The 288,358-nt window shown below is 34.3% G+C and overlaps 24 protein-coding genes, 2 long non-coding RNA genes, 1 other non-coding gene and 5 pseudogenes across 63 annotated transcripts in view; 12 read left to right on the plus strand and 20 right to left on the minus strand.

Moving 5' to 3' along the window:
- PMS1 (DNA mismatch repair protein) overlaps positions 1-2,890 on the plus strand; it is a 6,385-nt gene extending 3,495 nt beyond the window's left edge. For 2 of the 3 annotated variants that reach the window (XM_016328930.3, XM_021116471.2), the window contains 8 exons: positions 1-38; positions 110-236; positions 763-831; positions 982-1,055; positions 1,256-1,321; positions 1,582-1,685; positions 2,114-2,295; positions 2,473-2,890. The exon at positions 1-38 is cut by the window's left edge and continues 225 nt beyond it. In XM_016328930.3, the coding sequence (XP_016184416.1) occupies positions 1-38; positions 110-236; positions 763-831; positions 982-1,055; positions 1,256-1,321; positions 1,582-1,685; positions 2,114-2,295; positions 2,473-2,613 (801 nt within the window). In that variant the 3' untranslated portion in view covers positions 2,614-2,890. Of the gene's footprint in view, positions 39-109; positions 237-762; positions 832-981; positions 1,056-1,255; positions 1,322-1,581; positions 1,972-2,113; positions 2,296-2,472 lie in introns of all 3 variants that reach the window. The other variant, XR_015904967.1, reaches the window with a different exon arrangement.
- Positions 2,891-13,689: 10,799 nt separating this feature from the next.
- Positions 13,690-16,015, plus strand: EMB1644 (Small nuclear ribonucleoprotein family protein). 2 transcript variants are annotated; one of them, XM_016328932.3, is made up of 7 exons: positions 13,690-13,930; positions 14,211-14,252; positions 14,452-14,550; positions 14,646-14,723; positions 14,820-14,859; positions 15,085-15,252; positions 15,644-16,015. In XM_016328932.3, exons 1-7 carry the CDS (start codon positions 13,928-13,930, stop codon positions 15,664-15,666), a joined length of 453 nt encoding a protein of 150 aa, XP_016184418.1. In that variant the 5' UTR covers positions 13,690-13,927; the 3' UTR covers positions 15,667-16,015. The 2 variants fall into 2 exon arrangements, with proteins under 2 accessions (XP_016184418.1, XP_088360202.1); XM_088504076.1 differs by having other exon boundaries at positions 13,694-13,930; positions 14,452-14,723.
- Positions 16,016-16,833: 818 nt separating this feature from the next.
- LOC107626138 (uncharacterized protein OsI_027940) lies at positions 16,834-19,770 on the minus strand. Its single transcript, XM_016328933.3, has 6 exons — positions 19,453-19,770; positions 18,594-18,780; positions 18,057-18,213; positions 17,924-17,961; positions 17,773-17,830; positions 16,834-17,285 (listed from the first exon to the last, which is right to left on the minus strand). Exons 1-6 carry the CDS (start codon positions 19,455-19,457, stop codon positions 17,158-17,160), a joined length of 573 nt encoding a protein of 190 aa, XP_016184419.1. The 5' UTR covers positions 19,458-19,770; the 3' UTR covers positions 16,834-17,157.
- A 6,159-nt stretch (positions 19,771-25,929) lies between these two features.
- Positions 25,930-27,999, minus strand: LOC148575422 (uncharacterized). Its single transcript, XM_088506229.1, has 5 exons — positions 27,974-27,999; positions 27,764-27,886; positions 27,339-27,643; positions 27,197-27,260; positions 25,930-26,857 (listed from the first exon to the last, which is right to left on the minus strand). Exons 1-5 carry the CDS (start codon positions 27,997-27,999, stop codon positions 25,930-25,932), a joined length of 1,446 nt encoding a protein of 481 aa, XP_088362355.1.
- A 3,302-nt stretch (positions 28,000-31,301) lies between these two features.
- Positions 31,302-34,566, plus strand: LOC107627941 (uncharacterized). The gene is made up of 2 exons (XM_088506230.1): positions 31,302-31,368; positions 34,010-34,566. The coding sequence occupies exons 1-2, from the start codon at positions 31,302-31,304 to the stop codon at positions 34,564-34,566; spliced, it is 624 nt and encodes a 207-aa protein (XP_088362356.1).
- Positions 34,567-35,252: 686 nt separating this feature from the next.
- On the plus strand, positions 35,253-42,713 carry LOC107627942 (uncharacterized). Its single transcript, XM_016330750.1, has 4 exons — positions 35,253-35,407; positions 35,505-35,650; positions 38,019-38,503; positions 42,549-42,713. The coding sequence occupies exons 1-4, from the start codon at positions 35,253-35,255 to the stop codon at positions 42,711-42,713; spliced, it is 951 nt and encodes a 316-aa protein (XP_016186236.1).
- A 12,095-nt stretch (positions 42,714-54,808) lies between these two features.
- Positions 54,809-205,953, plus strand: LOC107626139 (ABC transporter C family member 4). Of its 2 annotated transcripts, XM_016328934.3 has the most exons (12): positions 54,809-55,164; positions 55,372-57,597; positions 57,700-58,020; positions 58,191-58,277; positions 58,451-59,080; positions 59,225-59,389; positions 59,840-60,134; positions 60,902-61,116; positions 61,538-61,843; positions 62,255-62,318; positions 62,434-62,673; positions 62,784-63,196. In XM_016328934.3, exons 2-12 carry the CDS (start codon positions 55,483-55,485, stop codon positions 62,882-62,884), a joined length of 4,539 nt encoding a protein of 1,512 aa, XP_016184420.1. In that variant the 5' UTR covers positions 54,809-55,164; positions 55,372-55,482; the 3' UTR covers positions 62,885-63,196. The 2 variants fall into 2 exon arrangements, 1 of the variants encoding a protein (XP_016184420.1); XR_015904973.1 differs by lacking the exons at positions 62,255-62,318; positions 62,434-62,673; positions 62,784-63,196 and adding an exon at positions 205,756-205,953 and having other exon boundaries at positions 54,962-55,164; positions 61,538-61,957.
- Positions 63,550-66,792, minus strand: LOC107628581 (putative E3 ubiquitin-protein ligase BAH1-like 1). The gene is made up of 6 exons (XM_016331208.3): positions 66,477-66,792; positions 65,117-65,358; positions 64,722-64,964; positions 64,147-64,284; positions 63,835-63,893; positions 63,550-63,753 (listed from the first exon to the last, which is right to left on the minus strand). Exons 1-6 carry the CDS (start codon positions 66,664-66,666, stop codon positions 63,648-63,650), a joined length of 978 nt encoding a protein of 325 aa, XP_016186694.1. The 5' UTR covers positions 66,667-66,792; the 3' UTR covers positions 63,550-63,647.
- Positions 68,015-69,979, plus strand: LOC107627943 (uncharacterized). The gene has a single exon (XM_016330751.2). It carries the CDS (start codon positions 68,015-68,017, stop codon positions 69,977-69,979), a length of 1,965 nt encoding a protein of 654 aa, XP_016186237.2.
- LOC148575423 (uncharacterized) lies at positions 73,844-76,155 on the minus strand (annotated as a pseudogene).
- Positions 85,212-87,668, plus strand: LOC107626140 (universal stress protein PHOS32). Of its 2 annotated transcripts, none has more exons than XM_016328936.3 (4): positions 85,212-85,540; positions 85,906-86,000; positions 86,658-86,779; positions 87,276-87,668. In XM_016328936.3, the coding sequence occupies exons 1-4, from the start codon at positions 85,354-85,356 to the stop codon at positions 87,361-87,363; spliced, it is 492 nt and encodes a 163-aa protein (XP_016184422.1). In that variant the 5' UTR covers positions 85,212-85,353; the 3' UTR covers positions 87,364-87,668. The 2 variants fall into 2 exon arrangements, with proteins under 2 accessions (XP_016184422.1, XP_016184421.1); XM_016328935.3 differs by having other exon boundaries at positions 85,276-85,540; positions 85,897-86,000.
- LOC107626147 (hydroxyisourate hydrolase-like) lies at positions 88,743-93,603 on the minus strand (annotated as a pseudogene).
- On the minus strand, positions 95,348-99,539 carry LOC107626146 (hydroxyisourate hydrolase). 2 transcript variants are annotated; one of them, XM_016328947.3, is made up of 13 exons: positions 99,228-99,539; positions 99,046-99,109; positions 98,489-98,544; positions 98,152-98,227; positions 97,988-98,059; positions 97,813-97,900; positions 97,291-97,549; positions 97,009-97,124; positions 96,590-96,810; positions 96,426-96,448; positions 96,244-96,331; positions 95,960-96,050; positions 95,348-95,716 (listed from the first exon to the last, which is right to left on the minus strand). In XM_016328947.3, the coding sequence occupies exons 1-13, from the start codon at positions 99,390-99,392 to the stop codon at positions 95,470-95,472; spliced, it is 1,566 nt and encodes a 521-aa protein (XP_016184433.1). In that variant the 5' UTR covers positions 99,393-99,539; the 3' UTR covers positions 95,348-95,469. The 2 variants fall into 2 exon arrangements, with proteins under 2 accessions (XP_016184433.1, XP_088360222.1); XM_088504096.1 differs by having other exon boundaries at positions 97,813-98,059; positions 99,228-99,526.
- On the plus strand, positions 101,709-102,439 carry LOC110268158 (uncharacterized). The gene is made up of 2 exons (XR_002356253.2): positions 101,709-101,888; positions 102,159-102,439. It is a non-coding gene; the product is annotated as an uncharacterized LOC110268158 (long non-coding RNA).
- Positions 105,341-110,741, minus strand: LOC107627945 (putative disease resistance RPP13-like protein 1). Of its 6 annotated transcripts, none has more exons than XM_088504082.1 (5): positions 107,144-110,741; positions 106,969-107,005; positions 106,772-106,831; positions 106,352-106,476; positions 105,341-105,807 (listed from the first exon to the last, which is right to left on the minus strand). In XM_088504082.1, the coding sequence occupies exon 1, from the start codon at positions 110,632-110,634 to the stop codon at positions 107,149-107,151; it is 3,486 nt and encodes a 1,161-aa protein (XP_088360208.1). In that variant the 5' UTR covers positions 110,635-110,741; the 3' UTR covers positions 105,341-105,807; positions 106,352-106,476; positions 106,772-106,831; positions 106,969-107,005; positions 107,144-107,148. The 6 variants fall into 6 exon arrangements, with proteins under 6 accessions (XP_088360208.1, XP_088360206.1, XP_088360205.1 ...); XM_088504080.1 differs by having other exon boundaries at positions 106,969-107,015; XM_088504079.1 differs by having other exon boundaries at positions 106,969-107,032.
- LOC107626141 (putative disease resistance RPP13-like protein 1) lies at positions 153,804-158,827 on the minus strand. Of its 8 annotated transcripts, none has more exons than XM_088504086.1 (4): positions 155,195-158,827; positions 155,020-155,097; positions 154,318-154,381; positions 153,804-154,224 (listed from the first exon to the last, which is right to left on the minus strand). In XM_088504086.1, exon 1 carries the CDS (start codon positions 158,560-158,562, stop codon positions 155,200-155,202), a length of 3,363 nt encoding a protein of 1,120 aa, XP_088360212.1. In that variant the 5' UTR covers positions 158,563-158,827; the 3' UTR covers positions 153,804-154,224; positions 154,318-154,381; positions 155,020-155,097; positions 155,195-155,199. The 8 variants fall into 8 exon arrangements, with proteins under 8 accessions (XP_088360212.1, XP_088360211.1, XP_088360218.1 ...); XM_088504085.1 differs by having other exon boundaries at positions 155,020-155,066; positions 155,195-158,735; XM_088504092.1 differs by having other exon boundaries at positions 153,804-154,381; positions 155,020-155,056; positions 155,195-155,381; positions 155,445-158,729.
- LOC107627947 (putative disease resistance RPP13-like protein 1) lies at positions 176,483-179,732 on the minus strand (annotated as a pseudogene).
- Positions 180,979-185,734, minus strand: LOC148575424 (putative disease resistance RPP13-like protein 1). Of its 3 annotated transcripts, none has more exons than XR_015904970.1 (3): positions 182,029-185,734; positions 181,507-181,934; positions 180,979-181,384 (listed from the first exon to the last, which is right to left on the minus strand). XR_015904970.1 is itself a non-coding variant. In XM_088504093.1 (2 exons), exon 1 carries the CDS (start codon positions 185,533-185,535, stop codon positions 182,176-182,178), a length of 3,360 nt encoding a protein of 1,119 aa, XP_088360219.1. In that variant the 5' UTR covers positions 185,536-185,659; the 3' UTR covers positions 181,252-181,384; positions 182,171-182,175. The 3 variants fall into 3 exon arrangements, 1 of the variants encoding a protein (XP_088360219.1); XR_015904969.1 differs by having other exon boundaries at positions 181,507-181,575; positions 182,171-185,728; XM_088504093.1 differs by lacking the exon at positions 181,507-181,934 and having other exon boundaries at positions 181,252-181,384; positions 182,171-185,659.
- On the plus strand, positions 189,133-190,246 carry LOC107627948 (uncharacterized; annotated as a pseudogene). The gene is made up of 2 exons (XR_015905408.1): positions 189,133-189,900; positions 189,962-190,246. The product of XR_015905408.1 is annotated as an uncharacterized LOC107627948 (transcript).
- On the plus strand, positions 190,528-190,612 carry TRNAM-CAU (transfer RNA methionine (anticodon CAU)). The gene is given in 2 exon segments: positions 190,528-190,565; positions 190,577-190,612. It is a non-coding gene; the product is annotated as a tRNA-Met (tRNA).
- On the minus strand, positions 190,981-195,444 carry LOC107626150 (putative disease resistance RPP13-like protein 1). 2 transcript variants are annotated; one of them, XR_015904971.1, is made up of 3 exons: positions 191,780-195,444; positions 191,510-191,654; positions 190,981-191,375 (listed from the first exon to the last, which is right to left on the minus strand). XR_015904971.1 is itself a non-coding variant. In XM_021116489.2 (2 exons), the coding sequence occupies exon 1, from the start codon at positions 195,139-195,141 to the stop codon at positions 191,785-191,787; it is 3,357 nt and encodes a 1,118-aa protein (XP_020972148.1). In that variant the 5' UTR covers positions 195,142-195,444; the 3' UTR covers positions 190,981-191,375; positions 191,780-191,784. The 2 variants fall into 2 exon arrangements, 1 of the variants encoding a protein (XP_020972148.1); XM_021116489.2 differs by lacking the exon at positions 191,510-191,654.
- Positions 199,193-203,766, minus strand: LOC148575426 (putative disease resistance RPP13-like protein 1). 2 transcript variants are annotated; one of them, XR_015904974.1, is made up of 3 exons: positions 200,290-203,766; positions 200,130-200,193; positions 199,193-199,328 (listed from the first exon to the last, which is right to left on the minus strand). XR_015904974.1 is itself a non-coding variant. In XM_088504095.1 (3 exons), exon 1 carries the CDS (start codon positions 203,654-203,656, stop codon positions 200,294-200,296), a length of 3,363 nt encoding a protein of 1,120 aa, XP_088360221.1. In that variant the 5' UTR covers positions 203,657-203,766; the 3' UTR covers positions 199,193-199,328; positions 200,130-200,166; positions 200,290-200,293. The 2 variants fall into 2 exon arrangements, 1 of the variants encoding a protein (XP_088360221.1); XM_088504095.1 differs by having other exon boundaries at positions 200,130-200,166.
- On the minus strand, positions 204,598-205,793 carry LOC148575427 (uncharacterized). The gene has a single exon (XM_088504097.1). The coding sequence runs from the start codon at positions 205,727-205,729 to the stop codon at positions 204,704-204,706; it is 1,026 nt and encodes a 341-aa protein (XP_088360223.1). The 5' UTR covers positions 205,730-205,793; the 3' UTR covers positions 204,598-204,703.
- A 2,842-nt stretch (positions 205,954-208,795) lies between the features above and the next one.
- On the minus strand, positions 208,796-216,049 carry LOC107626144 (putative disease resistance RPP13-like protein 1; annotated as a pseudogene). Its single transcript, XR_015904975.1, has 8 exons — positions 212,608-216,049; positions 212,234-212,298; positions 211,929-212,022; positions 211,514-211,584; positions 210,647-211,374; positions 210,308-210,417; positions 210,034-210,157; positions 208,796-209,865 (listed from the first exon to the last, which is right to left on the minus strand). The product of XR_015904975.1 is annotated as a putative disease resistance RPP13-like protein 1 (transcript).
- Positions 216,050-216,814: 765 nt separating this feature from the next.
- On the minus strand, positions 216,815-224,460 carry LOC107626148 (putative disease resistance RPP13-like protein 1). 2 transcript variants are annotated; one of them, XM_088504099.1, is made up of 5 exons: positions 224,362-224,460; positions 224,138-224,261; positions 218,642-221,938; positions 217,891-217,957; positions 216,822-217,217 (listed from the first exon to the last, which is right to left on the minus strand). In XM_088504099.1, the coding sequence occupies exons 2-3, from the start codon at positions 224,215-224,217 to the stop codon at positions 218,647-218,649; spliced, it is 3,372 nt and encodes a 1,123-aa protein (XP_088360225.1). In that variant the 5' UTR covers positions 224,218-224,261; positions 224,362-224,460; the 3' UTR covers positions 216,822-217,217; positions 217,891-217,957; positions 218,642-218,646. The 2 variants fall into 2 exon arrangements, with proteins under 2 accessions (XP_088360224.1, XP_088360225.1); XM_088504098.1 differs by lacking the exons at positions 224,138-224,261; positions 224,362-224,460 and having other exon boundaries at positions 216,815-217,217; positions 218,642-222,118.
- A 1,009-nt stretch (positions 224,461-225,469) lies between these two features.
- On the minus strand, positions 225,470-230,465 carry LOC148575428 (putative disease resistance RPP13-like protein 1). 2 transcript variants are annotated; one of them, XR_015904972.1, is made up of 2 exons: positions 226,259-230,430; positions 225,470-226,119 (listed from the first exon to the last, which is right to left on the minus strand). XR_015904972.1 is itself a non-coding variant. In XM_016328945.3 (2 exons), the coding sequence occupies exon 1, from the start codon at positions 230,155-230,157 to the stop codon at positions 226,813-226,815; it is 3,345 nt and encodes a 1,114-aa protein (XP_016184431.1). In that variant the 5' UTR covers positions 230,158-230,465; the 3' UTR covers positions 225,470-226,119; positions 226,808-226,812. The 2 variants fall into 2 exon arrangements, 1 of the variants encoding a protein (XP_016184431.1); XM_016328945.3 differs by having other exon boundaries at positions 226,808-230,465.
- A 15,033-nt stretch (positions 230,466-245,498) lies between these two features.
- Positions 245,499-252,260, minus strand: LOC148575429 (putative disease resistance RPP13-like protein 1). 3 transcript variants are annotated; one of them, XM_088504102.1, is made up of 5 exons: positions 248,629-252,123; positions 248,235-248,413; positions 248,018-248,111; positions 245,898-245,999; positions 245,499-245,807 (listed from the first exon to the last, which is right to left on the minus strand). In XM_088504102.1, exon 1 carries the CDS (start codon positions 251,986-251,988, stop codon positions 248,650-248,652), a length of 3,339 nt encoding a protein of 1,112 aa, XP_088360228.1. In that variant the 5' UTR covers positions 251,989-252,123; the 3' UTR covers positions 245,499-245,807; positions 245,898-245,999; positions 248,018-248,111; positions 248,235-248,413; positions 248,629-248,649. The 3 variants fall into 3 exon arrangements, with proteins under 3 accessions (XP_088360228.1, XP_088360227.1, XP_088360226.1); XM_088504101.1 differs by having other exon boundaries at positions 248,018-248,114; XM_088504100.1 differs by lacking the exon at positions 245,898-245,999 and having other exon boundaries at positions 248,018-248,114; positions 248,629-252,260.
- Positions 252,261-252,899: 639 nt separating this feature from the next.
- On the minus strand, positions 252,900-258,461 carry LOC107626153 (hydroxyisourate hydrolase). Of its 2 annotated transcripts, XM_088504103.1 has the most exons (13): positions 258,061-258,461; positions 257,918-257,981; positions 257,315-257,370; positions 257,105-257,180; positions 256,938-257,009; positions 256,733-256,820; positions 256,232-256,490; positions 255,498-255,613; positions 254,548-254,768; positions 254,395-254,423; positions 254,216-254,303; positions 253,680-253,770; positions 252,900-253,331 (listed from the first exon to the last, which is right to left on the minus strand). In XM_088504103.1, exons 1-13 carry the CDS (start codon positions 258,214-258,216, stop codon positions 253,097-253,099), a joined length of 1,551 nt encoding a protein of 516 aa, XP_088360229.1. In that variant the 5' UTR covers positions 258,217-258,461; the 3' UTR covers positions 252,900-253,096. The 2 variants fall into 2 exon arrangements, with proteins under 2 accessions (XP_088360229.1, XP_088360230.1); XM_088504104.1 differs by lacking the exons at positions 257,918-257,981; positions 258,061-258,461 and adding an exon at positions 257,680-257,809 and having other exon boundaries at positions 257,315-257,640.
- A 2,874-nt stretch (positions 258,462-261,335) lies between these two features.
- On the minus strand, positions 261,336-268,965 carry LOC107626154 (uncharacterized). Of its 5 annotated transcripts, none has more exons than XM_088504109.1 (13): positions 268,241-268,965; positions 268,027-268,166; positions 266,938-267,072; positions 265,286-265,550; positions 264,944-265,193; positions 264,722-264,772; positions 263,947-264,102; positions 263,203-263,771; positions 262,970-263,136; positions 262,837-262,882; positions 262,369-262,463; positions 262,015-262,066; positions 261,336-261,912 (listed from the first exon to the last, which is right to left on the minus strand). In XM_088504109.1, the coding sequence occupies exons 10-13, from the start codon at positions 262,855-262,857 to the stop codon at positions 261,487-261,489; spliced, it is 594 nt and encodes a 197-aa protein (XP_088360235.1). In that variant the 5' UTR covers positions 262,858-262,882; positions 262,970-263,136; positions 263,203-263,771; positions 263,947-264,102; positions 264,722-264,772; positions 264,944-265,193; positions 265,286-265,550; positions 266,938-267,072; positions 268,027-268,166; positions 268,241-268,965; the 3' UTR covers positions 261,336-261,486. The 5 variants fall into 5 exon arrangements, with proteins under 5 accessions (XP_088360235.1, XP_088360233.1, XP_088360231.1 ...); XM_088504107.1 differs by lacking the exon at positions 262,970-263,136 and having other exon boundaries at positions 264,944-265,039; positions 265,121-265,193; positions 268,241-268,943; XM_088504105.1 differs by lacking the exon at positions 262,970-263,136.
- A 266-nt stretch (positions 268,966-269,231) lies between these two features.
- LOC110269083 (uncharacterized) lies at positions 269,232-270,145 on the plus strand. The gene is made up of 3 exons (XR_015904976.1): positions 269,232-269,409; positions 269,447-269,747; positions 269,834-270,145. It is a non-coding gene; the product is annotated as an uncharacterized LOC110269083 (long non-coding RNA).
- Positions 270,146-271,582: 1,437 nt separating this feature from the next.
- LOC107626156 (uncharacterized) lies at positions 271,583-276,169 on the minus strand. Of its 4 annotated transcripts, none has more exons than XM_088504113.1 (6): positions 275,802-276,169; positions 275,558-275,585; positions 274,465-274,516; positions 272,890-273,057; positions 272,376-272,454; positions 271,583-271,883 (listed from the first exon to the last, which is right to left on the minus strand). In XM_088504113.1, the coding sequence occupies exons 4-6, from the start codon at positions 272,895-272,897 to the stop codon at positions 271,734-271,736; spliced, it is 237 nt and encodes a 78-aa protein (XP_088360239.1). In that variant the 5' UTR covers positions 272,898-273,057; positions 274,465-274,516; positions 275,558-275,585; positions 275,802-276,169; the 3' UTR covers positions 271,583-271,733. The 4 variants fall into 4 exon arrangements, with proteins under 4 accessions (XP_088360239.1, XP_088360238.1, XP_088360237.1 ...); XM_088504112.1 differs by having other exon boundaries at positions 275,558-275,686; XM_088504111.1 differs by lacking the exon at positions 275,558-275,585.
- A 4,417-nt stretch (positions 276,170-280,586) lies between these two features.
- LOC110269081 (uncharacterized) lies at positions 280,587-281,811 on the plus strand. The gene has a single exon (XM_021116490.2). The coding sequence runs from the start codon at positions 280,589-280,591 to the stop codon at positions 281,621-281,623; it is 1,035 nt and encodes a 344-aa protein (XP_020972149.2). The 5' UTR covers positions 280,587-280,588; the 3' UTR covers positions 281,624-281,811.
- Positions 281,812-288,358: the final 6,547 nt, after the last annotated feature.

The raw sequence follows: 288,358 nt of genomic DNA on the forward strand, positions 1-288,358 counted from the left end.
TCCAGTGAATATAGATGCAGAAAAAATAGCAGCAAAAGGTAGAATGGTGGTATCCTTGTATGAAATATTAAGCTAATCTTGTACTGACTGTGTCTCATAATTATTCTAGTTGCTATGCCGCTGCAACTTTAGAGCTTTCACAACCAGAAATTGAAGATCAGAAAGAAAGGGTTTTAGCTGCAGCAACTATTGAGTTGGAAAGATTTTTCAAGAAGGAAGACTTCAGTAGAATGAAGGTTGTTACCGTACTTCATATTATTATTTTATATGGTTGTAATACTAATTACATGGATAGGTTGTTTGTCTTTTCTTTCTAGGAGGCTTGTCTTTTTGTATATACCAATCGATGATGTCATTAATTTAAAGGTTTTTGCCAAACGCACTTGTTTGGATTACTAAAGTAGAAATTTTGTATGCTTTTAATGTCAAAGTCTTATTTTATTCCTATAAAAAGCTTTTCTAGTTTAGTATTCTTAACAACTGCTCTTAGAAAACTTGTCAGTAAAACCATTTTTTAAATGTGCTAGTGGGTTTTTTTTTGGCTGTTTTCTATCTTCTAACTAGTGAAGTTAAACTGCTTGTTAAGTTTTTCCCACGATATTCGACCCAAGTCATTTTTGTATTTGGAGCATAAAGGGCTGCATGTCTATCCCGACCATGGCAAAATTACATTTATTCTTCAGCTGCTCAGCCATACAAGCACTCTCAGATTAAATATATAATGTAGTTATTGATGATGTCTTGGACGTAATGCTTTGATAGGTGATCGGCCAATTCAATCTTGGATTTATCATAGCTAAATTGGATCAAGATTTATTTATTGTAGACCAGGTAATTTCTAAACCCTTTTTTTACCTTCAAATTGTTGAATCTGCTGTTCTTCGCATCCCCTTGAATGGTAAATCTTATGTTGATGATTCTTTTGCTATAATCGAAATTTCTCTTTAGAAATCATAGTTTGTAATGAAAGCTTATTTTCAGCATGCTGCTGATGAGAAATACAATTTTGAGCGTCTCTCACAGTCAACCATCTTGAACCAGCAGCCTTTACTTAGGTGAGGAGTGTGAAGGTGATTTTAAAGTTAGAGTTTGATTCGGGTTGAAATATCATTGTTCAAGTACTACTTCTGTGAATGTGATTGAGGATATATTTCTTCACGTACACTACTCAGATTCCACAAAATAGAGTACTGTATTTCTTCTCTGTTCGTTATCTAAATCTTTCCAAGGTCTGAACCACTTTGTCACTATGTAGGCCAATCAAATTGGAGCTATCCCCTGAAGAAGAAATAGTTGCTACAATGCATATGGACATAATCAGGTATAAATTGTCATGTTGATTCAATGATGATAAGCTGATTTTACTTCCTTCAGGTTTTTGTCAGAAGCCATAATTCACTAATAGAATCCTGATATCAATCCTGCATTAAACAGATTATGCTTTCAGTTTAATATAGCCAGTCTTGCTGCTCTATTGTCTCTTACCACCTCCTCATTTAATTTTGATTGTCACGAGTTGCTGATGGAGTTGAGCTTTAGAAAAATTGTTTTGGTATTCTCTCATCAGTTACTCATTTTCAGGAAGAATGGCTTTACTTTGATAGAAGATCTAAATGCACCACCTGGCTGCCGTTATAAATTAAAGTCCATCCCTTTCAGTAAAAATATAGCCTTTGGAGTTGAAGGTAGGTTCTTTGGATTTTTTTTTTTGGATTTTAACCATGTCTATTGATTTATACGTTCGAAGGTAGGTCAAGGAAGCCTCAGCCCTAAAATCCTGTGTGCATTTGATATGTGATTCTCAGTCTGTGACATCATGATCATCATAATACTGTACTGATATTAGGAGATGGGTCATCCCAATCTGGAAATTTTTGCCTAATTAAAATGGCTTAAATTGATACGTGATTCAATTTGCGGGCATTTCTTCTTGTGCATACGTATTCTTTTTAGAGATTTTGATTAATCACAGTGAGTTATATACTCTATGACATGATTTATAGACTGCATTTATTATTACTATTATTATTTTCATAGATAAAAAGAAAACAAAACAGAAAAATAAGGATAATGTTACTTGAGGTGATAACTGATAAGTGTTTTTTCCCAACAGATGTGAAGGAGCTGATTTCTACCCTGTCTGATGATCACGGGGAATGTGACATTGTTGGTAGTTATAAAATGGATACATCAGATTCTCTTTGCCCGTCAAGAGTTCGCGCAATGTTGGCATCGCGTGCTTGTCGATCATCAATCATGATTGGTGATTCACTTGGAAGAAATGAAATGCAGAAGGTACTAATAAGTGTTATTTTAAGCACTGCCCCTTCCTCTTCATGAAAAATTCACAAGCACACATTGGAGTAGCATGAGTAGGTTTAATGGGACACCAAATCAAAACAAAATAGAACTTTCAAATCTTTTCACACTGACAAACTGAGTCTGAATCTTGTAATAACTGTGTTTTTTCAGATACTTGAGCATTTGGCTGAGCTGAAATCTCCATGGAATTGTCCCCATGGCCGGCCAACCATGCGGCATCTAGTCGACTTGACAACAGTTCATAAAAGGTCAGAAGTCAGAACTGAAAATGCAGACTTAACAATGGACTGAATCTCTAAACTCCCATTGCCATATTGGTTTAGTTCAGGGAGTTATGTAACTTATTTTTTGTACAAAATTCTTGTTTACTAATCTTTACTGTAAAATTTAATGAGGGGTCTATCTTGAGTTTTTTTTTTTTTTCTTTTTCTTTTTGACATTAGTATGCTTGATGGCTGATGCTATGCTTCTTAGTTCTTACTTTGATGATAGTTTCTGCAGTAGCTGCATAACTTCTCAATTGGCATCTGTAAATGTTATGTTAGCTCTTCTGGCTTCTTTAAATCAAGTCGAGAGTTTATACAAATTCTTCGAAATTAGTTAAATTTAAATAGTGAATTTTTTAACAGCCAAACTTATATAAGTTAATAAATATGATAACTCAAGATTTTGTACGGATGGAATAAATTTAAGAGTAAAATGTTGCTCCGACCCCTAATCATTGTTCTAAATAACAATTCATTTCTTATCGATTGGAAAATAATAATGCAGTTCCTAACTATTAATTCCATCAAATTTTTTATTCTTCTGATGAATTTTTCGTCCAAAATTAACAAATTTTATCTATGTGTAATGTTAGCTAATTATATGTCAATGAACCATTCCAAAGAATAAAATACCTTCTATCATGTTAGTCATATACCGTCGTAAAATAGAATAAGTAAATCTGAAAAAATTTTAATGAAATATAGATATATATATACTCATAATAAACCATAAAATAGGACAAATAATTCTAAATTTTAACAAGTCGTTATACCTACAGTTGGATTGGTTGCTAGTCTTGGATTGTAGCAACCTTAGTTCTTTGATTCTTCTTAGAAGCTTAACCAACAAGTACCATACAATCCCATTTGCAGCCTAATATATAGAAACACAATCCCTAAAATTTAAAACTTGATACTCAAATGTAGATACCCAGAAGCTGAAGTACCTACTGGAGAAGAACAATCCAGTACAAAAGCTTCCCACACAAAAAAGAAAAAGCCCATTTAAGGTTTATTATGAATTTATGTATCTATGATTATAATTAGTTAAGAGTTTAAGCGTCTCATTCAAATTTTTTCAAAGGTTTATTTGTACTACTGTACGGTAGCATATTACTGTAAAGAGGAAAGAAATTGAATAGAAAAAAAATTAATCAATCAGAGAGAAATTAGAGCGAATCAAGAGGGAGAGAATAATTCTATTGTGAAATTCTAAAATAAAAAAGATATAAATTACTCAATTCATTGTTATCTAATTCTATCACTATTATACTATTTATAATAAATTATACTCTTAATAAAAAAATTTTAATTGAGCTATAGACACATTTTTTACTCATTATAATTACTGATACAACAGGAGACATTTTGTCCCTTGAAATGATTCTTTGATATGTAATTGATTAATATTACACATAGACAAAATAATATGTTAACTCTAGATGAGAGTTTAACAGAAGAATCAAAAAGTCTGATGAAATTAATGATTAAGAATTATATTGTCATTTTTAAATCACTGAGGGATGAATAGTTGTTTAGAGAAATGATTAGAGACTCAGATGATATTTTACTCTAAATTTAATTTCAAGTATTGAGTTTAATTAATAAGTAATTTCAGTTCAATTGATATTTTTAAAAAATAATAAATTAAATTTTTAATCCATTAAATATAATATTTATTCTACTATTTGAAAATCCAAATCCTAATTGCATATTGTTATAATGTTATATCATATTATTTTCCATTGTTAAATTTATATTTTTATTAAAAAATTCCTTTTATTTTTTTTATTTATCTATTTCTCTCACTTGAATAATATTTTATAAATATCAAGAGACTTATCTTATTTCAAAAAGAAAAATTAAACCAAAATCAATTTTAAATTGCTAAAAATTGTACAAGATTGAATTAAGTTAAAGACTTAAATTAAGCCTCGGATCTTTTTCTTTTGAGGTAAATACAAAATTGATACTCGAAAGATTCTGACGCTAACAAAATGGTACCTCATTATTGTTATTGACAAAATGGTACCTGAATGATTTTAAAAATTGACAAGCGTGTCCTCATCATCGTCGTACCATAGCTCCAGTGAGGACGATACTGAGCTGGCAACCGGTTTTTGCTGACAAGGTAGGTTTAATTTTAGCTGGAATTTTGAATTACATAAATCATCATCCTAGGTGAAAAATCCTTAATTCATATTCATTTTTCCCTAAATCAAATTGTTTTTCCTAGTCCCTAAACTGCTCTCTTACTCCAAGTTGCAAAATTGGAAGATGCATACAGCTACGGTTTGTGAAAAATCTGCAACTGGGAGAAAGTCGCCATCGATGCAAGCTTTCGACGTGGATGGTGGTTCAGATATGGTGAGCAAAGTCTACGGAACATGCTTTTGTCCCATTCCAGTGGTTCCGTTGAAGTCGAAGACAACTAGCAACCCTGATAGATGGTTTCTACGATGCCCTATATAGAAGGTAAGCTTGGAGTGCTGATAAATATGTAACAAAGTAATCCAATAGCTCTCCTTGTTTCGTCGTCTCTGGTTATTCAATTTTAGCGTTGAATCATTCTTTGATGCATGAATTCTTTTGTTTCATGCTAGAACAGACAAATGCGATGTGGGTATTTTCAATGGTTAAATGAAATACAAGAGCAATGTGTGAAAGGAAAAGTATTTTTGGAGAATAGTAACATGGTGGGCAATTTAAAACCAAAAAAGAAAAGCAGAATCAATGTCAATTGTGGGGATGGGCTGAAAATTGATAGGACGATGATGGTGATATCTATGGTGAATGAAATGAAGGAGCATCTTAGGAGGGTTGAATTATTCCAGATTTTCATTTGTATGTTGATTGGGTTAAATTTGGTTGAGTGTGTTTTATTTGGCTAAGTAGGTAGATAGTGAACAATTTTAAGAGTATAACAATGACTGTTTTTTGCTTTGTAATGTTAAAAACATTGTAATTGAGATGATTCAATGGATGTTGTTTTATTCTTGTTCTGTGACTGAATTATTGTTGTTGTGATGTGAGCAAGCTATATAGAACATAGGTAAGCATTTAAAAATGGTTGTACCAACAGAAGCTGAATGTAGCCAAATTCCATCCAAATTCCATCATAGTTCATGAAGGATTATATTACCATGTGTTCATAACACGTAGCGGAAGAAAAGAAAATAATCCTAAAGATCTATTTTGTGCTTAAACTTTATTCTAATAATATAATTTATAGATCAGATCTAAATACTTTTAGATGCTTTAATAAAAACTTTATTCTTCGATTGTACGAAGACTTTATGCGTATGCACACTGAGACCAACTTTTGCTGTCAACTCCTTGACCGATGGATATCTAATCTAAATTGAGAAACCTCTTGAAACTCTTTTCATACCATAAAATTCTTCTCCAATAATTAGGCTCACATACGTTTATGTGTGTAGAGATAAAGGAATAAAACTCTTGTGTTTTATTCTCCTGCATTCCCTGTACTCTTGGCATACATATATATAGTATGAGATTTGTTACTGATTTTAAATTTGAATCTCAATTCAAATTTAAATCATATCTTGAAATTATAAATATGAATTCTTCAAATTTATGAATCATATCATAACTCAATTTGAAACAGAATTAGTTAGGATCTCATCCAAATTTATAATTCAACTTTAGAAATAGAATAACTAATTATTCTCAAATCTCATTTAGTATTCTCAATTATCATCCTATTATTATATTCTTGGTGCTAGCAAAGAATATAATAATATTTCATTTGAATTAATATAATTATTTATTTGATAAAATCAAAATAATAATTAAATAATTCTACAGCAAAAACACTCGTTAGTGTGTGACCCCATAAGTTCAATACTAAGCGGGTAGTAAATTAGTCATACTAAATTTAATAATCAAGGTTGGCGTCTAGCAACACTCCTTAATGACCCGATAGTATAAAGTAATATTTTTACTAAGAACCTGATAAGAACAAAATATAATTCCTTCCATCTTTTCAGCTCTTGGTTAACCCCTAGAGTATAGTTTAATTGTCAAATTCTAACTTGTTACTATTATTATAATGAACTGTGAATGACTTAAAAAACTCATTTCTTCATTCATTTAATCCCCTTGACCAAGGTTTTATTCATCTCAATTATTATAATCATAGAGCTCAAACTATTTACTGAGAGTTGACGGATTCTTTATTCACTAATAAATCTACAAGTGTTTAAATTGTACCCAATATCCATTCAACTAGTACCTTAGGGTATTAGGTGTTCGGAATCAAAGTATAATAAATACATTGTTAATTACTATGATAGTCGCAAGTCAAAGGAAACTCTATTACTATGTTCATCTTGAGAATACCCTATTGACAAATATGCGGTAATTATAAACATTAGAAATTCTCAAAGTGAGTCAGTTTAATGGTCATATCTCTATATGCACCATATATATATATATATATATATATATATATATATATATATATATAATTTAATAAATGAGATCTATTAATCTTCATCCAATGAAAACCATTATATATATATATATGATCTTTCCGGATTATTAATGTCCTTTTTTAATAATCCGATGACCAAGAACAATTTAGATTTTATAAAAGATTTATCTCTCAATATTATAATCACTATTACAATGATAAATCTCTAAATTTCAGTAAGGACCTTATTATATTAACATTTTAATATAATAACAATATCAAATTATTTGACACATGATTAATTAGATTGTGATTATACTATTTATTGCCAACAGTTCCATTCTAATCGACAACAAGTTACAATATGTAATAAGGTTGCATATGTTCTTATGCTCAAAGTCTCAAAACAGGAACTCCATTATTCATAGGAGAGTAGTTTAATGCATATCAGATACATTAAAATACCAGTAATATAACATGAAAATAGAATCCATAATTGTTCAAAGTAACCTACTGGCAGACCTAAAATGACACTAACAAACCACAAGAATCTAGGATAGTACTAATATGCCAAAATAACACTTATGTTCAAAGTAACTATTTCATATCCAAAATGGAACTAACATCAAAGTGAATAACCAAGATTCTCATATCACTCATTCTTCTCATTTGTGGCTGGCTTTGATGGTGGTGGTCCAAATAACTTTTTCCTCCTCAAAGATGAGGTGGACATAAAGCCTGCAAATCTGTTCTGGGTGGCTGGGCTTGATGTTGCCATCGTCTCTCTTGTCACAGTTGGTGGCCTAAATGGAGTTGATGTTTGGGCTTGAAGAATGGACCTAACTATTGGACCTTGCTGAGTTGCTTCATTGATCCAGACCCACTACCTGAAGCTGCAACACTTGATGGTGAGGTTGGACTTAGACTCTTAGAGCCAATAGGAGGACTGACAACCCTAGGTTAAGTAGGGAGTGTTAGGCTGCAACACTTGATGGTGAGGCTGGACTTAGACTCTTAGACCCAATAGGAGGACTGACAACCCTAGGTTGAGCAGGGGGTGTTGGTGTAGCCGCGACATATTGTGCTGGAGTTGGAGATGTAGTTGCAGTGGCTGCCAGTGATCCTCGAGTGAATTTGCCTCTTCCTCTTGGATTAACTGGGTTGCCCCTTACAAAAGTAGGTCTGCCTCTCTTTATAGGTGGTGGTATTATTGGTCTGGTGGTCACTTGAGGTGCTGGTAATTTCTGGTTGTACCAAGTTCAAAACTGCTGGTATAGTGTCTGCATTAGGAGGTGGTGCATTTATTGTAATGGTCCCATCATTCATGTTGATCTGGATCATTTTGGTAGTTAAATAAACAGTTATACAGATTCAGATCCAACATGTTGTAAACAACAAGGTAAGATAGATTGATGTGTTTAACTGTTCAGGATGACTTTGTGGATGTAATTCCTCAAAAAAAAATCTCCAATTTTTCCTAGTCTCTGCGTCCATAATCCCATACGCAATTGGGAACAGTTGATTGTTCGCAATTGGGAACAGTGACCTTAGTCACTACTTCATTCCGTTTCTCATTAGTCTCACCAACTACTTTATTAGTCACTTTATCTTCTTGCACATCATCAACAGGTGGATATATCTCATACACACTATCACTACCACCATCAGACACCACATCGTCATCAACAATTTCAGGGTTGGCATCAATAGGGTGATCAAAATAAAGATAGACAGCATTGTCATTCTTCATAGCACTCTCACACATCCTCATCACTTCAGCATCCGTCCTAAGCACTCTTAGACCCTTAGCTAAATCTAAACCAGGTTCTAGCCAATACACTTCATTAAATCTAGGGTAACCCAAAATAAGCCTTCAACAAAAAATAAATTGCATATCTCCACATTCACCCGATGTATCTCAGTTACTAAACCCTATCGTATATTACATTACCGTCTTCACCCTTTTCAAAGAACCCATGTGATGATACACAAATATAACTAGACGATCCATCTAAAAAGTAGTAGAGGGAAGATACAATGAATAAACAAGAAGTTATCAGCACATAATACAAACAACAAAAATAGTGCACTACTAAAACCATAGAATGAAGTAACACCTGTCTCTTTGTAGGGTCGTTCATAGTGAAGAATGGAGTCACAATGATGCCACTTGAAGCTCCAGATTCGACAATGTCTCCCATGTCATTTCGTTCTTCTTTGTGCCAAGTTTCCGCAACAATCGTCTCTCACTCTCTACGTGACCTTTCAGTTTTACTCGTAGTGAAATAATGGGAGAAACACTTAGTCACAGTAAGTGCTAATAATGGCTTAGGGCAAACAATTTGATTTAGGGCAAAATGAATCTGAATTAGGGATTTTCTACTTAGGATGATGATTTATGTAATTCAAAAACTAAAACTAAACTTACTTTGTCAGCAAAAATCGGTTGCCAGCTCAGCATCGTCCTCATCGAAATTGTGGTCCGGCAAACATAAGGACACGCTTATCAATTTTTAAAATTATTCAAGTATCATTTTGTCAATAACAACAGTGAGAAACCATTTTATCAACTCTAGAATTTTTTAAATACCGATTTAGTATTTACCATTTTTTTTTTCTCATAATCGATGATTCGATGCAAAACATAAACAACCTACCTAAAACGAAAAAGTTGCCACACAAAATCATAATTCGTAAAGTCAAATCGGCATTGATAGATTTTCTTTTTATTTTTTTGGTGAAGTTTCAATTTGACCCTCAAAATTGAAACTCTGTTTTAAAAAAAACTTATTTTTAGCATCTCAAATTCAACAGATTCATCGAGCTCTCTCCTCCTCCGCTTTTTCAGCTCCTCGTATATTCAAAACCTTCAAAGTGCTCTCTGCTGCATAATGAAACCTTAAACCACAACCACCGTTGATTCACGACATGGTAACTCACTCTCACCCATTTCTCTCTCACACTCTCAATATGTTTTCCAAAGTTCTTATTTTTTATTATGGTATAAACCCTTTTCAGTAAACCCATTAACCCATATCTCATTATCCCAAAATCATAACTTGTACTAAAAAATCTAATCTTTCACGAAAAATTCAATTGGGTCACTGTTATTAGGGTCTGTTCAACTGCAACGATAGTTTTTGCTAATAACATTAACTATTGACTGCATTACAGTATTGTGCATTAGAATGATTTTGGGCACCCTAAAGTTAAAAATATATGATGTATAGTTCTTATAATCATATTTATTTTTTTGTTGTGAGAATACTTTAACAAGGCTACCTGTTTATATATATAGTTTTTCTTTTCCTTAATTTATTTTTTCCATGGGGATACTTTAATCAACAAACCATGCAAGTTAATTAGGTTGGTCAATTTGAGTTATACTTGTTCATTGTTGTTGTTCTTATCATTTCTGATATTTTATTAGCTTTATGATATCTTAGTGTTAAAAGTTAAAACTTGGCATCTGAGTCAGTGAGCTAGTGAGGCTGTGCAAAGAAAAAAAGAAAAATGGTGAAAGAGAAGAAAGAAGAGTGACAAATCACACCCTATACTGTACAAAGAATAGTCTTATTTATATACAAGAGACTAATAAAATTGTGTTTTTTTTTTTTTATCAAAAATAGAAAACTTGAATCCGCAACCTCTTAATTGAGTATGGGGAGACTATGCCATTTGAGCTATAACTTATTGGCGAGACAAAATTGTTATTTTAACTAACTAGAGTAAAGATATAAAATGAATGATCTATGGCAAATAAACGGTAAATAAATGATCTAACTATGTACATCTTAATCATGCTAATAGAGTTGCTATAATGGATAGACAATTAAGTGTTTTTTTTTTTTTTGGTCGGATTATGTTAGTGTCTTGTATAATATGTTTACATCCATTTTTATCAATTGTTTTTTGGGCCACGACATTATTGAACGGAACATAAAGGTTTAGCCATGAGGCATTAAGTAGAAAAATCATTAATACCAAAAAAAAAAAGAGTGGAAAAATCATAATTAATATCTTAATAAAAAAGTTCAAATATTTTTTTCAGGTAATGATTGGTAATTTTTAATACAATCATATTAGATGTATATTAAAATCAGTCACTAATATAAAATATATATTGAAATATAAAATATATATTAAAAATAAATTAAATTATACATATATTTATATATAAATATATAATGATTTATTTTAGTGGTTGATTTTAATGTAGAAACAATATTTTTATTTTTCATATATTCTTTAATAAAAATCATAAATATATTAGCAAAAGGTGAATTCCCCAACGATGGAGGGGAAGAGCTTTGAAAATAAAAAAGATGAGAAGAAATGGACAACTGTGTAGATCTAAAGAAGCTTGAAAGAGTTAAACTAAGAGATCTCATGTTGAGGAAAGAGAACACCTATTTCATCTTTCAAAATCTATGTCCCTCCTCTGTGTGACTTTGAATGAAAATTATCTAACGGCTTTCTCTCTCAGTTATTAATTTTATATAAAGTTGACTGTACTTGAGTTTTTATCATTGTTGCTACTTCAATACCTATTCACGCAACACACCTACATAGAGAGTAGAGAGAATACAATGATGCCTTTATATATATACGTCCACCAACGTATTTGTGAGAAAAAATATTCGAACAATTATTCATATTTACAAGGGTAAATTATTTAAAGAAACTAAATGAGAATAAAAATGATCAAATTGTTCTAAATGAAAAAAGGACAATATTTTTGTCCTCCCACTTTTTATATAAGTCGTTGCTTCTATACAAATTTTAGAAGAAAAAAAATATATAAAATATGGTGGGATACAATGATTCATACTTATATATCCTGCAGTACATAAATCGTTATGGTGAGTATAAATCATGGGATAAAGGTTGATTTTAAATAAAGTTGAGTAAAACATTTGAGAATTTCATAGTTTATGAAGTTTGAAGCTAAAACCGAAAAAACTCTATAATTTATACAAAACTACAACAAATCAGGAGATAGGAATTCTCATATTTAAAGTAAACTTTATGTTTAATTCTTCAATTATTTCATATCTACATATGATGAATCATTGGCTAGTGTTAATTTAAATAAAACAAAAAAAAATATCAATCACCTAACACACACACACATATATATATATATATATATATATATATTAAGATGTTTGAAATATTAGCATCAGTTTTTGGAAAAATTATTCTAAAAGACCGTTAGAAAGATTTAATTATTAAAAAGAATTTTTAATACCAAAATGATTAAAAAGGGCTAAATCCTTTTATAATATTTAAGAAGAAGAACTAAATCTATTTATAAAAAGATAAATATATCCTTAATTATTTTTTTTATTTTTTATAATCTTTAATATATGTTATTTGATTCTCAACGCTAAATAAATATGTATGAATATTCACTTGGGATTAATTAGTTAATTAATTTAGAAATTATTAACAACGACCAAATTTTTTTATAATATTTAGAAAAAAGACCAAATCTTTTTATAAAGAGACAAATATATCTTTAATTATTTTTTATAATTTTTATATTAACTATTTTTATTTTTTCTAAAATTTTAGTAATTTTTATTATTTATTTTTTACTTTTCTAATCTTTTGTCCTTTTTTTCTCGTTAGGTAAAGATCAAAAAAATAATAAATAAATAAATAATTACTAAAAATTACTAAAATTTTAAGAAAAATAAATTTTATCAACATAAAAATTATAAAAAATAAATAAATAAATAATTAAAAATATATTTGTCTCTTTATAAAAAGATTTGGTTCTTTTTTTTTAAATATTATAAAAAAATGTGATTTTTTTTAATAATTTTATATTAAAATTCTTTTTAATAATTAAATCTTTTTAACAGTCTTTTAGAATAATTTTTTCTTAGTTTTTTTAGTGTACTCATAATCTGTTGACTTTTTTCTAAAAAATATATATATAAAATTTTTTTGAATCGTAAGATAATAAGATTTGAATTGAAGATCGACTTTATATATATGTACACACATGATCACTTACTGAAATTATAAATAATAATGTTTCATCATATACTTTTTTATGAAAGTCTTGTTAAATAAGAAGTTTATACTTTATAACATTTAATCATTTTATTTTTTAAATAAACTTACGACATATTAGTATATTATAGAATCCAAAAAAATATATTTATAAAAAAAAATAAGTAAAATAGTATCAAAATTATATATAAATAATCATATCATGTTATAAAAAAACATAATAAATCAAATTGAATAATTTTATTTGAATTAAGAAAGTAAATTATAATAATGTAACGTTGTCATGTTTGTAATCCTGGCTTTTAAATCTTTATAAGCTTAATAATTCATGCTATGAATAGATAAGATTAAAATTTATCATTCTAATTTTAATTTTTTTTAATTGTGTCGATTACATGAACTATAATTTCACAAATGTAAGAAAAAAATATATAAAATATATATATATAATGCGTCTTGTTCTTTTTCATTAATTTATTAAGACTAAAAAATATTGGTTTGCTGTAATTTTATATAAATTATGAGATTTTTTTGTTTTAGTCCTAAACTTCGTAAACTATGAAATTCTCAAATATTTTATTCTATTTTATTTAAAATTATTCTTTATCTTATATTTTATTCTTTACCTAAAAAGAAAAGGTTGCCAAAGTCAAATGGGCATTGACAGATTTTCTTTTTATTTTTTTGGTGAAGTTTCAAATTGATGCTCAAAATTGAAACTCTGTTCCAAAAAAAAACTTTCTTGTCAGCATCTCAAATTCAACAGCTTCATCGAGCTCTCTCCTCCTTCGCTTTTTTAGCTCCTCGTATATTCAAAACCTTCAAAGAGCTCTCTGCTGCATAATCAAACCTTAAACCACAACCACCTTCGATTCACGACATGGTAACTCACTCGCCCCGTTTCTCTCTCACACTCTTCTCCATATGTTTTCCAAAGTTTTATTTTTTGTTATGGTATAAACCCTTTTCAGTAAACCCATTAACCCAGATCTCATTCTTTGATTCCCACATCCCAAGATCATAACTTGTACTCAAAAATCTAATCTTTCACCGAAAAACTCAATTGGGTCACTGTAATTAGGGTTGCATTCTGCGGTCTATTAATTTATTTTGCCTCTCGTTTTCTGATTGCTTTCTTTTCTTGTCTTTTTTTTTTTTTTCAGCTGCCCCTTTCTCTTCTGAAGACTGCCCAAGGCCACCCAATGGTGAGTGTCTGCGAGGCCTTTGCTCTATGTTTACCTAATTCATGTGATATAGTGTAAATTGCAGAGATACTGTTTGATTTTGATACACTATCATGTTAGCGTTTGTGTCAGCAAATCATGTATCATTGTATGTATGAGTTCTGAAGTAGTTATTTATGTTTTATATTTTGATTTTTACTATATGTTTCTGTTGGAACAGTTGGTGGAGCTGAAAAATGGAGAGACTTATAACGGGCATTTGGTGAATTGTGATACATGGATGAACATCCATCTAAGAGAAGTCATTTGTACCTCTAAAGTATTGTTCTTTTGCCGTTGGTTCTTGTATATTCATCATGATATGTTGTGTGCTGTGAAATCTTTTATAATGTGTGATTGGAATTGGTTATGTAGGACGGAGATAGATTTTGGCGTATGCCGGAATGCTACATTCGTGGAAACACAATCAAGTATCTTCGAGTTCCTGATGAGGTTTGTAGCAGTGATTTTCACATTATGTTGGAATTCGTGATCATGATTCATGCATACGTTCATCCCCTGATGTTGCTGTATTGCCTGTTGTTTTAGGTTATTGACAAAGTTCAGGAAGAAACCAAGAGCCGTGGAGGTGAGCCTTTTTTCCACATCTAGCTCATTTTTCGTAGTGATATTTAAGTCGTAGAGGTGATCAAAGTGGGGAATAAACAAGAAATAAAGATAATAATCACTTTAAAGTTTAAACAAGTTATATTTACACATATAGAATGAGTTGAATAGCTATTCATGTAGTCTTCTAGGTTTCTTCTAAAGAAAAATATGCTGGAAACTCCTTAATTGTGATCACCTTTTTCAGATCGCAAACCGCCTGGTGTTGGACGTGGAAGGGGAAGGGGGAGAGAGGATGGTCCTGGTGGACGGCCAGCAAAAGGAATGGGCCGTGGCCTTGATGAAGGTGGAGCTAAAGGGCCAGGAGGAGGCCGAGGCAGGGGGGGCCCAGGTGGAAAGCCTGGTGGTAACAGAGGTAAATCATCCCTTACATCATTCCAAACTCTCTGCATTTCATGTAGCAACTTTTCATTATCTAAGTTTTATCCCTCGAATTTGCCATGAACGAGTTCATGGGATCTGTGGTATTATGCATTTACTTTATACTTCCACACATACGCTTACAAATCTTACTTTCCCTTGTCTGGATGGTCAAGGAAAAAAGTGATTTTAGCGATCAAGTCATAATAGAGTGAAGTTAATGCATGTTTGATTATGCGTATTTTGGTTCAATACAACTTATGATTGAAAGCTTAAACTATGTCTAAAATTCCTGAAACGTACAGATATCATATTAGGATCAGTTATAATACAAATTTCGGTATAGTCCTTGTTATCTTAATTTATGTTTCTTCTTCTTCCGACAGGTGCAGGGAGAGGTAGAGGTTGATACAACTGTTACATGGAACTACTTTATATGGTCCAGTTGCTAGTTTTAGAGGCATCGGATCCCTGCTCAACAGATTGCTGTTTGTGATTCCCTTGCATTCTTGGTTGTAGGTTTCCAGTGTTTTTTGTTCTTGCATTTAGAGTCGCGAAAATGCAGATATTACAAGAACTCACCAAAGTGATGATGGTGATAATGTTAATTGTTGAAATAGAATACATCCACCCCATCATTCATATGCTTAGAAATGCTCCTTCCGATTGTACACTAAATGTTTGGGTGGTCCAACTTAAATTGTTTGTTCTAGTGATTTTGAGGCATGGTATGGATAAGTTCTTGAATTGATGTTCTACTTCTCTGATACTTTTGAGGCATTGAATGGAAGATAAATTACACATTTTTCATGTTAAAGAATACCTCAAAAGTTGTTTTTATTATACTTAATAAAATTCACTGGTTTACAAACTATTTCATTATAAAACTGATATTTTGAGGATTAAAACGATGAATGAAAGTGAAACATGGTAATATTCAGATATGATTTTCGAGTTAATACTCAATTTGACCCTTATAATTTGAAGAACAATTTAGTTTGACTCTTAAAACTTCAATAGAACAAAATTGAATTCTGAAATTTGTAATCAGAACTTGCATTAATTTATTGTGATTTGAATCCTTTGCTCATATTCCATGCGATTGGGGTCTGTTAGAGCAAATTGAAGTTTGATTATATGGTCCTTTTTTGTGAAAATATAAAAGGTTTAGTATGTTTTAATCACATAAAACTTAGATAAAAAGTTTAAATCTTAACAAGTTAACAATATGCTATTCATAAAAATTAATTCAGGAACTAACAAAAGTTATTATAAATTTTACCGTTCAAATTAAACCAATTATAATTTTAAATCAATTTGAATTCGACATCATACTTTATGAGTTAAATTGAATATCAACTCTCCTTAATAGCCACAAAACTTTTCTTGTGGTATGTTCTTGAGTATTAAATTAGCATAATATCAAGAGTAAGATGATAAAGCAGATATCAAATCCTATTTCTGTTGAAAATGTTCAAAAATTTCCTATCCTAGAATCCAATTAATATCGGCCTTAAAAACATTTATAAACAATATGGTCTTTGACTAGGAAAGAGAAATAATAAACACACTCGGCTCCATCAACAGTTGCCATGAAAATTAATAGGCAGCATGATGAATAATATTATATAGATATTCTGATACCAAATTCCTTCATGAAATAAAAAAAAAGTCTCACTTGTACAATATCCTACTTCAGCTAGAGAGAATGAATGTTAAGTCGTTGACTATGCCAATAGCACTCACTACTCACCAAGACACCAATGTTTTAGGGTCAAGAAACAGGGGTAATATGATGTCTCTACTTCAAGAACTATCAATTCACACTACAATACTGAAATAATCTACTGCATGCTTATAAGCATCATCCAGGTGTTGAAGATCTTGAACTGAAAGGGTATTATGTGCTTGGAGCAGCTTCTTTTTTCTCTGTTGAAGCCTCCCCGGCAGCATCTTGATCTCCGGCCGTGGAAGCTCCCTCTTTCTCAGTACTAGTCCCCTGTCCTCCGGGCTTCGACACTTCTTGCTCTATTATAATTGGCAAACAAATATATTTCAGTCGGCCAAATAAACGAATCCTAAAGCACGAAAACCCTAAAGTACCATACTTGAGGCCTTAAGAATGGGAGAACAATGCTACAATGCACCTTCTACAGCAATTGATCATGTTGGTTCATTTAGGACACTTCCTAAATGATGCTAAAAATGACCATATTCTGCGGCCGACGAAAAAAGGTAGATCCACCAATTTAAATCCTAAACGGCAACTGACTTTGGCCTCAAATATAGTATCATATGCCTCATAGTTATAAAACCAACAAAACCTTTTCTTCCCAGATGAATTTGGCAATTCAATCAGTTAATTCAAGTTAGTTTCATGATTCATTGGCTTCCCCTCTAGGGGATTAATACTAGTGAGTAAAGTTCACACATACCCATGATTTCTAAAATGATGATGTATAATAAGTACTTCACACACACCAAATATCAAATGCTAATTTTGCAGCATACTTACCATCATCATCGTCATCATCGAAATCACCCATTGCATCATCGCCCATCCCACCAAATTTCTGCAGCATTCAATAGAATTAGAATTTAGAACAGATTACATCAAACAAGAAAGGGTGTCCAAACAGATGAATTCATCCAAACACATTGCATACCGAGAAATCCATCCCTCCCAAGTCTAGATCACCAAGACCTAAGCAAACAAACAGGATAATCGGTCAGAAAACCGCAGCCATGAAACAGAGAATTTCAAAAATTGCTAATAACATGATTTAGGCATGTCCATACCACCATCATCTTCATCTTCATCAACCCATTTATCCCAATCTACTTTCACATAATGCGGAGGCTTTCCTTCTCCTCGTAGTAACCTTTTCCACCATCCTTTCTCTGCCTTCTCCACCACACAGAATATGCCTCTCACCCCTACATTAATCTTGCTCTCCTGAAACCAATAGAATATGCATTGAAAAACAAAAATAGTTCTAGTGCAATTAACAAAACACTAAATTTCTTAGACAAATTTCAAAAACATTAAAGAGACTTAAACATGTTACATGTACTCCATGGAGATTACATCAACAACAAACATCATCCTAAAGTGCAAGCACATCATGGATAATGCAATACTTTAGTTTAGTTTCTTAAACTAATATCTAAGTAGATGATGATGCATAGACAAAAAGAATCAACTTCCACATCAACCATTTCAAAGAAAACTACTTTAACCTACATGGTCACACCTGATTATCATAAAAGAATTTTACACGGTAAATTTTATAGATATGTCATTGCTATCTATAAATAGGAAAATTTGAGTCTCACCTCTACATTAACCTTGTCAAAGAGATCCAACTTCAAGTCATACAGATGATCTTCGGCACCAGCAGTAGCCGAAAAGGTGAAAGTACCATCTGGAGTTAGGTCCACTTTCGCATTCTTCGAATCCGGCAACTGAACCGTTATATAAACCTTGTCCAGCCTTTGAGCCCACTTAACCTCAGGATGACGGCTGCACACAGCAAATGATGTAAAAAACACGATCAGAACACAAAAATCAAAAGGATTTAATTTGTATTTACTAAAAGTATAAATTCCTTTACAGTATCAATCACAATACTCAACTTTCTGATTCACTACATGAATGCTGATGCAAATGGAAGAATTTGATCCCTAAAAATGAAAATTCCCAAAATGCATGCAAGAAACCTAGATAGTATACTATAAGTTGAACTACCAAAAAAGCTATTCATCCCAATAACACAAATTGCAGCACAACAAATTAAGATTAAAATTTAACTAACATCAACAAAAATCAAAATTATTAATATCAATGTTCAGCAACTTGACAATGCAAAAAAGGCATGTATAGCTGCTAGTAATTGAAAAACCACAATCATATTTTCCCACACTCTTCATAGAAAATCACACTTCCTAAACTTGCCAATGAGTTATAATAAGAGAAAACTTTTACAATATAATAAAAAATGAACAAAGTAATGCAAACTTCAGTGGTATAAACCATTAACTAACATGTGTCCTGTTTCCATTTCAAAAACTATGATTACTCAACATAATCACTAATCATAATCAAACTTAAGATGCTAAGTTCAGAGGATTAACACTTTTAAACATACATATGAACATAAAAAATAAATAAATAAAATTGAAATGAAAAAAGTACCTCATGGTTTTGTTAGAGAGAGACAAAAACCCTACGTTTGAGAAGAATTGAGAGTAAGGTAGATTTTGATGACAGAAGAAGGAACACAGAAAGTGTGTTTATGTTGTTTGTTGAGCGACACTTCTAGACTTTACTACACCTTCTTTCTCTTTCTTCTTCTTCTTCTCTCTCCGGTTAAGTACCTTCTAGAATATGCTCCTTGTGCTTACCAAATTTATTTATTATTATTTTTTTTTTTTTTTCAAAAAAGGTCTGTCTAGAACTAGATTGTTTTTTTCTTTCAGTAATGAAATTTTTTTTTTGGTATCTCTTAATCCGACCTGACAAAGACTAATTCGTGGAAACTCCATTTAAAAAAAATTATTATTTATTTATTTATTTATTTATTATTATTTTTTCTTTTAGTAATGGAAATTATTGTTGTATCATGGTTGGTCATGGATGGCTCATCCTTAAACGCTCCTTACTAAGTATGGAGTGCTGCACATCTTGTAGATTCATTAAATCTGAACTCTTCATTTATTATATTTTATTTGAATGGTCTGGATTTAAAAAGGTAACCTGTTAATCAAGTTAATCATTTTTTACAAGTTTTAGATTTTTTTTGTAAGTCTCAGATATTGGGCTGAAGTTCAAAATAAAAAAATAGTATATAAATATTAAAAACATGTCTGTACAAAAAAAAGTTATTGGACTTTAGAATTAAAATAAATAATACATAAAAAATAAGTTGAAAATTTATGTACTAAATCTAGAAAAAAAGATATAATAGAATTTTAAAAAAAATAATATTAAATATATATTATGTATATAATATTAAAATTTAAATAAATTTTGTTTTGTGTGAAATAAAATTATAATATTAAATATAAATACAATGATAAAAAATTTTGTGTTATATATATATTATGTATATAATATTAAAATTTAAATAAATTTTGTTTTATGTGAAATAAAATTATAATATTAAATATAAACACAATGATAAAAAAATTTGTGTTATATATATATATATATATATATATATATATATATATATATTGTGAGAAACAAAATTAAAACATTAAATATGAACAGTATGATAAAAGATTTTGTATTATATTAATTTAATTAAAAAAATATATATACAACGTAAAAAATAAATAAATATATAATAATTTTATTTTGTGCAAAACAAAAATTCATATAATTTTTTATTAATAATTTTTTTATTGAAATATGTTATTTTACTATATTTATAATATATTATTTGGGATAATTATATTATTTTAGTTAATATATATTATTTAAAAAAATATTTAAAATTTATTATTTTGTATTAAAAATATTATTAAAAATATATTATTATTTTTTCTTAAAATAATACTTTCTTTTCTTTGGTTCAAATACTATGACAATAAAAAAATTTTACGTAATTGCGTCTACTCAATAAATATTATATTCATTTATTTCTATATTGTATGTAAAATAAATAATTAATATTTAAAAAAGTTAATAAAAAAAAGAAGTATTCTTTTTTTTACCAACTCTTAGGTGAATATAGAAATTATGTCATTTGAACCATAGTTTGTTGGCAAAGAAAGAAATACTCTTAATTATATATTAAATAGAATAATTATTTATTAGGCTCATTCTTATACAAATAAATTTTTTTTTTAGTTTTATATCTGTAATATTTTATACCAATTAGCTTCAAAATTTAATTATTTTTTGAATAAATTAATATAAAATAATACAAATAATTGTTTAAATATAATTGTATTTTAATTTTTTATTCTTACGTACACGTTGAGGATAATTTGAAATAAAAGATAATGGACTTGTTGTAACTGTCATGTATATTGTACTTTGACTGTGTCGTCATTTGAGAATCATGGCGCCTTCATGGAGACCGGGTTCAGTTTTATGTTTAGAGTTAGCCAACCAGCACAGCGGCCACACAGCGTCTTCCTTTTCTATGACAGCAATTTTTCGGACTTTGAAGGTCCATTTATGGTAAAGGTGGAATGGGGTGAGTTCAAGAACGTCAAAAATCTGTGGCTAAACAGAACAATAGTGGAAGCACCTGCTAACAAACAAAACAGTGAAAATACTTGAAGACATCACATCAATAATAACAGAGTAATGGAGGAATTCGATCAATTTTTTTTGAGTATTTTTCTGGTGTAAAGATAGTCCTGTGTTAAACGAGTGAATTAGTTTTTTTTGTTAGTGTCGATTTGTTTGTTCAGCCCATGAAAAAAAAAAAAACAATAATAAATAAATTTAATTTACCTGATCACTTTTCATAGTAGGTTAACTTTTAAAGAGTGCTGCACTCCCTACTTTGCCTAGAGTGCACTAGCTTTCGCCGTCATGGATGACGGAATGTTTCAATTTAATATGGAAGTGATTTTTTTTTAATTGTAAAAATTAAATCTGAGATTTAAATTTGAGACTAGACAAAATTTTAATTAAAATCTGAGGGTAAGGAGTGATAAGTTCAAATTCTAGTGTATAAATTGAAGGATTTAATTTATGAGTGGTTAATTTTTTATTTTTATAGTAAAATAAATTAGTGGGCCAGATTTATAAATAAAAAGATTTAAATTTAAAATTAAAAAATTTGTGGGTCAGATTTATAAAATTTAAAAAATTAATATTCTAATTTCATGTGAACGAAAATTAACTTTTCGATTTTTTGGAATGTAATCTCCACAGCCGAGTGAAACACGTGCATTTTTAATAACAATGTAAAATATAATTATCTTTTTAATATTAAAATTAAAAAGTGCTAGAACTACAATGATAGATAATGGTATTTTCTGTAAACAGCGAGCTAAAATTTAAAAAAACGAATTGATCCGTATTTTAAACAAGTTGGGAATACATCAATTTAATTTGACTCATTCGAATTAACGAATTAAACGAGTTGATTCGTTTGATTCTCTTTTTATAATTTATTTTTTGTTTAAAAATTATTATATAATTTTAGCAATTCTTTTTACTTGATATCCATACGAATAAAAAAAATTGTTATGCATTCATATACTTTGATAATAAATTATTTAAAGTTTAAAAAATTAATTAATTAAAAAAACATTATATATGAACCAAAATAAATTTTATATACAAAAAATAAATAGCTAATATCGTACCCATTTACTATGGAGCTGTAAATTAAGTCAAATTAATCTACTTCTAAACAAGTCCTAATTTTAGTGGTTCGATTCATCTATTTTTATGAGCAATTTGAATCGACTCGCGAATTGCAGTTCATGTTGAAGACTGTAATCATATAATAAAGATTTTATTTAATTCACTTTTGAATATTCTAAAAATCAATTTTTTTAAAGACTAAATTGACCCTAAAAGATATGTTTTGTTCATTTTCTTTTCCAATTGTTCCTTATGAGTCCAATTTCAATCATATATATATATATATAAACTAGACTTTCAGAAAACCTACGACAGAGTGAGGTGAAGCTTTGTGGATATAGTGCTGTAGAAGATAGGCTTTGGTCTTAGATGGAGAACTTGGGTGAAGGAATGTGTGACTACAGCGTCTACGTCAGTGTTGATCAATGGGTCACCATCCAAGCCGTTCAAGATGGAGAGAGGACTCAGACAAGGAGACCCTCTATCTCCTTTTCTGTTCGTTCTTGTCGTTGACGTTCTGCACAGGATGGTGGGGGAGGCCGTAAGGAATGGACGGATTTTTTCATTGCTGGTGGGAAGGGACAATATAGAATTGTCGCATCTCCAATTTGCAGATGACACAATCTTATTCTGTCCGCAGGAAATAATAAAATCTGTTCTCAATAGTCTGCCGGTTTACTACTTGAGCTTGTACAAGATGTCAAAAACGGTTGCAGAAAAGATAATTGGACTTCAGAGAAGGTTCATGTGGAGTAAAGAGGATGGGAATCATGGTATACCACTGGTGAAATGGGAGGTAGTTCAAGCTCCGAAAAAGCTAGGTGGCTTGGAGGTGGGAGATGCTCTAATTAATTAGAAATGCATCGCTTCTGTTCAAGTGGTGGTGGCGCTTCTCAAAGGAGGACTGTCCGCTGTGGAAGAAGGTTTTATGCTCTTGTAATCAGTTGGACCCAACTGTAATTTTGTCAAGCCAGACCTTGCCATCAAGATGGGCCCTTGGAAAGATATCTGCCAGTTTAATATCAAGGAGCAACAGGTAAGAGACAAGATGATCAGTGGTTTGTCTATGGAGATGGAAAACGGCAGGAGCACTCATTTTTGGGAGGATGCTTGGTTACAAGGTGGCTCTTTGAAAGATAGTTTTCCGAGACTCTTCTCTGTTTCAAATCAACAAGGTTTCATAATAGGGGACTGTGGCTTTTGGGATGTGGTAGAATGGGTATGGAACTTCCAGTGGAGGAGAGAACTATTCCAATGGGAGTTAGAGTTACTCAACCAACTTCACGACCGGTTACGGGTTGTAAGATTATCGAGTGATAGAGAGGACTGAGTTGTATGGAAATTTGACAAAAAAAAAAGGTATTTTTCTACTAATTTTTTTGTGCAGGTGCTGCAGAAAGAGATTCTTTCAGAGGATATCATGAGTTACAGCTTCACTAGTTCGATTTGGCATGGCTTGGTTCCTCCAAGAGTTGAACTATTTGCATGGTTTGTTTTAGTAGGCAGGGTCAACACGAAGGAGAGGCTGAGTAGACTGGGCATTATTAATCATAATGACAATATATGTGTTTTGTGTAAAAAGGATATATAATTTGTACATCATTTATTTTTTGCCTGTGAGTTTACGTGGCAGGTGTGGTGTGCTTGGTTGAAGTATGCTGATAGAGCATGGGCCATTATTCCGGGACCGTTAAAGAATTCTTCGAGAGTTGGACTGGAGTACCAGGCAGAAAGTCGGAGCACAGAAATGGCTAATAGGCTTTTTTGCGGTCATTTAGAACATTTGGTTGGAGCGGAATAGCAGAGTGTTTCAGAGATTAGAGACAAGTGTTGAAGGTGTTAAAGATTATGTCATTTTCGAGTTATAGGGAATGGTGTGGAGTTGATCCATTTGGTTGTTGATGGCAATGCTGGAGATAACAACGGATTATACTTGTTATCTGTGTTTTATGTTTTGTTTTTATTGTGCTTGAATCCTTGTTGCTCCACTTTATTGTGTTGAGCTCCCTTTGTTCAATATATATATATATATATATATATATATATGGATTTGGATCTTCTAAATTTTAAATTTTATTTTAGAGGATAAAATGTAATATCTCACCATTTATTTTATAGGTGAAACAAAAAAAATATAAAAAAATCACATTTAAAGGTGAGATATCACTTTATTCTCTAAAGTAAAAATTTAAAATTTAGAGAATCTAATAGGGCAAAAAACAGAAATAAGCCAAGGGAGCAAAAAAATTACCTGAATCAGCCAAACTGAAAATTGCTTCACGAATCAGCCAAAGCACATTACTATGTAATTCGAACTAGTTTGGTTCGAACTACGTTAACATATAAATCGAACCAACTTGGTTCGAACTACAAATTACATAATTCGAACTAGCTTGGTTCGAATTACACACGTGAACCACTCCCCAAGTAATTCGAACCGACTTGGTTCGATACTCTCAAATTGCATCAAATAGTAATTCGAACCAGGTTGGTTCGAATTACTCACAATTCGTTCAAAAATCTAATTTCTGTTACTAGCATAGCTTCTGCGTCATGTCTTAATTTAACTCGTAGAGTTTGTTATTCCGGTGTGCATTCAACATACATTTCATTTAAAACTCTGGAAACAAAACATATTCATCAATTATGATCCCATTCACAGTACATCGCACTAACATTAACAAATGTTATCACTTACCAACTACAAGTAAGAAAACCGATAATACTGGAATCTAAATGCGAAATTGAAATAACAAAAGTACCAAAGCTAGCAATACACCTAATCATGTCCCCGTGTGTGCTCTGCTCCTCGGAGCTGTGGGCAACTCCGACGTGTGTGGCCGGGCTGCCGACAAAGCCCACATCTCTTTGGCCGGTTCGGGTCTGCCTCGTCCATATTGGTCCGTATCCGAGTGGACCTCGGACGACCCTCTCTCGCACGCCTCTTATTCGGGTCTGGGATGACAGTCGGCCCATCATATGGTGGCCAGAAACCCTCTGGAATGGGAGATTTGAAACCCATCCGATACACACTGAAGACCGAACTAAGACGATACACACCTGGTGGACGTAAGGCTCCCATGTAAGCCGTGAGTAGGCACAGCATGCCAGTGCGTGGGGACACGGGAAATGAAGTGCCTGGAAGTATCTGCAGTCACATGTCTGAGATGCAAGCGAGACTCTGTAGCTACGCAGTGAGAAAGAACCAGTAGGAGTTGTCTTTGCGACGGTGAACTCGGAGTTATCCCTGTCATAAAAAGTCACCGTGAAGCACCGAGCCGTCTTCAAGTTGGCCTCTATACACTTCACCAAGTGCTGACTAAATTGTTGTCCGGTTCCCTACTGTGCCTCAGCCTCTCTCCCTTTGCGAACAAATGATTCGGCCAACCTTCCGTATGTTGCCTTCACTAGCGAGCACACAGGAAGGTTTCTAACACCCTTGAGGATTGAGTTCACACACTCAGAGATATTCGTCGTCATGTGTCCAAATCTACGCCCCTCATCACAATGCTGTGTCCACAATGAATACTCAATCCGGTTCGCCCAGTCACACATCGCCAGGTCTTTAGACCTCAGAATATCAAACCAGTAATGGAACTCGACCTCGGTCTTAGCGTACGCCGCATTCACAAGTATCCTCCTTGCGTCTTTGTCCTTGAAGGTTAGGGCGAAATTTGCCGCTACATGTCGAATGTAGAATGCCCGGTATGCAGACGGAGGTAACCATCCTCCGTCAGGAGCCTCAAGCGCGGCCTTGATGCCGTTATGCCTGTCCAATATAACCAGCAGACCCGGCTGCAGTGTCACATGCTCACGCAGGTGGGAGAGAAAGAAGGCCCACGACTCAGCATTCTCACCCTCGACTAATGCGAATGCCACAGGGAGTATGTTGGAGTTCCCGTCCTGTGCAATCGCAACAAGCAACGTTCCCCTATACTTGCCATAGAGATGGGTGCCGTCAATACTAACTAGGGGCTTGCAATGACGGAATGCCTCGATACATGGTGGAAACGTGCAGAATAGTCTGTGAAAATAAGCTTGAGACTCGTCCAGCTGTGCACCGATACGAACAGGACTCGTCCTAAGGACTGCAACAGTACCAGGCATCGTCAACTGGACTCTTAACACCCACCTTGGGAGCTCGTTGTACGACTCATCCCAGTCACCATAGATGAGGGCAACAGCCTTCTGCTTGGCTAACCAGACCCTCCTATACGTCGGCCTAAACCCAAAGTGTGCGGCGGTGGCATTTAGGAGCACCTTGATGCTGACGGATGCATCAGCCCTAACCATTGGCATAATGAATGCCGATATCACATGGTAATCCAAAGTCCTGTGGTCGCTGGAGATGGAGGTGGCGAGACACGTATGCGGTCCGTTGTAGCGTTTGACTTCCCAAAGGCCCTTGCACTGTCGAAGACTCAGGCAAATCAACCATGTGCACCCATTCCCAAACTCAGAACACTTGTCCACATACCGGCGATAGTCAGACTCCACGACCTTGTACTGTACCCCTCGACGGATGCTGTAAGTCTTCACACTTAACAGGGCCTCATCTTTATCCTGAAATCGCTGACCAACCTAAAATTCTGTCAGACCTGCAGACCCTTCACCATCTCTAGCGCCAAATCCAGCCAGCTGCCCAGGAACCCCCTCCTGCCTCATGGCATCTAAGTCCAAAGAGGAAAAATGTGGAGGGTACTGCTGTGTGCCAGAGCTAGAACCACCGCCCGCCCCAGCAGGCTCACTTGCTCCGACATCATCGCCACTGTCATCAACAATTATATCCGGCTCGATATCATCATCCTCTGGATCATCCAAAAGTCCATTTCCAACCCCAGCCAGTGCAACACACTGTAAAGAGGTTCGTGGAAATTCCCCTGTTCCGACCTCGTCGCCTACACTGCCGTTGAGATCAACAGCGAACGAAAGGGAGGCAACAGGTTGGACGGGTGGCTCGTACGCAGGGACGGAGGAAGAAGCAACGGCAGGTCTGGAGCTAGAACCGGCTACCGTGGCTAAAGTGGTGGTATTCCGGTTCAAACCCCTCGAGCTGGATACCACGTCAACCAACTTTGCCAACAGTTCTGGTGTCCTCACCTCTGGAAACTGCCGGCGACAATGAAATATGACCTGCAAGTCCTCATCACTCCCGATCGTAAAACAATCATACTTAACGGTTTCCTGGAGCACCGTGATTGGAATGCGATAGAAAAACTTCTTAACCCGTTTCACACCTTCGAGACCAAGTTTCAGCAGTACAGAGCTAACAAGGTCCTCATACCTAGTCGTAGGCCTGACGATCATACACAGAGGATCCTTATCAGTGAACTTCACACCGGAACGAATTTTCCTCTTAATGGATCCTCTGTGGTGAACCAACACTACGAAACTCTCCTCACTAGTCATCTTACCCCTCTAATGAGAGATACTCACGTTCACACCATATATATACAGGTCTAGTCCTAACTAATTCGAACCAGCCTGGTTCGAATTAGTTATTAGTAATTCGAACCTACTTGGTTCGAATTACTTTGGTTAGCTTCCACCTATATAATTCGAACTCATCTAGTTCGAATTATGTATGTTTTAAGTTCGAACCAACCTTGTTCGAATTAGTGTGAATGTTGCCAAGTAATTCGAGCTGATTCGGTTCGAATTATATACAAATGAAATTCGAACTAAGCTGGTTCGAATTGTATAGAGAAGTGCTTTGGTTGATTGATGAAGCAATTTTTAACTTGGCGGATTCACGTAGTTTCTGCCCAATCTAATATATAATAAAATGTTTTTATGAATTTAACTATCATAGAACTTCAATAATTTTGTATATGATTTTGCCAGGGAGTTCCTATGAATACTGCCCTGAAGTTCTTCCAACTATGAAGTGCAAATTCGGTATAGAATTAGATAAATTTTATGACCCTAGCAAAGGGTTTGTTGTGAATGAAACTTGCATTGTTGTTGCCGAGGTTTTGGATACTAAGGAGGATTTCAAGAATTTATGCAAATACAAAAGTATTTTGTTCAACAATTGGAGGAACTATTTTTAACTACCGTTATGGTATCAAATATCATGAGAAGAGTAAGAGAAGTCGAGACTCAAGAGTATATTGAATGGTCGTTCATAGCTTTGGGAAGAGTTTTGCATTTTCTTAAGAGTAATAGTGTCAAGGATATGAATGATGATGCATGTAAGGAGCTTCATATGATTATATTATTAGGAGGAAGATAATATTCTCATTTATTACTAATTATATCTTTTTTAAATTATATAAATTATATTATAATTTTACAAATTATTTATTTTTAAATTAGAAAATCAAATTATTATATTATTAATAATAATTTATTTTCTAATTTTAAAAATATTAAGCAATTATTTTATAAAAGTTAGTTAAAATTTTTTATAGAAAATATTTTCATAAAAAAGTTAGCAACTTAGCATACAACTTTATATATGTATGTGCGAGTAAATTATTTTCTAAATTTAGTTCATTATCAACATGCTTAAATAAATGGTAGTATTTGTTTTACCTTAACCGTGGCTAACTGAATAATTTTAATACATTAAAACCATCACAACTAAATTATATTGTTCATTCATGATTATAATATTTTTTAAAAAAAGATAATATAATAAAAAAATCTATTATTTTAAAAACTGAAATACTAACGATTTCCTTTCTTAATTATCTTGAAGCAATTTTGCGACCTTGGCTAATTAGCAACTTTACCCTACCATGTGCTATTGAACAAAAGATTCAACATCTAATTACGTCAAGATTGTTAAGCGTCATTAACTTAGAGCATAACTAATGACAAAACTATAATTTTTACTTCCTTTAAGTTACTTACACATTTAACATAAAGACTTGAGTCCATTATAGGCCAACAGATGAAAATGTTGTTACAATTAAATTTTAAGAAAAAAACATTGACCATATAAAACTAATATAACAGAATTCCATTGACAAAGTTAGCCGATAAATTCAAATTTATGAATATGTGGCGTTTATTGATCAATTATTTGTTGCTTATCACACTAACCCAGAAGATTTTATGTAGCTGATGATTAAGATGGCTTAATCGTTTACAATGATCTTATAATTGCATTTGATTACAAGTAATTAGACTCTACTAAATAATACAAAGTATAGAAGCTAAGAATAAAAGAGGGGTTAAGATTTCTTAAAATAAGAGGTGTATTTTTACATAAGCTAACACAATAATCAAACAAGAGGTTGATACAGTAAAATTTTTGATAAACTTTCTTTTTTCCTTTTTGTATAAAAAGAGAAAGACCCAGATTAGAGAAACATATACAAAAAATTTAAAGTATCTGATCTCATCTTCAGCTTGCACACCTCAAGACTCAAGTCAAGTAAGTTTAAGTAAAATGTTCATCAGAACATTAATTCAACTAGAAAAATTCATGTCAAAGAACGATAATGTTACCAAGATGATCCGATCCTGTTGACTGTTGATATTTATCTTTAAGGAAAAGTTTAGGGGCCACCACTTTTATTGAAATCTGGCCAGCACTTAACCATCAAAAGAAAAATGAGTAATCCTACACCGTTAGATTTCATCTCATACCATTAAAAATATTGATGATAGCTAATTGATGGTTATATATCACAAATTCTACTGGCTCCCTAGCATTCCTCTATTTTTAAATTTGATCAAACCTCATTTTTTTTCATCATAACCTGATCAAACCCAGAAAAAACATCATCCATCATAATTTTTAAACCACCATAAAGATTATAATATAAGAATTAAAAAGAGGCAATATAGTCAATGTAATTAGCCAATTGCCACTCAATCATTAAAAATATATTCAATCATTATACCTTAGGATCACTTGCTGTAAACAATTTTTTCTCAAACTCAATTACATCCATAGTTCAAATCTCTTTAGAAATTCAGGTACTAACTAATCTCAAATATTTTAGCCAATGAATCATATCTATTTAGCTAATGTTTGTAGTAACTAAAGACATATCACAAATAGTAAATCATCGAAAAAAATAAACAATAATGCAAATCTGTCCTGCTCTGAGCATAACTAAGCATGATATTAAACAGTAAATCTTCAAAAAAAAGGAGAAATAATAATACTATATAGCAGAGATCTCCTTTTAATATTCATTTTCATATACAAGTGATTATTCAGCAAGACAACAACAAATTTAAAGTTTAGTTACTAACAAATTCAACTCAGTGATAATTTTCAACAACAAAAATATTTAGTTAAGTAATTATTTGAGCAAGACAGCAACAAATTCAAGGTTCACTAATGATAATTAGTAAAAAAATTCATCTTAGTGATGATTTTAAGCAACAAAAAAAACTAGTTCAGTGATAATTTTAACAACAAATTATTCAAGATTCACTGGTGATAATTAGTAACAAATTCATGTTAATGATAATTTTCAGCAAAACAAAAAAAAACATCATTAATATTTCCAGCAACAAATTGCAGCAACAAAGATGAATTACAACAACAAAACTGAAAAAGAAAGAACAGAAAAATTTATTGGAACTCACCAAATTGAGGACCAGCTTCTGGTTGCACGAAGGGAGCTGATGGCGAGACTCAAAGCAAGAAGACGAAAATGACGACCAGCCTCGGGAATGGCTGCTTCTGCCGCCGGCGACGACGAGCGCAAAAAGGCGTGTGATTGAGTGCGAGACAGTGACGAGACATGGAGCGACAACAACGATCAATTCCGAGACCTGCTTCTGCCATCGGCGACAACGAGCTTAGGAAAGGTGTGCGAATGAGACTACGTGTGAGACGATGACCACTGGCGACGCAGAGAGCGACGACGACTTTGAGTGCGAGACTAGAGACGAGAGAAGGAGAGAGCTTGAGATTGCGAGAGCTAGCGAGTAAGAGATGAGAGAGCTCGAGCTTTAATGAAGAAAGGGAGAGGAAGCTAAGGAGACGTTGAGGGCTAGGATTTTTTTTTTTTTGTTGTCAGATTGAGAGATTAGTGAGAGGTTGGACTAAGATAGACTTGGGGGTAGAGTATTTTTTTGTCCGAGATCTAATTGCATTTTTTAATTTTTAAGAATTTAAATGTCTACAAAATAAAAAATTAGGAATATATTTGTCTTTTTCTAAAGAATTTAAGTATGATTCGATTCAGATTATATAAATCAATTGAATCGAATTGGATCTGATAATTATAATATGAACAATTGAGTTTATTGTTGTTAATATAATAAACCAATTTTATTTTAATTTTTTAAAAAATAAATTATTAATTGATTTAATAAATATGTTTATTAACAACCTGACAGGTAAACAACTTTAAAAAAAATATTTTATGTATCTTTATCAGAATGGTTGCCAAAAATATTTAGGAAAAGTCTAAGGGGCCAACAATTTTGTTAAATTCTAGCCAGCATGTAACCAACAAAAAAAAGTGAGTCATTGAATGAAATCTCACACCAATCTCACACCATTAAAATCATCATTAATGACTATTTGATAGTTACAAATCACAAAAGTTGATGGCCCATAGCATTTCTCAAATATTTATTCCAGGCATGTGGTTAGTAGTGTTCACTACTTTGGCTTAGTCCACTGGAAATTGTTAAACAAAGGAGGTTTGAGAAAATCAACGGGAGAGATTTGAGGAGACGATATTCCACATCAGCCACCAGAATAGTTATATATATAGTGCTTCAAACAATACAGTGCCAACCTCGAAATGGAAGGCAAGTAATGCAAAAAAAAAAATTTGCAATGTTTTCTTCTCTTTTTTATTAACATTCCCTTATGCTAACTAATTTCAACCACAGAGAAGATGGAGTTACCGGAGTATGTTGATGACAAAGAAGGAAGGATCGAAAGAACTATGAGGGAACATGTGACGTTCACTTGGACAATCATCAACTTCTCAAAATTGAATTGCGAAAAGTTGTACTCCCAGACATTCTTGGTTGACAACACTCCATGGTATACTTATACATATCTATGAGAAGCGTTTTAAATATTTCAGAAATTATGACGTTTCAGTGGTTTTAGTCATTGATTTCAATTATATATATTTTATTATATTAAACGTATATTAAAATCAGTTATTAATATAGAATATACATTAAAATATAAAATATATATTAAAAATATATTAAACTACACACGTATTTAATTATTAGTTCAATTCTTTTAGTCTAACTATTTAAAAATATATTTTTAGTAGTCCACACTTTTAAATAATATTTTGTCAAAAATAATAATTTTTACTAATTCTCTAATATTTCTGTTTTTGATATATATTCAATGACTAAAACCACTGGAACTAAAAACTTAAAAATTTGTAGCTTATATGTATGTCTATATGTTTGGATAATCTGTTTGATTTGATTTTAGGCGAATTCTTCTGTATCCACGAGGACAAGGGTTCATGACAAAACGCTTAACAATGTACATGTGTGTTGGGGACAGTCATAGTTTATCTGGTGGTTGCTACACTAATCCTACTAACTTCCGAATTACTATACTTAATCATCACGAGCAAAGCTTGGACTCCCATAGTTTTGGTACTTTCTATGTACACTCTCAATAATATCAAATTGAAAACATTTATATTATAATTTTTAATACTATAGTATAAAATATATTTTTTAACATTTATTAATTATTTTTAAAAATAATAAAATTGTGAAAGAATAATTTTTTTTTATATGTTGTTGTTTTATCATATGGAAGAATAATGTTACTTATTTATTGTATGTTGTTGTTTTATTATATAAAAGAACAATACTACTTATTTATATTAATTACTAAATTGATTTTAAATTTTAAAATAAAATAAAAAAAAACTAGAATCTCTAGATGATTCTGTTAGAAAAAGATAAGTATAACTAACTTAAAAAATGATAAATATAATAAATTTTTTTTAAAAGAAAAAGATGAAATAACAAATAAAAATAACATAAGAATTTAATAAAACAAAAGAAGATTCTAATATTTATGTATATATATTTTGTAACACGCAATAATAAAAATTGAGAAATATATAAATATCTAACCATTTTATTTGTACAGAAAAATCCATTACAAAATATATACTTCATCAATAATAAATCTTTAATTAATATTTTTATTTTTTTTATTTTATAATCATATAAATAATTCATCAGCTGATTTTTTGACTTAGTCCTTAATTTTCAGTAAATGAATCATATTATGAAATATGAACAACCCTAAATTATATATATATATATATATATATATATAATAAAAATATTTAATAACAAAAAGATATTAATAAAAAAATTATCCTATAATATATAAATATTAAATAAGATAAATTTAGATTGTTTTTTGTTTAACAATAATGTATATAGACATTGTAAGAACTTTATCATTTTAATTATCATATGACTTCACTTTTGGCAGAGGATTATGGGTATGGAAAATACAACCGCGAAAAACTTCCTTCCTTTCATCGCTGGCAATTCTTGACTTTATTTAACTTTCATGAAAATGGGTATCTTATGGATGATACTTGCACTATTATTGCTGAGGCTTCAGTCAAGAAGCATGGTACTGAGCACAGTCACTTGATTGCGAAGGGTATCATGTCTTCTTTAGAGTTAGTGGATTTCAGGGATCTATGCAAAGTAGAGAAAAGATTTGTTCAACTATTGGAGGAAGCGTGTTCATATCACCCTATTCTTATTGAAAATCAGAAGAAGAGGAATAGAACTAAGAAGTTCATTGAATGGTCGTTCACTGCTTTGGGAAGAGTTTTGCATTTTCTTGACACCACGAGTGTGGAGGATATGAATGATGATGCATGTAATGAGCTTCAGAATCTATGGGAGGAACTTAAGACTTTTGGATTTGATGATTTGACTTGGTTGGAGCTTCATGTTCTAGATGCATTGTCTATGAGAACCCATATGGAGGTTGATCTTCATGCAGCTAAAATGGAGAAATCGGTAAAGACATAATTTCATGATGATCTTTTTTCTTTACGTGAAGTTGATTGGTAAAAATAGTTAAATAATAATTTAGCCAAACATATCAAATTATTTAACGATTTTCAGCTATCAATTTAACATAAAAGCAAAAGTGTATACAAGATTGTGCATATGATGACCATGAGTTTTCATGATGCTCAGCGAATGGCAGCAAATGGAGGAATAATAGAAAGCGTTGTCAAAGGCCTTATAACGTGCTGCCAACCGAAAGGCAAGCAATAAATACGTCACTAGTTTTCTGATTTTCCTTTTTTAAAATAAAGAAATGATAGAGGTCAGTAACTTTTGTGATTTATAATCATCAAATAGCCATCAATGATGATTTTAATGGTGTGAGATTGGTGTGAAATTTCATCCAATGATTCACTTTTCTTTGCTGGTTACATACTGACTAGAATTTAACAAAGTTGCTGGTCCCTAGACTTTTCTTTTAAAATATTGCTGATAAGGCAATGTAAGCAAGCTTCATTTTCACAAATAATGTGAAATTGAGACGAAGAAAGTGAAAAATTCTTAAAACTTTTATGTAATATTTTAAAACTATGTTGTTAATTACTAAATCAGTTATAGAATACATATTGAAATACAAAATATACATTAAAAATAAATTAAACCGTATCCTTGCTAGCACTCCTCATGCACTTTGAACCACAGAAATGAAGATTGATGAAGAAGGAACGGTTGAAACAAAAAATGGCATTGGTGAGGAAGTGACGTACACATGGACCATTAAAAATTTCTCCTCTAAATGGAATGGGTGCAAGGATCTGAAGCTTTCCTCCAATGAATTCTCAGTTGGCCTTTACTCAGGGTATACTTGCAATTGAATCAACTCTTTTATATCATGCAATAATATACTAACTTTGATGTGTGGTTTTAACCCATTTTTTCTTTGGATTCCGTTTTAGGCGAATTGTTATGCAGCGAGAAAGGTGGTATCAAAAAGAATGCTTGACCATTCAAATGTGTCGTGGGAAATATCCTTGTTACTCGCGGATACTTTCATCTACAATTTATGTACTTAATCAATTTGACAACATGAAGGAAACACGTGGTACGTACTTATTTTCCATACTATGGATTTGGAAGCTTTTATCATTATAAACGTTATATATATTAAATTAAATAAAATAATTGTGTGTTTTATCTTCTTAGTATTATATATTTTTTTATGCAGTGTCGTTTGGCTTAATTATTAATAACTAAATTCATCATGAGAGGTTATATTGATTATTTAAAAATAGACTTAATTATTTTGTCATATGTTATATCTAAAGTTGTTAAACGAGTGAATAGGTAAGGTTCGAGTCGACTCATTATGAGTGATGAGCAAAAATATAAATAAAAAAAGGAAAAGTTTGGGAGGCCAGTAATTTTCTGTTCAACTAGGTATCCTTTAAAAATAATACAACATTCAGTTTTTTATTACAATAATTAAAAAAAATTAAAACAAACGCAACTAAAAATTATGAATAGATTTACTGTTTTTTTAAAATTAAATACACATCTAAAATACAATCTAAAAAAATTGAAATTTAAATTTTAAATTTTAAATTTCTGTTTCAGATTTAATATATTTAATTATTAATATATTATAATTTAAATACATATCTAAAAATAAAATTATTCAAAATTCAAAATTTTGATTTTAAAATTATAAAATAAACCTTAAACTATCAAATTATTAATTAAACTCGTACAAAATACTCAAAGAAGCAGAGAAGTCACGTTTGCGCCATGTCGTTCATCCGTGCCACCTTCCTCTTCCGTACTCATCCTCAACGCTGCCTTCCTCCTTTTTGGCGCTCATTTACAACGCTGTCTTTTTAATGTTTAAATTTAAATTTTAGATTTATAATTTTGGATGTGTTTTAAAAATATTTTCTGTATAACTTCGTAATTTTAGATGTGTTACAATTATTTTTTAACGTTTAAATTTAGATTTTAGATTTATGATTTTGGATGTGTTTCAAAAATATTTTCTGTATAACTTCATAATTTTAGATGTGTTACAATTATTTTTTAATGTTTAAATTTAAATTTTAGATTTATGATTTTGGATGTATTTTAAAAATATTTTTTGTATAACTTAATATTTTAAATGTATTACAATTGAAAAAGAAACTACAATTGAAAATATTTTAGTTTATGTATATAATTATATTCGACCATTCATAATTGTATTATTAACATTTATATTGTATTATTAAAGTTGACTGATTTGATTTTTTTTTTACCAAAGGAGACTCGAACCCGCAACCTCTTAATTTTATTAAAGTTGATTGATTTTAGATGTGTTTTAAAAATATTTTGTATAAAATATCATACTATCAGATGTATTATAATCGAAAAATAACAACACAATTTTAAATTAATTGTTGATTATAATAATTTTGAAAACTAATAAGAATCGAAAAAAATTTAACTGATAATTTAAATAATAAATATTATATTCATTTGATCGAATAAAAAATCAAAAGCTTAATTGTATTATTAACGTTTAAATTTAAATATTTAAAGTTAGCCTGATTTTGGATGTGTTTTAAAAATATTTTGAATAACATATCATATTATCATGTGTTATAATTGATAAATAACAACAGAATTTTTATGACCATATCAACTACATCTTCTGTCTTAAATTCCAGATTTTTTTTGCTTTTTTGCTCAAACTACTTACGTAGAAAGTACTTTATTTACAACAACTTTATTAATAAAATTAAATAAGATCAACTTTGTTCCAATTAAATCAGCAGAGTGTTTTTATGTTTAAATTAAAATATAATTAAAAATGTTGAACATGATATTTCTTAACAAATTACATAAACACATGTGTGGAAAATAATGATACCTTTTTGGTTTGGGATTCACTAATGCGTGTGAATGTCCCATAGAATAAGGAATTTAAAAAACTATATCTGTTACGTGAAGTTACGAAAGTAAAGCAAAGTCACCGTAACTACCAATGAAGTGGGTGGGTTTTAAAATTTAAATTTAAATTAAAATCTAATTATAGATATGTATCTATAAAATAGGAACATATTACACTAAAAAAATAATTAAATATTATTTAAATGGCTGATTAAAGGCTGATTAATATTGTACAACTAGCGGTCCCAGTAATTTTATTGAATTTTGGCCAGCATGTAACTAACAGAAAAAGGTGAGTCATTGGATGAAATCTTACACCAATCTCACATTGATGGCTATTTAATGGCTACCAATCACAAAAATTGCTGATCCCCTAGCATTGCTAAAAGATATTTTTTGTTCCTTTTCTTCCCTAATTATTCCTTATGAGTTCAATTTACAAAATTATCATATATATATATATATATATATATATATATTAACAACAATTGTATGTTTTTATGAATTTAATTATCATGGAAGTTCAATAATTTTGTATATGATTTTGCCAGGGAGTTCAATTGTGGAGTACAAATTCGAAATAGGATTAGATGAATTTTGTGACCCTAGCAAAGGGTATGTTGTGAATGATACTTGCATTGTTGTTGCCGAGGTTTTGTATAATAAACAGCTGCCCAGTAATTATCCCACTTTGCCTAAGCTGATGATCAAGTATTTTTCATTTGACATTTATCGTTCAATGACGGATTTCAAGAATTTATGCAAAACAGAAAAACTTTCTGTTCCACAATTGGAGGAGCTATTTAAGCAACTATTTGTAACATGGCGTGATGGTATCAAACATCTTGAGAAGAGTAAGAGAAGTCAAAAGTATATTGAATGGTCGATGCATGCTTTGTATAGAGTTTCGGATTTTCTTGAGAGTCACAGTGTGAAGGATATGAATGATGATGCATGTAAGGAGCTTCAGATTTTATTGGAGGAACTTAAGACTTTTGGATTTGATGAGTTTAGTTGGATGAACTTTGATCTATCGGCAGAGCTTGAAACAAAATTTTGGAGGGGTCATAAATTTATTATAAGAATTGAAGGTCTAACTCATTTTTCGATGAAAATTTTTGAATTTTTGAATGTTGTATCTCATTTTTTTTTGTGATTTATTAGAGTGCAAGAACTATTTATAAGTGTTGATATTGTAGAAGTTATATGTTCACTTTTTTTAATATTAGTCTTCCTCTAAAAAAATACATCAATTCTTTGATTTTTCATCGTGTTAAGAGGATCAATGAGAGTCTAGTGGTGCATTTTTTAAGTATTCCTTATGTTTTTTAAATATTTATAAAGTATTTAATTTTGGATTTAATATTAAAGACAATGTGTGTTAGATTTTTCAACAAAATTATGTATTATTTAAGATTTAGCATGAATATTTATATGACAATTTTATATGGTATCACATTGGTCTTTTTTGTTAACAGAAACAAAATTATTTAATAATTGAATTTTTTATTGATGTTTTAAATCTTTTACGAAGTTTTTTGTCTTTTTTATTTTTTAAGATTGCGCTTATAGGTCTCAATCTTTTGCATTTTTTTTACCAATTTATTCTTAAACCTTTTAATTAAAAATAAACCTTTTGATAAAAATGCTTAATGGGATACAGTTATAAATCTCATAAAATCTTCTTAGAGAATTTTAACACAATAACTCTAAGGAATTGATGGAATTATCACCTTGACTAATCTTTGATTAAGATGTTAACAAAACTATTCAAAATAACAATAATCTACTAATCTTTAGGATTAGAAATTTAGAATTCAGTTAGATTAAAAGAAGATAATTTAAAAAAAAAATTATACTTTTTTAAGACTTAGATAATTTTATTAACCTAAATCTATCTTTTATATATACAAACTTAATTTTATTTTATTTTTATTTTTTTGTAAATAGATCTATCAACCTTCTTAACTTTTGTGGGTAAAAACGTACTTTTCTCAATTTTTGACAAACTTTTTCATTTTTTCCTACAATTTCATTTAGTGGGTGGCATAACTCATAAGAAGGAAAAAAACATCATATAGCAGATTAGCAGCACAAAACTCCTTTTTTATTCCTATTGGGCTCAAGCTTTTAGGCCCAGTCTTATTCTTCCTTGAACTTGGAAAGTGAAAACTGATAACCACATTCTACATGACCAAAAAGTATATAAAAAAAAAAACCACATTCTAAGAATCCATATTTCTTATACTAAAGGTCAGCAATATTTGCCAAAATAATCATAATCTTTTCAACCAAGTTGGATTGATCTAATGGTTAGTTTATTAGTTCATTTAAGAAAAGATCGGGGTTTGAATTCCACTTTATGCATGCAACAACTCATTGATCAACGACAAACTCTTATTGCAGCAAATTAGTCATTAGTATGCCAAGTTGACAGATATCGACATATCGTAAGAAACAAAAAAAAATGATGATCTTTTCTATTATTTTTAACAATTATTTATTTTACTTTAATGATAATAAAAATAGTCACTAATATATTTATCTATAATTAAATATTAATTATCTTATATTTTATCGCTACAAAATTTTAATAGTAGTTATAAAATTATTATAAATAAAGATTATTTAATAATAATAGAAAGTATATAATTATTATAAAAATATAAATTAAATAAAATATAAAATGACTATTATGTTATTGTCATTAAATATTTTTTATTAAATTTTTAAAAAGTTTTTTTTTGTGGTAAATTAAGAATATTTTCTATTTTATATTATTACTTTACGAACCACTACTACGCTAATAAAATTCAGCATTAGTCGCTTTTATTATTTTACTGTATTTTCATGTCGTGGGGACAAAGGAAACAATTGACTCTTTTGCTACGCATTTTAATTTAATTGTTTTTATCATTAATTATATACATGATATATGAATATGATGCCGAATTATTGCTGATATATCTCTTTCTTGGAGAGCACACCATTTTCGTATATGATATTTCTTCTTCTTCTTCTCGTGTGTGGACCTTTGCATTAAAAATTAAAATATGGATGAAATTTAAAAAAATAAAAATAAAAATACAAGCTGTGCAGGTTGACCTAACTAACTTGTGGGGTAAGTTTGAAACTTCTAAGTGTATAATATTTAATAGCCAATTATATCAACTAGTATTTAGTTGAATATTCAGTTTTTAATAACATGTATGTGGAGGAAAAGATTTTGTGACCTAATGTATGTTTCTCTTTTGAAAAAAAAAAAGTAAAATAGAATTATTATTTTTTTGGGTTGAACTGGTCATTATTTATTTATTTAATATATTTCTAATTTTAATTTCTTAGGCACGCACTTTGAGTTTGAGGGGGAAAAATGAAAGTGATTGGTGGAGAAAAACTATAAGTCACATGACGTGCATGCATGTATAATAATATTCATGTTTGATTTGACTCCATGATTATATCTATCTCCAATTTCATTTTTCTATATATTTTCGGTTACAATAACATCATGCTATCAATTATAAACATTTTTCTAGATATGGTTAAGTGAACGGATCTCATATTTCTCTTAATCAGGCATTGAGAAAAATTAATGCTCAATATATAGTGAATTATAAATTATGAGATCATTATTATTACCATAACTTAATGGTTATGTTCAACTTATATAGTAGCAACATATAATTAAATATTAATATTAATATACATCTACTACTTACTTTATAATGGAATTATATTTAACTTAATTTCAACAATAATAAATTTAGAGAATATATACATATAATATATCATCAGCTGCTTATTTCAAACGAAGAGTTATACATAAACTTATGGGTTGAGGAAATTTTTCTTAAATATATAAGTTAATAAATCAATATTCCTAAAAACAAATTAAAATAACATTAAATACCAGACCATTTTTTTTGGGAGGAGAGAAAATTGGGTATTGGCTGATTATGCTCAAAATTGGATAAATTTTATCCTGTTATACTTTTTTTAGTTTATTTAAGAATTTTTTTAATATTGATTTTTTAATTTATTTAGAAGATTCCTACATATATATATATATATATATATATATATATATATATATATATATATATATATATGGACTGAAATGCAATAATGCAAATATAAATTAATTCAATTATTATTACCCCTAGAGAACTTAATATATACATATATATAGACATAGTAATATCTTGATATATTAAATTTTTAATGTATGAATAAAAAGTAAGAATAATGATAATCAATTTAAAAAGAGAATAAGCTAAGTACTGGTTAACCCTTCTTATAATTAGTAGTAACTAGTAAGTACTAATAAGTAGTGATTAACCAGTTGTCCATGCATATTGGTATTTTCGTTAAAGTGATAATTAAAAATTAAATGATGCGATGTTCAAATATTAATGGTGTGGAAGCATTCAATATATGCAATTATATGCAATCACATGGATTAATGTTCTTCCAAGATTGTCACTATCATTATTATTGTACTTAGACAGACACGTGAAAATTATAAAGATATCATTTCTAGTTCGAGGAAAATAGCAATGGGGAATATTATTATGACTAGTTTTGATTAGTATTATTTGATTACTAATAAACAGAGGACATCATGCTGACATCATGCATGACGAAAATTCAAATGTACATAATGGATAATACCCTTAAATTCAATTTAATTATAATAATATGTTAATGTAAAATAATTTTATATATGTATTTATGTATATATAATTATATTATTAAAAATAATTATTTTTAATATTAACCGTGTGAATGATAATTAAAAAAATAAATATGATTGAATAGATATATAAAATATTTTACATTGTTAATATACTAAAATTAAAATTTTTAATTTAATTTGTCATGATTTGAATGTATAAAAATTTAAAAAATATTTTTAAAATTAAAAGTTAACTTATTTAAATTACTTTTTAATATTCGTTAGTATTCAATACCTAATAAAAATAATTTAGATAATTTATTTTTAGGTTCAAGAATTTGAATATGGTTTGGAACGTGGTGTTTTGGTAAAAAAATGGAGGAAAATTGTGTATTATCTCTAGGTGGATATCTCTGATGCAAGGTCAACACGCAGTGGACGTGTTACCTGCTACACGTGGAGGCGTGAAGATGACGTGGCAATATGTGGTTGGACGGAGCAAGAATCACATGGGAGGCGTGATGACTCAGCATGCCGGGGGCGTGATGACATGGCTAAAGACAATTAGCTGGCTTGGGCAGCACGTGGGAAGCGTGTTGCCTCAGCACGCGGGGGCGTGCTGACACGTGGCAAGACGTGATTGGCTGAGGCAATCAGCACGTGGGGGGCGTGGTGAAAGCTCCCCTCTATATAAGGCAGTGTTTGGCTCCATTTTCATTTTGAGTAAGAGTGTGTGAGTGTTTTTTGAGTGTGTTTATAGTGTAATGGAGGGTACCGTAAACTTGATGGTGTATCGCAACGGTGAGATAATACATAATACTCATGGGGAGTGAGGTTTGTGTGCCGGAATCCGTTTTCGTTTGTGGTTTCATGCACCATGACGTTAATGGAGCTTCAGAACGGTCCCTGTCAAAGCATGAAGAACGGTACATTAATGAGAGTGAGCAGAATTCTGTACCGAAATCCAGTTGTAGTTTTTGGTGGTCTAATACAGTTTGATACCATGCCAATCACAGACGAAGTGAGTATGTAGAATATGTTTCAAATTCACCGGCAGACTCAGATGCGACATTCATAGATTGAGCTGTACATTGAGTTTGAAACCGTAGAGGCGGAAGGGATTCAAAATGATTTAGAGGTGGCGGATGATAGAGCTGCAGTGTACGAGGGAATGAATAGTGACAACGAAGAGGACTTCGAAGCCACTTATGAAGCTGGCGACGAAGACAATGATGGTGATGTGAGAGTTGAGACAGTAGCGAAGAATGTAGTGGTTCATCCCTCGATCAGTCAACCGATGAACTGGAGCGGCCGACCCACCTGCCTCTGCCGGAGGAGCCAACCCACCTGCCTCTGCCGGAGGGCCCGACCACTTGCCTCTGCTGGAGCGGATGCACCAGGGTTGTACTCGTCAACAACTGTGTATGTTCGCTGAAGGAATCTACTATCACACGACGCACCCGCTGACGTGTGGTCGGAAGCAGGACCCCGCAAACCATGGCTCGTACCGACTGATGCCCCATGTGGATCAGTCGACCCTAACGGTGAATGCATAGCACAAAAATCTAACTAACCACCCAAATTAGCGTTGGTTTAATTCTGTTATTGCTGATTTTCGTGACCGCCAACGGAAAAGTCAAACCAATCATGACCAGTTGGAATCGTCAGTATGAGTTGATGCAACTGGCTGGACTGACCCGGATGACTGTGCATATACACTTATTTTTAAATATATATAAATGAATGACCGAGCCATTTTTTTTTCGTGCGTCAAAAATATATATTTTTCTAATATTTAATAACAATGCATATTTTCTAATATTTATTTATTTATTATTTTAACACGTATATATAAAATTTTGAATATGTGCAACATACATATTTATTTATTTACAGAATATATATTTATTTTACTATAATATTTTTATATTTTATTGTAGAAAAAATATATTTTATTATAGAATTTTTATTATATTATATAATATACATTTTATTATAATATTTTTATAACATAAAATTAATCTAAAATTAACAAAAAAATTATATTCTAATATGTTAAATAACAAAAAATAACAGAAATTTAAACACACAATAAAAATATAATTTACCAACTTACATGAATTGGATGATCCAAATAATTTATAATATATTCTTCTGGAACACAATAATTACGAACCATTTTTTAAAATAAATATAAAGTAATATTTTTTTTCTCCTTTTCCTCTTTGTTGATCAGCAATCCCCTTATGATAACACACTACTTCTGCAACTCTTCTACTCTCCCTAACACGGTAACACACTACTTCTTCTGCATATCTAAATGAGGGTATGGGAGGCTCTTTATATAGAGTCACTACTCTCTCTAACGCTTGTTGTTTACCGAGGTGGAAGGCTGTCCCCTGCATGGAGGCAGCAGTCAACACGCCCGCCCGTGGTGCAGGCCACATTGAAACTCTGCGACGCCAGTTCCACCACGCCTCCTGCATGGTGCCAGATTCCTGCATGCGCACCGCGTCACCACGTCTTGGGCGTGTTGCTTGAGTCTTGACATGTGGCTGAAGAGCAGGGACACCACGCCCTCTGCGTGTTGACTGCTACCTCCACTGCTTGGTAAATTACCCCACTCTTCAATAACCTGCCAAAACACCAACCACCTTTCGATAACAAAAATAATTTCTATCATTTTTATTTATTAAATTATTATTTGTTGTTATAATAATATTTTTAAAAAATTAAAAAGAAACCGAAAAAAGGCGCTACTTCAGAAACTACTCTATATATATATATATATATATATATATATATATAGAGTATAGTACTCTATAAATAATTAAGTGCAGTGAATTCCACTTTTGATGATTTTGGTATAAGTTATTTTTACCTTTTTAATGTTTAATGCTAAAATTGAAATGAGATTTTAATTAGCAAAATAGTATGTTTTTGAATTGTAGAAATTGGTGTCAAATTTTTAGTTATAACTACTTTTATTTTCTTCTTTAATTAAATTGTTAGTTGTTCGGGACTTGATGAGATCCCACCAAATAACACTTTAAAATTTAAGGTGAGGCCAAAATCCTAAAATAGCTAATCATAATTCTCCTTTATATTCAGAGAACGGTAATGTTTTTGATAAAGACAATAAAAAAAAGAGCAATGCTAAGAACAAAAGGATATTAGCCAAAAATCAGCCAAAATATTTTTGGTGAATTCAAAATTTATACGAATTAATATATATGGATGTTTCTTCTGCTAAGTATCATAATATTTTTTTTTCATACTAAATGGATGTTCTTTTATATATTTTTCGTATTTTTTTGTATTGCAAATGTGAATGTCTTTATTTCTTTAAAAATTTTATTTTTTTTAAATTTTATAGATATTTAATTATTTTTGCTAAAATATAATTGGATGTTTCTTTTGTTAAGTATTAGGATGTTTCTTTTTTCATATTAAATGAATGTTTTTTTTTTATAATTCTATAATTGTGTAGTTTGCAGTCTCTTTAATCATCAAAACAGCACCTAATATCGCAAAACGCAGAGAGCAACATCTGCAACAAAAAAAACATAAAATAAAATTTTTTTTTTATTATTTTCACTTTTTTTATAAAAATAAAAAATAAAAAACACTAAAAATAAAAAAGCAAAAGCTGCGATGGTTGGGCTATAGCTGTTCATGGCGGCGCCCGCGACATCTTCCGTTCACTGCCACATGACCGCCGCCAGCCCTGTGAAGAAGCCCTCCACCACTGCCTTCAAATTGGCATCAAAGCTCTTGAATCCAATTCGCCTCCTTTGGACGTGGTTGAGCTCGTGGTACAGTAATAACTTCAACGGTATTTGTCTTCACTTTCATCAAAGATCCTGTGATCTCATGCTTTTACTCTTTTGTATAGGTTCGTGAACGGGAGTCCGCACTTCAATGCTGGTAGGGGTTCTGTGTTGAGGGCGTCACGGAGAGCATAGAAGTCGCCGGCGCTTCCAGCAGCATTGGCAAGAGAGAGATTTGTGTGATTGTTGGAGATGAGTAGGTTAACGTGAGAGAAAATAGGAAAGTTTTTATAGGTTTTAATTAGGTTTACCTAATTAATTTTAAATTTTTTAAATTTTAAATTTAAAAAATTTAAAATTAATTATTAATATAAATTAATGTGGTTTTGTTTAGTTTTTGGCTGATCTCCTTTTGGTTCTATATACTTTTCCTAAAAAAAATAGTTCAAACAGTAAAATTTTATTTTATTTAATATTTATTAAGTGATAATTAATAAATATTAAATACGATAACTTTAAACTGTTTATTTTTTATATTATTCAACTAAATTATCTTATCAAGTCGTTTTATAGAATTAATAATTTTTTATTTTAAATATTTTTAGTCTAACTTAAATTGTTTTCTTTTATCATACAAAATACTATATATATTATTATTATTTATCCTAAATGTTGGATGGAGAAGAATCACTTTTTTTTACTCATATATATATATATATATATATTCTTTTTTTACTAATTTATGTTTCTACTCCTTCTCCAAATAAATTTAATATTTTACAATATAATTTTTACACAATTATTAATTATTAAAATATATTTATTTTTTATTTTTATATCATATAAAATATATATAATTATAGAAAATATTAAAATACATGTGATAAACACGTAATTAGGGGTGAACACAGGTAGCGGATACCCAATTATTAGTCTAAATTCAAACCAAATCAATTAAATTGATTTTGAAACTAACGGGTATTCGGGCATGATCCAAATCAAATCAATTGTTCTTTCTAGTAATTGGTTCAGGTAATAGTTATGAGGTGTGAAACCCGAACCAACCCGTGAATCCGATTATGTATTAATTAAATAAAAAATTTAAAATATATATGCCTTTTAATGATTTTGAGTTTTTCTCTATTGCACTCTTGTATTTAGCTTTTAATATGTTTGGTATTTAATATGTTTAGATTTTAATGTGTATAGTATTTAATATGTTTTGATTTTAATGTGTTAGTTTTAATGTGTTTTGTATTTAATATGTTTGAATTTTAATGTCTTTAGTATTTAATATATTGAGATTTTAAATAATGTGTTTAAGTTTTAATATGTTTGATGTTTAATATGTTTAGATTATTTCTATTGATTTCATATATTTATTGTATTTACAGAATTTTTAAAATAAAAAATTCATTTTTTTTATGAATTTTTATTTCATCGGATACCTAATTATCCAAACTGAACCCGCTCATTTTTAATCGATTTGGTTTCTTTTAAATATATACACAAAAAAATATAAATTCAAATCAAACTGAACTAATTATAATTTATTTAGTTTGGTTCTAATTTTACTGTAAATCCAAACCAATCTGACCGTACTTATTCCTACACGTAATGCTCAACAAAAAATGCTAATTATTATTTTCATACAGCGAATAAAGTTATGTAATACGTTAATACAAGTCTAAATTGATAAATTCAACACTAGTGTGATAACAGTAAGTCAGATAACACAAATTGTGGATACCAATTTATATATCACAATTTTATAAATTATAAGTTTTTTTTTAATTAAAAATTGAAATGATAGTAGTACTGACTAGTGACTACTGAGAAAGATACGGTTCATTATTTAGTGCACAGTTCTTAATCGAAGAAATGCGGTCTGCATCAAATATTGACTTAGCTTCACATATCACGTGCTTAAGAGTTAAGACGTATCATAACAGGGAAAAAATTGAACGGAAAAAATTGAAAAAGAAAAAAAAGAAACAGTTACTTTTTAATTTTTAATGATATTTTTTTAGACTTTTAATCTCACACGCACCTGCACAGAAACTGAATTGATCTTCAAATAATGAAGTCATTTCTATATTATGGGGAAGAAAATGAAAGGGGAATGGTGTGGTATGGAGATTACAAAAAGCATATGAATTTGTGCGCAAAAAATCATTAGCAAACAAACAGGACAATGAATATCTTTTTGAAGAATAATATATAGAGAATTTGATACGAAATAGAAAAGCTTCACATTCACATCAAAATGAAAAAGATGGAATAAATAAACCTATAGAAAGAAGACAAAGCAACCAAAGAGATAGGTTTAATTTCTTCATGTGTTGTAGAATTAAAGAAGGGTCATCATTCAACTATATTTAGGTTTGTTCTAATTTAATTTGTATTTATCCTATCTTTATAGATTCACTCTCCTTCTCTTTTGGAGATGCGTTTGGATTTTGATAACATATCATCTTTTTTGTATTATTTATTTAATTTAGCTCTACTACATTCTCGTTAATATATATGCATGAAGAAATATGTACCATGCAACTAAGGAGATTTTTTTTTTCTTTTCCAGAACTTGATTGAAGAGTGAAAATTGTGATTAAATTTTTTAAGAGAATATGCATGTATATTATATATAATATCTTTTTTGTTTCAAGAAATTAAAGAACAATTTTTATTTTTTATTGAAAAATATTCTTCACTATAACATAGCCTTGTAACTAATACCACGTTATCCTACATGTGTATAAAAAATTAATTACTAAATTAGTTATATATATATATATATTATTAAGGTATAAATAAATATACATTAAAAATGAGTTAAATTAACACACATATTTATACAATAAATATTTTTTTATGTACATATAATATATTTTTTTAAAAACAATAAGTACTATTTTTCCTTAATCAATATCTCATGATTGAATCTTCAACCTTAGATGTAAGTAATGAATATTGAAAAAAAGTTTTGTTAACTAATAAATTTTCTAAAAAATTAGTTAAAGTGTTTAATATAAAAAGTTTTTATAAAAACTCAATTACTCAAATAAAGGTATCAAATGAATGAGAGGGCAAGTTCGAGTTTACTCGTTACGAGTACCGAATCAAAATTAAAAAATAAGTTAATTCATATTTTAAACGAGTTAAGAAAATGCCAATCTGATTCGACTCATTCGAATTAACGAATTAGATGAATCAATTTATTTGACTCATTTTTTTAATTTTTTTTAAATCTTCATAATTTTAGTTATTTTTAATTTGATATCCATCCAAATAAAAATTATATAAATAAAAATCAAAATGATTATACATTCATATATTTTATATTATATTAAATTATTTAAAGTCTAAAAACTTAGTTAATAAAAAAGATATTTTGTATTCCAAAAGAGATTTTATATATTCAAAAAAAAAAAAAAAAACGAGAGCTAGATGACGAGCTAACCCGTGCTCGCTATATCCGAATCCATTTAACTCACGAGTTATATAGGTCGAGTTAACTCGTTTATATAAATAGTTGTGATTTTACTTATTCGACTTTTCCATTTTTACCAGTGATTTGAGTTGATTGACCATTCACAACCCATTTTGATAACTTTAAAAAGTAATTGAAATTTTTATCTATTTATAATATATTTGCAAAAAGGTTTAAAAATTTCAACTAGTGATAACCTTAAACAATTGCCTAAAAACACTACTTGTTAGCAAAATCTTTTAAAAAAAATTATAACTCCTATAAAATATTGAATGTTCAAGAAATAAATTACATAAGAGAAAGGAAAATAACAACACTATATGGATAGATAGTATAAGAATAATGTCCTTTTTAGAAAAAAAAAAAACCTTATTAGGTATAAATAACCTTATTACATATATCATACATAATAAGATACAATAATATTATTTGATCTATATTGTTAGCTCACTGAATAGAATAACCTTATGTTATTATTGTTCTTTTAACAAGATTCTTAAAGACAATTATTAATATAAGATTTTTTAATATTTTTTAAATATCATATATGACCTTTTTCAATTTTTTGTATGTGTGAATATTTTATTAATAGTAGATCAAATATCTTGTAAGATAATTTTTGATAATATTTCTTACTTTGGAATGTATTCAAAGAAATAATACAAATTATATCATGTGTGGTTTCACATAGTATTTTTAATATGTATTATATATACAAATAATTAATTTTAATGTATATATATATAATTTGATAATATATAATTTCTATATTTAAGAATAATAATGAATATATATAATAAACCAGTAAAAATAAAAAAAGACACACGTGATATTGTACACCAATAACTGTTTCTACATTTCCATATAAAAATAAAGAGCCATAATTAAATATATCCGTATAAAATAATTACAATTGAATTCATTTTGATAATTTTGAAAAAGTAGATTATATATTATCTATCTTACTAAGAAATATATAGTCCGGATCTTCATCACGGTTCAGGATAGGTTCCACTAAATTGAGTGAAAAAATTTTAAGTATATCGGTATATCAGTGTTTTAATAAATTTTAATCGTTTATTTTAATTATATATTATATATATTTTTTTTATAATTTAAACTAACGATTAAAAATTATTAAAATATTAATATATCGATACATTTAAAATTTTTTTAAATTGATTATTAGAGAGTACAAACCTTAACTTTTATGCTTTTTTATCCATTAATTATTATAAATTTAGAACTTGAAGAGACAATCAAGCTGCTATATATAGATAGAGATAAAAATAACAGACCACAGATATTTTATGTTCATAGTTTTCCAAATAAAAAATCATACTACTACTACTACCTAGTCACATTCTGATTGGCTTATTTGGAATGTAATTATTGAAAAGCAGATTCCCTCATAGAAGAAGATGCAAGTTGTTTACAGTTCATCAATCAATTTTTTAATGCATGCAAAGATAAGCACGATATATTAATTAGTTATTAATATTACTTGTTACTGTTATTTAGATTCCTGAAAGTAGTTGAAATACATTCCGTGCGTGTAAATTATTAAAAAATATTGGGTATATTATTATGAATGAATAAAATGACAATTAAATTTTTGAATATTTTAAATTTAAACTAATTAATTTTTATAAAAAATATCAATTTAATTTTTATAATAACAAACATAAATACATAATATTGTATCATTATTTATTATAACATATTTATTTATAAAAAATTGTCATACAGATAATAATTTTTGGAGCAAAATTTCACTTATTTTAATAGGATTTTGATAAATAGAGAACTTGATAAATGTTATATAAAAGTTCAAAAGATAATAAATGTCTCTATTTCTAAAATTATATCATTTCTATGTTCACGTGATAATAACAAAATACACATCAATAATATAAATAACGAAATACATAAACAATTCCATTTTATTTCGCATTATCTATTTATAGAAAGACATATATGTCCACCATTTATTATTATAAAGAATCTACTTAATACTTTTTTTTTCAAAAACTAATTAGTTCGAAACCAAAATTTTTAAAGATTTAATTGTAACTTTACTCTATTATTATTATAACTTATTCATATTGTCATATAATCAATCTTTAGATTTTATTTTCTTTTGGATTTTTTAGAAAACAAATCACTTGCTAATGTTATTATTAATAAACTATTTTAATTTTTTAATAAATACATTATAATTTTTGAATTAATAATAATTTTAAAAAAATTATAAATATACTGATATATTAATATTTTAATAAATTTTAAACATTAATTTTAATTATATTATATATATATATATATATATATATATATATATATATATTTAAAGTTTTCCTACTTTTAATATAGAGATTATCGTTTCTAGAATGTATTCGCAGAATTTGTGTATCCCAATTCACCTCTTTTTTCACACAGCTACCTCACGTTTTATATATATGCATGTACACCACGGTGTAAATTTTTTTAATAAAATTATTAAGAATATTTTTTAAAGAATTTCTATAATATATTGGTGACAAAACATTGTAAAGTTAAAATCTTATGGTTTTTATCTAAACATCTTATTATTAGATTAGTTTTTTCCTTTAACAAATATAACAAAATAAGAAAGTACTTTTAGAAAACCTTAAAAAGAAGATAGAAGTCTAAAAAAAAAAAAAAAAAATTCTCAATGTTGAATGTTAATATTATCCTACCTATATTAAATAAATAAAGAAATTCTCTTACTGGTTAACATAGATTCCAACAATGATAAAGTCATGAATGACATTTTTTATTAATTTCAATATTCTTAGTGTTTTGCACTAGAGAATAGAGATTCATCATATCACCCATTAGCCGTTCCTACTTCCTAGGTAATTCCGTGAAAGGCTTATTTTATATATAATATTATTTACACCTTAAAATCCACTACTAAAATTAATTAGGATAAAATATATCTTTTGTTTTTAAATTTTACTACAAATTTTAAAAATATTTTTTAGTTTTATTTTATTTTAATTTTGTCTCAAAAATTTTTGATTTGCAGTATATATATTTTTTATGATAACTAAATTTTAAAAGAATTTAGGATTAATCTAACAATAATACATGATAAATATATTTAATTTGCTTATGTTAAAATTTGTTTTTGTAGATTTATTACTAAATTAATCATAAATTTTTTAAAAAATTAGTCGTTAAGAATAAATTTGATATAAATCGAAAACTTTTAAGATAAAATTAAAATGTAAAAATATTTTTATAATAATTTTTATCAAATTTTAAGAATAAAAAATATATTTTACTAAATTAATTATTATATATTTATATATAAATATATATAATTTGATTTATTTTTAATATATATTTTATATTTTAATATATAATCGATTTTGATGGCTAATTTTTATGATTAATTTTATTATATATGTAGCATAGTTTTATATATATATATTTGGTCAAGATGAATGAGGTTCAACCTTGGTGTGCAATATTATTATTATCAATGGAAACTTTGTTTTCTTGGTGATAGTTTCCTTGCACTTTCATGAAAGGGTCATTTTCAATTCAGTGTGCAATTTCTTAGACAAATTATTGCCTACTTTTGACTTTTAGTTTGACCTGAGGCATGTGAACCTTTCAGGCTGTTTCCTCAATAGCAAAGTTAATATCCTTTACAAGTTATTATTGTATAATTTTTTAGATAGTAATTAAACTGTTAAAATTGTTTATAAACTTTCTAATGTTGATATTTTATCAAAATGATAAGTATTTTGATTTATTATACATGTAATAATTAAGTCTCAATTATTACTTTTCGATCCCATATGCTTACAACAAACAAGCAAAAATAAATATAGCTTTTGTATGAAAATCGGAGACTTCTTCAGTAATTAATTTCACAATATAGATTACATATAAATATAATATAAAATGAAAAATAGTAAAATAGAAAAAAAAAAAAAAAAAGTAGCATGTGGCATGCTCATGGGTTTGTGGGGTAGATTTGCAATTTTGCACCTCCCTAGATACAATAGAACACAAGCCTACTCTTCTTTTATTTTTCTTTCCAATTTGTTAATTATTTAAATAAAATTATACTGTTTACACTTTTTTATTAAAATATATTTTGTAGATCAAATCATATATATATATATATATGAGAAGTAATTCATTTATATTGGGTGTAAATTTTTCACTTACACTGTTTAATAATTTCTTATATATAATGAATTTTATTAATATAATTATTACATTACATGTCATATTATCATGATAATTAAATTTACTAAATTTTTGTAAAATTCGAACTACTTAAAAATAAAATATTATGATGATACATCAAATTAATCTTAAATTTTATGAAAATTTCTTAAACGAATTTATTTAGTAAAATGTTAAAATTTAACGATTAAATAAAATTCATTACACATAACAAATTATTCAATAAAATTAAGTTCCCTACTTATAATATTGAAACAAAAGTTTAAGTAGATCAACAATTTTAGTTCATGAAGACCAAGATGCAGAGAAAGAATCTTCCTAATAGTAGAAAGGACTCTTTCCTTCAGAATAAATCTCCAATAATTTATATCTCGATCATGTTAATTTTTATAGAATCAAAATCTAAGCACAAAATATGCTCTAAACTTATAATTCAAATTCAATAAATTTTTAGGAGACCTCTTAAATATTTACTTTCTGTGTGAATTCTTATTTATCAATCTCTTTAATTCTTATTCTTAATATTAATGATTAAATAAGTCAAATTATAGTTTGTAGATCTTTACCATTTTAAGATGCATATTTAGCATTTACCACTTAACCAATTTGGTTTGAGAATATTTCAATGCCAAAATAGAATCATTCCCTTTCAAAATAAAAAAATGATAAAATAAAAAAATTAATCACTTTTAAATTAAAATTATAAAATTCATATATGATAAAAATAATAAATTTACAATAATTAAATTTTATTTTAGTACTTTACAAATTTTATTATTTTAGAACATTTTTTTCGCCAAAATAAAATTATATTTTATAACTCTGTTTCAAACATATATAATTCAAAAATAAAAAATTTATTTAATATTCCCAAATAAAAATTTATTTAGTATTCCCATATAATACCAAATAAAAAAATTTATTTAGTATTCCCATATTTTAAATAAATAAAAAATAAAAATATTTTAAAATATTTTTAAAATATTAATATTTCAATAATTTTAACTGTTAATTTTAATTTATATATTTCAATAATTATATATATTCTATGCCAATGAGTTATAACTCAAATAGCATAGACTCTTCATACTCAATTAAGAAGTTGCGGGTACGAGTCTCCTATCTTTGATAAAAAAAAAAATAAAACTATTGAAATATCAATATTTCATAGGCATCGAAATTCTTCCTACAAGATACAGAAAGAATTTGTGGTAGACTTTGCCGCCTTGTTCTTTGTGAAAGAAAACATCAAATCAAACCAAACCAAAATACTTTTCCTTTTAATTATTTTAAAATTCAACATTATTTTAAACACAAAGAAAGTTTAAACTTTAAAAGTGTTTTAAACAAGTAACGCTTCTGACAGAGGAAAACAAGGGAAACAGACACACTCAAGTTGTGTCAAGAGCACGGTTATCTTGTTGCTCAGGACCACCTTGTTTTTCTTGTTCTGGCTTCAATTTTTGGAGCTTTAGCTTTTCTGGGTTGTGATCATGTAATAGAAACTCTGTAGTTTTAGTATTCAAAAGGTAAACTTGTTTATGCATGCTAGCATGTCAGACAAAAGAAAACAGTGAATAAAAGCACTTGTTTTGATCATTTTCTGCTTTTGGTTCCTTGTAATGTTGTCTTTTCTTTCATATTCATCTCAAAAAGTATCCATTTGTATCAATTCAGTAATTTTTGTTTATTTTTTTTGTAACCATGTTCATCAACTGTTTGATGATTTTTTGCAGAGAAGAAAAAAGAAGAGGGAGGTTTGTGAAGTTTTGAGTTATATATAACAATTAACAAACTCAATTTCATTGCAATAGAGCTGCAAAAGGAAAAAATATAGAAAAAAAAACATGTCCTCTGCTTGGATCACTTCCCTTTCATGTTCTTCAGCATCATCATCACTCTCAAGTCCACCTCAATGGTTGAGATTTGTGTTCCTTTCACCATGTCCTCAGAGAGCTTTGTTTTCTGCTGTTGATGTTCTTCTCTTGTTCACCTTCTCTGTGTTTGCCATAATAAAGCTTTACCAAAGGTTCTTTTCAAATGGCAACAACAACAACAGCAGCAGCATCACTTCCAACGGCCACAATAACCACCATAACAATGAGCTCAACAAGCCCCTTATCAGAAACAACAGAAGTTTCACCAAAATAACAACCTTATGGTTCAAGCTAACTCTCATTGCAACATCTGTTTTGGCTGCACTTTTCATTGTTGCTTCCATCTTGGTGTTCAGCAGTTCTATAATTCAGGCTCCATGGAAGGTACTTGATGGAGTGTTTTGGTTGGTTCAGGCAATAACACAAATTGTGCTTGCAATCTTGATCATCCATGAGAAGAGATTTGAAGCTGTTAATCATCCTGTGTCACTTAGAATCTATTGGATTGCAAGTTTCATTGTTGTTTCTTTGTTTACAGCTTCCGGGGTTATACGTTTCTCCACTTTAGATGTTGACACTTTCATGGTGGATGACATAGTTTCTTTTATTTCCCTCCCTATATCACTTTTTCTTCTTTGTGTTGGGATCAAAGGGTCAACTGGGATTAAGTCCAGTGAAGACTCACAAGTTCCTATTAATGATGAAATCAAAGAATCTGAGACCATATCGAATGTCACTGGTTTCGCTTCGGCTTCTATTGTATCCAAGGCCTTTTGGATTTGGATCAACCCTTTATTGAATAAAGGGTATAAGTCACCACTTAAGATTGATGAAATTCCATCACTTTCTCCTCAGCATAGAGCTGAGAGGATGTCAGTAATATTCGAATCGAAATGGCCTAAATCGCATGAGAGATCGAAGCATCCAGTTAGGACTGCATTGCTCCGTTGTTTCTGGAAAGAGATACTATTCACTGCTTTCCTTGCTGTTGTGAGACTCTGTGTCATGTTTGTAGGGCCAGTTCTCATACAAAGCTTTGTTGATTACACATCCGGGAAAGGAAGCTCTATATATGAAGGCTACTACCTTGTTTTGATTCTCCTCTGTTCGAAATTCGTGGAAGTTTTAACCACTCATCATTTCAATTTCAACTCTCAGAAGCTTGGAATGCTTATAAGATGCACCCTCATCACTTCTCTTTACAAAAAGGGACTGAGGCTAACTTGCTCAGCAAGGCAAGACCATGGTGTTGGTCCAATTGTGAATTACATGGCTGTGGACACTCAGCAACTCTCTGATATGATGCTTCAGCTGCACGCCGTGTGGATGATGCCATTCCAAGTTGGCATAGGCCTGTTCTTGCTCTACAACTGTTTAGGTGCTTCAGTGGTCACTGCCCTGCTTGGACTTCTTCTTGTTCTGATTTTCATTGTGATAACCACTAGAAACAACAAGCAATACCAGTTTAAGGCCATGATGAATCGTGATTCGCGTATGAAGGCTGTCAATGAGATGCTTAATTACATGCGTGTGATCAAGTTCCAGGCCTGGGAAGAGCATTTCAATGATAGGATCTTGAAATTCCGTGGCTCGGAGTTCGGGTGGCTTTCAAAGTTCTTGTACTCAATTTGTGGCAACATCATTGTGTTGTGGAGCACTCCTTTAGTTATATCAACACTCACATTTGGCACAGCTATTCTTCTTGGAGTTCCACTCGATGCAGGCACGGTTTTCACCACTACAACTGTGTTTAAGATCCTGCAGGAGCCTCTAAGGACCTTTCCACAATCCATGATTTCGCTTTCACAGGCAATGGTGTCACTTGGAAGGTTGGATAGGTACATGTCTAGTAGGGAATTGGCAGAAGATTCGGTCGAAAGAGACGAAGGGTGCAGCGGAAACATTGCTGTGGTGGTTAGAGATGGAACATTTAGCTGGGATGATGATGCCAAAGAGCAAGACTTGAAGAACATCAATTTGGAGATCAACAAGGGAGAACTCACAGCTATTGTTGGGACTGTAGGGTCTGGAAAATCTTCTCTCCTTGCATCAATTCTTGGTGAGATGCACAGAGTTTCTGGAAAGGTATATATCTAAGTCTTTGGTTAAGCAATGAGAAGTTGAGAACTATAACAAAAAAGGTTTTGTTCCATGATGTTCATTTCTGACTGTATATTTTGGTGACAGGTTAAAGTTTGTGGGAGTGTTGCATATGTTGCACAAACAGCTTGGATTCAAAATGGTACCATTGAAGAAAACATTCTCTTTGGTTTACCAATGGACAGACAGAAGTACAATGAAGTCATCAAGGTTTGTTGCTTGGAGAAAGACTTGGAAATGATGGACCATGGGGATCAAACAGAAATCGGAGAGCGTGGCATCAACCTGAGTGGTGGCCAGAAGCAGCGCATACAACTCGCCAGGGCCGTGTATCAAGACTCTGATATTTATCTTCTTGATGATGTCTTCAGTGCTGTTGATGCACATACTGGCTCTGAAATATTTAAGGTAGTTGTTCTTATCATAAGTTATTCACTGGAGACAGTTAATTTTGTGAATTGTTTTGTTAAGAACTGATTTTTCAGAAAGAAAAGAAAAAGAATCAGTTTTTTTAGTTACAAATTTAAATGTGTTGAGATCAATTCATAATGGAGTGTTTTGGTTTCCCTTTTATGCAGGAATGTGTGAGAGGAGTTCTAAAAGGCAAGACCATAATTCTTGTAACTCATCAAGTGGACTTCTTACACAATGTAGATCTTATAATGGTAAGTATCTTTAGAAATTTGGCACTAAAAATTCAACATATTTAGATACAATTTATGTCATGAATGTACTATATTTCGAAATTGACTGTAATTTTGAACTGGAGGGAGTACTGCTCATTCAGTATTTTATGTAACTTAGTGATTCTAATACACATATTTGCTTTGAATAAAAGGTGATGAGGGATGGTACCATAGTCCAATCAGGAAAGTACAATGATCTACTTGATTCTGGACTAGATTTTGGCGCTTTGGTAGCTGCACATGAGACCTCCATGGAGCTAGTCGAACAAGGCGCTGCCAATCCTGGCGAAAGTTCGAACAAACCATTGAAATCTCCAAAGGGTGTTTCCAATCACAGAGAGGCCAATGGTGAAAGCAATTCTCATGATGCACCAAATTCTAAGAAGGAAGGTTCTAAACTCATCAAAGAAGAGGAGAGGGAAACTGGGAAAGTTAGCTTACATATCTATAAACTCTACTGCACTGAGGCTTTTGGTTGGTGGGGAATTATTGGAGTAATTTTTCTCTCTGTGGTGTGGCAAGCATCCATGATGGCAAGTGATTATTGGCTGGCATATGAAACCTCGGCCGAGCGTGCTGAATTCTTTGATGCCTCTAATTTCATCTCTGTTTATGGAATTATTGTAGCAGTTTCGATTGTTCTGATAGTGCTAAGGTCCTACTCTGTCACAATCTTGGGACTAAGGACAGCACAGATTTTCTTCTCACAAATTCTTCATAGCATCTTGCATGCTCCCATGTCTTTCTTCGACACTACTCCATCCGGAAGAATTCTTAGTAGAGTAAGAATCTGAAGGCTCAAATATACTTTGTTAAACATTAAACCAAATAAATGTTCTATACTGATATACATTTCTACATTTCTGTCATGTTTCCAGTGCATACTTCTAATGAGTTTTATTTATTTATTTTTTAACCTTGTACAGGCATCCACTGATCAGACCAATGTTGATATCTTTATCCCCTTGTTCCTCCAATTTGTTGTGGCAATGTACATTACAGTGATCAGCATCTTCATCATCACATGTCAAAATTCTTGGCCAACAGTCTTCTTGCTACTTCCTCTTCTTTGGCTGAACATCTGGTATCGGGTACGAATATAAATATGATTATTTTACTAAATGTGTTTCTTGAATAATTCTGATAGATTTAGATTTGAGATATTTAAAGCATGAGCATGACTCAGAACCAATTGCATTTTGTTTCTTATTTTGACAATGCAATGTCCAAAACCAAAGCAGCTGGAAAAGATGAATGATTGTGCTTACTCACTTTCTTGACACACGAAATCCATTGCACCTTTAGAATTTTATTTGTTCACGACTAAATATATCTCATGTAAACTATTGGCCTTATTTGATCAGTGTCAGTGTGTCACCCTTTTAAGATTCAACAATTCTTTAAGATGCTAGGCACTTAGTGCTTGTAATGGATGGAACAATTTTAGCAGTATTTTTTTTTGTTCTGTTCCACTTAAATGGTTAGAGCTTGATCTAACACTAACAATTCTTGTGTTTCTTTCTTCTTGCTGGATCTTTCAGGGTTATTTCCTATCTACATCTCGCGAATTAACTCGCCTTGATTCGATTACAAAGGCACCAGTGATTCATCATTTCTCTGAAAGCATATCTGGGGTCATGACGATTCGAGCATTCGAAAAACAGAAAGAGTTTTGTGACGAAAATGTTAACAGGGTGAATGCTAATCTGAGAATGGATTTCCATAACTTTAGCTCCAATGCATGGTTAGGCTTCCGGTTAGAGTTGCTTGGAAGCTTAGTTTTTTGCATATCTGCTATGTTCATGATCATGTTACCAAGCAGTGTCATAAAGCCAGGTAAACTAGTCTGACTATACTTTTTAAGAGTACTTTTACAATTTTCGCCTTCTCATGATTCCACAAATCTTACAATATGCATATGCAAACTTGATACATTCTGTGTTTCTATGTTTCTGTCCTTTTAGTTGTATTGGTACAAAGAAGTGGGAAGAAAATTAGCAATAGTCAATAATTATTTTTAAGTGCTTGGTTTTATCTTAATGATAAACTCTTTTTTTTTTCCTTGAAGAGAGGAAGTGAAAAGATAATTTATGTCATTGTATCATTATGTTTGGATATTTTTTTATAAAGTTGAATTGAGTGGATTTGGTTTAGTTGGGAATGGGACAAGGTTTGGTAATATTCCTTTCCCTTGGTTTAAAATAATGTCCTCCACATAAATCAAAATTACCAAGTGAAAAAATTAGTATGAAACAGTAAAAGGGTTCCACTTTGTTGCACAGAGCACAAGAAATGGGGTTCTACTATGACACTCCCCTTGTTTGAAGCATATAAATTTCAAACTTTTGTCTTCCTCACCTTTGTTGTTCCACTGTCTTTGTATTTGTGTCTCAGATAATTTGCAAACATTACATATATACACATTCAATAATGTACCAAGTAGTGATATATACAAAATACAAGTAGCTCCTGAAAATTATAATATGTTTCAGTAAAAAAAATTCTTGAAATAATTAATAAACTGACTAAGATACTTTATGTTTCAGTGAAAAAAACTCTTGAGATAATTAATAAACTGACTAAGGTTGTTACACTTGGTGCAGAAAATGTTGGTTTGTCTCTTTCATATGGATTGTCCTTGAACTCGGTGTTGTTTTGGGCAATATACATGAGCTGTTTCATAGAGAACAAAATGGTATCTGTTGAGAGGATAAAGCAGTTCACAAACATTCCTTCAGAAGCAACATGGAACATTAAGGATCGGTTGCCTCCTTCGAATTGGCCTGGTCAAGGAAATGTTGATATCAAAGACTTGCAGGTAATCTAGAACCCTCTGATGAAATCATAAGTTTACATTCTAGTTAATAGATTGAGTAATGCAACTAATGCTACATTTTCTGATAAAGAAAAGGGGTAAAGTTTGGTGTTGTGATATTTGTATGAAAGCCAAATTTGTTGTAGTCTAATTCTTTAAAGCTTTTTAACTTTGTGACTAATTCTTTCATAAAAACGTATCGTATTCAATACTTGTATTTGTATTTGTGCGACATACGTAGAACTATACAGACAAAATAGTTAACTTACCTAAATAGATCTCAGTGTAAAAGAGTGTTACAATGAGAGAGCATAGAAATTTAACTCATAGCTGCTTGGAAAACAAATTAATGACTATTTGTCTATGTAACAATTGATGATAATAATAATCTTATGATTAATAACTTGAAATTTTGTACAAACAGGTGAGATATAGACCAAACACTCCTTTGGTTCTTAAAGGCATAACTTTAAGCATTAGTGGAGGAGAAAAGATTGGTGTGGTTGGTAGAACTGGGAGTGGAAAATCAACTTTGATTCAAGTGTTCTTTAGGCTGGTGGAACCTACAGGAGGGAAAATAATCATTGATGGCATTGACATATCAGCATTAGGGCTTCATGATCTTAGATCAAGGTTTGGTATCATCCCTCAGGAGCCTGTTCTTTTTGAAGGCACAGTCAGAAGTAACATTGATCCAACTGGACAATACACAGATGAAGAGATTTGGAAGGTAGATATTCATTTTTCCATGCTATTTTTGTAGGGCCTATAGAATTATTTTGTATTGAAATTCAAATATCATAAACCATATTTCCTAAGAGTTTAAGATTAGAAAAGAGAAAATGTGTAACCTCTTCACTAAATATTAACATGGGAGCTAAAATATTCACTAAAAATTTGAAAGTGACAAATTTGTCCCTCATTGAACAAGTTGGTGTTTTGCGGAACAAGTTTATCTCTCGTCATTCAAAAGAAGTGAACATATTAGTCCTGTCGTACATGTACAAAAAGACTAATTTGTCACTCTTTTTGAATGGCGAGGAATCAGTTTGTCCCTCGTTTTTTTTTTGTTAGTGATGAGATTAGAGGTTTATGCTTTACACCAATAATGTCTAATAACAATTTTTTTTTCTTGCTATAGAGTTTAGACCGTTGTCAACTAAAAGAAGCAGTGGCTTCTAAGCCTGAGAAGCTTGAATCTTTAGGTAACACAAGAATGTCATTCATTATTTTCCTTTATGTTGCTTGAATATCACTTCCATTCCATTTTCTTCTTAACAAACATTGGCAATGTTGTTTTTATTTTTTTAAAACTTATAGTGGTTGATAATGGAGATAACTGGAGTGTTGGACAGAGGCAGTTGCTTTGTTTAGGGAGGGTGATGCTTAAGCAAAGCAGGCTTCTGTTCATGGATGAAGCAACAGCATCTGTTGATTCTCAAACAGATGCTGTTATCCAGAAGATCATCAGAGAGGACTTCGCGGCACGCACCATAATCAGCATTGCTCATAGAATACCAACTGTCATGGACTGTGATAGAGTCCTAGTTGTAGATGCAGGTATGTATGAATATGACATTCACTTGCTATTTCTATCATTTTTCTCAATTTCTCAATGTGGTGAAATTTGTGAGCTAAGTTTTGTGCATTTTTTTTCCCCACCTTAACAGGGCTTGCTAAAGAATTTGACACACCCTCCAATTTGATTCAGAGGCCATCACTCTTTGGAGCATTAGTTCAAGAATATGCCAACCGTTCTAGTGGACTATAACAAACCCTTTAAATGCATCTCATCAATATAGATATAGAGAGAGGGAAATGGAAGGGCAAGAATGAGATCAATTAAGATTTTTCTGCTTCATTCATCCTTGTGATGCATTATTTTAGAGAATTGAAGCAGGAAGAATGCTTGTAAATTGGTATCCTAATTCAATTGCATTTGGCCTAAGTAGTGCCAGTATAGTATGCCAAATGCAGCTATGATAGGTCCTAATTTTTGATGCTACAATAATAATGTTGTAATGAATAATGAATTGATCCTTTGTATTTTGTTTAATTATGTAACATTAGAAAGCTTTGAATACATCTTTCTAGCTGAGCATTTTTATTACAACATTAAATCTTGATTATTACCTTCTTGAGTGTTAGTTGAGGCACTCTTATAATTAAATCCAAAAAGGCATTTAGAGAATTACTTTGATTATCTATTATCTAATGGAAAATTGTGAAAGTTTTGGTACACAAATTTTTGTTCTTAAAATGACATTTATCATATATATTCATAAAAATATTTTTTTATAGGAATTAATTCGTTGTATATTTCCTTTAATTTATATGTATGTACACTGTGTCCCATTAAAAATAAAGTGGTTACTCTCACGAAGACATCTTTATGTGAAGATGATATTGTGAATCTTAAGATGGTTTAGTCAAACATGTTTAATTAAACATATCAAACTTAACGGTTCACAATATTTTCTTTTTATGAAGATAAAACCAAAATAAATCACAATCCAAATAGTATCAAATTCAGATTAGATTCCCATGGCTGTCCTACAGACAGATTCCCAGTGCTCCTTGGCCTGCCTAACCCTTTCTACCCTCTCCATTCTAAGTCTTTCCTCCCAATATTCCTTGCACCTGTGAAAAAAAATATTTAAGGCATGCAAATTTTACATCTTATCAATCTTAAAATTATCAAATACTTAAATGGTATCATACCTTTGGCCTAACAAAATATTTAGTTCTTCCAAGTGCACAGCACCTTCATGAACTCCTTTCTACAATCATCAAAACAAAAAATCACAAAAGTTACCGGCGCAAACATTTTTCGTTTTTAAAATTTAAATTCGAGAGACTTCTATTCAAGAAACTAAAAAGTGAAAATTCACATGCAGATGTTTTCATATAAAATTAACCGTTGAGAATCATTAGATGACAATATAATTAAATATGTCAAATTATCTAAAAAATTTTAACTATTAATTTCACATGAAAACAACTATACGTAAAATTTCATCAACTAAAAAATACCTCGCGGCATAGAGGACACTTTTGTTTAGGATCTGCTGCCTTAAGTCCATCAACAATGGTTACTGATGCAGCTGAGCAAGCACATGTGTAACAGAAAACATGGCCACAAGTCAACGCCACAGGATCAAACACTGTATCCTGTATAATGGAATATAATTAATAGTCACATACATTAATTTTTCAATATACCCTTTACCAATGCGACAATTATTTTTGAATGGAAGAAGTATACAATACAAAAAAATGATATTTATACACTAAAATCAACCACTATATATTTATGTCATTTATCGTTTAATTCACTTTCAATAGTATTTTATACTAATGGTTAATTTTGATAACAGCTAATATACAATAATATTATTGGATTATCAAAAATGCCACGTGCCGTATGCATACCAAAAATGAACTATTAATCCGTCACCATATATATATGTATAATTTAACTTGTTTTTATATGTATTTTGTATTTCAATGTATTTTATATTAGTGACTGATTTTGATATACACCTAACATAGATATGTTGCATTATTTGCGAAAAATGATGAATTCATAGGCAAGTTAAGTATCTTACTAAGCATATAGAACAAGTCAAGTCAATATCAACTTTGTAGGGTTTAAAGATTTCACAAGTGAGTGATGGTTTTCCATCCTTAAAAGTAAGGCAGCATCCATCAAACAAAGAAGATGTAGGGTCTTTAGTGTTAGTGTTGATGTATAAGGCCATAACCTCAATAAGCCATGGACTCTGAAGAATTTCCTTGTGCATAGCCTGCACTTGTGACTTGAATAATTGCCCTTGCTTTGAATCATGTATCTGCACTCATATATATATAGTACTACCCTAATAATTAAATGATATAAGGAACACTAATAATTTCATGCTTTAATTATTTAGAAATCCTTTGGTAGTTTAGTATATTTCAACTATATATAAGAAGCTAATTAAAATGTTATGTAAAGACAAACCTTATCATATTTCTTTAATATTTTTCGGATAGCGACAGCATTGATGAGTGCATAAGTGACAAGATCTTTGCCTTGTTGAATGATAGTGTTATGATTGGATCTTGTCAAGCAAAGAAGGTACTTCTTGAAGCCAGAATTTGAAGAGAGGTGTAACTCTAGCAAATGTTGTGCACGCTTGTTGAAGCACCCTACTACTTCTGATACTTCATTCAGCAGAGAAGGGAAGAAAGTTCCATCACAAACTGAAAATAATTCATTCATTATGCTATGTTAGCATATACAAATGTAATTGGAGTAGTTTAAGTAGCTATTCAATAAATTTCTTTTTTTTTTTTAAATAAATTGACAAATAAATTCTTAAAAATTTATACTTTGGATAAATTAGTTTTTGACAAAAAAATATATTAATAAAGTCTTTTACAATAATATACGTAGATAAGTTACGTTACATTAACATCTTTTATACTAATGATAGGAACTAATTTAGAGGTAATATATCCACATTTGTTATCGTGGAGAACTTTATTAATATTTTTTTTAGAAATTAATTGATTTGAAATATAAATTTTGGAGGATTATTTATTACTTTTTTTTCCCCCTTTAAATGGCTATCTAAGTAGGTACAAATAAAGGAAAAAAATTATTTTGAAAAAATACGAAAGAAAATGACAAATAATTCTTGCATAGATATATATAACTAAGACTCGCATATCATATATATATCTCCATCTAAGAATCAATAAATGTCACCCTATGAGTAAAATTCTTTTGAGTTTTGACACTATTTCCTTTTCTTTCTTTTGTTTTTTGTGCGTGCTTTTTTTTTTCTTTTTTGGACAATGTTGAAGTCAAGATTTTATTTATGAGGAAATTGAGGGCTAATAAATTACCAAACATCAAACCACTTGAACCAACCAAACGTTGAATTTTAATAGAATAAAAGAGTTTTCCTAAACAAAAATTTAAATAAAAATATAAAGTTTTTCTTGAAAACTAGAAGTTTAGAACATGTACCTTTAAATGTTCTACATTTTGTTAATAGTTATTACAAAAACTCAATCTATAATTAATTAAAGGTTCTACATACATGAACTAAACCCTTTGATTTTCAGTTGATTCCTTAACAACTGAACTTGCTCTCTTCCCTTCGTTTCAAACATATTGTATTGTAGGGAATTTAAAAAATTCATTGATCTCACTTTATTTGGTATTAAAAAGGGACAAATATTATGAAATTTCAAACTCTTTGCTAAAAAACCAAAGGAGTAATTAACAAAAAAAAAATTATATATAAACCTTACAATATGAAAAAGAAAAGTAAATTGAATGAAGAGAAAAACATTATGAAGATCATTATCACCTGGGCATTGAATAGGGCAACTTTTGGTGGCATTATTATTATTATTATTATTATGGTTCATCATGATAGGAGAATAACAACCTCCACTTCTACATTTCTTCATAATCTTTTTGTGATTTTTGAATTCAAGTCCAGGTAGCTTCTCCTCTTGCCCTTGCATGTACTTTTGGTATGTTTTGCAGAACTTCATCTCTTAATTAATAAAAACTTTCTAACAAGCTTCAATAATAATTGAGATTATTAACAAACAATCAAACCCTATCTAACATAATAATATTTTTTTTTTAAAAAAAAGGAAGAAAAACATAAAATTAAGGTTTTTCAACAAGGTTTCAATAATCTGAGGTTTTACATACATATGCTATATAAAACCCCTCTCCTCACAAAAAACAAAACCAAAAACAAAAAGGAAGAAAAAAAAAGTTTTATAGTATGGTAAAGTTATGAACCTTGTTATTAGTTACCAAAATCAACAGAAATTCAATGGTAGTTATTAGGTATACCCTATTTGATTATTAATTAGTTATCCATATCTAATATGTTATTATTTTTTAATTATTAATTAGTTATTAGTTATCCATTTCTAATATCACCATGAAAAAGTCAAACTAATGCAATCTAAATTCTCAATTAGAAAAAGTCTAATATAGTTCTTGATCTAATTATATAGATGTAACCCTCCTAAAAACAATAAAACATGATTCTAATATAGTAATAGTGAAGTTGCTTGCGGATAATTATTAGTATTATTTTAGAAAAAAAAAAAGAGTAGTTTGATCATTGATATCAGCCATCCGATTGAGACAGTAAAAGGACATTTCAATTCCATACGAGGCTTATATCTATCTATACTTACATAATAATAATAATAATAATAATAATAATAATAATAATAATACCCGTATTATTTTCTAATTAAGTTTCGTCTGTCTTATCCTAAAAATAAAAGATATATATAACTGGATTTATTTTAGTTAACAAAATTTTTTTTGAGTGTATATGTTACGGGCTGTCAACCCAGCCCAGGAAGTCGCCGGGTCGAGTCACCGCCCCGTCCAGACCCAAGAAGCTACGACCGGTCTCCACAGGTCGGTCAGCCACGCCCGACCTAGAGGGAGATCAACTCACCGCGCTAAACGCGCCACCACCCGGGTCGGAACCCTTAGGATCGGCACCCCGAGTACCGGCTCCAAGTATGGACGACCCGCACACGTGGAGGATGACAGCTTTACTCCTCAACCAATGGGCTAGGCCCCTATTAGGCCCACCCAGCACAGCATATAAAAGGGGAGGACAGCTCTCTCCCCAACATATGTCACATCCTTACCTAACTCTGCCACCCCTAGTACAGACTCTGACTTGATCGTCGGAGTGTCCTTGCAGGTGGTCACCCCCCGCTCCGTCCGCCCTCCGACGTTGCCAGCCTTCGCTCTGCGCACGCTCGGGACCTCCCTCACTCTCTCAGTCACCACCTACCGACAATCCGTGGACCCCAGGTAACGAACATTGGCGCTGTCTGTGGGGATCCCGATGCGAACATGGAGCGACACATCACCTCGGAGGAGCTCCGCGAAGGAGGCGGAGCCTGTTTGAGCAGAGCGAGCTCAACGGCCTGTGATGCCGAGCACCCGAGGCCATCCGTCCATCCCAACCAAATGTATACCCAGACCCCTGAGAGACGCCGCCCTTTTGGGAGAACAGGAGCCGACAGCGCCAAGATCATGCAGGAGCTTAGACACAGAGTTCAGAACCTTGAGCAGGAGTTGGCGGCAAGGGACCAATCCCAGGGGAACGCCAGCCGCTCACACGGCGGCGCTAGCCAGTCCCATGCCCGCACCCACTCTTCTCCCTCTCGTGCACGCGATAGCCAAGGAAGAAGCCTAACAAGGCACGAAGAGACACACACACAAGCGACCTCCAGAACCACCCGAAGCAAGTCGGAAAGCCGTTGGGGGTCCCAGAAAGAGGAGACCCGGAGACAAGAAAACCCCATCATCATGGGGGCAACCCCTTTTCACCCCTCAATTCTCAAAGTCCGGCTCCCGAGAAACTTCGACAAGCCAACGGACATGAGATATGATGGGACCAAGGACCCCCAGGAACACGTCACAACTTTTGAAGAAAGAATGAATCTGGAAGGAGTAGGCGACGCAGTCAGGTGCCGGGCGTTTCCCGTAACACTAGCCGGCCCGGCGATCCGATGGTTCAACACCCTCCCGCAGGGATCCATCACGACCTTCGCAGACATATCCCAGAAGTTCCTAGCGCAGTTCACGACGTGCATAGCCAAAGCAAAGCACCCGATTAACTTGTTAGGGGTTACCCAAAAACCCGGTGAGCCGACCAGAAAATTCTTGGATAGGTTTAACGATGAATGTCTAGAAATTGACGACCTCACGGACTCAGTCGCTAGCCTATGCCTAACAAATGGCCTGCTGAATGAAGACTTTAGGAAACACCTAACAACCAAGCCTGTATGGACCATGCAGGAAATCCAGAGCATAGCCAAAGAGTACATCAATGACGAGGAGGTCAGCCAGGTTGTGGCAGCCAATAAACGGCAGCCCGCCAACCCGCCAGCACGGCAGACACATCAACTCGAGCGATATAAGGAAGCCCCCAGAGATGGCATCCTAAACAAGCTACCCAAGCAGCCACGGGTAGGAAGGTTCACGAACTACACGCCACTTACGGCACCCATAGTGGAAGTCTACCAGCAAATCGCAGACAAGAGAATCCTATCCAGACTCAGACCCCTGAAGGAGAGAACGGGAGGCAACAAGAGCCTTTACTGCGATTACCACAAAGGGTTTGGTCACAAAACACAAGACTGCTTCGACCTCAAGGATGCCTTGGAACAGGCCATCAGAAAAGGGAAACTGAGCGAATTCTCCCGACTTATCAGGGAACCGAGGAGACGAGAGAGAGAGCGCTCCGAGGAAGACCGAAACCGGGCAGTCAAACCTAGACAAGAACCCACAGGGGATGCCAGTAATCCCCCAACTTTCGTGGTTAATATTGTGGTCGGACTAGACAGTCCCCCCAAATCTAAGTCAGCAACAAGAAAGGACTCCCGGGTGCTCTCCATCTCGACGGATAGCCCCACCACCAGCAAGAGACTCCCGACAATATCATTTGGTCCAGAAGACATATGGTTCAAGGACCTCCCTGAAAATCCTCCCATGGAAGTCACAGCGATGGTCGGGACAGGGCTGGTCAGACGCATCCTCGTCGACACAAGAGCCGACTCGAATATCCTATTCAGAAATGTGTTCGACGCAATGGGGCTCAAGGAATCCGACCTCAAAAGCCATCAACACGGAGTCATGGGACTTGGTGATAACTACATAAGACCCGACGGAACGATCTCTCTCCCGATCAGCCTAGGAACTGGCGACGCTAGGAAATCGGTTATGGCAGACTTCGTAGTCCTTAGAGACTCCACCGCCTATAACATCATCCTAGGAAGGAAAACCATCAACGAATTCTCATCTGTAATATGAACCAAGTACCTAACAATGAAGTTCATAACGGACAAGGGATCGGTTGGTTCCGTAAGGGGAGACCTAGAAACGGCAGTCGCCTGCAACAGCGCCAGTCTCTCCTTAAGGAAAGAATCCAAAAAGGCAGCTGGCGTGTTCCTAGCAGATCTGGACGCCAGGGTGGAGGACAAACCAAGACCTGAACCAGAAGGGGACATGGAAAAATTCCAGATAAGGAAGTCGGTAGAACAATTCACCTTCATTAACAGAAACCTACCCCATGAACTCAAGGGTCCTCTCATAGAGGTCATGAGAGCAAACAGCGACCTTTTTGCGTGGACCCCATCAGACATGCCAGGGTTAGATCCCGAGGTCATGTCCCACCGACTAGCCATAAAGTCAGAAGCCAAACCGGTAGCCCAGCGGCGAAGGAAGATGTCGCAGGAAAGGGCGGAAGAAGTCGCTAAGCAAACAGCAGGGCTGCTGGAAGCAGGGTTCATCAAGGAACTCGAATACTCAACATGGCTGTCCAATGTTGTCCTAGTCAAGAAAGCCAGTGGGAAACGGAGAATGTGCGTAGGCTACTCCGACTTGAACAAAGCATGTCCAAAAGACTCCTTTCCCCTCCCCAACATTGACACCCTAGTAGACTCGGCAGCGGGGTACCGATATCTCAGTTTCATGGACGCCTACTCCGGCTACAACCAAATCCCGATGCACCAACCTGACGAAGACAAGACAACTTTCATAACACCAGGAGGCACCTACTACTACAAGGTAATGCCCTTTGGGCTAAAAAACACAGGGCCACCTACCAAAGGCTGATGAGCAGAGTCTTCCATGACCTCATCGGCAGAACGGTAGAAGTGTATGTCGACGATATCCTGGTAAAAACAGCAGAACCAAGCAATCTGATAAACGACCTCCAGGCCGTCTTTTGGGCATTAAGGAAATTCAAAATGCGACTTAACCCACTCAAATGCGCATTCGCCATGGAAGCAGGCAAATTCCTGGGATTCATGATAACCTAGAGAGGAGTAGAAGCCAACCCGGACAAGTGCGAAGCCGTCCTCAAAATGACGAGCCCCGGGAGCATCAAAGATGTACAACGGCTCACCGGGAAGCTCACGGCTCTATCCCGGTATCTCGGAGCCTCGGCTGAAAGGGCCATTCCATTCTTCAACTTGATGAAGAAAGGAATCACCTTTGAATGGACCCAGGAGTGCGAAGAGGCATTCAACCATTTCAAGAGGATACTCTCAGAACCCCCTGTGCTCAGCAAACCCAGAGAAGGCGAGCCCTTGTACCTGTACTTGGCCGTGACCATACAAGCAATGGCAGCAGTCCTAGTTAGGGAGGAGGACAAAACCCAGCGCCCAATATACTTCATCAGCAAAACACTTCAAGGGGCAGAGACGAGATATACCAAGTTGGAAAAGCTAGCCTACGCCCTATTGGTTTCATCAAGAAGACTAAAACAATACTTCCAAGGGCACACAATCATCCTGAGAACCGACCAAGCCATCCGACAAGTCCTCCAAAAACCCGACCTGGCGGGAAGAATGATGGCATGGGCAGTGGAACTATCCCAATATGACTTGCGGTATGAACTAAGGCAAGCAATCAAAGCCCAAGCCATGGCAGACTTTCTCGTTGAAGTCACAGGAGAAGCCCCCGACGTACCGAGCACACGGTGGAGGCTCCACGTTGACGGAGCATCCAACCAAACGTTCGGAGGGGCCGGGATCATCCTCGAAAACTCGGTAGGAGTAGCATATGAACAATCCATCAAGTTCGAATTTCCGGTCTCAAACAACCAAGCCGAGTATGAAGCTTTGATTGGAGGGTTAATGCTGGCCAAAGAGGTCGGAGCATCAAGAGTAGAAGTGAGCAGCGACTCCCAAATCGTCACTTCCCAGGTAAACGGCAGCTACCAAGCCAGGGACGCACTGCTACAAAAATACTTGGAAAAAGTAAGAGAACTATGCAAAAGCTTCGAAGAAGTCACAATCCAGCACGTTCCCAGGGAAAGGAACGCCCGAGCCGACCTCCTCTCCAAGCTCGCAAGCACCAAACCCAACACGGGGAACAGATCTCTGATCCAAGGGCTAGCAACGGAACCTGCGATCATCATGTGCATGGCTCAAGCACCAAACCCGCCCTCATGGATGGACCCTATCTCCCGATATCTGGAGCACGCAGAAGCACCTCCCAACCAAAAAGAGGCGGAGTTTGTCAAAAAGGAAGCTCCAAAATACACAATCATACAGGGGCAGCTATACAAGCGAGGGCTCCACCAACCACTACTAAAGTGCTTATGCCCCGACCAGACGGACTACGTCCTAAGGGAGGTACACGAAGGGTGTTGTGGTCACCACATCGGGGGAAGATCTCTAGCAAGAAAAATCATCAGGGCGGGATACTACTGGCCCACAATGATGTCAGATGCCCAGAAATTCGTGAAGAAATGTAAAAAGTGCCAGGAGAATGCCAACTTCCACAAAGCACCTCTCGAGGAGCTCAATATAATGATGGCCCCCCGACCTTTCGCCCAATGGGGAGTCGACCTCCTAGGACCATTCCCACCAAGACCCGGGCAGGTGAAGTACTTAATAGTGGCCATAGATTATTACACCAAGTGGGTAGAAGCAGAACCACTAGCCAGCATATCCGCAGCGAACTGCCAAAAGTTCATGTGGAAACAAGTGGTCACAAGGTTCGGGATACCGAAAACCGTCATATCGGACAACAGGACCCAATTCACCGACAAGAAGTTCAAAGGGTTCTTAGAAGGACTAGGGATTAAGCAAAAGTTCTCCTCAGTCGAACACCCTCAAACCAACGGCCAAGTCGAAGCAGCCAACAAAGTTATTCTAAAGGGGCTAAAAAAGCGACTCGAGGGAAAGAAAGGCTCATGGGCAGAGGAACTAGCCCCAGTACTATGGTCATACAGGACCACCCCCCCAATCATCCACCGGAGAAACCCCCTTCCGACTCACATACGGGGTCGACGCTGTCATCCCAGTCGAGGTCGGGGAACCAAGTCTGAGGCTGCTCCTCGGAGGGGGGAGCGAGGCAGTTGAAAAAAGACCTAGCCGACGAGACAAGGCAAATGGCACACCTAGCAGAAGCAGCAATCAAACAGAGAGTGGCCCTCAGATACAATGGCAAAGTGTCGAAAAGAAACTTGGGAGAAGGCGATCTGGTCCTACGACGAAACGACATAGGACCCCCAACACCAGGAGAAGGCAAGCTAGCCGCAAACTGGGAAGGACCTTACAGAGTAAAAGAAGTCCTCGGCAAAGGGGGTTATAAGCTAGAAAGGTTGAATGGGAATGAGGTACCGAGGACATGGAACATGGCGAACCTCAGAAGGTTCTACTCGTAAGAAGGGGCGATCACACGACCCCAATCCCCATCCCCATGTTTCGCTTTTACGTTCTCCTTTTATGTTTCACACGAATATCTTCTTTTGCTTGAATTTGTTTATGCATTACATATTTCCTTGTCTGACAATATGATAAGCTTATCTTTTGCAAGTTCACTCTCTCCCAAGTCTCAAAATAAAAACGCAACGAAAAGAAACAAAACAGTCGACCCAACGGTAACCCGGGACTGATCACCCCGGGAACCATAAGGGACCAAAAGTAAACGGCTCAAAGTAGTAAGTACCATAATAAACGGATTAAGCAAAAAGCCACGACAGCCCGACCAAGCGAAATAAAGAGCAAAGGCCACGACGGCCCGAACAAAATCCGATAAATGCCAAACAGCACGAGCACAAGCAAAAAGTGTTCAAATACAACTAAAGGGCGCCTACCAGCAAGCCCAAAATGATAAGTATTACAAACAAAAAGTAAAACAAGACAGGAATATCCAAATGATTTAAAGGATGTCAACAATCTTCCCACCCTCCACAGTCTTCATCGCACCAACCTGAGAGAGGTCAAGGTCGGGAGCCAGCACTACCACCTGGAGCTTTATCCCTTCCTCAGTCAGCTTAACAGCATCGCGAGCTCCCTTCGCAAGATCTTTGTTCCTCTTCTTCAAGGCAGCCATCTCCCGAGCAACCACCTCCGCCGAACTCTCAGCCAACTTCAGCTTCTCTTCCAATTCCTCAACCCTCTTCTTCATGGCCGCAGTCTCACCACGAGAGGCATTCAGGTCCTTCATTAAAGCCACATCCCGATCTACCAGCCTGTTAATCTCCTTGGCGTCCTCCTCAGCCTTCTTCTCACGATCAGCCAACTTAGTCTTCAGAGACTCCTCCCGAAATCGTAAATCTGTCAAATCTTTTTGGGAGTTTCGAAGCTTCACCTCCATGGCGTGATAGTTACTCAGGACGGGCTCCACCTTCTTGGCAATAGCAGCAGCACGAAGGAGACTACGATAAATCCACCTAGCTTGACCAGAGAGGTCGGATTCGTGAAAATACGCCTCGGTACTGGGAAGCAGCTGGGACTCAATGAAACCCCCCAACATCAAAGTTCTTCTCCATAACCGAGAAGGCTTTTCCGAAATCCCTCTTCCTCTTCTTGGGGTTACCTACGGCCCTCAACTCATCATCACCAAAATCATCCTCAAAGATCTCCGTCTCCACGCCAGTAGCCTCCTCAAGCTCCTCGGGAGAAATAACATTTTCTTGGTGAGCCGGATCAGGCCCACCTGTCCGACCACTAGCTTCCTCAGTATCCCCTTGCTCCTGGCTTGCCGAGGGAGTAGGCGGGAAGTCACCTTCACCTTCCTCATTCCATTTAATGAGGTTCATCAGGTTAGCCAAAGTCTTCTTCCCACTAGCCATAGAAACTGCAAACAAAAAAGGGAAGAGAGGTGTCAACAGTAGAAAAATAAAACACAAGAACTACAAGGAGGAAAAACCCACCAACATACGACCGACCGGCCTCCCGGTCCCCCATCAACATGCGAGGATTAAGGTTCTTTTCGCCAAAAATGGCCAAAAGTATATCAGCAATGTTCCGATCTTCTGAGCTCAGCCAATCGTAAGACACCTTAATAAGATAATCGGATCCCGCACCAAAACTCCAGTAGGTCGGGATCCGCCGAGCTCCCTCAGCCGTAAGCCAAAAAGGCTGGTGATCTTTAATCGGTCTAACATTGAAGAAGGTAGACTTAAAATCATGAAAAGAATCTTCAAAAAGGCCAAAGATTCTATGCCTCTGTTGGGCCCTAAAAGACATGTAACCCTTCTTAGCCTTCCCCTAGCTAGAAGGGTTCGTGAGCAAGAAGAGATAAAGGAAGACGTTCACTGAAAGCGGCAGTTCGAGGTACTCGCAAACCATCTCAAAGCACCGAATAGAGGCCCAACTATTCGGATGAAGTTGCGACGGAGCGACGTCGCAGCGACTCAGTAAACTCATAACAAAGGGAGAAAAGGGTAAACGAAGCCCCAAAGTCGTGAACATAGGCTCGTAAACCCACAGCCAATCGACAACTCGTGGAGAAGCCAGATTCTTGTGGCAGACACGCTCCTGACCAGCAGGGACATAGACCTGGTCATGGTTGTCAAACTCACGAGTTAACTCGTAAACTCGTACGAGTTTACGAGTTTAGGTAGTGGAATCGAGTTGACTCGGACATAAACTTGTTTCTGGGTAGACTCGGGTTGACTCGGCTAGACTCGGATAAAATCGTGCAAACTCGCGAGTTTGCTAGCAAGTCAGCGAGTTTAATTTCGTTGCCCATTTTCGCCAAAACGGCGTTGTTTTGGCCCAGAAAAAAAAACACCCTACAGAAGCGGCTAACCTAAACCCACACCCACTAATGAAGGAGTGAACTAAAGTTCGAAACCCTAGTGACTCCCTCAACCAAACCCTTACGGCCAGCCTCACTTGTCACACCCTCCACTATCTAACGGCGGCGTTGTCTGCGCCGCCACGCAGAGGCCGGACGCCAGAGTCCAGACGGACCCCTCGCCTTCTCACCTCCCCTCGCCTCATCCCTCGTCCCCCACCGCTCACCCACGCAGCGTCGCAGAGCCCAGTGAAGGACCACCACGCAGAGTCGCATTCTCGTAGAGCCCACCAGGCCACCACCACGCAGAGTCGCACAGCGCCAGAGCCCACCACCAGTCCACCACGCCGTTTGCCTCCCCTCCCCTGTTTTGCCCTTGTCGGCCTTGTTCTGTTTTTCTTCACTGAAGCACTGCCAATCTTCTTCAAGTGATAAAGTCTGCCCATCTCCAAGGTAATTTTGTTAAACTAATTCAAATGCTAATAATTTTGGTTGCAATTATTCAATTCTGCAAATTTATTAAGGCCCTGATCTGCGTTTGATCTGTTGAAAAAAAAATTAATGTGTGAAAAAAAACTGATGCTGCTTGCCTGCTTCTGTAATATGTACTTCATGCTTCATGCTTCAATCATGGTTAAAATGTGTGGATAGTGCTTCTGTTATATATTTTTTTTCTTTTGTTTTCTGCTTCTATTATGTAGTTATGTTTAGTCTTTAGTTTACTGAAATTCTGAAGTCTGAATTAGTGAATTGAAACTCTCAAGTCTGAATTGTTAGTTAGTGTTACTGACTTACTATGTTAGTTTAATTGAAAGTCTGAAGTCTGAATTGTTAGTTTAAATGAAAATGTATCTGTTGTGTGATAAAGTGAGTATTGGAGTATTGGTGGTTGACTCTGGTTGCCATTGTTTTAATTTGTTTGTGCTTGATCATATTGATGACCTCAAAGGGGGTTCATATGACAATGAGAATGGACTTTTGGGTTAACTCATAACTGGGTGGTATAATATTTCGAATCACAAATGTATTGCTTGCTGTACTGCATTTGGAGTGATGATTATTGATTAAGTCTTATGATGCTGAAAATTTTTCATCTTTTAAACATTATTGTTGTAAGTGTAGCTGAAACTAGTGTTAGTTATGAATTAAGTTAGTGGATAATCTGAATCTGAATTTAGTTAGTGGATAATCTGAATCTGAATTTGTTGTTTGGGTTGTTGATTTTTAGGGATAAAAATACAAAATGTCTGAGAATGTTGGTTCAGGGATAGGGTCTTCGCTTCCTAGTATTCCTAGACCTACACCTGCTGTTTCTAGGAGATGAACATGTGAATGATGATGAAGATTTTGTTGACCGTGTTGAACCTGAGGCTAAAAGAAATGATGTTTCTGATGAAGATGGTGAAGATGATGATGTTGATGCCATGGAAGATGAAGATATTGGAGGATTTGAGTTTTAGAGTTTATTAGAAATTTAATTGTTGCTTTGTTGTTTTCTTTTGTGTTTTGGTTATGTCTTATGAACCTTTGATTGTGTAATTGTGTGTTTTATGTTGAACTAGATAAATACTTGTGAAGGATTTAAATGTGTGATCCAAAGTACTTGTTGTAACTTGTAATTTTAGTATTAGGTTAATTTATTATGTGTTTTGATGTTGAAATTGTTAGGTTTGAATGTCTATATCTGAGTAAATATATATATATATATATATATATATATATATATATATATATATATATATATATATATTTTTTTTTTAAAAATGTATAACAGGTAAACTCGTACGAGTCTACGAGTCGATTCTACGAGTCGAGTCTAGGTCAGCTCCACGAGTTTACCTAGACTCGCGAGTTTGACAACCTTGGACCTGGTAAAACGCCTCCTCGGGACCACCTCCACATAAGAGCCCGGATTGTCGTAGCTTCTGGAGCCCCTCCTTGGTCATCTTAGAAGGAGTATCCTTCACATCGGAGGAGACCCAAGCATAATGGTCGATGAAGTCAGCCAAAGGGCGCTGGGCCTGACTCGAGGAAGCGACACGATCGTCCATAGCTACAACGGGGGCACCACTTAGTCAACACGGAAAGTCAGGAACCCTCAAAACGAGAAAGCGAAAGAAAAACTATGAACCTCTCCCTATCCCCCCGGCATACTAACTTAGAAAAACCCAGAAACATGAACAAAAATCCAGGAAAACCCAGAAACATGAACAAAATCTAGAAAAACCCAGAAACGCGAAACCAGTGGCACCCCCTCTAGAAAGAAAGGAAGACCCAAACATACACGAAGCAAATGCACAAAAGATAAGGAGAAATAACCAAAAAGAAAGGGGCTATGAGAGCTTACCAGGAGAAGCAGGACTTGCAAAGTTGGAACAGGGAGCAAGAATGCTTGAAACAGCAGCGGTGACAGGAACAAGGAGCAGCAGCAGCGTGAGAAGAAAGGGAGAAAGGAAAAGGAAAAGAGTAAAGAGAAGAAGGGGTTACGAAATAAAAATAATAAAAGGAGAGAGTAACCGCCAAGGAAGAACGCCAAAAGACAGGGGCACGTTCGACATTTCGCCCAAAATTTCAAATCAATGAAATGATGGGCATTTAATGCCCAGGCGCTAAAACCAAGAAAGCAACACGAAAACCGAAGCCACCAAGCGCGCGAGAAACAAAACGCCACCAACGAGCTACCGAGAAAGGAAGAAAGCTTACCATTCCAGCAAAAAGGCAAACGCGCCCAACCATGAGCCCCAAACCTCGAGGCTGGCGCGTTGGGGGCACTGTTACGGGCTGTCAACCCAGCCCAGGAAGTCGCCGGGTCGGGGCACCGCCCCGCCCAGACCCAAGAAGCTACGACCGGTCCCCACGGGTCGGTCAGCCACGCCCGACCCAGAGGGAGATCAACTCACCGGGCTAAATGCGCCACCACCCGGGTCGGAACCCTTAGGATCGGCACCCCGAGTACCGGCTCCAAGTATGGACGACCCGCACACGTGGAGGATGACAGTTTTACTCCTCAACCAATGGGCTAGGCCCCTATTAGGCCCACCCAGCACAGCATATAAAAGGGGGAGGATAGCTCTCCCCCCAACGTACGTCACATCCTTACCTAACTCTGCCACCCCTAGTACGGACTCTGACTTGATCGTCGGAGTGTCCTTGCAGGTGGCCACCCCCCGCTCCGTCCGCCCTCTGACGTTGCCAGCCTTCGCTCCGCGCACGCTCGGAACCTCCCTCACTCTCTCAGTCACCACCTACCGACAACCCGTGGACCCCAAGTAACGAACAGTATATAATTAGGATAAACTTCAACAAAAATTTGTATATAATTTAATTTGTTCATTATTTCTATAGGATATTTTCTTTTTGTTATATTTCTATTGTATATTTAAGTAATTATGCAATAAAAAGTACAAATATTTAAAAATTGACCCTAAAATTAATTAATTAATGAGTCAAATAATGCTTATCAATTAGAAAATTAAACAATGCTTAAGTAATAGATGAACTATATTACTTATATACAAAAGATAATCAATTACTAATTCCACTGTTCGTAATCAATTTAAATTAGTTGCGTGATTAATATATAATTTATTCATCCAATTTTTTTTATGTGCACATAATATTTTTAATAATAATTAAGTATATAATAATTTTTTTTATGCTGATAGAGATAATAATTAATATGCTTTTAACATATCACAGTTATTTATTTATATTTTTAGTAATAAGTATATAATTTTTTTATCCATCTTTCATGTATATGTGTCCTTAGATTAGCTTCAAAAAAAGCTATGGATATGTTATACACTTATACCTTTGGCGCAATAAGAGCCAACAGTTTCAGCTTTCGCCATTGCCCATTGGTTTACCTAATAATGTTCCCATATATTCAGCCAACTAGCCAATTCAATCATCAAGAGCAATAATTGTTCATAAATTAGTTCCAAGAACTTAAACCAATTTTGTCATTGTTTTATTTATTTTTGTTACTTAAAGATCCCAATTTAATGAGACACGATAATATAACAAAAATCCGCGTGCCCAAGAAAACATACAAGATAAAGATGCATGAGACTGTTTGTGACGATTTTTATCTTTATCTTCTTTTACTTTTTGCATATTATTAAGCAATAATTAAAGCTTCATATATTATTGATTTATTCATTATATTATTCAGCCATGATTCTTGTGCAACGTAACCAACGTATAAATAAGAAAAAGAACTTCCATTTTTTTTCTTTTCAACAGCTAATTTTGGCGTAATATAAACCTTTTCTTCAAATATATTTTCAACTAATAATCATATTAAATTTATACTGTTTAAAATAATTATAATAAATAATAAAATTTTTAACGACAAGATGCATAATTGGATGATTTTGTAAACAGATTTATACGAAATTATTATTAATTAATTTTATTTTTCCAATAAAAATTGTAACACCCTATCACACAAAATCTTACGCTCAAATTGTAAAGAAAAAATGGTAAGATATTACGACCTCTAAAAAAAAATTATAAGTACATAAATATAATTAAAAGAAATCATATCTAAAAATCTTGAAGAATTAACTAAAAAAAATAAAAACGATAAACAAAAAATAAAGTCACATTCACATAAAAAATAATATATTAATAACTCATATACATTTAATTTTATATATATTATTACTATAATTATATTATTATTATTATTATTATCATTACTATTGCTAGTATTATTATTATTATTATTATTATTATTCATAAAGTACGGAAACAAAAAGCGGTTTGGATTATGCATCAAGTTACATATATATTATTTACTATCATTATGCACTACGTTGTATTATCGTAAGGCATATATACTATAAAGAAGCGAAGGCGGTTTACTAATTATATATATATATATATTATATATATATATAGCGTATGCGAGAGGAAAAAAAGAAAGAAAATGGCGAGAGAGAAGAGCGTGACGGAGAGAGAACGTAAATTCTTCCGAACTTTTGGCTTTAATTTTTTGCGATCCGTAATTTCAATAAAAATCTAATCCGGTAAAAATATTTGTATCATTCTTTTCTATACGTTGGTATCATTTTTGATCGGTAGAAGTTGATAGTAACGTAATTTTTCTACTCCTTGAGTTCGGCCAACGGAAGTTTTAAGAGGCACAGACGATTTTGGACGTTTTTTTCTTCGATAGCTCGGACAGAAAGCTTCTTCAGAACTTTGAATATTTTGATTCCGTACGAAGGTATGGTTTTGATTTCTCGTAGTTAATGTTTAATGTCACGTGAAAACTTAGGCTAGAAGACCTTAAGATAGGAACTGAACTGAATGTGTGGTTTAGCTATTGTTAATAATTTGCTGTTGAAGTTGGTTGGTTTTGGGAAAAGATTTAATATTGGTATTTGTTTGATTTTGAAATAATTTGTTATTAGAAACGATTTGAATGACTGAGAGGTGTTTTGTTTGGTAGTTTGAACCCTTAAAGTGTGGCAGGAATTCGAGTTTTAGAGGAGATACTGCCAAAATTTCTATAAGGATTGAAGTTTTGATTTGAAGTGTTATTTTAAAAAGGAAAGATTATTATGTGGCTTGTGTATTTGAGACTATTTGTTGACCCTCTGTCGCAAGATGTGACTGGGCACTTTAACTCCCCGGATTCCCCATGGGCATGCATATATATATGAATATTGAATATTATATTTGAGCTTGGAGTTTGACTCCATGGAATATTATTGAGCTTGGGGATGCGCGCACAGAGGGACTGTCCAATGGTTAACTACTAGGGTATGTCGGGTTGGCTGTATAACCGATAGATGAGACTCATCAGCCATAGGACAGACATATAATAATTTGTTTGCTTTGTTTGAGTGTGCATTGTTTTAGTTTGCTTAACTGTTTAATTCTGCTTATCTGCTACTTGTTCTACTTGCTATAAATGCTTCTCTATCTGTGTTTTCCTTACTTAAATTGTATGTGTATGTTTTCTAAGAAATCCCTCTTGACGGAGGTGTGGGGGCGGGGGGGGGGGTTGTTCCACCGGAGTCTCGGAGAATTGGAGGGATCAGAAAGTGAAGTGTTAAGTTAAAGTTAGATTTAGAACTTTAATACCTTAGATAACTTACCTAATTTTTGGTTTAGTTTATTTTCCTTAAGTTTGATTCTGAGTGTCGAAGTTCTAGGACTGCTTCTGGCTCTCCCGGGACCTTTTATATTAACTATGCGGGCACTTTTACCATATTGAGAATCTCTGGTTCTCATTTCATACTATGTTGTTGTTTTTCAGATGCAGGTCGAGAGGCGTCTCGTTAGGCGTCTAGCTCCTGAAGCGAAGTGGTTATTGGACTATCTTGTTGTATAGTGATGTATATATATGTACTTAACTTTCTCTCCGCATAACTTATTCTTTTTTATCCTCTTAGAGGTTTATGGAGAGACAGAATTTTGTTTATGTAAGCAAGGTAACTCGTTTCTTGAGCTGTTGCGCTTTTATTTCGCGATTTTTATTTCCTCTATTCTTTAAGGCTCCTAATATACTATAATCTTTCTGCTATTATATGTACACATTTTATTTTAAAGGTCGTAATATTACACCACTTTTATTTTATGACTTAAACGTAAGGCTTAAGGTGGTAGGGTGTTACAAAAATAATTTTTTATACAACAAAAAAAACTAATAATTTGTATACTCATAAAAAGAACACTTTTACTTATTATATGATATTTAACATATATACATATTTTTCAGTAATAATAAAATAATCTCTTTTAGATAAAGTTATATATCAATTATTTTATCACATGAAATGAAAATACATAATTGTCCACATACAATTCATAACAACTCAGAAATGATAATACCTGCCCGGTATGTACCCTTACATTTCCCTTTAAAGACGAAATAATTTTGCTCAGTCGTTTTCAGGCGTACCTTTTTATTCCAATAATATAAAAAAGATAAAGTAATACTGAATTATTTTTAAGAAGATAAGCACCGCTTTGTTTATATATATATATATATATACACACCATTTAATTATATATTATTAGCTCCTTATGCAAATTTAGTTGGTATTAAACTTGCTTAATTTAACCATCATCGAAAGGTCAGCTCAAAACTTAATTTAAAGAGAGTAAATATTGTATGTATTCATATTCATAGAAAAGTAACTATATATCGTACCCATAAAAATACAATTTACATTTCATAGATAGCGGTTGTTCAAGACCAAAAAAAAAAAAAGATAGCGGTTGTTAATTCATTCTATAATGGTGTCAGTGACCTTTTTATGACTTACGTATAGTCATTTTTATTTTTATTAGCCTTACTTACATAATAAATTAATAATACATATGAACGGTGAAAATTCAAGTCCATTTAAATTTAACGTAGAATGATAATTAAAAATAGTTAAGTAATTTAATTAATTTGATTAAATTTTATTTAACGTTTTTAATTATTAATTTTACATAATTATACTTAAATTTTCACTTGTATATATATGATGATTAAATCTTTATTATAGGTCTGTTTTTTCAATTTTTAAATTTTCGTAAAAATTGAATTTTATTTATAAAATAACTTCTGAATTAAATAACGTAACATTATTACTTTCAGTAAATCAGTATGAGTATTCTAATCATAGGACATAGGATGAATAGAGTTCCTTTCCAAACACAAACTCTTGTTTCTGTCACAAAAATTGCAAGTCTTTCGTGTAGCTCTTTGGTGAAGTTCGTAATGCTAATAGTTCAAGAATACATATCTCGTCGGAATATTTTTCGGTCATTCATCTGATAAAATTAATATTAAAGCAATTTCTTACATTCAGAATTACCATGTGCTAACAACAGTTAAGAATTTTTAGCATTTTAGTACTATTTCTAGAGTCTTAGATAAATTCGAAATACCATAAATCGAGTATATTATGAGTCACAGTCAGGCCACTTTTTAAATGTATTGGATGGCATATCAGAAGGTCTATTGTACTTCATAACACTCAAATGGGGACAATATTTCTTAATAACAGCAAGGACATTTTTAGAAATGTCCAGTTCGTTTTACAGAAAAAAATTTTCAATAATTTTTTTTTAAATTTATCGGAAATGAAACAATTCTGAGAAAGACACTATTTCTAGTTGATGTAATCGAGAATGTTCTCATTGAGTTTACGCTGAATTTAATGATATATCGTGACATCTTACGTTTAAATTTTATTATGAAAAATTGAAGTTAATTACTAAATTGAAGTTATTTAAATTTCATTACAATTCATATGAAAAAAATCTCTATAGTTAAAAAACATTTACAACATATTCATTATTTTTTACCCAACAAATTGAGAAAATCAAAGAATCCTTTGCTATTTAAAAATTAAATATATTCAAGTAAGGAGTATACTATAATTTTTTCTTTTTGATAGATTAAGTAAGGACAAAAATATTGTTAAAAAATTAAAATGATAAAAATGCTCTACAATATTTTAAAAAATTTGATAAAAATAATAAAAAAAAAATTATAAACATTTGTGTATATATTTAAAAAGCTTACAGAATTCAAAAAATACACTTATTTAACATTCACTAAATTTTAAAAATAAAATATTTTATTTTTTTAATTATGTCTATAAAAAATGAAAAATTCTAAGTGACTATCAATTTTTTATAATTTTAGTAATTATATATATTAAATTATCATTGATGTATATAAATTTTAAAAAATATGGGTGTAAATTATATTGATTAATATGTGTAAATTTTTGGTAAATATAGATAAATTATATATTTTTTGTGTACAAATACTTGTAAATATGAATGCAAACTATTGTTATCAAATGTTAGTCTAAAATTATGTGTATAAATTCTATAAAATATAGATACAAATTATATTAATTCATGTGTGTAAATTTTGATAAATATAATTACAAATTATATGTTAGTATAAATTATTATTGACAAAATAATGACAAAAGATAATAAATTTTAATAATCTTTTATCATTTTTTATAAAAAAATATATTAAAAACGATCTATAAAACGTTTCTTAATTGAGAATATATATATAATCAATTATATTAAATGCATATTGAAATAAGTCACTAAAATTAGAATAGAATATACATTAAAATATTATTTATACATTAAAATTAATTTCTATATATTTATGTACAAATATATACTAAATATATATGATTAGAATATATATTAGTATATATACTAGGTGTATACTAAAAAATCAAATATATATGTGTTAAAAATATATTAAAATCAACGGTAAAATATACCGTTGGAATATATATTTGTATACATACTAAGTGTATCTTGTAGACATGACTAATATCTGACTTATACTAGTGTATATCTATTATAGTTAAAAATTAATGCGTATTTACAAAGTTGAAATATATATTTATATATAAATACATTAAAAATAACAAATTTATTTTGACGTATAAATAATATTTTTTATGTAAAAATATTTTTGGTAATTTAGTAAAAAAAGGCGCACGTAATAATTAGGAACACGTAATCTGTTCCAGTCCAGGAGCTTCGATTGATTTCCCTATATATATTCCGACTTGTAAGAAATGAAGTCAAACCAAACAAAACACAAGAAAGAGAGAAAAATTTGACAGAATCAATTTCCGGATCCATCATCCATGGCTACCACCTCATCTGATGAGAAGCAAGTGATGATTGTGGCAGTTGATGACAGTGAGCACAGCAGCTACGCTCTCCAATGGACTCTCGATCACTTCTTCACGACTCTCCCCAATCCTATCTTCAAACTTGTCCTCCTTCATGCCAAGCCTTCTGCTACCTCTGCCGTTGGCCTTGCCGGCCCCGGTTGGTACCTTCACCTTCACCTTCGTCGTCGTCGTCTTCGTCATCGTTATTCATATATCATGTTTCATGCATTTTGTTCTAAATTAATGAATTTTGCAAATTTTGATGTTTTTGTATTAAGAATTTAATTTTGATGCACTGATTAAAACAGTTTTGTATGTGTACTCTAATTGACTAATTGCAAGGACGGTTTGTGATTTGACGATTGTGTAAAGCGTTTTATACTGTGAATGCATCGAAATTATACTCTTAGATTAATGGTTTTTAGTTTTGGATTTACGATTTTGATTCATGAGATGTTTTGGTTTGAGAATTTTGGTGTTGATGTTGAAAATTGTTGTGATGCGTGGGCTTAGCGTATGCAGGAGCTGCTGAGGTTCTTCCCATTGTGGACTCTGACTTGAGGAAGATTGCTGCCAGAGTTGTTGACAATGCCAAGCAGATTTGCTCCAAGAGATCCGTAAGTATTCCATCTCGTTTATTTGTTGTGATTGATATGTTAGATCGATAAGGATTATGTTTTTATAAAATGTTAGTGGCATATGTCCTGATTTTACACTAGTATAATTTTATCCCAACTTTATAAGATGTTTGTATGTATATGTTAGTGTGGTAAATACTTTATAGGAGAGGATAGAGAAGATGAAGGGAAGATTCTAACAATTATCTGATTAGTTAATGTTTCTCTGTGACAACAAAATTTGTTGGTACTTAAACTTATCAATGGTGCTACTTATGATTTGATAGGGTTATAACATGTTAGGGTTTAGGATGAAATATTAGAAGGGATTTAGATGTTAAAATATTATGAACATAAATAGGATTTATAGTAGAGCATTACCTTTACTTGCTCTGGTATTCATTTATTCAGTGAAAAGAAGTTAAATCCAACATATGGTTATGAAATTATGTCAATTCTTGTTGTTACTTTGCACGGATTTTCATAAAAGTTTATGTGCATCTTTGGTCTGCTGTGCAAGTGAATTCATTTGAAATTGGTTTTCCATATGATGCCATACCATTTTACATCAATTTTGTTGATTCAACACATCATATGTTAGTTATGAAACCTGTAGAATAATTATTTGGTAACTATGTGTTTTTTTTTTGGTATCAGGTAACTGATGTGATTACAGAAGTGGTCGAAGGTGATCCTAGAAATGTTCTTTGTGATGCTGTGGAGAAGTACCATGCTTCAATACTAGTTGTGGGAAGTCATGGTTATGGTGCTATAAAAAGGTATAGTTTCATTTACATCCTGAATTGAATCTTGCATTTTCAAGATGAACCAAAAAAACATCATCGTCACTATAGTTTCTGAGATAATGTAATTTTATTAGAGACTTCATCACAAAATTTCAACCTAAAGAGACTGGATCGAAAAGGTGTATTACAAAGTACAAACTATTGAACTATAACATTTGAAGGTGCATTTTGTTCATTACCATTTTTTACTAGCCAAGTCTGTCCTCATTATTAGAAGAAAGTGGACAAATTAGAACTCCCACACTATACGTGTACATATTTTTATATCAAAAAACTAATTTGTAACCCTCTTTCTAAATTTTAAGGGACGACTTTGTCCTGTTTTTTATCAGGAATAAGAAGAGTAAGGGTTATATATATATATATATATATAATTTTCAATGAAATAATGTGTGCTATTACAAGAAGAGACAATTTGACTTCAAAATTTCCTGATTCATTATGTTTGGCACTATCTTTGATTTTGCAGGGCAGTTTTAGGTAGTGTAAGTGACTATTGTGCTCATCATGCTCACTGCACTGTGATGATTGTGAAGAGGCCAAAGACCAAACACTGATCTATACATTGGCTACACTGCATCTATATATACTACAGCAATAAACACAATCCTTTCAGCAAAAGGAGGAAAAAAAGAAAAAAGAAGAAACAAAGAACCTATGTTCTTGGAAAATTCACAACTATGTTATTGATCTGATACAATTTGACATTATAGTTTATATTATGTTAAGCTGCAGTTTACTTTCAAAGTTGGAAACATAAAGAACAATATTGGATTGCTTCCCTTTTACCCTCTGTCATCATGTACATGAGAAATTATTACTGGATTAATGAATCTGAAGTTATTGTTCTCTGTGTTAATAATTATTGAAAGCAAATATTTTAGGGTTTAGGGTTTAAAAAGTGACTTTTTAAACTTCTGATAGAAACTATTGTTTATTAAGACTAAACATTATGATAAACTAAAGCACATATTCAACATAATATGGATTTTTCTCTTTTTTTAAAGAAAGAGTGGTGCCCCATATTAAAAAAAAGGTATGAATAACTCTCCACTATTGAAGGGATGATAATAGTTTCGTATTTGCTGAGAGTTTTAGACGTTTGGATATATAAAACCTTTCCGTTTGTGATTCTTGAAGTTGATACTTTTTCTTTCGTTACAAGGAAGGGGCATAGGTGCATAGCACTAGGTGCTACCTGTGGACTGCACACAAGTTTTTCAATTAGAAAAGGTGGCTCTAGCTTTTTTGGTGAGCTGAGAATCGTAAAATATTAAAATGAAAAAAATTTTCATTGGCTGAATTTTGTTAGAGATATGAATGGTTATAAACTTATAATCAATGAATATGACACCTGAAATTGATGGAATTAAAAATTATAACATGTTGTTATTGGATGATAAACCAATATATAAAAATCTCAAATGAAATAATTTAAATAGAAACTTTTCTAATCATACCAAGAATAAAGAAAATTTATCATTTGTCAAAAAAAAAAAAAAAACATTTATATTGTAAAATGTTTAGGGATCATGTTAAATTATATATGATTACATGCATATGAGTTGTAAACTCTTAGACTCTCTACTTAATTAAACATTTAAAAAATTTAATTATACAATTATATCCTAAACTTTAAACTTATAAAAAAAATGTTATATGTATTACTTTTATGCATCTCTCTTGTACACCTTCAACTTTAATATTAAAACTGATTGATAAAAAGTGAGAAAATATATTAAAAAAAAAGAAATCTGTCTTTTATATTATAAAAGAAAGGTGTGTATATAAAATAATACAAATATTATTTATGCATAAGAAAAAACAGAGAAAAATTATGTAGGAACTAAGAAGGGAAAAGGAAAAGAAGAGGGAGGGGGGGGGGGGGATTATTTGTTTTGGGAAATTCATATCTATTTGTGAAATCTAAGCATAGCTGCATGAGTAGATGAAACTCCTATATATGTAAACAAGTTAAAAGTGCCTATTGAAACAAATGGCCAACGGAAACAGAGGATGGATCTTTCTCTAGTTCTATGGCTCCAACAACAGAGGTCTTTCCACCCTTCAAGAAATTCCCATACCATTCTGCCGAGAGTTTTGGGTACCTCTTCAGCTTTGGATCATCCCTATCAACATAGTATAGGCCAAAACTCGCATTATACCCATCCAACAACTCAAATACATCCATGAAAGACCATCCAAAGTATCCCTTTATGTTTGATCCATCTCTGAGAAGAAAAATTTAGGATCACATGAGAAAAATACAAACACACAAAGCAATCATGTTTTCCTTTTATGAGGGTCTAATTTATTAGCACTATGAGCCTTCTAGAATCGATCTATTCTGGTTCGAACTGAATCGGCTACTTTAAGGTAACTCATTAGCCAAAAATCAGTTTTCACATGTTATGTAACCAAAATTTCATAAGCTTTATCTTTAACTTTTTAAATAAGCTAAACAGAGTAGTAACTCAAGAAAAAATAAGCTCTCATTTTTTTTTCAAACCACAAAAAACTAGCAACTGCATTACCTTATGGAATCAAGCACAGCACCAATATATCCATGCAAGTATTCCACCCTTGTCACATCTTGAAGTGATGAATTCCTTTGTGTCCGTTGACCTAACAAAACAAGCCATTTGTCACACTACTTTACCAATGGCACAATGCATTATAATGATTCACATTCACCCCTGTTGCTGAAATAATATATGAAAGAGAGAGAGAGACCATTTTCATAAATGAATATGAGGATTGCCATAAAGGGTCTTCATGATATTCAGCTCTTCGCGTAAAGTCCATGGTGTGACAGGGTACTGAACAAAGGTAATGCCGTGTGGTTATGCAACTAAGAAATCTAAATAAGTGAACCAATAAGTGTGGAGGAATAACTACAGCAAGTTTTAACTTCAAATTTACCTCTTCATTCGAAAACAAGGCCTGTGCAACTGCCAAAACCAGGAAAGAAGGTTAGTTATTTAAACTTGCTACCCCCAATTACTAAGGAAGGAGTGGCAGTTGCTTGTGTGAACAAATGGAAATTATTGGAGGGTAAGGTGCTAAATGATATGGAAATTAAATTTGTTGGAAATTGTTAGGATCCGTGACAAGAGACGAGAAAATTCTATATTTCAAAATGATAGTTGTAAATATGTGTGGAATGCAATTAGTACAGCATGCTTATATGACCATGTCCAATCTTATACGAGATCCATTATCCTTAAACATAGTGAAACACATACAGGTTAGCTGTGCAGCCATGTCTGCGCCATAGTCTCGCAGATTCCTCTTCAGCGCAACAGAATTGTCTGTGACATTCAAGTTGTTGTAAAATATCATGCCTATAAAGTCACATGAACCCTTCAACTGTGCAGATTCGCGGTCCGAGAAGGTTGGAATTCTGGCACCTGCATTAGTCTTCATGGAAATGGGATAGTCTCCATGCACCAAGGGTCCCAAAATCCTGCAGAATAAATTAAAAATCAATGAGTCTACGGTGTAAAGAGAAAAACCAAATAATATAAGGAGAACATGAGAGTAGAACAACTAGTTGAAGGTCTATAACTTACCAACCAATAAAAAAATCACGGGCTCTTTGAGTGGCTGCCCGGTCTTCATCTGTATCATTTGCAGGAATTAAACCGGATGAACAGACAGCAATGCCAATAAACCCATGTTGCTTGTCCTGCAATATAACTTCACCTCTATATATAGAATCATGAACATTCTTTGCCCCAACAAAGGTTTCTATATGTGGAAGAATAATCTAAATTCAATATAAAAAGACTATGAACTTCAATTAAGAGTTGGTATAAGTAACTAAGTCAAAGCTTTTTCCTTTGCAGCAAGTAATTCCTATATACCTTGTACTTTCTTCTATACAATCTCACTGCTGAAGAACGTGATAGCAAAATATGATGAACTGCCAAGTAAGGCTCAGTTGTGGAGTCACCCCTACTGCTGTTATATTTCTGGCAAAATGGGGGCGAACATCGTGTAGGTGGGGTTGTTCCTTGATCATAACCACCTATGGTGAACACTCATTTACTTGAGTTTGAACTTCTCGTTCCTCGGCGATAGATGTCAAAGTCCCTAGCTTGGGACAATCCTTCATTTGGTGTGGTCCCTTGCACACGAAGCATCCTCCTTTGGGCACGAAAGCCTTCTTTTTTTCTTCGTACTCTTTATTTGAAGAGTATTTTCCTTCCTTCTTGGTTGAAAAACTCTTCCCCTTGTCTCCCCCACCTTTAGCAGAACTAGGCTTGGAGGAAGACTTGGGTTTAGAGTCTCCCCTATGATACTCGGTGAGTGATTCGGCCACCACGATGGCCTCATCGACGTCCTTAACATTTCTTCTTTGTAGTTCTTGTTTTGCCCAAGGTTGGAGTCCATCAATGAAGAAGAACAATGCATCCTGAAGGTTGTGGTAGGCTTAGAGAAGGGGGTTGAATCTATGCCTTCCTTTTTAGTTACTGTTATGACCCTTTTAAAACAAACTTTTAATTCTAATTCTGTTTGTACTCAGCAGCGGAAATTTATGAGACAATTTATTTTTGTCTCATGAATATCAGAAAACAGAACACAATAGAGAAGAGAAAAGCTAACACCAGCATGTATCCTGGTTTAGTTACCTTGTACTATGCAACCTACGTCCAGTCTCCTCCATAACAATGGAGGAATTTTCACTATAGTTAACAGTATTACATACACCAATTCCACAGGATTGACACAATCCTTTTACACTCATGTTCTAACCTAACTTGACATTGGCTATGCTAATACCTAACTATTCACTCTTAGTGCTAACCCAACTAAGAAAGGGATACCTCACAGGTACAGGATACAAGACATAGACATACCTAAAGAAATCAGAAAATAACTCTAGGCTTTTCTCTCAAGTGTATCACTCAACCTTTTTCCACTCATGGCTTTTACTTGAGCTTTCTCACAATGCCTTTTCTCACAAGAAATTACAGAAAGATAAACATAGAAAAGTACATTACAATCAGTAAAATATGAAGGAGATTGATTTCATCAACAGCCTATTCGCTATGTGCAAAACCAGATTTGCAAACCTCAGCTTGAGTTCTTCAGTATTGGCCGAATGCTTCTTTTAAAGAAAGCATTATCCAAGTAGAGGAACTTCTTTTTTCAGAACACAACTCTCTAACTCTGGTTTTCTCTACTTGGCTTTTGAATGAACAGCAAGACTTCTTTTATCTCCTTGCATGTTGCTGGGTTCTTCTTCCAAGGTCAACACCTTGAGCCTTGAGCTTCATCAACCCACAAATTCACTTTTTCTCATTAAACCTTAGAGTAAAAACTTTGCTTCTGACTTCCCCATCTTGACTGAAAGCCATAAAGTAGCAACCACAAAAGTCTTCCAATGGTCAACTTGATCTTAGCCCTTGAAAACTAACTTGGTCCCCAAGACATGTTTGAGACAGTAGATTTACAGTAGAGAGGAACAGAGATCCTCTTTTCTATATAGCTCTAAACGGAGATACAGATAGTTGAAGATGAAGAGAAGAAAGTGTGTTGCATGTAAAAGGAAATGGGTTACCTTTAACCTAATATTGATTTGGTTTGGATTTTCTGATTAGACTTCTATGTTTCAAGCTTGGACTTTCTCTTTCTTGCTTCTTTGATGATCACCTTAGGGAAGAAGCTTTCTCTTTCTCTTTCTCTTTCTCACTTTTCTGAGTTTGTGATTTGACTAAGACAGAGGAGAGAAGAACGTTGCTTTGGTAAAAGCAAGTGAGAGAGAATGAAGACTTCAATCTTGTATGAGAAGCTTGGTGGGATCAACTTGGGTTTATGGATACGGGCTTAGATCGGGTTTGATTTGCTTGGCCCGTTGGTTCCTTTATTTGTTTTCTTTTGGGCTTCATTTGAGTTGTCAACCCATCAGCCTTGTTTCATTTTCCATTTCATTTGGGCTTCAGTATTGCAATAATAAATAATTAGCTTTATATAATTATAAACAATCAACATTTAATTATTTATTTTGTCCAATTAAATAATGTTTGTCATCACTAATGAATTTAGTTAATTTCTTAACTCAACACATCCTCTGATGCTAAGTTGGGAATTTGAAGCATGAGAGTAGTGAATTCCTTTACGTAATCGCTAATCGTACTCTTGTGCTTCAACTCCCTCAACTTCTTTCTCGCTTCATAAACCACATTCTCGGGGAAGAACTGTCTTTTCAACTCTCTTTTGAAATCTTCCCATGTGGCTATGTTGCAAGTACCATTTTCCATATCTACGCACTTTCTCCTCCACCACAAAGTAGCATTATCAGAAAGGTAGAGAGCTGCAGTGCGTACCTTTATTGCTTCTTCGACCACCCCTTGGCCTTCAAAGTACCTCTCCATTTGCCATAGGAAGTTCTCCACCTCTCGAGCATCCCTCACGCCCTTGAACTCCTTTGGCTTTGGGAGATCAATCTTTGTCGTCTCCCTTATAATGGTTGGTCGAGATTTTGCCTCCTCGAACCAAACTCGAACTTCCTCAAATAGCTTCAAGGAATTCTCAAGCTTCTCTTCAATTTGGAGCATGCTTTCTTTGAAAGCATCTAGTTCTCCCAATACGTGAGCCTCGAGGGTCTCCTTGTCATGTTCTATCCTTTGGAAGCGCTCATCCATAGAGGATAGAACATTTTCCAACATAGAAACTCTTTCTTCTAAGAAGTTAGAGTCCTTACCTTTAGGCTCACTTGAAGAACGGACCTTCTTGCCTCCCCATTGAGAAGGAATTGCATCCCTTCCTCTTTGAGACTCAACATGCTCCATGGTGATACTAGAAGCCATACCCACAAACCACTTGTGCCCCCTCTCAAATCTTGCTCTAATGCCAAATTGTCACGACCTTGGACACACTCCAATGCTACCGTGCCGGCACTCGAATTTACTCAACCTCTTGAGTTAAGACCAAGTCAACCTAACCCTCAATACATAGCAAGAAAGCTAAGAACACAAGAGAACACAAGAAAAAAGAAGCTTTGGTGGAAAGAACACTTTATTACTCAAGTGTTGGTTACAAATGATTCACACATACTCACACTAACTCTCACCTCCTATTTATAGTCATCCACTTCCTCAATGGATGGTTAGGATTAAATCTAATCAACGGTCTAGATTAATCATCTAGAACCTTCACAAATATCCATCATACCACAACTTTCTAAATACTTCTAGATTCTTCCATACTACTCTTTATACTCCTATATACTTCCTCACTCTTCTAGAATATTCTATGACCTTCCAGAGTCTTCTAGCACCTTCTAGAGTATTTTGGGACCTTCTAGGACATTTTAGAATATTCCGAAACCATCTAGAGCATTCTCAAACACTCCAGAAAACTATACAAACACTGTTAAATCTAACCTTCTAAAATTTACCGTGACAGTAAGCTTCAAAGCAATATTATTGCTCATCAAACTCAAATATTGTTCTAGTTTCATCATCTATCTATGTGACTAGGTTTGTATGTGTTTGTTTCTGGATCAATCCTACTATCTTTGCAACTACATATGCCAATATTTTATTTTTTGAAAGGTTGCTGTCTACAACAGTGTGGATATCCCTACCTACCTACTACTACTACTACTACTACTAATAATAATAATAATAATATGTTTTGTGTTGGAAACTAAAACATTCAATAAATAAATAAATAAATGATTTAATTTTTTTTTCTTCTTCTAAAAACCTTAAACATTCTCCACACAATAGATTTGATATTCGATCTGTAATAAATTTTTATTATTTAAAAAGTTATTTTATCAGAAATTTTTGTTTTTATCATTTTTAATAAAATACTTTATATATGTATTAAATAAATATTTTTTTAATAAATTTTGTAATAAGATAATTAAATTTAAAAAATATTATATAAGACAATATTTTTTTCTTTTTATAGAAAGACTAATTTGCCTAAAAATTTTAGAATAATAGATTTATTCGAAATTAATGTATGTATTTATTCTAAAATTTAAATAGACAATAAATAAATGTTCAGTACTTAGTAAACGAGACCCTACTTACTATTTGTGACAGAAATCTTGAGGCGTCGCAATAGCTTACTGTTGTGTTTGTGTGACACTTCTCCATAGTTACGTGGGTCATCAATTATCATATGCGGTGTCGGTGATCTTGAAACAAAATCTCTTCCATGCAATATTAGATTTTGTTCGGAGTATAACAAAATTAATTATTACTATAAAATATAAAATATATATTAAAAATAAATTAAAAAATATATGTATTTATATATAAACAAAAATTATATTTGTATATCAAAATAAATTATTTATATAAAATTTATGTGAAAATATAAAATATATATTGAAAATAAGTTAAATAACATATGTATTTATACACAAAATACATAGTAGCTGATTTTGGTGTACACTTAACATAATTGATATACAAAATCTATAGTAATTAATTTTAATGGTTAATTATAGTGTACAAATAACATTTTTTTTATTAGATTTAGTAATTATAAAATATCTATATTTGTATTTAATACTAGTTTCTCCTTCAACGAGCCTCTGATTTATTTTCTTCTTCACATAATCAATCTCCAAAGTCGATTATTCAAACTTTTGTAATGAACACTACATAAATAAATAAACAAACAACTAAACTAAACTGTTATATTGAGTGGCCAACAGAAACATGTGATGGATCCTTATTAAGTTGTTGAAGATCTCCAACTATAGAAGTTCTTCCACCCTTCAAGAATTTGTTGTACCATTTTGCAGAGAGCTTAGGATATCTCTTCAATTCAGGATCATTTCTATCAACATAGTATAGTCCAAAGCTTGATTCATATCCATCCAATAACTCAAATACATCCATGAATGACCATACAAAATAACCTTTTATATTTGATCCATCTCTGAAAAAAAAAATTATCATGACATAGAAAGATAAGAGATCACATTAGATGTGTGTCAATGTGACAAGTCCCAAAATGAAAAATAATAATAATATTAAGAATTTGATTTTGATACACTAACAGTGTAAATCATTTTACGTAATCGTCTAATCACATCCATTTTTTTGGACGACTATTCACGCTTATTTTCAATACGATTTTGATTCGTAAGTGGAAAATTGATAAATTTAGTTATGGCAGTACCTCAATGCATCAAGCACAGCACCAATGTATCCATAAAGGTAGTTGACCCTTGTCACATCTTGCAATGAAGAATTGCTATTGGTTCGTTGACCTAACAAGAGTCAACCCATGAATATGCATAATTATTCATGTCAATAATTTTTTTTGTTACTCTAGTTCAATTACCAAAATATGTGACATTTTTTAACTGAGTAATTGGATTATATATCACTTTATTTGATTAATCAGTAAACCCTTAATTCATGTTAACAAATTCTAGCAATTTATGTAATCACTAGTTGTACCATTTTCATATATGAATAATGGAGGATTGCCATAAAGAAGCTTGAGTTTGTTTAGTTCCTCCACCAACTTCCATGGGGTGACAGCAATCTGAGTCAAGGAAAAGCCGTATACAGTGAAGCAAAAACAATAATCTGAATAATTGAACCAATGAATTAAGAAAATAGTTACTAATTTTTTTCACCTCTTCATTTGAAAACAGCTCAACTGCAAAGAAAAGACAAAGCAGGATTGTTATTTTCAAAAAACTAATGTAAATGATGCAAAATTTGAACTATTACACATTTTCAAAATGATAATGGAAAAAAGAAATGGTGAATGGAACTAGTAAAGCACAAGAAAACTTACAGTAAAGCACTGCAGCTATGTCCATGTTGTAATCTCTCAGATTATTATTCAAGGCATCAGGGTTATCTGTGACATTGATATTGTAGTAGTGAATCACACCTATGAAGTCAGCTGAACCTTTAATTTGTTTCGACTCGCGACTTGTGAAGGCTGGAATTCTTGAGCCTGCATTTCTCTTCATGGAAATCGGGTAGTCTCCGCGCACCAATGGTTCCATAATCCTGCAATAAAGCAGCAGCAGAAGGCATGTAAAACTGCCATATCTTTTCTCATTTTAGTCAAAGTCATTGACAGAAGACAGAAACATTAAGACCTGTTTGGTTTATTTTTACATTTCTTGTTTTTATTTTTACCAAGGAAACAATGAACAAAGGGCAAAACACAGAACATGAAAATTGATTTTAGGATTTGCAACTTACCAACCAACCATATGATCATAAACTCTCTGACATGCTACCCTGTCTCGTTCCGTGTTTGTTATCGGATGACAACCAAATGTAAAGATTGATATACCAACAAATCCATGTTGGTTTTCCTGCAATGTTACTTGTTTCTCAAGAATCATGAATATTCTTTGCCAACAAAATTTTCCTTTCCCATATTTACCTTCTATCATAACACACATTAATACTATTATATTCTATCTATCTGTCTATTAAAATTTGAAATATAGAACATAGAAATTAGGAGGTGATGTGTACCTTATACTTTCTTCTGTACAATCTTGCAGCTGAAGAATGAGATAACAAGATGTTGTGAACTGCCAAGTAGGGTTCTATTGTTGAGTTACCCTTGTTGCCAGTTGAATGACAGAACGGGGGAGAGCAGCGCCGAGGTGGGGTTGCTCCCAAATCATAACCGCCGATGGCGAACACGTTTGGCTCATTTATAGTAGTCCAATACAAGACTCTATCACCAAACTCTCTAAAACACACATCTGCATAGTTTGTGAAATCTCTTCTGCATTCACATTAAAAAAAATTCTTTTTAACTCATAACTTTTGGCTCTGTCTATGAACTATGACCGTAATATAATAGCAGTGAATATCAAGCACAAAATACAATCATGCACAAAATGAAAATAAATAACTATTTAAACTATACAACCACCTACGTTGAATTAAGATAATCACAAAGTGCCTAATTTTAAATTCTTAAGGACTAATGTTTATACAATAGAAATTCATACACTTGAAAATTTCAAGAGTTAATCTCAAACATACATGATTTTACGACTAACCCATCCTCCATATTCATCCTCAAGTACTTGTGGAAGATCAAAGTTGTGTAGTGTTACATGTGGTTGGATTCCTGTAAAGGGAAAAGAAATGGAATGTATATTAATTGAATAGGCATGATTGATTCCAAAACTCTTTTTCTTAAAGGAATTTCTAGAACCATTGCTAATGAGCTCATTGATGAGATTGTTGTAGTACTCCAATCCCTTGGGATTCACAGGTCCTCTGCCATCTGCAGAAAAAAAAAGGCATTTTCGACGGCATAATTAAAAATAAAGGCAAAGTAGAGAAAGAGTACAAAAATTAGGGTTCATAGCATAATACTTGGTATGAGTCTAGACCAAGAAATGGAGAATCTATAGGCATCAAGGCCTGTTTCCACCATCAGCTTCACATCTTCCTGTATTACACATTCTTAAGTTTAAACGATTGTGTGTACTATCCCCCTAGCCCCGACAGGCCAAGGACTAATCCGTCACAGATTTGATTTCCATTTAAGGATCTGACCATTGAGTTGCTACATACACAAGGCGGAATTCGAACTCGCGATACTCGACCAACTACCATTGAGTTGCTACATATACAAGGCGGAATTCGAACTCGCGATACTCGACCAACTCAAGTTGATTAAAAATTGAAGATTAATAGCATAGTACTTTACCTTATACTTGTGGTAGCCATCACAGGCTACATTTCCATTTTCTGTCCCTTCAAACACTGTTAATATAGAGATATATTATGAGTCTCTTTAGTTTGTCAAGGGAAAATGACAAGTTATAGAGTCAAGAACTAATTAACTAACTAACTAATTATACTGTTACAAAAATACTATATGTACACAAAAAAAATCAGTTATTATGTATTTGTATATAAATACACGTATTGTTTAATTCATTTCAATGTATATTTTGTATTTTAGCATGTATTCTATACGGATAGTTGATTTGATGAGTAATATTTGGTATATACATAGTATGATTGATTTTATTGCATTACAATAATTTGACTATTAACAAGATATAACTACTAACTGAATTCAATATCTTCAACTTTAATTATTTGACTCAGTTTTGGATTTGCTTTTCAAAAAAGAAAAATAAATTTTTATTTAAAAAAACAATTTTATGTTAGGATAAAAATAAAAAAAAAAACTTTTTTTTAATCAATTATGTGTATGATGAATCAAAAGAAGAAAGGAGATAAAGAAAAGGAAGTAACCATCATGAGCAAAAGTATCCCATATGCTTGGAGTTCTTCCATCTTCATTAGCAGCTCCTTCCACCTATTCATAAACACACACAATATAACAATATTGATTAATAGGAGTAATCATATTATTGCAATGGATTAATTAAGTTAAAGAGAACATAGAATCAATAGTGGAGTAGAACAGTTAATACCTGATAAGCAGTGGTGGCTGCACCAAAAATAAAGTCATGAGGGAAATCATCTCTGCTATAATAATTCTCATAAGCACTTAGTTTTCTCAAAGTAAAGTTTAGAAGCAAAAAGGTTATTAGTTTCAAAGTAAGGAATGTTGAATAACATGTTTTTGGTTCCATCATCTGATGAACTAAGTTGTTTTCTGACTTTTCTCAATGTGTGTAAGCTCTGTCTTAAATTCAATTATCTTTACAGAGAGTAAACGGACCGAACAATTATGAAACTCAGAAAGTCAAAAGTCAAAACATATGAAAGCAAGTGATGCCACATAAAATATTTTTTTTTTCTTTTTGTCTTTTTAGAGTAATATTATATAGATATAGTTTTTGTATACACTTTCTTATACATTTTTTATTCGTTACGTTAAAACTAATCGATAAAAAATGAATAAAATACACAAAAAATATAATATAAATATTATTTTTTGGTGGGCGAAATAGTATTAATTATATTAATATATTTAGATATAACAATATAAAAGTACTTTTTTATTTATTTATTATATGAAAAACATCTTTTTTTTAGAATTTTTTTTAAAAAAAAAATGTAAATAACAGCTTTTTAAAAAAGATGTTTTTTTTTTAATTTTTTTAGTACTTTTACTTTTACTACTAGAAATTTGCCAAACACACTAAAAACTAAAAAAAGATATTTTTTATTAAAAAAAGATTTTTTTTTATCAAGATAATGACGTCCAAATAAGCACTCATCTATCTATTCTTAATATATAAAAGTAGGTACATAAATTTACTCACATTACTTTTAAGTTATTTCTCTTCTTCTATTAATGCCATGTCAACAACATCGCTTACTTAGCAAAATTTTAGAATCAACCACTCAATTTTTGGCAAATCATCTATCATTTCCAAATCAGCAAAAAAAAAAAAACTAAATAAAATGTATAAAAAATAATACAATAATTACCAATGACAATAATTAAAAATTAATAGTGTCTAACCAAATTTGTAATTTATAAATACATTAAATTCATATTTCTATATTTATTATATCTTTACCGTTGTAAATAATACAAGAAATTTATAACTCCAATAATTAACTTATTAATTTCTATTAATAAATCATTCAATGTAATAGACATCCATATTATAAATGTCATAATAATATTATTAATTATAATAAATTTTACGTTACAAATATTCAAATTCCATACTATTTGGACTACTTATATAAGTCTCTTATCACTATTCCTTTAAATTACATCAAATTTAGTACAAAAAATTTATTTCCGAACTACACAACATCTCAAACTTACTCAATTGTCCTCACAACAATTTATCACCATCGTTAGCATCATCTAACAACAATTTCACTATGGTATCTCTCTCTTTGTCCCTGCCAACGAATATGTCAGATTTTTTAACTAGTGAAGTTGAAGGAATCCTCCCAGACATGTTCTTGGCTGCAATCTTTTCTAGACGAAGGATATCTTTGTGTTTTGCAATATCATCTAGTCTAGCAATGATTTCTTCAATTTTAGTAACCATCTCCCTATCTTGCAAATTGAGAAAGCGAGACAGGAAGTTACCTGGTGGATCCTTTTGAGTGGCAGTCATCGGCATCATAGACAGCATCTTGGAGATCTTCAAGCCACCTCTTGACAGCAGGGTCAGTGATCTGTTTCTTCTCAGCATCATTCATCACAGCTTCAACCACATTCAGAATGGTCTTCAGCCTTTGAAGCAGCTTTTGGTCAACCTTCTTTCCTCTCATCAATGGCGGATCCAGAAATTTTATAAGAGGGGGACCAAATTAAATACAAAATAAATTAAAATATAATATAACAAAAAATTAATAAAATGTCATTTATAGTATATAAGTCAAAATTAATAATTATATTATATAAAAATCAACATTCAACTACATACTTTAGGATTTTAGTATTTTTAAATTTGTTCTACGATATTTCATATAACTAAAATTTTTAATTTATCATCTAAAATAAATTTTGAAGTATTCTCTTTTTCAACATATACAATCATATAATCTACTAACAATTCATCTTTTATCTTATTTTAAAGTCTTATTTTAATAATTTTTATTATTTAAAAAGTCTATTCAATTATTACTGTTGTTAGTTGTTACTGTTGCTATAGAAAAAGTCAAAATAATTTTTTTTATAGCTATTACTTTTTTATATTAATCCAAACCTATATTTTTTAATAACTTTTTAATTATTTATATATTTATATGTTTTTATTATTTTTTAAATTTATTTATTAATTGCTACTAATATATTATAATTCACATTATAATTTATACTAACATATAAATTTTTTTTAATGCGGTAATATACTAAAATATATTTAATATATATATATATATATATATATATATATATATATATATATATATATATATAAAGTATATAATAATAATAAACTAATAATACTAATATTTTTTTAAAAAAATGGGGGGGACCATGGCCGCCTTAGCCCCCTTGGATCCACCACTGCCTCTCATCATGTTGATGATCTCAGGATCAGACAGTCTGTCGAAAAGGACATTGAGAAAAGAAGAGAGGAAAGCTCCTCCAACAAGTTCAGCAGCCATGTTCACAAGATCAAGAAAGTATGAAAGAGTAAGGGAAGTGGTTTGTGGTATGCACCAAAATTTATCTTACAATGTCCAAATTTTTACAGGGAAAACAATAATCTAAATAAGAATATTGTAGGATGATTTTATCAAAGTAGGATGATTTCAGTTTTTTATTATTATTTTTATATTACACTACTTTTACACATTATAGTTCTATCTTTTTATTTTTCTTACTGGAATTTCAAATGAAATTTTAATTTATTAATTGAAATGAAAGTGAAAATAGAGTACATCAATGATAACTTTGCTGTTTGCAATTTACATCATTGCAGCGTCACTTCCAATTGATAGATGCCATAACTGCAGCCTTGGTATGATTTTCAATGTTTTTGTCTAAGGCATATAAAATGCTATCTGCATCAACTCTATAAACTGCAGAAGAATCACATTAACAACGACCTCAGCGACTAAGCGAAGGAGGAAATTTGACAAACACAAGCTGAAGAAACGAAGCTTTTTTGTAAAAAACTGTACCTGATTGTGCAGCTAGTTTGTACTTCTTTCTTATAATTTGGATTGACCAAGTAATAAATTTTATAACTTTCGTTTGCCATTGGCTTTCTTATTTAAACTTGTCCATATTTTTTACCAAAAATAACGCTTATTAATAACCTGAAGCAAAAGTGAATACACAATTTGTAGGTTATTCATAAAGTTTTTCTCAGTTTGCACACACAAACTCAGACTTCTCACAAACACAAACACAAAGTTCACAAGATGTAGCGGTTATAGTTTGCACTCAACTAAAGTTTCTATCAATTGGTAAGGAAAAGGTGTAGTTATCTGCTGGATTGCATGGCCAAATTTACATCTAGAGAAAGATACAAAGCACCTAAGTGTAAACTTTATTGCAGAAGTAGATTTTCTTATCTAAAATTTTTAGAGATTAGTTTTGATGCATTTAAGTGTAAACTTATTTACATTATTATTTCATTAATTTCATCTTGTCATCTTTTGAATGTCTTTCCGAGTAATCGGTGTAGAATATAATCACTTTTGTTAATAGAACAACACATGATCAAATATGCCTGTCAACTGATTTACGCGTGCACATAAATTAAATCCAACTTTTTTGTAATTTTGCTATTAATTAAGAAAAGAGAAAGATCATACATGCTACTTAGTAATTTATATGTGTGTGTGTGTGTAAAGTCCATACTGATACAAGTACATGTAATGATAAATTTAGTAATTTTTCCTTTAATTAGGATTTTGTGATATATTGTAGAAAATGAAAAATTATTCCATACTCATTTTTTCTTCTACTGCAATACATTCCAACTTTAATCTCTGATGCAAGCAAAGTAAAAAAATCTACTTATCAAATAGGTGTCTAATAGAAATATGAGATTGATCTTTACAAGATCGGTAGGCCCAACTAGAAGTGCACTCTTTGTACCTCTCAAGAACCAAATAAATATTTTGCAGAGTGTTTTGTAAAACTCTTTAATTCAGGGTCATTTCTGTCAACATAGTATATAGGCCATAACGTAGTAAGATTATTTTGTAATCAATTAATCATCCAATAACTCAAATAAATCTAAGAAAGACCATGCAAAGTACCCCTTTATATATAAACTAAAAGAATCAAGATGCACTTTACATTAAACTATGGAACCAAACATGAAAATTAACAAAATTATTCTCACTTCACACAGAAAACTGTATCATGTCATTTTATATTTAAAAAATGAACAAAATACACAAAAAAATAATATAAATATTATTTTTCTTTTATTATTTTTTTGGTGGGCGAAGTAGTATTAATTATATTAATTAGATTTAAGTTTTTATTCAAACAATAATTTTCCTTATTTATAAAATTTTCTCTCATTACTATAATATTTTTCTTGTTACGTGTGTGGATACTTCATGAAAGGTTTTTAGGATATTTCTTAAGTGGGTTCAAAAGAACATAAACTAGACACTTAGATTTTTAACATTGCCATTCTGTTAGCTTAGGTAGTTCTGAGAATTCTGTGCCTTGCATTCTCACTCCTTTCTTCAAGCCCTGACTGTTCACCCTTATATATAGGGGAAAGCCTCTACGGTTGAAACCAAATAAACCAAACTAATCTTCTTCTTCTTCATGCAAACCGGTTCGGCCAGAGAGAGAAGAGGAAACTGAATGTAAAATCCAACATGCAATTACCTCTGGTCCTTCCTTGGTCACCAATCTTCATCAATCCGAGCCTTCCATCTTACCTTGCTCTCCAAAACGGATTCCTAGCCCTTGATGAGTTACTGATGATGATAGCTTCATCTGCTCCAACTTCTGCCTCCTCCATCACGTAGCCACTGTAGCTACCTCTTGTGGTGGTTGAGTAAAATCAGAGACAAGCCATCCCTCCAAGGATCTTCTTTCTTTGACCGATATCTTCTTCAACTATTTTTGGTATGGAGAAGCCAAGATCTTTTCACCAAATCTTACCACAAGTAATGAGAATCTTAGCCACAGCATACTTTTTTTTTTTTCTTTTTCTTGCCATCATTGTGATGGTCTTGTGGCATGCTTCTTCTTCTCTATGGTAGCTTGCTATAGCTTCCATGGTTGCTACTGTGATATGACCGAATAGAGAAGAAAGAAATGAGAGAGAGGAAAAGAAAAGCACTTAAGTGAACATAAACAAATTAATTAAAAAAATGAGTTGCTTTTACTTCCCTTTGCTTTAGGTAGCGTGCCTCATTAAGGCAAACCATCTAATCAATCATAATTTCTCTCTCATGGTTCTAAGGAATGCATTAACTCTACTCAATAAAATTTTGAGTTCCATCACATGATTAAAAAAGAGATCCGTTGGAAGCAATGAAACTCTGCTTTCTTTGCTTAATGGTTTCGGACCAAGTTTTGGTCTAATTTAGCAAAGATCTATTTGGGTTTGTAATAATAATTCAATCTGACCCAAATACATGATCATGATTTCAGCCACAAGGATCAAAAATAATTTTTGTATCAATGCCGATCATTTTTAATTAAATTGGGCTTGTAGCATAATAATCCAATCTGGCCCAATTGCAAAATCTGCATCACAAAATTATTAATCCTCATATGTTAAATGAGAAGCAAATTAATAATTTTGTAATTAATTGATTCAATAATGTTTGTTCATCATCAAAGTAATTTAGAGTTTTCCAAACTCATCAGTTTTGCATTTTCTTAAGAGTAATAGTGTGAAAGATATGAATGATGATGCATGTAAGAAGCTTCAGATTTTATGGGAGGAACCGAAGATCTTTGGACTTGATGAATTCACTTGTTTTGAGCTTGATCTTTAATCTGTATTGGGTATGAAAAATCATATGCAAAAATAATGCTTATAGGACTTGTAATGCATTTTAAAGTATTCCTCATGTTTTTATATGATTTCAGTAATTGTCATCTTTTACTATGAATTAAGAAAACAAGGCTCATACATGGCACTTGGTAATATTTTTTAAAAATATGTACATCTAATAAAATGATATCAATTATCAAAAACTCACTTGGCAAAACCCGAACAAAAAACAAGAGTACCATGCTGTTATGATTTAAGGAGTTCATAATACAAGTTTATAAATTATAACATAAAATTTTTCTATTAACACCCAAAATAACAGGCATAAAGCCTAGTGGTGTACTCGAATCCCTTCGGCATTGCCATCAAGACTCAACAGTTTACATCACAAAAACTCAAAAAAACTATACATCCCAGCAACTACTCAAGCATGCAATTCCTCTGTTCCAAACTTCTGCAACAATATCCCCAGTTATAGAAATGCTTCTTCTCTGCTTCTCAAATCTCAAAAACCAATTGTACCATTTTGCTGATAGTTTGGGACATCTCTATAATTGGCCATAGCTTACTTTTTAATCATCCAATCACTCAAATAAATCTGAGAATGACCATGCGAAATAAATACCCCTTCTTATTTGATCCATTCCTGAAAAGGAAAAAAAAGGGAATGAAACAGAAAATTAGGAAACACAAGAAGTATATATTATGTGTTTCAAATATCAACAAATATTTCATAGAAGAAAGACGGGGCACAAAGATTTTGATAAAAAAACATAATTATATCTAAATGTTAATATTTATCTTTTTGTTATATTATGTTTATTCCTAAAATAAATAAATAAATTAACTAAAAAAATAGTGTTAATTAGCTTCATGATACTAGCTAATTAGGAGTTATTTGGAATATGTCTTAGAATATTCATTTAAGCAAGTGTCAAGAATTCGAATTTTACTTTGTATATATAATAATTTATTGGACAATAACAAACTCTTAAATGGAGTTTAGATATACGACAGATTAATCTTTAATCTGTTATGTTAGAGTATACTGTAAAAAAAAAAAATATCTATACATAAATTTTATTGGATAATGATAGACTCTTAAATGGAGAGATTAATCATTGATCTGTTATGTTAGAGTATACGGTGAAAAAAAAAGATATAATAAAATATCTATACATAAATTTTACTTTATATATTTTTGCCTCCATTGTTAATTTTTTTTGGGTCTGTCCCTGAGCGTGGCACCTATACATGCATGCAAGTATTTCACCCTTGACATATCTTGATGAATCATTGCTTGGTATTCTTTGACCTGACCACATGATAATTCAAGCCAAATCTTTATCAGTAACTACATAGCACCATAAAATGCATGCATTTGAAGATAAATTTATTATATTTTGTGCTAAAATTAAATTATCTTGGTTCTTCATGCAACTTAAGATGCTCACTTATTGGAAAGGAAATATGCTACATAGCTATACAGTAAAATAATCTGATTGAAAAGTAAAATACACTTAAAAAAACACCCCTTCATTTGAAAATGGAATCTCTGCATCAGCCAAAACATAGATGGTGGTAGTAATATGTTGTGAAAGAGGTTTTACCTTGATGCCCTGTTTTGCATTATTATAATATAGAACTCAACTCAATGAATGTGTTGGGGCCTGAGGGTTGTCATTGTAAAAAGCATGTCAGTAATATTTTCCCCAAATGAGATAATGAGCAGAGAAAAATAAGGCTCACAGAATGAGGATTTGTAAGGTTTAGAATGAAATATAGATGACAAAAAACAATGCTTTACCTGTTTTAAGACGATGAGTCCTCATGGAAACTGTCTCCTGCCATCAACTTGAATAGTGGATAAGCTATTAATTTAAAGTCGGAAAGTAAAAGTAAGATCATGTAGGGGAGAATGAATATGATGTAGGAGAAGATGAAGTGGGTTTGGGATATAGAGAGATAGCAATAAGAGTTACCTGTTTTAAGATGTTGAGTCTTTGTCAATCAGATTACTATCAACTTTAATGTAGGTGATGTGGGAAATGGATGGCCAAATGTGGGGGTCCTTCCTCTCTATGCCTTCACCCAACAACTGACATCTATAGATCTTGAGCTCCCGTAAAGAGGCAGGCAGCCTTGTTATGTTCTCCAGCTTAGGACATTTTTCAATCCATAATTCTTTGAGGGACTGTGACTGTGACACCTCCAGAGATGTCAAATTTTCACGACTTGCGATTGTGAGATACTTGAGATTTGGGAACGCTGGGAATGCGAAGGATGTAAGCGAATCACAGCTGTTGTTTATTGTAAGACTAATTAGTGACTCATGTTGTTGGTGTTGCATTGGGAATTCTACATTCTTGCAATCGTTGATTAATAGCACTTCCAATGAAGGGGGCAAAGAATCCCCTGGAAATGATATGGCTGATGAGCACTCTGAGATGTGTAGCTCTATGAGAGAGGTTGGTTGGGTGTGGGTCATGGCCTCAAACAGAGAATTCACAAGCTGCTCTCCATTAATTACTAGTGTCTCCAACATGGAAAGTGGTAGGTCCCGCGTTCTTGCTTCCTGTTTGCCAGATATTCTTAATGAGCGTAGGATGGGAGCTCTTGGCACATAACAACCAAGCTCCTCGCATCCTGATATGACAAGTTTTTTCAAAGACGGAAGGAAAGTGGGCAAATCTCCTCTTAACTTAGGACACTGCGATATATAGAATTCCTCAAGTTTCGGAAATGGTGCATCATCATCATCATCACATTCATATGACTCCCATTCCTCCCAGCAACTCATTTGATAGAATGAGAGATATTTAAGGGATCGGAAGGGTGTCTCCTGATGCTGATGAGTTGCATCAGCCTTATAGAATGAGCCACCAATCATCTTCACCTTGTCAAACCCTGCAATGAGCAGCGTCTCCAGAGAGGGTAACTGTCCAAGGGAAGGAAACACCAAACAATTCCTGCATCCATTCAGCTCCAACTCAGTCATGTTGTGGTACCTAGACTGCCCTACCCAATCCGGAAACACTGTACCCCTGTAACCCTTTATTGTTAGATATTTAAGGTCATTGTGAGGTTCTAATTTGCTAAGCACATCTTTTTCGATTTGGGAATCAACAATATCACTATCTTCACCTGATGACCACTTCAAACGTAGATCACTGATGTATTTCTTATCAACCATCCTTGCCTTCCAAGCTTCACTGCTATCAACCACATTCTCTAATTTCTTAAGACGAAATAACCCTTGAAGATTTACAAGTCCTCCCAATTCCCCTATCCCATTCTCTTCATGCTTGCCGGCAATATAGTAACATAAAATCTGCAGGTCTTTTAATTTGCTCATCCCTTTCGGCATCTCTTCTATTTTAGTACCTTCAATATCGAGATGGTGCAAATTTATAAGATCTTGCATCTTGCTTGGAAGCTTTTTCAGGTTTTCACACTCTCTCAACTTCAACGTTTGTAAATTATGCAATTTGCTCAATGACTCGGGCAATACCTCAATTGCCGTACAAGAGAGATCCAAATGAAGCAAATTTACAAGATCCTGCATGTTGCTTGGAAGCTTTTCTAGTCTTTCACAATCACTCAACTTCAGTGTTTGTAAATTATAACATTTGCACATTGACTCTGGCAATGTCACGATAGGTGAATCAGAGAGATCCAAATAACGCAAATGGATCAAATCACCTATTGAATCGGGCAACGAATTATGGTCACGAGGAAAGAATTCAAATGACAGAACCCTTACGTGCTTCAATTGTGCAAGTAAGCGACAAGGATCGATTTTCTTTGAGGAATCATGCCTGATACCAGCATTGATTTTCAACAATGTCCTTGTATCTTGTAAATTATCACATGCTTCCAAGAACTTTGAGAGCGAATCACGGATGTTAAGACTATAAGAAAGATGACGAGGATAAGCCTCATGCTTGTCTGCGGTTTTGAGTTCTAAGGTTCTACAAAAGAACTTTCCACCATAGAATATTGCTAAATCATGCATGAGATCGTGCATCACGAATGAATTTTCATCGGTTTCAGAATGTTGGAGAAATGATCTCGAAACCAAATCGTTAAAATATTTATAACCGACTTCTTCTAAAGTACCTCCACTACTATTTGGTTGCTGCAAAAGACCTTCTGCCATCCACAGTAACACCAGTTCATCTCTTTCGAATTCATAGTCTTTTGGGAATAAAGAACAATATACAAAGCAACGTTTTAAGTATGAAGGGAGGTAGTGATAACTTATTCTCAATGCAGGAAGAATCCCACTATCTTTTTTGGGAAATTCCCAAATTTCACTCCTCAATATAAACTCCCAATCCGCTGCTTCTTTTCTTGCTCTTAATAAACCTCCAAGTGTTTGAGCAGCCAAAGCTAACCCATTACACTTTTTGACAATTTTTCGACCAACTACTTCTAAACCAGAACGGATATGAGGTTCAGCAGAATTAAGACATGCGTGATCTGCAAACACTGACCAGCAGTGATCATCACCCAACAAACTCAAATGGTAAGCTGGAATAGTTTTCACCATATCAGCAATCGAATCAAGACGGGTTGTTACAAGAATCTTAACACCCCCGTTACTAGATTTAAAAGGCTTTAGAAAACTTATCCAGGCATCATAATTGTTACTCCACATGTCGTCCAAAACAACCAACAACTTCTTCCCTGCTAGGACTTCCTTCAAACTCTCCTGAATTTTGTTCAACTCAGTTGAGTTGCAAGAACTAGAAGTTGCTTCCATCACAGCCTTTGTCACCTTAAGAACGTCAAATTCTTCTTGCCCATCACAAACCCATGCCTTAACATCAAATTTTTGTTTCACTCGGTCATCATTGTAAACCATCTGAGCCAAAGTAGTCTTTCCTATTCCACCCATGCCGACCATAGGAATCACGGATATTCCACCGTCATTGGTAACATCTAACAACAGTTTTACTATGGCCTCCCTGTCTTGGTCCCTGCCATATATTTGATGCACACCAACCAGAGATGTTGAGGGGATCCTCCATGACATGTCCTCCACCGGTATCTCCTTCAAGCCAAGACCATCTTTCTCATTTACAATTGACTCTAATGCAGCAATGATGTCTTCTATCTTGGTTACTATCTCATCATCACCATGCAAATTGACATTGCGAGACAGAGAGTTACCTTGAACCTTTTGAATGGCAGCTTTGGTGGTGACTTCATCAAGTATGTCTTCAGCATCGTACACAACATCCTTCAGCCTGTCCAGCCAGTGCTTCACAGCCTCCTCCTCGATCTGCCTCCGCTCGGCGTCATTGATCACAGCATGAGCAGCCTTCAGAACTGTCTCCAGCTTCTCAACCAGTTTCCGGTTAAGCTTCTTTCTCTGGATGAGGTTGACAATTAAGGGTGAAATCAGCATGTCGTAGATAGTGCCAAGTGCAGAGTTGAGAAAAGCTTCTCCCACAAATCTTGCAGCCATGTTGATCTCAAGATTAGAAGAAAGAAAACAAAGGAAAGTAGTGGATGAATGTTTGCAATGAAGGTAAAGGAAGTAGTAGCAGCAGGTTCAGAAAGTGATGCTTAATTGCTTATGTATTTTGTTTTCCTTGTAGCAAAAAGACATTGACTTCACACATGCTCATTGGTCTTTGGGACAAGTTCATATGATGCTTCCGTCTCTCTTCCTCGGAAAAAAAAAGTCACATGTTTGAGGTGGAAACTCACCTGCAGTCGATTGTAGGTGAAGTTGTTTCTGGATGGTTGACACGTGTTACTATATGGTTTAAAAAAATCGGTTTAAATAGATCAAATAACTACCTTTAAAATAATTTTAATTCTTTCTGCGTGTTATTCTATGAATTTGGTATGTTCTTCTTCATTCTTATTGACCAATTTTTCTTTAAATTTATCTGAAACTTTTATTTATTTAATTTTTGTCAAATATATGTATACAAATTGTTTGAAAAAGTAACATTTAGTATTCTGAACAAGAAACAAAATTCACGTTTTTTTATAGAAATAGCATAAATGGTATCATCTGTCCTTTTTTTGTGTCTCTGTTTCTATCTTCTTGATGAGCTTTGTTTTATTTCCTATAACTTATATTTTCAGTTGCTTTTAAATTAAGCTGTAAACAAATTTTAAATTAAACTTTAAAAATATGTTCAATTACAAATTTACCGTTAAATTAAATTTTATGGTAATCAATCAATTAACTCTTATTTTACTAATAAATTATTTTCATGCAAATTATTATTGATTTTTCAATATTATTCTATAAATAAATTATTTTTTTAAGATAATAAGACGATAATTTATTTGTCTAGAAATTATAATTTCATTGTCATGCACGTTTTTGTGTTTTTACTTATCAACTAGAATTTATTTTTAATAAAACTAGAATTTATTTTTAATAAAACAAAAGTATCTAATCAAAATATTAATTTGGTCTCCTTAAATAATTGAACATAATTTTTAATAAAATTTTTTAAAATAAAATCAACCCAAGAATAGAGGCAAGAAAAGAACAACTAATGAAAATATTTATTTTGGCATTGCCATCAAGAATAGGATAGCCATAGAAAAAATCCAACCAAATAAAAAGGACCTAACTCATACAATCAAACTACCATCATATCATCACAATAAACTATAACATCACCAACTAAAGAGACATGCAACAAATATGAAAGAGATCATGCCAAAATTTTAACTATGCTCATGTTATCAAACAGTCCACATTATACCATAATTACATTTTTGTTTTCTTTTTTTTTTTGAAACAAAGAAAGCTCAACACAATAAAGTGGAGCATCAGTAACAATAAATAAAAGAAAGCTAAACACAAAGAAAACTGCCTACATGAGAGATAGCTATTTCCTTGACTCTCATGTATCTGCCCTCAACACCCACTAGGATCGCTGGACGTCCATTCTTGGTAGCTCAAAACTCTCCTGCTTTGTATTTCCTCAACACCTGCTTTTTTATTGTTGAAAATTTTATCGTTCCGTTCCCTCCAGATGTTCCAGATCACTGCAAAGAACCCCGTCAGCCACTTCCTCTGCTCTTGTTTTCCCGTGCGAAATCCTGTCCAACTTTCAAACAGTCCTTTTATGGTGCCAGGAACTACATTTTTGTTTTCTACCACATGAAATTGCGATGAATTATCTTGGCATTTATGATATCTTCCTTAGACTTGTAAAGAATCTCTATTTTCATTTTTTCTTTCTTCATATTAACCAACTATGTTAAACACGATTCCCACAAAATCATTAACACCAAATTTCAAAGCTAATATTTTCTACGTATTCCATTTGCTAGTACAATTATTTCTTTAAAAAAATAAAAAAGATAAATACATTCTACACATATTTTTTAGGCTTTTTATTTAAATAAAATAGAAAAAGATTAATTTTATTTGATTCTTTTAAATTAAATTCAAAAACGTGAATCTTCTAAATCTATTAATACATAAATTGTGTTAGAGTAATGTGTATTAAATATTATATTAAACACCATAATCTAAGATAATTTATACATCAAACTGTCAAAGATGTGAACAGTAGAACTCCTAAAATTGTTGTCTAATGTCCAATCAATTTCATCTTGAATATCAAAATGGTGTGATGACATAAATATGTACGTATTTATTAAATAATTTTCATCATTCACAGAGGAATGAATAAAAACATAAATTAAGAAATACATTTGAAATAATAAATTTGATTAAGAAATATAAATAAGAAGAAATACCTAATTGAAAGTTTGATATTAGTTCTGAAAAAGAGATTGAAAGAGAACGAACGTGTGAAAACGAAGAAGGGAATAAAAATAACCGTTTGGTCCAATTTAAACCTTTTTTTTAAATAAACCATTTATATAAAATAAATCGATTTTTTTAAACCATATAATAATACGTGTCAGCCATCTAGAAGCAGGCGACTGCAGGTGAGTTTCTGTCCTTTCATAATTATATGTGTGGTCCACACGGCATCCAATAGCCAATAGGATGATATTTGAATGACATTCTTTCACACGTTTCTTACTTTTTCTACTATTTTTTTTTCTTCAAAATATACTTTTATTTTGGCCGGTGGCTATGAGTTGAAATCAAATTTATTCAGAAAAAGTTGAAAAAGCACATCAATGATAATTATAACATTTTGTGATCTGCGCAATACGTGTAGAAGTAGATTATTTATACTATATAGTATATTTTAATAAATATTATATTAAAAATATTTTAAAAAATATATTATAAATTGATTTTGAATTTATTTATTTTTAAAAAAGACATAGATTATTTATATTAGAGTTATACAAAACTGTATTTTCATTTTTGGATTTGCATTAATGACTACACTTTGTCTTTTCTTGCGATTTTTTTGTTTGTAAATAATTAAAAAAATAAATGAACGAGAATGAAAAACATATAAAAATATATTAAATTTAAGGAATTTTTGACAATTAGTATGAGAGATTAAACAATGAATAGTAGTAAGAGTCATAATATGTATAAGTCGTAGAATTTGAATATTTGTAACTGAAGTTTTCTTAAAACATTTTACTAAATAGTGATTGGTTAATTTTCTTTAACACCCGAAGTTTTGCAAACTAAATAATGATTTATTTATGATTCATTATCTTTGTTTAGGATTTTATTTTTCAAAAATATTTTTATTAATAGTAATTAAATTAAATTTTATGATATTTTGAATTTAAAAAATTTAATAGGACCCTTATATATAATATTCATAATTATTGGATATTTTTTTATTTAATATTTAAAAATTTTAATAATTTGAAAATAATAAAAATTTGATTATTTATTTTAAATAATTAAGATTTAAAATTTAATGCTTTAATCTTATGAACTTTTAAAAAAAATTTAATTGAATTATCTCTAATTTAATGTTAAAGTACTTATTAAAAAAATTAATTAGCAAATTAATAAATAAATAATATTTTTATAATAATTTTATTAAAATATATTTAATTTTTAATTACTATTCTATTATCTAATTTTATTAAAATTCGTAAAATTTCCTTACTTCTTTGTTTTTTTACCTAACCCTAATTTTAAATCGGGCCTGCTACACATACAAGCTTACAAGTTTGCAAGTTGGCCCAGCCCAAATACAACTCACGCGCATGAAGAGAGATTGAATGGAGCGTAACATTCACGCGCTCGCCACTGAAACGGTTACGTACGCTACGAGTAATGGCAGACTCTTCCACTTCTTCCACTTCTCAAAGAAATTCGAAGACAAAGCAACCCTTCCATTTTCGAGCGAAAATCGAAAATCAAAATATAGAACTCGTCGCTAACCTTCGAAACCTCCATCAACACACCATCAAAATCTCCATCAAGAATCTCCAGTGAAAACAAAGCAAGAATACTCAAGGTGCGTTACATTACGAACTAGGTTTTACTTTTCTTCTACGTTGTTGTTCTAGGGTTTACTATTATTCTTCCTTCTTTGTTACACTGTTCTTCTACGTTGTTGTTCTAGGTTCTCCTGTTATTCTTGTTGTTCTAGATCTTCTGGTAACTGATTTTTGGGGGTATATTCCGTAGATTGGGGGTGTATATTGCTTGACCTTGTAATGTTGCTTGATATTGAAGCATGTTTGAGTGATACCTGACTGATATATATGGATTTATCTGAATCATATCTATGGGTGTATCTCACTGTTATCAATGGGTGTATCTGAATCATATCTATGGGTGTATCTTACTGTTATCAATGGGTGTATCTGACTCATATATATGGGTGTATCTTACTGATATCTTTGGGTGTATTTGACTCATATATATAGGTGTATCTTACTGATGTCTTTGGGTGTATTTTTCATTTCAGAGAAAATGGCAGCAAGAAACCAAACAAAAGACCTTAAGTGTGCCACACATCTCCTAAGTGATAAATTCAGAAACATGAGTGAGGAGAAGAAGGTGATTGTGAGGGATCTAGGATTCGGTGGGTTGATGCACATCCCACCACTAAGGGTGCATCACCAACTGTTAAGGGAGCTGGCAAACAACTTCAAACTTGGGAAGAACAGACTGGAAACAGGATATGGTTCTTTCAAAATAACCCCAAGAAAGATAGGTCATGCGCTTGGCATCAATGCAACAGGTAACTAGCTCAAAATTATAGGTGTATATTAAGTTGATGCTTGGGTGTATTTAAGGTTGAAGCTTGGGTGTATTTGAACCGACTTTGATACTTTGTTGTTTTCCTTTTTGTAGGAAATCTGTTTCCTCAAAAAGTCGAGTATAAGAAACTTTCTGAGGATGACAAAATAATTTTTAGAAGATTCCAGGGTAAGACCCTCAAAAGTCTTACCGATGAGATGATGGATATCGGCGTTGGCAACGAAGAGGAACGCCTAATGTTCAAGAGAATTTTCATCCTCTATATACAGATGGCGTTCCTTTTGCCAACGACAATAAACAAAATCTCGTCTGTCCACCTGGCCCCAATTTTTCAGATGGACGGCATCTCAGAGCGAAACTGGGGGGCCATGTTTTGACCTTCATCGTCAAGGGCATCACAGACTACAAGAAGAAAAAGAAGAAGGCAATTGATGGCTGTCTTTTTGCCCTGATGATAATATACTTTCATCTTTCAAAAAACAAAGGCAAGAAGAGGGCTGAAAGACCACCAAAACCATGGATTGCCAACTGGAGTAAGGAGCAGTTGGTCGAAAGAATGAATGCAGAAATAGAGGAAATTTTGGTAAGTTGAACATAATATGTTGGGTGTATATTTATTTATCTGAATGCTGCTAACTAAAATATCTAATGTTTCAGGGGATTGTAAACATGGCGCAAACAAGAGAGAAAATGAAAAAAATAAAGAAAACAGAAAAAAACAAGAAATCAAGAAAACAAAAAAAAGGAAGGCAAGTTCAACATTGTCTTCGGAGGAAAAAACAACTACTGACAGTGACAGTTCTACCTCTGAGTCTGAGACTCAAGAAGACTCAGAGGATTCAGCAAGAAAACACCCCAGCAAAAAGGGGAAAAAGTAAGTACCATACTTGGGTGTAATTTCTTTTTCGAGTTGAGTGTATTTTGTGGAACCATTTGGGTGTATGTAGTTTATTAAGCTGGGTGTGTTTTGTTTGCTGCGTTGGGTGTATATTGTATATTCAGTTTGGGTGTATTTTTAGTATGTTCTAAATAATGATTGTTTGCCTTCCAGAATGGACTCCAGAAAAAGAAAGAAGAGGCAAGAGGAGTCCGATTCTGATTCAGAATCTGAATCTGAATCAAGTGATGAGTAATGTTCTGAAATTATTACTCATTTCTTTTGGCTTCATTATAAAGATTTCGTGTATTAACTGAAGTGTCTCTTATTAACTTATAGAAGCGAAGAATCATCACTGGTGGAGAAGGAAAAGAAAAAGAAAAAGACAAAAACAACACCAAAAAAATGAGCACTTCTTTGGATAATATTCTGTGATAAAATTAATTTTTTATTTCTGATTCATACTTTTTTTTTCCACCCAGAACACAACCCAAAAAGAAAAAAGTTGTTGTTGAGCATTCATCTCCTGAAGAAGATCAATACTTTGATGGGTACAGTACCTCGTAAGCTATATTACCGTCTATCATCATAATTATTTTTGTTAACATCTTCTTTTATGAATGTAGTGAGAGATATGAAATATCAAGTGAAGAACTAGATGAATGGCTAAGGGGAAACGTTGAAAAAACTGCTGCAGAGGGGTATGTCTTGTTGGGGTGTCTATTTCAGATTTTAGTGTGTTTTCTTTGCTAATAATTGTTTCTTGTTTCGCAGGGAGAACGAAGCTGACCTGCGATCGACAGAAGGTCGCTATGTCTCCTCTGAAACGTAAGAAGCTTTATTTAATAAAATCTTGTTATCATGATTTGGGTGTATTTTGTGGAACCATTTGGGTGTATTTTGTTGATCAACTTGGGTGTATGTTGTTTATTGGGATATTTCGTTTGTTGTGTTGGGTGTATATTGTGCATTCAGTTGGTTGTATCTTGTGCAATCATTTGGGTGTATTTTATACCTGTATCTTATTTTGTCTGAATAACATGAAATCTATTTAGAATACCGGCTATGAACTTGGGAAGTGATGATCCTTCCTCTCAAGGACGCACAGAACAGAGTAGTATAAACCAGCCGTCAGAGAGCATGTAATTTCTCTTTCAAATAACTGTTACTTTTGTTCTTCTATTACCTTCTACTTCTAATTCTGTATATATTTTTTTTAGAAAAAAAGCCCTTTATTATTTTATTCGAGAAAAAAAAGGCAGGAAAAAAAAGCAAAAACTGCAAGTATGTAAGTTCTCAAAAAACAAAGCCTGTCTTCTTTTTGAATTGATCGGGTGTATTTTTTAACTTTCTTTGGGTGTATTTTAGGTTGAGTCCGGTTCAACAGTCAGCCAGTGAGCCGGCTAATTCGAATATGATGGTTGTGAGGGAATAGACACCGTCGGATGCGCTTGCAATGTAAGTTTTTCAAGAATATTTCAACCTTATAACCTTATTATTTTCAAAGGCGTTGTTAACCTTTCATTTTTCTTCTTGTTTAGAGTCCCGATTCAAGTTTTTGTGCCGGCGTCCCAAACAACCACTATGCCAGAACTTCAAGAAACACCTGAGATAGATTTTGAACCAACCCCTATGCTACAGATTGAAGGGACTAAAGAAACGTAAGAAATAGTATTGGGTGTATATTTGTTTAGAGTTTGGGTGTATATTTGCTAACAGTTTGGGTGTATATTGTTTCTGAATAGTTTTTTTTACGCCATGATTAATTTTGTGTAACTGTGCAGCACTCCTGAACCCCCCAAACAACTTCAAGAAACCACACCCACGCTTCCCCCAGCTCCAACTAAAATATAAGTTCATCAGACTAAAATCAATCTTTGCTTATCATCCATATATTCTTATTCTTATAATACGTTATACATGATGACACAGTCATCCAGCCGCAGATGACACTGCTGCCCTGATGATGATGGCACGGACAGCATCCTATGTTCCTAAAACAGATCCAGTGCCATCATTCAGCCTTGGATTGACTGATTCAAGCCAAGAGGGAGCGTCAACGCAGGAGATAGAAAGGGCAAAATCTCCAGAAGCTGCAAATTTGCTAGAACAATTAGACGATTTGGTCCAAAAAATAGCAAGCAGTGCGGCAAAGGAAAAAAATAAAAGTCCACAAATTCAAAGGGAGACTGGGGGAGAAAGTTCTGGGAAGTTTGAAACTCCTGAGGGAATAAATCAGATTACGGATGATATGAAACAAAAGTGCTACATCTGGGGGACGCGACTGAAGACAGACGCAGATGGCGATACTAACGAGTATGAGCACATGTGCACTCTGATTGCCCAAGATGAATACATTTTGATTAGAATGCACCTTGCATCCCTCCAGGCAAAAAGTTATATAGAATCTGAGGTAATATTAGAATAACATTAATGTTTTTTACACCAAAGTCAACTGCAATATTTATTAATGTAAAATTGATTTCGGCATATATTTCTAGATTGTATCTGCCATCTACCTCATCCTCAACCAAAAAAATGATAAAAGGTTTCAAGAACAAATATACTGTCTCCCCCCCGATATTGTGGTAAGTGTTACTTCTACGAATTTTGGGTGTATTTTCTATTCTAATTTGGGTGTATTTTTTACGTTCGATTGGGTGTAAGTTGTATAGTCATTTGGGTGTATTTAAAGTATTCACTTGGGTGTATTTTCAGTATTTTATTTGTTGTTTCGCAATTATTGCAGAACATGGCCCTTTCGAAGCACCCAAATGGGAAATTTATATCACCTAAAACCAATAAAGAATTCAGGGTGGAAGACTACCCGAGTTTTATTCCCTTCATAGATGCAAAAAAATTAACTTCGCATCCATATGTAAGTTTTCATTTGCTAAATTTGTTAGTACTGTTCTTTACTTATATGCCAAATAAAATAACACACTGTTGAAATGTGGCAATCCTTCAGATTTTTGCACCTGTTTGCTACTCGGGCCATTGGTGGTTATAGGTGATTGATACAACAAAGCGGAGATTTCATATACTTGACCCGCTACACAAGAAAGCTCCAAGCGATGAGAGAAAGCAGCTTAATAAATTCACTGTAAGTTGCCTCTGTCTTCTTTACTTTAATAGATAGGTCTATTTCATTAGTTGTGTTGGGTGTATATTGTCCATTCAGTTAGGTGTATCTTGTGCATTCATTCGGGTGTATTACTGATTTGTTTTGGTATTTAAGGGATATGTATTTTCAAGATTGAGAGCATATGTCGGCGGGGAACCTCTGAAGAAAGACGAGAAGGAGAAGGAAATTAAAGCATCATATGTTAAAATATCAGGCCAAAAATCAAGGTATAAATTTGTGACACTGAACATTAAACTTTCCTAAATGAGATTTGTAATTTATTTATTTTCTTCGTTTTCAGCTATGACTGCGCTATCTATGTTATGAAGTGGCTTGAGTTAATTGAGCCGGAAAACATTAAAAAGGGGAAGTATGAATGGGATAATTGGAAACAGGTAACTGTCTTTAGAACTATATAACTCTGTATTACTTTACTGAATTAATATTGCTGTTTAAACAGAATATACTTTTTAATTGTAGGAGGAGGTGGACCACTATAGAGTGGAGTATGCTTCGCGGATACTATTCAGTGAGATGAATAAAGAGAGGGATCAGGAAATTAGAGAGAGTAATGCTATAAGGCTGTCGAAGCCATCCTCTGTATTATTGAGTCCGTTTTGTCAGATAAATTCTGCTGATATAGAAACTGCGTAATCCAACTGCTGGGTAGTTTGTAAATTGAACAAATGTTGTAAATATTTGCCATTTATCAACAACTTCTATTCCATGTATATTTTTTTCCATACTTAAACTATCTGTGCTGTTAAACTGTCTGTGATGTATTCAAAAGCTGTATTACAGGTGGTAAAATATGAAGGAAAAAATCAAGACATATATAAACGCAAATTATAAACTTTTACACCCAACGCAAGTGTAATAATACACCCAAGATTGCATAAAATATGAACTGTCTGTGCTGTTAAACTGTCTGTGCTGTATTTAAAATGTATAAATTACAGGTACTAAAATATGAAGAAAAACATCAAATCAAATATACACCCATAACCTGCGAATTTTTACACCCAAATAAAGTTGAACATACACCCTGAAATCTATCCCCCCCTGATGCTTTGACACTAAAACCCTGAACCCTAGACACTTAAAACCTAAACCCTTACCCCTAACCTGTAAACCCTAAAACACAAATATTATATATATGTATCTATATGTAAATTGTGAATTAACAAAAATACACCCAAAAGCACAGTGCTTCTACACCCGTATTCTGTAAAACTATACACCCAAAGAGTTATCCCCTGCTGCTGGTACCCTGAACTGATAATTCATAACATGTCCTTGATATTGGCTGGAATTTGAATGCACCGCTGATGCAGCATCAAACAGGTTTATCTGAATATAACACTCACATATTAGCTAAACTATTAATGAGAAAAATAAACTCAATCGCCACAAATTTAAAGAACATTACTTTTACCTCGCTTAAAACTTTCGTCTTCTTCTTCTTTGTGGCATTTGCGATCTGTTTGTCCAACTTTGAACCTAGCCTATTTTTTGGACGTCCTCTTGTTCGAATCCTTGGCGGGCTTTGAAGCTCGTTAACGGATTCCAAGTTGGCGTCTTCGTGAGATAAAGAAGATGTCCCCTTCCTTTTGGCTTTGAAAGATTCCATCTCAGCCATGACGTTATCGTACGCACGGTGCAAAATTGCAGTCAGCTCCTCCGATTCGGATGCAAATTCGCAAATATTTTGCGAACGAAAAACCAATTGGTCAAACCTCTTGCTTCTTGGCTCCATCAGTGGCTCGTCGTGGCTGCTCATGATGTGTGTGTGTCGCCTCTTTACCTTCTTGCTCCATCGTTCCAGTATATATCTAGGTGACACTTGGCTTACTTGTTCGAAGCTTAACACGCTTAGTGCGTGACGGCACAGTATCCCTCTCGACTCGAATAATAAGCATTGGCATTTTACCTCGGCTGCAACTGAGTCGTAAGTAACCACAAACTTGTTGAATATTGAGCTGGAAACTTGTTCTCCGACTTCGTATACTGAATAGCCTAGAGCGGAATTCGTTAATCTGGTGATGCAATTCGCCTTTCCTTTGAATTGCGCTTGGACTTCCCTAAACTTTTGATGAGTGTACGCATCTTGAAACTGAGCTTCAATGGAGGATTTGGTTGCACACGGTATGACCGTATGAAAATCTGCAGCATCTGATTCTCTCTCTGCTTGCTCCCTGCTTTCGAGGCAATTATCGTATTGTTTGACGAACTGAATAAGCGAGCTGTTCCGGGTGATATACTTGTTAAAAAATGAATGCATTCTCTCGCTCCTTTGTGTATTTCTCATCCCTGCCCAAAAGTGGTGATCCAGATAGATAGGAACCCATATGTGACGGTCTTCGTACAGATCTGCAGAATACACCCAAACACAGACTATAAATACACCCAAACATGCAATTTACACCTCTGCTGCAGATTTTAAAAAGACATTACCTGAAAGCCACTTGTTGTCCGCAAGACCAAAATTCAGCAGAAAATCATTCCAATTCCTATCGAATGAGTCTTTGCTATGAGAGTTCCAAACAACTTGGCTCATTTCTTGTTCAATATCGGCATGTCCCTTGTACCCGTTTAATTTGCTTGGAATCTTCTTCATGATGTGCCAAATACACCAATGGTGAATTGTTGTTGGCATACAGGCCTCTAAAGCCCTTTTCATTTATGCGCACTGATCGGTGAGAAACCCTTTCGGAGCGTTTCCTCCCATGCAACGAAGCCAGCATTTAAATAACCATTTGAATGATTCAATTTCTTCATTTTTCATCAAAGATCATCCGAGAAGTGTTGACTGACCGTGGTGATTCACCCCGACAAAAGAACCACAGACCAAATTATACCTGAAACAAATTACCATGGTGCAGAATGTAAAATCATTAGGTACACCCCCAACAAATGTTTTGTATACACCCAAAGAAACAGCCAATATACACCTCTGTTGCGGATTCGTAAAAATACATTAATTTAGCATCATAAACAGGGGCAGTTTGTTACCTGTTTGTATTGTAGGTGGTGTCGAATGAAATGACGTCTCCGAAATACTCAAAGGCAGCTCTGCTTCTTGCATCGGCCCAAAAAGCCAGCTTAATCGATTGATCCTCCTCGAGTTCGAGCTCAAAAAAGAAATTCTGATTCTTCTCTTTCATTCTTAACAAATATTTCCCGAATTTCTTTGCATCTTCTTGTTCGGAAACATTCCGCACTTCCCTGGTAATGTAATTCCTCACGTCCTTTTCGATAAAATTTAACTCGCGGTGACCCCCGGCAGCCGCAACAAATGATTAGTAGGTTTTGCTTGGTCTGATACCGGCCTCCTCGTTATTCTCTATTGTACGACGAATGGACATGCTTAGTTCCCTGTGCTGTTTGAGCATCTCTGATTTACTTGGACAACAGGGGTGTGAATGATCCAGCACAACCTTTGAAATGATCCAAGCACCGACATCCATCAATGTGTGTATATAAATTCTTGCAGGACAGTTTAGACCGGCTGTTGGATTGGTCTTCTCGGTCGGAGATATTTTAGATTTCCATTTTCCCTCTCTGCTACATGTAATCAGTTGATTCTTAATCTCGTTTCCCTTCCTATTTGTGCTCCGAACTCTTGTAGAGAAACCTGCAGCCTTGGCGTAGTTCCTGTAAAATTTTCCAGCATCTTTAAGGGTGGTAAAGGTCATTCTAACCTTCGGAACAAGCTCGTCATCAACAACCGAGAGAGGCTGCACATTACACCATGTCAAAAACTGTAAATACACCCATAGATATGATTCAAATACACCCATAAATATGATTCAAATACACCCAATCATGTCTAATATGATATACCCGAACCGCAACATCTCAACTAAAATGACAATAAAGCCATAAACTGTAAATACACATGCTGCAGAATACACCATGTCAAAAACTAAAAACACACCTAATCATGTCTGATATAATACACCTGAACAACAACAACTCAATTAAAATAACAAAAAACCAGTAAAGTGTAAAATACACCCACACTTCTAGCAAAAATACACCCAAAAAAGACCTGATCTACACCCGAGCATCTGCTATAAATTCCAGATAATTAATCAAAACTAATACATTGAATCGACAGATTCATGTTAACGTGTTAGTTTCACAGTCGATGTTCAACAATTTTTCAACTACACAATGCTATACAAATTACTGCAAGAAAATTCATACTAATCCTATGTAAATCAAACCTCAAGAACTTCGTTAGATTCAAATTCATAATCCACTTCGCCTGGATTCAGCTGACAATCTGAGGTTGAATGATCCATTATCTTCAAAACGAGTTCAAACTTTGATTTCAGAAAACAACAAATCAAAATAAAAAACGAAGCTCGAGTTGCACAGAGAGAGGAAAGTAACGTAAACGAAGAACATACCAGTGAGAAAAGGAGAGGAAAAGAACGATGGAGAAGAAGGAGGGAAGACGCGCGAGAAGAAGAACAACCAAATCTCGAAATAACGAAAACGAAGAAGGAAACAAATCTTTTAAATTTGGTAGTTAGATATACGCGGGATCTTATATAGCGCGTGTATACAACGTATGTGTAGCAGCGCATTTTTTTGTTTTATTGCTTAATGAACTTGTAAAGCATACAAGCCCTAATGGCTTGTATGCAGAGCTTTTCCGATTTTAAATACCCACTCAATCTCACTTCTCAGTTCTCACACATATGCACTAACACTTCCCACTCACACTCTCTCTCAATCTGAAACAACAAGGAAGGAAAGAAAGGAGACAAAAAGAAACAGAGGAAGAGGAGGAAACAAAAGAAGATGGGAAGAAGAGAAGAGGGGAGGGAAGAGAGAGACCGCACGACAAGGTTTGGTCCTACTGCTGCCATTGCCATCGCCGTCGTGTCATTGTCACAGATGAGAAAGGAAGACAGAAGAGGAGCCCGCACACGAGAGAGAGAACAAGACACTGCGACAGAGAAGAATGGAGTTGTACCGCTGTCACCGCCTAGCAATTGCCACCGTCGAAGCTCGCCATTGAGGCTGCTAGATCCCCTGCGCCTGCTTCGCGTTCTGCCCTTGCTTTGCTTCGCTGGGAGCTGAGCCCTGCCTCTCCGCTGTTCGTCAAAGTTTGTGGTGCTGCTGCGGGAGTCACTGCTAGAGGAGAGGAACTGCCACCACCGTTGTTCTGCTGTGTCCTTTACCGTTGACGCTAGAGAGGATCACCGGAGCTGCTCATGCTCCATCCCGTTGTTTCCTTTGGTAAGACTAACCTTGATCTGCCTTGTCTTGCCGTAAAGCTCTATTATTGACTCTGTCCTGTCTTGATTCCCTTTTTTCCTTTGCTCTTGTTGGATTCGCTGCTATTTTTACTGTGGTTATCCCATGCTGTTGCTACTAGGGCTGCCAGAAATGATGCTGTCATTACTCCATTGATTTGTGTGTATATTGGTAGGAATGAAGCTTATGTTGTTGCAGCCGCAATTTTCTGCTGTCCCGCTTCAAATTTCGTGCTCTTTCATTCCATTCTACTTCAACCTTCTTCACCTTTTATCTTGGAACTCCGGGTTTGGTCTCTTCGATCCCTTAGGACCAATTTGTGAGTAGGTTTTACATTTATAATTGGTTGGTATTGCATCTATAATTATTTTGATATATGTTGCTTGAAACTTATAATTATACTTACAAATATTATTATCGAAGGATTTTTAATTAGATTGAATAAACGATTTATTAGAATTAAATATTTATCTTTGTTAAGTTCATTTTAATATGCACATGAGACTATATATTTTTATGAGACTATATGTATGTTTGAAGAACTTTTATATTATTTTAAAGCTTTTGATTCTACTTGAATATATATTTTTGAAACATTGAAGTATTTGTTGGTACTCACTTATTTTAAAATTGTGAAATTTATATTTGAAATGCTTTAAAATTGAGAAAATATGATTGGAAAGGATTAGATGAGAAAGTATTATTTGATTTGATTTGATTTGATACCTCGTATGTTTGAAAGACTGAAGAATTGATTATATTCAAAATTATATGTTTTGAATTAGTTTGGGAGACTCGTATTAGAAAACCGTAATTAACGGCGGTTATGACGTTAACCTAGATGCATCTGGCTCAGACCTCATCAACTAGCAGGGGCATTGCTAGCCTAACGTGTAGGCCACACGTTGGATCTGTTATTCCGTATAGACACACGGGGGGAAAGGACTACCCTTAGAGGTGGAGCCGCCCGAGTGTGGACTCTTTGATTTGATTTCTGTATGAGAACTCCCTTATTGATTTACTCATTCATATAAATTATTATTTTCTAACTAAAGTTATTTTTATAATAGTGTTTATATGGTCTCATGTCAATTATAGATGTACTATCTAGTCACTGGGTTGCAAAACTCACTCCGTTTATCTAAAAATATTTTTCAGGAATAAATATTTGATTATGTGAGCCTTTCTATTCAAGAGGAATGAACTGCAATGGGTATCTATTCTTTGTTGAGTTCTTAGACGGTATCTGCTCTATATGTCACAGGCAGGATCCATCTATATTTATGTATTTATTTATTTATTTATTTTTGTTAAAAATGTGTAATTATTCATTCTAGAAACTATAAATTTATCAAAAATATTTGTAACTTTTTATTTATCTTATATTTGAATTTGTTAGGCTTGCTAGGGACTTTTTCCTTGAGCGCCAGTCATGGCTCATTGTGGGTTGTGACAAAATGGTATCAGAGCTTAGGTTTAATTTGTGTAATATGGAGCAAGTGTCCTGTGGTAGGATCACAATTGTATAAATAGAAGCGCGCCTATTTGTACAAATTGTGGCACTATCAAAGGCCTATAGGAATGTCATCTTTGTCCTCTGTGTCATTGTCTCTTCTGATTATTGTGATCATGCGTCCTTTGCCGCTTCTTACTACTCCTGTCCTTTTTCTTGTACCCAATCTTAACTTATCCTTTGGTAGATTTTCTTGAACATGTTTTTGTAATGGTTTCAGTTTGGGTTCTGGTTCACGATTTCTCTCGTAGCTAGTTTAATCTTCCCCGATTTTCGGCAAATGTATTCTTTAATCTTCTTCATCTTCGTGTTGTTTTCTATGATCTCTGATGTCAGTATTTTAGGAATTACGAAGGTTCGATCTGTGTTTGCTGTGAATTACTATCTAATTCCTTAAAGTTAAACAATTTTTTTACAAGAGTTTTTCCTTTATTACTTTCAACTAATTATTATAAATCGTGTATCGTGAGGTAAAATATCTAGTGTTGTCACATCTTGTGGTGTGGTTGTTGGGCATGATGCATACAAGGCTAAAAAATTATAACATACGAGGAATAGTTCTTCTAAACTCCTCCTTTCCTTTATTTTTAGTAATGGTAATCGTTAAGTTTGGGAACACTAGGTGTTCTTCTCAGGTTAGTTTGTGTTGAAGTATGCGTTTTGATCGTTCCGCATGATTTGACATATCATTCATTCTTTTATCTTTCATATTGGGAGCTCCTTGTTTTAATTCTTCTCGAAATGTGATTTGATTCTTTTGCTTCATCTCCTACATCTTATGCATATCTCGATCTAATCGTGCTACTACGTCTTCTCTCTCCACCGTCGCTGTAGCTATGTAATGTCTCTCTTCTAATTTGAATGCTTCTCTTGACATCTTGATTTTTGATTAATTGATTATTGAATATTGAATATTGATTACTTGTTCTGTTCACAATATAGATTAGTTCAATTTTCATATTTCTATCTTTTTATATTAGTTCAGGTGTTTTTCCTCTTTATGAGGTGAAAAAGGTGAAAATACAGTGTGTGATTAAGCTTGATTTATAGAGTCTTAATTTGCCTGTGTATGATTAAACCTTGTTACTTTTTGTAAAGGTGAACTAATTAACATTATGGAGCCTTAATTTCCTTGTCATTTGAAGTTAATTAAAGATAAATGAACGGAGATAACAAGATAGGCCTTAGTTTGCTTTTTTTGCTTGCCATTTAGGTTCACTAATCCATCTTCATTAAACACAATGTAATAGTTCTTTCACTACCTTGCATGTAATTGTTTATAGTTCTTGATTTATCTTTTGTTCATTTTAGATCTTGGACATAAAACATTTCAAAGTGCTGAGTAAAAGCATTTGCTTCATTGTTATGTTATTTCCCTTTAAATTTCTTGCATTCCTTTGATTAACTGTTGTACTGAATTTGGACATTTATGAAAATTCAGAATTGTCAATATTTGAAGGAATATGTCTGGACAATACAATAAACATAAACATAATACATGATGAGGAGTATGAATGAATCAGTTTGGCTCTTTATTTGCTATTGTTATGGAATTTGGTGTTTCGAGGAATTCAATTACTGATCTGTCATTTTTGCTTTTAAACCTTGGTTTGTAGTTGTCGCATCTGATTCAATCCCAAATTTCATACTTGATTTTCAATAAACAAAGGAAAAATTATTTGGTAATGTTATTCAGAAAAGATTTATAGGAAAAGATTCGCATACTTGAAAGAATGTTATATCCTTGTTATTTGGTAAGGGTATTAATTGAGAAAGGAAGCTTTATGATTTTTGAACCCTTCTTCCCTTCAAGTAGGAACATTAAATGAAAGAATTTGAAATAATTAGTATATTGGGAAGAAAGAGAGAACTATGAGAGTTGCTCAACTCTACTAAGAGAGAACTATATCCTTAGTTTGCTATTGTTATGTGATATGAGATTGCTGATTATTATTACTTCTGAATGTAATGGTATTTCTGCCCCTCTATATTCGCTGCATCACATTCTCTATTCTGACCATCAGCAGCCTTCTTCAACTTTAACGCATAAAAATATAACTCATTTTATAGTCGAATACAATTCACTTACAACTACTTATTTGTGGTTCAATTCATTAACTCAAAGGAGTTGTACAATGCTTTTAGGTAGAAATATTAAAGAAAAATCTTTGTTCAAAGTTAAATTCCAATTATTAACACCACCTATTCTTTTATTAACTTTATAGGAGACTTTCACCCCAATTTTTTTTCATCGAACACAACTTGATTCTTTTTTAACCACATTCCATTTTTTTATGCATATCCTTGTTTAATTGTGCACCTAGGTATCCTCCAGAGATCTTGAGCAAAAACCCTTGCCCCTAACCGCTATTAAGCACCAATTTATGAACTTTGTATCCTTTGTTTCAACTTAATTTTTTTTTACGTGATATCATTTATGTGTTTTTCATTTATTTTGAAATGTTCGTTTCATATCTTTCCTTTGAGCATGTGAAATGACTCTCTTAGTTTTATCCATTGTTAATGAATGGCCTATTTGATTGTGTTCCTAATCATTCTCTTAAATCTTTGTGAATATTGCCATTGACTTTAGTGATCAATTCTTGTGAGCTTTGTACCTCTTTTATTCAGTTTGAACTTTTTCGACTTAATACTCTATCTTTCCTTTTATTGTTCTTATCAAAGTTTCTTGATTCAGATTTCTTTCTTAAAATGCGAATTGACTTTCTTTCTAGAAGACTTCATTGTTTTTGTACATTATTGCTTAGTTGCGATCCTAAACACCCTTCTGAATTCCTGCGAACATCGTCCGTGATGTTTGTTCTTCTCTTCCTAAGTTTTGTATCCCATTGAGTAAATTCGAACTTGTTTCGATGTCACATGCGATTCCTAGATATAGCCAGTGATACGTTAGTTCTATAGAACACGAATTGTGAACGCGGAAGGTGAAACTTGTAAGTGTGCAACGTTACAAGGAGTTGTGAAGATAAGTTATGCTGAAGTTTGGAAAGTTGAAGTTCCAAGTCTTGATCTGAGACCAGTTGCTACCATGGATATATGACTTATGTGCAACAGAATAAAGAGATTATGAAGTGGGAGTGATCTGAGGAGAAAGTTAAGGAGATATTGGTACAAGTGGAAGAGCGCTATATGTGTTTGTCTTATCAAGGGAACAAGAGTGTGTGTGAATGTTAACCGCGCATTTTTAACACAAACCTATTTTATAACCTTGGCACTACCTTATACTTCTTTCTCATGTTTATTATATGGCCAAAAAAAAATTGTGTAACTTTTTGCAAATTATGTAAATTTTCGAGGACGAAAATTTTTGTAAGGAGGGTAGAATATAACACCCGAATTTTTGCAAACTAAATAATGATTTATTTATGATTCATTATCTTTGTTTAGGATTTTATTTTCTGAAAATTTTTTTATTAATAGTATTAAATTAAATTTTATGATACTTTGAATTTAAAAAATTTATTAGGACCTTATATATAATATTCATTATTATTGGATATTTTTTTATTTAATATTTAAAAATTTTAATAATTTGAAAATAATAAAAATTTGATTATTTATTTTGAATAATTGAGATTTGAAATTTAATGCTTTAATCTTATGAACTTTAAAAAAAAAGAATTTAATTGAATTATCTCTAATTTAATGTTAAAGTACTTATTAAAAAAACTAATTAGCAAATTAATAAATAAATAATATTTTTATAATAATTTTATTGAAATATATTTAGTTTTTAATTACTACTCTACTATCTAATTTTATTAAAATTCCTAAAATTTCCTTACTTCTTTTTTTTTCACCTAACCCTAATTTTAAATACCCACTCACTCTCACTTCTCACACATATGCACTAACACTTCTCACTCACACTCTCTCTCAATCTCTCTCAATCTGAAACCACAAGGAAAGAAAGAAAGGAGAGAAAGAAACAAAGGAAGAGGGGGAAACGGAAGAAGATGGGAAGAAGAGAAGAGGGGAGGGAAGAGAGAGACAAGGCTTGGTCCTGCTGCCGCCATTGCCATCGTCGTCGTGTCATTGTCACAGAGGAGAAAGAGAGACAGAAGAGGAGCCCGCGCACGAGAGAGAGAACGAGACACTGCGACAGAGAAGAATGGAGCTGTACTGCTGTCATCGCCTAGCAAATGCCACTGTCGGAGCTCGCCATTGAGGCTGCTAGATCCCCTGCGCCTGCTTCGCATTCTGCCCTTGCTCTGCTTTGCTGGGAGCTGAGCCCTGCCTCTCTGCTGTTCGTCAAAGTTTGTGGTGTTGCTGCAGGAGTCACTGCTAGAGGAGAGGAACTGCCACCACCGTTGTTCTGCTGTGTCCTTTACCGTTGACGCTGGAGAGGATCATCTGAGCTGCTCATGCTCCATCCCGTTGTTTCCTTTGGTAAGACTAATCTTGATCTGCCTTGTCTTGCCGTAAAGCTCTATTATTGACTCTGTCCTGTCTTGATTCCCTTTTTGCCTTTGCTCTTGTTGGATTCGCTGCTATTTTTACTGTGGTTGTCCCATGCTGTTGCTACTAGGGCTGCCAGTAATGATGCTGTCATTACTCCACTGATTTGTGTGTATATTGGTAGGAATGAAGCTTATGTTGTTGCAGCCGCAACTTTCTGCTGTCCCGCTTCAAATTTCGTGCTCTTTCATTCCATTCTACTTCAACCTTCTTCACCTTTTATCTTGGAACTCCGGGTTTGGTCTCTTCGATCCCTTGGGACCAATTTGTGAGTAGGCTTTACATTTATAATTGGTTGGTTTTGCATCTATAATTATTTTGATATATGTTGCTTGAAACTTATAATTATACTTACAAATATTATTATCGAAGGATTTTTAATTAGATTGAATAAACGATTTATTAGAATTAAATATTTATCTTTGTTAAGTTCATTTTAATATGCACATGAGACTATGTGTTTTTATGAGACTATATGTATGTTTGAAGAAGTTTTATATTATTTTAAAGCTTTTGATTCTACTTGAATATGTATTTTGGAAACATTGAAGTATTTGTTGGTACTCACTTATTTTAAAATTGTGAAATATATTTGAAATGCTTTGAAATTGAGAAAATATGATTGGAAAAGATTAGATGAGAAAGTATTATTTGATTTGATTTGATACCTCATATGTTTGAAAGACTGAAGAATTGATTATATTCAAAATTATATTTTGAATTGGTTTGGGAGACTCGTATTAGAAAACCGTAATTAACGGCGGTTATGACGTTAATCTAGATGCATCTGCCTCAGACCTCAGCTAGCAGAGGCGTTGCTAGCCTAACGTATAGGCCACACACTAGATCTGTTATTCTGTTAGGACATACGAGAGGAAAGGGGTACCCTTAGAGGTGGAGCCGCCCAAGTGTGGACTCTTTGATTTGATTTCAGAAATCAAATCAAAGAGTCCACACTTGGGCGGCTCCACCTCTAAGGGTACCCCTTTCCTCTCGTATGTCCTAACAGAATAACAGATCTAGTGTGTGGCCTACACGTTAGGCTAGCAACATCCCTGCTAGTTAGGGTCTGAGTTAGATGCATCTAAGTTAACGTCATAACCGCCGTTAATTACGGTTTTCTAATACGAGCCTCCCAAACCAATTCAAAATATATAATTGCAAATACAACAAATTCTTGATCTTTCAAATATATAAGGTATCGAATCAGATCAAATCATATGATACTTTCTCATCAAAAATCTTTCCCATCATACTTTTCAATCATAAGAAATTTCAAAAATATTTCACAATCTTTAAAGTAAGTGAGTACTAACAAATATTTCAATGGTTCAAAAACAGATTTTCAAGTAAAATCAAACATTTTAGAATAATACAAAACTTTCTCAAAAATATATATAGTCTCATATATATTTCCAAAAGTATAAACTTCATAAGAACGAATTATTTAAATAAATCAATTATACTAATCAATTTAGAACCATTCAAGGCAAATATAGTGAGTATAATTCAAAGATCATACTAGTTATAGGTCAAAATAATTATTGATGCACAATCAAACAATTATAAATGTAAAGTCTACTCACAACTTAGTCCTAAGGACCCGAAGAGACCAAACTCGGAGTGCCGAATTAAAATGTGAGAAATGTTGGAATAGAATGGAACAAAAGGACGCAGAATTTGGTAGGGGTGAGCACGGGTAGCGGGTACCCGATTACCCACCCAGACCCAAACCGAACCAATTAAATTGGTTCAGAAACCGACGGGTAATCGGGTCCAACTCGAACCGAACCGATGACATTTGCTGATGATTGGTTCGGGTATCGGTTTTGGGGGCGCAGAACCCGAACCGACCCGTATACCCAATCATATTTAATTAAATAATATATATATATATATATATATATATATATATATATATATATATATATATATATATATATATATATGACTTTGAAAACACATAACCTGATAACCCTAATACTATCTCATTCTCACTAACGGCGCAACCAAACCATGGCGAAACCCTAGCAGAGGTAGAGGCGCAGAGCTTCCTCCTACCACGCAACCAGCTTCTCCAATCTTCATCGTCTTCTCCATTAGGCGTCAGGCGCATCGTCTTCTCCACCTCATCCGTGGGACCATCTGGTGTATCATCTTCCTCGTAGCGGCAGCGATGCAGCAACCAACTTTCTCTCGGTTGTTGGCGTCTCAGTCGGTATCTCTATCAGCATCGTTGTTCGCGGTTCCCTCTCCAGCAGCCAGCTTCATCTCCAGTCAGTCGTTCCCTCTCCAGCAGCCAGCTTCCTCCAGGCTCCAGCGTCGTCTTCTCTGGTCACTCGTTTAGGTTAGTCTTTAATTTTTGGGAAATGTTATATGTTATATGTTAAACTATTAATTGTTTTATTTTCTATTCAATTTTTGAAATTATACATTCTTAGTTGTTGTTGAATAAAGCAATCTTGATCACTCTGAAACAATCGTGCTGTTCAATTTTTTAAATATTAATAGAATCTTGCTCTTATATAAAAGCTAGATTTGATTTTGAACTGGGGATCTTCTATAAGCTAATTTTGATTTTTAACTTCAAAAATATTATGCTAATTGCTATGCAGTTACTATTATAATCCATGGTAGCAGATATTTATAACAGAGACCAAACCCTTAGAGTTTTTTATCTATCATGCAATTTCACTAATATGTGATTTTATCTTGTTAATTGAGTTGATTTGATTAATTTAAACCGATGTCTATATATATATATATATATATATATATATATATATATATATATATATATATATATATATATATATATATATATATATTTAAGGTTAACATTTTTAATTACTGTTATTTGTTGAATTACTTTTAATTAATCAATTTTATATATTGACATTAGTTAATTATATGCTGACTTTTTGAAGGTCACAACTCCTCTCTTGAATATGCTTGGTCGATGGAGTGAAGAATTATGGAGTGAAGACTTTGAAAACTAGACAAATATTTCTATTGCACTTTTGTATTGAGCTTCTAATGTTAAGATTTTATTGTGTTTTGGTTTTAGCTTTTTTCAAAGATTATTCACTAGGCTTTTGTATTTAACTTCTAATATTTCTATTGCACTTTTATATTTTCATTAGACAAGGTTATTCACTATTACTATGTTTGGATTTTGATGAGTTTAGTTTTTAATGTATTTGGTGTCTAATATGTTTGCATTATTTTTGTTGATGTGACATGTTTATTGTGTTTGTTGAATTTTTAACATAAAAATTTGCCAATTTATTTTTTTTATGAATTTCAAATTCATCGGGTACCCGCTACCCGAACTGAACCAACCCACTCTTAATCGGTTTGGTTTGGTTCGGGTACAAGCATAAAAAAATGCAAATTCGAACCAAACCAAACAAATTACTTTTTGATCGATTCGGTTCTAATTTTACCTTGAATCCGAACCAAACCGACTCGTGCTCACCCCTAGAATTTGGACCGCAGCAACTTCAATTCAAACAGCAGCAACGACTACATCGCGGATGTAATCTTGACAACACCAGTAGCATCGCTACCACTTCTAGCCCGTAATGAACAATAGCAAAAGCAAATTAATCAAGCAAAAGGGCGCAAAAATGGAGTGAGACAGTAAAGTAGATAAAAGCGGAACAGGAATTGAAAGATAAGTAAAGACAGTAAAGTAGATAAAAGCGGAACAAGAATTGAAAGAGATGTCATGTACAAGAAGAACGGGGTTTGTTTTACCAATGTAAAGGTATAGCAGTGGTGGCTCTTGGTGGCAACAATTCCGACGACTCCGGCGGCAACATTCATGGCCCTAGAGACTCTGACAATGAATGGAAGACTAAAAGCAGAAGTAGAGCAGGACAATCCCGTCTCTAGTATGACCTCTTCCACCTACAACGCAGGCAATCACAATGAAAGTGGAAGAACAGAAGGCCGGCTCTGTGTCGCGGTGGTAGAATGCAATAGCATTTCTGTGACGAGCTCCAGTAGAGCTGCCCTTTCTTTCTCCCGTTCGCGCCCTCCTTCTCTGCTCTGTTTGGTGACGACGATGACCTCAAGCGGGATGGCGACGGTCTCGATCAACGGCAGCGGCGGCGACAACACCTACCACCATCACCTCCCTTCCCACCGATGAGATCTGTTGCGTTCTCCTGCCCCTTTCTCGAAGTCTCTCTCTGGGCTCCTTGGTGACAGCGATGACGGCGACGACTCGATGGCGGCAGAGGCAACTCTTCCTCCCCCTTTTCTGTTGTGGTCTCCCTCTCTGTCTTAAGCTCTCTCTCTCTCTCTCTCTCTCTCTCTCACTCTCTCTCTCTCTCATGCGCATCACTCTCTTTCATCATGCCTCTCTGCGACTTCCAGTTGCGACTTCCAACTGCGACGGCAGCGTGGCCCTCACCGGCGTCATCCTCCATCCCCCTCTTCTTGCTTTCTTCTCCCTCTCCGTTTTCCCTCTCTTTTTCTTTCTTTCATCCTCAACCATGTGTGTGTGTTAGGAGAGGGCAGCTGTGTGTGTTTGTTATGAAAGGGTTTGTATGGATAAAATTACGGTTAGGTTTAGGAAAAGGGAATAAAGGGTAATGTAGGAATTTTGATATAGTTAGAGAGTAGGATAGTAATAAAATAAATCAAATGTAAAATGTTTCAAAGAGAAATTTGGGACGTTACATTCCACCCCTCTTACAAAAATTTTCGCCCTCGAAAATTTATATATATATATATATATATTGCGAAAAGGTTACATGGTTCTAGCCCTTTATTAAACATGAGAAAGAAGTATAATGGGGGGTGCAAAAGTTACAAGATAGGGTTGTATTAAAAAGATGTTAACATTGACGCACACTCTTGTTCTTTTGATAAGACAAACACATATAATGCTTTTCACTTCGTTCGTCAATCTCCTCAAAATACACTCTTACTTCGTAATCTCCTTGGTTCTGTTGTTCATATCTATGATAGCAACCGATCTCATGTCAAGCCTTATAATTACAATTTTCTAAACTTCAGCATCGATAAGTTATGTCCAAAAAAAAACTAACGGATCGCTTGCTATTTCTAAGAGTCGCACATAACATTGAAATAAGCTCGAGTTTACTCAAAAGGATATAAAACTTAGGAAGAGAAGAGCAAACATCACAGATGGTGTTCGCAAGAACATGAAAGGTTACTTAAGATCACAATTAACCAATGATGCACAGAAACAATCAAGTGTTCCAGAAAGGGTGTCAAATCACATTTTAAGAAAGGAAAACTAAATCAAGGAATCTTCAAAAGGAACAATCAAAGAAAAGATGGTGTATTAGGTCAAAACAAGTTTCAAACTGGATCAAAGAAGTACAAGGTGGCAACTAATGTCAATAGCAATGTTCACCAGGATTTAAGAGGAAGATTAGGAATATATTCAAATAGGACATCCATCAACAATGGATGAAAGTAAGAGAGAAACATTCCACCTTCTCAAAGAAAAGATATGAGACAAACATTTCAAAAGGAATGACAATTGCATAAATGCTATCTCGTCAAAGAAATTCAAGTAAAAAAAAAATGCAAGGTCATGAAGTTAAGATTAATAGGGATTAGGGGCAAAATTTTTTTTTTAAAGAACTAGGTGCACAATCAAGCAAGGATATGCATAAGTGAAAAGACGAGCAATAACAGAGAAAACAAAGCAGAACATATATTAAAAATTATGACAATACATACTGGAATAGACAACTTAACAGTCATAAAAATCGAGACCAGTAACTGCCACAAAAATCAATATGTTTCCATAAGTGCCTTTGGTCTTATTATCGTAACCTCGGACATTAAATAATTATGCAAATATAAAATTTGATATCCCCCGACTCTAATAGTAGATAAGTTATGTACTTATGTGAAATATGGCAAAAATGTAATTAATTTTCTTGTTGTCCTTTATGCCAAAATTTACATATACATATACATTTAGGTATTTAACTCATTATGGTCACTATTGAAAAATACAATCAAATGATTTCCTATCATCATGCAGCTAGACTTAGACTTAGTATGAAGTTATAAATAAATTCACATATAAAATAATGATAATAATAAAATTAAAATTTAAAGTTCTAGCAATTAACACATTAAGATCAGTTATAATAACTACTTTTTTTTTTTTTGCTTTTAATATAATCCAAGCACGTAGCAAAAAAATTTAAGAATTTCAAAAACTTGGTATGGGATCATATTGTTTGTAAAAATAAAATACCAAAAAAAGAATTCACCTTCATAAATAGTTAACTGAAAGGAGAATAGAATCATTAGCAAAAATGAAACACATATCATTTTATGATTGCCACAATATGTTGACCAATAAGATAATCATTTTAACTTTAAATCTATAAACATGAGAAGTAGCCGTATATTTGACTATTCTTTTTTTTTCCCCCAAAACAAGAACAAAACTTCGCAAACGTCAGATGAAAAAAAAGAAACACTAAAAGAGATATGAGCCTTTTAAAAACCATGTTGAAAATAGAGAAGACAATAGCTGCGGTAAACTTTCTTTATATGTGAGTCAGTAGTTACAATATACCAAAGATTATCTTATATGACAAGGAAGGAAAATTCTAATGCCAAAAACCAATATTATTACTATAGGCAAACATAAATTAACACAGTAAATTTTCTTATAGTGAGATTCTCTATACTTTTGGCAGAACAAATTGTTTGCAAAAAAAACAAGAATCAACAATCTTTACAAGACAAATAATAAGGTTCATCAAGCCAAATAATTTGCATCACAGAGTACATCTTTCTAGTTGTCATCAGCATTTTATTTTCCTTAACTCCGTGCTAGTATAAGAAGTTTTAAGATGTCAAATCCAATTATCTTACTTCTTATTCTAGAATCATCTAGCACAAATAAAAATTTTCTAGCTAAAGAAAATTGACTTCACAAGTTCAATTAGATGATTTCACATTACTTGCTTTGGAATACTTTTGTTATAATTTATTGTGTACGATGCTAAAAAAATTCCTTCACATGTCATGTAGTATTTGTTTAATGCATATTTTTCATAATGCTCCAACATAAATAACTACCAAATTTATTTATTTATTTATTTTTTGAATCTGACATTATCAATAATACACTTTCATATTTTATTCCATAATATTTGCAAGTTCAAATCAATCACTTTGTAAATTTTTCAACATCAATGCAAGTTCTAGATTCACATCAGATTTTACATATCATATTATTAAATCAAAAAGCACAACCAAATTTTTGGATTGGAAAAGACCTTCTATATATCCAGCTAACTGATCACCAAATAGTTCACTATACTTAAGTAGCAAAAATCACCAATCCAACAAACAATAATAACACTCCATTCATAGGTTTCATCACATAGTCTTTCTCCTTAAGCAACTAAATAACATTTTTTTAAGATTTTTAAATTAAAAGAAAGAATCAAAAGTAAATCAAAATTATGTTATAACTTCGAAGATTATCAACATAAGAAGAAAAACTCCAATATAACTTATCAAATTCAAAACAAAGCATTTCAATCAGTAACTCAGCAAATTCATGCAATTCATAAATTCAAATACCGTTCTATAAGGAAATTAGATAGCAATTTATCGCAAATATCGACGAATCTTCTAAATAATGCATGATATCTTGACATCAGAAATCATTGAAAACACGAAGACGAAAAGATTAAGGCTACATCCGCAAAATCGGGTAAAATTAGAACTAGCTACAACAGAAATCACGAACCAGAACCAAAGCTGAAACCATTGCAAAAACACGTTCGAAAAAGTTTATCAAAGGATAAGTCGAGATTGGATACAAAAGGACAGGAGTAGTAAGAAACGGCAGAAGACGCATGATCACAATAATCAGAAGACAATAATGACATAGAGGATAAAGAGAAAATTCCTATAGGCCTTTGATAGTGCCACAATTTGTACAAATAGGCGCGCTTCTATTTATAGAATTGTGATCCTACCATAGGACACTTGCTCCATATTACACAGATTAAACCTAAACTCTGATACCACTTTGTCACGGCCCAAAATGAGCCATAACTAGCGCTTAGGAAAATAATCCCCTAGCAAGCCTAACAAACTCAAATATAAGTTGATTAAGAAAATTACAAATATTTTATAAGTTCTAAAATAAATAGTTATAGATATTTAACAAAAATTAAAATAATTGAGAATGGTTGGATCTTGCCTGTGATATATGGAGCATATACATCTAGGAATTCACAAAAAAAAAAGGTACTCATTGCAGATCGTGACTCTTGATTAGAAAGTCTCACATAGTCAAGCATTTATTCCTGAAAAATATTTTTAGAAAAAGGAATGAGTTTTGCAACTCAGTGACTAAACAATACATCTATAATCCACATGAGACCATATAAACATTATTATCAAAGTAATTTTAATTAGAAAATGATAGTTGATAATAATAATAAATGAATCAATAAGGGAATTCTCATACAGAAATCAAATCAAAAGTCCACACTAGCGCGGCTCTACCTCTAAGGGTAGCCCTTTCCTCTCGTGTGTGCTAACAGAATAACAGATCTAGCGTGTGGCCTATACGTTAGGCTAGCAACACCCCTGCTAGCTGGGGTCTGAGTTAAGATGCATCTAAGTTAACGTCATAACCGCCGTGAACTACGGTTTTCTAATACGAGCCTCCCAAACCAATTTAAAACATATAATTGCAAATACAACAAATCCTTGATCTTTCAAATATATAAGGTATCGAATCAGATCAAATCATATTATACTTTCTCATCAGAAATCTTTCCCATCATACTTTTTTAATCATAAGAAATTTCAAACATATTTCACAATCTTTAAAGTAAGTGAGTACTAACAAATACTTCAATGCTTCAAAAACAGATTTTCAAGTAAAATCAAACATTTTAGAACAATACAAAACTTCCTCAAAAATATATATAGTCTCATATATAGTTCCAAAAGTATAAACTTCATAAGAACGAATTATTTAAATAAATCAATTATACTAATCAATTTAAAATCATTCAAGGTAAATATAGCGAGTATAATTCAAAGATCATACTAGTTATAGGTCAAAATAATTATTGATGCACAATAAAACAATTATAAATGTAAAGTCTACTCACAACTTGGTCCTAAGGACCCGAAGAGACCAAATCCGGAGTGCCGAATTAAAATGTGAGAAATGTTGGAACAAAATGGAACAAAAGGACGCAGAATTTGGACCGCAACAACTTCAATTCAAACAACAGTAACGACTACATCGCGGATGTAATCTCGACAACACCAGCAGCATCACTACCACTTCTAGCCCTTAACGAACAACAGCAAAAGCAAATTAATCAAGCAAAAGGGCACAAAAATGGAGCGAGACAATAAAGTAGATAAAAGTGGAACAGGAATAGAAAGAGATGTCAAGTACAAGAAGAATGGGGTTTGTTTTACCAATGTAAAGGTATAGCAGTGGTGGCTCTTGGCGGCAACAATTTCGACGACTCCGGCGGCAACATTCATGGCCCTAGAGACTCTGACAACCAATAGAAGACTAAAAGCAGAAGCAGAGCAGGACAATCCCGTCTCTGGTATGACCTCTTCCACCTAAAACGCAGGCAATTACAATGAAAGTGGAAGAACAGAAGGCCGGCTCTGTGTCGCGGTGGTGGAATGCAACAGCATTTCTGTGACGAGCTCCAGTAGAGCTGCCCTTTCTCTCTCCCATTCGCGCCCTCCTTCTTTGCCCTGTTTGGCGACGACGATGACCTCAAGCGGGATGGCAACGGTCTCGATCAATGGCAGCGGCGGCGACAACACCTACCACCATCACCTCCCTTCCCACCGATGAGATCTGTTGCGTTCTCCTGCCCCTTTCTCGAAGTCTCTCTCTGGGCTCCTTGGTGACAGTGACGACGGCGATGACTCGATGGCGACAGAGGCAACTCTTCCTCCCCCTTTTCTGTTGTGGTCTCCCTCTCTGTCTTAAGCCGTCGCTCTCTCTCTCTCTCTCTCTCTCTCTCTCGTGCGCATCACTCTCTTTCCTCGTGCCTCTCTGCGACTTCCAGCTGCGACGGCAGCGTAGCCCTCACAGGCGTCATCCTCCTTCCCCCTCTTCTTCCTTTCTTCTCCCTCTCTGTTTTTCCTCTCTTTTTCTTTCTTTCATCCTCAGCCATGTGTGTGTGTTAGGAGAGGGCAGCTGTATGTGTTTGTTATGAAAGGGTTTGTAAGGATAAAATTAGGGTTAGGTTTGGAAAAAAGGAATAAAGGGTAATGTAGGAATTTTGATATAGTTTTTTTTTTAACCAAAGATAGGAGACTCGAACCCGCAACCTCTTAATTGAGTATGGGGAGACTATGCCATTTGAGCTATTACTCATTGGCAAAATTTGGAAAGATAGGAGACTCGAACCCGCAACCTCTTAATTGAGTATGGGGAGTCTATGCCATTTGAGCTATTACTCATTGGCTAAGAGAAGGGAGGGGGGGTTGAATCTTAGCCCCCTTTTTTGCTTTGTAACACTTGCTGGCCTTTGAAATAACTTCTAGGAGACTTCTGAATTTTTGTCTCGTCCCAAGCCACGAGACTTTTATTTTTATCTCGTCAGTTGGCACGAGACTTTTCTTTTTGTCTCGTCACTTGGCATTAGATAATTTTCAGTTTTAGCCCCTGTGCAGTAGAAACAGAAATGGAGTAGAGAAGAGAGAAAATTACACCCAGATATATCCTGGTTCGGCTGCTAAGTGCAGTGCAGCCTACATTCAGTCTCCATCACAACCATGATGGAATTTCACTATAATCTTCCTGATTACAGACTGTAAAGTGCTAACCCAACTTACAAGGGGATTCCCACAGAATCATGAAACACAACATAGATGAACAAAGGAACTCTAAGGACATCTATGGCTTTTTCTTTTAATTTTGCACTCTCTGCCTTTTTCCACTCTATGGCTTTTTCATACAAACCTCACTGTTTGCCTTTTTCCATGAGACTCAAGACATGAAAAAATTAAGAAAAATACTAAACAGAATACATTGAAGGAGAAGAAAATCTGTAAGCTTAGGTAGCTCTGAGAATCCTGTGTCTTGCACTCTCACTGCTTACTTCTAACACCTTGCTCCAAACAGTGGCTGTTCTCCCATTTTATAGAAGAGAGAAGCCTCCACACTTGAAGCCAAAATCCAAGCCAACTTCTTCTTCTTCAAGAAACAGAACCAGTTCGGCCACATAGAGAGAGAAGAGATAACCATGCAAAACCCAACATGCAATTACCTCTAGTCCTTTCTTGGTCACCACTCTTCATCAATCCGAGCTCTCCATCCTTGGCTTGCTCTCCAAGATGGATTTCTGGCCCTTGATGCTTCATGATGATGATGACTTCATCTGCTTCAATCTCTGCCTCTACCATCACTTCGCCACTCTAACTACTTCCTATGGTGGTTGAGCAGAATCAAAGACAAGTCACACCTCCAATAGTCTCTTCCTTGCTGGCCGAATCTTCTTCTTCCTTTTTGAGCATGAAGAGCTCGAGACTACCTCACCAAATCTAACCATATTTGGTGAAAATCTCAGCCACAGCACACTTTTGTTTTGTTATGTTTTCTTGCCATCATTGTGATGGTCTTTAGACTTGCTCTTCCTTCACTTCGGTAGCTCCATGTAGCTTCCATGGCATCCATTGTTTCCTATGTAATAACCGAAGAAGAGAAGCAAATAGAGAGAGAAGAGAGAAGTTTAAAAAGTATTGAATTAGGAAAGAGAATGAGATTAAATGAAATGATTCTTTCCTTACTGAGTAGCGTGTAGCCATAAGTGCTACAATCAAATCAAGTGTCTTGTTTTCTCTCTCATAGTTCCCATGCAATAAATGACAATGTAATGAATTTTGGAATCCATCACATGGTGAAATGCTTGGATCCGTTGAAAGCAATTTTGCTTTCCTTTTTCCATTGGTTCCGGATCATGCATGAGGAACTTTTATCAAATGTAAAATTGGGCTTAGTTGCAACAACATTTAATTTCTGGCCCAGAAATAACATTTGCTTTCCTGATGAATTTTTGGATCATGCATTGAGCAAATAGGAAAGCATTCATTTGGGCTTGTAGTAATAATAATAACTCAATCTGGCCCAATTAGCACAATAAACAATTCAGCCATACTCATTATATATTCTAGCATCAAACCAAAGCTTAATTTTTTATTTAATTGGGCTTGTATCAGAATTTTATTTTCGGCCCAATTAGAAACCTGCATCACAAAATTATTAATTAACATATGTTAAATGAAAATCAAATTAATAATTTTGTAATTAATTATTTCAATAATGTTTGTTCATCATCAAAATTAAATTAGAGTTTTCCAAACTCATCAATCTCCCCCTTGATGACAAACATTATTAAAATTGAAATGGAAAGAAATTCTAAAGATTGGAGTATAGAGTACTCCCTTTGAATATTTGAATTTCTCCCCCTTTCTAATTGTCACATGGCTCCCCCTTAATATATGCTGTTTTTACCAAGGGAAGCACTAACCTGTAACAATTTTAATCAAGCTTCAAGTAACAATGTTATTCAACATATTAATTTTGAAAATGTTGAATGCTTGATTTATGAGCAGAATTGGATGATAATCAAAACTCATTTGTTATCAATAAATTGATTTTCTGCTCAAACAACACCATAATCAACCAAAATCTGTTTTTGGCAAAAGACTTGCTGTTCAAAAATATTTTTCAATAAATCAGAGCAGTCTTTGTAGAAAAAATATTTTTCAATCATGATTTAATCTTTTCAAACACAGCAATTTTCATCATTAAGAACTAAAGGAACTGCCAAAAATAAATCAAACATAAATCATTTTATCACAGTAAACACATTTTACCAAGATAAACATCAAACAATGGCAGTAATCAATATGAATCAAATGCATTATCATTTATCAAAAATAGTATACCAAATGCATTATCAACCAACATAAACCAAATGCATAAACCGAATGCATTATCAATCAATCATTAACATAGGTGATCATGAATTCTTTTCTCAAAGAATTTCATCCCCTGTTCCAGTTTCAATTTTTGGGATTATTTTCCTCCCCCTTTTGGCATCAAGGGGCACCTGCAAGAAATATTGAACATGGAAACATAATATGCAAAATATAACCCAGAACATAATCCAAAAGTGTTTAACAAAGTGTCACACGGTTATACGACTATCAGTTTGCAACCTAACAAAATAACAAATTGAGCCAAAGTGTGCCAATAGCAAATAGTAACCAGAAAGTTAATCATCAGAAAGATTAAAGTCAGATCCCTCAGCTCCTGCATCACTACCAACTTCATCATCAAGGCTTTCAAGCATTAGACCGACCCTTTCTTGGCATTTCTTCCAAGCCGACTCATTTTCATATGCAAGTTTGCGAGCAGACTTGTGAAATTGAACCATGAGTTTGGACATGTTGGAGAATTCTGTGAGGATTTCTCTGAGGGAACCGGTCGTCTTTGAGGATTTTGGGCGGCTCTCAAAGTCGTCATCAGAAGCCATTGATTTCTTTCCCTTTTTAACAGCCCGCCTCCTTTGATCATAGAGACCTTGTTCTCTACATCCTCATTGGTTAAATCTATCTTAAAGTACTCAAAAATGCACGTGAGAAACATTCTATAAGGTAGATTAGCCTTTTTTGTACTCTTCAGAGACTCCCACATGTGTCTAATCATAATATAACTAAATGAAATGGAAGATGAAGTAACAAGAGCAAATATTATGAGACAGTTAGATACGGTTATCCTGTTGTGAGAACCACTTTGAGGAGTGAGAATGTGAGTTATGATGCGGTGCAGCAGGGAGTTAGTTGGACTCAAAGCCTTGTGAGTAGGAACATTTCCATCCAGGCCAGACAAATTTTCACAAATTTGATGAAGAACCTGCTTGTATGTAACCCCTACATGTGAATCCCATTTATCACTCATGTAAACCTTTGGCCCTTCATCAATGTATCCAAGGGCAGAAGCAATGGTTTCAGAATTCAGGGTGATATGAACCCGTTTCACGTAAGAATGAAGGCTGCCATCAATAAACCTTAGATTCGCATAAAACTGTCTCACCAACCCTGGGTACACCATTTTATGAATAAGGAGCAATGGTGACCATTTGAGACTATCAAACAGGGGCTGGACCGCTGGAGATTGATTCCTTTGGAGGCCAGAGACTCGAGATTCACTAAGTAAGAGGGGCACAGATGCCGTTTTTCCAAAACTTCTTTGTGAAATTCATAGAAAGCGCACGTAGAGAACCTTGAAGGATCAAAATGTGAGTGAGGTTTGTGAAACTTGTTCTTGAAATCCATTGAACCAAGGTTCGTGGGTTCTCTGGTCTCATGAAGCACGAAACCCTTGGCCTTTTGAGAGCTCTTTCCGGATGCATGGGGAGTTGATCTTTTCGGTGGTGATGGTGGGGGGGAGGAATAGGTGATGTATGAGACTCTTCTTCTTCTTCCACGGGAGCCATTCCTTTCTTCCTTCTTGAGGAGGTTTTTGTGGCAATGACATTTCTTCTCATTGTGTCTGTTTGTTTTGAGGGAGGTGAGGGTGACGATGATGATGTAGAGTGAATGTGAATGTGAGTGTGTGATTGTGGAGTGGACTATTTTTGAGAGAATAAGAGCCTTTCACTTTTCCTGGGAGCAGTTTTCTTTTTCATGGTTAGGAGAGAAGAGAAGTTGAATATGAAAGGGTGAGGAAGGCCGAAACGGAGTGAGGGAGGAGGGAGGTTAGTGGTGCAATAAATGTGGAGTGGAGAGAGATAATGGAGGGAGGTATTAACCATTAATGGCGCGGTTATTAACCAAGGGGGGTTTCAAAAACTGAAAAGGAGTTTCCTTGAATCAAGGGATTAGTTGGAAGAAAAGATTTGATTTGACAACATGCTTCTTCCAACAAGATTTGATAAGACAACTAAGGAATTGTGATTTTATTTTTCAAAAAAATTAGAAACTAACTAAACTGTCATGGTGGGGTCAAAAGCTATTAGGTGGGGCCCATAAAAATTGAATTTTGCATTGCCTCCCCCTTAATTATAGCTCTTCCATCATGTCCTCATTTTTATCTCGTCCAAACCTACGAGACAAAACTGAACAGAATCAAATATTCACAAGTTATCAATAGAACTTAAATCAAACATTCCCAAACATTTTCTCAAGGTACAGAATCTGTCTTCACAGAGGGGTTTTGTAAAAATATCAGCAATTTGGTCTTCAGATTTTACAAATTGAATATCAATAGTACCCTTTTGCACATGCTCTCTAATAAAATGATATTTTATCTCAATGTGCTTGGTTCTTGAATGTAGAACAAGATTTTTTGAAATGTTTATAGCACTCATGTTATCACAAAATAAGGGAATACTATTGATTTTTAATTTGTAATCTTCCAATTGTGTTTTTAACCAAATTAATTGAGAGTAACATGCAGATGCAGAAATGTATTCAGCTTCAGCTGTGAATAAAGCCACTGTGGCTTGCTTCTTGCTTGACCACATGTTGAGTGAGCTTCCAAGGAAGCAACACATGCCCGATGTGCTCCGTCTATCCACTCTATCTCCCGCATAATCTGCATCACAAAACCCTACTGCACAAAATTCATCAGATTTAGGATACCACAAGCCATAATCACAAGTTCCCTTAATGTATCTAATGATGCGTTTAACAGCCGTAAGATGGGATTCTTTTGGGTGAGATTGAAACCTTGAGCATACACCCACACTTTGAACAATATCCGGTCTAGAGGAGGTAAGATACATGAGTGAACCTATCATTCCTCTATACCTTGTTTCATCCACATCTTGGCCATCATCATCCTTTTCAAGTTTTGTATTAGGATGCATTGGTGTACCCATTGGTTTGGAATTTTCTAGGCCAAACTTTTTGATAAGTTCTTTTGCATACTTTCCTTGGTGAATAAAAGTACCACTAGGAGTTTGTTTGATTTGGAGGCCAAGAAAGAAGGTTAGCTCTCCCATTAAACTCATTTCAAACTCACTAGTCATGAGTTTTCCAAACTCTTCACACAAGGATACATTGGCCGATCCAAATACAATGTCATCAACATAAACTTAAACAAGGAGTATATCATCATTAGATACCCCTTTGAAATTGATTTTCCAACAAGAAGGCACTAAGCCTTTCATACCAAGCCCTTGGAGCTTATCTAAGACCATAAAGAGCCTTAGTTAGTTTGAAAACATGATTTGGAAACTCTTTATCCTCAAAACCCGGGGGTTGAGCCACATACACTTCTCTATCAATAAAGCCATTAAGGAAAGCACATTTAACATCCATTTGAAACATTTTGAATCCCTTATGGGCAGCATAGGCAAGAAGCAGCCTAATTGCTTCCATTCTAGCTACCAGAGCAAAAGACTCATCAAAATCTATACCTTCTTCTTGATCGTAACCTTGGGCCACTAATCTAGCCTTGTTACGAACAACTTGTCCATCCTCACCAAGTTTATTTTTAAAAACCCACTTAGTACCCGTTACCTTCTTACCATCCGGATGAGGTACTAGTGTCCAAACCTCATTCTTGTCAAATTGAGCAAGCTCCTCTTGCATGGCCTTGACCCAAGATGGATCTTCAAGAGCTTGTTTGACATTGTTGGGCTCCATTTGTGACAAGAGAGCAAAGTTGCTAGGTTCGGTTTGCCTTTTGGTGGAGGATCTTGTTGTTACACCTTGAGAGGGGTCACCAATGATGAAGTCATGAGGATAACCCCTCATAGACTTCCATTCTCTAGGATTTCGGACAGGTGTTGAGCTTTGATGAACTTCTGGTTGTCTCACTGTTTCAGTTTCTCGTGCCTGCTCAGGAGACAAAACGGAAATGTCTCCTCCAATCTGATGAGACAAAACTGGGCTGACAGATTCCTCATGTTGAACAGATTTGGGATTTTCTTTACTTGTTCCAGCTTCTTCACCATCTGAATCATTATCTATCATAGTACTGGGAATTAAGTTAGAATCACAAAAAGTAACATGTATGGATTCCTCTATGGTTCTATGCTCTTTGAGATAAACTCTATAGGCCTTGCTTGTGGTGGAATATCCAACAAACATTCCTTCATAAGATTTTGGATCAAACTTTTCAAGGTTTTCTTTATTGTTAAGTACAAAGCATTTGCATCCAAAAACATGAAAGTACTTAAGATTTGGAGGGGTTCCTTTCCATAACTCATAAGGGGTTTTCTTTAACCCTTTTCTAATGATTGTCCTATTCAAAATATAACAAGCTGTATTCACAGCTTCAGCCCATAAAAATTTAGGAATCTCATTCTCACAAAGCATAGCCCTAGTCATTTCTTGAAGGCTTCTATTCCTTCTTTCAACCACCCCATTTTGTTGGGGGGTTCTAGGGCATGAAAAGTTATGAGAAATTCCTAAGTCATCGTAGAATTTTTCAAAATCTTGGTTTTCAAATTCTCTTCCATGATCACTTCTTAAATGAGAAATTTTTAAATTCTTTTCATTTTGAATTTTCTTGCAAAGAGTGGAAAAGGCATGGAAAGCATCATTTTTATGAGCAAGGAAAAGTACCCAGCCAAATCTAGAGTAATCATCTACCACTACAAGACCATAGTGTTTACCTCCTAAACTTTGAGTTCTTGTTGGTCCAAAAAGATCAATATGTAACATCTCTAATGGCCTTTTGGTTGAGATTCCATCTTTAGGTTTAAAAGAGGATTTTACTTGTTTGCCCAATTGGCAAGCATCACAAGTAAGATCCTTATCAAATTTGATGTTTGGAATTCCTCTAACCAGATTTTTCTTAACTAGCTTAGAAATTTGGTACATGCTTGCATGACCCAACTTTCTATGCCATAGCCACTTTTTAGATTCAAGAGATGTAAAGCATGTTACATTTTGTTCTTTTAGGTCCTCAAGAGTCAATCCATACATATTATTGCATCTTTTAGCTTCAAATAAAATATCCCCTGTTTTCTCACAAACAACTAAACAAACAAACTTCCTAAAAATAACCTCAAAACCTAAATCACACAGTTGACTAACACTAAGTAAATTATGTTTCAAGCCATTCACAAGAAGAACATCATTTATACAAGAAGAAAAGTTTTTACCAACTTTCCCAATAGCCACTATTTTTCCTTTCGCATCATTACCAAAGTGACAAGTCCTCCATCATATTCATCAAGCTTTATGAAGGTTCTCTTTCTGGTCATATGCCTAGAGTATCCGCTGTCCATATACCACATATTTCCTTTCCGTTTGGATGCTAGGCACACCTACAAAATAAGCTTAAGTGACCTTAGGTATCCAAATTTTCTTGGATCCTTTCACGTTAAACCATCTCTTATGTCCTAAGCCATGTAATCAAAAACAACTTTACAAACTTTATCACCAATCATTCTTTCACCAAAGAAGCATTGAATAGGAAAGTGTCCATTTCGATTGCATAGCCTACAAAATCTTGGAGTTGCTGTTTTGTTAAAGTAGGTGGGGTCTTGATACCTTATATCATTTGAAGATAAAGCAATGTTTTCAAAATGAGATTTTTCAGATTTATAAAACCCCAACCCAGCCTTGTCATAAAGAGGTTTTTGACTAGCCAAGATTTGATTCAGATTTTCAGAACTTTGGGTGAACTTGGCTAAGTCTTCCTTAAGCCTTTTAACCTCTTTAAACAACTCTTCATTTTGCTTAAAACAATCTACATATGCAAGAACGGAATGATTACTTTCACAGCTCTTAATTTGGGCTCTTAACTGCTTATTTTCCTCAACAAGATCACAAGCAGTTTCGGCCTCTCTCACTTTCTCTTTAAGAAAACTATTTTCAGCTTTAAGAATGGTGATTTGTTGTTCAAGTTCTTGATTTTCCAGCAGAAAACATCTTATTTTTTTAGAAAGGTGGTCTATCATAAGATGAAGATCTTCAGTGTTAGGGTTATGAAAGACTACCTGATCTATGTGATCTGCCATGAGACAAGGTTGTGACTTGGTCTTGGATTTCTCATCATCATCATCCGAGTCATTTTCCAAATCTTCCCATGAAGCCATCAGTCCCTTCTTCTTTCCTCTTTTTGGCTTCTCTTCCTTCTTTAACTTGGGACAATCAGATTTGAAATGCCCCCATTTCCTTGTAGTTGTAACAAGTTACTTTGCTAAGGTCTTTCTTCATTTTCCTTGAGTTGCTGCCTTTGCCTTTGAGCTTCATCATTTTCCTGAATTTTTTGCAAACAACACAAATTCATTTTCAGATGAGTTATCACTGGATTCATCATCCAGAGGGTTAGTGACAGAAGAAAAAGCTATTCCTTTCTTTTTTGAATCTTTTTTTAAGTAGGTGTTTTTAAAAGCAAGTAAATTTCCTCTCAAATCATCATAGGTCATAGAGTCAAGACCACTACTCTCAGAGATAATTAAAGCTTTTGTTTTCCACTCTTTTGTGAGACATCTCAACACTCTTCTCACTAGCACAGATTCAGGATACTTGATTCCCATAGCATCCAAGCCAACAATAATGGTGTTGAAGCGTTCAAACATCTCATCAAGGGATTCTCCTTCCTTCATTGCAAACATTTCGTATTCTCTGTTTAACATATCAATCCTGGTCTTTTTCACAATGGTTGTTCCTTCATGAGTGACTAGGAGTTTATCCCAGATTTCCTTTGCTGTTGTGCAACGTGATACCCGTCGGTACTCCTCAAAGCTGATAGCACAGTTGAGCAGATTGATGGCCTTGGCGTTGAGCTCCACCTTTTTTCTATCTTCATCCGTCCAACTTGCTTCAGGTTTAAGAGAAACAACTCCTTCGGCACTTGTAACAGTTGGATATTGAGGCTCTTCCAGGATGATCTTCCAAAGTCTGTAATCCACTGCTTGTACGAATATCTTCATCCTCTCCTTCCAATAGGTATAATTTTTCCCATTGAACAGAGGAGGTCTATTGCTTGATTGTCCTTCGGTCAAATTATAGGACACCACATTTGAGCCACTATTTTCTGCCATGAGGATCTTTGCTCCAAGCTGCAAAGCTTGATCTCTTTGAGACCAAGCTCTGATACCAATTGATGGTTTCAGTGGCTAAGAGAAGGGGGGTTGAATCTTAGCCCCCTTTTTTGCTTTGTAACACTTGCTGGCCTTTGAAATAACTTCTAGGAGACTTCTGGATTTTTGTCTCGTCCCAAGCCACGAGACTTTTATTTTTATCTCGTCAGTTGGCACGAGACTTTTCTTTTTGTCTCGTCACTTGGCATTAGATAATTTTCAGTTTTAGCCCCTGTGCAGTAGAAACAGAAATGGAGTAGAGAAGAGAGAAAATTACACCCAGATATATCCTGGTTCGGCTGCTAAGTGCAGTGCAGCCTACATTCAGTCTCCATCACAACCATGATGGAATTTCACTATAATCTTCCTGATTACAGACTGTAAAGTGCTAACCCAACTTACAAGGGGATTCCCACAGAATCATGAAACACAACATAGATGAACAAAGGAACTCTAAGGACATCTATGACTTTTTCTTTTAATTTTGCACTCTCTGACTTTTTCCGCTCTATGGCTTTTTCATACAAACCTCACTGTTTGCCTTTTTCCATGAGACTCAAGACATGATAAAATTAAACAGAAAAATACTAAACAGAATACATTGAAGGAGAAGAAAATCTGTAAGCTTAGGTAGCTCTGAGAATCCTATGCCTTGCACTCTCACTGCTTACTTCTAACTCCTTGCTCCAAACAGTGGCTATTCTCCCTTTTTATAGAAGAAAGAAGCCTCCACACTTGAAGCCAAAACCTAAGCCAACTTCTTATTCTTCAAGAAACAAAACCGGTTCGGCCACATAGAGAGAGAAGAGATAACCATGCAAAACCCAACATGCAATTACCTCTAGTCCTTTCTTGGTCACCACTCTTCATCAATCCGAGCTCTCCATCCTTGGCTTGCTCTCCAAGATGGATTTCTGGCCCTTGATGCTTCATGATGATGATGACTTCATCTGCTTCAATCTCTGCCTCTACCATCACTTCGCCACTCTAGCTACTTCCTGTGGTGGTTGAGCAGAATCAAAGACAAGTCACACGTCCAAGAGTTTCCTCCTTGCTGGCCGAATCTTCTTCTTCCTTTTTGAGCATGAAGAGCTCGAGACTACCTCACCAAATCTAACCATATTTGGTGAAAATCTCAGCCACAACACACTTTTGTTTTGTTATGTTTTCTTGCCATCATTGTGATGGTCTTTAGACTTGCTCTTCCTTCACTTCGGTAGCTTCATGTAGCTTCCATGGCATCCATTGTTTCCTGTGTAATAACCGAAGAAGAGAAGCAAATAGAGAGAGAAGAGAGAAGTTTGAAAAGTATTGAATTAGGAAAGAGAATGAGATTAAATGAAATGATTCTTTCCTTGCTGAGTAGCGTGTAGCCATAAGTGCTACAATCAAATCAAGTGTCTTGTTTTCTCTCTCATAGTTCCCATGCAATAAATGACAATGTAATGAATTTTGGAATCCATCACATGGTGAAATGCTTGGATCCGTTGAAAGCAATTTTGCTTTCCTTTTTCCATTGGTTCCGGATCATGCATGAGGAACTTTTATCAAATGTAAAATTGGGCTTAGTTGCAACAACATTTAATTTCTGGCCCAGAAATAACATTTGCTTTCCTGATGAATTTTTGGATCATGCATTGAGCAAATAGGAAAGTATTCATTTGGGCTTGTAGTAATAATAATAACTCAATCTGGCCCAATTAGCACAATAAATAATTCAGCCATACTCATCATATATTCTAGCATCAAACCAAAGCTTAATTTTTTATTTAATTGGGCTTGTATCAGAATTTTATTTTCGGCCCAATTAGAAACCTGCATCACAAAATTATTAATTAACATATGTTAAATGAAAATCAAATTAATAATTTTGTAATTAATTATTTCAATAATATTTGTTCATCATCAAAATTAAATTAGAGTTTTCCAAACTCATCAATTTTAGTTGATGGACTTAGTCTTCTTATGTAGCGCTCGTCTTCCTTTTTTTTTATTGGTTGTTGTTAGAGTTGTTACTTTCTTCTTTCTGTAGTAGATTCTTGTGAAGGCATGTTCTTTATGAATTGTTGAGTTGGATGCACTTTCTATTGTGTTGTTTGTTCCATCTTTGCATGTATGTTCTTCTTCTGAAGAAATGTCTTGAATTTGTATGGTTTTATTTCTTCTTAATCTCTTGATGGAGTGGTACTTCAATGCCATTACTTTTCCAGAGTGTCATTAGATTTGAAGCAATTGTGCCCAATAATTTTTTTTTTGCTTCGCCATCAAATAGTACAAAAATTATTGTAGCACTTTAATCTGAAACCTTTAATTGAATTCTGAATCTAAAATAAATATTGGATTAGTAACTAATAATTTGATAGATAGAATTATGAAAAGTATATAGAGTTACCTTATTGTTGGATATTGTGGTGTTTGATTACATGTGCCACAAATGTAGTTGTTTTTTATATAGAGTTACACTTTTCACATTCAACATAGTTTCATACAAATTTGTCATCAATTTTGTTAATAGTTGCTAAAATTGTGAAGATCTTTTCCTATTCTAATATTCAATTTATGTATTCATTAGATATACGGTATTTGAGTAAGTATGAATGTATGATGCATGTTGTGAGTTTTTTTTTGTCATACCTGATCATCAGATTCTCGTTGCATGGCTATTAGATCTTTGATAGTTATTCGATTTCTAATCATTTTGCCTTGAAAGAATGATGCTCCATTGAATAAGTTTGAGATGTCTAATTCAGAAATAATTTTTTTGTGTTAAATTTGATGTTATTTGAAAGAATAGTGGTAAGAGACTTATATAAGTAGTTCAAATAGTATAGAATTTGAATACTTGTAACGTAAAATTTATTATAATTAATAATATTATTATGACATTTGTTATTTATAAAAATTAATAAATTAATTGTTGGGATTATAATTGTTTATAACGGTAAAATATAATAAATATAGGAATATGGATTCAATGTATTTGTACGTTACAAATTTATTGTATTGTATTTTTTAGTTTTCTTTTTTTGTATATTTTATTTTTTGTTGATTTGGAAATAATAGTTGATTTGGCAAGATTTGAGTGGTTGATTCTAACATTTTGCCAAGTAAGCAATGTTGCTGACATGGCGTTAGTAGAAGAAGAGAAATAGCTTCAAAGTAATGTGGGTAAACTTATGTATCTACTTTTATATATTAAGAATAGATGAGTTAATAATGAAGTTTATAACATAAAATTTTCCTATTAACATCCAAAATAACAGACATAAAGCCTAGTGTTGTGGTTGAATCCCTTCGGCATTGCCATCAAGATTCGTCAAACCAACACTTTACATCACAAAAACTCAAAAAAAAACTATACATCCCAGCAACTACTCAAGCATGCAATTCCCCTGTTCCAAACTTCTGCAACAATATCCCCAATTATAGAAATGCTTCTTCTCTGCCTCTCAAGAACCAATTGTACCATTTTGCTGAGAGTTTGGGATATCTCTATAATTGGCCATAGCTTACATTTGAATCATCCAATAAGTCAAATAAATCTTAGAATGGCCCCTTTATGTTTGATCCGTTCCTGAAATAGAAAATTAGGAAACAGAAGAAGTATATATTTATGTGTCTCAAGTATCAACAGAAATTTCATAGCTGAAGGTATCAAGTGTGGCACCTATACATGCATGCAAGTATTTCACCCTTGACACATCTTGTAATGATGCATTGCTTGGTTTGACCTGACCACATGATAATGTGAATCAAATCTTTATCAGCAACTATATAGCACCATAAAATACATGCATTTCGAGATAAATTTATTACATCATGCACTAGAATTAAATTATCCTGGTTCAATGAAACTTAAGATTCTCACTTATTGGAAGGAAATATACTGCATAGCTACACAGTAATCAAATTGGAAAAAATGAAAAAAAGAAAAAATTAATTACCCCTTCATTTGAAAACGGACTCTCTGCATCAGCCAAAACATAGATGGTGGTAGTTATACATAAATGAGTAGTAGCCATAGTTGAGGACATTAATGAAAACTATGAAATGCTAAGAAACCTGAGTGTTGAACTGCTAGTTGGAAATTTCATGTTATTTTTGTAACTAACAATAAAAATTTAAAAACACAGAATGTGAATCATAATGAATAGATAGTGGTTAGTCCATTACTCCCTTGTTATTCTTTTGGCCTTTTGGGAGTAACATGTTTAAAGAGGTTTTAGCTTGATGCACTGTTTTGCTTTATTATAATATAGAACTGAATGAATGTGATGGGGGTTGTCAACTTGTCATTGTGAGAAAGCATGTTGAATGAGGATTTGTAAGGTTTAGAATGAAATATAGATGACAAAAAACAATGCTTTACCTGCTTTAAGATGTTGAGTCCTCATGGAAACTGTCTCCTGCCATCAACTTGAATGGTGAATAAGCTATTAGTTTAAAACTGGAAAATAAAAGTAAGATTATGTAGGAGAGAATGAATATGATGTTGGAGAAGATGAAGTGAAGAGGCTTCGGGATAGAGAGAGCAAAAGAGTTACCTGTTTTAAGATGTTGAGTCATTGCGAATCCATTTCCCATCAAGTTGAATGCGGGGGATGTGGGAAATGGATGGCCAAATGTGGGGGTCCTTCCTCTCTATGCCTTCACCCAACAACGGACATTCTCTGATTCTGAGTTCCCATAAAGAGGCAGGCAGCCTTATTATGTTCTCCAGCTTAGGGCATTCTTCAATCCATAATCCTCGGAGGGACTGTGACTGTGACACCTCCAGAGATGTCAAATTTTCACATCTTTCAATTGTCAGAGACCAGAGATTTGGGAACGCTGGCAATGCGAAGGATGTAAGTGAATCACAGCTGTTGTCTATTTTTAATTCCATTAGCGAGTGATGTTGTTGGTGTTGCATTGGGAATTCTACATTCTTGCAGTTATTGATCCGCAAATGTTTCAACAAAGGGGGCAAAGCATCCCCTGGCAATGACACCGCTGATGAGCAATTTGAGATCTCTAAATAACGGAGAGAGGTTGGTTGGGTGTGGGTCATGGCCTCAAACACATCCTCCACAAGCTGCTTTCCTCCGATTCCTAGTACTTGCAGTGAAAGTGGTAGGTCCCGCATTCTTGCTTTCTGTTTGCCTAATATAAATAATTCGCGTAAGATGGGAGCTCTTGGAAGATAACAACCAAGCTCCTCACATCCTCGAATGCGGAGTTGCTTCAAAGACGGAAGGAAAGTGGGCAAATCTCTTCTTAACTTAGGACAGTCCTCTATCCAAAGTTCTTCAAGTTTCGGAAATGGTGCATGATCATCATCATCACATTCATATGACTCCCATTCCTCCCAGCAAGGCATTCTTTGAATCATGAGAAATTTAAGGGATCGGAAGGGTGTCTCCTGATGCTGATGAGTTCCATCACCCTTATAGAATGACCCACCAATCTTCTTCACCTTCTCGAACTCTTCAATGATCAGCCTCTCCAGAGAGGGTAACTGTCCAAGTGAAGGAACCATCCAACAATTCCTGCATCCACTCAGCATCAACACAGTCATGTTGTGGTACGAAGACTGCCCTACCCAATCCGGAAACATGGTACCTCTGTAACGCCAGATGAATAGCATCTTCAAGTCTTTGTGAGGACATAATTTGTCAAGAATAGCTTTTTCAGTTTGGGAATCACAAACCTCACTTTCTTCAAATGATGTCCAACTCAAATCTAAAGCATTCAGGTGTATTTTTTCATACATTCTTGCACTCGATGCTTCACCACTATTCTTAACATTCTCTAATTTCTCAATACTCAATGATCCATGAAGATGTGCTAACTCTCCCAATTCTCCAATCCCATTCTCTTCATGTTTGCCCGCAACATAGGAACTTAAAAATTGCAAATCTTTTAATTCACTCATCTTTTTTGGCATCTCTTCCAAATCATCAGTGCCGGAAATATCAAGATGACGCAAATTCACAAGATTTTGCATCTTGCTAGGAAGCTTTTTAAGTTTATTACACTCTCTCAACTTCAAGGTTTGTAAATTGTACAAGCAACTTAAAGACTCGGGCAAAGTCACGATGGATGTGAATGAAAGATCCAAAAAACGCAAATGGATCAATTTGCCAATTGAACTATGCATCAAGTTTTCATCATCTGAAGAAAAATTAAACGACAAAACTCGTAAGCACTTCAATTGTTCTAGTAAGTCACAAGGAACGGTTACTCCATCTCCCTCTGGGATTACGCCGCCTTTATGCAAATTGATTTGCATCAATGTCCTCACATGTTTTAACCTATTGCATGCTTCCATGATCTTCATAAGCGAATCATCATCATTCTTGCGGCGAGCACATGACAAGTGGCGAGTTTTCATATCATGCTTTGCTGCAGTCTTGTGTTCAAGCATACTAGAAAAGAACTTTCCACCATAAAATGTTGTTAAATCATGCATGAGGTCGTGCATCACAAATGTATTATCATCAGAGTTGGAACGTTGAAAAAATGATCTTGAAACCAAATCATCAAAATATTCATAACCAACATTTTTTAAAATGTTTCCACCCTTTGGTTGTAGCAAAAGACCTTCTGCCATCCACAATAATGTCAATTCATCTCTATAAAATTCATAGTCCTTCGGATACAAACAACAATAAACAAAGCAGCGTTTTAAATACGAAGGAAGGTGGTAATAACTGATTCTCAATGCAGGAAGAATCCCACTATCCTCCTCAGAGAGTTCCCAGAATTCACTATTCAAAACATCAATCCAGTCTTTTTCATTATCTTTCCCTCTCAATAACCCTCCAAGGGCCTGAGCTGCCAAAGGTAACCCTTTACATTTTTTAACAATTTTTCTACCAATTTCTTCTAAAGTTGAACAATCTCGAGATTCAGAAGGATCCCATGCACGATTTGCAAACACTGACCAGCATTGTTCTTCATTCAACAAACTCAAATTGTGAGCTTCATTATGTTTAGTTTTCACCACAGAAGCCACTGTATCAAGACGTGTAGTTACAAGAATCTTGCCTCCCTCACTTCCACATTCAAAAGGTGTTAGAAAACTTTCCCAACGCTCACGATTACTGCTCCAGACATCATCCAGAATAACCAAGAAGTTCTTCCCCGTTAGCCCATTCTTCAAATGATTTTGAGCTGTATCTAAATCATTTGAGTAACAAGCACTGCAAGTTTTCTCTATCACCGCCTTTGTGACCTTCAGAACATCAAATTCCTCCTCACCAACACAAACCCATGCCTTCACATGAAACTTTTGTTGCACTGTGTCATCATTATAAACCAATTTAGCCAAAGTAGTTTTTCCTATCCCACCCATGCCCACGATGGGAATCACGGACAGTTCACCATTGTAAGCATCATCTAAAAGCAAATTCACTATGGCATCCCTTTCTTTGTCCCTTCCAACAAATATATCAGATTTTTTAACCAGCGAGGTTGATGGAATCCTCCCAGACATGTTCTTGGCTGCAATCTTTTCTAGCCGAAGGATATCTTTGTGTTTTGCAATATCTTCTAGTCTAGCAATGATTTCTTCAATCCTACTAACCATCTCCCTATCTTGCGAATTGAGAAAGCGAGACAGGAAGTTACCTGGTGGATCCTTCTGAGTGGCAGCTTTGGTGGCGACTTCATCCAACAAGTCATCAGCATCATACACAGCATCTTGGAGATCTTCGAGCCATCTCTTGACAGCAGGGTCAGTGATCTGTTTCTTCTCAGCATCATTCAGCACAGCTTCAACCACATTCAGAATGGTCTTCAACCTTTGAAGCAGCTTCTGGTCAACCTTCTTTCCTCTCATCATGTTGATGAAATCAGGATCAGACAGCCTGTCGAAAAGGACATTGAGAAAAGAAGAGAGGAAAGCTCCTCCAACAAGTTCAGCAGCCATGTTCACAAGATCAAGAAAGTATGAAAGGGTAAGGGAAGTGGTTTGTGGTATGCACTCAAAACTCAGAATTGACAAAAACAGAAGGGTAATAGTGAAGTTGTAGTTTGCAGTGTAAGATAGCCAAGTATATGGTGTGGTGGTGATATTTTCTTGAAATGCTTACTGTTATTGGTACTGGGGACAAGTTCACATATGCTTCTTTGTTTCTTCCTCCAAGGCAGTGACATGTTTCAGTGCTTTCAAAAAGTTTATGACCCACTACAGCATCCAATACCCAATATGGTGATCTTTGCTTCAATTATTGAGTTGAACTGTTGAAGCAGAAATTCTTTTTTGTTTTTGCATCACATTCTTTCACTCTTTTCTTACTTTTTTTTTTTCTCGATAAGATACTTTTATTTTCTAAATGGAATCCAAATGTATTGAAATGATAAGTTTGATGTTTAACGTCATGGGACCATCCTCCACCAACTGATGAGAAAACCAAATGTGAATGGTCCTTAATTGTATTATTAGCTATACATACAGTAAACTGCTTTATACTTGTTTAACCAAATATTTGTTGTTTTCCCTCAATTTACCAAAATCACGCAATTATACAATGATTTAGTATTAGATTACAGAATATGACTATTTTGATTATAAATTAAATTATTGCATGGGATAATGAAGATGCCCTTATATTTGAATTTGTTACCACACTCTCATAGTGTCCAAAATGTATCTTACAATGTCCAAATTTTTACAGGGAAAACAATAATCTAAATAAGAATATTGTTGGATGATTTTACCAAAGTAAGACCATTTCATTTTTTTATTATATTATTATTATTATTTTTACATCAAGCTACTTTTACACATTATAGTTCTAGAATTTTTACTTTTCTTAATGGAATTTCAAATGAAATTCTTATTTGTTAATTTTTTTTAGCATGTGATTTAAATTTATTGAACTGAAAGTGAAAGAGTACAACAATGTTAATTTTGCTGTTTGCAATCTACATCATTGCCATTGAGGTTTGTTATCTTATAGGTGCAAGGCTCTGCCTCGGGTGTCTATGTTGATAGCAGCATCACTTCTAATTGAAATCTGCAATAACAGCAGGTAGGATTTTCAATGTATTTGTCTAAGGCATATAAAATGCTATCTGCATTAACTCTATAAACTGCAGAAGAATCACATTAACAAAGACCTCAGCGAATAAGGGAAGCAGGAAATTTGACAAACACAAGCTGAAGAAACGAAGCTTTTTTTGTAAAAAACCATACTCGATTGTGCAGCTTGTTTGTACTTCTTTCTTATAATTTGGATTGATCAAGTGATAAATTTTATATCTTTTGTTTGCCATTGGCTTTCTTATGTAATCTTGTACATATTTGTTTACAAAAAATAACACCTATTAGTAACAACTAGAGTGAGACCCGCGTAATGCGCCGAAAGGTAGATTATTTATAGTTTTATACTATATAGTATATTTTAATAAATGTTATATTAAAAATATTTTAGAGAACATATTATAAATAGATTTTGAATTTATTTATTTTTAAAAAAGACATAGGTTATTTATATTAAAGTTATACAAAATTGCATTTTTTTTTCATTTTTCAATTTGCATTAATGGCTACACTTTGGCTTTTCTTGCGGTTTTTTTGTTTGTAAATAATGAAAAAAATAAATGAATGAGAATGAAAAACATATAAAAATGTTATATTAAATTTAAGGAATTTTTGACAATTAGTATAAGAGATTAAGAAATGAAGAGTAGTAAGAGTCTTAATATGTATAAGTTGTAGAATTTGAATATTTGTAACTGAAATTTTTTATAATTATTATTATTATGACACTTTTAATGTATGTTTATTGCATTTAATTAGTACTTGATGTTTCAATTGAATAATAATAGATAAGAGTTTTTTGTTTTAATTTTTTTAAAATATTTTACTAAATAGTGATTGGTTGATTTTCATCAAGCAATTTTGGGTATTAACTCTTCCGGTCTGTCATTACCACTGCAAATCATTGTACAACAAAGAGAATAAGACATAGTCAAAGAATGATAATCCATTCTAAGTAAATTGTGGAAGCAATAATAATAATTTATAATTTGATGATGAAATATTGCAATTGATAGTATATAGGGAGCAATAATTTTAAATGCACATTAATTTTGGTTGTGAGTGTTGGACAGAACCGTTTACAAAAGAGGAATACATAAACTTGTGCTACTTGTAATGAGTTCACAATTAAAATGTTATTATTTATAACAAATAAATAGGGCTATTGAAAATGATATTGAACAATGAGAAGAGTAAACGATAAAGTTGAAAATCTTTAGGAAGATACCTGAGACAAATTTCCTACGTTGGCGGCGCCGAATGGTGACGTTGGTCTGAGACCCAGAATCGAGCTCTGGCAAGAAATCCGCAAGAGGAGGAATGGAGTTTGCTATGGTTTCTGCAATTTATACAATGCGGCTCCGCCGGAGATGGACATCGCGATGTATAATTTGTTTTGAGGAAAAAACAATGGCTCATGGACCAGAAGAGGATGGAGGAAATAGAATGGGACCGGAAGAGGATGGAGGAAATAGGATCTCGGTACGGAGAGGTACTAAGAGGGTGAGGGTTTGTGAAAGGTAATAAGCTCTTTGGTTTTGAGAGCTTTTTGTTGGGGTAAATGTTAATTTGTGTTTTTGTTGTTTTAGAAATAAGGATTGATTTAGAAAAAGTTAATTTGTTGGTTTTTATTGTGTTTTTTAGTTGTTTTTTGTGTTTTTTTTTTATGTGAAAATAAAAGTTAATTTGGCAAGATTTGAGTGGTGGATTCTAAAATTTTGCCAAGTAAGCGTTGGTGCTGACATGGCGTTAGTAGAAGAAGAGAAATAACTTAGAAGCAATGTGGGTAAACCTATGTACCTACTTTTATATATTAAGAATAGATTTATTATATTGACATGTTCACAAGATGTGGCTGTAGTTGCACTCAACTAAAGTTTTCATCAATTGGTAAGGAAAAGGTGGTAGTTATCTGCTGGATTGCATGGCCAAATTTACATCCAGAGAAAGATACAATGCACTAGATCGAACGATTTAACTTTAAGTGTAAACTTATTTCTATTATTATTTAATTAAATTCATTCTTGTCACCTTTTGAATGTCTTTTCAAGTAATGGGTGCAAAACATAATCACTTTTGTTACTAAATATCTTCTGGTGTCTGATTAAATATCTGCGTCAACTGATTTACAAGTGCACATAAATTAAATCCAACTTTTTTGTGATATTCTGCTGATTTATATAAAAATTTATGTGAAAAGTTCCATTTTCTAATTTTTCATATTCTGATAAAAGTACATAAAATGATAAATTTAGTAATTTACTTGACCAATAATGACAACCATAAATATTATCTTTTGGAGCATTATGTGATGCATTGTAGAAAATGAAAAATTATTCTATACTCAATTTTCTTCTACTGCATTCTGTAATACATTCCCACTTTAATCTCTGATGCAAAACAGAGTTAAAAAAAACCTACTCATCAAATAGGAGTCCGACAGAAATATGAGATGTTCTTTACAAGTTCAATAGCTCCTCCAACTATAGAAGTGCGCTTTTTCTACCTCTGAAGAACCAATTAAGTTCTGGTGTAAATAAAATTAAAGAACCTACTCATCAAATATGTCCAAAGGAAAATATGAGATGGATCCTTTACAAGCTCAATAGCTCCAACTATGGAAGTGCTTCTTCTACTTCTCTAGAACCAAGTGTACAATTTTGCAGTGGCTTTTTGATAACTATTAACTGCAGGGACCATTTTGAAGTTCGAGTACAATTTCAGGGACCAATTTAAAGTTTAACTCGAGAATTAACCAATCATCTTTAAGAAAAAAATTTAAAAAAAAAATCTTATTCAACAGAAGCATAAATTACTAATTAAATACAATAAATATATACAAACAAAGTGTCATTAATAATCATAATTATAAGAAGTTCCGGTTATAAATATTCAAATTCCGCATTATTTGGCTTACTTATACATATTGTATAAGACTCTTACTACTACACTATTTGGTTTATTTACAAATCATGTTGCATACAACTCTTATTACTATTACTTCATTTCTTAATCTCTCATACAAAATTGTTAAAAACTGCTCCAAGTAAATTTAAATTTAGCACAACATCTCCTTACTAGGTACAATGGGGGAATGACACTAAAGTTAATTCATAATTTCATATTATATTTTTGGTGTTTCCATTCGAATTCATTTTTCCTAACTTTTTTGTTTTGTACAACTCTAATATAAAAAATTTATAGTTTTTTTAAATAAATGAATTCAAAATCCTAAAAATAATAATCTATAATCCAATTTGTATTATATTTTTGTTGAATAATTATATATAAATTATCAAAAAAATATTTTTAATATAAAATACTTCAAATTTAACAGTAGTATGCATATTATCTAATCAATCTCTAAACAATATTTGATGGTTTCAGTGGCTAAGAGAAGGGGGGTTGAATCTTAGCCCCCTTTTTCAATTGATAACCCTTGTTGAACTTACAGGAGACTTTTCTGGTTTTTGCTCATCACTTTACACGAGACTTTTTCTTTTGTCTCGTCCCTAGCCACGAGACTTTTCTTTTTGTCTCGTCACTTGGCACGAGATAATTTTGGTTTTTGCTCCTGTGCAGTAGAAACAGAAATGTAGAAGAGAAGAGTAGAAGATTACACCCAGATATATCCTGGTTCAGCTGCTAAGTGCAGTGCAGCCTACATCCAGTCTCCATCACAAACATGATGAAATTTCACTATAATCAATCTGATTACAAACTGTAAAGTGCTAACCCAACTTACAAGGAGATTCCCACAGAATCATGAAACACAACATAGATGAACAAAGGAACTCTAAGACATCTATGGCTTTTTCTTTTAATTTTGCACTCTCTGCCTTTTTCCGCTCTATGGCTTTTTCATACAAACTTCACTGTTTGCCTTTTTCCATGAGACTCAAGACATGACAAAATTAAACATAATACATTGAAGGAGAAGAGAAAACTGTTAGCTCAGGTAGCTCTGAGAACACTGTGCCTTGCACTCTCAAATTTTCTCCTTGCTCCAAACAGTGGCTGTTCTCTCTTTTTAAAGAAGAGGGAAGCCTCCACACTTGAAGTCAACACCCAAACCAACTTCTTCCTCCTTCAACAAAACAGAACCGGTTCGGCCACATAGAGAGAGAAGAGATAACCATGCAAAACCCAACATGCAATTACCTCTAGTCCTTTCTTGATCATCACCCTTCATCAATCCGAGCTCTCCATCATTGGCTTGCTCTCCAAGATGGATTTCTGGCCCTTGATGCTTCATGATGATAATGACTTCATCTGCTTCAATCTCTGCCTCAACCATCACTTCGCCACTCTAGCTACTTCCTGTGGTGGTTGAGCAGAATCAAAGACAAGCCATGCTTCAAGAATCTCCCTTGCCGGCCGAATCTTCATCTTCCCTTTTTGAGCTTGAAGAGCTCAAGATTACTTCACCAAATCTAACCATATTTGGTGAATATCTCAGCCACAGCTCATTTTTATTTTAGTATATTTTCTTGCCATCATTAGCTTGATGGTCTTGATGCATGCAACTTCATTTCGGTAGCTCCATGTAGCTTCCATGGCTTCCTTTATTTTCTGGATATTGACCGAAAAAGAAGAAAGAGATGAGAGAGAATAAACAACTTGAAAGAAAAGTAATTCAAATGTAATAAACCAATTAGTCGGTAAAAGTTGCTTTTACTTCCCTAGCTTAGAGTGGCGTGTAGCACTATGGCCATCAATCAATTCAGCTGCAACTTTCTCTCTCATAGTTCCCATGCATTAAATGACAACGTAATGAATTTTGGAATCCATCTCATGGTGAAGTGCTTGGATCCGTTGAAAGCATTTTTGCTTTCTCTTCTTCTTGGTTTCGGACCAAGTTTGGAAACATTTACCAACAATAAGATTGAGCTTTGTAACATTGAGTTTTATTCTGACCCAATTAGTAACATTTGCTTTCCTGATGTATATTTTTCGGATCAAGCATAGAAAACTTTCATCAAAATTAAATATGGGCTTGGTTGCAATAACATTGAGCTTGACCCATTAATATAACAAATCAGCCACATAAAAGAAAACATGTAGCAAGGCTGATTATTTTGCACAATTGGGCTTAGACCAGAATTTCATTTTCGGCCTAACACAGAATCTGCACAACAAAATTATTAATTAAGCAAATATGAATTAAGATCAAATTAATAATTTTGTAATTCAATATTTCAATAATGTTTGTTCATCATCAAAATTAAATAGGAGTTTTCCAAACTCATCAATCTCCCCCTTGATGACAAACATTATTAAAATTGAAATAGAAAGAAATTTAAGGATTGAGTAAAGAATACTCCCTTTGAATTTGAATTTCTCCCCCTTGCTAAATGTCACATAGCTCCCCCTTGATGTATGCTTATTTTACCAAGGGAAGCACTAACCTGTAACATTTTAATCAAGCTTCACAAATAATGTTATTTAGCATATTATGTGATGCTAAATGCTTGATTTATGAGCAGTTTTAAATTGATAATCAAAAACTTATTTGATATCATAAACTGATTTACTGCTCAAACTTTTACACACACCAATCAACAACACACCAATCAACAAGAAAGTTTATTCAAATATTTTTCTGAACAAGACATCAGGGCATTATTATGGTAAGAAAAATGTTTGAGGCACATATGGTCAAAATATGGCAGTTTTTATGTTTTCCATAGTTTAAAGGAACTGCCAAAAAAATTAAGCATATTAACCAAGATGAAACTGAGTTTTAATCATGCATATATATTCATCATGGTTAATTATCAACTAGTCTTCAAAAGCATTGTCAAATCATTATTAAACAATATCAGCAAACACAATGCAGTTTCAATATTATCATCAAGCTATCATCAAGTACCAAATATAACAAGGGTGATCATGAATTTTCAACAGAAAATTTCATCCCCTGTTTTCTATTTTCTCCTCCCCTGTTTTTCATATTTCAATTTTCAGCTTTTCTCCCCCTTTTGTCATCAAAGGGGCATTATGTACCTGCAGCAAGAAAGCATTGGCAATATAACAAAATACTCATAAGATGCCAAATAAGTCAAAGTGTCAAGAAGCAGTGAGTATCAAGTCATGCTACTACAAAAGAAAGATTGAGCCTAATCATGCCAATATCAAATAACATAAAACAACAGTCATCAATCATCTGATAGATGAAAAGCAGAGTCCTCAGCGCCTTCTTCACTATTATCGCCCAGATCCTCCTTAAGAGTTGCTAACATCAGGCCGACCCTTTCTTTGCAATTTCTCCAAGCTTTCTCGCTCTCAGAGGCTTCCTTGCGAGCCTCTTTGTGAGATTGAATCATCATGTCTGCCATGTTTGAGAATTCACCCAAAATTTTTTTGATGGATTTGACTGTTTTGGAAGACTCTGGCTGAGTCTCATGGTCACTGTCTGATGCCACAGATTTGCCCCCTTTGGTTCCCTTAGTCGCTCCTCCTCCTCGGATTGAGGAAACTTTGTTCTCTACTGCCTCATTCAACAGATCAACTTTAAAGTATTCAAAAATTCTTGTTAAAAATATACCATAAGGCAGGTTAGCCTTTTTGGTGCTTCTAACAGAATCCCACATATGCCTGATCATAATATAGCCAAAAGATATAGGAGTAGAGGTAACCAAAGCAAATAATATGAGACAGTCAGAAAATGTTACTCGGTTATGTGAGCCGCTTTGGGGAGTCAAAATATGGGTGATGATTCGGTGAAGCAGAGAGTTGACTGGTCCTAGAGCCTTGTGGGTTGGAATCGTTCCATGCAAGCCAGAAAGATTCTCGTAGATGTGCTGAAGAACTGCTTTGTATGAAACGCCGACTTGTGTATCCCATTTGTCTACCATATACGCTCGCGGTCCTTCATCCTTGAAGCCCAGGGCCGCTCCAATGGTCTCAGAATCAAGGGCTATTTGAACCCTTTTAACTTTTGAAATCTAAAACTGAAAAGTTGTTGCCTTAAATCAAGGGATTAGATGGAGAGAAGGATTTTGATTTGACAATAACCACTTCCAAGAAGATTTGATGACACAAGAAGAAGATTCTTATTTGTAGAGAGATAACTACCATAACTGTTAAGGTGGGGTCAAGGAATTTTGGTGGGGCCCATAAAATTTGAACTCAGCATTGCCTCCCCCTTGATCATAGCTCCTCTATCAAGCTTGCATTTTTATCTCGTCCAAACCTACGAGACAAAACTGGACAGAGTTAAAAAATTTACAAATTTTCAATGAAACTTAAATCAAACATTCCCAAACTTTTTCTTAAGGTACAGAATCTGTCTTCACAGAGGGGTTTTGTAAAAATATAAGCAATTTGGTCTTCAGATTTTACAAATTGAATATCAATAGTACCATTTTGCACATGTTCCCTAATAAAATGATATTTTATCTCTATGTGCTTGGTTCTTGAGTGCAGAATAGGATTTTTTGAAATGTTTATAGCACTCATATTATCACAAAATAAAGGTATACCATTGATTTTTAATTTGTAATCTTCCAATTGTGTTTTTAACCAAATTAATTGTGAGCAACATGCAGATGCGAAAATATATTCAGCTTCGGCTGTGGATAGAGCCACTGTGGCTTGTTTCTTGCTTGACCACATGTTAAGTGAGCTTCCAAGGAAGCAACACATGCCGGAGGTGCTTCTTCTATCCACTCTATCTCCTGCATAATCTGCATCACAAAACCCTACTGCACAAAAGTCATCAGATTTAGGATACCATAACCCATAATCACAAGTTCCCTTAATGTATCTAATGATGCGTTTAACAGCCGTGAGATGGGATTCTTTTGGGTGAGATTGGAACCTTGAACATACACCCACACTTTGGACTATATCCGGTCTAGAGGAGGTAAGATACATGAGTGATCCTATCATTCCTCTATACCTTGTTTCATCCACATCTTGGCCATCATTATCCTTTTCAAGTTTTGTATTAGGATGTATCGGAGTACCCATTGATTTGGAATTTCTAGGCCAAACTTTTTGATAAGTTCTTTTGCATACTTTCCTTGGTAAATAAAAGTACCACTAGGAGTTTGTTTAATTTGGAGGCCAAGAAAGAAAGTAAGCTCTCCCATTAAACTCATTTCAAACTCACTAGTCATGAGTTTTCCAAACTCTTCACACAAGGAAATGTTGGCCGATCCAAATACAATGTCATCAACATAAACTTGAACAAGGAGTATATCATTATTAGATGCTTTAATAAATAAAGTAGTGTCGGTGGTACCCCTTTGAAATTGATTTTCCAACAAGAAGGCACTAAACCTTTCATACCAAGCTCTTGGAGCTTGTCTAAGACCATAAAGAGCCTTAGTTAGTTTGAAAACATGATTTGGAAACTCTTTATGTTCAAAACCAGGGGGTTGTGCCACATACACTTCTCTATCAATAAAGCCATTAAGGAAAGCACATTTAACATCCATTTGGAACATTTTGAAACCTTTATGGGCGGCATAGGCAAGAAGCAACCGAATTGCTTCCATTCTAGCTACCGGAGCAAAAGACTCATCAAAATCTATACCCTCTTCTTGATCATAACCTTGGGCCACTAATCTAGCCTTGTTACGAACAACTTGTCCATCCTCACCAAGTTTGTTTTTAAATACCCACTTAGTACCCGTTACCTTTTTACCATCCGGATAAGGTACTAATGTCCAAACCTCATTCTTGTCAAATTGAGCTAGCTCCTCTTGCATGGCCTTGACCCATGATGGATCTTCAAGAGCTTGTTTGACATTGTTGGGCTCCATTTGTGACAAGAAAGCAAAGTTGCTAGGTTTGGTTTGCCTTTTGGTGGAGGATCTTGTTGTTACACCATGAGAGGGATCACCAACGATGAAGTCATGAGGATAACCCCTCATAGACTTCCATTTTCTAGGCTTTCGGATAAGTGTAGAGCTTTGATGGACTTCTGGTGGTCTCACTGTTTCAGTTGCTTGTGCCTGCTCAGGAGACAAAATGGAAATGTCTCCTCCAAACTGACGAGACAAAACCGGGTTGACAGATTCTTCATTTTCCACAGATTTGGGATTTTCTTTATTTGTTCCAACCTCTTCACAATCTGAATCATTATCCTTCACAATACTGGGAATTAAGTTAGAATCACAAAAAGTAACATGTATGGATTCCTCTATTGTCCTATGCTCCTTGAGATAAACTCTATAGGCCTTACTTGTGGTGGAATATCCAACGAACATTCCTTCATAAGATTTTGGATCAAATTTTCCAAGGTTTTTCTTATTGTTGAGCATAAAACATTTGCATCCAAAAATATGAAAATACTTAAGATTTGGAGGGGTTCCTTTCCATAGCTCATAAGGTGTTTTCTTTAACCCTTTTCTAATGATTGTTCTATTCAAAATATAACATGCTGTGTTCACAGCTTCAGCCCATAAGAATTTAGGAATTTCACTCTCACATAACATAGCCCTAGTCATTTCTTGAAGGATTCTATTCCTTCTTTCAACCACCCCATTTTGTTGGGGGGTTCTAGGGCATGAAAAGTTATGAGAAATCCCTAAGTCATCACAGAATTTTTCAAAATCTTGATTTTCAAATTCTCTTCCATGATCACTTCTCAAATGGGCAATTTTCAAATCCTTTTCATTTTGAATTTTCTTACAAAGGGTGGAAAAAGCATGAAAGGCATCATTCTTATGAGCAAGGAAAAGTACCCAACCAAATCTAGAGTAATCATCTACCACCACAAGACCATAATGTTTACCTCCTAAACTTTGAGTTCTAGTAGGACCAAAAAGATCAATATGTAACATTTCCAATGGCCTTTTGGTTGAGATTCCATCTTTTGTTTTAAAAGAGGATTTTACTTGTTTGCCCAATTGACAAGCGTCACAAGTAAGATCCTTGTCAAACTTGATGTTTGGAATTCCTCTAACTAAATTTCTTTTGACTAGCTTAGAAATTTGATACATGCTAGCATGTCCCAACTTTCTATGCCAAAGCCATTTTTCAGATTCAAAAGACGTAAAGCATGTTACATTTTGTTCCTTTAAATCCTCAAGAGTTAATCCTTACACATTGTTGCATCTTTTAGCTTCAAGAAGAACATTCCCAGTTTTCTCACAAACAACTAAACAAACAAACTTCTTAAAAATAACTTCAAAACCCAAATCACATAGTTGACTAACACTAAGTAAATTATGTTTCAAGCCGTGTACAAGGAGAACATCATTTATACAAGATGAGAAATTTTTACCCACTTTCCCAACAGCCACAATTTTTTCTTTTGTATCATCACCGAAAGTGACAAGCCCTCCATCATATTCATCAAGCTTTATGAAGAAGGTTGTCTTTCCGGTCATATGCCTAGAGCATCTGCTGTCCATATACTACATATTTTCCTTCCTTTTGGATGCTAGGCACACCTGATCTATGTGATCTGCCATGAGACATGTTTGTGACTTGGTCTCGGTTTCTTCATCATTATCATCGGAGTCATTTTCCAAGTCTTCCCATGAGGCCATCAGTCCTTTCTTCTTTCCTCTTTTCGGCTTTTCCTCCTTCTTTAACTTGGGACAATCAGATTTGAAATGTCCCATTTCCTTGCAGTTGTAACAAGTTACTTTGCTAAGGCCTTTCTTCACTCTCCTTGAGCTGCTGCCTTTGCCTTTAAGCTTCATCATTTTCCTAAATTTTTTTGCAAACAACACAAATTCATGTTCAGAGGAGTTATCACTGGATTCTTCATCCAGAGGGTTAGTCATAGAAGAAAAAGCAATTCCTTTCTTTTTTGAATCTTTTTTCAAATAGGTGTTTTCAAAAGCAAGAAGATTTCCTCTCAAATCATCAACTGTCATGGAATCTCTCAGAAATAATTAAAGCTTTAGTTTCCCACTCTTTTGTGAGACATCTCAACACTCTTCTCACCAGCACAGATTCAGAGTGTGTGATTCCCAGAGCATCTAAGCCAACAATGATGGCATTGAACCGTTCGAACAGTTCATCAATGGACTCTCCTTCCTTCATTGCAAATATTTCATACTCTCTATTCAACATGTCTGTCCGAGTCTTCTTTACAATGGTGGTTGCTTCATGGGTGATTTGCAATTTGTCCCAGATTTCCTTTGCCGTTGTGCATCTTGATACCCGTTGGTACTCCTCGAAGCTGATAGCACAATTGAGTAGGTTTACTGCCTTGGCATTTAACTCCACCTTCTTCCTATCTTCCTCGGTCCAGCTTGCTTCAGGTTTGAGAGAAACAACTCCTTCGGCACTTGTAACAGTTGGATATTGAGGTCCTTCCAAGATAATTTTCCACAGTCTGTAATCCACTGCTTGCACAAATATCTTCATCCTCTCCTTCCAATAGGTATAATTTTTCCCATTGAAAAGAGGGGGGTCTATTGCTTGATTGACCTTCAGTCAGATTATAGGACACCACATTTGCGCCACTGTTTTCCGCCATAAGGATCTTTACACCAAGCTGCAAAGCTTGATCTCTTTGAGACCAAGCTCTGATACCAATTGATGGTTTCAGTGGCTAAGAGAAGGGGGGGTTGAATCTTAGCCCCCTTTTTCAATTGATAACCCTTGCTGAACTTAGAGGAGACTTTTCTGGTTTTTGCTCATCACTTTACACGAGACTTTTTCTTTTGTCTCGTCCCTAGCCACGAGACTTTTCTTTTTGTCTCGTCACTTGGCACGAGATAATTTTGGTTTTTGCTCCTGTGCAGTAGAAACAGAAATGTAGAAGAGAAGAGTAGAAGATTACACCCAGATATATCCTAGTTCAGCTGCTAAGTGCAGTGCAACCTACATCCAGTCTCCATCACAAACATGATGGAATTTCACTATAATCAATCTGATTACAAACTATAAAGTGCTAACCCAACTTACAAGGGGATTCCCACAGAATCATGAAACACAACATAGATGAACAAAGGAACTCTAAGACATCTATGGCTTTTTCTTTTAATTTTGCACTCTCTGCCTTTTTCTGCTCTATGGCTTTTTCATACAAACCTCACTGTTTGCCTTTTTCCATGAGACTCAAGACATGACAAAATTAAACAGAATACGTTGAAGGAGAAGAGAAAACTGTTAGCTCAGGTAGCTCTGAGAATACTGTGCCTTGCACTCTCAAATTTTCTCCTTGCTCCAAACAGTGGCTGTTCTCTCTTTTTAAAGAAGAGGGAAGCCTCCACACTTGAAGCCAACACCCAAACCAACTTCTTCCTCCTTCAACAAAACAGAACCGGTTCGGCCACATAGAGAGAGAAGAGATAACCATGCAAAACCCAACATGCAATTACCTCTAGTCCTTTCTTGATCATCACCCTTCATCAATCCGAGCTCTCCATCCTTGGCTTGCTCTCCAAGATGGATTTCTGGCCCTTGATGCTTCATGATGATAATGACTTCATCTGCTTCAATCTCTGCCTCAACCATCACTTCGCCACTCTAGCTACTTCCTGTGGTGGTTGAGCAGAATCAAAGACAAGCCATGCTTCAAGAATCTCCCTTGCTGGCCGAATCTTCATCTTCCCTTTTTGAGCTTGAAGAGCTCAAGATTACTTCACCAAATCTAACCATATTTGGTGAATATCTCAGCCACAGCTCATTTTTATTTTAGTATGTTTTCTTGCCATCATTAGCTTGATGGTCTTGATGCATGCAGCTTCATTTCGGTAGCTCCATGTAGCTTCCATGGCTTCCTTTATTTTCTGGATATTGACCGAAAAAGAAGAAAGAGATGAGAGAGAATAAACAACTTGAAAGAAAAGCAATTCAAATGTAATAAACCAATTAGTTGGTAAAAGTTGCTTTTACTTCCCTAGCTTAGAGTGGCGTGTAGCACTATAGCCATCAATCAATTCAGCTGTAACTTTCTCTCTCATAGTTCCCATGCATTAAATGACAATGTAATGAATTTTGGAATCCATCTCATGGTGAAGTGCTTGGATCCGTTGAAAGCATTTTTGCTTTCTCTTCTTCTTGGTTTCGGACCAAGTTTGGAAACATTCACCAACAATAAGATTGGGCTTTGTAACATTGAGTTTTATTCTGGCCTAATTAGTAACATTTGCTTTCCTGATGTATATTTTTCGGATCAAGCATAGAAAACTTTCATCAAAATTAAATATGGGCTTGGTTGCAATAACATTGAGCTTGGCCCATTAATATAACAAATCAGCCACATAAAAGAAAACATGTAGCAAGGATGATTATTTTGCACAATTGGGCTTAGACCAGAATTTCATTTTCGGCCCAACACAGATCTGCACAACAAAATTATTAATTAAGCAAATATGAATTAAGATCAAATTAATAATTTTGTAATTCAATATTTCAATAATGTTTGTTCATCATTAAAATTAAATAGGAGTTTTCCAAACTCATCAATATTAGAATATATTATATAGTATAATTAATTTACTCTCTCTGCGCATAGCATGGGTCTCATTCTGATATGATTCTAAATCAAATGGCATAAAGTATCACCAATGGATTCATATAAGCTGTCAATACTTTTATCAACAAATGTGAATGCACAAGTTGTAGGTATTCATGAAGTTCTTTTTCAGTTGAGAATGAGAAAAAGGGCTTCTCACTGCTTACACACATATTTCCTTCCAAGTTCCATCCATCCATGTAAAATCTGGATAACATCTTCACTCAATCACCATTTTTCACATAGCCTCTCGGATCAAATCCAGATCTTTCCACCCATATATTCTAGCCCTGATGAAGAGGAAAAAAAACAGGGAAAATGATTATGAATATTAAGAATTGTCATGTAATGTGAATTTGTGATATCAAAATCTAAATGAGGGTCTTTACCCCCAAGACCAAAAAAAAAAAAAAAAAAACACTAAATGAGAGTTTGAAGCTCTCACAATACCTTTATTTCCCATGAAATTTGAAGCCATAATCTATTGTTGGCGCTTTTCATTGTGAAAAAATCATGTCACCAATGTTTCATCACCAAGGACATAGTCTGCAATAACATTAGATGAATCTTCAATTGACATCAAATAACTTGCTCAACATAAATTCTAAAATGTTCTGTATTAATAAAATCTAAACCTTTAGGAGAATTCCCATTTGAAATCACATCTATTCTTAATATATAAAAGTAGATACATAAGCATGCACCACATTACTTTTGAGACATTTCTTTTCTCCTACTAATGCCATGTCAGCAATATTGCTTACTTGGCACAACTTTAGAATCAACCACTCAATTCTTGCCAAATCAACTATTATTTCCAAATCAGCAAAAAAATAAAATATACAAATAAAAAACTAAAAAATAGAATCCAATAACTTTGTAACCTCCAAATACATTGAATTCATATTCCTATATTTATTATATCTTACCGTTATAAACAATACAATAAATTTATAACCGCAACAATTAATTTATAAATTAAAAGTTTAAAAAATGAAAATTATATTTTATTATTATAATTATATTTATTATAATCATTTTAATTTTTGCCAATGAGTTATACCTCAAATAGCATAGTCTTCCATATTGGTCGCGAGTTCGAGTCTCTGTATCTTTGGTTAAAAAAAAATAATCATTTTAATTTTTAGAAGTAACACTAGGTACAAAGAACTATTATTGTAGTTTTTACTTATTATTAAAAATAAATTCTATTTTATTTTACCAATATAAATTTTGAAAAGAATATTTGAAAACTAAAAAAAAAAAAACAAATTTATTAAAAGAATATCAAAACGAAACCAAAAAATATGATATTAGACATACATTTTCATATTAGATACAAATAAAAAACTAAAAACTAGAATCCAATAAATTTGTAACTTCCAAATACATTAAATTCATATTCCTATATTTATTATATCTTACCGTTATAAATAATACAATAAATTTATAACCGCAACAATTAATTTATAAATTAAAAGTTTAAAAAATGAAAATTATATTTTATTATTATAATTATATTTATTATAATCATTTTAATTTTTGCCAATGAGTTATACCTCAAATAGCATAGTCTCCCATATTGGTCGCGAGTTCGAGTCTCTGTATCTTTGGTTAAAAAAAATAATTATTTTAATTTTTAGAAGTAACACTAGGTACAAAGAACTATTATTGTAGTTTTTACTTATTATTAAAAACAAATTCTATTTTATTTTACCAATATAAAATTTGAAAAGAATATTTGAAAACTAAAAAAAAAAAAACAAATTTATTAAAAGAGTATCAAAACGAAACCAAAAAATATGATATTAGACATACATTTTCATATTAGATACAAATAAAAAACTAAAAAATAGAATCCAATAAATTTGTAACTTCCAAATACATTAAATTCATATTCCTATATTTATTATATCTTACCGTTATAAACAATACAATAAATTTATAACTGCAACAATTAATTTATTAATTTTTATAAATAATTCACTAAAGGTAATAAACATCCATATTACAAATGTTATAATAATATTATTAATCATAATAATTTTACGTTATAAGTATTTAAATTTCATACCATTTAAACTACATATATAAGTCTCTTATCACTATTCCTTCACATAACATCAAATTTAGCACAAAAAAATTTATTTCCGAACTGCAATGAGAATCTGATGATCAGGTATGACAAAAAAAATCACAACATGCATCATACATTCATACTTACTCAAATACCATATACCTAATAATAACATAAATTGAATATTAGAATAGGAAAAGATCTTCACAATTTTAGCAACTATAAACGAAATTGATGACAAATTAGGATGGAACTATGTTAAATGTAAAAAGTATTAGAAGAAAGTATATAAAAAAAAAGAAACAACTACATTTGTGGCACATGTAATCAAACACTACAATATCCAACAATAAAGTAACTATATACTTTTCATAATCTCATCTATCAAATTATTAGTTGCTAGCCCAATACTTATTTTAGGTTCAAAATTCAATTAAAGGTTTTAGATCAAAGTGTTATAACAACTTTTGTACTATTTGATGGCGACGCAAAAAATTTATTGGGTACAACTGTTTTAACAGAAAAATAATCACATTGAAGCACCACCCCATCAAGAGATTAAGGAGAAAGAAAATCACACAAATTTAAGACACATCTTCGAAAGAAGAATATGCATACAAAGATGGAACCAAATAACACAATAGAAAGTGCATCAAACTCAACAATTCATAAAGAACATGTCTTCGCAAGAACCTACGACAAAAAGAAGAAAGCATCAACTCTAACAACTAACAAAATAAAAGAGGATGAGCGACACATAAGATGACTAAGTCCATCAACTAAAACAAATACAAAAATCAAACCACCAAATAAAAATGTCACTTTGTACAACTCCAACATCTAAATCTTTTGTACCACAAATTATTTAAAATAAAACACCTTTTAAATTTAGCTTCAATTTACACATATTTAATTTATTTCTACAAAATATAACAATTTTTAATATTTATTATATACTATCATTAATTTACCGTCCCGCGCATCGCGCGGGTCTCATTCTAGTTAGGAAATAAGGTAAGGCATGTAAATTGATGAAAGCAAGCTGAAGAAACAAAGTGTGAAAAAACAAAAACAAGGCATTGAATTTATGCAACTTGTGATTTTGCAAGGTTCTTATATTTCGGTTTGAAACTGGTAAATCTACAAGGTGTTTATAATTTTTTTGAGAATTTGAATTTGAATACTTTCTAAAGTCTCATAAGGATTCCACTGACAAACTGAAAGTAAAGTGCATACACACATGTACCTTGTATTGTAAGTAATATACAAGGTTTACAGAATGATGATTCCTAACGTTAAGAATGAAATATAGGTGACAAAAAATGATCCTCTACCTGTTTTAAGATGCTGAGTCATCATGAAATCTGAATCCATCAACTTCGATGTGGGGGATGTGGGAAATGGTTGACCAAATGTGGGGATCCTTCCTTTCTATGCCTTCAACCAACAACCGACACTCACTAATTCTGAGTTCTCTTAAAAGAGGCAGGCAGCCTTATTTTCTCTATCTTAGGGCAGCCTAAAATTGATAATTCTTGAAGGGATTGTGATTGTGACACGTCCCCAAGCGATGTCAAATTTTTAAGTCTTGTGATTTTCAGATTCTTGAGATTTGGGAACACTAGTAATGCAAAGGATGTAAGTGAATCACAGCTGTTGTCTATGTGCAGGTACTCAAGTGAGAAATATTGTTGGTGTTGCATTGGGAATTCTAAGTTCTTGCAATTCTTGATAGATAACCATCGCAATGAAGGGGGCAAAGAATTCCCTGAAAATGATATGACTGATGAGCAGTTTGAGATATATAACAAGCATCTCAAGTTGAGGAAATGGTGCAGCATCATCATCATCACATTCATATGACTCCCATTCCTCCCAACAAGGCATTGAAGAAAATGAGAGATATTTAAGGGATGGGAAGGGTGTCTCCTGATGATGATCAGTTCCATCACCTTTACAGAATTCACCACCAATCATCTTCACCATATCAAATCCTCCAAGCTCCAATTCCATGAGAGAGGGTAACTGTCCAAGTGAAGGAAGCACCCAACAATTCCTGCATCCGCACAGCTCCAATTTAGTCATGTTGTGGTACGAAGACTGCCCTACCCAATCTGGAAACATTGTACCCCAGTAACCAATGACTCTTAGCACTTTCAAGTTTTTGTGACGATGTAATTGGTCAAGTACATCTTTTTCAGTTTGGGAATCAACATCTTCACCTGATGACCACTCCAAACACAAAACACTGATGTATTTCTTATCAACCATCCTTGCCTCCCGTGCTTCACCATTGTTGATTACATTCTCTAGTTTCTTAACATGAAATGACCCATGAAGATTCAGAAGCTCTCCCAGTTCTCCAATCCTGTTCTCTTCATGCTTGCCCACGACGTAGCAACTTAAAAATTGCAAATCTTTTAATTTGCTCATCTTCTTTGGCATCTCTTCCAAATAAGTGCCGTAGATATCAAGATGACGCAAATTCACAAGATCTTGTATGTTGGAGGGAAGCTTTTTAAGTTTTTCACAGAATCTCAACTTCAACGTTTGTAAATTATACAAGTTACTCAATGACTTGGGCAATGTCATGACAGGTGTTTCAGAGAGATCTAAATAACGCAAATGAATCAACTCGCCAATTGAATCATGCAACAAGCGTTCCTCACCAGAAGAGAAATGAAATGACAAAACTCGTAAGCACTTCAATTGTTCTAGTAAGGGACAAGGACTGGTTATTCCCTTTGAAAATTTACCATGTCTATTCAAATTGATTTGCAACAATGTTCTTGCATGTTTTAACCTACCACATGCTTCCACGATCTTCAGAACCGAATCATCATCGTTGCGAGCACATGACAAATGACGAGTTTTGGTATCATGCTTGGCTGCATTCTTGAGTTCGAAAAAAGAACTTTCCTCCATAGAATGTGGCTAAATCATGCATAAGATCGTGCATCAGAAATAAATTCTCATCAGAGTTGGAATGTTGAAAAAATGATCTAGAAACCAAATCATCAAAATATTCATGACCAACTTCTTCTAAAATGTTTCCACTCTTTGGTTGTTGTAAGAGACCTTCTGCCATCCACAATAACGTCAGTTCATCTCTATCAAATTCATAGTCTTTCGGATATAAAGAACAATAAGTAAAACAACATTTCAAATATGAAGAAAGGTGGAAATAACTAATTCTCAATGCAGGGAGAAGTCCGCTTTCTTCCTCAGAATATTCCCAAATCTCACTATTCAAAACATCATTCCAGTCCTTTTCATTATCTTTCCCTCTTAATAACCCTCCAAGTGTTTGAGCTGCCAAAGGTAATCCTTTACATTTTTCTATAATTTTTCTACCAATTTTTTCTAAAGCTGAATGACCTCGGGATTCAGCAAGATCCCATGCACGACTTGCAAACACTGACCAACATTGTTCATCATCCAACAAACTCAAACTGTAAGCTTTGTTATATTTAGTTTTCACCATAAAAGCTACTGTATCAAGACGGGTTGTTACAAGAATCTTGCCATCCTCACTTCCACATTCAAAAGGAGATAGAAAACTTTCCCAAGCCTCACGATTACTGCTCCATACATCATCCAGAACAACCAAAAAATTCTTCCTGGCTAGCGCATTCTTCAAATGATTTTGAGTTGTATCTAAATCATTTGAGTAACAAGGACTGCAAGTTTTCTCTATCACAGCTTTTGTCACCATAAGAACATCAAATTCCTCCCCAACAGAAACCCATGCCTTGACATGAAACTTTTGCTGCACTCTGTCATCATTATAAACCAATTTAGCCAAAGCAGTTTTTCCTATCCCACCCATACCAACTATGGGAATCACAGACAGATCACCATCGTTAGCATCATCCAACAACAATTTCACTATGGTATCCCTCTCTTTGTCTCTGCCAACAGATATATCATATTTTTTAACTAGTGAGGTTGATGGAATCCTCCTAGACAGGTTATTGGCTGCAATCTTTTTTAGACCAATGATATCTTTGTGATTTGCAATATCTTGTAGTCTAGCAATGATTTCTTCAATCCTATTAACCATCTCCCTATCTTGCAAATTGAGAAAGCGAGATAGGAAGTTACCTGGATCCTTCTAGGTGGCAGCTTTGGTGACGAATTCATACAACAAGTCATCAGCATCATAGACAACATCTTGGAGATTTTCAAGCCACCTCTTGACAGAAGGGTCAGTGATCTGTTTCTTCTCAGCATCATTCAGCACAGCTTCAACCACATTCAGAATGGTCTCGAGCTTTTGAAGCAGCTTCCGGTCAACCTTCTTTCCTCGCATCATGTTGATGATCATAGGATCGGACCGAAGATTAAAAAGAACACTGATAAAAGAAGAGAGAAAAGCTCCTCCAACAAGTGAAGCAGCCATGTTCACTAGAGCAAGAAAGTAAGAAAGGGAAGGAACGGGAAGCAGTTTCTGTTTGCACTCCTAACTCAGAATTCTCTCACAAACACACAGAGTAAGGAAGTGGTAATAGTTCAGCGAAGAATGTTGACTTCATATGTCTTTTGCCTTTGACTTTCATCTTTCCATTTTTTAAATGCTCCCTACAACGGATCTTTAGCTGCAAAATGCTTAACAATATCCACTTGTACATTTATTTACTAACCCACCAACCATTCACGCTTCTCTATAACATAAAAAATTGTTCACCTTTCTCTTTTTAATATAGTGTGAATCCAATAGTATTTTATCACATATGCATGCATCTGCTACCTTTTTAAAAAATAATTTCAACATAAAACTGCCTTTAACATTATATTTTTGTTTATTTTACATACAATTAACTCAACTAATAATTTTATCTTTGCTAAACCGCAAGACAAAATACTGTGGGATTTTCACTAATCTGTCACTCGGACTAACATCCTAATACTCAAGGGAAAAGAAAAGAAAAAAGGAAAAGAGAGAGACAGAGAGAATACATCAGACACCAAACACTCATTTTGAATACTAACTCATTTTGCTGCCTTGTGTTTGATTGCTTTCCTTGTTTTAGTCTATGTATCACAGTAGTTTTGCTTTTGCACTCCTTGATCCAAATTTTCTTTTTGCTGAAACACAATACACATATTAAAACAGCTCTCAACAATTTAACTCAGCCCAAAGTAATTTGCTGAAACACCCACTAATTACAAGGGCATGGTAAATATTTCAGCATTTCTCAAGGGATGATCTTATTTTTAATTAACAAAAAATACAACCTTCAAATTTGCACCTAATTTGTTTTTAAAAAATATATAGAAAATAAGCATGTCCATGCTGTTTGTACTTAAATAGTAACATTATGTAATTATATCAAGAAAGGTATCTGTTAGCTGACCTTCGTAACAGCAGATGACTATTGGATCAATTATCCAGAAATACTTATTTCCTTACATCAATGTAGAAAGTGAGTCTCTCAAAGTGCTTTAATCTGGATAATATCTTCATTCAGTTTGTCAATCATCATTTTTCCCACAGCCTCTCTGATCGCATCAAGAATTGTCATGATTTTGACATGTATCGTGAATATTAAGAATTGTCATGTATGGTGATTTTGACAGAATCACAGACAGCATCTTGGAGATCTTCAAGCCACCTCTTGACAGCAAGGTCAGTGATCTGTTTCCTCTCAGCATCGTTCAATACCCATTTTTTTCTTTATCTACAATATTCTTTTAGATTACGGAGCATATAAACCAGCAGGATCACAATGGAGCAACCTCGTTAAAACTATACTAGAAAAAAGTCAAAAACTCACTTGGCAAAACCCAAACAAAGAAAAAGAGTACCATGATATTATGATTTAAGCAGTTCATAATACAAGTTTATAAAATAAAATTTCCCTATTAACACCCAAAATAAGAGACATAAATCGTAGTGGTGTGGTCGAATGTCATCAAGACCCGTCAAACCAACAGCTTAAACAACACAAAATTAGAAAAACTATACATCCCAGCAACTACTTAAGCATGCAATTCCCCTGTTCCAAACTTCTGCAACAATATCCCCAATTGTAGAAGTGCTTCCTCTCTGCCTCTCAAGAACCAATTGTACCATTTTGCTGAGAGTTTTGGATATCTCTATCATTGGACATAGCTTACTTTGTAATCATCCAGTAACTGAAATAAATCTAAGAATGACCATGCAAAATAAATTACCCTTTATATTTGATCCATTCCTGAAAAGAAAAAGAAAAAGAAAAAGGAAATGAAAGAGAAAATTAGGAAACACAAGAAGTATATATTATGTGTCTCCACGTATCAACAAAAATTTCATAGCTGAAGGTATCAAGTGTGGCACCTATACATGCATGCAAGTATTTCACCCCTGACACATCTTGTAATAATTCATTGCTTGGTATTCTTTGACCTAACCACGTGATAATGCAAACCAAATCTTAATCAGTAACTATATAGCACAATAAAATGCATGTATTTCAAGATAAATTTATTACATAATGAATTAAAATTAAATTATCTTGGTTCATCATGAAACTTAAGATGCTCACTTGTTGGAAAGGAAATATACTATATAGCTATACAGTAATCAAATTGGAAAAAATGAAAAAAGAAAAAAATTAATTATCCCTTCATTTGAAAATGGACCCTCTGCATCTGCCAAAACAAAGAAGATGGTAGTGCTCACAGTTGAGGACATTAATGAAAACTATGAAATGTTGAGAGAACTAAGTTCAATTACTAGTAGGAAATTTCATGTCATTTTTGTAACTACAACAACAACAACAACAACAACAAAGCCTTGTCCCACTAGGTGGGGTTGGTTACAGGAATCAAATGACGCCAATAATAAAAATTTAAAAACACAGAATGTCAATCATAATGAATAGATGGTGGTTAGTCCATTACTCCATTAGCTTAAAATTGGAAAATAAAAGTAAGAATGAATATGATGTTGGAGAAGATGAAGTGAAGTGGGTTTAGGATAGAGATAGCAAAAGAGTCACCTGTTTTAAGATGTTGAGTCATTGCGAATCCGTTTGTCATCAACATAAATATAGGAGATGTGGGAAATGGATGGCCAAATGTGGGGGTCCTTCTTCTCTATGCCTTCACCCAACAACCCACATTCTCTGATTCTTAGTACCCTTAAACAGGCAGGCAGCCTTATTATGTTCTCCAGCTTAGGGCAGCCTGAAATTGATAAGTCTTGGAGGGACTGTGACTGTGACACCTCCAGAGATGTCAAATTTTCAAGTTCTTGGATTCTAAGATAATAGAGATTTGAGAATGCTGATAATGCGAAGGATGTGAGTGAATCACAGCTGTTCTTTATTGTAAGATACGTTAGTGACTCATGTTGTTGGTGTTGCATTGGGAATTCTACATTCTTGCAATCGTATATGCGCAAATCTTCCAACGAAGGGGGCAAAGCATCCCCTGGAAATGATACGACTGATGAGCAATTTGAGATTCTTAAATAACTGAGAGAGGTTGGTTGGGTGTGGGTCATGGCCTCAAACAGAGAATCCACAAGTTGGTTTCCTTCGATTCTTAGATTTTGCAGTGAAAGTGGTAGGTCCCGCATTCTTGCTTCCTGTTTGCCATATATTTCTAATTGGCGTATGATGGGAGCTCTTGGCAGATCACAACCAAGCTCCTCGCATCCTGAAATGACAAGTTCTTTCAAAGCAGGAAGGAAAGAGGGCAAAACTCCTCTTAACTTAGGACAGTTCGCTATCAATAGATGCTCAAGTTGAGGAAATGGTGCATCATCTTCATCACATTCATATGACTCCCATTCCTCCCAGCAACTCATATAATAAAATGACAGATATTTCAGGGATGGGAAGGGTGTTTGCTGATGATGATGAGTTCCATCACCCTTATAGAATGTTCCACCAATCATCTTCACCATATCACAATCTGAAATCTTCAATGTCATTAGAGAGGGTAACTGTCCAAGTGAAGGAAGCACCCAACAATTCCTGCATCCACTCAGCTCCAACTCAGTCATCTTGTGGTACCAAGACTGCCCTATCCAATCCGGAAACATGGTACCTCTGTAATCCCAGATGAATAGCTCCTTCAAGTCTTTGTGAGGACGTAATTTGTCAAGTACATCTTTTTCACTTTGGGAATCACAAACCTCACTTTCTTCAAATGATGAACATGACCACCTCAAATATAAAGCATTCAGGTGTATTTTTTCATCCATCCTTGCATTCCATGCTTCACCACTATTCTTAACATTCTCCAATTTCTCAATACAAAATGACCCATGAAGATGTGCTAGCTCTCCCAATTCTCCAATCCCATTCTCTTCATGTTTGCCCGCAATATAGAAACTTAAAAATTGCAAATCTTTTAATTTGCTCATCTTTTTTGGCATCTCTTCCAAATCAGTGCCGCCAATATCAAGATGATGTAATTTCACAAGATTTTGCATGTTTCTGGGAAGCTTTTTAAGATTTCTACAAAGTTTCAACTTCAGGGTTTGTAAGTTGTACAACAAACTTAACGACTCGGGCAATGTCACGATGGATGTGTATGAAAGATCCAAATAACGCAAATGGATCAATTCACCAATTGAACGATGCAACAAGTTTTCATCATCTGAAAAAAAATTAAATGACAAAACTCGTAAGCACTTCAATTGTTCTAGTAAGTCACAAGGAACGGCTACTCTATCTCCCTCTCGGGTTCCATGACCTTTATGCAAATTGAGTTGCAACAATGTCCTCACATGTTTTAACCTATTGCATGCTTCCATGATCTTCATAAGCGAATCATCGTCATTCTTGCGAGCCCATGACAAGTGGCGAGTTTTGGTATCATGCTTTGCTGCATTCTTGAGATCAAGGATACTAGAAAAGAACTTTCCACCATAGAACTTTGCTAAATCATGCATGAGATCGTGCATTACAAATGAATTTTTAGCAGAGTTAGAATGTTGAAAAAATGATCTCGAAACCAAATCATCAAAATATTCATAACCAATTTCTTCCAAATTGTTTCCACTCTTTGGTTGTAGCAAAAGACCTTCTGCCATCCACAATAATGTCAATTCATCTCTGTCAAATTCAAAGTCCTTCGGAAACAAAGAACAATAAACAAAGCAGCGTTTCAAATATGATGGGAGGTGATAATAACTGATTCTCAATGCAGGAAGAATCCCACTATCCTCTTCAGAGAGTTCCCAGAATTCACTATTCAAAACATCATTCCAATCTTTTTCATTATCTTTCCCTCTCAATAACCCTCCAACTGTTTGAGCTGCCAAAGGTAATCCTTTACATTTTATAACAATTATTCTACCAATTTCTTCTAAAGCTGAATGATCTCGGGATTCTGTAGGACCCCATGCTCGATTTGCAAACACCGACCAGCATTGTTCTTCATCCAACAAACTTAAATTGTGAGCTTCATTATGTTTAGTTTTCACCACAGAAGCAACTGTATCAAGACGTGTTGTTACAAGAATCTTGCCTCCCTCACTTCCACATTCAAAAGGTGTTAGAAAACTTTCCCAAAGCTCACGATTACTGCTCCATACATCATCCAGAACAACCAAGAAGTTCTTCCCCGCTAGCCCATTCTTCAAATGATTTTGAGCTGAATCTAAATCATTTGAGTAACAAGGACTGCAAGTTTTCTCTATCACAGCCTTTGTGACCTTCAGAACATCAAATTCCTCCTCACCAACACAAACCCATGCCTTCACATTAAACTTCTGCTGCACTTTGTCATCATTATAAACCAATTTAGCCAAAGTAGTTTTTCCTATCCCACCCATGCCCATGATGGGAATCACGGACAGTTCACCATTGTAAGCATCATCTAAAAGCAAATTCACTATGGCATCCCTTTCTTTGTCCCTTCCAACAAATATATCAGATTTTTTAACCAGCGAGGTTGATGGAATCCTCCCAGACATGTTCTTGGCTGCAATCTTTTCTAGTCGAAGGATATCTTTGTGTTTTGCAATATCTTCTAGTCTAGCAATGATGTCTTCAATCCTAGTAACCATCTCCCTATCTTGCGAATTGAGAAAGTGAGACAGGAAGTTACCTGGTGGATCCTTCTGAGTGGCAGCTTTGGTAGCAACTTCATCCAACAAGTCATCAGCTTCATAGACAGCATCTTGGAGATCTTCGAGCCACCTCTTGACAGCAGGGTCAGTGATCTGTTTCTTCTCAGCATCATTCAGCACAGCTTCAACCACATTCAGAATGGTCTTCAGCCTTTGAAGCAGCTTCTGGTCAACCTTCTTTCCTCTCATCATGTTGATGAAATCAGGATCAGACAGCCTGTCGAAAAGGACATTGAGAAAAGAAGAGAGAAAAGCTCCTCCAACAAGTTCAGCAGCCATGTTCACAAGATCAAAGTATGAAAGAGTGAGGGAAGTGGTTTGAGGTATGCACTCAAAACTCAGAATTGACGAAAACAGAAGGGTAATAGTGAAGTGGTAGTTTGCATTGTAGCATAGCCAAGTATATGGTGTGGTGGTGATATTTTCTTGAAATGCTTACTGTTATTGGTACTGGGGACAAGTTCACATATGCTTCTTTGTTTCTTCCTCCAAGGCAGTGACATGTTTCAGTGCTTTCAAAAAGTTTATGGCCCACTTCATTTATTGAGTAGTGCACATATATTCTTTTTTGTTTTTGCATCACATTTCATTCACTCATTTCTTACTTTTTTTTTGGATAAGATACTTCTATTTTCTAAATGGAATGCAAATGTATTGAAATGATGAGTTTGATGTTTAACGTCATGGGGACCATCCTCCACCAACTGGAGAGGAAACCAAATGTGAATGGTCCTTAATTTTATTATTAGCTATACATACAGTAAAGTAGTAAACTGCTTTATACAAACAATAAAAAGGGTTTTGTTTAAGCAAATATTTGTTGTTTTCCCCCGTTTAACCAAAATCACGCAATCATACGATGATTTAGTATTAGATTACAGAATATGACTATTTTGATTATAAATTAAATTATTGCATGAGATAATGAAGATGCCCTTATATTTGAATTTGTTGCCACACTCTCAGTGTGTCCAAATGTATCTTACAATGTCCAAATTTTTACAGGGAAAATTGTAGGATGATTTTATCAAAGTTGGATGATTTCATTTTTTTTATTATTATTTTTAATGTATTTGTCTAAGGCATGTAAAATACTCTGCATTAAATATATAAACTGCAGAAGAATAACATTAACTGTAATCTCAGCAAATAAGCGAAGCCAGGAAATTTGACAAACACAAGCTGAACAAACATAAAAATTTTGTAAAAAACCATACTCAATTATGCAGCCTGTTTGTACTGCTTGCTTATAATTTAGATTGATCAAGTGATAAATTTTATAGCTTCTATTTGCCATTGGGTTTTCTTAAGTAATCTTGTCCATAGTTTTTACAAAAAAAACATAACGTATTATTAATAACCTGAAGCAAAGGTGAATACACAATTTATAGGTTATTCATAAAGTTCTTTTTGAGTTTGTACTCAAACTCAGGCTTTTCACAAACACAAAGGGTAAGGAAAAGGTAGTAGTTATCTGCTAGATTGCTTGGCCAAATTTACCTTCAGATAAAGATACAAAGCACTAGATGGAAATGTACAAAAACATGTTTTTAACTCTATTACAGAAGTAGATTTTCTTATCTAAAGTAAGTGTAAATTTATTTGCATTATTATTTAATTAAATTCATCCTTGTCATCTTTTGAATGTCTTTTCAAGTAATGGGTGTAAATATAATCACTTCTATTAATAGAACAACACATGATTAAATATCTGTGTCAACTTACATGTGGACATAAATTAAATCCAACTTTTTTGTGATATTTTGCTATTAACTAAGAAAAGAGAAGGATCATACATGCTACTTAGTAATTTATTAACATATATATTAATAAATTGCATAAAAATTTATGTGAAAAGTCCATACTCATAAAAGTACATATAATGATAAATTTTTTACTTGACCAATGTCAGCCTTAGACATTATCTTTTCCCTTTAATTAGTTTTTAACAACAGAAAATGAAAAATTATTCCATACTCATTTTTTCTTCTACTGCAATACATTCCCACTTTAATCTCTGATGCAAAAAAAGTTATAAAACCGACTTATCAAATAGGTGTCCAACAGAAATATGAGATGGATCTTTACAAGATCAATAGCTCCAACTATATGGTGCTTTTTCTACCTCTCAGGAATCAATTAAACAATTTTGTATATAGTTTTGGAACTCTTTAGTTCAGGGTCATTTCTGTCAACATAGTATAGGCCATAGCTTAATAAGATTACTTTATCTAATAACTCAAATAAATCTAAGGAGGACCAAGCAAAGTACCCCTTTAAATATATTTGATCCATTTTTTTTGTCTGTGTGGGTTTTTTTGGGGGGGATGAAATGGGAAATTAGAAAACACAAGATGCTTATACTTGGTCTTATTAATAGTTTACCAAATTTGATTTATTTTATATCGAAAAAAATCTGAAAAGGAGAAAAAAAGGGAGGGGGAAGGAGGGTTATGTTATTAATTCATCCAAATGCAAAATATCTTTTAGCTTATGTTGTGTATGAAATATATTTTAAATTTCCATAAATCAGAACTGAAAAAAAAAATCTGAGTATATTAAGAGCACAAAACTAGAAGAATCTAGATGCCCTTTCCATTCCTCAAGATATCAACTGTGGAACCAAACATGAAAAATTAACAAAATTATTCTCCCTTACTTCACACAGAAAACTGTGACATGTCATTTTGGTAACTAATAATAAAATCACAAAGCAAAACAGAAAACTTGATTCTAAATCAAATGGCATAATGTATCTCACTAATTGACTCAGCTAAGCAATCCAAATTATTTGTTCTATCAACAAATCTGAATGCACACTTTGTAGGTTACTCATTCAGTTCATTTTTCAGTTGAGAAAGAGTAAGGGCTGGTGCCCGTTGGTGTCAATTAGGTGGTCTGTGGACTTTTGTTGCTCTCCACGGCGCTTTCGCATTAATAGGTTTCATGTTACGTCAATTTGAACTTGCTCGATCTGTTCAATTGCGAGTGGTTGCTGGTTACACACCTATTTCCTTCCATCCATGTAGAATCTTGATAATATCTTCACTCAATTCATCAATCATCATTTTTTCCCAAAGCATCTATGCATATTTGTCAGAATCGAACCGGTAATCGAACCAATCAAATTACTGGTTTATTAGTTTATTGGTTCAACCGATAAATTACTGGTTGAACCAGTAAAACCGATGTCATGTAAATAAAAAATATAAAATAGTTAAAAGCTTAAAATTAAAATTTGAAATACATATCTTCACTAACATTTTATGAAAGAATTAAGTCTCAAATTCTAAAAATAATCAATATAAAAAAAAGGGGTTAAGTATTTTTTTCGTCTCTAAGATCTGAGGCCAAAATCAAAATCGTCTCCGACCTTTTTCATTATTAAAATCATCCACAACGTTACAAAACATTATAAAATCGTCCTTTTGTCCAAAAACAATATTTTTTGGGCAATTTTATAACGTTTTGTAACGTTGAGGATGATTTTAATAACGAAAAAAGGTAGGGAACGATTTTGATTTTGGCCTCAAATTTTAGAGACTAAAAAAATACTTAACCCTTATTCTTATAATAATCATACTTGAAGGCTTAAAATCAAATGGTGGTTTCATGTAATTGTATTACTTCTTGGGCTAAAGACTTTCTTACTAGCATTATAAATGTGGACGAAAATCACAATTTCAATGGCAGTATATGTAAAATGATGGTGTTGTGCAAACCAAGCAAAGTGGTGGCTCATCTCTCACAGCTAGTCCAAGTCAACCTTGAGTTTCTCATATCTTATGGTCTTAGTTGGAAATAGAAAAAGATGAAGATGAAATGGGAGAGTGCAACGGTGACACTGGTGATGATTAACATGGTTAACATAATGGATAACGCAGACTCGTCTCTGCTTCCAGCGGTGTACAAAGAAGTTGGTAAAACTTTTCAAGAAGATCCCGCTGCTCTGAGCTTATTTGCTTATTGCAACATATCACACCAAGATCACCATTTAATTTTAATTATTACTAGGTGGCAATTTCAAGAGCTTTAAATGGGATAGGAGTTGCCATTTTTTTTCCGGCAACTAAATCTCTGGTTGCTGACTGCACAAATGACAGTAACCGTGGCATGGCTTTTGGGTGGCTTTCATTAACCGGAAACATTGGAAGCATTCTTGGCGGACCCTTGGCTGTAATTCTAGCATCAACTTCATTTACTGGCATACCACCTTGTTGCCCTTATCAGTGTCATAGCAGGTGTATTAGTACACCTCTTTGCTAATGATCCACACTATCCAGAATGAAAGATATGCTGAAAGAAGTAAAATCAGTTATGAGAATCCCATCTTTTCGGGTAATTGTGGCACAGGGTGTATCTGGGTCAATTCCATGGTCAGCATTGTTCTCATTTGCCACACTTTGGTTAGAACTCATTGGATTTTCACACAAGACAACAGCGTTGCTTTGGACCATGTTCATCATTGCTATTTCAGTAGCAGCTCTGTTTGGGGGTAAAATAATAATGGCACAGATAAGCGTTGGTTCAGCTGCTCCTCTTGCTGTTGGTATTGCCTTATGATCCATCCACTCCCTTCTTGCACGCCCTTGCTCTCTTCATCATGGGTTTCTTCATGAGCTGGAATGGTTCAGCAACAAACAAGTACGTACCCATATGACTCTTACCATACATACAAAAAATGTTTAGTTAACATTATCAACAGTCCAATACTTGCAGAGATAATCCCAGAGAAGTCTCGTTCAACTATATTGGCGTCAATCGCTCCTCCTATTGTTGACATTATGGATATAAACAAATCAGAAATGGAGATTCGTCCTCCGTTAAAGCGGATAGAGGAAATGCTGCAGCATTGGCAAAAGCACTTTATTGGACGTATCCAAGGGACAGAGAGCAAGCAGGAATGATAGCCCAAATGGAATCAGAATTGCAGCCACTGGAGAGTATTGACCTCGATGATAATGATGAGCAAGTGTTGCTGCCGCGCTAGTTCAAGAGGATAAAAATGTTCACGAGAAAGGAAAATTAAACTTATGCCCCTCAAAATAGCAAAATAAATTTACTTTAAATAAACCTGTCATTATGTTAGGATTAGGAAAGTAGAAATGTTTTTTATTTTTAATAAAAGGGCAAAATCTTATTTGTTATGTATGTCTCTCTATCTCTTGCACCCATATTTACAAAGGAATTATGGTTTTAAATTTTTAATGTTCTACTACAGATCACCAAGCTCAATTCATCAAATATATATCACATTGAAAGATATATCCTGGGGTGGTGGCGCAGTTGGCTAGCGCGTAGGTCTCATAGCTTCTGAGTTATCCTGAGGTCGAGAGTTCGAGCCTCTCTCACCCCAATATGCCATTTTTATCCCTCTTTAAGAAATCTTAAAAAGAAAAAGTAACTTGTGAAGCACATCTCTTTCAATTTGGCAATCAACCACATCACTATCTTCATCTCATAGCCACTATAGTTATATGATTTTGCTACAGAAAAATTAATTATATAGACATATAAACTATTTTTTACCATAACGAGCCCACATATTGAAAAGAGATAAGACAAGGTCAACCACGACTAATAAACCTATCAGAACATTCACACAATTTTCAACAGGAAAATTTTCAAAACAATCTGAAAAGTATTAGTATGACAGGTTATAACAGTTTTATGAGAACTCATGAAATGCAGTAAATAAACATGCTAATGAAGAGATGAAAGTTAGAACAGATGGTGGGATTTTCACTAAATGAATTCAGAATACAAATTGTCAAGATTACAAGTCACTCAGACTCTCTTAAGGCTTTTGCTAGATGCTCTCACTCACATACAAACACTCATGCCTTTTTTCTTTTACAGAAAAGTGAACACCATACACAGTAAACACATTCTGATTTTACTATTTGGATGATGATATTCTTCCCTCTCACTTTCTAATTTTCTTGCTACTTCCAAACCTTCAACTGTATAGTTTCCAAATTTGAATGCTGCTTGAGGTACAATTCTACCTCTTCTTAGAAGGCTCTAATGTTACATTGTTGCTGTATCCTCATCACTGGGAGACTCCTTGCTGCATTCTAATTGGCCCATGTGTCTCCTTGATCCAAAATTTCTTTTTGCTGAAACACAAATACACACACATCAAAAGCAGAAGTCAACAATTTAACTCGGTGCAAATTCAATCCGGTGTTTGTCATCACATGATAATTAGTTTCAAAATTCAACAGACATTAAAGAATGAAAAGCCGCTTACAATTCCCAATTGGAGCCGAAAAATCTGTTACTTCACAAGAGTATGAACGTGAGTAGAAATGAGTTGAGGGTAGAAGTTGAGGAATGAGTTTCTTGGGACAGGAATACTTTGGTTACAATAGTAGGGATGTGGGTTGATGAATAACCTATCAATTTAAAATTGGAAATAGAAGTAAAATTTTTGTTAAGGGAGAATGAATATGATGATGTTGGTGCACATATGCAGAAGATGAAGTGGGTCTGGGATATAGAGAGAGAGAAAAAGAGTTACCTGTTTTAAGATGTTGAGTCATTGAGAATCAGTTTCCTATCAAGTCGAATGCGGGGGATGTGGGAAATGGATGGCCAAATGCGGGGGTCCTTCCTCTCTATGCCTTCACCCAACAACCCACATTCTCTGATTATGAGAGTCTCTAAAGAGGCAGGCAGCCTCATTATGTTCTCCAGCTTAGGGCATTCTTCAATCCATAATAGTTCGAGGGACTGTGACTGTGACACCTCCAGAGATGTCAAATTTTCACATCTTTCAATTGTGAGATACTTGAGATTTGGGAAGGCTGGGAATGCGAAGGATGTAAGCGAATCACAGCTGTTGTGTATTTCTAATCTCCGTAGCGAGTGATGTTGTTGGTGTTGCATTGGGAATTCTACATCCTTGCAATCGTGGATGTACAGGTCTTGCAATGAAGGGGGCAAAGAATCCCCTGGAAATGATATGGCTGTTGAGCAGTTTGAGATCTGTAAATAACTGAGAGAGGTTGGTTGGATGTGGGTCATGGCCTCAAACACATACTCCACCTGCTGCTCTCCATTAATTACTAGTTTCTCCAACATGGAAAGTGGTAGCTCCCGCATTCTTGCTTCCTGTTTGCCATCTATTCTTAATTCGCGTATCATGGGAGCTCTTGGCAGATAACAACCAAGCTCCTCGCATGCTTCAATCCAAAGCTCCTCCAAAGACGGAAGGAAAGTGGGCAAATCTCCTCTTAACTTAGGACAGTTATAAATACGGAGCTCCTCAAGTTGAGGAAATGGTGCATCATCATCATCATCATATTCATATGACTCCCATTCCTCCCAGCAACCCATATTATAAAATTCCAGAGATTTAAGGGATCGGAAGGGTGTCTCCTGATGCTGATGAGTTCCATCACCCTTATAGAATTCACCACCAATCTTCTTCACCATATCAAATCCTGAAATCTCCAATCTCGTTAGAGCGGGTAACTGTCCAAGTGAAGGAAGCATCCAACAATTCCTGCATCTCCTCAGCTCCAACTTAGTAATCTTGTGGTACGAAGGCTGCCCTACCCAATCCGGAAACATGGTACCTCTGTAACGCCTGATGGATAGCTCCTTCAAGTCTTTGTGAGGACGTAATTTCTCAAGTATATCTTTTTCAGTGTGGGAATCACAAACCTCACTTTCTTCAAATGATGTCCAACTCAAATATAAAGCATTCAGGTGTATTTTTTCATCCATCCTTGCATTCGATGCTTCACCACTATTCTTAACATTCTCTAGTTTCTCAATCCGCAATGACCCATGAAGATGTGTTAGCTCTCCCAATTCTCCAATCCCATTCTCTTCATGTTTGCCTGCAATATAGTTACTTAAAAATTGCAAATCTTTTAATTTGCTCATCTTTTTTGGCATCTCTTCCACCAACAAAGAGCCGGAAATATCAAGATGACGCAAATTCACAAGATTTTGCATGTTGGACGGAAGCTTTTTTAGTTGATCACAGTTTCTCAACTTCAAGGTTTGTAAATTGTAAAAGCAACTTAACGATTCGGGCAACGTCGCGATGGATGTGTATGAAAGATCCAAATAACGTAAATGGATCAATTCACCAATTGAACGATGCAACAAGTTTTCATCAGCTAAAAAATATTGAAGTGACAAAACTCGTAAGCACTTCAATTGTTCTAGTAAGTGACAGGGAACAGTTACTCTCGTAAACGATCTACCATATTTAGCCGAATTAATTTGCAACAATGTCCTCGCATGTTTTAACCTTTGGCATACTTCTGCGATCTTCATAAGCGAATCATTATAAATGTTGAGAGCATATGACAAGTGGTGAGATTTGGTATCATGCTTTTCTGTGTTCTTGAGTTCAAAGATTCTAGAAAAGAACTTTCCACCATAAAATGTTGCTAAATCATGCATGAGGTCGTGCATCACAAATGTATTATCATCAGAGTTGGAATGTTGAAAAAATGATCTCGAAACCAAATCATCAAAATATTCACAACCAATTTCTTCCAAAGTGTTTCCACTCTTTGGTTGTATCAAAAGACCTTCTGCCATCCACAATAATGTCAATTCATCTCTATTAAATTCAAAGTCTTTCGGATACAAAGAACAATAAACAAAGCAACGTTTTAAATACGAAGGAAGGTGGAAATAACTGATTCCCAATGCAGGAAGAATCACGCTATCCTCCTCAGAGAGTTCCCAGAATTCACTATTCAAAACATCATTCCAATCCTTTTCATTATCTTTCCCTCTCAATAACCCTCCAAGTGTTTTAGCTGCCAAAGGTAATCCTTTACATTTTTCAACAATTTTTCTACCAATTTCTTCTAAAGCTGAATGATCTCGGGATTCTGCAGGATCCCATGCTCGATTTGCAAACACTGACCAGCATTGTTCTTCATCCAACAAACTCAAATTGTGAGCTTCAGTATGTTTAGATTTCACCACAGAAGCAACTGTATCAAGACGTGTTGTTACAAGAATTTTGCCTACCTCACTTCCACATTCAAAAGGATTTAGAAAACTTTGCCAATGCTCACGATTACTGCTCCATACATCATCCAGAACAACCAAGAAGTTCTTCCCTGCTAGCCCATTCTTCAAATGATTTTGAGCTGTATCTAAATCATTTGAGTAACAAGGGCTGCAAGTTTTCTCTATCAGAGCCTTTGTCACCTTAAGAACATCAAATTCCTCCTCACCAACACAAACCCATGCCTTCACATTAAATCTTTGCTGCACCATGTCATCATTGTAAACCAATTTAGCCAAAGTAGTTTTTCCTATCCCACCCATGCCAACTATGGGAATGACAGACAGTTCCCCATTGTTAACATCATCTAACAACAATTTCACTATGGTATCTCGCTCTCTGTCCCTTCCAACAAATATATCAGATTTTTTAACCAAGGAGGTTGAAGGAATCCTCCCAGACATGTTCTTGGCTGCAATCTTTTCCAGACGAAGGATATCTTTGTGTTTTGCAATATCTTCTAGTCTAGCAATGATTTCTTCAATCCTACTAACCATCTCCCTATCTTGCAAATTGAGAAAGCGAGACAAGAAGTTACCTGGTGGATCCTTCTGAGTAGCAGCTTTGGTAGCGACTTCATCCAACAAGTCATCAGCATCATAGACAGCATTTTGGAGATCTTCGAGCCACCTCTTGACAGCAGAGTCAGTGATCTGCTTCTTCTCAGCATCATTCAGCACAGCTTCAACCACATTTAGAATGGTCTTCAGCCTTTGAAGCAGCTTCTGGTCAACCTTCTTTCCTCTCATCATGTTGATGATCTCAGGATCAGACAGCCGGTCAAAAAGAACATTGAGAAAAGAAGAGAGAAAAGCTCCTCCAACAAGTTCAGCAGCCATGTTCACAAGAGCAAGAAAGTAAGAAAGAGAAGGAAAAGGAAGCGGTTTCTGTTTGCACTCCAAACTCAGAATTCACTCACAAACACAGAGGTTATGGAAGGGGTAGCAGTTCAGTGTAAGTATTACTGTAATGTGGTGCATGCTGAGATTATTATAATTAACCAATAATAATATATGTTGACTTCATATGCTTTTTGCCTTTGGTCTTCATGACAAAGTTCACGTGAAGCTTCTTGTTTTCTTTCTCCAAAGCTACTGTGAGATGCCTTTGGTCTTCATTTTTCCATTTTTAAAATGCTCCCTACAACGGATCTTTAGCTGCAAAATGTTTAACAATATCCACTTGTACATTTATTTATTAACCCACCTACCATTCACGCTTCTCTATACCATAAAAAATTTTTGCTTCACAGTTAATTAGTTCTGGTAGTTTAAATTTAAAGAAGAGAAAAAATTACTTTTAATTCAAATTTTATCGATTATTAAAATATTAAAATAATTTGAGTTTGATAATTACTTATATTTTTTATTTTTTTATCATATTTTTAGTTATGAGTATTAATAAATTCGAAAATATAGAACTTAAGATTTTTGTATAGTTAAGTTCTATTATATATTTATATCAATTGATGTCAATATTAACTTATTAGAGCTATTATTATATGTGTGATATTAAATTTTAAAAAAAAATTATTTTACAGTAAAAAATTTTTTCTTAGATCTTAGTCTGTAAATAAATTTTATATTTATAATTAAATTTTAGTATTGTATAATTTTTATAATTATTAAAAAATAAATTTAATTTCCTATCTTATTTATTAGCATGATATCTATATTAGTTATTTTATAAAAGAAATTTCACATGAAACATAATATTTTGTGTTGAAACTAATTGAGTTTAACATGTGAGAGATTTAATCACAATTAAATATTTTCTTGGTATTTATATTTTCGATATAATTTAGTATTGAATTTGGACAAATTATCATATGGATTAATATTTGATTGATAATGTATTTATTGATTTGTTTGACAACCATTAACTTGGCTATATTTTGTATGTCAAAATATTTTAGAACTTTAGAAGGTCCTATGATAGAAACTGTCGTTAGACTTTAGAGACACTACATGCTATACTTGGTGGACCTTGTAAGTATATAATTGTATTTTTAAGATCATATCATGAGATAGAAAATGGTACTTATTTATTTTGTGTCTACAAAATCAGTGGAATATGACTATTTCAGAATTCACAAAAAAAAAGAGAAAAAATCTAAATATATTTTTGTTTGTTTTCATGACTTTTTTAAATTAGATAACTTTTTACTTATATTTTTTATAGAATAAAAAAAATTTGAACGTTTAATATCTATTAATTATTAATGTGTTTGAATATATTGCTATCACTATTATTAGATTATTTTGTAAGAAAAAAATTATCGCATTATTTATTTGTCATTAATTAATTCTATTTATTAAAATATTATTCTATTCTTATATACTTTGTATTATAGATCAAATAATTTATATATTATATTTTCATTATAAATTTTTTAATTTTTAAGATAAAATCATAAGATGTGAAGTTAATTGATATTCAATGATATTAAGAGAAGTTGTTGCAAAAATACTTGAATTTATCAAAACCAATAGGGGAAAAATTAACTTTTTTTTAATACTTGAACAAATACTTGAATATATATATATACACACACACAAACATTATAGATTGATAGAACTAGATTTTATTATACTACCCGAATTTATTATAATACAATTCTTTATTTTAAGAGTTAAAAATACTACTTAAACAATTAATTCAATATATATAAAAAGTATAGATTGATCGTATTAGTTTTTATGATATTATTATCAGTATAATATACTATAAAATTTATAATATTTATTTTAAGAACTATATATGTTGTTTTATAACTAATTATAAAACTCAAAGTTCCTCTATTATCATTTTAATTATCTAAAAAATGTGCACAAAAGATTTATAGTATTAGTTTTTCGCACATTAGGGGTCTAAATTTAGTTTACATCATTGCCATTGAGGTTTGTTTTCTTATATATGCAAGGCTCTGCCTCTGGTGCTTATGTTGATAGCAGCATCACTTCTAATTGATATCTGCAATAACAGCAACCTTGGTATGATTTTAATGTATTTGTCTAAGGCATATGAAATATTCTCTGCATTAATTAACTATATAAACTGCAAAAGAATAACATTTACAATGACATCAGCAAATAAGCTGTAAGGCCCACATCGTTTGGGGAGGGGAACGAAGCATGCCTTATAAGAATTTGGATACCTCTCTCTAGCATGACGTGTTTTGATGAGTGAGTGTGGGGGGCTTTGGCTAGCATCCCTATCGTCAAAAGCAAAACCGTGAGGCCCCAAAGCGGACAATACCATACTCAAGTATATTTGTCTTAGCTTCTTGGTAAGAGATCCATTATTCTAAACCTTCTGTTAAGTCAAACAATATGGCTAAAAGTTAAAGCCTCAACTGTTGCAGTGTCCATTATTCGGATACTCAAGTTCATTTGTAATTGGTAAACTTCATCTTTGTTTGACAATAAGGTTTGAGTTTAAGCAAATTTTTTATTGATTTCCCCATTAACCAAAAATCATGCTGATGATCTATAATTTTTTGGGGGAACTACTATGGGTTTCCTTCTACTTCTACTATTAGTCTATTAATCATGGTGATTTGTTCCACTATTAGTCTATTAGACTTTCAAATTGAACCAAATATTGGTGATAGTTTGTACTCAACTAAAGTTTCTATCAACTGGTAAGGAAAAGGTAGTAGCTATCTGCTGGATTGCTTGGCCAAATTTACATCCTGAGAAAGATACAAAACACTTGATGGAAATGTACAAAACCACAATTTGACTTTATTACAAAAGTAGATTTTCTTATCTAAATTTTTTAGGAGTTTAATTTTGATGCATTTAAGTGTAGTTTAATTCTGGTGCATTTTAGTGTTGTTTGAGTTTGAATTTCTGTGTAGATTATATCACAGAGATAGGCATGAAACTTGACCCTTTTGGAGTTTGTATTAGTTGTGCCAAAGAGGCTCATAATGTAGCATGGATCTTAAATGCTGCCTACATTAATGGCTCTCAAGGGGATGGAATGTGTGATTATATGTGACACCTTTTAATCATTTTGGCTCCTGTGTTAGTGTTGCAGCTATCCAGCTAGGGAATGGAATGCAATTTGCACCCAAAGCATATGATTTTATTTTCAACTTTGTTGCCATCTACTGTAAATTTTACTATTTAAATTTTGCACTATAACAATGCTGTGCAGCCAAAACATGTGTGAGAATGAGGTGCCAAAATTATTGTTTAAAAGAGTGAAAGTTGTGAATCCTTGTATGTTGTTTGCAAACAAGTTATAGTGTTTTGTCAGATTGCATGCATCTGCTACCTTTAAAATAAATAATTTCAACATAAAACTACTTTTTAATTTTTATCTTTCATTTTTGTTTGTTTATATTACAGTTAATAATTTTTATGTTTTAATCCAAAAGTAGTGAACTGATAAGTTGATGCTTAACAGATCATGGGGTCCATCTTCCACCAACTATGAGAAAACCAAGTGTGAATGGTCCTTGATTATATTAATCTGATCTATACAAAGAATAAAAAGGTTTGTAATTTACACAAATATTTGTTGCTTTACCCATTTAAAATATATACATCTAATAAAAAGAAATCAATTATCAAAAACTCACTTGGCAAAACCCGAACAAAGAAAAAGAGTACCATGCTGTTAAGATTTAGGAGTTCATAATACAAGTTTATAAATTATAACATAAAACTTTTCGATTAAGACCCAAAATAAAAGACATAAAGACTAGTGTGTGGTCGAATCCCTTAGGCATTGCCATCAAGATTCGTCAAACTAACAGCTAACATCACACAAACTTAGAAACTATACATCCCAGCAACTACTTAAGCATGCAATTCCCCTGTTCCAAACTTCTGCAACAATAGCCCCAATCGTAGAAATGTTTCTTCTCTGCCTCTCAAGAACCAATTGTACCATTTTGCTGAGAGTTTGGGATATCTCTATCATTGGCCATAGCTTACTTTGTAATCCTCCGTTAACTCAAATAAATCTAAGAATGACCATGCAAAATAAATACCCCTTCATATTTGATCCATTCCTGAAAAGAAAAAAAAAAGGAATGAAACAGAAAATTAGGAAACACAAGAAGTATATACCATGTGTCTCAAGTATCAACAAAAATTTCATAGCTGAAGGTATCAAATGTGGCACGTATACATGCATGCATGCAAGTATTTCACCCTTGACACATCTTGTAATGAGTCATTGCTTGGTATTCTTTGACATGACCACATGATAATGGAAACCAAATCTTAATCAGTAACTATATAGCACCAAATCTTAATGCACTAAAATTAAATTATCTTGGTTCATCAAGAAACTTAAGATGCTCACTTATTGGAAAGGAAATATACTACATAGCTACACAGTAATAAAATTGAAAAAAAGAAAAAAAGAAAAAATTGATTACCCTTTCATTTGAAAATGGACTCTCTGCATTTGCCAAAACATAGATAGTGGTGGTTATACATAAATGAGTAGTACACACAATTGAGGACATTCATGAAAACTATAAAATGCTGGAGACCTGAAAGTTCAACTGCTAGTTGGAAATGAAATTTCGTGTAATTTTTGTAACTAATAATAAAAATTTAAAAACACAGAATGTGAATCATAATGAATAGATAGTGGTTAGTCCATTACTCCCTTGTTATTCTTTTGGCCTTTTGGGAGTAACATGTTTAAAGAGGTTTTAGCTTGATGCACTGTTTTGCTTTATTATAATATAGAACTGAATGAATGTGATGGGGGTTGTCAACTTGTCATTGTGAGAAAGCATGTTGAATGAGGATTTGTAAGGTTTAGAATGAAATATAGATGAGAAAAAACAATGCTTTACCTGCTTTAAGATGTTGAGTCCTCATGGAAACTGTCTCCTGCCATCAACTTGAATGGTGAATAAGCTATTCATTTAAAATTGAAAAATAGAAGTAAGAATGAATATGATGTTGGAGAAGATGAAGTGGCTTTGCGATACAGAGAAAGAGCAAAAGAGTTACCTGTTTAAGATGTTGAGTCATACCGAATCCATGTCCCATTAACATTAATGTAGGGGATGTGGGAAATGGATGGCCAAATGTGGGGGTCCTTCCTCTCTATGCCTTCACCCAACAACTGACAGTCATCGATTCTGAGTTCCCTTAAAGAGGCAGGCAGCCTTATTATGTTCTCCAGCTTAAGGCACTCTGAAATTGATAAGTGTTGGAGGGACTGTGACTGTGACAGCTCCAGAGATGTCAAATTTTCACATCTTTCAATTGTCAGAAACAAGAGATTTGGGAACGCTGGCAATGCGAAGAATGTAAGTGAATCGCAGCTGTTGTCTATTGTAAGACTCCTTAGTGGCTCATGTTGTTGGTGTTGCATTGGGAATTCTACATTCTTGCAATCTGTGATGTACAGCTCTTGCAATGAAGGGGGCAAAGAATCCCCTGGAAATGATATGGCTGATGAGCACTCTGAGATGTCTAGCTGTATGAGAGAGGTTGGTTGGGTGTGGGTCATGGCCTCAAACACATACTCCACCTGCTGCTCTCCATTAATTACTAGTTTCTCCAACATAGAAAGTGGTAGCTCCCGCATTCTTGCTTCCTGTTTGCATTCTATTCTTAATTCGCGTATCATGGGAGCTCTTGGCAGATAACAACCAAGCTGCTTGCATCCAGTAATGAAAAGTTCTTTCAAAGCCGGAAGAAAATTGGGCAAATCCCCTCTTAACTTAGGACAATCCCATATCCTAAGTGTCTCAAGTTGAGGAAATGGTGCATCATCATCATCATCATCACATTCATATAACTCCCATTCCTCCCAGCAACACATATTAGAGAAGAAGAGATATTTAAGGGATCGGAAGGGTGTCTCCTGACGGTGATGAGTTCCATCACCCTTATAGAATGACCCACCAATCATCTTCACCATATCACAATGTGAAATCTCCAAACTCGTTAGAGCAGGTAACTGTCCAAGTGAAGGAAGCATCCAACAATTCCTGCATCTCCTCAGCTCCAACTTAGTAATCTTGAAGTTCGAAGACTGCCCTACCCAATCCGGAAACATCGTACCTCTGTAACCCCTGATGGATAGCTCCTCCAAGTCCTTGTGAGGACGTAATTTGTCAAGTACATCTTTTTCAGTTTGGGAATCACAAACCTCACTTTCTTCAAATGATGACCACCACAACTCCAAAGCATTCAGGTGTATTTTTTCATCCATCCTGGCATTCGATGCTTCACTACTATTCTTGACATTCTCTAATTTCTCAAGACAAAATGATCCATGAAGATTTGCTAGCTCTCCCAATTCTCCAATCCCATTTTCTTCATTTTTGCCCGCAATATAGCAACTTAAAAATTGCAAATCTTTTAACTCGCTCATCTTTTTTGGCATCTCTTCCAAACCAGTGTCAAAAACATCAAGATGACGCAAATTCACAAGATTTTGCATCTTGCTAGGAAGCTTTTTAAGTTTTCTACAGTTTCTCAACTTCAAGGTTTGTAAATTGTACAAGCAACTTAAAGACTCGGGCAAAGTCACGATGGATGTGTATGAAAGATCCAAGTAACGCAAATGGATCAATTTTCCAATTGAACCATGCATCAAGTTTTCATCATCTGAACGAAAACTAAACGACAAAACTCGTAAGCACTTCAATTGTTCTAGTAAGTCACAAGGAACGGTTACTCCACCTCCCACTGGGATTCCAAAAACTTTATGCAAATTGAATTGCAACAATGTCCTCACATGTTTTAACCTATTGCATGCTTCTCTGATCTTCATACGCGAATCCTTATCATTCTTACGAGCACATGACAAGTGGCGAGTTTTGGTATCATGCTTTGCTGCATTCTTGAGTTCAAGGATACGAGAAAAGAGCTTTCCACCATAGAATGATGCTAAATCGTGCATGAGATCGTGCATTACAAATGAATTTTTAGCAGAGTTAGAATGTTGAAAAAATGATCTCGAAACCAAATCATCAAAATATTCATAACCAATTTCTTCCAAAGTGTTTCCACTCTTTGGTTGTAGCAAAAGACCTTCTGCCATCCACAATAATGTCAATTCATCTCTATCAAATTCAAAGTCCTTCGGATACAAACAACAATAAACAAAGCAGCGTTTTAAATATGATGGGAGGTGGTAATAACTGATTCTCAATGCAGGAAGAATCCCACTATCCTCCTCAGAGAGTTCCCAGAATTCACTATTCAAAACATCATTCCAATCCTTTTCATTATCTTTCCCTCTCAATAACCCTCCAAGTGTTTGAGCTGCCAAAGGTAATCCTTTACATTTTTCAACAATTTTTCTACCAATTTCTTCGAAAGCTGAATGATCTCGGGATTCTGCAGGATCCCATGCTCGATTTGCAAACACTGACCAGCATTGTTCTTCATCCAACAAACTCAAATTGTGAGCTTCAGTATGTTTAGTTTTCACCACAGAAGCAACTGTATCAAGACGTGTTGTTACAAGAATTTTGCCTACCTCACTTCCACATTCAAAAGGATTTAGAAAACTTTCCCAATGCTCACGATTACTGCTCCATACATCATCCAGAACAACCAAGAAGTTCTTCCCTGCTAGCCCATTCTTCAAATGATTTTGAGCTGTATCTAAATCATTTGAGTAACAACGACTGCAAGTTTTCTCTATCAGAGCCTTTGTCACCTTAAGAACATCAAATTCCTCCTCACCAACACAAACCCATGCCTTCACATTAAATGTTTGCTGCACCATGTCATCGTTGTAAACCAATTTAGCCAAAGTAGTTTTTCCTATCCCACCCATGCCAACAATGGGAATGACAGATAGTTCACCATTGTTAACATCATCTAACAACAATTTCACTATGGTATCTCGCTCTCTGTCCCTTCCAACAAATATATCAGAATTTTTAACCAAGGAGGTTGAAGGAATCCTCCCAGACATGTTCTTGGCTGCAATCTTTTCCAGACGAAGGATATCTTTGTGTTTTGCAATATCTTCTAGTCTAGCAATGATTTCTTCAATCCTACTAACCATCTCCCTATCTTGCAAATTGAGAAAGCGAGACAAGAAGTTACCTGGTGGATCCTTCTGAGTAGCAGCTTTGGTAGCGACTTCATCCAACAAGTCATCAGCATCATAGACAGCATTTTGGAGATCTTCGAGCCACCTTTTGACAGCAGAGTCAGTGATCTGCTTCTTCTCAGCATCATTCAGCACAACTTCAACCACATTTAGAATGGTCTTCAGCCTTTGAAGCAGCTTCTGGTCAACCTTCTTTCCTCTCATCATGTTGATGATCTCAGGATCAGACAGCCGGTCAAAAAGAACATTGAGAAAAGAAGAGAGAAAAGCTCCTCCAACAAGTTCAGCAGCCATGTTCACAAGAGCAAGAAAGTAAGAAAGAGAAGGAAAAGGAAGCGGTTTCTGTTTGCACTCCAAACTCAGAATTCACTCACAAACACAGAGGTTATGGAAGGGGTAGCAGTTCAGTGTAAGTATTACTGTAATGTGGTGCATGCTGAGATTATTATAATTAACCAATAATAATATATGTTGACTTCATATGCTTTTTGCCTTTGGTCTTCATGACAAAGTTCACGTGAAGCTTCTTGTTTTCTTTCTCCAAAGCTACTGTGAGATGCCTTTGGTCTTCATTTTTCCATTTTTAAAATGCTCCCTACAACGGATCTTTAGCTGCAAAATGTTTAACAATATCCACTTGTACATTTATTTATTAACCCACCTACCATTCACGCTTCTCTATACCATAAAAAATTTTTCACCTTTCTGTTTTTGTTAACAGACAAGATGTAATGTGAATCCACTAGAAGTGAGGCATCTGGTTCAATGATTTCGATTAAATTAGTCTTCATCATTTTCAACTTTACCAAGTTAGCACATTTTGCTTCACAGTTAATTAGTACAGGCACGTTTCAATATCATCTTACAGTTTTAGTAGATAGTTTAATATGTTTTATTAAATTGTCTGGTTTATGATATTTCTTTTTAGGATTTAGAACGTTGGTGAAGGTACAAGAAAACATGGTATGTATAAAAGAGGTTCCATTTCTAATAATTTGTAAATTATAAGATAAAGAACAATGATAAACTTATCTGACCAATGACAACTTTAAATATTATCCTTCTGATTTTATCATTATATATATATATATATATTGTGACAGCTTTAATGAGTATTTAACAACATTTGTGATATAATGTAGAAATGAAAAATTCCTAATTCCTAATTCCTTTCATGAAACTTCCACCTGGATTTGAGGCTGAACTAGGGAGGAATAAAGTGTGCAAACTAAAGAAATCTCTCTATGGATTGAAACAATCCCCAAGAGCCTGGTTTGAACGACTTGGAATGGTGGTGAAGGGACTTGGTTATACTCAAAGCTAAGCTGACCATACACTTTTCTATAAACATTCAGCAGCTAATAAAACTGCCATCTTAATTGTATATGTGGATGACATTATTCTAACATATAATGATTTTTTAGCCTCATGAGCAACTGGGGTAGAGCGTATTTTGGGACCAGGTTTGCTGCCTTTAAGATGTGCTGGTTTTCCATGAATCTTCCAGCAGGTTTCTCGGGTGTGACGAGGTTTATTGCAGTGGTCACACCAAAGATTGGAGTGGTGCTTCTGATTTGATGAACTTTTAAGTGCAGCAGGTGCCACTAAGAGTGCATTACACTCCAAAGAAGTCTGTTCAGTCTTGCTTTTCCCCATCATCACAGCTCTACGAGTTTCCTCTCTTCTAACTTCAGCAAATACTTCTCCAATTGAAGGTAGGATTGCTCTTCCAATAATTCTGCCACGAACTTCATCTAGCTCCACGTTGAGGCCTGCAAGAAACTGGAATATCCTCCCTTCTTCCACTGTTTGTTGGTGGTGTTTGGCATCAGCAGCTGAATTCCACTTGTAGTTATTGAAGTGGTCAAGATCTTGCCACACCCGCTTCAATGTGTGGAAATATTTGGTGACATTGTCACTCCTTTGTTGAATTTCTCTAGCTTTTAGAGTAAGTTCATAAATCTGGGATTTATTCCCAAGATCAAAGTACATCTCCTTGACACTATCCCACAATTCTTTGGCAGTGGTATAGTACATGCAGTTACTGCTGATATCCTCCTCCATTGAGTTCACCAGCCATGTCATCACCATAGAATTTTCGGTATCCCACACATTATATTGCGGGTCAGTGATGTTAGGCTGGCTTCGCTTACCGGTGAGATATCCAATCTTCCCTCTTCCACGGATATACATCTGAACTGATTGAGACCACCTAAGATAGTTTGACCCATTGAGTCGAAATGTGGTGATCTGAACTGAATGGGAGTCACCACTAACTAGAACCCGTTGCTCAGATTTGAAATCTGATGGAGTAGGAGTGGTGTTCTCCTTCTGTTCAGGATTAATGACTGAGGAACTGTCAGCCATAGCTATAAATCAGAGGCACAGTGCAGAGATCCTGCTCTGATACCAAGTTGAAGTGTTTGAATAAGTTATATTATCAAATGTACAGAGAATCAACCTCTTTATAGAGGAATTACAGAAATAGAAATAACTAGAAAATAGGAAAGAAGGGAAAATACTAGCCTAAAATAAAAGAAAGATTTCTAACCATAAAATCCCTAAAATTAAGTTAAACTAAAAAAGAAAAAGATTTATAATTAATTCTATTCATGAAAGGAATTAGGAATTTGATTTTGATTTGATCTAGCTAACATATATATATTTTTTGTGACAGCTTTAATGAGTATTTGACAACATTTGTGATAGAATGTAGAAATGAAAAATTATGCTAAAGGTTTCTACTTCTACAATACATTCCCACATTAAGCTCCAGTGCTAAAAAATTAAACAACCTATACTCATCAAATAAGTGTCAAATAGAAATATGCGATGGATCCTTTACAAGCTTCATAGCTCCAACTATAGAAGTGCTTCTTCTACCTCTCAAGAACAAATTAAACCATTTTGCAGAGAGTTTTGGATATCTCTTCAATTCTGGATCATTTCTATCAACGTAATATAAGCCATAGCTTACTTTGTAACCATCCAATAACTCAAAAATCTAAAAAAGACCAGGCAAAAAATCCCTTTATATTTGATCCATTTCTGCGGGAAAAAAAAATGCAGTGAAATAGAAAATTAGGGAACACAAGAAGTGTATACATGGTTTTATTAATAGATTCCAAGTTGAAGGGTAAAGTTTTTGACACTAATTTTATTTGATATACATTGAATTAATAAAACATCTAAAAAAAGAAAAAGGGGGAGGGGGGGGGGGGGGGGCTTACTTTATAAAGCCCTCTGAATACGGAAGAGCTTTTACTTTAGTATTTTATAAAGCCATCCGAATGCAAAATATTTTTTAATTTCCATGAATCAGTTCTGAAAAAAATGTTAACTCTAGTATTTCAAAAGCACAAAAATAGAAGAATCTAGATGCACTTTCCATACCTCAAGGCATCAAGTGTGGCACCAATATATCCATGCAAGTATTTGACCCTTGACTCATCTTGTAATGATGCATTGCTTGGTGTTCTTTGACCTATCCACATGATAATGCAAAGTTGCAAACCGAAACTTTATCAGTAACTATACAGTATTATAAAATGCATGCATTTCAATAGAACTTAAGATGCTCACTTATCAGGATGATGAAACATAACGTATTTGTTGATCCTTGAGTAGGTATGTGAGTAACCTTCTATGTGCACCTAATGGTCATCTATGATTTCTAGTTCGAAAATACAGAACTATCAGAAATGCCAAAGTGAAAGGGATTTACCATTTTCATATATGAATATAGGAGGATTGCCATAAAGGAGCGTGAATTTATTCAATTCTTGCTGTAAATCCCATAGTGCGACAGGGTACTGATTCAGTCAAAGCATTCAAAGCCACGTTAGTTGTACAGTAAGGTGATGTAACTGGTCAAAGAAAAAGAAGAAGATTATGATATTAAGGATTGTCATGTATTGTGAATTTGTGAAAACAAAAAACTAAATGAGAGTTTGAAGCTTTCACTATACTTCTCAAGATTCATCCCCTTCATCCTCTGGACCAATAAGCTGTGTTCAACGTTGCCCTGAAATTTGAAACCATATCTATTTCACCATCAGTATCCAATGCACAATGCTGAAAAAAGTGTTTCCATGATTCTACAATGCCTTCCTATCTCCATTGTCTTAAGCTAGACATTAGTATGTAAAATAAGATATAAGGCTTACAGAATGATGATTCCTAAGGTTAAGAATGAAATACAGATGATAAAAGGTTCATCCTTCACCTGTTTTAAGATTTCGAATCATCTTGAAATCTGTCTCCTAGCAACATAAATGGTGGAGATGTGGGAAATAGTAGGCTTAATGTGGCGATTCCTCCGTCTACATTCACCGAACAATGGACATTCACCAATTCTAAGATCGCTTAAAGAGGCAGGTAGCCTTATGTTCTCCAACTTAAGACAGCTCTTAATTGATAATTGCCAGAGGAACTGTAACTCTGACACCATCTCAAGAGATCTCAAATTTTCACATCTTTTGATTGTCAGAAGTCTGAGATTTGGAAACGCTGGGAACATGAAGAATGTAAGTGAATCACAACTCACAACTGTTGTTTATTTCTGGAAACATTGTACCTCAGTAGCCCTTGATTCTTAGCTCCTTCAAGTCTTTGTGAGGATGTAACTTGTCAAGCACATCTCTTTCAATTTGGGAATCAACCACATCAATATCTCGGAATATGATTTTGTTACAGAAAAAAAATTAATTATATAAACATATAAACTATTTTTTACCATAACAAGCCCACCTATTCAAAAGAGATGACACAAGGTCAACCACTAACCAAGATTAATAAACCTATCAGAACATTCACACAATTTTCAACAGGAAAATTTTCAAAACAATCTCAAAAGTACTAGTATGACAGGTTATAACAATTTTATGAGAACTCATGAAATGCAGTAAATAAACATGCTAATAAAGAGATGAAAGTTAGAAGAGAGTTACTCAGTGATATATCCTGGTTCGAATCCAATAATGTAGAATCTAGATCCAGTTCCCACCATAGAAAATGGTGGGATTTTCACTAAACGGATTCAGAATTCAAATTGTCAAGATTACAAGTCACTCAGACTCTCTTAAGGCTTTTGCTAGATGCTCTCACTCACATACAAACACTCATGCCTTTTTTCTTTTACAGAAAAGTGAACACCATACACAGTAAACACATTCTGATTTTACTATTTGATGATGACATTCTTCCCTCTCATTTTCAAATTTAATTATGTCAATAAATTAATAACACTAATGCTTATATACTAACCTGCAGCACTATACTGTTAGACATAGAAAATGGAATAGGGATGCAGATTTGAATGATTAAAAGGTGATTTTATAAAATGATCGCATGATTTGCAGAAAACATATGCAGATGACAGTTATAACAATATTGTGAATGAAAATTGTAATAGAGAAGATGAACAACACGATGTATCCTGGTTTAATCCCAAAGTGGGATCTACATCTAGTCTCCACCATAATAAATGGTAGAATTTTTCACTATAAACAAATTCATGTTACAAATACCAATTCAAGCCAATACAAAAAACAAATTTCTCAAACGGCACTATAGCTTTTTCTAGATATTCTCACATCCTGGCTCTCTTGCCTTTTTCATAACAGAAATTGATTCTCACTTTCTAAGCTCTCTCTTTCGTATAAACAGTATAACTCATATCAGCTCTCCTAAAATAGAATGAAACGATGAAGGCATGAAAACTCTTAAGAAAAAAAAAGATAATTGTTCAGTGTAAATAAAAATATAAAACTAAGTTTGTCCTTCCTTTTTTACTTTGAAAAGTTTGTAAGCTTTCTGCCTATTTTTGACAGGTTGCTCCAACTGTATCCATATCATTGAAGGTATTCTTGTTGCATTTTGATTGGTCTATCTGTCCTTGAAAAATTATGTTTTTCATCATCCATTTCTTCTTTTAATTTTGTACGAGGATGATGTCTTCCATGAATTCTTCCTTTGCATTGATGCAGAGACTGCACCTCATCTGATTTGTTTGGGATTCGATTTTCCTCCATCATTCTTGCCCAGATTCCTTTGGTCTCCTAATTAGGCTTAATCCAACTTTGCTTCGATTCATCTGTTGCTACACCAAAACAAACACATTGGAACAACTCATACAGTTTTTGCTTAGTGCATAGTCATCACAAGGTTAATTAATTTCTTAATTCAACAGAAGTTAATACTAAGATAGTAAACAGCATATCAAACCAACGAGGGCCACGAGCGAGCAAGCAAGCAAGAGCAACACCAATAAATGTAATGAAAGGACTTAGATTTGGGTGAGTCAAGGGGTGGTGCAAAAGTAGCTTACAGAAATAACAATAAAAAGAAGTAAAACCGTTAATGACAAAGGCAAAAGTTGAAAGGGGAAGATAATAAATGGCATACTGAAACCAGCAAGGGCCACGAGCAAGCAAGCAAGAGCAACACCAGGAAAGGTAATGAAAGGCCTTAGATTTGGGTATGAGTCAAGGCATAGTGCAAACCTAGCTTACAGAAATAAGAATAAAAGAAGAAAAACATTAATGACAAAGGCAAGAATGGAAAGGGAAAGAATTCATCATTCTCAAGGCCACTTGCTCAATACTGTGTCATGCATACTTATGAGCTAAACAATAATGGCCATCTAATACTAGTCAAAACTAAAAACTTACTCAAAAGACATGCCTCAGAATTCATTTCTTCCTTGAGTTGAGCAACATTATTTTGAGATCACCATATCAGCTACTCAGCCTAGCTTTCAGCATTACTTGCTCCAAATAACCAACTTTAACCATGCTATATTGGAATTGGAAAAGGAAGCAACAATCTCAGAATTTTGTGGAAAATTGGAAAAAGGCACAAGATAAATTTAATGCTTGTGCTTACTTGTTTATGATCCCATTAAAATGTTATGAATCATAAGAGTAACGCAGTGTAGGAGAATACCTCTAAGAGTGGCCCAGCTTGAAGTTCCTGTCTGAGACAAGAATGTGTAGCTCCTTGTCCATGTACTCAACCAGAAAAGAATTGCCACGTACAAAACTTTTAGGATCTTTCTGCATTAAGAAAAGTGAAACAAATAACTCAATTATTCTACAAGATCTTTCTTTAAGCATGCCCAAAGATTTCCTATATTTGTTTGTTGCAGACTTCAAACATGAGACTTTTGAAGAGTATAGAATTATAAATTCGAGCATTTTTAATGTTAAACTTGTACAGCAATGCCAATTAATCCTCCAGGAACCCTTGAAGTTTCAACAGAAGAAAGCAAAGTATAGGACAAACCTAAGGTTAAATCCAAATTCCAAATAGAGAGCTTAGAGAGAGAGACAAGCATCCTTACAAGCACCCAAATGCAATAAATTGACAAGTCCCAGAGGAATCAGTAGATGTCCCTATACATGAAGAAAATGCAATAAATCTTGGTTGGAAGATGATGATGATGATGATGATGGATTTTTTGAGAGATCAAGAATGGTGGTGTTGAGTTCTACTATGGTGTCATCAAAGAGTTTGAGACAATCATCTAAGGCTCTTTTCTCAATGGTGTTGAGAGTGTTTTGGAGATTCTTGATTATGTTGGTGCAGTTGTTGGATGAAGATTTGACTTCATGGACTGTGTGGTTGACAACTTTGGAGATTATTTGTGGCATTGTTTTTGTTTCACGGTTTGGGAATGTGGATAAGGCTGAGACACAGAGATTAGGGTAGAGTGTTCCTTTGCATTTTGAATGTGCTACTAATTGGATATGGTTTTGGAAATGGAGATGTTTTTTCCCTTCTTGTGGTCTTGTTGATTTGAAATTTGAGGTTTCAATGAAATAATTGAGATGTGTTGGTAAAAAGATCAGTGCAAAAATCATGGATAAGATTGGTATAAAGGGAAAACATGGATGATGTCTTCCATTTCTTCTTTTGATTTTATACAAGGATGATGTCTTCCATGAATTCTTGACCAGGTTAGCTTGCTCTCCAAATTGTGTTTACTCCAACTTGCTCCAATTTGTTTCTTGCTGCACCAAAACAAACACATTAGAACAACTCATACAATTTGTGCTTAGCCCATATTAACTCAACCATAAATGTTTGCCATCTCAAAGTTATTAGTTTCTTAGTTCAACAGAAGTTAATAATAAGATAATAAACATATACCAAATCCAACAAAGGCCACTGGCAAGCAAGCAAGAGCGAGACCAAGAAAGGTAATGAAAGGCCTCAGATAGCTGATTGAAATAGGAAAAAAAAGAATACCGTTACTGACAAAGGCAAAAAAATGGAAGGGAAAGATTTCATCATTCTCAAGGGATGATCCTTGAATTAACAAAACTATAACCTTCTAATAAACATTGTGTTTGCACTTAGAAGTAGAACAAAGCATGTTTATGCTATATGTAGTTTATATATAACATTATCCCCAAAATCCCTATTCTCTCTCTGAACCACCCCCCCCCCCACCTTTTTCCCGAAAAGGAAAAATATATGGCCATTTGTTTCTGCTTATAAGCCATGCCATTGCCCACTTGCTCAACACTGCTCATGAATACTTATGGGGTAAACAGAAACTTACTCAAAGACATGCCTCGGAATTCATATCTTCCTTGAGTTGAGCAACATTGTTTTGAGATCATCATATCAGCCACTCGGCCCAGCTTTCAACATTACTGGCCCCAAATAATCAAATTTAACCATGCTATCAGAGAGAGGGGAAAAAAAATCAACAATCTAAAATTTTAAACTTGTACTGCAATGTCAATTACTTCTCTCAGAACCCTTTCAGTTTTAACAGAGAAAAAAAAAAAAGAAAAGCAAAATATAGGAGAAACGTAACATTAAATCCAAATAGAGATGTTAGGGACAGAGAAGCATCCTTACAAGAATGGAGGTGCACAATCGAATTGCATTAAATTGACAAGTTCCAGAAGAATCATTAAATGTCCCTATACACGAAGAACAAAGAAGAAGAAATTAGGAAAAAAAAATACCAAAATTGACATTGTATACCCATACTATAAGTCCCAAAAATAAAAAACTATATGTTCCCAAAAGTAGGCATTGACTAGAGTGGTGATTAACAGCGTGAAAAGAGAGGATTCAGTTTTGTGTTTTCCGCAAAAGAGTAGGAGACACAGAATTTGAATGAGGTATAGAAATTTGGAAATAAAAATAAGATTAAGTAGGAGAGAATGAATATGATGTTGGAGAAGATGAAGTGGGTTTGGGATACAGAGAGATAGCAAAAGAGTTACCTCTTTTAAGATGTTGACTCATTGCGAATCCATTTCCCATCGAGTTCAATGCGGGGGATGTGGGAAATGGATGGCCAAATTATGAGTTCACTTAAACAGGCAGGCAGCCTTATTATCTTCTCCAGCTTAGGGCATTCTTCAACCCCTAAATATCGGAGGGACTGTGACTGTGACAGCTCCAGAGATGTCAAATTTTCACATCTTTCAATTCTCAGATCATTGAGATTCGGGAACGCTGGCAATGCGAAGGATGTAAGCGAATCACAGCTGTTGTGTATTTCTAATCTCTGTAGCGAGTGATGTTGTTGGTATTGCATTGGGAATTCTACATTCTTGCAATCGTATATGCGCGACTCTTTCAACGAAGGGGGCAAAGCATCCCCTGGAAATGATACCACTGATGAGCACTCTGAGATGTCTAGCTTTATGAGAGAGGTTGGTTGGGTGTGGGTCATGGCCTCAAACACATACTCCACCTGCTGCTCTCCATTAACCCATAGTCTCTCCAACATGGAAAGTGGTAGCTCCCGCATTCTTGCTTCCTGTTTGCCATCTATTCTTAATGAGCGTAGGATGGGAGCTCTTGGCACATAACATCCAATCTCCTCGCATGTAGTGATTTCAAAGACGGAAGGAAAGTGGGCAAATCTCCTCTTAACTTAGGACAATCCCATATCACAAGTGTCTCAAGTTTCGGAAATGGTGCATCATCATCATCATCACATTCATATGACTCCCATTCCTCCCAGCAAGGCATTCTTCGAATAATGAGAATTTTAAGGGATCGGAAGGGTGTCTCCTGATGCTGATGAGTTCCATTATAGAATGACCCACCAATCTTCTTCACCTTGTCGAACTCTTCAATGATCAGCCTCTCCAGAGAGGGTAACTGTCCAAGTGAAGGAAGCACCCAACAATTCCTGCATCCACTCAGCCTCAACACAGTCATGTTGTGGTACGAAGACTGCCCTACCCAATCCGGAAACATCGTACCTCTGTAACCCAAGACCCATAGCTTCTTCAAGTCTTCATGAGGACGCAATTTGTCAAGTACATCTTTTTCACTTTGGGAATCAAAAACCTCACTATCTTCACCTGATGACCATGTCAAATATAAAGCATTCAGGTGTATTTTTTCATCCATCCTTGCATTCGATGCTTCACCACTATTCTTAACATTCTCTAATTCCTGAATGCACAATGAACCATGAAGATGTGCTAGCTCTCCCAATTCTCCAATCCCATTCTCTTCATGTTTGCCCGCAATATAGTCACTTAAAAATTGCAAATCTTTTAATTCGCTCATCTTTTTTGGCATCTCTTCCAAATCATCAGTGCCGGAAATATCAAGATGACGCAAATTCACAAGATTTTGCATCTTGCTAGGAAGCTTTTTAAGTTTTTCACAGTATCTCAACTTCAAGGTTTGTAAATTGTAAAAGCAACTTAAAGACTCAGGCAAAGTCACGATGGATGTGCATGAAAGATCCAAATAACGCAAATGGATCAATTTGGCAATAGAACCATGCATCAAGTTTTCATCATCTGAAAAAAAATTAAATGACAAAACTCGTAAACACTTTAATTGTTCTAGTAAGTCACAAGATACGGCTACTCTATCTCCCGCTGAGAATACACCATATTTATTAAAAATTTGCAACAATGTCCTCGCATGTTTTAACTTGTCGCATGCTTCTGTGATCTTCATAAGCAAATCATCATCATTCTTTTGAGCACATGACAAGTGGCGAGTTTTTGTATCATGCTTGACGGTATTCTTGAGTTCAAAGATTCTAGAAAAGAACTTCCCACCGTAAAATGTTGCTAAATCATGCATGAGGTCGTGCATCACAAATGTATTATCATCAGAGTTGGAATGTTGAAAAAATGATCTCGAAACCAAATCATCAAAATATTCATAACCAATTTCTTCCAAAGTCCTTTGGATACAAACAACAGTAAACAAAGCAGCGTTTTAAATACGAAGGAAGGTGGAAATAACTGATTCTCAATGCAGGAAGAATCACGCTATCCTCCTCAGAGAGTTCCCAGAATTCACTATTCAAAACATCATTCCAATCCTTTTCATTATCTTTCCCTCTCAATAATCCTCCAAGTGTTTGAGCTGCCAAAGGTAATCCTTTACATTTTTTAACAATTTTTCTACCAATTTCTTTTAAGGTTGAATGATCTCGGGATTCGGCAGGATCCCATGCACGATTTGCAAACACTGACCAGCATTGTTCTTCATCCAACAAACTCAAATTGTGATCTTCATTATGTTTAGTTTTCACCATAGAAGCAACCGTATCAAGACGTGTTGTTACAAGAATCTTGCCTCCCTCACTTCCACATTCAAAAGGAGTTAGAAAAATTTCCCAACCCTCACGATTGCTGCTCCATACATCATCCAGAACAACTAAGAATTTCTTCCTCGCTAGCGCATTCTTCAAATGATTTTGAGCTGTATCTAAATCATTTGAGTAACAAGGACTGCAAGTTTTTTCTATCACAGCCTTTGTGACCTTAAGAACATCAAATTCCTCCTCACCCACACAAACCCATGCCTTCACGTTAAATTTTTGCAGCACCATGTCTTCATTGTAAACCAATTTAGCCAAAGTAGTTTTTCCTATCCCACCCATGCCCACGATGGGAATCACAGACAGTTCACCATTGTTAACATCATCTAATAACAATTTCATTATGGTATCTCGCTCTTTGTCCCTTCCAACAAATATATCCGATTTTTTAACCAGTGAGGTTGATGGAATCCTCCCAGACATGTTCTTGGCTGCAATCTTTTCTAGACGAAGAATATCTTTGTGTTTTGCGATATCTTCTAGTCTAGCAATGATGTCTTCAATCCTAGTAACCATCTCCCTATCTTGCAAATTGAGAAAGCGAGACAGTAAGTTACCTGGTGGATCCTTCTGTTTGGCAGCTTTGGTGGCAAGTTCATCCAACAAGTCATCAGCATCGTAGACAGCATCTTGGAGATTTTCAAGCCACCTCTTGACAGCAGGGTCAGTGATCTGTTTCTTCTCTGCATCATTCAGCACAGCTTCAACCACGTTCAGAATGTTCTCCAGCTTTTGAAGCAGCTTCTGGTCAACCTTCTTTCCTCGCATCATCTTGATGATGGCAGGATCGGACAGCCGATTAAAAAGAATACCGATAAAAGAAGAGAGAAAAGCTCCTCCAACAAGTGAAGCAGCCATGTTCACAGGAGCAAGACTAAGAAAGGGAAGGAAAGGGAAGCGGTTTCTGTTTGCACTCCGAACTCAGAATTCTCTCACAAACACAGAGAGTATGGAAGTGGTAGCAGGTCAGCGAAATATTATTGTAATGTGGTCCATGCTGAGAGTGTTATAGTTGACCAATAATAATATATGTTATCCCTTTGGTCTTCATGATAAAGTTCATGTGAAGCTTCTTATTGTCTTTCTCCGAAGCTGTGAGATGCTTTCAGTGCCTTTGGTCTTCATCATTCCATTTTTTAAATGATCCCTTCAACGAATCATTAGGTGGAAAATGTTTAACAATATCCACTTGTATTTATTTACTAACCCACCTACCATTCAATCTTCTCTATACCATAAAAAATTATTCACCTTTGTGTTTTCATTACCAGACATTATAAGGTGTGATGTGAATCCACATGTATTTTGTTATCAGACAAGTTGTAGTGTTTTGTTTCATACTACAATGAATACATCTACTACCTTTTAAATAAATAACTTCAACATAAAACTACTTTTAAATTTTATCTATTATTTTTGTTTGTTTATATTACAGTAAACTGAATAATTTTATCTTTGCTAAAGAGCAAGATAAGAAAAGAAACAGAACAAAAAGAGAACAGACCTAGGAATCCAAATCACGCTGCACCACCACTATAAGTGGGGCATCATCTGCTTCAATGATTTCAATTAATTTGGTCTTCAATGTTTTCATCTTTGCCAAGTTAGCCCGTTTTGCTTCACAGTTTATCAATACAGGCACGTTTCAACGTTATCTTACTGTTTTTGTAGAGAGTTTAATATGTTCTATGAAATGGTTTGATTTATGATTTTTCAGCTTATGGATTTAGAACGATTGTGAAGGTACAAACAAACACGGTATGTATATCAGAGGTTCCATTTCTAATAATGTGTCATATGTATAAGATAAAGAACAAAATAGAGTGATAAATTTATGTGACCAATGACAACTTTAAATATTATCCTTCCACTTTTATCATTATATTTTTCTGTAGTTGACAACAACATTTGGAATACAATGTAGAAATGAAAAACTATTATGCTAAAAGTTTCTTCTTCTACAATACACTCCCACACTTAGCTCTAATGCAAAAAAATTAAACAAATAAGTGTCAAATAGAAATATAAGATGGATCCTTTACAAGCTTCATAACAGCAACTATAGAAGTGCTTCTTCTACCTCTCAAGAACCAATTAAACCATTTTGCAGAGAGTTTTGGATATCTCTTCAATTCTGGATTATTTCTGTCGACAAAATATAGGCCATGGCTTACTTTGTAACCATCCAATAACTCAAATAAATCTAGAAAGGACCATGCAAAATACCCCTTTATATTTGATCCATTCCTGCCAGGAAAAAAAAAGTAGATAAAATGGAAAATTAGGAAATTCAAGAAAATTTACAAAACAATCTCAAAAGTACTAGTACGACCGTTTATAACAGTTTATGAGAACTCATGAAATGCAGCAAATAAAAATTTTAATTAAGAGACTAAGGTAGAAGAGTTACCCAGGCAATATATCCTAGTTCAATATGAATCTATATCCAGTCCCCAACACAAAAAATGGTGGGATTGGATTTTCACTAATCAAGTTTAGATTACAAATTTGTCAAGATAGATTACAAGTCACTCATGCCTCTCCTTTTTTTTCAACAGAAAAGTGAACACCTCACACCAAACACTCATTTTGATTTCTACCTCATAGTATCCCATAGACTAAGGTGTTTCGAAGAAAAAGAGACTGACTCATTAGAACCATCATTCACTCAATTTCTCAACTATCATTTTATTTTCCCATAACTTTTCCTATCACATAAGTATCCTGCTTCCCATATATTAGAGCCCTGTTAAGAAAAATAAAAAATAAAAGGAAAATGAAAAAAGAACACGAATATAAGAGATTAAGAGTTCTCATGAATTTATATTGTGAAAGAGAAAATTAGGAAACACAAGAAGTATATATTATGTGTCTCAAATATCAACAAAAATTTCATAGCTGAAGGTATCAAGTGTGGCACCTATACTGCATACAAGTATTTCATCCTTGACACATCTTGTAATGTGCATTGCTTGGTATTCTTTGACCTGACCACATGATAATTCAAGCCAAATCTTTATCAGTAACTACATAGCACCATAAAATGCATGCATTTGAAGATAAATTTATTATATCGTTCGCTAAAATTATATTATCTTGGTTCTTCATGCAATTTAAGATGCTCACTTATTGGAAAGGAAATAGGCTACATAGCTATACAGTAAAATAATCTAATTGAAAAATAAAATACACAAGAAAAAACACCCCTTCATTTGAAAATGGACTCTCTGCATCAGCCAAAACATAGATGGTGGTAGTTATACATAAATGAGTAGTACCCATAGTTGAGGACATTAATGAAAACTATGAAATGCTAAGAAACCTGAATCTTGAACTGCTAGTTGGAAATTTCATGTCATTTTGTAACTAATAATAAAAATTTAAAAACACAGAATGTCAATCATAATGAATAGATAGTGGTTAGTCCATTGCTATTTTTTTTTGCCTTTTGGGAGTAATATGTTGAAAGAGGTTTTACCTTGATGCCCTGTTTTGCATTATTATAACATAGAACTAAATGAATGTGTTGGGGCCTGGGGGTTGTCATTGTGAGAAAGCATGTCACTAATCTTTTTCCCAAATGACATAATGAACAGTGAAAAATAAGGCTCATAGAATGAGGATTTGTAAGGTTTAGAATGAAATATAGATGACAAAAAACAATGCTTTACCTGTTTTAAGATGTTGAGTCATTGTGAATCTGTTTCCCATCAACATAAATACCGGGGATGTGGGAAATGGATGGCCAAATGTGGGGGTCCTTCCTCTCTATGCCTTCACCCAACAACTGACATTTGCTGATGGAGAGTTCCCTTAAAGAGGCAGGCAGCCTTATTATGTTCTCCAGCTTAGGGCATTCTTCAACCCTTAATTCTCGAAGGGACTGTGATTGTGACAGCTCCTCTAGAGATGTCAAATTTTCTCGTCTGGCGATTATGAGGGACTTGAGATTTGGGAACGCTGACAATGGGAAGGATGTAAGTGAATCACAGCTGTTGTCTATTTCAAGACTGGTTAGTGACTCATGTTGTTGGTGTTGCATTGGGAATTCTACATTCTTGCAGTTATTGATCCGCAACTGTTTCAATGAAGGGGGCAAAGAATCCCCTGGAAATGATATTGCTGACGAGCACTTTGAGATTCTTAAATAACTGAGAGAGGTTGGTTGGGTGTGGGTCATGGCCTCAAACACATCCTCCACAAGCTGCTTTCCTTCGATTCTTAGATGTTGCAGTGAAAGTGGTAGGTCCCGCATTCTTGCTTCCTGTTTGCCATGTATTCTTAATTCGCATAGGATGGGAGCTCTTGGCAGATAACAATCAAGCTCCTCGCATCCTGAAATGTAAAATTGTTTCAAAGACGGAAGGAAAGTGGGCAAATCTCCTCTTAACTTAGGGCAGTTCTCTATAATAAGCGTCTCAAGTTGAGGAAATGGTGCATCATCATCATCATCACATGCATACGACTCCCATTCCTCCAAGCAACGCATATGACGAAAGTCCAGAGATCTAAGGGATCGGAAGGGTGTCTCCTGATGCTGATGAGTTCCATCACCCTTATAGAATGACCCACCAATCTTCTTCAGCTTATCACAACCTGAAATCAGCAATCTCGTTAGAGCAGGTAACTGTCCGAGTGAAGGAAGCACCCAACAATTCCTGCATCCACTCAGCTCCAACGAAGTCATGTTGTGGTACGAAGACTGCCCTACCCAATCCGGAAACATCGTACCTCTGTAACACCCGATGGATAGCTCCTTCAAGTCTTTGTGAGGACGTAATTTCTCAAGTATATCTTTTTCAGTTTGGGAATCACAAACCTCACTTTCTTCAAATGATGTCCAACTCAAATCTAAAGCATTCAGGTGCATTTTTTCATCCATTCTTGCACTCCATGCTTCCCCACTAATCTTAACATTCTCTAATTTCTGAATCCACAATGATCCATGAAGATTTGCTAGCTCTCCCAATTCTCCAATCCCATTCTCTTCATGTTTGCCCGCAATATAGCAACTTAAAATTTGCAAATCTTTTAATTCGCTCATCTTTTTTGGCATCTCTTCCAAACCAGTTTCAAAAACATCAAGATGACGCAAATTCACAAGATTTTGCATCTTGCTAGGAAGCTTTTTAAGTTTTCTACAGTTTCTCAACTTCAAGGTTTGTAAATTGTACAAGCAACTTAAAGACTCGGGCAAAGTCACGATGGATGTGTATGAAAGATCCAAATAACGCAAATGGATCAATTTGCCAATTGAACCATGCATCAAGTTTTCATCATCTGAAAGAAAATTAAATGACAAAACTCGTAAACACTTTAATTGTTCTAGTAAGTCACAAGAAACGGCTACTCTATCTCCCACTGAGAATAGACCATATTCATTATAAATTTGCAACAATGTCCTCGCATGTTTTAACCTATGGCATGCTTCCGTGATCTTCATAAGCAAATCCTCATCATTCTTGCGGCGAGCACATGACAAGTGGCGAGTTCTGGTATCATGCTTTGCTGCATTCTTGAGTTGAAGGATACTAGAAAAGAACTTTCCACCATAGAACTTTGCTAAATCATGCATGAGATCGTGGATCACAAATGAATTCACATAAGTGTTAGAATGTTGAAAAAATGATCTCGAAACCAAATCATCAAAATATTCATAACCAATTTCTTCCAAAGTGTTTCCACTCTTTGGTTCTAGCAAAAGACCTTCCGCCATCCACAATAATGTCAATTCATCTCTATCAAATTCAAAGTCCTTCGGATACAAAGAACAATAAACAAAGCAGCGTTTTAAATAGGATGGGAGGTGGTAATAACTGATTCTCAATGCAGGAAGAATCCCACTATCCTCCTCAGAGAGTTCCCAGAATTCACTATTCAAAACATCATTCCAATCCTTTTCATTATCTTTCCCTCTCAATAACCCTCCAACTGTTTGAGCTGCCAAAGGTAATCCTTTACATTTTTTAACAATTTTTCTACCAATTTCTTCTAAAGCTGAATGATCTCGGGATTCTGCAGGATCCCATGCTCGATTTGCAAACACTGACCAGCATTGTTCTTCATCCAACAAACTCATATTGTGAGCTTCATTATGTCTAGTTTTCACCACAGAAGCAACTGTATCAAGACGTGTTGTTACAAGAATCTTGCAGACCTGACTTCCACATTCAAAAGGAGTTAGAAAATTTTCCCAACGCTCACGATTACTGCTCCATACATCATCCAGAACAACTAAGAAGTTCTTCCCCGCTAGCCCATTCTTCAAATGATTTTGAGCTGTATCTAAATCATTTGAGTAACAAGGACTGCAAGTTTTCTCTATCACCGCCTTTGTGACCTTCAGAACATCAAATTCCACCTCACCAACACAAACCCATGCCTTCACATTAAACTTCTGCTGCACTTTGTCATCATTATAAACCAATTTAGCCAAAGTAGTTTTTCCTATCCCACCCATGCCCATGATGGGAATCACAGACAGCTCACCATCGTCATCTAACAACAATTTCACTATGGTATCTCTGTCTTTGTCCCTTCCAACAAATATATCAGATTTTTTAACCAGTGAGGTTGATGGAATCCTCCCAGACATGTTCTTGGCTGCAATCTTTTCTAGACGAAGGATATCTTTGTGTTTTGCAATATCTTCTAGTCTAGCAGTGATTTCTTCAATCCTAGTAACCATCTCCCTATCTTGCAAATTGAGAAAGCGAGACAGGAAGTTACCTGGTGGATCTTTCTGAGTGGCAGCTTTGGTGGCGACTTCATCCAACAAGTCATCAGCATCATACACAGCATCTTGGAGATCTTCGAGCCACCTCTTGACAGCAGGGTCAGTAATCTGTTTCTTCTCAGCATCATTCAGCACAGCTTCAACCACATTCAGAATGGTCTTCAGCCTTTGAAGCAGCTTTTGGTCAACCTTCTTTCCTCGCATCATGTTGATGATCTCAGGATCAGACAGCCTGTCGAAAAGAACACTGAGAAAAGAAGAGAGGAAAGCTCCTCCAACGAGTGATGCAGCCATGCTCACAAGATCAAGAAAGTAAGAAAGGGAAGTGGTTTCTGTTTGCACTCCAAACTCAGAATTCTCTCACAAACACAGTATGGAAGTGGTAGCAGGTCAGAGAAGTATTATTGTAATGTGGTGCATGTGGAGATTATTATAATTAACCAATAATAATGTATGTTGACTTCATTTGTTTTATCCCTTTGGTCTTCATGACAAAGTCCATGTGAAGCTTCTATTGTCTTTCTCCAAAGCTGTGAGATGCTTTTGGTTTCTTTGGTCTTCATCATTCCATTTTTTAAATGATCTCTACAACGAATCATTAGGTGGAAAATGTTTAACAATATCCACTTGTATTTATTTACTAACCCACCTACCATTCAAGCTTCTCTATACCAATAAAAAATTATTCACCCTTCTGTTTTTATTACCAGACAAGATGAGGTTTGAATCCACTTGTATTTTGTTAGCAGACAAGTTGTAGGGTTTTATTACATTGCATGCATCTGCTACCTTTAAAATAAATAATTTCAACATAAAACTTCTTTTTAATTTTTATCTTTCATTTTTGTTTGTTTATATTACAGTTAATAATTTTTATCTTTTAATCCAAATGTAGTGAACTGATAAGTATGATGCTTAACAGATCATGGGGACCATCTTCCACCAACTATGAGAAAACCAAGGTGAATGGTCCTTGATTATATACAAAGAATAAAAAGGTTGGTATTTACACAAATATTTGTTGATTTAGTATTAGACTATAGAAATATCAAATATGACGCTTTTGATTATAAATTAAATTACAGCATGGGATAATGAAGATGCCTATATACTTGAATTTGTTGCCACACTCTGATAGTGCCCAAGTAAAAGAAAGGAAGATATCTATATGACAGGTCACATTACATAGCGCAAATTGAGTCACTAACTATGTCCATTCCTCTTCCCTTCTTGCTGTTTACAATCTACATCATCGTCATGAGCTTTGTTTTCTTATAGGTTCAAGGCTCCATGCACTAGATCAAATATGATGCATAAAGAAAAGAAAATTCTTGTGATGTCACATTAAATCAATGAGAAAATACACCAGAAAACCATGTATTCAGCCTTTATCTATTTCTGGCTTCTACGCTTCATTAAGAGGGAAATATGATTCCTAAAAGCTTCTTTTTTCCCCTCAGTAGGTGATTCTAAAAGCTAAACACATAAATTGAAGACATGTATCCCAACAACCTCAACAACATTTTCATGCAGTCTTCAATAATGGTCCAATCAGATTTTGCTATTAAAAAAAATTATTTTATATAAACTATTTTTACCATAACAATCCCACATATTAAAAAGAGATGGCACAAGGTCAACCACTCACCAAGACTAGTAAACTTATCAGAACGTTCACACAATTTTCTACAAGCAAATTTAAAAAACAATCTCAAAAAAGTACTAGTATATGACAGTTTTTTAAGTTGTAATGATGCATTGCTTGGTGTTTGACCAAACCACACAATAATGCAAACCAAATCTTTATCAGTTAGACAGTAACTATATAGCACTATAAAATGTATGCATTTTGAGATAAATTTAGTATATCATATGGACTGAAATTATTCAAAAATATATAAATTTGAGCATAACTTTATTGCAATAATTTCTACTGAATTTAACCATAAAATTATGTTGGTCCATCATGCAACTTAAGATGCTCACTTATTGGAAAGGAAATATGCTACATAGCTAGAAGTTTTAGCAAAATATTAGGATGATGTGGCATATCACATATTCATTGGGATTACTCATTGGAAAATACAGGATTATCAGAATAAGCCATAGAGAAAGAGATATACCATTTTAAAAATGTATATAGAAGAGTTGCCAAAAAGGAAATTTAATTTATTCGATTATTGCTTTAAACCCGATGGTGTAACAGAGTATTGAATCAATCAAAGCCACTTACTCATACAGAAAATTAATCTATTTGGTAACAAAAAAAAAAAACATGATTCTAAATCAAACAGCATAAAGTATCTCAGTAGTGGACTCAGCTAAGCTATCAAAATTATCAGTTTTATCAACAAATCTGAATGCACAATTTGTAGGTTATTCACAAAATTCTTTTTCAGTTGAGAAAGAGAAAGGGCTTCTCTGTGGTTACACATCTATTTCCTTCCATCCATGTGGAATCTGGATAATATCTGCACTCGATTTGTCAATCATCATTTTTTCCCTCAGCATCTTTGATCATATCATGATCTTTCCACCCATATATTCTAGCCCTGCTGAAAAATAAAACAAAATAAAATTAAAAGATTATGAATAATAGGAATTGTGAATCTATGACATTAAAAACTAAATGAGAATTTGAAGCTCTCAAAATACCTCTCCATCATCTTTGGGCCAATAAGCTGTGCTCAATGTTGCCTAATATTCAATGCCAGGAAAAGGTCCTTCCATGATTCTACCTCTCAAGAACCAATTGTACCATTTTGCTGAGAGTTTTGGATATCTTTATAATTGGCCATAGCTTACTTTGTAGTCATCCAATAAATCAAATAAATGTAATAATGGCCATGCAAAATAACCCTTTATGTTTGATCCATTCTTGAAATAATAATAAATAAATAAATAAATAAATAGAAAATTAAGAAACACAAGAAATATATATTGCGTCTCAAGTATCAACAAGAATTTCATAGCTGAAGTATAAAGTGTGGCACCTGTAGCGCATGGAGGTTGCCATTGTGAGAAAGCATGCCACTAATATTTTCAAGAAATGATTAATAGCCAAGGGCATGGAATGTGTGATTATGTGTGACACCTTTTAATCTTTTGGCTCCTGTGAAGTGTTGAAACTATGCAGCAAGGGAATGGAATGAACTTTCCACCCAAAGCATATGATTTGATTTTCAACTTTGTTGCCATCTATTGTAACTTTTACTATTTAAATTTTGCACTACAACAATGCTACACAACCAAAACTATTGTCAGAGTGAGGTACTAAAATTATACTTTAAGAGAATAAAAGTAAGAAAAAAAATCAGAAAATGGAGAAAGAAAGCAGAGTTGAAGGAATTGAAAGTAGAAAATGAGAAAACTAATTTGTATATTTACTAAATGAGAATGAATTACAATTACAATTCTATGTCAATAAATTAATACACTAATGCTTATATATCAACCTGTAGTACTATGCTGTTACACACAAAATAGAAGAAGAATGCTATAACAACTAACCTATAATGGCTGTAACAAAATTACCTAGCTCAGTCTAATCCTTGCTTATTGCTAACATACAAAAGAAGCTGCTACTACAATCTTTGCCATAAGCACTTCATATTTGTAACATAATGACATTCTGAATGCATCTTGATTTGTTAAGAAAAAAAACTTGCTAGCGTTTACGATTTCACAAGATTTGCAGAAAGATATGCAGATGACAATTTTAATGATATTTTGGATGAAAGCTGTAATAGAAAAGATCGAGATATATCCTGGTTCAATCCCAAAAGTGGGATCTACATCCAATCTCCACCACAAAAAATGGTAGAATTTTCCACTATAAACAAATTCAAGTTACAAATATCAATTCAAGCCAAATACAAAAACAAATTTCTCAAACACCACTTACAGCTTTTTCTACATATTCTCACATCCTAGCTCTCTTGCCTTTCTCATGACAGAAATTGATACTCACTTTTTAAGCTCTCTCTTTCTTATAAATAGAATAATTCATATCAGCTATCCTAAAATAGAATGAAATGATGAAGAATGAAAACTCTTACTAAGAGAAAAAAGATAATTGGACAATGTCAGTCAAAATATATAATTAAGTTTTTCCTTCCTTTTTTCTTTGAACATTGCAAAGTTTGTACACTTTATGCCTATTTTTGACAGGCTGCTCCAACTGTATCCTTATCATTGAAGGTGCTCTTGTTGCATTTTGATTGATCTATCGGTCTTAGCGAAATTCTGTTCTGCATCATCTATTTCTTCTTTTGATTTTCTATGAGGATGGTGTTTTCCATGAATTCAGCTTTCTTATTGATGCAGAGACCACACCTCATGAAATCATTCTTGACCAGGTTCCCCTGCTCTCCAAATTGAGCTTACTCCAACTTCGCTTCAATTTGTTTGTTGCTGCACCGAAACAAACACATTATAATAACTCATACAATTTTCGCTTAGTGCACATTAACTCAACCATAAATGTTTGCCATCACAAAGTTTATTAGTTTCTTAATTCAACAGAATTAATAATAAGATAATAAACTTATACCAAATCCAACAAAGGGCACGGGCAAGAAAGCAGGAGCAACACCAAGAAAGGTAACGAAAGGCCTTACATTTAGGTGTAAGACAAGGCATGGTGCAAAAGTAGCTGATTGAAATAAGAAAGAAAGAAGAAAAACAATTAATAGAAAAGGTAAAAAATGGAAGGGAAAGATTTCATCATTCTCAAGGTATGATCCTTGAATTAACAAAACAAGCTTCAATAGAGAGATGTTAGAAACAAAGAAGCATCCTTAAAAGAATGGAGGTGCACAACCGAACTGCATTAAATTGGTAAGTCCCAGAAGAATAGTTAAATGTCCTTATACATGAAGAACAAAGAAGAAGATTAGGGGGAAAAAAAGACCAAAATTGACATTGTATACCCATACTATAAGTTCCCAAAAGTAGGCATTGACTAGAGTGGTGATTAACAGTGTGAAAAGAGTAGGAGACACAGAATTTGAATGAGGTATAGAAATTTGGAAATAAAAATAAGATTATGTTGGAGAAGATGAAGTGGGTTTGGGATATAGAGAAAGAGCAAAAGAGTTACCTGTTTTAAGATGTTGGGTGATATTGAATCAGTTTCTCATCAACAAATATTACGGGGATGTGGGAAATGGATGGCCAAATGTGGGTGTCCTTCCTCTCTATGCCTTTACCCAACAACCCACATTCTCTGATTTTGAGTTCCCATAAACAGGCAGGCAGCCTTATTATGTTCTCCAGCTTAGGGCACTCTGCAATCCATAATTCTCGGAGGGACTGTGACACCTCCAGAGATGTCAACTTTTCACGTCTTGCGATTCTGAGATCCTTGAGATTTGGGAACGCTGGCAATGCGAAGGATGTAAGCGAATCACAGCTGTTGACTAATTCTAATCTCTCTAGCGAGTGATGTTGTTGGTGGTGCATTGGGAATTCTACATTCTTGCAATTGAAGATGCCTAGATATTCCAATGAAGGGGGCAAAGAATCCTCTGGAAATGATACGGCTGATGAGCACTCTGAGATCTGTAGCTCTATGAGAGAGGTTGGTTGGGTGTGGGTCATGGCCTCAAACAGAGAATCCACAAGCTGCTCTCCATTAATTACTAGTGTCTCCAACATGGAAAGTGGTAGCTCCCGCATTCTTGCTTCCTGTTTGTCCCTTATTATTAATTTGCGTAGGATGGGAGCTCTTGGCAGATAACAACCAAGCTCCTTGCATTCATAAATGAATAGTGATTTCAAAGACGGAAGGAAAGTGGGCAAATCTCCTCTTAACTTAGGACACTGCAATATATGAAGTTCGTCAAGTTGAGGAAATGGTGCATCCTCATCATCATCACATTCATATGACTCCCATTCCTCCCAGCAAGGCATTCTTTGAATAATGAGAAATTTAAGGGATCGGAAGGGTGTCTCCTGATGCTGAGTTCCATCACCCTTATAGAATGACCCACCAATCTTCTTCACCTTGTCGAGCCCTGAAATGAGCAGCCTCTTCAGAGAGGGTAACTGTCCAAGTGAAGGAAGCACCCAACAATTCCTGCATCCCCTCAGCTCCAACCAAGTCATGTTGTGGTACGAAGACTGCCCTACCCAATCCGGAAACATGGTACCTCTGTAACAACTGATGGATAGCTTCTTCAAGTCTTTGTGAGGACGTAATTTGTCAAGTACATCTTTTTCACTTTCGGAATCACAAACCTCACTTTCTTCAAACGTTGACCACCACAAATATAAAGTATTCAGGTGTATTTTTTCATCCATCCTTGCATTCGATGCTTCACCACTATTCTTAACATTCTCCAATTTCTCAATCCATAATGACCCATGAAGATGTGCTAGTCCTCCCAATTCCCCAACTCCATTCTCTTCATGCTTGCCCACGATGTAGAAACTTAAAAATTGCAGATCTTTTAATTCGCTCATCTTTTTTGGCATCTCTTCCAAACCAGTTTCAGAAACATCAAGATGACGCAAATTCACAAGATTTTGCATCTTGCTAGGAAGCTTTTTAAGCTTTTTACAGTATCTCAACTTCAAGGTTTGTAAATTGTACAAGCAACTTAACGACTCAGGTAAAGTCACGATGGATGTGTCTGAAAGATCCAAATAACGCAAATGGATCAATTCCCCAATCGAATGATGCAACAAGTTTTCATCATCTGGAAAAAATTTAAATGACAAAACTCGTAAGCACTTCAATTGTTCTAGTAAGTCAGAAGGAACGGCTACACTATCTCCCTCTCGGATTCCACCATCTTTACGAAAATTGAGTTGCAACAATGTCCTCACATGTTTTAACCTTTTGCATGCTTCCATGATCTTCATAAACGAATCATCATCATTCTTGCGAGCACATGACAAGTGGCGAGTTTTGACATCATGCTTTGCTGCATTCTTGACTTCAAAGGTTCTAGAAAAGAACTTTCCACCATAGAACGTTGCTAAATCATGCATGAGATCGTGCATTACAAATGAAGTATTATAAGCATTATTGGAAGGTTGAAAAAATGATCTTGATGCTAAATCACTAAAATACTCATAGCCAACTTCTTCTAAAGTGCTTCCCCCCCTCGGCCGTTGCAAAAGACCCTCGGCCATCCACAATAACACCAATTCATCTCTATCAAATTCATAGTCTTTGGGATACAAAGAACAATAAACAAAACAACGTTTTAAGTAAGAAGGAAGGTGGTAATAACTGATCCTCAAAGCAGGAATAATTTCAATTTCCTCTTCAGAAAATTCCCAAATTTCACTGTTCAAAACATTATTCCAATCCTTTTCATTATCTTTGGACCTTAATAAGCTCCCAAGTGCTTGAGCAGCTAGAGGTAATCCCTTGCACTTTTTAACAATTTCTCTGGCAACTTTTTCAAAAGCTAGACGCTCTCCAGAAAGAAATGCATGATTTGCAAACACTACCCAACAATCTTCATCATTCAACGCACTCAAATTGTAGGCTTGATAATGAAAACCTTTCACCATGTTTGCAATCTTTTCGCTACGAGTTGTCACAAGGATCTTACTCCCCTCACTTCCACATCTAAAAGGAATCAGAAAATTTGCCCAAGCTGTGTAATTGTTACTCCAAAAGTCATCCAAAACAACCAAGAATTTCATCCCTGTTAGCTTACTCCTTAAATGTTGTTGAGCTGAGTTTAAGCTATTCATATCACAGCGACTAGAAGTTATTTCCTCTATTACAGTCTTTGTCACTTTAAGAACATCAAATTCTTCCCCAACACAAACCCATGCATTGATATTAAATTTTCGCTGCACTCTATCATCATTAAAAACCAACTTAGCCAAAGTAGTTTTTCCGATCCCACCCATACCCCAGATGGGGATGACAGATAGTTCACCATCATTAGTATCATCTAATAACAATTTGACTATATCCTCCCTGTCTTGATCCCTACCAACAAATAAATCAGACTTTTGAACAAGAGATGTTGATTCAATTCTCCCTGACATGTTCTTGACTGCAATCTTTTGTAGACGAAGGATATCTTTGTGTTTTGCAATATCTTCTAGTCTAGCAATGATTTCTTCAATCCTAGTAACCATCTCCCTATCTTGCAAACTGAGAAAGCGAGACAGGAAGTTACCTGGTGGATCCTTCTGAGTGGCAGCTTTGGTGGCGACTTCATCCAACAAGTCATCAGCATCATAGACAGCATCTTGGAGATCTTCGAGCCACCTCTTGACAGCAGGGTCAGTGATCTGTTTCTTCTCAGCATCATTCAGCACAGCTTCAACCACGTTCAGAATGTTCTCCAGCCTTTGAAGCAGCTTCTGGTCAACCTTCTTTCCTCTCATCATGTTGATGATCTCAGGATCAGACAGCCTGTCAAAAAGAACATTGAGAAATGAAGAGAGAAAAGCTCCTCCAACAAGTTCAGCAGCCATGTTCACAACAGCAAGAAAGTAAGAAAGGTAAGGAAAGGGAAGCGGTTTCTGTTTGCACTCCAAACTCAGAATTCTCTCACAAAGACAGAGTTTTGAAGCGGTAGCAGTTAAGTGAAGTATTACTGTAATGTGTTGCAGGCGGAGATTATTATAATTAACCAATAATAATGTATGTTGACTTCATTTGCTTAATCCCTTTTGTCTTCATGACAAATTTCATTTGAAGCTTCTTATTTTCTTTCTCCGAAGCTGTGAGATGCTTTCGTTTCCTTTGGTCTTCATCATTCCATTTTTTAAATGATCTCTACAATGAATCATTAGGTGGAAAATGTTTAACAATATCCACTTGTATTTATTTACTAACCCACCTACCATTCAAGCTTCTCTATACCAATAAAAAATTATTCACCCTTCTGTTTTTATTACCAGACTAGATGAGGTGTGAATCCACTTGTATTTTGTTACATTGCATGCGTCTGCTACCTTTAAAATAAATAATTTTCAACATAAAACTACTTTTTAATTTTTATCTTTCATTTTTGTTTGTTTATATTATAGTTAATAATTTATATCTTTTAATCCAAATGTAATGAACTGATAAGTATGATGCTTAACAGATCATGGGGACCATCTTCCACCAACTATGAGAAAACCAAGGTGAATGGTCCTTGATTATATACAAAGAATAAAAAGGTTGGTATTTACACAAATATTTGTTGCTTTACCCATTTAACCAAACACTCGATCCTATGATGATTTAGTATTAGACTATAGAATATCAAATATGACGCTTCTATTCTTAATATATAAAAGTAGATACATGAGTTTACCCACGTTACTTTGAAGCTATTCCTCTTCTTCTACGAACGCCATGTCAGCAACATTGCTTACTTGGCAAAATGTTAGAATTAACCAATCAAATCTTGCCAAATCAACTTTTATTTTCAAACAAAAAAAATACAAAATAAAACTAAAAAACACAATAAAAATCAACAACTTAAATTTTTTCAAATCAATCCTTATTTCTAAAACAACAAAAACACAAATTAACATTTACCCAAAAAAAAATCCCTTACCTTTCTCATACTTCTAGACCCTCTTCCTCTTCGCACCTCTCCGTACCATCCCATGAGCTATTGTTTTTTCCTACCTACATTCTCTTCCGGTCCCATGAGCCATTGTTTTTTCCTCGAAACAAATTGTCCATCGCGATGTCCATATTCGATGGAGCCGCATTGAGCCATTATTTTTTCCTACCTACATCCTCTTCCGGTCCCATGAGCCATTGTTTTTTTCTCGAAACAAATTGTCCATCGCGATGTCCATCTTCGATGGATCCGCATTGCGTAAATTGCAGAAACCAGGTCAAACTCCATTCCTCCTGTTGCGGTTTCCCTCCCGGAGCTCGATTCTAGATCTCAGGTCAACGTCACCATTCTTCCCAGGTATTTTCCTAAAGATTTTCAAATTTGTCGCTTACTTATTGTTATACATAATATTTTAATTGTGAAATCATTGCAAGTAACACAGTTTATGTATTCCTCTTTTTTTAACGGGTTCTGTCCAACAGTCACAACCAAAATTAATGTGCATTTAAAATTATTCCACAATTTAGTTCCTCTTTTTCAAATTGTTATTTCTCTTTTGATGCCTATTTTAAAAATGTAGAAACACAATTATTTGAAACACTTAGATCTATCCAATTTAGACAAGCAAGAATAAGAAGAAAGCAACATCTCCGGTCGAAGAGGAATGCCAATTTAGCTTCCAATTCAGGTTAGTACAAAAAAGTCTTATAACATATTCTGTTTTATTTTTTGTATTGATTTTTGGTATGAATAGAAAAAAATTCTTTTGTAATTGTTTACGAATCATTAAGTATGATTTAAATAAAATATTTTGTATTATATTTAAAATAATAAAATCGGTGAAAAAAGGATAATTTTTGGGTCAAAAAATCACATGAATAGTAATTTTGCAATTTGTAGAAAAATATGGATATCTTTCCAATTTTATTGTGTAATAAGATTGTCCAATCCATTAGTTAAATCAAATTATTGAGAAAGAAATTGAGAAGCCTATTTGTATTTTTAATACTTCATGGGATAATTTTTTTAAAAAAGAATTACTTCAATAATAATTTTACAACCCTTGAAGAGAAAGCTATGTCTTAGATTAAGAAATATTGCCAATTCAGCTTTCACTTTAGGTGAGTACAAATTATTTTATAACATGTATTATTCTAATTGTTGCTACTCATAACTAATTAATAGAAAAAAATGTGTATAATTTGTTGTAATTGTTTGCTATGTAGGATGAAAATGAAATCTTTTACATCTATCTATCTATCTTCTATCTATCTATCTATTTAAAAGCTGATACCAACTCTCTCCACAATGAGTTTAAGTCATCTTTTCTTTGTTAATGATGTCACATCAGCAATTCTAATGACTTGGTAAAAGATGAAAATCAACCAATCACTATTTAGTAAAATGTTTTAAAAAAATTAAAACAAAAAACTCTTATCTATTATTATTCAATTGAAACATCAAGTATTAATTAAATGCAATAAACATGCATACATTAAAAGTGTCATAATAATAATAATTATAAAAAATTTTAGTTACAAATATTCAAATTCTACAACTTATACATATTAACATTCTTACTACTCTTCATTTCTTAATCTCTCATACTAATTGTCAAAAATTCCTTAAATTTAATATAATATTTTTATATGTTTTTCATTCTCATTCATTTATTTTTTTAACTATTTACAAACAAAAAAACTACAAAAAAAGACAAAGTGTAGCCATTAATGTAAATCGAAAAATGAAAAAAAAAATAAAAATGCAGTTTTGTATAACTCTAATATAAATAACCTATGTCTTTTTTAAAAATAAATAAATTCAAAATCTATTTATAATATGTTCTCTAAAATGTTTTTAATATAACATTTATTAAAATATACTATATAGTATAAATAATCTACTTCTCTGCGCATTGCGCGGATCTCACTCTAATTTAATTTAATTCTACAAAACATAGCAATTTTTAATATTTATTTTATACTATTATTAATTTACAGTCTGCGCATTGCGCGGATCTCATTCTAGTTTGATTATAAATTAAATTACAGCATGGGATAATGAAGATGCCTATATACTTGAATTTGTTGCCACACTCTGATAGTGCCCAAGTAAAAGAAAGGAAGATATCTGTCACGGTCCAAAATGAGCCATGATCGGCGCTCAGGAAAATAATCCCCATGCAAGCCTAACCGACTCAAATATAAGTTGAATAAGAAAATTACAAATATTTTAAATAAATTTACAATGTCTAAAATGAATAATTACATATTTTTAACAAACAAAAAAATAAAATAAAATAAATATGGGTGGATCCTGCCTGTGACATATGGAGCAGATGACATCTAAGAACTCAACAACAAATAGATACCCATTGCAGATCATTACTCTTGGATAGAAAGGCTCACATAATCAAATATTTATTCCTGAAAAATATTTTTAGAAAAACGGAGTGAGTTTTGCAACCCAGTGACTAGACAGTACATCTATAATTCACATGAAACTATATAAACATAATTTTAGTTAGAAGATAATAATTTATATAAATAAGTGAATCAATAAGGGGGTTCTCATACAGAAATCAAATCAAAAGTCCACACTTGGGCGGCTCCACCTCTATGGGTAGCCCTTTCCTCTTGTGTGTCCTAACGGAATATCAGATCTAACGTGTGGCCTACACGTTAGGCTAGCAACACCCCTGCTAGCTGGAGTCTGAGTTAGATGTATCTAAGTTAACGTCATAACTGCCGTTAACTACGGTTTTCTAATACGAGCCTCCCAAACAATTCAAAACATATAATTTCAAATACAACAAATCTTTGATCTTTCAAATATATAAGGTATCGAATCAAATCAAATCAAATCAAATCAGATAATACTTTTTCATCAGAAACATTTTCTCAACTCATAACTTCTTCAATCATAAATAATTTCAAATACATTTCACAATTTCAAAGTCAATAAGTACTAACAAATACTTCAATGTTTCAAAAGTATATTTTCAAGTAAAATCAAATGTTCTAAAATAATATAAAACTTCATCAAATATATATAGTCTCATGTAAAATTTCTAAGATATAAACTTCATAAAAATATTTTTTAATTATAATAAATTAATTATTCTAATCAAATCAAAGTTCTTCAACAATAGTTTTGTAAATATAATTAAAAACTCAGAATAGCATAAACCAAAAAATGTAACGGTTATAAATGTAAAGCCTACTCACAAATTGGTCCCAAGGGACCGAGGAAACCAAACCAGAGTGCCAAGATAAAAGGTGAGGAAGGTTGAAGTAGAATAGAATGAAAGAGCACGAAATTCGGACCGAGGTAGTAGCAACAACTTCGATTTCTCACTGCAGCAACCTCAACAACAGCCCTAGTATAACATAGAACAACCACGATAATAATGGCAGCGAATTTAATAGCCTACGGTGGTTTAAAAACTGAGCAAAAACAGAAATAAACATCAAGTAGGATAGGACAAAGTCAATAATAGAGCTTTATGGCAAGACAAGGCCAAAACAAGATTAGTCTTACCAAAGAAAAAGAAAATAAGGGATGGAGCATCAGCAGCTCCGGTGACCACCCGACGTCGACGGTGAAGGACACAATGGAACAGCGGTGGCGGCAGTTCCTCTCCTCTAACAGCGACTCCCACAGCAACACCACAAGCTCTGATGAACAGGGAGAGGCAGGGCTCAGCCCCCGGCGGAGCAGAGCAAGGGCAGAACGCGAAGCAGGCAGGCTCAACGGCGAGCTCCGACGGTGGCAGTTGCTCGACGACGCCGTAACAGCTCCTCCCTCCTCCACATACCTATTTCTCCTTGGTCGACCCTCACGCTTGCCGCCGCAGCGACGACAATGACGGCAACAGTGTGAGTCGACGGCAAAGGTTCCAATTGGCTCCAGAGGCAGGACGGTGCATGACGGTAATGACGGTGCATGACGGTAATCTCCATTCTTCTCCGTCGCAATCTCGTGTGCGGGCTCATCTCTCTTTCTCCCCTGTGACAATGACGCGACAGCGATGCGGCGGCATGACCAAGCCTTGCCGTGCGGTCTCTCTTCTCCCTCCTCTCTTCTCTTCTTCCGTCTCCCTCTCCCTCTGTTTCTTTCTATCTCTTTTCTTTCCTTCTTTGTGGTTCCAGAGAGTGAGAAGCGTTGGTGTTAGCGTGTGTGTGTGTTAGGAGAGGGTTAGGGTTTAGAAAAAATGGGTAAAGGGTAGTTTAGGTATTTTCATAAAATTAGGGGGTATATGTACAATGTTTCAAAAAAAAAAAAACTTGAGATGTTACATTCTACCCCCCTTAAAAAAATTTTCGCCCTCGAAAATTGATACAGTATGAAAAATGTTATATGGTTTTACCCTTTTTACCAAACATGAGAAAGAAGTATTATCGGGTGCAAAAATTACAACATAGGTGTGTGTTAAAAAGATGCGGTTGACATTTAACACTCTTGTTCTCTTGATAAGTCAAACACACATGGTGCTTTTCTCTTTGTCCATCACTCCCAAAGTAAATCCGAAAGTCAAATATCAAGACTAACTTTTCAACTTGTACCAAAATCTCCTTAACTTCCTCCTCAAAATACTCTTACTTCATAATCTTCTTGACATCGTCATGTCCTAAAACTAACGTATTGCTCGCTGTATCTAGAGACTACACGTTAACCAATAGAATCTCGAGTTTACTCAAAGGAATACAAAACTTAGGAAGAGAAGAACAAGCATCTCAGATGATGTTCGCAAGAATTCGAAAGGATGTGTAAGATCGCAATTAAACATGGATGTTCAGAAACAACGAAGTGTGCTAGAAAGAGAGTCTAATCACGTCTTAACAATGAAATCTGAATCCAGAAATTTCGATAGAAACGATAAAAGAAAGATAGAGTATTACGTCGAAACAAATTCAAGTTGAATAGGAGTGCATAGCTCACAAGAGATGACCACTAAAGTCGATGGTAATGTTCACAAAGATTTAAGAGAATGATTAAGAACACAATCAGGTAGGATATCCATCTACAACAGATACAACTAAGAGAAAATCATTTCACAATCTCGAAGAAAAGATATGAGACGAATATTTCAAAAGAAATTATAAAAGCATCAATACTATCACGTCAAACAAATTCAAGTTGAAACAAAAAGATGAAAGGTCTATGAATTGAAGATTAATAGGGGTCATATGCAAATATTTTCCCTCAAAAACCCTAGAGGATACTTAGGTGTACCATCAAGCAAGGATATGCATAAACAAAAAGACAAAATCAACAACAGAGAAAGCAAAGCAAAACACAAATTAAAAATACAACACATTCTAGAATAGGCAACTTAACCGTCATAAAAAATCGAAAACGGTAACTATCCCAAAAATTAGTATGCTTCTTTTCCCCCTTTTTTTTTATAGAAACCTTCAACTAAATACCTTTGAGATTATTATCATGACTTTGGACATTAAATAATTATGTCAATACAAATTTGATATCTCCTAACTCAAAATAGTAAATAGATTATGTAAAACAAGACAAGAAATGCAATTGATCTCCTCGTTGTCCTTTAAGACAAAATTTACATATACATTTAGGTATTTAACTCATTATGGTCACTGTTGGTAAAATACAATAATGTGATTTCCTATAATCATGCAATTAGACTTAGTATTAAGTTACAAATAAATTCACATATAAAATAATGATAATAATAAAACTAAAATTTAAAGTATTGGCAATTAACACACTAAGATCAGTTACCATAACTTTTTTTTTTTTTGGTTTTTTTTTTTTTTTTTGCTTTTGACATAACCCAAGCACATAGCAAAAGAATTTCAGAAAATTGGTATGGGATCATATTTCATGTAAAGATAAAATACCAAAAAGAGAATTCACCTTCATAAATAGTTCACTGAATTAAAGACAAACTTAAATATATATATATATATATATTGGATCTAAATATAAAAAAAATATATCTCCAAAATTCTTGTCGTATCTTGAAAAATATATCATAAAGAAAGAACCCCTTTTTTTTTATACAGTGTCTTTGACAAAATTACAACCCGACTAAGAAACACAAAAATAATCACTACATACAAATAAAAAAAACTCATAAGTCCAATCAATCACAAAAGAAATTGACTTCTTACTTAAAAAATCCCAATGATCTCTATTAATATTAGTCATATAATCACATTTTGAGTGCAATCATAGTAGAAATTCACTCATCACTCTTCTCTTTATATACATTGTACTGAGTTCTCATATATACGAATTGTAGGCTTGTAGCTTTTAAAAAAACATTTAGCTCATGCTGAATTTTATTATCTTGTTATCAAAATATAAAAAAATCAGTCAAAATGGCAAAATTAACATTAAGAATACTGTAATAAAATTGAGGTAAAAGTATCACTTAGATTATCAAAATCAAGGTACAAAACCTGGCAAAACAAATTGGGAAGGATGTAATTTCAATGTATTAGAAAGTATAACAGATTTATTGGTGAATTTCTATTTTAAGTCAAAAGTTCTTGTCTTCTCTATGCCAAAAAAATTCACAAGAATAGCATTTAAGTATATACACAAAATACAAAAACCAAAAAGCAACTGTATCACATGAATGGCATGAGACATGATAAGTGTGGTTCGTGTCAATATTTTTGTTGTAAGAATTAATAACAAGAAAAGAAAAAAAGTTTTTTTTTTTTACCAATTAATTCATGGCGATAAAAAAAAAAACATAAATAGTAGTATTATCCAATGCACCCCCATTAACATAACACTTAACAGTAGAACTCCCAACATATGCAACAATTCAAGGTTCAAATCAGAACATGGTTAACTTGTACAAGGTAAAGTAACTTCAAACAAAATATATATTTTTTTTTTGAATCGTAAATTTGGAACAAGGAAACAACCGAAAATCAGTAAACAAATTAGGAACTTGTGAGTAAAGGGTCTTCAGTGAAAATCCAAGAAAGCAAAGCATTGTAGAAGCACAAGGGTAAAACTTGCATTGATTAAAACAAAGGTCTATAAAGGAAAGAAGCTTGAACATTCAAAGCACTTTTCCATAAAATAAATAATATTACAGTATTCAAAAATCAAACAAATAAAATGCATAAAAAGAGAGAACTAACTAACAAGTATAAGTTCAAAACTTTTGAAAGGTATTCAAAACAATGCTCAACTCGGGTGTTGAAAAACAACAAAAAAATCTTAGATTTCAGAACATGATTGAAAAACAAATGAAAGAGGAAAAAAAAAAGAACTTTTTCAGAATTCAATACAATATTCAGTACACAATAAACTAAACTGGTTTGAGTTATTTTTCACAGCAAGGTAAGAGTATTAATCCAAAGCAGCATCAACCAGTAGGAAAACGAAAAAGGAAAAGAAAAAAGAAAGCACGGGTTTTGAAGAAGTGACTACTACACAGAAATTTTTATGCACAAAATTCATGCCCCATAATTTGCATGCTATTTTGAGTTTTCTTACCATGAAAAATATGAAGCGCTGTCAGTACAGAGCATAAGCAAAATGAGTCAATGTTGAAATCCAAAAAATTTAGAATTAAAGGAATCATAAGATTGAAAAGGGAAGAACTTGAAGGTTCCCAGAAGAAATAGTGCCCTTGAAAGAAAAGCCACGTTCAACAAAGAAAACCATAGCAGAACAAATTATCAAACAAAAAGCTCAATCAAACTTTCAGATCGGAAAAGATCTTCAAATCAGCTAACACTTCATAAAAAATTTGCCACACCTAAACAGAGAAAATTATAATTCCAATCTAGCAAACAAGAATAACACTCCATGCATTTGTCACGTAGTTCTTCTACCTGAGCAACCGAATAACAGTTTTTTTTTTTATTGATTCGAAAGAAAAAAATCACGAGTGGTTCAAAATTATGTTAACTTCAAAGATCATCAACATAAGAAGAACAAACTTGTTTTATCAAAATCCAGAACAAAGCGTCTCAATCAGTAGCTAAGTAAATCCATAATCCACAAATCTAAATACAATTCTATAACAGGAATAAGATAATAATTCACAGCAAAAACATATCGAATCTTCTAGATAATGGATAAAATCTTGAAATCAGAAACCATAGAAAACAACATGAATATGAAGAAGATTAAAGCAAATATTCACAAAAACGAGGAAGATTAGAACTAGCTACAAGGCAGGAATCGTGAACCAAAACCGAAACTAAAGTCATTGCAAAAGCAAGTTCAAGAAAAACTACCAAATAATAACTCAAGGTTGCGTACAAAGAAGAGGAAAGAGGTGTCAAGAATCAACAGATGACTCGTGATGACAAGAACCAGAAGACAAGGATGACATTCCTATAGGCCTCTGATAGTGCCACAATTTGTACAAATAGGCGCGCTTCTATTTATACAATTGTGATCCTACCATAGGACACTTGCTCCATATTACACAGATTAAACCTAAGCTCTGATACCACTTTGTCACGGCCCAAAATGAGCCATGATCGGCGCTCAGGAAAATAATCCCCATGCAAGCCTAACCGACTCAAATATAAGTTGAATAAGAAAATTACAAATATTTTAAATAAATTTACAATGTCTAAAATGAATAATTACATATTTTTAACAAACAAAAAAAAATAAAATAAATATGGGTGGATCCTGCCTGTGACATATGGAGCAGATGACGTCTAAGAACTCAACAACAAATAGATACCCATTGCAGATCATTACTCTTGGATAGAAAGGCTCACATAATCAAATATTTATTCCTGAAAAATATTTTTAGAAAAACGGAGTGAGTTTTGCAACCCAGTGACTAGACAGTACATCTATAATTCACATGAGACTATATAAACATAATTTTAGTTAGAAGATAATAATTTATATAAATAAGTGAATCAATAAGGGAGTTCTCATACAGAAATCAAATCAAAAGTCCACACTTGGGCGGCTCCACCTCTATGGGTAGCCCTTTCCTCTTGTGTGTCCTAACGGAATATCAGATCTAACGTGTGGCCTACACGTTAGGCTAGCAACACCCCTGCTAGCTGGAGTCTGAGTTAGATGCATCTAAGTTAACGTCATAACCGCCGTTAACTACGGTTTTCTAATACGAGCCTCCCAAACAATTCAAAACATATAATTTCAAATACAACAAATCTTTTATCTTTCAAATATATAAGGTATCGAATCAAATCAAATCAAATCAGATAATACTTTTTCATCAGAAACATTTTCTCAACTCATAACTTCTTCAATCATAAATAATTTCAAACACATTTCACAATTTCAAAGTCAATAAGTACTAACAAATACTTCAATGTTTCAAAAGTATATTTTCAAGTAAAATCAAATGTTCTAAAATAATATAAAACTTCATCAAATATATATAGTCTCATGTAAAATTTCTAAGATATAAACTTCATAAAAATATTTTTTTAATTATAATAAATTAATTATTCTAATCAAATCAAAGTTCTTCAACAATAGTTTTGTAAATATAATTAAAAACTCAGAATAGCATAAACCAAAAAATGTAACGGTTATAAATGTAAAGCCTACTCACAAATTGGTCCCAAGGGACCGAGGAAACCAAACCAGAGTGCCAAGATAAAAGGTGAGGAAGGTTGAAGTAGAATAGAATGAAAGAGCACGAAATTCGGACCGAGGTAGTAGCAACAACTTCGATTTCTCACTGCAGCAACCTCAACAACAGCCCTAGTATAACATAGAACAACCACGATAACAATGGCAGCGAATTTAATAGCCTACGGTGGTTTAAAAACTGAGCAAAAACAGAAATAAACATCAAGCAGGATAGGACAGAGTCAATAATAGAGCTTTATGGCAAGACAAGGCCAAAACAAGATTAGTCTTACCAAAGAAAAAGAAAATAAGGGATGGAGCATCAGCAGCTCCGGTGACCACCCGACGTCGACGGTGAAGGACACAATGGAACAGCGGTGGCGGCAGTTCCTCTCCTCTAACAGCGACTCCCACAGCAACACCACAAGCTCTGATGAACAGGGAGAGGCAGGGCTCAGCCCCCGGCGGAGTAGAGCAAGGGCAGAACGCGAAGCAGGCAGGCTCAACGGCGAGCTCCGACGGTGGCAGTTGCTCGACGACGCCGTAACAGCTCCTCCCTCCTCCACATACCTATTTCTCCTTGGTCGACCCTCACGCTTGCTGCCGCAGCGACGACAATGACGGCAACGGTGTGAGTCGACGGCAAAGGTTCCAATTGGCTCCAGAGGCAGGACGGTGCATGACGGTAATGACGGTGCATGACGGTAATCTCCATTCTTCTCCGTCGCAATCTCGTGTGCGGGCTCATCTCTCTTTCTCCCCTGTGACAATGACGCGACAGCGATGCGGCGGCATGACCAAGCCTTGCCGTGCGGTCTCTCTTCTCTTCTTCCGTCTCCCTCTCCCTCTGTTTCTTTCTATCTCTTTTCTTTCCTTCTTTGTGGTTCCAGAGAGTGAGAAGCGTTGGTGTTAACGTGTGTGTGTGTGTTAGGAGAGGGTTAGGGTTTAGAAAAAATGGGTAAAGGGTAGTTTAGGTATTTTCATAAAATTAGGGGGTATATGTACAATGTTTCAAAAAAAAAAAAAAACTTGAGATGTTACAATATCTATATGACAGGTCACATTACATATCGCAAATTGAGTCACTAACTATGTCCATTCCTCTTCCCTTCTTGCTGTTTACAATCTACATCATCGTCATGAGCTTTGTTTTCTTATAGGTTCAAGGCTCCATGCACTAGATCAAACATGATGCGTAAAAAAAAAAAAGAAAATTTATGTGATGTCATATTAAATCAATGAGAAAATATACCAGAAAACCATGTTGTCAATGGCTCAAAATGAGCCATGACCGGCGCTCAGGAAAATAGTTCCCTAGCAAACCTAATCGACTCAAATATAAGTTGAATAAGAAAGTTATAAATATTATACAGGTTCTAAAATAAATAATTATACATTTTTAACAAAATTAAGATAATTAAGAATGTTTGAATCCTGTCTATGACATATGGAGCATATACATCTAGGAACTCGACAAAGACTGGGTACTCATTGCAGATCGTTACTCTTGAATAGAAAGTCTCACATAATTAAGTATTTGTTCCTGAAAAATGTTCTTAGAAAAAAAGGTAAGTTTTACAACTCTAAACAATACACCTATAATCGACATGAGACCATATAAACATTATTATTAAAGTAACTTTAATTAGAAAATAGTAATTGATAATCATAAGTGAATCAATAAGGGAGTTCTCATACAGAAATCAAATCAAAAGTCCACATTTGGGCGGTTCCACCTCTATGGATAGCCCTTTTCTCTATAGCTCTTTTCTCTAGTATGTCCGTACGGAATAACAGATCCAACGTGCGGCCTACACGTTAGGCTAGCAACGCCCCTGCTAGTTGAGATCTGAGCCAGATGCATCTAAGTTAACGTCATAACCACCGTTAACTACAGTTTTCTAATACGAGCCTCCCAAACCAATTCAAAACATATAATTTTAAATATAATAAATCTTTGATCTTTTAAATATATAAGGTATCGAATCAAATCAAATCAGATAATATTTTCTTATCCGAACTCTTTTTCAATTATAAGAAATTTCAAACATATTTCACAATCTTTAAAGTAATTGAGTACCAACAAATACTTCAATACTTCAAAAACAGATATTCAAGTAAAATCAAACATTTTGGAATAATGCAAAATTTCATAATAAATATATATGGTCTCATGTATAGTTTCGAAAGTATAAACTTCATAAAAGCAAATTATTTAATTCTAATTAATCAATTATTCTAATCAATTTAAAATCGTTTAAGGCAAATATAATTAATATAATTCAAACATCATAATAGATATATGTCAAAATAATTATAAATGCACAATTAAATAATTATAAATGTAAAGTTTACTCACAACTTGGTCTAAGAAACCGAAGATACCGAACCAAAGTGCCAAAATCCAAGGTGAGGATGGAAGTAGAATGGAACGAATGAGCGCAGAATTTGGATTGGGACACTGACAAAGTGGAGCTGGCGATAGTTTGGGTTATTGACAGGAACTATTTAGCTCCGGTGGCACCAACAGCTCCAGTAGCAACCAAGGTTCACCTGAATGGCTACGCAACAGCGGTGACGGAACAGCCCTCTATTCACGGCGGCTCCTCTCGCCCATCCTGTTTCTCTCTCTCTCTCTCTGAGCTCTCTCTTCTCTCTCAACAGTGGCGACGACGACTTGGCATGGCGGCGGTTGAAGCTCAGCGGCGACAGAGACAAGGCACGGCGGCTGTAGCAGTTCGACAGCGGCGAGGCAGAACGGTGGCAGTCCTTCTTCCGCGTCTCCTCTCTCGCGCTCGTCCCCTCTCTTGGACGCATCTCACGCGATGGCGTAGAGCTGGACGCGGCTGGCGGCGACGCGACGGGACACGAACGGCGAGCTCCAGACCGGCGGTGACGAGACGCGGCTCTCACTCTCTCTCCTCGCGTGGTGGCTCGGCGTGGACAGCTCCCTCCTTCCTCCTCCCTTCTCTTCTCGCGGTCTCCCCTCTTTTCTCTTCCCCTTTTCTTTCTTTTTTTTTTATCTTTCCGTCGAGTCTGTGTGTGTGCGTGAGTGAGAGTGTGTGGGGCGACGAGAGGTGAGTGAGTGAGTGAGTGTGTGGCTAGGTCAACCATAACCCAGCCCACGTATTAAAAAACAATCTCAAAAAAGTACTAGTATATATGAGTTTTTTAAGATGTAATGATGCATTGCTTGGTGTATGACCAAACCCCACAATAATGCAAACCAAATCTTTATCAGTAAGACAGTAACTATATAGCACTCTAAAATGTATGCATTTTGAGATAAATTTAGTATACCATATGGACCGAAATTATTCCATCTATCTATTCTTAATATATAAAAGTAGATCGATAAGTTATTCACATTATTTGTAAGACATTTCTTTTTTTTTATTAATATCATGTCAGCAATATCGCTTACTTGGCAAAACTTTAGAATCAATCACTTAATTCTTGCCAAATCAATTATTATTTTTAAATCAACAAAAGAATAAAATATACAAATAAAAAACTCAAAAATACAATACATTAAATTTATAACCTACAAATACATTGAATTCACAATTTCTATATTTATTATATCTTACCGTTATAAACAATGCAATAAATTTATAACTCCAACAATTAATTTATTAATTTTTATAAATAACTCACTAAAGTTAATAAACATCTATATTACAAATGTCATAATAATATTATTAATCATAACAAATTTTACGTTACAAGTATTCAAATTCCATCTATTCTTAATATATAAAAGTAAATGGATAAGTTGACCTACATTACTTGTAAGACATTTCTTTCCTTCTATTAATACCATGTCAGCAATATCGCTTACTTGGCAAAATTTTAGAATCAACCACTCAATCCTTGCCAAATCAACTATTATTTCAAATCAACAAAAAAATAAAATATACAAATGAAAAACTAAAAAATACAATACAATAAATTTGTAACCTACAAATACATTGAATTCACAATTCCTATATTTATTATATCTTACCGTTATAAACAATACAATAAATTTATAATCCCAACAATTACTTGGCAAAATTTTTATTTGTTTTTTGTATTTTTTTTATGTGAAAATAAAAGTTGATTTGGCAAGATTTCAGTGGTGGATTCTAAAATTTTGCCAAGTAAGCGTTGGTGCTGACATTGTGTTAGTAGAAGAAGAAAAATAACTTAGAAGCAATGTGGGTAAACCTATGTACCTACTTTTATATATTAAGAATAGATAGATAGATTCTCAATGCATCTTCATTTGTTCACACAAAAAAAAAATAAAAGTAAAATAAAAAGGAGGAGACTGATTTTATGAAGTTATCTCAGGATTTTATGAAAGCTGTAATAGAGAAGATGAACATTACGATGTATTTTGGTTCAATCCCAAAGTAGAATCTACATTCAGTTTCCACCACAACAATTGGTAGAATTTTTCACTATAAACAAATTCAAGTTACAAATACCAATTCAAGCCAAATACAAAAACAAATTTCTCACATCCTAGCTCTCTAGCTTTTTTTCATAACAGAAATTGATTCTCACTTTCTAAGCTCTCTATTTGTGATGAATAGAATAACTCATATCAGCTATCCTTAATAAAATGAAATGATGAAGACATGAAAACACTTGAGAAAAAAAATATGATTGCACAATATCAATCAATTATAAAACTAAGGTTTTCCCTTCCCCTTTTTCTTTGAACGTTGCAAAGTTTGTACACTTTCTGCCTATTTTGACAGGCTGCTCCAACTGTATCCTTATCATTGATAGTGTTTCTTTTGCATTTTGATTGGTTTATCTGTCCTTACAAATTCTGTTCTACATCATCCATTTCTTTTTTTGATTTTGTACAAGGATAATGTCTTCCATGCATTCTGCTTTCGCATTGATACAGAGACCGCGCCTTGTGAAATCATTCTTGCCAAGGTTCCTTTGCTCTCCAAATTGTGCTTACTCCAACTTGCTTCAATATTTTTCCTGTTGCACCAAAACAAACATTAGAAACTAGACCATAAATGTTTACCATCACAAAGTTAGTTTCTCAATTCAACAGAAACTATGGCATACCGAAACCAACGAGGGCCATGAGCAAGCAAGCAAGAGAAACACCAAGAAAGGTAATGAAAGGCCTTAGATTTGGGTGTGAGACAAGGCATGGTGCAAAAGTAACTGAAAGAAATAAGAATAAAAGAAGAAAAACCATTAACGACAAAGGCAAAGAATGGAAGGTACAAATTTCATCATTCTCAAGGGATGATCTTTGAATTTACAAAATTATAACCTTCTTGTTGAGCCTAGTTTGATTTTGGGTTAATAAATGATGACAAACATTCAATTGGGTTGAAAGCCCAATATTATTTAATGTGTGCTTTATTGTGGCAGGCCCATATGACCAAGTCCACACTACTTCAGTCTAAGACCAGCCAGTGCTTCAGCATTGTAAAAGAGCCAAGCTCATTGCACCGTTCAGCAAAGAATAAAAGGTTATGCATTTGGCAAAAGGAAAAGAAAGACAAGGACATCTGTCAACATCAAGGACAGCTGGGGCTCTAGTAAAGCAACAAAACATAAGGACATCAGCAAATCAAAAATGCAGAAGATCACAAGTAAAATTTGGAAGAGCAAAACAAAAACTCAGAGCTATGGACAGCAGTTGAAATGGCTCAAATATGGAAACACTTTGCATGCCAAGGAAGACAACAACTCCAAGGACAACAGAGGTTGGTGGATCAGACCCTCCAACAAGCAGCGTTAGTGGAGCAGGATGGAAAAAGGACTGCATGCCATAGGAGACAGCTCCAACGGGTGGATGGTACGAGAAATTGAAAGAGGCAAGGAAGAACAAAGTGGTAGAGCAAGTTGATTCTATAAAGGAAGCCTCACTTCAACACTTGAAAGCAAGAAAGAGAGCACACACATTCAGAGCACCATCTCTAACACAGAGCTGAAATCTCTTTCTTCTACTCAAGCTTAATTCTGATTTTTTGTTATGGCTGTCTTGCGTTATTTTCTGTTTTGAAAAAGGCAATTATGTGAGGATCAAAAGTCAAGAGAGAAAAGGCAAGAGTGATGCAAAATAGCCAATGTTTTTCTGATGTAATTTGGGTTTATGAACTAGGATTAGTTCCCCTTGCCAAGTTGGGTTAGCACTTGGTGAGAATTGAATCTGTGTAGATTTCCCTTCCAAGTTGGGATAGCATTTTGGGGTTGCTAAGCTTTGGTGAAGAAAGCTTAGGGGTAGATACTAGTTGAATTAGGAAGTAATTCAATAGTATTGGTGTATGTAACCTGAGTATTATAGTGAAAATTCCACCATGGTTTGTGGTAAAGACTGGATGTAGGATTCATGGCACTGAGAATCCGAACTAGGATACATGCTGGCCTCTTTCTCCTCTTCTATGCACTTTTAATGTTCTGCGTATGAGATAATTTCAAATAATCTCCTGCAACTCAAGCAACAGCAAAAACAGAGTTTGAAACCTTAAGTTTTAAGCCAACTTGATTCAACCCCCCCTTCTCAAGTTCAACTAGAACCATCACTTCTAAACATTGCATTTGCACTTAGAATTAGAATAAAGCAAGTCTATGCTGTATGTAGTTTATATATAACATTATGGCCAAAATCCCTAAACTCTCACTCTGACATAAAAAAAAAAAAGAAAAAGAAAAAAAATTATGGCCATTTGTTTCTGCTTATAAGACATGCCACTTGCTCAATACTTCTCACACATACTTATGGGCTAAACAACAACTTCTGATAAAATAACAGAAACAACCATATAGCAGTACTCAAAACTAAAAACTTACTCAGACATGGCTCAGAATTCATTTCTTTCATTATATTGGCCACTGTATCAGCCATTCAGCCCTAGCTTTCAGCATTACTTGCTCTAAATAACCATGTTTTACCCAGCTATCATAAAAGTAAAAATAAAAAACACCCAATAACAACAATAATCTAAGAGTTTTGTGGGAAATTGGTAAAGGACACAAGATAAATTTAATGCCTGTGCTTATTTGTTTATGATCTTATTAAAATAGGCCAGACCATGCGCACGTGATGGTTGTACACATTTCAACGTAGCAAAAGCAATATCTTTATTCACAACGGTTAAAAAGGTGTATGAGAAGGTATATTCTACAAGAAATGTTATGAGTCAAAAGAGTAATGCAGTGTAGGATTATACCTCTAAGAGTGGTCCAGCTTTCAACTATATATGTATAGCTCCTTGTCGATGTACTCAACCAGCAAAGAATTACTACATCCAAAACTTGAAAGATCTTCTGCATTAAGAAAATTGAAACAAATAACTCAATTATTCTACAAGATCTTTCTTTAAGCATGCTCATTGAGTAGAGTGGTGATTAACAGTGTCAAAAGAGAAGATTCGGTTTTGTATTTACAAGATCTTTCTTAAAGCATGCTTAGTCCATTGATATTGTTTTGCCTTGTAGAACCAACATGCTGAAAGAGTTTTATCTTGATGTTTGCTTTGCAGTACCATAATAGAGAACCCAATGAATGTGTTGAGGCTTGTCATTGTGAAAATCGTCTCTCTTTTTTTCCCACCAAATGACATAATCTGCAATAACATCAGATGAAATTTGTTTTAAGTAATGAAACTTGAAGAAAGCAAGCTGAAGAAACAAAGTTGTGTGAAAAACCAAGATACTTAATTCATGCAACTTGTCAGTGCAGCATTCTTATATTGTGGCTTGACCAAGTGGTAAATAAGATAAAGAATGATGATTCCTAAGGTTAAGAATGAAATATAGATGATAAAAGTTGATTCTGTACCTGTTTTAAGATGTTGAGTCATCATGAAATCTGTCTCCCATCAACGCAAATGTGGTTGAGGTGGGAAATAGTAGGCCAAATGCAGAGGTCCTTCCTCTTTATGCTTTCACCCAACAGTGGACATTCACGGATGAAGAGAAACCTTAAAGAGGCAGGAAGCCTTTCCCCTGCTATGTTCTCCATCTTAGGGCAGCCTTCAATTGATAATATTTCGAGGGACTGTGACTGTGGCACCACCTCAAGAGATCTCAAATTTTCACATCTTTTGATTGTGATAGATGTCAGATTCGGGAAAGCTTCCAACACCATGGATGTAAGTGAAACACAACTGTTTTCTATTGTTAATTTAACTAGTGACTCATGATGATGCTGTTGTTGCATTGGGAACTCCATATTCTTGCAATTCATGATCCCCAGCTCTTTCAATGAAGAAGGCAAAGAATTCCCTGGAAATGATATGGCTGATGAGCAGTTTGAGATCCATAACCCTGTGATAGAGGTTGGTTGGGTGCGGGTCATGGCCTCAAAAACAGACTCCACAAGCTGGTTTCCTTCAATTGATAGTTGTTGCAGTGAAAGTGGTAGGTCCTGCATTCTTGCTTCCTGTTTGCCATATATTCTTAGTTCCCTTATGATGGAAGCTCTTGGCAGATAACAACCAAGCTGCTCACAATCTTCAATGTATAGTGATTTCAAAGACGGAAGGAAAGCAGGCAAATCACCTCTTAACTTAGGACACTCCCATATGCTAAGTTGCTTAAGTTGAGGAAATGGTGCATCATCACATTCTAATGACTCCCATGCCTCCCACCAACGCATATGAGAAATAAACAGATATTTAAGGGATCTAAAGGGTGTCTGCTGATGATGATGATGATGAGTTCTGTCACTCTTATAAAACTCAGCACCAATGATCTTCACCATATCAAATCCATCAAGCCTCAATTCCATTAGAGAGGGTAACTGTCCAAGAGAAGGAACCATCCAACAATTCTTGCATCCCCTCAGCTCCAAGAAAGTCATGTTGTTGTAGAAAGAGTGCGCTACCCAATCCGGAAGCATCGTACCCCTGAACCCCTCGATCTTTAGCTTTTTTAGGCCTTTGTGAGGCCTTAATTTGTCAAGTACATCCTTTTCAACTTGGGAATCATCAATATCACTATCTTCACCTGATGACCACTTCAAAGATAAATCATTGAGGTGAATCTTCTCATCCATCCTTGCATCCGAGGCTGCAACACTACTGATTACATTCTCTAATTTCTGGATATAAAATGTCCCATGAAGATTTGCTAGCTCTCCCAATTCTCCAATCCCATTCTCTTCATTCTTCCCCACAACATAGTCACTTAAAAACTGCAAATCTTTTAACTTGTTCATCCCCTTTGGCATATCTTCCAAATCAGTGCCATGAACATCAAGATGGCGCAAATTTACAAGATCTTGCACGTTGATGGGAAGTTTTTTAAGGTTACTGCAATCTCTCAACTTCAACGTTTGTAAATTGTACAAATTACTCAATGATTCAGGCAACATCATGACAGGTTGGCCAGAGAGATCCAAATAACGCAAATGGATCAATTCACCAATTGAATCATGCAACAAGTCTCCCTCATAACAAAAGAATTTAAATGACAAAACTCGCAAGCACTTTAATTGCTCTAGTAAGTGACTAGAATCAATTCTTTCATCTGGGAATGTTTCATATGCACTCAAACTGGTTTTCAACAATGTCCTTGCATGTTTTAAACTACAACATGCTTCCCATATCTTTGGGATTGAATCCTCGTCGATGAGATCATATGACAAATGACGAGTTTTGGCATCATGTTTGGCCGCATTCTTGAGTCCGAAGGCTCTAGAAAAGAACTTTCCACCATAGAATGTTGCTAAATCATGCATGAGATCATGCATCACAAATGAATTCTCATTAGAGTTAGCATGTTGAAAAAAGGATCTCAAAACCAAATCATCAAAATATCCATAACCAACTTCTTCTAAAGTGCTTCCACTTTTTGGTAGCTGCAAAAGACCCTCTGCCATCCACAATAGCATCAAATTATGTCTATCAAATTCAAAGTCCTTCGGATACAAAGAACAATAAACAAAACAACGTTTTAAATATGAAGGAAGGTGGTAATAACTAATCCACAATGCTGGAAGAACCCCGCATTTCTCCTCAGAAAATTCCCAAATTTCACTATTTAAAACATCATTCCAAACCTTTTCACTATCTTCCCCTCGCAATAACCCTCCAAGGGTTTGAGCTGCCAAAGGTAATCCTTTACATTTTTCTACAATTTTTCTACCAATTTCTACTAAAGCTGAACAGCCTTGGGACTCAGCAGGATCCCATGCACGATTTGCAAACACTAACCAGCATTCTTCTTCATCCAACAGACTCAAATTGTGAGCTTCATTATGTTTAGTTTTCACCATAGAAGCAACTGTATCAAGACGGCTTGTCACAAGAATCTTCCCACCTTCACTTCCACATTCAAAAGGAATTAGAAAACTTTCCCAACCCTCACGATTACTACTCCATACATCATCCAGAACAACCAAGAAGTTCTTCCCCACTAGCGCATTCTTCAAATGATTTTGAACTGTATCTAAATCATTTGAGTTACAAGGACTACAAGTTTTCTCTATCACGGCCTTTGTCACCATAAGAACATCAAATTCCTCCCCAACACAAACCCAAGCCTTGACATGAAATTTTTGCTGCACTTTTTCATCATTATAAACCAATTTAGCCAAGGTAGTTTTTCCTATCCCACCCATGCCCACGATGGGAATCACAGACAGTTCACCATTGTTACTATCATCTAACAACAATTTCACTATGGTATCCCTCTCTTTTTCCCTGCCAACAAATATATCAGATTTTTTAACCAAAGAGGTTGATGGAATCCTCCCGGACATGTTCTTGGGTGCAATCTTTTCTAGACGAAGGATATCTTTGTGTTTTGCAATATCTTCTAGTCTAGCAATGATTTCTTCAATCCTAGTAACCATCTCCCTATCTTGCAAATTCAGAAAGCGAGATAGGAAGTTACCTGGTGGATCCTTCTGGGTGGCAGCTTTGGTGGTGACTTCATCCAGCAAGTCATCAGCATCATAGACAGCATCTTGGAGATTTTCAAGCCACCTCTTGACAGCAGGGTCAGTGATCTGTTTCTTCTCAGCATCATTCAGCACAGCTTCAACCACATTCAGAATGTTCTCCAGCCTTTGAAGCAGCTTCTGGTCAACCTTCTTTCCTCGCATCATGTTGATGATCTCAGGATCAGACAGCCTGTCAAAAAGAACACTGAGAAAAGAAGAGAGAAAAGCTCCTCCAACAAGTTCAGCAGCCATGCTCACAAGAGCAAGAAAGTAAGAAAGGTAAGGAAAGGGAAGCAGTTTCTGTTTGCACTCCAAACTCAGAATTCTCTTACAAAGACACAGAGTATGGAAGTGGTAGCAGTTAAGTGAAGTATTATTGTAATGTGTTGCAGGCTGAGATTATTATAATTAACCAATAATAATTTATGTTGTCTTCATATGCTTTTTTGGCCTTTGGTCTTCATGACAAGGTTCATGTGAAGCTTCTTGTTGTCTTTCTCCAAAGTCTGTGAGATGCTTTCGGTGCCTTTGGTCTTCAACTTTCCATTTTTTAAATGCCCTGTACAAAGGATCATTAGGTGGAAAATGTTTAACAATATCCACTTGTACATTTATTTACCAACCCACCTACCATTAGCGCTTCTCTATACCATAAAAAATTGTTCACCTCTCTTTTTATTAGCAGATAAAATATAGTGTGAATCCACTAGTATTTTGTCACATACTACAATGCATGCATCTTCTAACTTTTCAAAAGATAACTTCAACATAAAACTGCTTATATATATTATTACTGTTAACTCAATTAACCAATTTATCTTTGCTAAACAGCAACATAAGAAAAGAAAAAAGACAAAAAGTGAACATAGCCTTGGCCAAATCACACTGCACCAGCACTAGAAGTGGGGCATCTGGTTCAATGATTTCGATTAATTTTGGTCTCCAACATTTTCATCTTTATCAAGTTATTACAGGCACATTTTGATGTTATCTTACCCTTTAGTAGAGAGTTTAATATGTTTTATTAAATGGTCTGGTATATGAATTTTCAACTTTGGATTTAGAGCACTAGTGAAGGTACAAAAGAACCTGGTATGTTTAAGATTCCATTTCGTATTTATAAGATAAAGAACATAAATATAACGATACATTTATGGGACCAATAACAACTTTAAATATTATTCTTCCACTTTTATCATTATATTATTTTGGTGACAGCTTTAATCAGTATTTGACAACAACATTTGTGATACAATGTAGAAATGAAAAATTATTATGCTAAAGGTTTCTACTTCTACAATACATTCCCACATTAAGCTCTAGTGCTAAAAAATTAAACAACCTACTCATCAAAGAAGTGTCAAATAGAAATATGAGAAGGATCCTTTACAAGCTTCATAGCTCCAACTATAGAAGTGCTTCTTCTACCTCTCAAGAACCAATTAAACCATTTTGCAGAGAGTTTTGGATATCTCTTCAATTCCGGATCATTTCTATCGACGTAATATAGGCCATAGCTTACTTTGTAACCATCCAATAACTCAAATAAATCTAAAAAGGACCATGCAAAATATCCCCTTATATTTGATCCATTTCTGCAAGTTAAAAAAAAAAAAGGTGATGAAATGGAAAATTAGGAAACATAAGAAATGTATACATGGGTTTTATTAATAGATTCCCTAATTGGAGGGTAAAATTTTTGGAACTAATTTTATTTGATATATGTTGAGTTAATAAAACATCTAGAGAGAGAAGAGGGGGGGGGGGGAGGGCGGCTAGAGACTTATTTTATAAATCCATCCAAATGCAAAATAGCTTTTACTTATGTTCAAAAAGAATATTTTTTAAAATTTCCATAAATCAGTTCTGAAAAAAAGAAAATATCAACTCTAGTATTTCTTCAAAAGCACAAAAATGAAAGAATCTAGATGCACTTTCCATACCTCAAGGCATCAAGTGTGGCACCAATATATCCATGCAAGTATTTGACCCTTGACTCATCTTGTAATGATGCATTGCTTGGTGTTCTTTGACCTATCCACATGATAATGCAAAGTTGCAAACCAAATCTTTATCAGTAACTATACAGTATTATAAAATGCATGCATTTCAACCTAAACTTAGCATATCATGCACTAAAATTGTTAAGTAATTTAAATCTTAACATAAATTTCTACTAAATCTATACCACTAAAGTATCTTGATCTATATCATACACCAAGCAGTTAAATTTAGTGCAATTAGTAATTCATTTCGTTAGTTCACCAAACCCATCTTCAACAAATCCTCCAAGGATTCAGTAATTCAGTCATAATTTCCATAGAACTTAAGATGCTCACTTATCAGGATGATGAGACATAACATTTTTTTTTATCGGAGTAGGTATGTGAATAATCTTCTATGTGAATCTAATGGTCATCTATGATTTCTTATTCAAAAATACAGAACTATCAGAAATGCCAAAGTGAAAGGGATTTACCATTTTCATATATGAATATAGGAAGATTGCCATAGCGGAGCTTGAATTTATTCAATTCTTCCTGTAAACCCCACGGTGCGACGGGGTACTGATTCAGTCAAAGCATTCAAAGCCACATTAGTTGTACAGTAAAGTGATGTAACTGGTAAAAAAAATGAAAAAGGAAAGAAAAGAATCACCTCTTCATTTGAAAATGGATTCAGTCCAGCTGCCAAAACCAAGAAAGTACTCATTATTCATAAATGAACAGTACATATAGTTGTGGACATGAATGAAAACTATCAAATAATGTTAAGAGAATTGAAAGTTCATTTAGTTGGAAATTTCATTACAGATTAGTTTTGCAGCTATATCTGCTGTGTAATCTCTCAGATTGTTCTTCAGTGCTTCACTATTATCTGTGATATTAGCATTGGTGTAGTGAATTAAACCTATGAAATCACATGAACCCTTAACCTGTTCAGATTCGCGATTCGTGAAGGATGGAATTCTTGCACCAGCAGTTTCTCTCATGGAAATGGGATAGTCTCCATGCAACAATGGCTCCATAATCCTGCAATAGAGCAGGGAAATAAGAGTACAATATCTTAACTTATATAATAACCAGCACAGAAACTTGACATAAAAGTTCCTTGAGAATATTTCACCCAAAAGGAAGCTCTCAAATGTGTTAATAACTTGAGATCAAATAAAAATAGTATCATGTTCAATGGAATAAAGCACATTTTAGGCCTAGTGGTCGATAAGCTGTATTTGGTAAGTCTCTCAGAACAAATACTGAGATAGAGAGTAGACAAAATAGTTATGTCTCCGTCTCCATTGTCCCCAATTTCCGGATGGACAAGAAAAAGATAGCTTGTGCAAAGTATCTTGCGTTACACAAGGTCCGGAAAAGGGTCATACCCAAAGAGTGTAATGTAGGCTGTCATAACCTAATACAAGCATTAGTAACTGATTCTACAGCTTGAATTTGTGACCTTTAGCTCACACAGAGACAACTCATCTCCAAGACTCTCCTTTTTCGGATGGACAAAAATTAGTCAATTTTTTTCTACATAAGTTACTTATTTATTTTTGTATCTATATCCTTCAAACAAATTGTATTTTATGTTTCTGTATTTCTGCCCAACGACACTATTGAGAATAAAAAGGTTAAACATGAATTGTAACTTCATTGATACACTCATATTATGTATATATGTTAACTTGTCTTAAGAAGAAAAACTATGAAAATAAAAGCAAAAGAGAAGTGAATTGAACTAGTGTAGTGTTTGTATCTAACCAACCAACAGTAAAATCTCGATATCTTTCAGTTGCTGTTCTGTCTTTTTCTGTATTTGTATGAGGGAAAAGCCCAAATATGTAGATAGTGATACCAACAAATCCATGTTGTTTGTCCTGCAATTTCAGACATGTATCTCCGGAATCACATTCTTTTGCAACCAGGTCAACAATTTTCAGCAAGGAGACTAAATCCAATATAAATAGATTGAGGGTCAGAATAATCTTTTCTTGTATATGAGTTGAACTTCTTGCCATTTAACCACATACAGAAATTATTAAGGAATAGCACATGAATATAATAAAGATTATATATGTTATTTTGGAGGTCTTAGAGTTTCACTTGATTTTCACTTGGTTTCCTTAGTTTGAAAGTTTGTATTTAAGTTCCTATATTGTATTGGATTATAAATGCTTGTTTTCTTCTGAAAGTTAATGTACAATATAAGGACTTGCTACAAACTTTTGAACTAGAAGAACCTAATTGAAAAATGTTAGTATAGTAACTAGACTTAATTAGAACTGTCTAAATTATAATGATTTGATCGAATTTAAAATATATATATAACAGAACTTTATTACAAACTTTTAAACTATACTAACAAATTGAAAATTAAGTGAAATTATAGAGACTTCCAAAGTAATTTTAGAAAAAAAATACAAAGTAAGATTTGAAGTAAAATATACACTCTTTTTCTGTGGAAAAATTAAAGGTCTGGTATTATAGTATTATACCTTATATTTTGTCCTATACAATCTTACAGCTGAAGAATGTGCTAACAAAATGTGATGAACTACCAAGTAAGGCTCAGTTGTTGAGTTTCCCCTGATGCTTTTGTTAACACAAAATGGAGGAGAACAATGCTGAGGTGGTACGATTGCTTGATCATAACCACCTAGAGCAATCATATTTGGCTCATTCACAGTGATCCAATACAATACTCTATCACCAAACTCTCTAAAACACACATCTGCATAATTTGTGAAGTCGCTTCTGCATTCACACACACCAAGTAATTTATCCGTTAGTTTTTTTTTAAATGCATAGGGTTTGCTAAATCACATATGAATGTGAAAGGCCTATTATCATATGAAGAAGCTAAGCAAGATGATAATAACAATAAGGAAAATAAAGTGAACTGGAGGATTTACATCCTTGTGCATAAAGTAATTAATTCAGTATAAGTTTCATGAACTAATGCTAACAACATTACAGTGCAAGAGATCAAGAAATACATCATTTGAGGACTAATCCATCCTCCATATTCATCTTCAAGTGCCTGTGGAAAATCAAAGTTGTTTAGTGTCACATGTGGTTGGATTCCTGCTCAAGGCACAAATGGATAAATCAGTTTAAGAATCAGAACTGACTGCAACTTTGTTCTGTTCTGGAAGTAATTTTCAAAGTATGGTTCTACAAATTAAGAAATTCATATGAAACCATTGCTGATCAATTCATTGATAAGATTGTTGTAGAACTCTAATGCCTTGGGATTGATAGGTCCTCTACCATCTGAGAACAAAGAAAATCACAACTTTCAAATGCATTCAGAAAAGCCTTTAATGAAGAAAGAAATAAAAATGTACACAAGTTTGAGTATTATATACTTGGAATCAATCTTGACCAAGAAATGGAGAATCTATAGGCTTCAAGGCCTGTTTCCACCATCAGCTTCACATCTTCCTGCATTATATATTCCCAAAGAAACAATTAAAATGTTAAAACTTTTTTCAGGACTTTCAACAAACAGGCGAACTGCAAGCAATGCATTATTGGGCAAAGGAATATAAATTGAAGCTAGGGCCATGTCTATTCACCTTATATTTGTGGTATCCATCACAGGCTACATCTCCATTTTCTTCATGCATGTCACCTGTGAATTTCAATTTGAGAGGAATGCATGTGTGCATAATTAAACAATAGATATAACTAAACCATTTTTTAGTACTAAGAACCTAAAATGTAAAAATCATAAGGACTAATGATTAAACTGTTTTTATATGATAAAATTACTAAAAAGGGTATAAAATGATTATTCGCACTTATATAATATTTGATAACCAGAATCAATTTGACCAAAGCTCAACCTAGCTTGTATTATGCAAAGAGAAAGGTTAGGTGAATCCATAAAAGTATGTTAATACTCTATATAGTATGTTAATACTTTTATGCTAACTAATACCTTTTATGCTAATATGTTCTGCTTCTGCATGCTTTTGAACCTGTGCTTTTCTATATCCTTAATTAATATTGAAAAAAGTTTAATTTCTTTAACTTTTCAAACAAAACTCTAGAAAACTGAAAATAAACCTGTGGAAATACATTGAAACTAGAAAATAACACTTTTTTTTAACTTAACACAAAAAAAAAATTAAGAAAACAAACTCATGAAAAAGACAAAATGGAATAGCAATACCAACCATCATGGGCAAAGGTATCCCAAACACTAGGTGTTCTTCCATCTTCATTAACAGCTCCTTCCCACTATATACATATATATATTCTTATAAAAACAATCATATATTACATTATTTATGTATATATGAAGAAATTAAAGATGAACCTGATATGCAGTTGTCCCAGAACCAAAGACAAAATCAAGTGGGAAGTCATTTATGCTGTATTCATCAACACTAAGAACTACTCTCAGTGGCAAATTCAGAAGTAAGAGAATGAGATTCAAAGCAAGGTTGAAGGATGCTTTGGATTTGGATTCCATCAACTATGCTTGTGTTTGTCTGCTATGTTAGAACCTGTTATACTATTTCTTCATTCATTTCATGAAAGCACTCAAATGTGGTTTCAGTAACAAGATAAGTTCATCAGTCACCAAATATATTTGTGTGGACTAAATGTGTCTAAATATAAATAATTTGTATTTAAATATATTGATTTATGAATTACACTAAAATAATCAAGTGATGATGACACTTATTATGCAAAAGGATGTAGCAGTTTAGGATCAAATGCTGGCCGGCATCCTTGCTATATTATATATCCACTGGAATGAGAACCGGGCAGTAAATTAAGTAAATTAATGATAGTATATAATAAATATTAAAAATTGTTATTTTTGTAAATTAAATTAAATATGTTCAAATTAAAGTTAAATTTAAAAGGTGTTTTGTTTAAAATAATTTGTAGTACAAAAAATTTGGATGTTAAATTCTAGAACGTGACTTTCAACACGATATTCCTAAAATTATTAATATTTTATTAATAACTATATATGTAGATTAAAACTAAATTATAAAATAAATATAATTTGGTTTGGATTTTTTTTGGTTTAAAATTGGTTTTTTTTTAATGGCGTCGTTTTAATAATTATATATATGTAATTACTTTAATGTTTATATATAAGCTAATTTATATCAGAATTATTACTTTATATTTGGATGGTAAATAGTTTTGAAATAATTTATTTTGCTTAAGTTTTATGAGAAACATTATTGTATATATGGTAAAGTTATTAAAGTGGGTATGAAATTATATTTTGCATTATTTGATATGTAATATTGAGGTTAGTTTAATAAAAAATAATTTCAAATAAAAAATAATAATAACTTATTTAATTCAGTATTTATAACAATAAATGAGATTATCGTTATATAAATTACTTTATTTAAAATAGTTTAATTTGTGATTATAGTTAATATATATTATCTCTGTTCTACCGCGCTCCACCCCTTCAGCCGGGTCAGCCCCTCCAGTCGTGCTCCCTGTCTTCCTGTGCTCACTACTCAATTTGCTCTCTTTTAGATTTTTTTTAACTGTTATTGTTGTTAGTTAATTTGTAAACTCTAATTTTTCATTACTGTGTGGTTTAGGATTGTGAATAATCTTAAATAATTGTTATCCATTAATCTATGAACTGTGATTTTTCATTACTTTGTGGTTTAGGATTATGAATAATCTTGAATAGTTGTTGTTAGTTAATATGTGAAGTGTGATTTTTCATTATTGTGTTGGTTAGGATTGTGAATAATCTTGAATAATTGTTGTTAGTTAATCTGTAAACTGTGATTTTTCATAATTGTGTGGTGTAGGATTGTGAATAATCTTAAATAGTTTATCATATGGCATTTTATGGTTTTTTTTTTTAATTTGACTTTTGAGTTTGTATTATGAAAAAGATCATAATATTGTGGTTTAAGTAATATTTTTACTTTTGATGATATTTTAAAGTTTATATTAGATTATAATTATGTTTTACTCTGTGTATTTATATTTTATGTATTATTTTATTAAAAAACAGTTTTTTTGGTTGAACTACAGTCAAACCAATTAAACTAGTAAATCAGTAGTTAGAACGGTTTGATAACCAGTTTGATTTCAAAACTTTGCTATAATGACAATGTATTGTAGGTACAGCAGTTTTTAGCTTTTATTTTTAATTAGAGAGCAGCTTTACAAGAGTGATTATGGCTAATTGGCTAACTTAGAGTGAACTTGACAAATTTCTAGGAATAGTTTTCATTATGGCTTTATGCAATAAAAATGGATGTTATTAAATTTGTTTGGGATGAAATTGGGTTGGAATTATTCTTTACTTTTTTTAAGTAAAAAATATTTATATGAATAAACATAATTGATCAAAAAACATGAAAAAAATAATTTAAAATATAAATTCATTTTTTAAACCGAAAATATACAAATTTGTTTCTTAATCAATTTAAAAAAAAATGGATAATCAAAATATAGTATATAATATATTGTAAAAAATTTGAAGATGCTGCCTGATCAAAGAAAAAAGGTAAAGTTACTCAGCTCATATGTATATTTAGATTTACATGTATGTATCTTAATATGTTTTGGATTGGTGTTTTGTATTTTTTGGGGAGAAATTTAGTGGATGTTGAAAGGTAGGAGATGATATGTGTGGTGACTTGTGAATGTATCTATTACCTATGTATGAATTTATACTCTTTTGGTGATTGAAATTTTGTTCTGTTACTGTTTTAGTTGTGTGCTGGATATGGGGCTTGCGCGTGGTTAATAAATAATAATTGGTCTTGCAAATGTTTATGCTTCCTTGTCATATGCTAAATACTTTAGTTGGTTTATGAATCTACTTGTGTGTCTTTCACTTATCTATTATATTTCACTCAGTAAATCACTATTACCTGAAACCATTTTCTTTCCGGTATACACCAGCTATAGACATATGGAGCATTGTATGCATTTTCGCAGAACTTTTGACTGGAAAGCCTCTTTTCCCTAGGAAGAATGTTGTCCATCAATTGGATCTCATGACTGATCTTCTTGAAACACCATCTCTTGAAGCCATTGCCACTATAAGGTTTTTGTTTATTTGTGGCAATTTTTTTTATTTGTCGAGGTTTATAACCCCCTCCAAATAGTTTGTAGAAATTTCTAAAACCCCAAAAAATTTAAGGTGCTTTTGCGGAGGTTTTTAAAAACCTCCGCAATCTATTTAGTGGAGAATTTTATGTATGTTTAGTAGAGGTTTTATATTAAACTTTTGTGGGGGGTTTTAAATCACTTTTGTAGCAGTTGAAAACCCCCACAAATTGATTTTTTAATTTAATAAAAATGAACTATTTTGTGAGATTTTCAAACCTCCACAAATCCTATAATTATTTATTTCTTTTTAATTTAAAAACATTCTTAATCTCATCTCATTTACATACTCTGAAATTAAAAATTTATTTTTTAATATCAAAATTTAATAAATATAAATGCCATGGAGTATAGCATTGAAAAGTGTTCCTCCTGAATTTTCATTAATAATTGGTCCTTATTGATATAAATCAATAAAGCCTTGATTCTTCGACTGAAGAATCAAATCTAGAGGGAAAAATAAATAAATAACCATCAGAACCAAAAACCAAAACCAAAATCAAAATTAATGTGGGATAATACACATTTACACAAAACAAACAACAGTGTACAGTGTTACAAATTTACAATTTTTGCTCAACACATGGATTACTGATTTTACAATATGGTTCAAAAGTGATGTATTACTTCACCTATTTTCCAGCAACTTGAAGGCTGTCTCAACCAGTGAGTGAATTGTTAGATTGTGCCTGTTCAATCCAACAGTACCAGAGAAAACATTGAAGCTTTCAAGCTCTGATGTGATTTCTAATACACCTTCCAGCACCTTCTCCATTCCCATATGCTTGAAGGTATCTATGTTTTCTGCTTTGTCTTTCATCATCCAAATCGCAAACTCTATGGCAAACCTCCTTATCCTCAGCACCTTTGTTGCCGGATACTTGTGCTTCTTGAGAATATGTACTAGTATACTTGCCAGTTCAACTTCAATGATTCCGGCTTCTTGAAATACATAGCTTGATTCCTGAGAGGACATGAATGTGAAAACATTTGCTGCTAATCCAACCATGACTTCTTGTAGCTTGTTTTCTTCTGATTTGATTGCCAGAAGTATCTGCATAATTTAGCAATTTGTTAAAATTCAATCTACATAGAAACATAATATGAAGTTCACATTCTGATAACACAAGATCATAATGATGAGAGTAAAACTTACTGTTGGTGCTGCGCCCATAACAACCTTTAGCTGGTTGAAGCATTTTGATCCGCTAAAGTAGAGATAACATTAAATTGGGTGCAAAATATCAATAATATACAAAGCAGAGATGACCAAAATCAAAGGAAGATATCATTTTGAATCAAGAATGGAAAAAAGATGTCACTAAAGTAGAGATAACACTCACATCTGACATTATGCCCAACCCAAGAATCTATAAATTCAGTCATGTCAAACCAAGTTCTTAGACATTCAGAATCTATAAATTGTATCAACCACAACTTTCGTTGACTTATTTTATATTTTCTAATATTTACTGTTATGTTCCAAGACAATTAACAACTAAGTTCTTACACTGGAGGCATGTATCCAAATGTTCCCACAAGACGAGTATGAAGTGATAAAAAGCTTCCAACTTCCCTAAGTTTAGTTAGCCCAAAATTTGCAACCTGGTGAATTTCCAAAACCTTATTAGACAGTTTTAATATTAGTCTCATCAGAAAAAAGAAAACAAAAATTGGAAAATAATGATTATTACCAAGAATATTACAATAAACTAACCTTTTCACGGAAGTACTTATATATTAATATGTTAGCAGGTTTCACATCACGGTGGATATAAACAGGAACAGTGTGAGATAAAGAACTAAATGGTTAAAATGGTAGTTAGGCACAAGTATCAATAGAGCTGAAGTGCCAGAGAAAGCTATTAGGATCCTCCATTATACCTTGCATATACATAATATACAATAATGCAAAAAATTTCATAATTGATTTTGATAACATACATGTGCTAAACTATAGATATGAATATGTTATTACCAATTCAGATGAAATCTCCATAAGATAATTAACTCTTCCTAATATCCTGCAAAATGAAACCATCCAGAATTAAAGGCTGATGATTAAGTTTGGTACATAACATTCTTAAAAAAATCATATTATAGAAGCTTACTCATCAAGAGATATATGATATCTTTAATTTCAACTTTGCTAAACACTCCAAAAGCTGCAGATTATAGCCTTGGATTTATATACAAAAATCTTTGCTTGTTATTATTCCTATATGGAACTCACTGTTATGAAAACTTGTGAGAGTTACACTGTGATGCTCACGGGTTTCTGCTATGTGAATTTTGGTTAGAACAGAACACAACAATAGAAGAACATTTTATAATTTAGAGCTACCTTTCATGCTGACATATTAATACCTTCATGGCTCCACCACCTCTTTGTTGTTTTGTGGACTTTTTGTGTTGATCTTCACCAACTAGCATTGAAATTTTCATCAAAGGGTTTGCAAAATCATATATAGATAGGACCACTAATCTTGTAGCATTATTAGTATTATTATTATTATATTTATTATGTATATGTATGTGGTCCCTTGCCACGTCTCATCAATTTTATTCGTTTGCCAAATGCCTAACTACCATTTTTACTATCTTTAACTATCAATAAAATTATGCAGATAAGCTACTAATGGTCAAAGATAATTTATTTTTCCTTTTAATTCTGGAAGATTATATAACATTATTAAAGATATAATTGGCTTGCTTTTACTTGGCCTCTCAATTCTGCAAAATAGACTGCTGCAAATCTACCCTGACCAATTTTGTTATCAGAGCTGAAGTTATTTGTAGCCTCGGCTAGTTCTTGATAAGAGAATTCCATCGATTTTGCCGCCATAATTGCTGGAAGGCCAGAAGCACTAGCAGCTGTGGATCCTAAAGTTTCATATTCACCACTGCTAGATGCTTTACAAGGATAAGGAAAAAAGAAACAAAAAGTGTTATTATTATGAATTCATGATCACAACATAATTAATTCATTGAACATTTTAACATTGTGTCATAGTTAATATAACTTAATCAAATAGAAAGAAACAAATAGTAGATTAAGAAGCCTAGAATTTCAATAAAATACAGTTACCATCTTGGGTTGAACTTGATATAAAATCTTCTGTTGGCAATTTAATTTTTTCTTTTTCCTTCTTCTGGAAATATCTAACACAAGCACAAATTAATAATGGCAGAACCCCACTTGTTCAAGCTATAGATATTCCAACAGCAACACCTTTAGCTAGACCTGTTTATATAAAAAAAATTAATAATTTAAGCTCGGTGGCAATGATTTCTTGTGTTATAGTCATCAATATAGACAACTTTCTTTGAAGTTCAGAGAGCTAGAACTGTTTTGCAAGAAAAAAAAAAAAGAAAAATGAGAGTTAAAAAGGATAGAAACCAAACATGAAGCCACAAAAGTAAACCTAGGATTCTTCTCTTATTGTTGCTACTTGCTAGTTGCTAGTTGCTACCCTCAATCAAATTCACACCTTCCTCAGAAACTAATAATTCAGTTACACAAATTGTAAAGAAGATCAAATGAGTTCATATGACCAATTCACCAAAATAATATTTTGACATAAATCAGTGAAAGCACCAGATACATCCTTGACTATTTCATTTCAGCATTCTGGAATCTTTAGAATGGTACCCTAAAGTAAGTACTCTTTTCAAGAATTAATATGGTTTCCCATGAGGTAATTATCAAAGATGAAAATTATGATTTCCTGTTTTCTCTTCTATCCCTTTTCTTCTAAGGACACGGAGTCCGGGAGAAGGAGATTTAAATTGAAATAAAACAGAGATTATGTACAAGGCCAAGTAAGTAAGGGCATGCAAGAAAGGAGCACAATTGAATATACCTCATCAACAGAATGAATGTTTCGCTGGTCAGCAGTATACATCAGAACATCCTGTTAAAAGATAAAAAAGGATAAAATAAATTAAAAAGCGAAACATTTCCTCTTACATTGAATCATTTCAATAATGAAATTTTGAGAAATCACTCTCCTTATTTAGCAGTAGAAACCATTTGACCAGAAAAGAAAAACACAAGTGGTAGTAGTGAAAGAGTATAAACTCACTCCAGCCATTGGCATAATTGACATTGGCTGGCCATCCCGGAAACGAAAGAGTCCACCATTGAAATCCTTGCCATAATTATTTAAATAGCACACCACCTTTGATGAACCAAAATTGTCAACAACAGTATTAAATAAAATTCAATAAAAGAGAGGAGTAATGGAAAGTGGAATCCTGACTGCAAAGTGCCGCTGTTTGAGGTAGGGTCTGTTATCATCACTATGACGCCCAATGCTTGCACCTCTGCTCCAGCTGTTTGATGATTCATAAATACAATAAGGTAAAGATTGTAAAAGAAGTAACAACCAACAAGCAATTGATGGTTCTTAAGATAGAGTAGTAACCTGATTAGAGCAGTGAATAACAAAGAGCTCGTATTAATTAGAACTCCATAACTTAGTGATGAATTAGTGTTGATGAATTAATACAAACATGTCACACAGAAAAATAAATCATTATTCGAAAATTCATTGATACATGCCACCAGAAATCAGTATCACAATCCCAATAGGTTACAGAGAAAACAGGGTTGATAACCACAGCAGTTCCGGTGCAGAAAACTTCATCAGCTTCTAACAATTCTTCCACTGGAACACCACGCTCCTCTACCTACAAATTATTCATAGACCAAAGTTTCCAATTAATTCTTGATTTCAATACTAATTGAAGGAAACAACAATGTAATAAATCACCTGATAACCCACTCATTCAATGCTTTATAAGCCTACAGCAAACAACATTAGACCCTTACTAGAAGCAGTGATACTCCACAATCCATATAAACAGATTTTAAGTCATGATTTAATCCAAAGAACATGTTTTGCCACAAGTCACAACCAGTATGTGGTAGTGCACAATGAACTCTAACTCAAATCTAATCTGAATACATGTATTCCATTCTTGAATTCTTTCTAATCCAAATAGACACTGACTAACATTTCATGCAACTAGTTCTAGCACACACTTGATTATAAAAATCTGTTAAGTATACTACCATTCAACACAAATCTGTTATAAATACTTTAGTTCCATTCAAATCTTCACTCAAACTAAACATATGAAGTTGAAAAACATTGCATGAGTTACCAATTTCTACCCCATTTGCATCTATTCTCTCTATGAAAAATAAATGGAAACAGATAACACATGATTAACTATATCCAAGAAACAGATAACACACACTTTGATTAACTATATCCAGAAAATAAAATAAGACACAAGCATATCACTTGTTCTTCAAAGAAGCAAGACAATTTCTTAGTACACCACAATACACAACTCTGATATCTGAAATAAAAGAACTCACCTGCAAGATTCTACCTCTACTTAATCTCAATAAAATAACTTTGTTGTTAACTTTGAAATCAAGGCTGCTAAATTCCCTTACCCAGATTTTAGAACAATCTCAAGTTATTTTAGCCCATTTTTTTAATTTTTTAATAAAAAACTGCCTATTTAAATAAAAAATAAAAAATAAAAATAAATGGACTAGTTTATCTAGCTCAGTGAATTTCTTTTAAATGGACTAAGCTTTCATTTTAGAGACGCACATACTTGATATATAATTAGTCAAGTAGGCCTAAATGGACCATACCAACTTGTTTGATAGCTATAAGCAACTCTAACATTGAGAAGTAATACTTACACTATTTTTTGTTATATCTTAACCTATTGACTTTTTTATTTAGAAAATAGTATACAATTATTTTTTATTTTTTCAATTATAGTTTTTTTTATATTGAAAAGTTGGAAGTGTATAAAAAGGAGTATTATTATTGCAAGTAACACAACTTGTCTAATATTAAGAAATATACAGAGTTTATTTAGAGAAGAAACCAAAATAATCAGGAAATTAAATACCTGCAAAACTTTAAAGATAGACTAGATATCCAGAGTAGCCAGCAGTAAAAGAAAGTCAAGTCTAATAACTATATATTTAAGCATAACAGCATTGCAAGTCTAATAACTATATATTTAGCCAAGTAAAACACTGCACCTGAATCCCGAGGGCCCATTTTCTCTCAACAGGGATCTGTGGTCTCATTCCTACTTGATAGTCCATATAACCTGGAAAGTGCCCAGCAACCGGAGAAGAAACTTCACTGGAATGATTACGATTGAAACCAGCATCCTAAACAGTTACATTATAAAACCAAAAATAAGCTTTTCACAATATCCTATTTGAAAAGAGAAAACAAAGAAATCTAATACCAAGAACAGAAAATCTACAACTCCAGCACAAAATCCATAAGACAATCAAGGACAACACTGAATAACTATCAAGGACAATCTATAACTTTCTTAGTAACAATCATCTGAATAACTATCAAGGACAACATCATGTACATCATCAAGAGACTTCTGAGCAATCTCCATGCACTTCTCAAACAAGTCTTTATATAGATAACAAAAATCAATACATTCAAATAAAGCATCACTACCTTTATGTAGATATTCTACCTCTCGAGAGTTATAAGCTGATATAGTTAGGTGAGTGTAGTAATTAAATACCACTTTGCAACAAAAAACCAGCAACTTCAGCTAATTACTTTCCACTAAGATTACTAGGAACGTAGAACTATATATAATATTAGCTGTTAAATAAGGAGTTTTGGTGAAATGCACAATAGGATAATACTATTCATTCATATTCATTAGTCAATATCATGTCTTAATCCTTAAACTATTAACTAAAACACAAAATAGAGCCTCCTTAATCTTTTTTACTATTAAGGAGGCAACACAAAACAGAAGCATAACAAAATAAAAAGAGCAAGCTGATGCATTAAAGGCTGTGATGCATTAAAGGAAAGTAATCAGGATTTTAAATATATATATGCCTTTGCCTCAGTCTCTTTCATGTTAAAAGCCTTAGTCAGCTCCAAAATATCTCTAAATCAGACTGATTAAGCATGAAAATGGCAAGTATCAATAGATTATAAACCATGGCAGTTTGTCAAAACATTGAATATCAAAAAGGAAATGGAATTTACAAGTTATAATGCAGTCAGGACATAAAATAAAATAAAAAAAATCAACATAAAACTTAATTAGTAATGATGTCTTGGCATAATTAGAAATCAACCATATATCTTGGCAGCTTCCACGATGATTCTGGGCAGCTCCAGTGATGGTGGAAGACCTTCAGCAGCAGCCAAACAGAAACGTTGGTTCCCACCTCAGTAATGACAGTTACAGTAGCACAAAGAATCCGAACTCAACAAACTGAAGGGCAGAAACAGCTCAGGGCAGTGGACGTTGAATATGATTAGGACGGCAACAAGGCAGTAGCAACTCACCCCCGCTAGTGGCTCCAATCGCAGCAACTACAAATCGACGGCAGCAGCGGCTTGAACGGCAGCGGCGACGGAAGCTCAGTGACAGTCGTGGCTCCAGCGACAAGCCCTTGTAGCGGTGGCGACAGATCGACGGCTCAGGGTGAGGGAAGCTCGACGGCGCCCAGCGACACGAGCACGACAGCGGCTCCTCGCAGCTTCGTGGGTGGTGACGGCGACGAGCCTGGTTTCGACGGCAGCGATCGTGGTTAGCTCCTCTCGAATCTGTCTCTCTCTCTCTCTCTCTCATGTGCGACACGACGGCGGCATTCGACGGCAGGGAGGACGACTTTCCGCAGCTCTGAAGGTGGCAATAGCTGCAGCGGCGCTGCGGTGGTGACGGCTGGGCAGGCCTTTCCTCTCTTCTCTTCTTCTCCCGGTCCTTCTTCTCTCTACAGTGGCTGCTTTTGTTTGTTACGTTGAAGGAGGGTGAGGTTGCGGCTGTTAGGGTTAGGAATCGGGGAAATTAGGATTTTCTGAGTTAGTTTGGGGATTTTGGGTTAGAAATTAGGGATGTTATAGTGAGTGGTGATGGCGCAGAGTCTTCTCTGGGTTGGGGGTGGCGTGAAGAAGGGAAAAGCTAAGCTGGGGTTTTACACTTTTATGTTTTCATTTTATTTGGCTAAGTGTTTGTATGTGTATTATTTGCCGAAAATTGAAAAAAAAAAAATATTAAGTGTTGGACATTTGATCTGAGATACATTAGATAGCACTTTTAAAGTGTACCTGAAATCTGACAAATAGGTTATTTTTTAAAAGTGTACTTTTTAGTGTAAAAAGTGAACCCATAGCTTTTAAGATAAGGCTATACTTTATAAGTGACATTTATAATATCTAAGGCTACAATTTTCAAGTGATGCCACAAATGTATTTTCTATTCTCCTACGAAAAAGAAACACGGAAGAAAGCGTAACCTATTCCTATATTACGCTTTTCAAATGTAGCCTAAAAAAAATGTGGTTAAATGGATATTTTTTTTTGTAGTGTTCTCCCTCTTCTTCCTCTTCTAATTTTTTTGGTCTAAGTTTTTTTTTGGAGTTAAATTTGTTTGGGTTTAATCAGAGTAGGTTAGGCACTGGCTATTGGTTTAGAAAATTGGGCTTAGAAATTTAAACTAGTTTTAATTAATGGAGGTTTTATATTTTGCCATAAATAAAATATGTTATGGAGGTTTTTCAAAACTTCCACAAAAAAATCTCCATAAACAAGCAGAAATCTTGTAGTGTGCTAGGATCTGTTCTTCAGTTTCCCTTCCTCTTTGCAGTCTTGTGTGTTTTAGTTTTTACTCAATGCAACCTTGGTTGCATATTAATAGGTAAGGAATGAGAAAGCTCGGAGATACTTGAGCAGCATACCCAAGAAGAAGCCAGTTCCTTTCTCCCAGAAGTTTCCTAATGCAAACCCCCTTGCTCTTCGTTTGTTAGATAGAATGTTGGCCCTTGAGCCTAAAGATTGGCCTTCTGCTGAAGAGGTTGAATTCTGAATTTTCATCCGTCTTTGGTTCAGTTTCTTTGGTAATCTTTTATTAACTTGGTATCTTGTGTATGATATTGTTAGGCGTTAGCGGCTCCATATTTTAAAGGCTTGGCCAAGGTTGAGAGAAAACCTTCTGCCAGCCAGTTACAAAGATGGAATTTGAGTTTGAGAGACGCAGGATAACAAAGGAAGATGTAGAAGAACTTATATATTGTGAGATTCTAGAGTACCATCCAAAGATGTTAAAAAAATTTCTAGAGGAAGCAGAGCCAACAGGTTTCATGTATCCTAGATATTGTTGTCTATGGCTGTAGCCAAACTCTTGTTTCATCCTTATTCGTTGCATTTCTTTAACCACTCAATACAATTTTTTATAATTGGCTATTCCCTAAATATCTCTATGTAACAGTTTGAATTATTAACCATAAGCCATGCCATATTTGCTGGCTTTTTCTTAGTATTTAATTCCCCATGCAAGTGGACTTTGAAAGTAGAAGTTCTTTTGTAAATAATTAAGGCTGAATGAGTATTTACGGTTGATAAATCTTTTTTTCTGTTACTTTACTCGATTGTATGTTTATTCAAACGTAATAACCAAAGTTACTTTACTCCATAGTTTGATTATACAGTCTCTTCTAGTTTAGGTGTCATTGATGATATATTAATGAAGCCTTTTTGGCTGAGTGTTTTGGTTTGCTCCTATAGAGAATCCCTTGGAATTGAAAAAAGGCAAACAACTAGAAAGAAAGTATCCAAACTTGGGAATCTATCATTACAAAAAAGAATTTTGGTGGTTGATGCTAATGCAGTGAACAGAAAAGTTGCAGAAGGTGTTTTACAGAAATATAGGGCAACAGTTACTTGTGTCGAGGGTGGTAGGGCTGCTCTACAGATGCTGAAGAAGGTTGATAGCTTCTCAAGATGAATTACTAAAGAACTTGCAGAGATGGATGATCTGCATCTGCAGTCTTCTCTTGGTATTTCATGAAGCATAGGTCAGTGTGGGCATGTAATAGATGATACATCATTGAACCTGTCCTTATTCCAAGACGCAGCCCTTTAAAAGATTGAAGTAAAACATACTCTATAGAATGAGCAAAGAAGATAAATTCATTTTTGTTTATAGAACCAAGGGAAATGTCATCCTGTAAATTTTCTCGTTTAGACCTTTTTAGTACTTGGCTACATTCTTTCATGCAATTTTTCCCAATAACAAGATGGGAGGGAGGCATCGTTTTATTCTCCAATTGACAGCTTTTTTGCCATTATAATTGAAGATCAAGTTTTGTAAGATATAACCGTGGATCTTGTAGTATAATTCACCCATGGAAGTAACATGCTCCTTTTTAAATATTATATTTTATCCAAAATTATTTAAAAAATTAAATGGATTGCTTACATAAATGTCAACAGAAATTAAATACTCAGGTAGTTATTAGCTATCAAATAAGTATCGATCGTTCTTCATTGCCATTATCGCTGAAACTGGCGACATCTCACCCCAAAAAGATAAATCTACATCTCATAATTTTTTGTTGATAAATAATTCACAAATGAATCCTCTAAAGTGACATGATATATGTATAATAATTAATAAGAGAATTTATATTTCCTAAATACATCCGTATTTTTGCTTGTTGCCCTCAGATGTTGAGATCAAGAGTGAGTAAAGATTTTCCAAAACCTTTACACTTCAAAATTACAAACCACCACTTTATTATACAACCAATTCCTCTCTATTACACTATTAATAAAATGTCGAGCTAACAAAAGTTAAACTGAACAGGTGCAAATGCCTCTTTAATAATGTAAATCTAGGGCAATGAAATAGCACAATGTCCTAAATTGACATTTATTCACATTATAACAGTAACAGTTAAGTTATTAAGGTATTAAATTTTACAATTCTGATCTACAATACAAGCATCCTGAAAACAAGGAGGCTAGATCATCCAACAAGAACTTAAGAGGGGAAAATAATTCAGAATAAGAAGGAAGAGCAGATCAAATCCACCTGACAATATCCAACATTAGAATCGCATAAAGAATAAACAACAAGAACACGTCTAAGAGCAGCATGTCCCTCGAGAGTGTCCAACCATGGATGGCCAGGAAAAGTCTGTGGCAGATCCTGTACACATGCATGAAGAATTATTAGAGAAAGGGAGATAGAATCAGCAATTTTAACATGCATAAATTAAAAATTCCAATTGTTCTGAACTAATATCAATTACAATAACCATTTGAATGGTCGCATTAAACACCCTAACTTCCCTTTAGACCTTTACAAAATGTAAGACCCTACGCAAAGCTGATACATATTATTCAAACTGTACTGAATATCACACAAATTCCCCTCTTTTCCTGCTCAGCATATACTCACAGCTGCATTTTGAAAGAGTTCTGGAAACTGCTTGATTGGATTATACTTACTTTGTATGTTCTAATTACAATAGAGTTTGTATCATTTTTCTACTCATATTTATCTATATAGCTAGGAACATTATCTTTATCTATAAAATTGATATATATGCATAATAAAGAAATAATTAATAGTCTACTCTCAGTTTCCAAAATATCAGAATATCCATGAAAGTGCAATTTTAATGTACACAATATTAACCTGCTGATAAGAAAGCGGGAGTGTATCACTGCTCCACTCAAAAGAAATAGCCAGGAATAATAAGGTGTAAATCTTGCACCTGAGATGAACATTGAACAAGAAAAACAAATTACCATACAATGAAAAATATTGGGCTGTGCCAAACTCCCAATTCAAATGACCTTTATTGCCAAAGAACGATAATATTATTATTAACCATCTTGAGATGTTTTACTAGATATTCTCAAAACATCATGACAACTGTCTTTACAACTATAGATGCTACTGCTAGAAAGGAACTTCAGGAAGTCAGTAAAAACTAAAAATACATAACTAATAAACTAACATGTCTGCTACGAAATTCCATGACAAATATTTACTTCAATGAGAAGGAGTCATTGCAAAATCAAGACAAGATCTCTAGCCTGCAGGAACATTTAAAAAAAAGGCCTTGATAATCTAATGCCAACAGTTACCAGGAAGCAAACATTGGATACCAGAAAAGTTGTATATAGTAAGTAAAAGAGAACAATACCTGTTCATTATAGAGCTAACAAACGGTAATGTTAAATTGGTACTGAGAAGTGGCAGTTGAATCTGAATTGGCTAAATCAAACAGCTCCTCAAATCAACAAGAGAGAGTTTGCTATATGAGTTTTCACCGGTGATCAAATTGTTATGAAATATGTGTATTGTGACATTCCTGAAAATGAGGGCATATTAGAGAAAGGCACTTGTCTAAATTAGTGAACAGTACCAAGGAAAAAAACCACTAACACAGGACAGATGAACATAAAATCGCACAATAATCTTTCACTTACTTTTTACCCCAGAATATTAACATGGTAATAAATTTCAAGAAACCTAAGGTAAACTAATGGATCTTGTTGCTTAATTAGGCCATTATTTTATTATGATTCATGCATTACATACTTCCTTCTTCTATTGTTACTTAACCGAGTCAACCAAGTGCAAAACTATTTTTGTGAAATAAGAAAATTTGTACATATTATAAGTGCACTGATATCACCAACTACCTTGTGACAGGAAGTCATCCCTGTAAAGAATATATGTAAGCATAAAAATATAACAGAAAGAAAGGTGAGCCTGGCGGGAGGAAGTGAAAAATAAGATCGTCCCACTGGTTCAACTGAAAATTAATTATAAACTAAATTCAGGGTAGTTCTTTGAAGATGTAGATGTCATGCAGCATTCAGAACATCGGATATTTAACAATATGGACACTTTGAGGTTTATAGCTTATTCATTAAAATCACCAATTCAACCTTGAAAAGCTAGTTCCGTTAACTATGCAATTATCATTGGATCTAATTAGAATCATAGTGCATGTTTGTCTTGGCATTGAAAAAGTAGCCCAGTTAATGAATTGAAGCATGCAAACCAAGTCTCAATTCATTTCAAATATGCTCAATAAAATTGAGCTGAGCTATGTCCCAACTCCCAAAGCCCAAACATGATTTTAGCCTCAACTTGTGTTAGTAACGTAATATAGTTTGTGTTTAAAGTAATGAGCTAATGATACATCCTCTAAGTCATACTAATCCAAATTGCAACTGGTATAATAACAAGTTTGAAAAAAGCACCGAGGAAACTATCCCTTTTCTCAAAAAGCACTAAAACCAGATATTAGAAGTTTTATTATATATGCAAATAAAAGTATAGAAATAATTATATTTTTGTAAAATTTTAAGAAAAATACTTCCTAAACAATTTAAATGAGCATCGCCATGCATAATAAACATGCCTAGATGGAGGCAACAGGAATATATTTTTGTAAAATTTGTTCACAAAAGACTTCCCAAATAATCAAAATCTGCATTTCAATTAGCTACATCTTCCGTATACTATGACAAATGCTACTGGCATGCTTGTTATGAGCTGTAAGTGAGTGAAAGACCAGTTGATACAGTGAAAGTGTGAATCGAAGCAAATTTCTAGTTTGTAACAAAATCAAGTACTATCCAACCTAAAAGTCAAATCACTGACAATTGTTGAACTAATCACAAACTAGGAAGACCTAAATATAACTGGACAATTCAAAGAAGGAATGAACAACTGATCTATTATAAAAAATTATCAATTAAGTTACCTAGCTTGTTCTGGGCAATGAACTGGCATCTCTCTCCCCACTTTACCCAAACCTAGAAGCATTCAATTTATTTTACATGAACAAAGTGTTGGATTAACAACTAAATAAACAATGATATTGATGGAATCATCAAAGAAACCACACCTTTAAGAAAATAGATAATGAGATATATGGAAAGATACATATATGAATGGTTCATGCAACAGATGAATTTGAGCAACATAAGACATAGCATACTAAGATATCTAGGACCTAAGAGGTAAACTATAAATTTAACCATGAAAACCAATCCTTTAATTTCATTGTTATAAATTATCTTTGCAATTAAAAAGGCAAATTCAGCCTGTGCATCTGCTTTCCACCAACTTTAAAAAGGGAGATATCCATACAAGTTCTCAGTGAGCATGAAACAATAATGACATGTATCCTAGGAATTACATCAAATAAATAAGTAAGTTTTGACTTTAACGGAATTACTTTGTTACCTTGATTTCTGACTGAATAAATTAAATTTTTGGCAAAAAAAAAAGAGAAATAATGCATTATAAAAGAAACCTTAATTTAAAACAGTATATTTCATCTCCAAGGAAATTTTTATTTCTTTCATTGTGGTTCATACAGGACAGTTTCATCAATCAGTTAATATCTTATCTGATTCATATAAGAATTTATTGAGCTGACAACAAGCAAAACCTGTGTTTATAAAATGACCGGGTCATATTCCAATGACAGTCAAGAAATCAGATATCAAAGTATTAAAAAAAAAAAAAAACAGGACCTGCTTGAACAGATGCACTTACAGTGTAGTTCAAAAAAATATGCACTTTGGAATACTTTTCAATAGAATTGCTAAAATAAGAACATAGACAATAATTAACAACTGATAAATGCTAAAATAAGAACATAGACAATAATTACGAAAGAGTTTTGTATCATTTTTCTACTCATATTTATCTATATAACTAGGAACATTATCTTTATCTATAAAATTGATATATATGCATAATAAAGAAATAATTAATAGTCTACTCTCATAGTTTCCAAAATATCAGAATATCCATGAAAGTGCAATTTTAATGTACACAATATTAACCTGCTGATAAGAAAGCGGGCGTGTATCACTGCTCCACTCAAAAGAAATAGTCAGGAATAATAAGGTGTAAATCTTGCACCTGAGATGAACATTGAACAAGAAAAACAAAGATCCGAATGACTGGGATTTCTTCAATCCCAACCCAGCCACGTGCATGTCCACACACATAAGATCATCTCAAAATACAAGGAGAAGGAAAATTTGGAAAAGACAGAACAGGGGAAGCGACGATGCAGGGACTCACCAACGGACTACGGTCTACGACGACTCGGCGACGGCGAGGTCCCGAAACCAGAAGACGACGAGCGACGGCGACCCGACGAGTTGCTTCTGTGGCCGGCGACGAGGATCCCAGGGAAGGCCGCGACACGTGGAGACGCCGGCGAGCGTGACTGAGACGAGATTCGAGTGAGACTGAAAGAGACTGTGGTGGGCTAGTGTGAGAGAGAAGAGAGAGTTTCAGAATTGAGAGACAGACGTTCTTTGAGAGAGATGTAAGAAAATCCAGGGAAGATGAAGAACACTAAACAATACTTCAGAATTTTTTTTGTTCTTTAGATTTTTTTTTTTTTGTGTATGAATGAACATCAGAAATTAGAGTTTATGGAAGAGTACAAGCATCATTGACTGTACATGAATAATCAATCAGATGTTATTTTATTTTTAAATTATTTAAATTTATAAATATAAGTTAGTTTAATTTTAATATTTGATTAATTTAAAGAGATACATTTTATCCAACATTACAAAAAGATATTTATGTCTTTTTATAGAATTAAATAAAAAAATGTTTTTTATTTGTATTTAATTAAAAAGATATTATAGTAAAAATGATAATATAATATATATTTTTAAACAAAAAATTAAATGTTGATGTAGAAAATAAATTTTATATTTCTAATTATTATTTGTTTATATTTTAAACGTATCGGTACGTATAAATTTATTATCATATTAAAACAGCTTAGGAATATTTTTGAATTACAACGTATGTTCCTTCCCTCTACTCTAAATAGTTTTTGGAATCCCCCATCTATTGGTATTTTTAAGATTAATTGTGATGCTAGTTATTTTGGTTTGGGTGATAGTGTTGGTTTTGCTTGTGTTATTAGAGATTGTAATGGGAGCTGGCAAAGGGGGTGTTTGGGAATGATTGAGAGTAATAGTATTCTTTAAGGAGAATTGTTTGGCTTGGGATGTGGGTCAACGAGATGTTATTTGTGAGACGGATTGTGTGGAAGCATTTAATCTTGTTACTCAAGATGGTTTTGGGTTTATTGATCCATTGGTGCTCAAAATAAGATATATCATGCATTGGAATTGGCGTGTTGACTTTCGTTTGATTATGAGAGATGCAAACACGGTGGCAGATACTATGGCAAAGACGGCGATGAAGTTACAACTTTCGCATGTGGAGCTTCTTTCACCTTGGGAGGAATTTAAGAGTAGTCTTAAACAGGACTGCCCCTCTATTTAAGCAGTTCCTTGTTTTTTTTTGTTTTGTTTTTCTTTGTTTAATTTATTTCAGTCACCAAAAAAATATTAAAACAAACATTTTCTGACAATAAGTAAAATAGGTGTTGGACACATTTTTTACATATCTATAATATTATAATACACTTTAAATATCAATCTTAAATCAAAACATCATCTTTATCCTCATATTAAAAATAATTTTTGAGCAAAGGCTAATAACTCGGTTTTAAAAATCTATCTACTTAATATACTAAAATTGGGTTTTCCCCCAACTACTAAAGGTGACGTGTCGATCTCTCATGCCTCCGTTTTCCCTCCAAAACGAATAAATTTTTTTTTCTATTCTAAATTATTTTATTGTAATTATATTATAATTAATACTAAATGAATAATATATAATTATACTAATTTAGCAACATATCTTTATTATAATTATATCAAATCAATATTTAATGCACTATAAAACTACTTATCAATTATCAATTAAAAATACTTTTAATAATTTTAATGATAATAATAATATTAATAATAGTAATAATAATAATAATAAATCTTTGTTATCCAATTCACGTATATCAAATAATTTTTTTAAATTATTTTATAAAAAATATCCTTAATATAATTATTTTGTATTTAATATTTAATAAATAATATATAATTATATTAATTTAGAAACATATTTTCATTATAATTGTATCAAATCAAAATTTAATGTACTATTAAACTACTTATCAATTATCAATTAAAAATATTTTTATTCATTTTAATGATAATAATAATATCAATAATAGTAATACTAATAATAAAAGATCTTTGTTACCCGTGATATGATGAAATTAATATATAATTATACTAATTTAAGAATATATATTCATTATAATTGTATCAAATCAATATTTAATGCATTGTTAAAAAATTATCTTAATAATAGGTAATTTACATATTTATTTTTGTTTTACTAAAATTTATATATAGTGTTTTCCTGTGGTACATGAATCTAAATTTGTGAGTGAATTCATAATTTTATATTTAGTATTTTTTTTACTACTTCATAGAATAAGAATGTATTCTTCGTTTTTTATTGAAGTTGATCCTTTTAAGGTACAATTTATAATTTTTTATAATATTTTTCATATACTCATTCTATTATATTATTCTTTTGATAATTTTTAATTTGTTGTTACTCTAAGTTATTCTTATCGTCTAATGTTCCAGTTCGATTGTCTTTTGCCACAATCATTTACAATGCATCACATCCATGAAATACCTCATCGAGTTGTCCTCACTGATTCGGGTTCCAACTACATGGATGTAAGCGTTCAAAGAAGAGGCAATAGTCTCTACTTTATCGAATGATGGTTGGATCTACTCACCTATTATGACCAACCTAATGGAATGTGATTAAAGTTAGATTTCTTAGGAGGAGCTCGATTTTTGATTGAGGAATAGCATCTACGGAACTTTATAGGGCAAGTTCAAGTTCCATTCCCTCCATGCTTTTTATGTTTGCCTGAAAATCTTCGAAGTGGAGCACATAATGAAATTGAATTCCCTTAGTTTCAGTTCAGTTTTGCTAAATTCGTGACAAATTCAGATATGCAGTTTCAACGATTGGTAATTGTTACGGTGGGTAACCGGAGATTGATGGGCTGGATGGAGTTGGTTGGCCCAAATGTGTGAAGGAGGAGGATTCCGAAAGGATCTGCAACTCGGGAGGCTCCGTCCGACTTGTTTGTGTGAGGAGATGGGGGTGGTACCTGCAAAGACACTCCGATGCCTAAGTCAGCAAGGGTGTAAGCAGGTCTAGAGAGTATTGGGCTTAGAGATACCTGAGGGGTGTCAATGTATTTATAGTGGTGAACTAATAACCACCGTTGGAGTAGTGCCATATTTTTAAGGTGTTAACCGTCCCATTATCTTAGGGAGGTTAAGATATGGCTCGTGGAAGTGGTTAGAGAGATTCTAGGGGTAGTTACTCATTTAAATGAGTGTTTATCCGCCAGCTAATCTCGTGCCCAACTTCTTTAGAACAGGTCGTGGTGAGTACCGACTTCATAGGATGAAGATTGGTACTGGTGAGACCCAACCCTTTGGATTAGGTCCTTTGCTTGATCCTGGGCCTTTATTATTGGGCCAGGGTATGAACAGTGCCCCTACTCGTGCCCAATTTTTTCAAGATTTGGGTTCGAGTATTCTGCTCGGGGTCGTAGCCGACTTGTTGGAGGACCGACGTGATTTTCTGAAACCGATGTGACTTTCCGTGTCCTTTTGGTTCTGACAGTTACGTCTAATCAAGCGTCGTGTCCGTTAGGGATGTGCGTAGGTCTTGGTAACGGTGCATTCTCATTAATGACTGCCCCGCTTTTACCATTATACCCCTTAGCATGTTTATAAATACTTTCCCTCTCTTTCATTTTTTCGTTTCTGCAATTTTTCAAATTTCTTCTTTCTTCGTTCGTGCTGCGTTCTTGTGTTTGGAGACTTCTGCTTCTTCCAACCTTCACTTTTTGGCTAAAGGTTAGCTTTTCTTCTTTCATGACATGCTTTGTGTTTTGCAAGCTTTTATTTTATAGGTAGATAGTTTGGTTTGTAGATTTTGGTTCCGTATCTCCTCCCTTTAGAGACCGTGTTTTTTATTTTCCTTTTCTTTTTCTTTTGTAGGTTTTTGTCACCCTTTATAAGAAAAAGAAATGGCTTCCGTAGATGTTCTTTCTCAATGGGTTGATGTCACGGTCCTAGGGGAGGAACCCTTGGTCGATGCTGAGTTTATTACTCATCTTCGTACTCACCACAGGATTTGTACTTCTGAGGAGGACGAGCCAAAGTATGAGTTGGTAGTCCCGGGTCCAGAAGACCGGGTTTGTCTTGGGAGGGCCAATGAGGCGGCCCTTCATTTTTTCTTTATGTATGAATGTATGATCACCCGTCTGGGTGTTTTTCTTCCTTTTTCGCATTTTGAGATGTCTGTTTTGCACCACTGTCGAGTTGCCCCTACCCAACTTCACCCCAATTCTTGGGGTTTTCTGAAAATTTACCAATTTATTAGTCACGCTTTGGACTTTCCGACCTCTTTGAGGATTTTCTTCTATCTTTTCCACATGACTAAGCCCTTTAGTGGGCTAAATAACAAGCAGCAATGGGTGTCTTTCCGAGCCATACAAGGTCGGAGAATTTTCACCCTTTTTGACGAATCCTTCCACGACTTCAAAAATTATTTTTTCAAAGTGCAAGCTGTAGAGGGTCACCACCCCTTTTTCTTGGATGAGAATTTTTCCCCTCGTTTTCCCCTCTATTGGTTGGAGGCCTCCCCCTGTGAGAAGTACGGTCTGGATGACCTGGATGAGGTGGAGGCGGCCATTGTGGGGTTTTTCCGAGAAGTGTGGGGGAGGGCCCCATACTTGGATACCAGGAAATTCCTCCAGGGATCGCCGAACTTTGTTCGGTCGCAGCTAGGTAGTTTTTATATATGTATATACATTTCTTATTTTCAACTTGTATCTGCTAACTTTGAGGTTTGCCGACTTGTAATTTTTGCTAATTGTTTCTTTTGCAGATATGGCAAGGAAGAATGCTCAAGAATCTTACCAGAGAGTTCAGGAGGCTAAAGCAAAGTCCCGGGCCAGGGCTGGTGGTGCCAGGGCAATCATCTCTCCTCCTCCTCCTCCTCCTCCTCCTCCTCAGAACGTGGGGACTCCCTCTCAGCCCATTGTGATTTCTTCTTCAGCCTTATCTCGGCCGCTCCCCTCCGCCCGACTTCTTTCTGAGCCAAAGACGAAGAAGCGCAAGACTTTAGAGTCTGGCTCTTCTTTTGATGGTGGGGTTAAGGCGGATGCTCTTGCATTCGTCCGAAAGAACATCTATCCTCATATAAGTATGAATGATGTTTCTGTTCAAAACCACCTCACCACTCTGGCTGAGGAGAGTTTTAGGGCGGCAGGTGTTTGTGGCAAGCTTTTGGATATTTTTGAGAAGACTTCTCTCAGCTCTTTGGGGTTAACCTCGAAGGTTGAGGAGCTGGAGGGGAGGCTTCTTTCTTATCAGGAGCATGAGAGGGAGTTGAAGGAGGAGGTCGCCAAGCTGAGGGCGGAGAGAGATAGCCTTCGGGAGAAGGAGAGTAAGTTGCGAGCCCAATGCAACATGGAGGCGAGTTTGAGGAAGACAGCACAGGAGAGTTATCAGAGTTTATTTCAAGATCTTGTGTCTGTGAAGAAGGATTTGCTGAACTCTCGAAATGCGTATGCCGAGTTGGAGGACTCTGTCGCTGATGGTGCCGAGGAGGCTTGGAGGATTTTCAAGGAGCAGGTCGGAGTTATTGTTCCTGACTTGGATCTTTCTCCTTTAGATCCAGACAAGGTCGTCATTGACGGTGCTATTGTGGATCCTCCTGCCCCCGTGATCGTTTCCGAGTCAGAATTTAAGACTCGGGGGCAGAGGATTATTGAGTCCCCTCCTCGTTCCAAGGACGCTTCGAGTTCTTCTGTTGTTCCTCCGATTTCCTCTTCATCTCCCGTGGTTGCCTCTCTTCCTGATCCTGGTGGCGCTCTTCCTGACTCTGGTGGTGGTGATCCGTCTACTCCTCTGCAGAAATAACTTTTTTATGGCTATATGGGGGCTCGGCCTGTGAGTCTCCCCTTTTTTAAACTCTTTGCTTGTTGGTGGTGTTTGGACAATTTCTTTTGGCCTTTTAAGGCCGTAAACAAAATATTTTATAAGTACCCTTTTTAATAAGGGTTTTAACTTAACAAAATAAATACCCTTTTTTGGATAAGGGTTTAAGTTACCTTATGCGTGTATGCTTTTCTGATTTTGATTTTTCGAAGTCTCCTTGATCTTTTTTCTGAAAACCTTTCCCTTTGGCTTGTCTGTTTTTCTGAGCCTTTTTGTTTAAGGACTTTTTTGACAGCCTTTAATCTCTTTTTCTGTTATCCCTTATACTCAACTTTGTTTTATTGAGTTCTTATGACTTAGGTTTTTTTTGCGATTCGTTTTCTTTTGTACTCGATTTTTTCCTTTCGACTTATGAGTCGGGATGTTTCCGAGTTTTTACGATCAACTTCTATAACCTCATTACATCGACTTGTACCTCGTCGTTTTATCCTGACGACCATCTAGGTTGGTTCATGGGATTTTCACGTTTTGTCGAGCTTAAGTCGGCGCGTTTCGTAGGAAGACTTAAAATAGAAAGGAGTTTATAAGAGATATGAAAAAAAGATATTTATTGATTAGGGAGGTACCTTCTTGCTACTAAGGGTTTTTAATAGCCTTTTTTCCCTTAGCCTCTACCATGATGCCTCGTTAAAAACCCTTCTCCAGAAAAAACCCTTTGATTTTGGGAAAAAATCATGAAGTTGGGAAAAGAGTACACCAGGGAGTAGAGTTCGCTTTTAACTGTAGTACCTTTTCATATTACAAGCATGCCACGACCTTGGGAATTCAGTGTCGTTCAGGTCGGTTACTTTATAATAACCTTTTTCCTAAAACTTCATTAACTTTGTATGGTCCTTTCCAATTAGCAGCAAATTTTTCTTCCCTTGATTTGTTGACTCCAATGTCGTTTCTGATTAAGACCAAGTCATTCGGGGCAAATGTTCTTCGAATGACTTTTTGTTGTACCTTGTAGTCATCCTTTGCTTCAATACTGCTTCTCTTATCTGGGCATATTCTCGGACTTCGGGGAGCAAGTCGAGCTCCTCTTTGTGCCCCTGTATGTTTCCGATCTCGTCATGGAGAATTACCCTTGGGCTTTGTTCATTGATTTCTATTGGTATCATTGCTTCTACGCCACAGACTAGTCGGAAGGGCGTTTCTCCAGTGGCGGATTGGGGCGTTGTCCTGTAAGCCCATAGCACTTGGGGGAGCTCTTCAGCCCAAGCTCCTTTTGCTTCTTGTAATCTTTTCTTTAGCCCTGCCAGTATGACTTTGTTGGCTGCCTCGGCTTGCCCATTGGCTTGCGGGTGCTCCACCGAGGTGAACTGGTGTTTGATTTTCATACTGGCTACTAAGCTTCTGAAGGTAGAATCGGTGAATTGGGTTCCATTATCTGTAGTAATGGAATAGGGTATCCCATATCTTGTGATGATATTTTTGTAGAGGAACTTCCGACTTCTTTGAGCGGTGATGGTGGCCAATGGTTCTGCTTCTATCCACTTTGTGAAGTAATCTATTCCCACGATCAGGTATTTGACTTGTCCTGGCGCTTGGGGAAAAGGACCTAACAAATCCATTCCCCATTGTGCAAAGGGCCATGGAGAAGTGATACTAATGAGCTCTTCTGGTGGAGCCACATGGAAATTTGCATGCATCTGACATGGTTGACACTTCTTCACAAATTCTGTGGCATCTTTCTGCAAGGTCGGCCAGTAGAATCCAGCTCGGATTACTTTCCTGGCTAGTGACCTTGCTCCGAGATGGTTTCCGCAGATCCCACTATGCACTTCCTCCAATACCTCGGCAGTTCTTGAGGTCGGTACACACTTTAATAATGGTGTTGATATCCCCCTTCTGTAGAGAATATTTCTTACCAAGGTGTAGTGTTGTGCTTCCCTTCGGATCTTTTTAGCCTCTTTCTCTTCTTTAGGGAGGATGTCGAATTTCATGTATTCGACCAAGGGGTTCATCCATCCGAGGTTTAAACCGATTACCTCAAGTACTTCTTATTTGTCTTCTATTTTTACTACCGAGGGTTCCTGGAGGGTTTCTTGGATCAGGCTTCTGTTGTTCCCTCCTGGCTTGGTACTTGCTAACTTGGATAGGGCGTCCGCTCTGCTGTTCAGATCCCGAGTTATATGTTTAACCTCGGTTTCTGCAAAGCGCCCAAGGTGCTCCAGAGTTTTCTCCAAGTACCTCTTCATATTTGGGTCCTTTGCCAGATACTCTCCGCTTATCTGGGAGGTTACTACTTGTGAGTCGTTGTATATCATCACCTTTGTAGCACCGACTTCTTCTGCCAGCTTTAATCCAACAATCAAGGCTTCATATTCTGCCTGGTTGTTTGAAGCTGGAAATTCAAATTTTAGGAAAACCTCTATCTGGGTTCCTCTTTCATCTACCAATTGTTATTATTGTAAATTCTTTCAGTTTTCGAATTTCTGCGATTACACGGACTATACCTGTTTGCACTAATACCTCGACGATTCCCGCTCGTTAATATATAAAGCCCAATAAGCATATCTTGAGTCTGTACGGAAATAGGATCTCAATATTATGCCTGCGTCGCTTCCTGTTTTGTTGGAGGATCCGTCTACATAGAGTCCCCATGTAGTTGGTTTTTCCTCCTGATCCCCTGCGTATTCTGCAACGAAGTCGGCGAGGCATTGGGCTTTGATCGCCGTCCGAGTTTCATATCTTAAGTCGAACTCGGAGAGCTCTATTGCCCATTGAACCATTCTCCCTGCAACATCCGTCTTTTGGAGGATTTGCTTCATGGGTTGGTTCGTACGGACTCTTATTGTGTGAGCCTGAAAGTAATGTCGTAGCCTTCGTGAGGCTATTACTAAGGAGTAGGCAAACTTCTCTAGTTTGTGGTATCTTAGCTCAGGGCCTTGTAGAACTTTACTGATGAAATAAACTGGATGTTATCCGACCTCATCTTCTCTTATCAGGGCTGATGAGACAGCCTTGTCTGCTACGGATAAGTACAGTACGAGGTCTTTCCCAAGTACTAGTCGGGTCAGAATAGGAGGTTGGCTTAAAAACTTTTTGAACTCCTGGAACGCCTCCTCGCATTCAGGAGTCTATTCGAACTGGCATCCCTTTCTTAATAAGGAGAACAGTGGAAGGGATTTTAGTGTCGATCCTGCCAAAAATCTGGAGAGGGCTGCAAGTCGGCCATTCAGCTGCTGGACTTCTCTCAAACAAGTCGGGCTTTTCATTTCTAGGATGGCTCTACACTTATCGGGATTGGCTTCGGTCCCTCTTTGTGTTAGCATAAATCCTAGAAATTTCCCTGCCTCCACCGCGAAGGCGCACTTTGCGGGATTTAGCCTCACCCCGTGCAGCCTTATGGTGTCAAAGACTTGTGAGAGGTCTGACAAGAGGTCGACTTCTTTCTTGGTCTTTACCAGCATGTCGTCGATGTATACTACAATTAGACTCCCAAGGTGAGAGGAAAACACTTTATTCATCAACCTTTGATATGTGGCTCCTGCATTCTTTAATCCGAATGGCATGACCACGTAGCAGAAATTAGCTCTGGGTGTGATGAATGATGTCTTCTCCTGGTCTGGCTCATAGATTGGAATTTGATTATATCCCGAGTAGGCGTCCATAAATGATAAGTATTGATACCCCGAGCTGGAATCCACTAGGGTATCAATACTTGGCAGTGGATAAGGGTCCTTGGGACATGCCTTATTTAAGTCGGTATAGTCGACACACATTCTCCATTTGCCATTCTGTTTTTTGACTAGTACTACATTGGCTAGCCATGTTGGGTACTTGACTTCTCTGATGAAGCCAGCTTCCAGGAGCACCTGCACTTGTTCTTCTACTATTAGGGCTCGTTCTGGGCCAAGCTTGCGTCTTCTTTGTTGTATAGGTCGGGATCCCGGATAAACCGAGAGCTTGTGGGACATGAGCTCGGGGTTTATCCCAGACATGTCAGAGCCCTTCCAGGCGAAGAGGTCGGAGTTATCTCTTAGGAGCTTAGTCAATCCTTGTTTTAGAGTTTTCCCTAGGTTGGCTCCTATATGAGTATTTTTCCCTTCCTCTTTTCCGACCTGTATCTCCTCGGTTTTTTCTCCCGGTTGTGGTCGCAGCTCTTCTCTGGCCCTTGCACCGCCGAGCTCTATTGTGTGAACTTCTCTGCCCTTTCCTCTCAGATTTAGGCTTTCATTGTAGCATTTCCTTGCCAACTTTTGGTCTCCCCTTACCGTTGCTATCCCCGCTGAAGTCGGGAATTTCATGCAAAGGTGGGGAGTGGATACCACTGCTCCGAGTCGATTAAGGGTAGCTCTGCCGATTAAAGTGTTGTATGCTGACCCCACATCAATGACTATGAAGTCTATTCTCAGAGTCTTTGATTTTTCTCCTTTTCCAAAGGTGGTGTGGAGGGGCAAAAATCCCAGTGGTTTTATTGGCGTGTCACCTAATCCATACAAGGTGTCGGGGTAGGCTCTTAATTCTTTCTCATCCAACCCTAGTTTGTCGAAAGCGGGCTTAAAAAGGATGTCCGCCGAGCTTCCTTGGTCTACTAGGGTTCTGTGGAGATGGGCATTCGCCAGGATCATAGTTATTACTACTGGATCATCGTGTCCAGGGATTATTCCTTGCCCATCTTCTTTTGTGAATGAAATGGTAGGGAGGTCGGATGACTCTTCTCCGACCTGGTAGACTCTTTTGAGATGTCTTTTGCGAGAGGATTTGGTGAGTCCCCCTCCCGCGAACCCTCCTGAGATCATATGGATATGTCTCTCTGGAGTCTGCGGCGGTGGATCTCTTCTATCCATATCGTCTCGCTTTCTCTTTCCATGACCGTCCGACCTTTCTGTGAGATATCTATCAAGCCGACCTTCTCTAGCCAGCTTTTCTATCACATTTTTAAGGTCGTAACAGTCGTTTGTGGAGTGACCATATATTTTATGATACTCACAGTAATCGCTGCGGCTCCCCCCTTTTTTATTTTTAATGGGTCTAGGGGGTGGCAGTCTTTCAGTGTTACAAATCTCTCTGTATACATCCACTATAGAAACTTTCAGGGGAGTATAAGAGTGATATTTTCTTGGTCTCTCGAGACCGAGTTCTTCCTTTTTCTTGGTTTCCCTTTCCCTCTCTTTTGTTGAGGGAGGGGGCCCAGGTCGCCAACTCAGGTCTCTCAACTTAGCGTTTTCCTCCATATTGATGTACTTTTCAGCTCTTTCCTGTACATCACTTAGAGAAACGGGGTGTCTTTTAGATATGGATTGTGAGAAGGGACCTTCTCTGAGTCCATTGACTAACCCCATTATGACTGCCTCTGTGGGCAGGTCTTGAATCTCTAAACATGCTTTATTGAACCTTTCCATATAGGCTCGTAAGGATTCTCCGACCTCCTGTTTTATTCCCAGGAGGCTCGGTGCATGTTTCACTTTGTCTTTCTGGATAGAGACCTCATCAAAAACTTCCTTGAGAGGTCTTCAAAGCTAGTAACCGACCTCGGGGGGAGGCTATAGAACCATTTCATCGCTGCTTTCGACAGAGTGGTCGGGAAGGCTTTGCATCGCGTAGCGTCCGAAGCATCAGCTAGGTACATCCGACTTTTGAAGTTGCTCAGGTGATGCTTTGGATCCGTGGTTCCGTCATAGAGGTCCATATCAGGGCTTTTGAAGTTCCTCGGAACTTTTGCCCTAATTATGTCCTCGCTGAAAGGATCCTCCCCACCTAAGGGCGGCTCTTCTTGTTCGTCACGGGAGTTGCGACCTTTGAGGGAGGATTCTAACTTTAAGAGTTTTCTTTCTAACTCTTTTCGTCGTTCTATCTCCTCTTTTAGGTTCTTTTCAGTTTCCTTTTGTCGCTCCCGTTCTTGTTCTAATTGTTCCAGGCGACTGTGGACTAATCCCATGAGTTTAGTTACAGGGATGGTCCCTCTTTCTCTGATTCGCGCCCTTCTGAAGAGTTTACCTTCGGGTTTTTTACTCCGGAGGTACCTTCCCTGTGTTGATTATCAATTTCCTGGTGGAGGGTGAAGTCCGCATCGTTATTGCCTGTGTCCATATTCTCTTGCTCAGAATCTGTCTCCACATGGCCCTCTTCGTGGGATCTGTCCGCCATCAGTGGTTGATCTCTCGGGTCCCCGGCAATGGCGCCAATGTTACGGTGGGTAACCGGAGATTGATGGACTGGATGGAGTTGGTTGGCCCAAATGTGTGAAGGAGGAGGATTCCGAAAGGATCTGCAACTCGGGAGGCTCCGTCCGACTTGTTTGTGTGAGGAGATGGGGGTGGTACCTGCAAAGACACTCCGATGCCTAAGTCAGCAAGGGTGTAAGCAGGTCTAGAGAGTATTGGGCTTAGAGATACCTGAGGGGTGTCAGTGTATTTATAGTGGTGAACCAATAACCACCGTTGGAGTAGTGCCATATTTTTAGGGTGTTAACCGTCCCATTATCTTAGGGAGGTTAAGATATGGCTCGTGGAAGTGGTTAGAGAGATTCTAGGGGTAGTTACTCATTTAAATGAGTGTTTATCCGCCAGCTAATCTCGTGGCCGACTTCTTTAGAACAGATCGTGGTGAGTACCGACTTCATAGGATGAAGATTGGTACTGGTGAGACCCAACCCTTTGGATTAGGTCCTTTGCTTGATCCTGGGCCTTTATTATTAGGCCAGAGTATGAATAGTAATATATTTAA

Source organism: Arachis ipaensis, chromosome B2 (genome assembly GCF_059453495.1).
Source record: "Arachis ipaensis isolate K30076 ecotype BB chromosome B2, ASM5945349v1, whole genome shotgun sequence".
Lineage (NCBI taxonomy): Eukaryota > Viridiplantae > Streptophyta > Magnoliopsida > Fabales > Fabaceae > Arachis > Arachis ipaensis.

Coding starts and splice junctions, on each gene's coding strand:
- EMB1644 (XM_088504076.1), top strand. Junction 14,253..14,451: donor CTGCCCAAGGCCACCCAATG/GTGAGTGTCTGC, acceptor CTGTTGGAACAG/TTGGTGGAGCTGAAAAATGG. Junction 14,860..15,084: donor AGAAACCAAGAGCCGTGGAG/GTGAGCCTTTTT, acceptor CACCTTTTTCAG/ATCGCAAACCGCCTGGTGTT.
- LOC107626138 (XM_016328933.3), bottom strand. Junction 18,214..18,593: donor TTGACAAGGTTAATGTAGAG/GTGAGACTCAAA, acceptor TATTGGTTTCAG/GAGAGCAAGATTAATGTAGG. Junction 17,962..18,056: donor TGAAGATGAAGATGATGGTG/GTATGGACATGC, acceptor TTGTTTGCTTAG/GTCTTGGTGATCTAGACTTG.
- LOC148575422 (XM_088506229.1), bottom strand. CDS start 27,999: ATGACTAGTGAGGAGAGTTTCGTAGT. Junction 27,644..27,763: donor GTGCTCCAGGAAACCGTTAA/GTATGATTGTTT, acceptor CGTGGTATCCAG/CTCGAGGGGTTTGAACCGGA. Junction 26,858..27,196: donor GGCGCTAGAGATGGTGAAGG/GTCTGCAGGTCT, acceptor TGCATCCGTCAG/CATCAAGGTGCTCCTAAATG.
- LOC107627941 (XM_088506230.1), top strand. CDS start 31,302: ATGGAGCGACAACAACGATCAATTCCGAGACCTGCTTCTGCCATCGGC. Junction 31,369..34,009: donor CGACAACGAGCTTAGGAAAG/GTGTGCGAATGA, acceptor CACTTTTGGCAG/AGGATTATGGGTATGGAAAA.
- LOC107627942 (XM_016330750.1), top strand. CDS start 35,253: ATGAAGATTGATGAAGAAGGAACGGTTGAAACAAAAAATGGCATTGGT. Junction 35,651..38,018: donor CAACATGAAGGAAACACGTG/GTACGTACTTAT, acceptor TGATTTTGCCAG/GGAGTTCAATTGTGGAGTAC. Junction 38,504..42,548: donor GGATGAACTTTGATCTATCG/GCAGAGCTTGAA, acceptor TATTATCTCTAG/GTGGATATCTCTGATGCAAG.
- LOC107626139 (XM_016328934.3), top strand. CDS start 55,483: ATGTCCTCTGCTTGGATCACTTCCCTTTCATGTTCTTCAGCATCATCA. Junction 58,021..58,190: donor CTGGCTCTGAAATATTTAAG/GTAGTTGTTCTT, acceptor CCTTTTATGCAG/GAATGTGTGAGAGGAGTTCT. Junction 62,319..62,433: donor TGAGAAGCTTGAATCTTTAG/GTAACACAAGAA, acceptor TAAAACTTATAG/TGGTTGATAATGGAGATAAC.
- LOC107628581 (XM_016331208.3), bottom strand. CDS start 66,666: ATGAAGTTCTGCAAAACATACCAAAAGTACATGCAAGGGCAAGAGGAG. Junction 64,285..64,721: donor TGACTTGTTCTATATGCTTA/GTAAGATACTTA, acceptor TCCATTATACAG/GATACAGTGTTTGATCCTGT. Junction 63,894..64,146: donor AGTGTCCTCTATGCCGCGAG/GTATTTTTTAGT, acceptor TGATGATTGTAG/AAAGGAGTTCATGAAGGTGC.
- LOC107627943 (XM_016330751.2), top strand. CDS start 68,015: ATGGAGCGACACATCACCTCGGAGGAGCTCCGCGAAGGAGGCGGAGCC.
- LOC107626140 (XM_016328935.3), top strand. CDS start 85,354: ATGGCTACCACCTCATCTGATGAGAAGCAAGTGATGATTGTGGCAGTT. Junction 85,541..85,896: donor CGTTGGCCTTGCCGGCCCCG/GTTGGTACCTTC, acceptor GCGTGGGCTTAG/CGTATGCAGGAGCTGCTGAG. Junction 86,001..86,657: donor AGATTTGCTCCAAGAGATCC/GTAAGTATTCCA, acceptor TTTTGGTATCAG/GTAACTGATGTGATTACAGA.
- LOC107626146 (XM_088504096.1), bottom strand. CDS start 99,392: ATGATGGAACCAAAAACATGTTATTCAACATTCCTTACTTTGAAACTA. Junction 98,228..98,488: donor ATGGCTACCACAAGTATAAG/GTAAAGTACTAT, acceptor TGTGTAATACAG/GAAGATGTGAAGCTGATGGT. Junction 98,060..98,151: donor TTGGTCTAGACTCATACCAA/GTATTATGCTAT, acceptor TTTTTTCTGCAG/ATGGCAGAGGACCTGTGAAT.
- LOC107627945 (XM_088504082.1), bottom strand. CDS start 110,634: ATGGCTGCAAGATTTGTGGGAGAAGCTTTTCTCAACTCTGCACTTGGC.
- LOC107626141 (XM_088504086.1), bottom strand. CDS start 158,562: ATGGCTGCTGAACTTGTTGGAGGAGCTTTCCTCTCTTCTTTTCTCAAT.
- LOC148575424 (XM_088504093.1), bottom strand. CDS start 185,535: ATGGCTGCTGAACTTGTTGGAGGAGCTTTTCTCTCTTCTTTTCTCAAT.
- LOC107626150 (XM_021116489.2), bottom strand. CDS start 195,141: ATGGCTGCTGAACTTGTTGGAGGAGCTTTTCTCTCTTCTTTTCTCAAT.
- LOC148575426 (XM_088504095.1), bottom strand. CDS start 203,656: ATGGCTGCTGAACTTGTTGGAGGAGCTTTTCTCTCTTCTTTTCTCAAT.
- LOC148575427 (XM_088504097.1), bottom strand. CDS start 205,729: ATGGCTGACAGTTCCTCAGTCATTAATCCTGAACAGAAGGAGAACACC.
- LOC107626148 (XM_088504099.1), bottom strand. CDS start 224,217: ATGCTGAGGGAAAAAATGATGATTGACAAATCGAGTGCAGATATTATC. Junction 221,939..224,137: donor GGATGGAAGGAAATAGATGT/GTAACCACAGAG, acceptor TCTTTTCGACAG/GCTGTCTGATCCTGAGATCA.
- LOC148575428 (XM_016328945.3), bottom strand. CDS start 230,157: ATGGCTGCTGAACTTGTTGGAGGAGCTTTTCTCTCTTCATTTCTCAAT.
- LOC148575429 (XM_088504100.1), bottom strand. CDS start 251,988: ATGGCTGCTGAACTTGTTGGAGGAGCTTTTCTCTCTTCTTTTCTCAGT.
- LOC107626153 (XM_088504103.1), bottom strand. CDS start 258,216: ATGGAATCCAAATCCAAAGCATCCTTCAACCTTGCTTTGAATCTCATT. Junction 256,491..256,732: donor TGGATTAGTCCTCAAATGAT/GTATTTCTTGAT, acceptor GTGTGAATGCAG/AAGCGACTTCACAAATTATG. Junction 254,769..255,497: donor CGAGATTTTACTGTTGGTTG/GTTAGATACAAA, acceptor GCTCTATTGCAG/GATTATGGAGCCATTGTTGC.
- LOC107626154 (XM_088504105.1), bottom strand. CDS start 263,303: ATGAAAATTTCAATGCTAGTTGGTGAAGATCAACACAAAAAGTCCACA. Junction 262,883..263,202: donor TTAATATGTCAGCATGAAAG/GTAGCTCTAAAT, acceptor TTCATTTTGCAG/GATATTAGGAAGAGTTAATT. Junction 262,067..262,368: donor TTTGGATACATGCCTCCAGT/GTAAGAACTTAG, acceptor TCTCTACTTTAG/CGGATCAAAATGCTTCAACC.
- LOC107626156 (XM_088504114.1), bottom strand. Junction 271,884..272,375: donor TCCCGCTTTCTTATCAGCAG/GTTAATATTGTG, acceptor GCATGTGTACAG/GATCTGCCACAGACTTTTCC.
- LOC110269081 (XM_021116490.2), top strand. CDS start 280,589: ATGGCAAGGAAGAATGCTCAAGAATCTTACCAGAGAGTTCAGGAGGCT.